This window comes from Ursus arctos, unplaced genomic scaffold, assembly GCF_023065955.2.
Source record: "Ursus arctos isolate Adak ecotype North America unplaced genomic scaffold, UrsArc2.0 scaffold_24, whole genome shotgun sequence".
Lineage (NCBI taxonomy): Eukaryota > Metazoa > Chordata > Mammalia > Carnivora > Ursidae > Ursus > Ursus arctos.
This window is the reverse complement of record NW_026622919.1, coordinates 19,394,335-19,631,739: the sequence shown is the minus strand read 5'-3', so window position 1 is coordinate 19,631,739 and position 237,405 is coordinate 19,394,335. Positions and strand designations below refer to the sequence as shown.

The 237,405-nt window shown below is 48.7% G+C and overlaps 9 protein-coding genes across 24 annotated transcripts; 2 read left to right on the top strand and 7 right to left on the bottom strand.

Moving 5' to 3' along the window:
- Positions 1-338: 338 nt before the first annotated feature.
- Positions 339-8,063, bottom strand: KAT2A (lysine acetyltransferase 2A). 2 transcript variants are annotated; one of them, XM_026512818.4, is made up of 18 exons: positions 7,655-8,063; positions 7,393-7,516; positions 6,907-7,052; positions 6,711-6,800; positions 6,242-6,423; positions 5,956-6,147; positions 5,007-5,113; positions 4,721-4,831; positions 4,492-4,631; positions 4,197-4,405; positions 3,884-4,010; positions 2,669-2,779; positions 2,086-2,229; positions 1,711-1,825; positions 1,585-1,621; positions 1,442-1,505; positions 1,225-1,309; positions 339-1,058 (listed from the first exon to the last, which is right to left on the bottom strand). In XM_026512818.4, the coding sequence occupies exons 1-18, from the start codon at positions 7,991-7,993 to the stop codon at positions 865-867; spliced, it is 2,517 nt and encodes an 838-aa protein (XP_026368603.1). In that variant the 5' UTR covers positions 7,994-8,063; the 3' UTR covers positions 339-864. The 2 variants fall into 2 exon arrangements, with proteins under 2 accessions (XP_026368603.1, XP_026368604.1); XM_026512819.4 differs by having other exon boundaries at positions 4,492-4,628.
- Positions 8,064-9,308: 1,245 nt separating this feature from the next.
- On the top strand, positions 9,309-9,797 carry HSPB9 (heat shock protein family B (small) member 9). The gene has a single exon (XM_026512816.2). The coding sequence runs from the start codon at positions 9,309-9,311 to the stop codon at positions 9,795-9,797; it is 489 nt and encodes a 162-aa protein (XP_026368601.1).
- Positions 9,798-10,598: 801 nt separating this feature from the next.
- On the bottom strand, positions 10,599-33,199 carry RAB5C (RAB5C, member RAS oncogene family). The gene is made up of 6 exons (XM_026512817.4): positions 33,084-33,199; positions 15,260-15,513; positions 13,588-13,739; positions 13,260-13,382; positions 12,037-12,130; positions 10,599-11,539 (listed from the first exon to the last, which is right to left on the bottom strand). Exons 2-6 carry the CDS (start codon positions 15,423-15,425, stop codon positions 11,424-11,426), a joined length of 651 nt encoding a protein of 216 aa, XP_026368602.1. The 5' UTR covers positions 15,426-15,513; positions 33,084-33,199; the 3' UTR covers positions 10,599-11,423.
- Positions 33,200-36,125: 2,926 nt separating this feature from the next.
- Positions 36,126-52,158, bottom strand: KCNH4 (potassium voltage-gated channel subfamily H member 4). Its single transcript, XM_026512815.3, has 16 exons — positions 52,083-52,158; positions 49,965-50,198; positions 49,500-49,646; positions 49,246-49,373; positions 48,189-48,432; positions 47,696-47,853; positions 44,612-44,819; positions 43,377-43,571; positions 42,769-42,968; positions 40,926-41,175; positions 40,095-40,339; positions 39,416-39,454; positions 38,872-39,224; positions 38,481-38,587; positions 37,773-37,846; positions 36,126-36,521 (listed from the first exon to the last, which is right to left on the bottom strand). Exons 1-16 carry the CDS (start codon positions 52,156-52,158, stop codon positions 36,126-36,128), a joined length of 3,054 nt encoding a protein of 1,017 aa, XP_026368600.2.
- A 2,665-nt stretch (positions 52,159-54,823) lies between these two features.
- Positions 54,824-56,048, bottom strand: HCRT (hypocretin neuropeptide precursor). Its single transcript, XM_026512271.1, has 2 exons — positions 56,028-56,048; positions 54,824-55,198 (listed from the first exon to the last, which is right to left on the bottom strand). The coding sequence occupies exons 1-2, from the start codon at positions 56,046-56,048 to the stop codon at positions 54,824-54,826; spliced, it is 396 nt and encodes a 131-aa protein (XP_026368056.1).
- Positions 56,049-58,013: 1,965 nt separating this feature from the next.
- On the bottom strand, positions 58,014-62,380 carry GHDC (GH3 domain containing). Of its 4 annotated transcripts, none has more exons than XM_048224824.2 (10): positions 62,269-62,380; positions 61,991-62,075; positions 61,510-61,804; positions 61,104-61,225; positions 60,452-60,956; positions 59,858-60,050; positions 59,693-59,764; positions 59,482-59,615; positions 59,031-59,116; positions 58,014-58,783 (listed from the first exon to the last, which is right to left on the bottom strand). In XM_048224824.2, the coding sequence occupies exons 3-10, from the start codon at positions 61,790-61,792 to the stop codon at positions 58,565-58,567; spliced, it is 1,614 nt and encodes a 537-aa protein (XP_048080781.1). In that variant the 5' UTR covers positions 61,793-61,804; positions 61,991-62,075; positions 62,269-62,380; the 3' UTR covers positions 58,014-58,564. The 4 variants fall into 4 exon arrangements, with proteins under 4 accessions (XP_048080781.1, XP_026368597.2, XP_048080787.1 ...); XM_026512812.4 differs by having other exon boundaries at positions 61,510-61,834; positions 62,269-62,367; XM_048224830.2 differs by having other exon boundaries at positions 58,014-58,528; positions 61,510-61,834; positions 62,269-62,367.
- Positions 62,381-68,833: 6,453 nt separating this feature from the next.
- LOC113265424 (signal transducer and activator of transcription 5B) lies at positions 68,834-132,743 on the bottom strand. Of its 5 annotated transcripts, XR_008961218.1 has the most exons (20): positions 132,614-132,743; positions 93,770-93,906; positions 90,911-91,067; positions 89,336-89,425; positions 88,237-88,411; positions 84,992-85,122; positions 84,558-84,709; positions 83,935-84,090; positions 83,360-83,539; positions 82,874-82,961; positions 82,671-82,793; positions 81,991-82,083; positions 79,052-79,258; positions 78,152-78,246; positions 77,922-78,052; positions 76,602-76,772; positions 72,267-72,318; positions 71,852-71,959; positions 70,345-71,357; positions 68,834-70,260 (listed from the first exon to the last, which is right to left on the bottom strand). XR_008961218.1 is itself a non-coding variant. In XM_026512810.4 (19 exons), exons 2-19 carry the CDS (start codon positions 93,895-93,897, stop codon positions 71,231-71,233), a joined length of 2,364 nt encoding a protein of 787 aa, XP_026368595.1. In that variant the 5' UTR covers positions 93,898-93,906; positions 132,614-132,743; the 3' UTR covers positions 68,834-71,230. The 5 variants fall into 5 exon arrangements, 4 of the variants coding, with proteins under 4 accessions (XP_026368595.1, XP_048080798.1, XP_044245167.1 ...); XM_026512810.4 differs by having other exon boundaries at positions 68,834-71,357; XM_048224841.2 differs by lacking the exon at positions 132,614-132,743 and adding an exon at positions 128,654-128,737 and having other exon boundaries at positions 68,834-71,357.
- A 7,286-nt stretch (positions 132,744-140,029) lies between these two features.
- STAT5A (signal transducer and activator of transcription 5A) lies at positions 140,030-162,245 on the top strand. Of its 5 annotated transcripts, none has more exons than XM_057317910.1 (22): positions 140,030-140,202; positions 140,771-140,891; positions 141,740-141,815; positions 142,186-142,284; positions 143,104-143,241; positions 143,574-143,730; positions 144,889-144,978; positions 147,336-147,510; positions 152,131-152,261; positions 152,544-152,695; positions 153,174-153,329; positions 153,725-153,904; positions 155,410-155,497; positions 155,595-155,717; positions 156,084-156,176; positions 156,849-157,055; positions 157,662-157,756; positions 157,860-157,990; positions 158,464-158,619; positions 159,313-159,364; positions 159,672-159,779; positions 160,812-162,245. In XM_057317910.1, the coding sequence occupies exons 5-22, from the start codon at positions 143,114-143,116 to the stop codon at positions 160,972-160,974; spliced, it is 2,385 nt and encodes a 794-aa protein (XP_057173893.1). In that variant the 5' UTR covers positions 140,030-140,202; positions 140,771-140,891; positions 141,740-141,815; positions 142,186-142,284; positions 143,104-143,113; the 3' UTR covers positions 160,975-162,245. The 5 variants fall into 5 exon arrangements, with proteins under 5 accessions (XP_057173893.1, XP_057173894.1, XP_026368593.1 ...); XM_057317911.1 differs by lacking the exon at positions 140,030-140,202 and adding an exon at positions 140,518-140,663; XM_026512808.4 differs by lacking the exons at positions 140,030-140,202; positions 140,771-140,891 and adding an exon at positions 141,297-141,388.
- Positions 162,246-163,515: 1,270 nt separating this feature from the next.
- On the bottom strand, positions 163,516-230,686 carry STAT3 (signal transducer and activator of transcription 3). Of its 4 annotated transcripts, none has more exons than XM_026512803.4 (24): positions 230,380-230,686; positions 191,794-191,944; positions 190,500-190,644; positions 189,618-189,716; positions 183,401-183,496; positions 183,135-183,216; positions 182,839-182,933; positions 182,515-182,666; positions 180,375-180,533; positions 180,173-180,265; positions 179,276-179,335; positions 175,714-175,743; positions 175,521-175,614; positions 175,363-175,410; positions 173,241-173,324; positions 172,075-172,173; positions 171,840-171,975; positions 170,998-171,050; positions 170,673-170,767; positions 170,414-170,553; positions 169,693-169,905; positions 166,690-166,732; positions 166,294-166,406; positions 163,516-165,609 (listed from the first exon to the last, which is right to left on the bottom strand). In XM_026512803.4, exons 1-24 carry the CDS (start codon positions 230,672-230,674, stop codon positions 165,554-165,556), a joined length of 2,631 nt encoding a protein of 876 aa, XP_026368588.2. In that variant the 5' UTR covers positions 230,675-230,686; the 3' UTR covers positions 163,516-165,553. The 4 variants fall into 4 exon arrangements, with proteins under 4 accessions (XP_026368588.2, XP_026368589.3, XP_026368590.3 ...); XM_026512804.4 differs by having other exon boundaries at positions 169,696-169,905; positions 230,380-230,657; XM_026512805.4 differs by lacking the exon at positions 230,380-230,686 and having other exon boundaries at positions 165,588-165,609; positions 166,294-166,356.
- Positions 230,687-237,405: the final 6,719 nt, after the last annotated feature.

Sequence of the window (237,405 nt, the reverse complement as noted above, 5' to 3'; positions counted from 1 at the left end):
CGTGGGGCTAGGGCTGGCTGGGGTGGCCTCAGCACCATCTGAGTTTTTTATTTTTAAAGATTTTATTTACTTGGGAGAGAAAGAGCGAGAGAGCACAAGCAGGGGGAGTGGCAGAGGGAGAGGGTGAAGCAGGCTCCTCACTGAGCAGGGAGCCCGACGCGGGGCTCGATCCCAGGGTCCCAGGATGACGACCGGAGCCCAAGACAGATGCTTCAACCGACCAAGCCACCCAAGCATCCCCATCCGAGGTTTAATAGGCTCTAGTTTTGCTGGAGGTCCAGGCGGGAACGGGGTCAACCTCCTAAGGCTGGGGCCCCTACCAAAGAAACAGTCACACAGAGAAAAAAAAAGGAGCTTTATTGTTCCCTCTGAGGGATTAATGCCAGGAAATAAATGGTCCCCAGGCCCGGAACTCCTGGGGGACAGACAGAACAGTGCAGGGTGAGGCACGGCCCCTCCAGTCCCAGTTGAACTTCCAAACGCTAAAGCCCCCTCCCTCAAGCTAAAATGGGCAGTCCTGACCCTTGAGGAACAGTGGGCCGGGTCAGGCCCAGGACTCCAGGACTCCACGGCTCTGGGGGGAAGGGCTGGGGGCCACCGGGGCCGGGCAGGGCTCACCCCCTAGCCACCAACCACTTTAGAGGAGCTGAGCCCCAGACCCAGGAGACCCCTCCCCAAGGTCAGATACAAGGAAAGCTTTGTCTGCAGGTGTGGGGGCGCCCGAGGATCCAGAAAGGGCTTCAGGGCCGAGGGCTGGAGTGTCTCAAACTGAGAGGCACGTGGGCACCAGGGCTAGCCCTCGCGACCAGATCAGAACCCGAGGTGGAGACATTCCAGGTCAAGGCTGCGGTCCAAAGCCAGAGACTACTTGTCAATGAGCCCCCCCTCCTTGAGCTTGAAATAGAAGAACTTCTCCAGGGCGCTGGCGCAGCGGCAGTACTCGCTGTCCGGGGGGTTGTACTCGCGGCAGTTGGCGATGACCCGCTGCAGGTCGGCCACGAAGAGCTTGCGGGTGACGTAGTAGCGGCTGCGCAGTCGCTCTGTCATGGTCTTCAGGTCTGGGGCAGCAGGACGTAAGGGCACGCTCTTAAGAGGCTGAGGAGAATGGGGCGGTCCGCCGGAGGGGCGCAGCCGACAGGGGGCCGTGGGGCCCAGGGAAGGCAGGGGCAGGAGCAGATTTGGGGGTGGAAGTGGAAGGAGGGGGTCGGAATGGAGCGTCCTCACCGATAGGGAAGCGGATGACCTCGTAGTAGTCAGGGGCCTCCGACTTCTTCACAGGCTCCATGAAGGGCCAGGCACTGGGGTGTGACTGGAGAGAAAAGCCGAGCTGGAGCCTGGCCCGCTGTGCCCCCCGCCCACCTGTGAGCACCACCCACCCCAGGAGGGGTCAGAGAGCCACAGCCACCGGTGCAGGCACCCCGAGGGGAGCCTGGTCTCGCACCTTGATCTGGGCCAGCAAGTTCTTGAGGGTTGTGTATAGCTGGTCTGGGTCCTTCAACTCCTTCCTGGGGCGAGAGACGCCACGTCTGAGGCCCTTGGTCCTTCTGCCTCCCCCAACACCCTCCCCCTCCACACAACACTCACCCCTTCTCCTTCCCCAGCGGCTTCCAGCCCGTCTCTCCTGAAAAATGGGGAGAGCAACCCTAAGAATTTGAGAACACACCCCAAGCAGGCTGCCCCCCCGCCCGCCCCGCCCCGACCCCTGCTCACGAATGCCGGGGACGCTCTCCACAGGGATCTGCCTCACACCCTCCTTGAAGCAGCTGAGCCCGGGGTAGACCTTTCGGATCTGGGCCTGTTTGCGCTCAATCAGCTTCTTGATGATCTGAGGGGAGGCAGGGTCTGAGGAGCCAACTCCAGCCCCAGCAGCAGCCCTCCCAGTGCCACAGTCAGAGGCCCTGCCCCTGAGTCCAGGCGCCTCGCCTCCTAACTGAGAGGCAAAGCAAGAACCAAGATCCTGGCCCATACCCACTCACACGTGCACATACGTGTGGTACACACCCACACACGGGGGCTCACCCCTCCGTGCACATGAATAGCCCCAGGGTTGTGTGTGCACGTGCGCGCACACACACACACACACACCTCCTTCTGCTTTTTGATGATGTGGGACAGTTCCGTGTAGGGGATCCGGGGATTCAGCTCACACTCCATCAACGTTGCACCCTCATAGTCCTTAATGTAGCCCAGGTAGCGGCTCTTGGGCACTTTGATGTCCTTGGAGAAGCCCTAGGGAGTGGACAGTTATGACCCGATCCCTCAGCAAGGCTCTTCCAACTTGAATAAACCTTCCCCCAGGAGTCCCCTGAGGGGCTGTGCAGGCCACGTCCCCTCTCCGCAGTTCCCGGATCGCCTTCCGTGGTAGCTGGTACAATGCTCTGCGTTGTGTGGGCTCGATTAATTTGTCCCTGGAGAGGTTCCAGGTCAGCTGCGCCTCCCAACCCACCCTCCAGAGCCTCCCAGTTCTTCCAGCCTGCCTTCCTGCCCTACAGGTCCCTACTCTTCACTGGGGCGGCCGCAGGAGGCAGGCAGATGGGCACGGAAGACTTCCCCATAGGTGCTGGATGGAACAGGGAACATCCCATCCCATCCCGTCCCCACCAGAGGGCCAGACAGAATGACCCCTGGACCCCGGCAGCAGGCAAGCGTGGGCTGAGGCGAGGGTCACCTGCTTTTTGAAGTAGCCAATGGCGTACTCGTCGGCATAGGTGAGGAAGTACAGGATGCTGTGTTTAATGTGGTACTCTTTCAGGTGGTTCATCAGGTGAGTCCCGTAGCCCTGGGGGGAGGGGCAGGGCTCAGCAGCAGCCCGGACGGAGAGAGCGGACTGGATAGGAGGTCAGGACAGCCAGGGGACCCGGGACAGGGAGGAGACAAGGCAACTGGCAGAGGAAGGGGGGGTCTGTGGGGAGAAAGGGAAGGCTACTGGGTTTCTAAGTGCTTACTCTGGGCTAGGTGTGGTGCCTGGTACTTTACAGGCCACCTCTCAGGTTAATCCACAAGGTAAAGTATTTTTATCTCCATTTTACAGAAGAAAAAACAAAACCTGAAACTCAACTATGTTAGGAAATGTGTCCAAGGTCAGCCAGCCAGCCATGGTAAGGCCAGCACTGAAATCCCAACCAGGAAGTTGCCGTCCACATGTCACTGGTTCCCAGTTCCTGGGCCTCAGAGTTAGGGGGAAAGGGGAGGAGGGATCACAAGGGCCCTACTCATTTCAAATCTGAACCCTGAAGACAGCGCGTCTCCCACACACATCAAGACCCAGGGGCACCATGCAAATCTGGGTTACATAAACCAGGAGAACCAGGGACCCTACCAGCTGTGGGTTGTTGTCTGTTGTGCCAATTCAAGGACAGAACCCAGGACTAGCATCCAGCGCAAGGCTAGTGTAAAAATTATTAACTCCTTGGTATATGTGAATGTTCTCGTAATGAAGGAGACTCAGGTCCATTTAAAAGCATTATTGATAGCGGCGCCTGGGGGGCTGAGTCGGTTAAGTGGCCAACTCTTGATTTCAGCTCAGGTTGTGATCTCAGGGTTGTGAGATGGAGACCCGCACCGGGCTCTATGCTCGGCAGGGAGTCTGCTCAAGATTCTCTTCCTTCCCTCTCCCTCTGCACCTCCCCCCCGCCCCGCTGCCGTTTGTGTGTTCGCACGCTCTCTCTCTCTAAAACAAAAAAATAAATCTTAAAAAAGAAAAAGATTTTGGGACTCTTTGTCAGTGTTTTCGTAATGCAGTTACCAAAGGACAACTGCCACCTTGTGGGGCTGGGAGGAACTGCCTGGCCACTGAAAGAAGGGCTGGAGACTGTGACTCTGACCCAGTCCAAACTCAGGAGCAGGCGGTGGGATGGGGCTGGGGCCAGGAACACACACTCACCTTGACCTGCTCGTTTGAGGTAACAGCGCAGAAGACAATCTCTGTGAAGCCCTGAGTGGGAAACATGCGGAAGCAGATCCCCCCGATGACCCGCCCATCCTTGATCAAGGCCAGAGTCTTGTGCTTCCTAAGGGGAGAGGGGACAGGTCACTGCCCCCACCTGTTCCCCAAATGCTCCCCAGGTCCTTACAGCCCTGGAGGCCAGGGCTGTATTTAGTGCCAGGAGCAGAGGAGCAAGTACTCCCACAGGTTGAGGGGGTGGGGGCCGAGGACGGGGGCTGCCGCCGGGGTTGGGGCACTTCTGGGGACGCACGGGTCGAAGACGAGGCGGGCGATGTACTCCTTGGGCATGCGCGGCAGCTGGTGGGAGAAGACGTTCTGCAGCCCCACAAGCCAGAGCAGCACCCGCCGGTTGGCTTTGGGTGTCAGCGAGTTGCCGATGACGTGGAACTCGATGATGCCGCGGCGCTCCTCCAGGCGGGCCGTCTCGTCCCGGGCTGCGTTGGCCGACAGCAGGCTCGTCTGGGCACCAGAAGAGAGGTGGTAAGCTGGGGCCTCAGGCTGGTGAGGCCCCCTCCCCACGCTGTTCAGTGAGCGAGGCTGCCCACCTCAGGCCCCAGCATGGCGGCAGGGTCAGTGATGGTGAGCATGACCTCGTTGACCAGCTCCATGGGGATGTCGCCCATGACACGGAGCCGCTTGGCATCCTCCAGGGTCAGGTTCTCCGGGAGCTTCCTCTTCTCACCTGCTGGGAAGGTTGGCAGGGTCTCCGGTGGACAGCAAGAGAGGTGAGGGGAGGGCTGAATGAGAGTCAGAGGTCAGGGGTCAAGCACCCACCTGGCATGGGCTCAGCCCCTCCGGAATCCAGGCTCAAGGAGCTGTTGCTGCCCCCACCCATGGTGGGGCTGAAGATGGGGGCACTGGGGACAACTGCCGCGCTGACCGTAGCTGAGAGTGAGAGAAATCAGGGGATGGGGGGGTCAGAAGTGGTGGTGAGTCCCCAAAAGGGATCCCCAGATACCCTGATGCATGTCCCCACTGCTGCCATCCGCAGTGCCTCTTCCCCAGGGGAGGGCTGAGCTCTGCCAGGGAGGCCAAGCCGAGAGACTGCTGGCGCACATACCCGGCCTGGGCACCAGCTGGGTCCCCTCTGAGGGTGGCATGGTGAAGCCGGACTCCCAGATCGGAGAGTTTGCCCCATAGATCTCCTCCTCCAGCATGGACAGGAATCTGTGGGGAGGGTACAGTCTGTCTCGCAACTCGGTCCTCCAACCAAGGCAGCAGCCTGGACGAGACACCAGAAGAACTGGAGGCAGGTCAAAGAGGCCGGGTTGTCAGGGAACTGGGAGCCAAAGAACAGAGAAGCCTTCAGACTACGGGGAGACACAGTCTCCGGCCTCTTGGGAGCTCCTAGTCAAAGGCAGAACAGGACAATCCAGGACAGAGATCAGAGGCGCAGTTCACCATGGTGTATAGCACAGGGGGACACGGTCTGAGCTGGTGCCATCCTGAGCTATCCGGCCAAGGGCACGAGTCACCCTGGGCCTCAGTATCCCCTCCTGCACCTCCTATTCCCAGCTGCGGGAGAAGGATCATTGAAAGGCCTGCATTAGTCAGTGAAGGCTTCTTAAACTGGGTAGCTACGAGCAAGGTTTAAAATGAGAGGAAGGTGCAGCAGAACAGAGGAAACTCTTACAGAAAGGACTACAATAGGGGTGGAAATTGGTTTCACCTCAAGCGTGAGCTCTGGTTTCTTGGCACGCTGTGCTGGGAAGGACTCTGAGGCCATGTCCAGGCCCCGTGGGAAACAATTAGTCACATCTACCAGGGGCGTGGGCAGGGGTAATGTTAGCACTTGGGCCATGTACCTGCCATCCCCAGACTAGTACACGCAAAGGCAAACCAGCAAGTTGCATCTGGGCCCCAGACAAGTCTGCCAGGTAGACCCCCAGATCCCAGAAGGCTCATGGAGGGGAAGGAGGGGCCATGCCGGGAAGCCTTCCTGGAAAAAAGGGGACAACAGGGAGGATGTGAACTTGGGGCAGAATCCTGCTAGCCAGAACGAGCCTTACTTTGGGAAGTGGGTAAGGATGAGGGTCCTCTTCTCAGGCACCAGCTTGTCCTTCTCCACCCGGAATTTCTCCAGCAACTGCCGCCGGGTCACGGTGAAAATGGAGCGGAGGAGGCTTCGCCCAAAGATGTGAGTGGTCTCGTAGCGGGGGAGGCTGTCACAGCTCTGGGGCACGTGGCAGTAGCAGAGCCATCTGCGGGCAATGGGGAGGTAGGATGTGAGAACGGAGACGCTGGACCCAGGCTGGGCCTACCAGCCTCCCCCCTGCTGGCCTCGGCTTGGCCTACCTGGTATAATTGACCTTGTAGGTAGCCACGTCCTCGGCCTGAGACCGCTGCCGAAACTGGGCAGGCGTCTCAAGCTTCCAGTAGTTAAGGCAGAGCAGGAACATCTTTGAGAGCTCAAACATCGTCTGCCGCTCCCGAGGAGCCAGGTGACTAAACTTGTACTGCACAAAGTTCAGCACGCCCTAAGGAGTGGGCAGGGAACAAGACCAGGAAGGAGACGTGAGCAGCCAGCCGGGGTTTCTTACCCAAACCTGGTGCTTCCTGAGGGCAGGCTCAAGCTCTCCTCTCGCTCTGGGGCTCTCTGTAAAGAAAAACCCTGCCCCCTTCCTACCCCCATGCCCATCTTGAGCCCAAAACATCCTCCCTTCTCTGAACGTGTCCCTTGTTCTCAGCTTGAGGAAGATGGGGGACACAGGCTCCTCACTCCTCCAAGATGCCCCCCATTCTCTTACCACCTTCCTCACCCCACCTGCTCAATATTAGGCTTCTCAAATGGGGGACTGCCCAGGGAGCCCTCCACCACCGGCCGGGTCATCTGCAGGATGCATTTCCGCAGGAGCTAGAGGAAGAGGAAGGGGGAGGAGTACGGGTCAGTGGAGCTCGGAGCTGTAGACACCCCAGCCCCATCTCCTCTGCTCACTCACACTCACATGGATGAAACTCACCTTGAAGAGATAGAAATAGACCTGCTTAGTGTCTGTGTCCTCTTCTTTGTGAACAGACATAAACAGATTCTCCACGTCCACCACCATACCCAGCAGTCGGTTAATCTCATCCTCTGACACATTCTCCAGGTGGGACACATGGTCAGCTGTAGGAAGGATAGGTGGTAGGGTTGGAAAGAATGGACACATCACCAGAGCTCCCGCCCCTCTTCATCACCAGCCAATTTACAGCCTCAGTCCCTCCAACCAGTGTGACCAGCAATGAGAGTGGCTGCTCCTACGTCAGTCCTTGGGTGGACCCTGTCTCTTCTGGGCTGGCAAATTTCCTGTCTCTTCCCTTGGGAGAATACAAGCTCCCAACCCAATCCCTCCTTAAGGAGGCATTTTAGGTTCCACAGAGAAGGCTCTGTGGCACTTAAATCATCCTGTCCAAGCGGGACCCGGCACCTGCCCCCGCCCCAGCTCCAAGGGCACTACCTGCCTTACCCAAGGGGTGCTCACAGCTGCGGCACAGTTCGCTCAGGTTGGCAGCTGGCTGCTGCAGGTCCATCCGGGGTGCAGTGGGGGGCTTGGGGTTTTTCCAGCCATTACACTTACAGGTTTCATTGGCCTGGCGGCAGAAGACTCAGTCAACAGCCCTGTAACTGGGATGGGGAACCCATCCCCAGCCACAGATGTGCCCCCATTCCCACCCGAGCCCTGGGATGCCCCAAGCCCCGCCCCTTCTCACCCCAGGCCCCGCCCCCACCTTGCAAGCCGAGAAGACCCCTAGCTTCTCAAGCTTCTTGGCGCGCGGCAGCCCCCGGACTTGCGCCTTCCTCTGGCTGGCGCGCTGCTGCTGGCTCAGACCAGGTCGAGCCGGATCCCCTCCGCTCCCGGTCCCCCCACTTCCTACCCCGGGACCCCCAGTCCCTGTGCTGCCGGCTGGCGCTGCAGCTGGGGCGGGGGCTGGTGCCGGAGTGGGAGCCGGAGTCGGGGCTGAAGCCGGGCTGGGGGCAGGAGTCGGAGTTGGGGCAGGGGTTGGAGACTGAAGGGGACGGGGCTGCGTAGCCGGAGCCGGGGTCGAGGCCTGGGAAGGTTCCGCCATGGCCTCCCCCGCAGCGGAGCGCGGCGCGGCGCTCCCAGCCCTAGGGCCGCATGGGCAACCGGCGCTCAGTGCGCAGGCGTCGCTGCGCCGGAGCATGATGGGAGTTGTAGTCTTCTGCTGCTCCCTTCACTTCTAGCTTCCAGACTTTTCTGTCTTGTCTCTGGGTCCCAGACCAGCAAGTGAAGCCTGAGCCATTAGCCCAGATTGGCTCCTCCTCACTTCTAATCTCTCTTTGAAGGCTTCCGGGATAGTGAAGATTGCTGTTTTCTTGGGGACTTGGAGAAACATCTGAGAACAGGCTTCTGTTGAGGGGAATCGTAGAATCTGCCCACCTCCTAAGCCTGGGGGTAGAAGTGCCGCCCTGGGGTCTGTAGTTGTGTTGGTTTCCCGGCATATTCCCTCCCACGCCCACCCCGACCCTGTCCCACACATCTGCAGACGTAGAATTGTAGCTACAATGGAGATTAAGAAGCAACACTTCCATTTCCTGACCCCTGAAGTGGTTACATGGCTGTGCTCTGTGGGATAATTCCCTTGTACTCTTCGGGGCACTTTTTAGTATTACGTTATACTTCAGCAATAAAAGATTATTGTAAAAGCACTGAGCGCCAGAGGATGGCCATGGTCACGAAGCAGGCTACGGAGATGAGGAGGAAGTAGAAGTATGCGAGCGCACGTCCTGGTGTATGCGAATGGCTCTCCCCCTAACGCTGTGGGCATCTCGAGGGCAGGCCCGCGTCTTCGTTTTGTCCCGGAGCCCAGCCCAGAGCCTGCCACGATAGACCCGCGCTCTGACGCATGACGGAAACCAGGGAGTCGCGTTCACCTCCCAAGCCCCATGTGTCACAGGATTGTGCTCAGAGAAAGGACGTTCGGAGAATGGAAGACCCCACGGTCACACCCCCTTGGCTCTGTTCAGGGGACACAATCCGTCTTGTCCTCAGGCCCAATATTTGGAAGGGCAAGAGCCCAGCGGCTCCATCTCTCTCTCTGCCCTGTGCTGGTGAGCGCTCCAGGGTCGGGCTCCCGCGTCGTCCTCCGCAGGTGGGTCACCGCCCTGAGCTGGAGAAGGGCCTGAGAAAGGGGCAGGAGCCAGGGTAAGAGCAGCAGCGGCGGGCCAGGGCGGCTGACAACCTGACCCGTGGAGTCAGGACTCGCGTGACTGGCCGCCCCGGCCGCAGGGGAGCCGAACCCGGCTGCTCGCAGCGGGTCGCGCTAGGGCCTCTGGGTGGGGGTGGGGGTGCGGTATGCGTCGCCCGCGCGCCCAGCGCCACGCCCAGCGCCTCGCGCCCTTGGACAGCAGTTGCTCACTCGGATGCAGCGGGTCGGTAGCGGTCTCCCCAGCGGGAGCCAGGTGGCGTCCCGCAGTCCCAGCGTGGCCCTCGCCGAACAGAACCAGGTGGCCACGCTGCCGGTACAGCTGCTCAGGGACGATGGGGTGGCTGCGCGGAACAACGTCCACGCAGAGGATGGCTTCCAGATGAAGGTGGATGCCTACGGCTTTACCCCCGAGGAGCTGGTGGTGCAGGTGGACGGCCAATGTCTGATGGTGACCGGCCAGCGGCAACTGGAGGGCTGCAGCCCGGATGGGGCCGGCTACCGCGTGGCCCAGAGGGTGCACCGGCAGATGCAACTACCACCGGACCTGGATCCCGCCTCCATGACCTGCAGCATGACCCCCTCGGGCCAGCTGTGTGTCCGAGGCCCCTGCCAGGCTCTGCCTTGCCCTGAAGCCCAAAAAGGCCCATCCCCGAGAGTCCGGGGCCGTAGCTCTAAGAAAGGCCAACCTAGCCTGACCCAGTAAACGACCCCCGTAGCGTGCAGCAGCAGCCTTGGTGTTCTGTGGTCTTTTCGCGGGGTTGGGGTCAGAGGTTGAGGCATAACGGAGGTAGAGAGAGGGCCAGTGGAGGGCCCAGGGAGGCAGGAAAGGCACTTTAAGGTGGTGGTGCACCAAGAATCGGGCCTCTGGGACCCTGGGAGAAGCTGGGGGGCTCAGTCGACCAACAGACCAGCCCCAGGCGGCTGACAGCAGCATCTCCAGCAGGGAGCAGCAGAGGGCCAGGAGGCCCGCAGGGGCATGAGACTCCACAACCAGCAGAGGGCCCTAACAGACCAGGGACCAGAGAGATGGCTTGCACCTCGTGTGGGGCGGAACCTTGGCCTCATGACCAGCCCAAGGTTCCAGAGGTCACCTGGGAAGAGGGTGAGAGGACCCAGTCCTTCACAAGATACAGAATAACCAAAAAACCCCAAAGAGGTTGTTTCTGGTGTTTCAGAGACCAACTATTTTCAAATACAAACTGCACATCACCCCAATGTAATCTGGAGGGGGCGGGGGGAAGGAAAATGTAGGCCCCTCAACTTCAAACTTGGTGAGATTCAGCCCCAGGTCACCCTCACCCCAACCTCACCCCCTAGAGCTGGTACCAATAAGGACCTCTTTCTCTTGGTTACCATGACCACCAGCATCCCCTCACTTTAGGGGCAGGATGGGGGGAAGCCTTTGTTCCATAAGATTCAGTGGTTCATTTTAAATTAACTTCAAGCTAGAGTGGATATGCTCTGATAAACTCTGCCAGAGAAAGACAAGGAAGACAAGTGGGAGGTCGATCGATCGGCTGACTATATTGACAAGATACTGATTGGTTACATGTTGAAGAAAACATACAATACAAAATACAGAAAAAGTTGGTTCCATCCCCTCCCACTCCCCCCCCCCCCTTACCCACCCACCCCCAAATACTCATCATCGTGATTTGGTCAGAACAGGGCTCAGAGCCAGAGGTCAGGGTGACGGTGGGGGGTGGGGGTGGGCAGGTTGTGGGCAATGGGTTGGTGGCTGTCACAATAATGCTGTGGTAATGCTGTGGTTTCTCTCCCAGCTGTGAGTCAGGGGGTGAGTGGGGGATGCAGCCTGATGACAGCCAGCTGAGGGGAGAGCTGCCTCTCCCTTCCCTCACCCCTAGGGCCTGCCCCACCACCCAGAACCAAGCCCACCCCAAACATGGTAAGGATATGTATGCTCTTGCTGAGTCTGCTAATCAGCAAGAGGGAAAGAAGGGTAACTGCTCCAGCCCCCACCTCCCCACATGTAAGGGTAGGGGGAACAGGGGCACGTGGCTACTACCAGCAAAGGAAGAGTGGGAGAGCAGTAGAAAGGGCTGGAAGTGGGAAGAGCAGAAGATCATATATATTAAAAAAGTGACTTAAGACTTAAAATTGAATTAGTATTTGTACAGAAAGGTGCAGGTGGAATAACTCACTCCGGCCTATGATCAAAATTCTATGGAGAAATCATGGCAGACCCCCTCCCCCTGCCCCCACCCCCACCCCAGTGGTAGCCCGAGTCGTTAAGTGCGATTGGTTAGAGTGGATTCCAGTCGGGTCGGTCAGGCGGAGGAGGTGGGGGCAGTGGGCAGGCAAGGGGGGCTCAGTTGCTGCAGCACTGGCTCCGGCTGGCTGGGTTGTTCTCCTGGAGGTCCACGCCTCGGTTCCGGCTCGGAGCACCAGCTGCATTCTGGGGCTCATTCTTGGGAAGCTTCTTCGCTGTTTGGAAGAGGAGGGGGAAAATGCATTTGTGGGGGTACCCCAACGCTCTTCCAAGTCCACTTGAGTGGAAGCTGGCCTTTTTACCACCCAATGTGCGATAACCCATTGAGCACTTTGCTTCTATGTGCCACGTGCTTTCTGAGTGTCTCAGGAAACTGAGGCAAACAGAGGTTAAATAACCTGCCGAGGACCCTAGAGTTAAGGAATAAAACAAGGACTGGAACCTGGGCAGGATGACTCGCTACAGAGCCACATGAGCCTAAAAATCCTAAGCAGTAGGTTAGGGGGAGGGTCATGTAAGGCTTTAGGTGGGTGATAAGCTAAAGGGTCAGCAAGTAAAATGTTGAGACTTTGGCCCCAGGCTTTAGAAACTTCTGGGGTGAACTATCTATATCTGGGAATCAGATAACGGGACCCTACAGACCTACAACATACTACAGACAGGCAAGTGATAGGACCCTGGTCAGGGGAGGGGAGGGGAGGGGAGAACTCACCTATTGCCATGAAAATTTCATTCACGTTCATTGCAGTCTTTGCTGATGTCTCCATGAACAGCAAACTGTTGTCGTCTGCATAGGCCTGTGCTTCCTGATTTGGATGGAGGTGAGAAAGTGAGTAGGAGGGAAATGATGACAGTTGGCAGGGGCCAGGGCCCAGGATAAAAATCTTTCCTCATCACAGTCGCCTTATACACAACAGAGACAACGCAGGGGTTTTCAGGCTGAGGGCTCTCCTGCCCTGGGTGCCCCCCACCCCTGCAGACACCTGCACCATAACCCCAAGGCCCCCACTTCACGTCCAGCACCTTTCAGCTCACAGACACTGGCAGATGTTTTGCTCAGGTTTCCCTAGGTCCATTCTGCCTTCCTGCTCTTCAAAAATCACTAAGCTAGGAAATACTTCTAGAAACTTATCCCACAAATGCACTCGCACATTTGGGAAAAGCACAGAAAAGTGCGGATGTTGACTGCAGTGCTGTTTCCAGCCTTTCGATATTACAAACAACCTAGAAGTCTATTGGTTAGGGCCTGGTAAAAAACGCAGTGTGTAGAGCACACTCTGATCTATGTAGAGAAAGGGACTCAGGGCAGCTGTGGGGCTCAGTCGGTGAAGTGTCTGCCTTCGGTTCAGGTCATGATCCCGGGGTCCTGGGATTGAGCCCTGTGTTGGGCTCCCTGCTCAGTGGGCAATCTGCGTGCCCCCTCTGCTCCTCCCCCCACCAGCTCGTGTTCTCTACCCGCCCTTCTCCCTTCCCCCAATCTCAAATAAATAAATAAAATCTTAAAAAAGGGGGGGGTTCATATACATGTGCACATTTCTAGAAAAATGAGAAACTGATGAATTTGGGGGAAGGGAGACTGAGTTTCTGGGTTAGGGATTTACATTTCGTTCTATATACCTTCCTGTACTATGTAAATTTTACCCGTGCATGTATTATGTGGAAAAAAGTAATTCTTTTTCAGTACGTTTCATTAAAAAGTCAGTTTACACAAAAACTAAGCAGCAGCTTCAGCGATCCTTATGCATACACATGTCACCAACCAACGAAGAACAAGGAGAGGCAGACAATTGCTTTAGGCCCATGTTCAAGTCGGGAGAGGACAGCAGATAAAACTCCCCGGCCTCCTGGCCCGTCACGAAGCAACGGAGCAGCCCAGGCTGAGCTGCGGGTGGAGCTGGCTCCCTCCTCCCTGCCAAGTCCCGTCCATCCCCACACCTGGAATTCCACAGCTCTCTTGCTGGCCAGGTCCGCCTTGTTCCCCGCGAGCGCGATGACGATGTTGGGGCTGGCCTGCCTCTGCAGCTCCTTCACCCAGTTCTTGGCCCGTGCAAACGTATCCTGGGGAGACAAGGCCGGAATGTCAAAGAGACAGAGGAGGCATTCTGCTCAGGGCCACTCACTAGAGAAGCTTGAGCTGGCAGAGCCAACGTATCTAAGATGTCACCGCCCTGAAGATTCTGGTGAGACACCCCCAAATGACAGAGGAAATCTGCCCACATCCCATCCAGGAACAAAGTGTCGAGAAGTAAGGGGAAATCTTTACTGTGTTGGTGATGTCATAGACCACGATGGCAGCCTGGGCCCCCCGATAGTACATGGGGGCCAGGCTGTGATACCGCTCCTGTCCAGCTGTGTCCCAGATCTCAAATTTGACTGTTGTGTCGTCCAAACAGACCGTCTGTGTGAGGAAGGCCGCTGTAAGAGAAAAGGTGGTGTAATAAGGCAAGAAGGAACTCAAGAAGCCACCCCCGCATATCTCGAGTACTCTGTCTGGGCTCTGGCACTTAGAGGCCCTCTGCTGAGATGGGCCCAGAGAAGCCAAAGCAGGCCCGAGCAGGGTGGGTGGAGTCTGTGTTTTCCTGTCACGTGTCGAGGGGGCAGGGGGCTGCACAGGCTGTACAGACCCACACTAGGCAAGGGCAGAAGGGAAGTCAGCCTGCACTTGAGCCATTCTGGGAGCACTCTCTGAGGAGGAATGTGACAAGGGACAGGAGAGGCAAAACCCAGGGGAAAACGGACTCCAAGCACAGAAGGGTGGACACCCACTCCTCCTCCTCCTCCTCCCTCCCCTCACAGAGAACAGTCCAGCTGGAAACCTCCACAGTCCCTCAGTTTGCTCCAGCCCAGGGGTGTTACTGGCCTTCGGTTTCCTGAGGACACTGTCACACACTTAGCTACACTGGGGACGCCTGAAAGTACACGCTGTTCCACTGCCAGGCGGAGGCTGGGTGGCTGGCTTCCCAGCTGCCCCTGCCACCTCCAGGCATGCTGGCTAGCTACCACCCCCAGCTTTGACCTTGGCCCATTCCGGATTGGCCGCCCTGTGGTTCGACCTTCAGGGAACACAGGGACCCTATCTTTGGCCCGAGGAGACAAGGGACCCTGTGGTGCCTGTGCATATGCTTCAGAGGAGGAGTCCCAAAGCTGGGAGAGACACGGGGGAGCCCCCTGCACCCCGGGACGCAGCAGAGGATCCCAGAGAGCCCTGAGTGGAAGCCTGTTCTCCTTGTCTGCCCTCCCCCCACCTCCATGAGGGGCCTGGGGACTGCCTCACTTCCCTCTCACAGCTCCCGACTTGAGTGCTGAGGAGGCAGCAGAAGACTGCTGACACGGCCCATTTAGCTTCCAGCTGCCTGGAAACCTCTTACCAAGAGGGTAGAGAAAGGATGACTCAAGCCCAAGGTCGGCCCTGGTCCCTCAAGGTCTGTCCCGGCCACTGAGGCAGGGGACTGAGTCCAGACCATTACATGCTAAACGCTGACTACTGGGAAATCAACCACGGGCTCTGAGCTCAAGGGTAAAGGTCAACTTCACTGGCCCACTCACCAGGCCATTTCCCCATTCTGGAAAGTAGGAGAGGCCAGGACAGATGCACTCCCTGGCACAGTAAGAAGGACCCTCACAGATCCAGACCCAGCCTCTCCCTTCCCAGAGGCCAGGTCAGTGGAAAGGTCTTTGCCAAGGCCACCCAATAATCTAGTGGTATAATTAGGAGAAGCAGCCAGTTTTTGACCACGAGCTAAGTTTTAATGGACGACTGCTGGGACTCTGGCAGGGAGACCAGCTGTCGGATTCAATTCCAGAGCCCAGGTGAGGAAGAGGTGCTGCCGCCCCCCGCTTGTTCAGTCTCTCTGGGCAGGCGGTTCCCTTCTCCTCGAGGCCAAGGCATTTCGCTGGCATTCCTGAGGCCGCCCCACTCCCTTGTGCCCACTCACCTCCAATTGTGCTCTCCTGGTACTCATGGAACTGTCCCTTGACGAAGCGGAGGACGAGGCTAGATTTGCCCACCGCAGACTCCCCCAGCAGGACCAGCTTAAACTGACAGATCTTGTTCCCAGCAGCTGGTCCGTTGGGTCGCGCTGCACCTCCCCGACCCGCCATGGCCCGTCCTGCTGTCGTGGTACCAGTGAGCGTGCGGTGGGGGCCGGCGCTGTGCGAAGAGGCACTTAGTGAGGAGGGAGACCTCCAACTGCAAGAGAGATCAGCGGTACTGGTCAGTCCGGAGACTGTTGCACGGTGAGGCCTTCTTAAGTCACAGGTCTCTCCCTTTACCCTCCCCGAGGGACCGGACTACCTCCCCTCCTGCCAACTCCCAGACCCCCAGGCCCCAGGAGTCAGCAGAAAAGCCCTAGCTAGGATGTCCTACACATCTATTTGCTCTACGATCATCTGAGCAGTGGAAGTGGTCTTCCAACTTTACGCTCATGGTTCTGAGCAAACATACTGACTTCCCAATCCCAAATATGTACGTGTGCATACAAATTAAACACACACAGGAGAATGAGCATATGGCAGCCTGGTGACAGTTAACAGGCTCCTTGGGGTACCAAAAAATCACCCAGGAAAATGCTAGGATTTAGGTGAACAATGAACTTGTGGTCCGGCAGCTAAGATCACTGCCCACCTCTGCGCAAAGCCAGAGTGGGCGGTGAGGCTGACCAGGGCACGGGGAGTCCCATTAGAGAGCTCCTCCTCAGACAAGGTGCTTGGCCAACCTTGTGGGCACTCAGGGACCAGGGCCTGGCCAGGGCAAGTTGTTATCAAAACAGCCATTCTGTCCTGCCATCTTTAGAAGGACCGACCAACTTCCTCAGTCTGAGTCTGGACTGGGATCAGAGCCTCATTTCGCTCCTCCATCCTGAACCTCTTCCCTCAGTTCGCTCGTTTGTGATGGGCCAGAAGTCTCATACACATTAAAACACAAAACACACACAACACCAAACACACACCAAAGCCAGAGAGCTCCGCTGGCAGTCGGAACAGCTGCCAAATTTCCCTTAGGAACAGAGACCTCGGTTCCATTCTCTCCTGGCAGAGGCGGAGGGTGACGCAGAGAAAGAGCTGGGGAGGTATGGGAGGGCACAGACAAACAAGGGACACCGAGGCCTGCACCCCCAGCAGCTGGTGACAGCTTAGTCACTGTTAGCGACAGCTTTGGAGGCGCACAGAAGGATGAGGAGCCCATCTTCGGAAGCCTCTAGAAGACTTCTACTAAAAAATACCAGAACATATACACAATGTTTTACAGACGAGCACTGAGAGGAGGTATTTGGTCCTGACCATCCATACAGTGTCTGAACCTAAGCTGGAAAGAAGTTTTGATTCGACTACCCTTGGCATAACGGAGTCAATGCAGAAGGAGTCTGTAGAGCCAGATCCCAAGTCCAGCCCTGACCTGCCCCCTGAGCAAGGGGGGTGCACTCCCCCCCAGTCAGAGGGCGGGAGCGTGAAGGAAGAGAAGGATAGATGGGCTGTGCTCACGCAAGAAGCTGACAGCAAAGGGCTTGCTTTGTTCAATCTGAAATCCTCTTTCACACCTCTGTCCTCCTGGCAACTCATTTAAAAAGTGAGCTTCAGGAAGAATGATTCACTAGCCAGGAACAACAGTTTCCTTTCTGGACTGCGCCAAAGGAAAAGAGGTTTGAAATGGGAGCCACCTCTTCCCCAAGAATACAGGAAGGCACTGGCGGGGGGTGGGGGGTGGGTGGGTGGGGGATCTCGATGAGGGACAAGAATTGCTAGTTCTACCATATTTTACAGTTTATGGCGTTCTCTTTTCACCTCTGTCACTGATGTTTGCCAGACTCTATGGTCCTTTGAGGCAGGGTCTGTGCTTTCGGCTTTTTGGCTTCTTTTTTCTTTTCTTTTTCTTTCTTTTTTTTTAAGATTTATTTATTTATTTGAGAGAGAGCGAGCAAAGGAGCATGTGCTCACACGCCTGGGGGGAGGGGCAGAGGGAGAGAGAGAATCCTCAAGCAGACTCCTCGCTGACCACGGAGCCCAGCGTCAGGCTCGATCCCAGGACCCTGAGATCACCACCTGAGCCGAAATCAAGATCCGGCCCCTTTAACCGACTGAGCCACCCAGACTGCCCGAGTGCTTTGGCTTCTTCGAGAGCCTTCCTCACAAGGCCTACGTACAGACTGGGAATTCAGAGTGCTCACCAAGGAAATCATTTCCAGAGACAGCTAGCATTTACTGAGTGATTGCACAACCATTATCTCCCTTAAGCTTTAAGACAATCTCCCATTTTTTCCAGATAAACAGCCTAACGCTCCGGTGTTACACGCCCTGCTCAAGGCCACCCAGCATATGAGTGACAGAGCTGGACGCAGTTGTCTGCATGCTCCTTCGTCTCCCTGCCCTTCTCCCTGCCCTTCTCCCTGCCCATCTCCCTGCCCATCTCCCTGCGGTGGGAACAATGCTGGAGACACTGTCCACCCCGTGTTTGGCTTCTGGTCGCTGGTGAACGAGGCCCCCTTTTCGAGGCAGCAGCTCTGCTGGCCTGCAATGTGTGGCCCTGAGTACTTCCAACAGTGGGAGGGGCCGTCCAGGGCCAGGCAGGGCGACAACAGCAGAGGGAAACCACAGTGGAATTACAAGTTGGTTATGACCACAAATCCACGTGACACATCATCTTGGCTGGGCAGCAGAGGGCGGCTGGGGCACTACAGAAGGAGGTATGAAGGAACAGGAAGAGAAGGTGAAGTCCCCGATTCCAACAAAACCAAAGCAGCTGGGGCTGAGGGCTACTGGGGTGGGGAGTAGCCAGCACCCAGGGGTCAAGAAACACAGAAATGACACTTCTAAGTCTTGTCGCTATCCAAACGGTGGGTTTCCAAGCCTTCCCAGACAGAACCTGGTATTAACAAGCCAGAAGGAGGGACAAATAACTCTTATCCAGTGGCTCCTGACCTTATCTGCACGTCAAAATCACCCGTGCGGCCAGCCCCTGCAGGTTTGGAGGAGGGCCAAGTCTCTGTATTTTTTTTTTTAAGATTTTTATTTATTTATTTGACAGAGAGAGAGAGAGCCAGCGAGGGAGGGAACACAAGCAGAGGGAGAGGGAGAGGAAGAAGCAGGATCCCAGCAGAGGAGCCCGATGCGGGGCTCGATCCCAAAACGCCGGGATCACACCCTGAGCCGAAGGCAGACGCTTAACAACTGAGCCACCCAGGTGCCCCTAGTCTCTGTATTTTTTTAAATTTTTTTTTATCTTTTGAAAGATTTTTTATTTATTTATTTGAAAGAGAGAGAGAGCAAGCAGGGGGAGGGGCAGAGGAAGAGGGAGAGAAGCAGACTCCCCGCTGAGTGGGGGAGCCCTGACCAGGGCTTGACCCTGAGATCATGACCTGAGGCGGAATCAAGAGTCAGACGCTTAACCGACTGAGCCACCCAGGCGCCCGTGTATTTGTTTCTCAAGTGCTGCAGGTGCTCTGCCCGGCAAGCGCTGGCTGGTGACATGTTCTGCCTGCATGCTGGTCCTGCCTTCCAGACACACCTGAGCAGGTGCACATGGTACTTTTTACGGCCTGTGTTGCCTCGTGGTTTTCCTGGCCCCACTTGGTGGTCACATGAACAAAGGTATTGAACCTTCCCAGACAACAAAGCACGGAAGAAGCTGATTTTGCCCCGAAGGGCACACGAACAGGGTAAGACAGGCGAAGACCACACCCAGAAGGCCAAGAAGCTCTATGCCCTCCACTCCCAAGACTGGGAAGCTGCGGGTGCGTGCCGGCGGGCGGCAAAGGTAAGTAAGCCCATGTGCTGAGCTGGCCCGGGGGGCGGGGGCGGGGGCGGGGAGGGAATCTCAGGGTGGGAATCTTCTGAAGCAACGGCAAGAACTACCCACGGGTAGTCAGGTGATGGAACTGTAACCAAAAATGCCACAGTCAAAGTCTTCTTTCAGACAAAACCAAATTCTCCTTAAGAGCCAGAGCTGTAGTCAGAGTTTCTTACAAGATCCAGAATGCCCCCCAGATTTTATTCTTTTAAACCAGTTTCTCCAACACCAGGAAAAACACACGAGTAGGATGGACTTCCTCCTGGATATTTTCATGAAGCTGCTAAAATGGACAGAGATTCGGACCCATGACAAAAGACTCTCCTTGACATGACCTGCTCCCCTCACCCTCCAAATCTCAACCTTGGTTTGTTCAGAGGCCATGGAGGATAAGCACAACCCCCAACCTCAATACAAGGGCTGCGGGGTGCACTACCCTTTCCCCAACAATGCATGTGAAAGGGCAGAAGGGACCTACGCTCCTAAACGTAGGCCCAGCCAGTTCTGGGGCCAAGGGCGGAAGACAGACAAAGAGCAAAACACTGCTCTTCCTTACTCTGGTTTTTCTCTACTCTGGACCCTATGGGTAAGTGGGTACCAAACTTTTTTTTATCAGAATCACCCAGGGCGTTTAGAAAAATAACCCTGGCCAACTGAATTAAAATCTCTAGAACTGGAGTCCAGAAAATGTTTTAAAAATAAGTGCCCCCAGTGATTCTAGAAAGCCGGTTCAAGCACAGGAGCTATAGTTGCTACAGGAAGGAGGGAGAAATCCAAGAGACAGCAGGGCAGCCCCAGGTCAGCGCCACAGACAACAGCGGTGGATCAGATTGGGGGTGGGGGCTGATTCCTGGCTTCACTCAACTACTGGGGCCTTCAAGACACCAGACGCTGATGGACTGTTGCCCCCTGCCCCAGCCTCCACTAGAAGTGTCTCTTCTCTAACCATGAAGTCGCCCACTTCATACTTTTTGTCCTTTCTGGTAAAAGGGTGAGCAATTCCAGCTGATGGCTGTCTCTCGGGCTTCCTGTTTGCTTCTGAGACTTCCTCTAGCGGACAGTCCTGGCACAGCCTGGAGAGTGAGCTGATTAGGGAAACCAATCAGACTCTGTTGACCAGAGGCTGAGAAGGGCTCACTCAAGGTTAGCCCTTGGAGGGAAGGGGGAAGGACTGAGAACCGAGTGCCGCCACCCCGCCCAGGGCCCCCAAAAAGTGGTTCTGGCCAGTGACTCTTCAGCTCTACTTTACTCTAGATGAAAGCATTCCTGAATATTTACCATCCAAGAGCTGGGCAAGAAAAGATGAGAGCAGAAGCAATTTGTTAGCTTAAAGAGAACCAAACACAGGAGCAGAAGTAATTAGGTTCAAAGGTGAAGGTGGAAGACCTTAAAAAGCTCAAAGCAGCCGAGGAGGAGATGATTTATCCACAGGCTCAAGAACACAGCTCTTCCCCAAAGGGGAAAATCACCACTACCAGCATACAGGACCAGAGGGCAGACTCACAGCAGGACTACCCGGGCCTCTGGCTGGCAGCAGAGCCAGAGGGAAGAAAAGTCTAAAGCAACACAAGCCAGGAGCCACATGAGATACCCATTCACCCTTCCCCAGCACAGCTGGCAGGTGAGGACTTGGGAGACTGAAATGAGTTTAGTGAAAGCCTGACTCCACTGTTTATTAGCTGAGTGACCTTGGCCAAGTCAGACAAGCGACCGCTGTCAGCTTCCGTCTCTTATCTGTAAAATGGTATTGTTTAATACTGATCGCATGGGGTTGTTGTAAAGGTTAAATGAAACAATACACAGGGTGTACAACACAGTGTGAGGCTGAAGGTGAGGCTCCGACAAATGACAGGTTTATTATATTACTAAGGGCCTAACTAGTTTTGACTCACTGGTTGTCAAAGCACAAAGTCCTTGAAGACCTAACCCTTCTCTTTCCAATTACACAGTAGGAGACGAAGGTGAAGCGAAGTGGCGTGCCCAGGGTCACAGCCAGGTGGTGGCAGAGCCCAAGCCCAGGACTCATAATTCTAGCAGAGCTCCCCCATCACTGATAGAAAACCCAAGAATATTCAGTGTTATTACAGCCACTACAAATAAGGGGGGCTGCCACCTTTGGTGTAGACTTCACAGCATCTGGCTTTTAACAATGGAAAATGGAGTTCGTGTCAAACTGAAAAAAAATATTGCTAGATGGAAAAATTCTACTATCTTGATTTGGGAGGTAGACATACATATGCACACAAATGTAAAAATCCATCGAGCTGTCCTCAAGCTGAGGTGTGTAAATCTTACAACATGTAGGTTACAGGTCAATAAAAAAGTAAGGAATGTTTCTGGTATAGAATTTTGCATACGACGGTGAGAAATGAAAGCTTACAAATGGTATGAAACCAATGCAGCTCCCCTGTATGTAAGCTACCTTCTGCCTCCTCTGTAGTATAACAAAATTCAGAACAATAAAGATAATCAGAAAGAGGATGCCTGAATTAGAAGAGGGCCAGGAGAGAGGCACCCGGCTGGCTCAGTCAGAGGAGCGTGCCACTCTTGATCTCAGGGTCGTGAGTTCGAGCCCCACGCTGGGTGTGGAGATTACATACATACATAAATAAATAACACTGGGCCCAGACAGAACAAAGGTACCTGACCCAGCAGGGTGCAAGCTAATAGGATTCAATACAAACAGGACTGCCACACACAGACTAAAAATGTATTTGTACTCAACTGTGGGCTAAAGAATTTTACAGTTGTTTCAAGCTTCATAATAAAAAGAGAAGACGACATTTATGTCTTTTCAGTGAGGAGAAAGGTTACTACAGCGGTGCTCTGCACTCTCCAACCAGCCCAGAGAGTGTGTGTCGAGGACAAGGGGTCCAGGGGTGCAGGTTGGGGGGATGGAATCAAAGAGAGGGGTGTCTTCCTGTGTGACCACGACTATGGGATTGCAACACAGAGGACCTGTGTCCCACCTGGAATGTAACAGATGGATCTTGGCCCTGGAAGCTAGAAGCTTAAAAGCCCAGGTTGAGACCTGGGGAGAACGCTGATGGGTGTGTCGGGCCAGAGCTGGGGCTCCTCATCCCACCGAAAAGTAGGGGCTTCAGGATTAGGAGAGCTGGCAGCAGGAGGGGGAAGGGGGTGCTGCCTTTCCACGGTCACAGTAAGAGGACTCCCTTCCTGGGGCGGGGGGCGGGGAGGTACATCAGCCCAGAGAGGGGCTCTGAGTGACCTTGGCTCCCCTGCCACTGCAACAGGCCCTTGATTCTGCCCCAGCCCCGTACAACTCACTTAACCGGTCAGTTTCATCTTACTCCCCTTTGAACGAGAACACCCCCCAGGGGCTGGCTGCCTGGACTTCCCCACCCCTGGCGGAGTCCACAAGGGCTCCAGCTGAGGTCACCAACTGCTCTAATACCTGCAGAAGGGGCCAGTGTGGGGGGGGCTCCAGGACACTTAAACCCTAGATGCACACACCACCATCCAGGCAGAACCTGGGGCTCTAGAGCTCTTTCCCCTGGACAGAAAGATGCCAAGCTGAGTTAGGCAGAAGCCATCCTTGAGGGAAAGACTCCCAGCTTCCCGGAGCCCTGGCCCAGCAAAAACACCAAGAAAGCCTTCCCTGAGCTTTGCGCTGCTTTCTCAGCTCTCCACAACAGACAGTCCCCGAGAGGCTGACAGAAGCCGACTCAGCAAGCGTTAACTTTCAGGCGGAGGAGGGAAACCTCCAGTCCCTGCTCCCTCTCTTCCTGCACCCACAGGGAGGAAGACTGCTGGTGGGATTGGGCGGGGGGCGTTTACAGCACGTATCTGCTGACCCAGCTTGGTCAGTGTCGGCTGCCTGTACTGTCCACAGAAGGGGCCCAGGAGTCGATGGGTAGCTCTGAGATCCTCAGTCACGGGTCCTGCTGGCCAACAGAGGAGCCAGGCGTTTGGGTGGCAGGTTAGTGAGGAAGGCCAGACAGACAGGGGACCGCCTGAGGCTGCAACCAGACAAGGCTCGTCCTGCCTCCTGATTCTAAGAGGCACTGGGGGCCCTAGGCACTCACGCTGACATTCCTAAGACACTCTTCTCCCTAAGAGGGCCCAGTCTCCGACTCAGCACACCCCAGTCAGCAACGCTGTGGCAGATTCCACAGCCCCCACCAGGGCAGCTCTGTACGAAGCCTCGAGCGAGAGCTCCATGTGAGGTCCGGGACCTTCCGCGGCACACATCCACACATACCTAGCTACAAGGCAAGGTGGGGACAGGACTGAGGCCGATCAGAGGCCCACACCCCACCACCTAGCTCCTCACCTGCCAGTGCCAGGCGAGATGACGAGAAGAGAGCCAGCCAAGGCACAGGCGCTTCCCTGTGCCACCCACACCTGCTGTGGCCCCAGGGTGGAGCCCAGGTAATGTGAAAGCCAGTGAGGACAGACATGGGGTCCCTGCTGACCCACAAGCCTCACAACTACTTTGAGTGGGTTCTGCTCCCACAGTTACTACACTGTTTGCTTGGACGGTTCCCTTCCCCTCTGGCTCGGGAGGGTCTCTGCAGGGGCCAGGAGCACCAGCCGGGACAGCTGCCACCTGGGCTACTGCCCAGGCCCAGAAAGACACCAAGAACCTCTGTTGAATGTCAGGGTCATCGGCAACACCTGTTCATCCGGCTACTCATACCAACAAGTGCAGCTGACACCCCTCACAGGCCCTTCCTGTCTCTACCAAAAAACCAAAAACAAAAGAAAGCCAACTTAATTCACTGCCCTCGGCTCCTAAACAGAGAGCCGAGGGCAGAGGCTGTGTTTGAGAGGTGAATGGGGAAAAGAGAATCAGGTATCAGACACCAGCAAACCGAATTCCTCTTGCTCAGACACCACATACACTGTGGGCAGAGGCTGCCCAACGAGCAAGAAACAAGGTCAAAGTTCCCACTGTGAGATCTGAGGGACCAGGGCTGCTCTCAGGAGCCCGGAGACCAAAGCACAATGTTTTAGGCTGACTTTTTCTTTCTTAATCTCTGCTGAACAAAATGCAAAAATAGTGCCAGGTGAAGAAACCAGGCAATGAATGGCTCTAAACGAGTTTCAGTGAATTAATCACACTAATACCTTCATGGCCCCAAATGATCATAAGGCTGCTAGGGGTGGCATGAGGCTGGACAACTTGGCGACTTGAGGGTCAGCAGTGAAAAGGTAGAGAATTTCTTTTTTTAAGAATTTATTTGTCAGAAGGAGAGAACGAGCAAGCACAAGCAGGGGGAGCAGGAGGCAGAGGGAGAAGCAGGCTCCCCACTCAGCAAGGAGCCCAATGCAGGACTCGATTCCAGGACCCCAGGATCATGACCTGAGCCAAAGGCAGATGCTTAACTAGCCAGGCGTCCGTGGGTTTCCTTTGTTTTAACAGCACTTAACATTGTGCCTGATGCACAGTAGGTGCTCACAGATGTGGGGAACGGAGGCTGCAATATGGGCCTGGTTGGGTCTGGCAAGTGATGGGGCCGCCAAGGCTTAAATCCACACCCACCTGCTGGACTGCTCACCCCCCTCGGAGAGCCACAGCCCAGCCGAGGAGCCTCCTCACTATCCCAGACAGGCCGTACTCGGTTCCTTCTGCACAGGGGCTAAAAGCACAAGTGCCGAAGTCAGAGCGACTCCAGCTCCGCTCCCGGAGCCACCATGCACTAGGGTGACCTGGTGTTGCGTCACGGCCCCCACTTCCTTACATGTAAAATGGAGAGACTAGTGCTCATCTCCCAGGGCTGCTGGGAAGACGCGACATGAAAGACTTTGAGCAGAGGGCCTCGCTCCAAGCAAGCGCTCGGTGAATGTTGCTGGGGCAGGGAAGCCCCTGGCCCCGGAAGTCCCTACGAAGGAAGGGGATCCTTAATCAGTATGCTTGTCCACTAGTCACACATTCCTTCTGCTTGCTGTCTCCCTGGACCCCACTCTTCAATGCCCCTCATTTGGAGAGAACGCTGAACAGGACAACTGCTGTGATCTGAATGTTTGTGTCCCCCCTCCCCAAATTCTTATGTTGAAATCCTAATCCCAATGTGATGGTATCTGGAGGTAGGGCCTTTGGGAGGTGATTAGGCCTCGAGGGCAGCGCACTCATGATTGGGATTAGTGCCCTTTAGAGAGAGGCTGTACAGAGCTCCCTTGCCCCTCCCGCCATGCGAGGACACAGGGAGAAGTCAGCCTGGGAGAGGGCCTTCACCAGAACCTGACCATGCTGGCTGCCACCCTGATCGTGGACTCCCCGCCTCCAGAACCGTGAGAAATCAATTTCCTTGTTTATAAGCCCTCCAGTCTGTGGCATTTTCGTACGGCAGCCCGGACGGACTAAGATAACGACTTTCAACAGTGTCCTAGAAAAAGGACTAGCTCACCTTTGATGTCCTGTGTCCTGTCAATAACCATAACTTTGTATTCCCTGGCTTCCAAAGCCACAAGAATGAAGGGGAAACACCACCATCCAGAAAAAAATCAGCAGAGTTGAACCCTCAACCAGGTAAACCATAACCCCTTAAAAAAATGAAAAAGCCCCACAAGAGAAAGCATCTTAAAGCCCAAATGCCCTTCCTTCCATTTCAAAGCCTCTTTCAGGAAAGGGAAGAAGTAGTTCAGTTGTGGAGAGGGGGTGGGGACAGGACCGGGACAGCTGACAAAGAAACCAGAGTTCCTTTTAAAGAACCAGGCTGGAAATGCTAGAGGTTTGGAAATTGGCGTCATTAATCACCACAGCCTCGGAGCAGCTCAGAGAGCCATGTGATGACTAGGAGAGCAGCCAGGGTGAAGGAGGCCACCCACGCCCCCCCCCCAGGCCCTCCCCCAGGCTCTCCCCCACACCCAGGATGCTCTGACAGAGCCACCTGAAGGGGACACACATGCACCTATGAATACAAGACTACAGGCTTGTAAACCAACTCCTGTTAAGATCCCAAGTTAGTGTTTCCAGAAGGGCTCAAGTGACACGTCTTCAAGAGGGCTGACAGTACAACAGAAGGATTTAAGCTATTCAATGATTCAGGATCACAGCTCAAAGTGACGGGCTGCCCCGGGCATGCCTAGAGCCACAAACCCTCCCGAAGGGGAGGTCTGTTCTTGAATGGCAGCAAAAGAACACTGGCCGGGACCTCGTGGACTCTCTTATAAGATCCAGAGTCCTGGAAGGTTGGGCTGGAGAACTTAGCACCTGACATATGGGATGATGATGTATCTCATCTTCCCAACTGGGTAGCAAACTCCAGAGTAAACACTGCCTCTGACCATTTTTGAATCAGTCCAATCGCTGGCTCAGTCAAAGCATCAGGCAGGATTACAAGAAGTGTGAATGGGTGAGTCGAGAAGCAACGGCCCTGCTACTGGGGTCAACTACCAGGACTCTCACACACACACTTCCCGGGGGGCAGCCCCGCCTTGTCTAACTCTGGCGTCTACGGTGACTAGCCACCCAGAGGAGACACTTGAACCCATGCACACAGCTCTATACCAACATCCTTAGCGGAAATGGTTACTAAGAAGGCAGTGTGGTCTTGGAGACACAGCTGATTCTAGGACAGAGGCCAGGTGAGCCTGGAGCCTCTTACAGTGCCAAGTGAAGAAGTGGTCACAGAATGACATGGGGGTGGCCCCAAGGGTGCTGACAGAGCTCCCCGTGAGCAGATCTGGAACACTCTGAGCAAGAAAGCAAAGTAGTATGGGACTGTAAACTGAAGGAGACAGTAAATATCCACATGGCCCTCAGGGAGAGGGGCGTCCCTCCCCACTCGAGTGAGCGAGTGAGCGCGACACAGAATGTCTTCCTTCGCCAGAGGACATTACAGAAAGGGGAAGGGAGACAGTGACTTCACAGCGGGGAAACCTGACCAACCTCCTCTCAGCCAGGTGACCCAGGCTGACATCAACAGTGATAAGGCAAGTTAACTGTATGAGCCCTTGTTACGTGAGCACAGCGGCGCTTCCCCCGTGCAGTCTGCCTCCCCAAACTCTTAATCCCAGTGTCCTCGTGAGAAAAACATTAGACAAATCCCAACTGAAACACGCACTAAAAAATAGCAGTATTCCTCAAAACGGTCAAGCTCATCAACACCAAGGAAAGTCTCAGAAACCATCTCAGCCAAGAGGAGCCTCAGGACACATGACAACTAAACGCAATGTGGTATCTGGATGGGATCTTGGAACAGAAAAAGGTAAGGAAATCTGAATGAGGTACGGGCCTTTCATTAATAATTATGTATTCAAACTGGTTCATTCACTGTGACCAATGTACAGTATTAAGGTAAGATGTTACCAATGGTGGACAGCGGGCAGGTGAAAGAACTGTCCTACCTGTGCACTTGTTCTAAAACCATCCTCAGGGGCGCCTGGGGGGCTCAGTCGGTTAAGCATCTGCCTTCAGCTCAGGTCATGATCCCTCCTGGGATCGAGCCCCATGTCGGGCTCCCTGCTCAGCAAGGAGACTGCTGCTCCCTCTCCCCCCTGCTCGTATTCTCTCTCTCTCTTTTTCTCTCAAATAAATAAATAAAATCTTAAAAAAAAAAAAAAAAAGCAGTGGCTCATCTTGTAACAAAATGAGATCCAAGGACTCCAGTGACCATGAACTCATGTTAACTCAAATTAACTCTACATGGAGCTGTGCTGAGGGGCATGTGGGAAGAGGGGCGGCAGGAGCGGCACCAACAGTCCTGAGAACCACACTGCACAGGCCCGGGGCCTGGGAGTTGAAAGGCCATGCCAGCAGGTTCCGCAGGCAAGGCTGCTCTCACCACGGCCGGTCTACCAGCTGCTGGCGCCACTGTCTTAAGACCTCCCTCCTTCAAGAATGAGCCTATGCAGATGTGCAAAGCAGCACCCCTGGACCAGAGTTAAAGTCACTCCCAGTGATCCTCGCTAAGTCCTGGCCTGGCGCCAGTGCCGCTCACCACGAGAAGCCGCCAAAGCCTAGTTACCAGATACACGTGCTGCAGAAGGCGGCCCACGGAAATGTGGGTGCCCAAGCCACGCCCACCTTTCCTGATGAAACCCTTCACTGGAAAGACTGAGATTGGGAGATCGCTCCCCTCTGGAAATTTAGTTTGCGTCCCGTCCCCGCCCCTGTGTCATCTGCACCGTAACATTCATCCTATTCACCTGCTGGCTCTCCTGTCTGTGAGCACCTTGCTGGAGGATGGGCCAAAGATATGGCCCAGGCTTTGGGATCAGACGGATGCTAGTGACTCCTGGGTTCACCAGGTCCACACTGTGTGAGCTCAGAAAGTGTGTGATCAGGGGCGCCTGGGTGGCACAGCGGTTAAGCGTCTGCCTTCGGCTCAGGGCGTGATCCCGGCGTTATGGGATCGAGCCCCATGTCAGGCTCCTCCGCTATGAGCCTGCTTCTTCCTCTCCCACTCCCCCTGCTTGTGTTCCCTCTCTCACTGGCTGTCTCTATCTCTGTCTAATAAATAAATAAAATCTTAAAAAAAAAAAAAGTGTGTGATCAAGGACATTAACCAGCCATGTGCTTCAAGGGCACCTAGGATGTTTGCCCTTTCCTTTAACAACCGCAGGAGGGGGTGTCCATGCTGGGGACCATGCGAGGACTGGACACACAGATAAAACAGGACATGATCCGCGGCCCTACAGGGCTCATGCACTAGACAGGGGGTGCTGAGAGGAAAGTGCAGGGAGGAGAGAAGCCCTCGGCCTACTGCAGGGAAGGAAAGGCTTCACGGAGGAAGTGACATTCCAGCTGTGCTTTGACAGCAAAGTCTGGAGATGTGGCTCCCAGGCAGGGGAGGGGGAGAAGAGCCTTCTAGGCAAAGGGAAGAGCACAGAGCCCAGAGATGGGGCAAGAGGGGCTGTGCTGCACAGGGATCTGCGCACAGACTGGATTCTGTCCCCCACCTTAACCAGGGGATTAAACCCCCTCCTGGGGCTGTCCTCAGGATTAAGGAGTCAGTACACAGAAGGCCTGAGGAGAGTACCAGGCACACAGCAAGCAAAGCTTAAAAAGTTGCACTTTTACTTGTATTATTGTTCCTAAGTACAGGAGACGGGGATATATAATCTGGAAACCACTCTCTTAAAATACCAGACTATTCATGCAGAAGACTCGTTAAGGAATATTCCAATTCTCCTCTGCCATGGCTCCTGAAAGCCCTGACCTTGGTGCCATCCCAGTTTATAAATCCTACCTGAAGCAATGCTTCTTAAATAGTCCCAAGGAAAGTACCCCTGACTAAAGCCAGGGGAGAGGAAATGCAAAACCCCAGGAATCTGGGAACTGAACGCAAAGCAGCCTGCCACAACCAAAATATTGTCTTGGAGTTTCTTGTTTTAGCCTAGATTCACGCAAACTTTGCATTCTAATCTGTAATAGATCCAAGACTGTTTTAATGCAAAAATGTTTAAGACAAAGACAAGCGCCTAGAAGACGCGAAGGCGTCTCTTAGTCTTTGGCTCTGGGTCTCCACAGCACATGACCCAGCAGGGTCCGAGAAGCCCAGTGGAACAAGCACAGCTGCGGACTGAGCATTCTCTTCTGTAAAACGGGAAGACAACCCATAGCATGTCTGATCGTTATCTGTGAGCTGAGACAACACGTGAAATCATCAAGCAAAGCACCAGGCATCACAACAACACCTGGTACAGATGCGGAATCAGAATCTTAGGGGCGAATTATAGCGCGACTTCAAAACCCCACCCATGCACAAAACTGCTATTTGTGTCTATCTATCCCGTGCCAGGGCCTTGACTGGCTCCTTTACCCTCTGTTTCTAATTCTGCAAAATACTTTGTATCCCCATTTTACTGGAAGAAACAGAGGCTCAACAAGGTCATGTAACAAGTCCAGGGCCCTGTGACTGGTAAGTGGGGGAGTCCAGATGACAACTCAGCTCTGGCTGACTCTAAAGCTCTTGTGCTTTCCACCCTACCGTACACCTACCACCTGTTTATGGGGCAAGGGTAAGAGGAAGAAGGCTCTTATAAGTACTTGCTTCACGGGGTTAAATTTAAATTTATGACCTCGCTGTTACCACGTAAATGCTAGTGAAAGGAGCTCCGGGTGGAGAGCCACAGTCTTCCCACCTGCAAGCGGTGGCAGCACCAAAGGGAATCAGAGGGCCAAGCAGAAGCCGCCTCTGCCGGCTCCCATTACCCATAACCCTGCCCAGAGAGACCCCTGAGCCCACTCACTTTTACTTTCATTTTCTAGCCATCACGACTTTCAGGTTTCCAGAAATTAATGGTACAGATGTCAGCAAACTGTCAGGCCCTCAAGAGTACTGACCTGGGACTCATAACCGCCATGCTCCCCAGAGGTAAAGGAGATGGGGATCCAGGAGGACAGGGGGATGGAGTGAGGGTGGGGAAGAAAACAAAAGCAGAGGAGGGGCAGCAATGACGACAGGATGCTTAGGGGTCTGCACTGGGGCCTCTGCTCACCCTGCATGCTCACTCTTAGGGAAGAGGACGCACATCGAATCCCGAATCCCAAGCCCTGGCTCTACCGCTTTCTAACTGGATGATCTCAGGCTAGCCATTTATTCCTTCAGCATCATCGCTAAAACGGAGATACAAATCCCACTATCTCCCAGGACTCTGTGAGGAGCAGGTGTGAAAAGAACTTTGTTTCCTGTGAGAAACATGCGTGCAAAAACTGCAACTTCAAAATGATTTCTAAAACTCTGTTGTTGGGGTGCCTGGGTGGCTCAGTCAGTTGAGCATCTGCCTTCAGCTCAGGTCATGATCCCTGGGTCCTGGGATCACCCCACCTCAGTGGGGAGTCTGCTTCTCTCTCTCCCTCTGCCTGTTCCCGCCCCCTGCTCAACGCACTCGCTCTCTCTTGCTTGCTCTCTTTCAAGTAAACAAATAAAATTAAAAAAAAATAATAATAAAATAAAAATCAGTTGGTACTACCTCTCTGTTCTATGAAGGCAGGAAACGCCAACTAGTTGGAAGAGGCAAGAGAGGAGAGGCTTCTGTCTCACACAGGGCCCTCCCTCTTTCTGCCAAGCAACGTCAGATCACTGCCTGGACTCTACAATCCCTGGATGCCAGAAGTGGCTGCCGAACTACCCGGGGCACTGATGCCTTCCACGTCTCTCGGAAAGGGAGAGCTTCTCCTCCAAAAAAAACCTGTTTCAGAATCCTAGCTGGGAGAGCATGTCCAGACAAAGAAGGTCCCCTCAGAATGCTGGCAGCCTCATCCTGGGACTCCCAAAGAGTTCCAGAAACCACAGCTCGCTACCAAGGAGGTACGTTTGGTCAGAGACCAATGACCAGTGAGGAGGCAGGCCTCTCCGGCCCTGCCCCTCAGAGGCACAGACTGACCATATGAGAGAAACTAGGCTGGCCGAAGAAGTCTCCAGTAGCCCTCCAAAGACCACACAGACAGAGAGCTTATGACCAAACGCTGACCCTAATGAGGTGGGCTTCCTTGTTGTCCAATAAAAGATGAATGAATGTAGCCCAGGTCTAGCTCAAAAGTCTGTAGGTATCAGACACTGGTGACTGTCCACAAGAATTCAAAAAGGTCCCAAGACAAAAAGTATTTAGCACCTGTAAGGACAGTAAAGATGGCGCAGGACACTGAAGAGCTAGAGAAATTCCCAAAGACTGCATCATCTTTCCTCCCTCCCTCGGCTGTAGATGGCAAGGGTCAGTCACGGCCTCAAAGAGTCAGGCTACTCTCATTAAGGTACAGTCTCTGGCCTGTACTTTGGCCACATAACAAAACCTGCGAGCCTGGTCTGAGACAACGGCCATTTCACACACCTAAGTCCCAAGCAATAGACAAGGATCAGATGTCAGTACAGGCTGCCTCTTGGAAAGGCTAGGGGGACAGGGAGGGGGGAGGTGGAATCAGTAATTTCTGGCATGCATGGGAATTCCTTGGGCTACAAAAATTAGCACATTAAGAACCCAGAGGTGCCACTGTGGTCTCAATTTACTCCTCTGTAATCTACAATTTGTCCAAGCCTGGAAGGGATTGGAGAGAGGCCCTGAGACCAGACAGAAGTGGCATAGACCTGTTGATCAAGGAGATGTGTGTTTTTCAGAGTGGGAAAGAGATAGGCCAGGACCCTTCAATTCCACACTCGTCATTTTGGTCTTTCCCCTATTCCCTAAAGACAAGCAGACAGCAGTCCCAGGAGAAGCAGTCCCTCTGAAGCAGCTTGGAAACCACTCACGTGCTCTGGGAGGACAGGGCTGAGCCTGGAGCAAGGGGGAGGGTAGAGGAGGGGAGAGAGAAGATAATGAATGGGCAGATCCACCCTGATTTGTGATCTGTAGCTAGGATTAAGCAAACCTCAGCTAAATTTTTCAGAGGCAGGAAAAGAGATACACTCAGAGAACACAACTAGAGAACAACATAACTAGAGGACAGGGTTGGGGGTGGAGGGGGCAAGACAAGGAGAAGTCAGCTCATTTCCAAAAAGTGGCCCAGACTTTAAATTCTGCTGAGATCCTGGCTGGCTCCCTGGTTTGAGGAAAGAGAGGAAGTGAGGAGCTGTGGGAGCCTGTGCGTGTGGAAGGCTCTCGCCCAAGACCCCTCCGCCCGCCAGGAAATCGAGATAAAATTTCTCTAGGGCTAGAAGGGACAACTGTTTTTGTGGGACGGGGGGGGGGGAGGGAGAGGGAAGAAAACGGCGACAGACAGCACTCCTCGCCACCTCTATAGAGAAGGAACACAGGCTCCTTCATACCTAGCAAAGATTCCTCCAGTTCTGGGAGCAGAGGGAGCAGAATTTGGGGTCTCTCCCTCCCACAACTGGACTGGACAGGCCAGAAGAGAGACCTGGGGGTTTCCCAAGGCTCATAAACGGCAGGTAAGGGAAGGAAAGAAAGGCCCCCACTTTGGCCCGACGCCTGGGGAGCCCCTGAAGAGGGGGCTACGGGTCGGGGGAGGGGTCAGTATCCCCCTAAGCCGGGGTTGGGCGGGAGGAAGTGCTGCCCCGAAGAGGCTTCAACGCGAGCGAGACACTAGGTCCCGGGACAGGCACACTCACGGCGGCTCCGGGGCGGCGGCGTTACTTGGGGCCGGGGCTCGGACGGGCTCCGCTCCTCTCCCCCCGGCGGTGTCCCAGGCTCCGGCCTCCACTTCCGCCTTTCAGCCGCTCCGGATCCGGATCTCCACCTCACACCCGCCCCTCAACACTCCCAGGTGACTGACAGGGCGGAGAGACCAATGGGAGGCACTCTTGGCCGACTCACAGGCGACGCCTGTGGGGGGCACCGGCGAGGCGGGAGAGAACGCGCGAGGGACGGCGGGACTTGTAGTTCACAGCGCTGGGAGGAGCCGGTGGCCCCCTGGGATTTAGGCTTAGGGTGGAGCCGGCTGCCGGCTAGGCGGAGCCCGACCGGGAAATTTTTAAAGCCAGGCCTGCCAACCGCGTCACCCTGGGTTCCAGGAGCCCCGAGGGGAGGCGGGTGGCGGAGCGCTGGAAGAGGGCAGAAGCCTGTGTGTGCAGAATTGGAAAAGGAAAAATATGGTGTGAATGAATATGCACATGTCTGGCTAAACTGGAGAAGCCCCTGTCTGCACTTTGTCTGCACGTTCTCGGGCCAAGTCAGCTCGGGGGAGCCCGACTGTGGGGGACCTTCTGGGACTGCGAAAGTGATGGAAGTGCTATAGGGAGGGTTCTCTGGAAGCTACTGGGTGAGATCAAAGGGAGAGCTCCTGCCACTTGTCAGCCATAAACCAAGACCCTCCTCCTTTGGCTGGACACCAAGACACACCGGGATCACCTCTACCTCTGCCTCCCCCCACCTCCAACCAAAACCAGCTCTTGTCTCTGATGCCAAAAACAGACCTGGGCCACTTCTGCTTTGGCTCTCCCCCTCCATAAATACAGATTAGAACCACTTCTGTTTGCCTCCCCCACCTTGACCTCCATATGGATCAGGACTATTTCTATTTTTCTATTTTTTTCCTTCCCTCAATATGAATTAGGATCACTTCTATCTCCGCCCACCCCCATCCCCCAACACGGACTGGTGTCTCCTCTGCCTTTGTGTCCCACTCCCGGGAACACTACTCAAAACCTGTATGGAATCAAAGCTCAGGCCAGAGACGCTGTGGGCATTGTTCCTGTGACACCCACTAACACCAATCATACTTTGGAGTCTGAGCTGGAGAATCAACCTGTCTGGGACAGCCTGCCATAAAAGTGCCCACACCTAGTTCCATCTGGTCACCAGGGTGCTTCTTTCTAACGATATCTGTAACCCCCATCTCCCCACCCCTGCGCCTCTGCGGTGATCATCTGAGAAGTGAAAGCTAAGAGGGAAGAGACGCTTAGGAGAGCAAAGGAGACAGGGCTGAGTGGAATTCCTAGCAGGTTCGTGGCTAGTGACAAGCTCTTTCCCCAGCCCCTGATGTACCTAGCCTGCAACAGGTACAGGATCATTTATACAGCATCAGTGGGGAGTCCCATGGGCTCCTTTTCCAGGGCTGGAGGTGGGCCTGGGCAGGGACTCTGTCCCTCTCACATACTGTGTCTGAATCTGTGGCTGTGATGGGTAGGGGGAGGAGGGGACATAAGGGGCCCACAGCGACTCATTAAGGTTTCTACCTCATCCCTGGGGCCTTTGGTGGCGTGAATGTGGTGCCAGGTGGATTGCTTGGCGCCTTTGCCCTTCCTAGAGACAGCAACAGGGCCCTGGGGTGTGGTGGGGAGTAACTGCCCCATAGGCTCCTCCAAAACCCTGGGGCTCTCAGACCAGCCCCCAGAAACATCCAGAGCCAACAACTACAAAAATAAAGCATTTATTTCCTATCCAAAAGTGAGCCCTGGGTGTTGGGTGGTAAGGGAGAGTTGGAAACCAGGGTGGGTTTGTGAGAAGTCAGGGCCCTGAGTGAGACCGTGTTGGATGTGGGAAGAACAGGCTTGGCTGAGGTCTGGTGCAGGGGGAGGGATAGAGAGTGCTGTGGGGACTGTTTCAAGTTGCTGGCAGCAGAAGAGACCACCTTCAGTGACAGCCTGCAGAAAGACAGAAACAGAGATGTTGACAGGCCCTGGCCCAGGGGTAGAAATAGACATTGCTGGGCCCAAAAAGCATCTGCTAGAGTAGAGGAACCTGGGAGGACACTTTAAGGCAGGAATTACAAACCCAAATACCTACAGAGACCAAAGAATTCAAATGAGGGAAGCTAGCCAGGTGTCAGGAGATGATCTCAAGAGGACAGTGGCCACTCAACACAAGTTGATTATTGCCAGGTGGAATGTTGGCCCAGGATTTGCCAGAACTCCCCACATTCTTTTAGAGAAATTGGAATATCTGGATATTTATGTGAACTCTCCTGATTTTTAGTGCTGGCAACTCATTCATATTTTGGAAAAAAAAAAAAGCCATGGGAACTGAAGACTACATATCCGGGGGTCATCGTTTGTTTCCTGTGTGGGCTGATGAATGAGGTGAGCCCCTTCAGCCTGGGCTGGTAGTGGGAGGTCTAAGGAGTCTCGGGTTGCTCGGATGCCAGCCATCTCAAACCTATCCCTCTCAAGGTGACACTGCTTCCAAGGTCTCTAGCAGGGCCCAGGGGACGGTGGGGGGTGGGGGTGGGGGCAGAGCTGGGACAGAAGGCCTCACAATATCACGAAGCTATCTCTGCAGTGGAATCTGCAATCTGTCCCTCTTGCCTTCGACACCAAGATCCTGCCTGCTCTTGCCTCAGCTTTTAGTTCCTGTGCTGGATTTGGGACCCTCCCTGAGCCCCCGATGTTCCCCCATACCTACCTGCCTCCGGGTCCTGGGGAGAAAGCAGGACATGTCATCTGCCCGGCCGAATCGGCACTGCATTCCGTCTCATGCCTCTTGGGTTCCACAGCCTCACGTGGCTCCCCTCACAGAGGGGAAGGACAGGGGAAGGTTTGGAAAAGGGAACAGGGTCAGAAATGACCAGGCTTTGTAAAAAAGTCCAGAGAATGCAGAGCCAACCAGACCAGCTGGTGGCTGCTGACCCAAGGCAGGAGGCCAAGGGGCCCAGCCCCTCCCTGGAGGGCAGGCAGCAGGGCCCACCCCAGACAGGCCTGGGCCCAGGGCCTGGGTCAGTGGAACGTGTCTGGCCTGGACTGAAAGCTCTGCCGCACGAGGCTTGGGGTCGGAGGTGAGGCCTCTGGCAATGGGGAGGGTCCCAGAGACTCAGGCTCTGAGGGGTAGGGGGACAGCGCGGGGGGTCTCAGGTTGGGGGGGGTGGCCCCCATCTCTGCTGTCCCCACACTGGCTGGGCAGTGGACCTCAGCGAGAGTAGTATCCTGGAGGCTAGGCGGTGGTCCAGATAGATAGGGAGAAATGCGCGGAGGCCTCAGCTGGGGACCAGGAGGGTCTGGGGGCCGAGCCGAGGCTACTGAGTGGCCCGGAGGACCCAGCCTGGCCTGTAGCAGGCCCATGATGTGTCGAAGCTCCCGGCTCAGCTGAGACACTTCCTGGTTGAGTCGGGAGATCTGTTGAAAACATAACAAATGGTTCCCCAGGTGCCACAGCAACCACGGCTCTCCTACGTGCACACACACCCCCACCCCCAGTTTACAAAACTCTCTCGCAGCCACTGCTATTCACCGCCATCCCCAGAAAAAGGCAGGGCAGGGGTTATCTTTGTCAAGATGTAAACACTCAGCCTCTTTCCAAAAAGGATTTGGGACATCGGCTATTGCTACACACCCCCCTCCCCTGCCTCACTTTTACAAGAGACAGAAAAATGGGCCTTGAAGAGGCCACAAAGCTGGAGGTGACAGACACAGGCTTAGTCTCAGGTGATCCCAGCACACACACTCAAGTGTGTCTATTCAGGGCTTTGCAAATTTCAGGGAGTAAAAATCAACTGAGAAACTTGTCGAAATGCAGATTCCTGGGCCCCAGCCCAGACATTCCAAATTGGGTGAGGCTCAGGAATCTGCATCTTAACGGTGCCCACAGACACTCATGTGTGAGAACCACCAGCCTAGAACTGTGACCCAGGCAGGACTGGCCCTCCATCTGGCTGAACCGGGGCCTGGTCCCGCCCCCAGCCCCAGGGCCCCGCCCAGCCCAGCGGCTGTCCTCCTGGGATGCCTCTGATGTTTATCAGAACCCAGGGAAGGTCCACTCCCAAAGGGTTGGGCCTGGCAGTGCCCTGGTGACAGCTCAGAGATCCCCAGGGAGGAGGCAGAGAGAGGCAGAGTCTTGCCATACAAGATCTGGGCTCTTCCTGACCAGGGTTCAGACATCAGGATCCAGCTCTCCCAGGGCTGAAGGCCTCTCCGCCTCCCTGTCCTCTGCCCCCTACGTTTGCTGAGCGTCCACTTCCCAGGGCTGGAGTGAGGAGAAGGACTTGGTAGGGGGCAGGTCCCTAAAGGAGAGAACCCCACGGTGGTGGAGGGAGGAGAGGCTTTCTTTACAGGCAGGAGGACCTGAAGCAGCTGGGAAGGAGCAGAAGCAGCAGTCACTGAGTGCTTACAGCGGGCCAAGGACTGGCCAGGCATGGGCGCGCTCTTATCTCATCCTTAACAACTCCGGCAAAAACATACTCTTTTCCCCATTTTTAGACAAGGAAATGGAAGTTCAGGGTCATTGTGGGACCTGCCTAAGGTCACCCAGCTAGTGTGAGTATGTGAACTCAGGACTCTGGCTCTAAACCCTGAAATGCTCTTCTATGAGGCACATCTCCCAAGATGCTCTTTTCCAAGGTCGGAGGGGAAGAGCCAGCCCCAACCTACCTCCTGGTTGAGCCTGCAGACCTTCTCCTTCATCTCTTCAGCCTCAGTGGCCAGTTCCTGGCTGGGCCTGGTCCCTGCCGGCAGAATGGGGTGAAGGGATGCAGGGTGAGTGCGAGAGCATGAGTCTGCAGCCTGGGCTGGGTCCCCTCCTGTTGCTGGGCAGGCAGAGAACAAGGGGATAGGGAGCTCTGGGCTCAGGATGATGGGAAACCCAGACTCTTCGGGATGGTTTCCAGGCCCTATAACTTCCCCAGCCCCTTCCTCCCACCCCTGTCTCAGCTCTATACACAGAAGCTTCTCTTTAGCACCTAAACACAGTATGCTCTTCTCTCCTGCCTTTATGCCTTCCAGCAACTCCTTGCTCCGCCTCTCAAACTCCTACCCAACCTTTAAGACCCCCCACAAGCATCCCCTTCTCTAAGAAGGAGAGTTAGGGGTGCCCTCTTCTCCTATCTCGAGACTTGTTCTTGTCTCAGTTATGGTACTTAACACCCTGTTCTGGAGTCATTTATCCGAGGACACCGCTGTGTCCCGCGCTGGATTGGGAGCTCGCTAAGGATGGAGGCCAGGTCTCATTTATCTGCATACGCCCAGCACAGAGCCCAGCGCATGGTCAGCCCTTACGACACGTGGAATAGGTGGATGAAGGGACGGGTGGATGGCGGGTGAAAAGGTGACTGAGAGGTGAAGCCTGCGGCTGGCCCTTACCTGCAGGAGGGGCCTGTGAGCAGGGCCGAGGGTGCTCAGGTCTCCTGCTGAACCGGAACGTAGGGGCCTCCGCTGTGCTTCCTGAATCCTCAATGCCATCCACTATCCTGGGATGGGGGCAGCGGTCATCAGTCCCATGGGGAGAGGGCAAGGGCCAGAGCAGAGCAGGCAGAGGGTAACTGGGGACAGCAGTGCCAAGGAGCTGGGGAGGAGCAGCGGTCAAAGGGGGTGGGGTTGCAAGTGTGGTGGATCAGGAAGGGCGGATGGGCAGATGGGGCAGAGACAGGATGAGCACTGGACGAGCACTGGTTGGAATGCTGGGGACAGAGCCCAGAGAAGGTTCTGGAAGCCAGCAGGGGTATGGGGAAGGCAGGGGAGGCTGGCGTCTCACCGGGGACTGAGGTCCGGAGGTCCAAAGGTTCCCAGTGGGGGAATGAGAAGCTGGGGGAGCTTCCAGGCAGCAGAGGCCCTTGGGGGGCCATGAGGGGAGGGGCTGTGGCCCCGGCCAGCCAAGGCAGGAGAAGGGGTTGGGGACAGGGAAGGGGAGGAGACAAGGGCTGAGAATGGGGGCAGCTCCTCGCCCAAGAGGCTGACCAGGGAGCCCCGGGGTCGTGCTGGGCTGAGGTTGGGCAGCAGGAGGGGCCGGCGGGGCCTAGAACCACCCCCAGACTCCACCCCAGTCTCAGCCTCCGTGATGGATGGCAGGGTCTTGTCTGAGGAGGAGCCAAGGCTTTCCGAGCGGGGCTGTGGGCAGAGGGCAGCTGATGTCAGGACAGTGAACAATAGGCCCCTTCATTAAACAACGGCCTTCACTGGCATTTGCTGCTTCCCCTCCCCCTCCCTTCTCCCTGCAGCAAAGGAGCCAAGGAAAGGTGCCCCCAGCTCCCAGACTCTCCCCCATGCAACCTCACCCCTACCCAGGAAGGTGGTGTTACCTGGGAGAGGCGAGGAGACCGGGAAAAGCGGCTGAGGCCCTGCAGGGACACAGGGGGGTTCAAGCTGACTCACACCTCCCCCCTCCCCTGCTGCAGCTCTTCCTAGTCCCACCCATCAGTGCTGTGGGCTCTGAGAATGTGGGGCCTTTCTGTGCAATGGAGTCAGAGATACTTCCAACTCCAACTCAGAGACGTCTGAGTGGTAAAGTCCATCTGAAAAGCAGTGAAAGACAAAGGCCCAGAGCCTAAGCCAAAACGGGCTCAGGACACATTTGGTGAGTGCGGAAGAGGAAACCCAGGGGATGATGCCCCAGTTCAGAGAGGGATTTGACAGAGGAGGAGCCCACGGTGGGGGGGAGGGGGGACTGTGTCCAAAGTGAGGGCCCTCTGAGGAGTCTGGAGTGAGGCTGAGGGGTGGCCAACAGAAGATGATGGGTCAGAGGAGTTGGAAGTAGAAGTGGTGAGAGATGGTCCATGGGGTTGGGTGATGGCCAATGGAGAAGGGTCAGGTGGGGGTGGAAGATGTTAAGCATGGAAGGGACAATGGAAGGGGTGCCTGGGATTGAGAAACGATTTTCTCAGGGGGGGAGGAGATGTGTGAGGCTTTCTTGGGCTGGGGGAGGTCTGCTCTGAAGGAGGGGACCTCAGAGGAGATAGAGGCCATAGGGGGTCTACATACATTGGTGTCAGAGCCCTGGCGCAGGTTGAAGGTGAGGTCCCGGGGCAGGCCAGCCCGGAAGGCAGCCCCGTACTCAGGATAGAGCCTCAGGACCTCAGCCAGCCCTCGGCTGCTCAGCTGCTGCAGGCCACAGTAGGTCAGTGCCTTCACGTCAGCGCTGGTCTTCAGCACGCAGCTTGGGCCTGCCCCTGACCCAGGCTCCTGCCCCGGCTCAGGGATATCTGCCCCAATCAGGTCCCCCTTCCCTGTGGGTAAGGGATGGGGACAGTCAGCTGGGGCAGAGGGACCAAGAGGATATCAGCAGGAGGTGGTCAATGGATTTGACGGATGGTCAGTGTGTTTGAAGGGTGGTCGAAGATGGATCAATCAATAGGATTGGTGGAAATAATCCATGGAGTTGGGAAAAAGTCAGTGGAGAATGACGGATGAAGTTGGGAGACAGTCAATGGGGGATGTCAGTATAATCAGTGGAGCTGGATGATCGGTGAAGAATGGCCAGAGCGGTCAGTAAAAGGGTAAAAGTCAATGGAGCTGAGGGTCAGTGGGAAGGGTCAATGGAGTTGGGAGATGGTGCAGTGGGAAAGGACCAATTGAGTTGGGGGAGAGTCACTGGGGGAGGGTTGATGGGTTGATGGCCAGTGGGATCAGGGGAGAGTCCAAAGATGTGGTTGAAAGAGGATGGCAGTAGGGTGAAGGGACCAGGAAAGAGCACTCCTCAGCAGGAATTCCACATATCCACTAGGGGTAACCCAGACCCTAGATTCCTGACCACACCCAAGGCCTCTGGGGCAAGGTTCTGGGGTAGGCAGTAGGTGGCGGTGGGATCCTCACCCAGGATGGCCAGCACCATGTTGTCTCGGAGCACCTCAAGCGAGCCGGAGCAGACGTAGTAGTGTGCCTGCAGGGCGTCCCCACGGCGCAACAGGTACTCGCCTGGAGCGCAGAACGAGGTCTTGATGTGCAGGGAGAGGGCCCGCAGGCAGCCCCTGCTTGCCGCTCCAAACAGCGGCAGCTGCAGGATCTCCCGATTCAAGTGCATAGCGATGTCAGCTCTCAGCTCGTCTGGGAAGTCACGCAGTAACTGCATAAGGGGCATAGGTCATTCTGGCCATCCCCCTACAGCTGCTACTTGAGATCTACAAATGTGCTGAGCTGTCTCCAAGGGGAGAGCTCCAACTTGCCCTTTGCTTCGAAGTGACCCATTTCTGACCTTCAGGAAGACCTGTGTGTGTCAAACCTCATTTTTGCTTGTGTGTGGACCTCCTAACCCAAGTTCTGGAGCAGAGACTAAGTCTCTTCCTGTCTGTCCACTGCCCATGACTACATGCAGTGGTCACTCACATGTCCTGGTTGCTCAACCCCATACAAGGACCAGCCCTGGTGGGTTAGCCTTTCAACCAGGAGTCAGGAAACTAGGTCAGCTCTGCCCCTAAATCCCTGTGGATGTGGGGCAATCCATTTGCTCTCTCTGGGCTTCCGTATCCTCATCTGTAAAGATGCAGGGTTACAGTAGACCTTGAACATTACCAATGGCCTTCAAGGAACCAAACTTTATGTTCACAGATCCATCCTCATCTTATGGAGCCCCTAGGCCACTTCGGCTTGCTGACCTCTCCCTCTTGTCCCCATTTCCTCCCCAGGCTCCTCTTCTAACTTCCCGCACTCTTCCTGCATCGTGACAACCAGCTCCATGACTTCTCTACTCCCGCGTATGGGTCTAGACCTGTATTTTCATCTACCTGTGGAGCAGCCCCCACCTGGATCTCCCAGAAGCCCCACACCTTCATCCTGGCCTAATCCTGGACTTTCATTTTCACCCCTAAGTCCAGCCTTCCTCCTGTGATGGCTCCATCACACACCTTTGCCCAAACAGGAACCTGGGACTCATTCTGAGCTCCTCTCCTGCAACCGCCTGATCATCAGGTCCCATGGCTCCTACTCTCCGAAACACCTCCTAGAGCCCCAGACCACTCACCAGCCTAAAAGTTTTGCAGGATAAAATCTAAATTCAAGGCCATCCATGAGCTGGGCTGGCCCGCCTCCCCAGCCCTGTCTCTTGCACTCCTGTCTCCCTCCTCCCTCCACAGCACTCACACACCCGGTCCTGAAGGCTCACTGAAGGACTTTCAGTTCCCCGAACTCGCCCTGCTCTTTTGCGTCAATGTTTCCGGACCTGTGTTCCTAATGCTCTTTCGGCCTGGAATGGCCTCTGGTAGCAGGCTGAGTTCCTTCTTGCCCTTGACAACGACCGCTCTTCTGTGCCACCTTCCCTGACTCCTCTACGCCCAGACACAATGTCCCCTCACTGCACCACCATCCCTCCGGCAGAGTCCTAGTCACTGCCTAATTATTTACCTGTCTGCGTCCCTCACCCCACTGGTGACTCCCTGAGGGCAAGGGTTGTGTGTCCCCATCTCTGAGCTCCCTGTGTCCAGCACAGGCGCTGGCCCAAAGCAAGCCCCCAGGAAATGGGGGCTGAGGGGAGGATGGCATTGGCTGAGGCCTGAGCTCCCTTTCAGCTCCCGTACTCTCTAGTGCAAAGGGAAAAGGAGGTGGATTCGGGTGGGTGTGTGTCCCCGCGAGCGGCCCCTCGCCTCCCGGGTCCCCGCGGGCCTCCATTCCAAACCCAGAGGGGTGGCGGCCCCTTTCCCGCTGCGGAAGCCCCGCGCACTACCTCGTTGGCGTCGATGCCGCTGTTGACGGCCCACGTGGTCTGGAAGGACTCGAGCATGCGCTGCTTGAGCGGCCGCGGCAGGCGGTGCACGCGGATGAAGTCCTTGAGGTCCTTCATGCGGCTGTGGTAGAGCGAGCGGCGCGAGTACATGCGCTGGATGATGGCCGTCACGTTCCCGAACACCACGGCGTGCATCAGCGCTGCAGCGGCGGCAGCGGGCAGCCCGTGAGGGACGGCCCCCCTCCGCCTCCTCCTGCGCCCCCGAACCCACCCTGCCTTCCACGGCTCTGGCTTCCGGGGGAAGGTGGGGCAGGAGAGCCACTGGGCTTGGGTGGGGGCAGGGAGGGGCCAGACCTGATGCTCCTCTCCTGCCCCCTCCCCCCCAACTAGGTCGTGAACTTGGGTTTCCCATCCCCTGGGCAAGAGGCTACGCCTTTTTTGTGGCATGCCCCCCAGGGCCAGCATGTAGTAGATGCTGAGGAAACGGCTATGAATGAATGCGCGACTGTCTGGCCGTGGGTGGACATCTTGCCTTCTCTGAGCCCGTTTCCCCATCTGCACGCTGGGCTTAGCAGGGCCACCCCGGGGCTTGGCAGGCCCGGCCTCACCGCCTATGAGCATGGTGCAGATGGAGAAGATCTTCTCCGCGTCGGTGTTGGCGCACACGTTGCCGAAGCCCACGCTGGTGAGGCTGCTCAGCGTGAAGTAGAGGGCAGCGATGTAGGCGCTGCGCCGCGACGGGCCGCCCGCCGAGCCATTGACGTAGGGCTCCTCCAGCCGCTTGCCCAGCTCGTGCAACCAGCCTGGGGGGTGGAGGGAGGCAAGGAGCAGCTGCCCTGACGGGTGGAGAGCTGGCTTTCCCTGAGCTGCCGGCGCTTGACCTTGGGCAACTATTTACAGAGGCGAGGGGAGGTTTGCACCCGCAGGCACAGGAAATGTGAGGAGCAGCCCGGGCCTCGGACTCCCCACAGTGAACTGGTTACAGTTGCAGTAACCAAGGCTAAGCTGCTGAGCTGCTGACTGTTTGAGGGGGGCCCTTCCAACTCTCTAATAGTTTATCGAGCACCCCGTGTACAGGGTGCTGGCACTTGACCCGCCAGACATTCTCTCTGCCCTGGTGGAACTTACAGTCTGGAGGGGAAATATACATGAAATAAATTGCAATAAATTGCAGGTGGGCAGTGAGCTACTAAAAGGGACGTATAGGGCATTCCAGGAGCCATATGGGTTAGGGAGAGCCAACCCAGTTGGGGGGGGAGGGTATGGTTCCTGAAGGGCTCCCTCAGGACAGAGCATTTTAGTGGACATTGCAAGGAATAGAATAGTCACTGAGAGGAAGAAGGGAGGGAGAGGATTCCCCAGAGGAAAACATGTTCAAGGCCGTTGTGAGAAAGCTGGATGGAGGCCAGTGTGGCTGCGGCACAGGGCGCAGGGGAGAAAGGGAAGCCAGGTGGGGAGAGAGAAGGCTGCAGGGCTATGCAGGGTGTGGACCGAATGCGGACTTGATTTGAGGGCAGTGCAGAGCCACTGAAAGGATCCAGGCAGGGTACTGCTCCCTCTGCCCCAAACACCCTCCCCACCATCAGAGTGTTTCCTGTACTGTTCTGATTGCCTGTCCCTGGTCTGGCTCCCCTGCTAGGCTGTGAGGTCAGCCCAAGGCAGACCCCCGGTCTTCAACTCAGTACTCCCACACCTGACCGGGAAGGAGCTCAATGCACGTTTGTTGGATGGAGGGAAGCCTCTGGGGTGGTGGGTGTGGTGCTGGGGAACGCATCCGCGTGGGGGCCTGGGTGGGCAGGGCAGGCAGATGGGTGTCAGTGAAAGCCTGGGGTCGGTGGCTCACCGATGTCCCAGAGCAGCGGGTCATTGGCCTCCATCTCCCGGCGCCCGATGACGTACCAGACGCAGGCCATCCAGTGGGCGAGGAGTGCGAAGACGGACATGAGCAGCGTGAGCACCACAGCGCTGCACTGGGAGTAGCGCTCCAGCTTCTGCAGCAGCCGCAGCAGCCGCAGCAGCCGCACTGTCTTCAGCAGGTGCACCAGTGAAGTCTGCGGGAGTGCGGTGGGGGAGGCTGTCAGCAGGCACACCTCCTTGGAGCCCCCACGGCCCCTCCCAGCGCCTTGTCACCAGATGCCCTGGAGCCAGGGGAAGCTGGGGCAGGAAAAACGGCCCTGCTGTCCTGAGAAAGTGACCGGGGAATGCAGCGAGGAGAGAATAATACTAACACTAATAAAGGCTAACACTTACTGTATGCGTACTTGCTTGCTTATATAAGTACTTGCTATATGTGTCAGGCACTGGGCTAAGCATTTATAATCCTCATGAAAAACTCACGCTTTCAGTTCAATTATCATCATTGTTCCCGGCTTGCAGATGAGTAAACTAAGGCTTAGAGAGGCTAGTGATTTGCTCAAGGTCACACACTGGGACTTCCATCTGAGTGGCTACCCAAGTCCATTTTGTGCCGTGCTGCCTCTAGCACCGTAGGCTGGTGAAAAAGCAAGTCCTGGTCAGAGGTAGGGAACGATCTCTGGCCCCTGCTTGATGCCCCCAAAGTCCTAGGCACAATCAGCTATGGACAAGAGCTGGCTGGTGGCAATGAGAGCATCTGTGAGGGGAGCCATCCCTTGAGACACAGAAAAGCAAGGGAGAGTGGGAACAGGCAAGAGGCCTGGGGACTGGGGAAGGTTAGGAGCTGTTCCCAGAGAGCACCATGCTGGAATGTTGAGGGAAGGAGACCAGGAACTGAGGGAGTCTCAGTTTGAAGGCTTTGAGGTCTTAGCCCTTGTGGGGCTGGGTGGGGGTTGACGGAACTACCGGCACTAGTAAGCAGCCTGTAAGTGTTACCAATATTACCACCATGACTCTTTTCACTGTGGTCATTAATGCTTCAATTGGCCCTCCAAATTTTAGTGATGAGGAGAAGGTACGCTGGGAGGGGGATGCTTGGAAGCAAGGGCTGGGGGCTCTGGGGTAGCGCCTGGGGAACTTAGTATGAAGGCCCTGCCAGAAGCCTCCAGGAGCATCCCCCATAGTCTTGGCCCTATACAGCTCCTGAGCCACCTCCTGTCCTTTTCTCTAATTTTAGGTGAAGGAGCTGGAAAGGAGGTGGCCCTGCTTCCCCCACATGGACCGTCTCCAGGGCTTAACGCCTGCCCCCAGCTCCCAGAGCTTCTGCCTCCAAACTTGAATCCTTCAGGGCTGCCTCTAGTCACCTGCCCCTGCGCCCCACTCCCTTGGGGCCCTCCTCCCCTTCTCCTTGGACCAGAATGTCCCAGGCCTGGCTCCTTCCACTCCACAGCTCTGCCAGTGCCTACTCATCCTCTATCTTTGCTCTGCCTCCCTCCAGCCCAGCACTGCTCCTCCTCATCTCCCCTTATGCCACATCATCCCCTCGGGGGCCATGTGTTCCTGGGAAGCGAGGTGGTATGATAGAATGAGGAATAGACTAGGAGTCTGGAGACCTGGTTCCAATCTCCTGCCTGCCACTGCTAGCCGTGTGACCTGCGGCAAGACGCTTAACCTCTCTGAGCCTTCGTGTCTACCTCTGAAGAAGAGGATCTGCCTTGAGGGGTTACTGTGAGACTCCTGTGGGATGATGTGCGTGAAAGGACTTAGTAAATGAAAGGTGGTCCTGAAGGTACAGGGGAGGGAGACTGCCTGGGAGGAGGGACAGGGGCCTCTCTGCAGCTCTCCCTCTCCCCAAGAACAGCTGTCTGCCGGTGACACAGCCTGGTGGGCATGGGATGGGAGAGTGCGCTCACAAGGAGGGGTGGGTAGCTCTGCTCAGAGTGGCCAGAGCCTCAGGGCAGACATACACACATGCACGTGTGTGGGAGCGTGCACACACGTGTACGCAGCCAGGAGAAGAGGCCCACAGCCCGTTGGCGGCTAGTTAAATCCGGCTGCGTGTAGGTGGTTTCCTGCTATAGCTGAGTGTGGCAGAGAGAGGAGCGCACAGGGAAACTGCTCTCCACCTCCCCACCCAACAGCCAAGGGAGTCTGGGGACACAGGGTGGGACTCCCTCACCCTGGACTCGACAGCACCTACTATCTGCTGGCTGTGTGCAGAGCTGACCACCCAGGGCATCTCCAGGCAGTCCCTGGGGAGATGGGAGGACCCAGGTCCTGGCACTCTGCCTCCAAACCCGCCCCACAGCCTCTACCTCCTTGTCTTGGCTTACTATGCTCCCCCCAGATGCTCCCTCCCCAGCCCCTGCCAGCCAAATCCTGCTCTCTGTCTAGGGTCTACCTCTGCTTTAACTCCCTCAGGAATCCTTCCCAGACCACCTGAGCCTTATTCTTCCAGCTGGGGTGCTTTAGCCTCCCAGGTGCTGGCTAAATTTCTGATCATCAGATCATTTTCACGCACGCCCACTTTCCTGCCTGGAACTCCGAGATCAGCTAGCTCCAGGCCCAGCTGCCAGCAATACCTGGGCCCCATGTTCATCTCCATTCACCTCTTCTGTTCCTGCTGTCCCCTCCAACAGTCCTGCCCCCTCACCAGCTTAGCTGCCTGGAGGCTGAATCCTTGTCCCTTTTCCCCACAGTGACCATGCTCCACACAGTGCTTTGCAGACAGCTAAATGCTCATCAGTTGTTTGTTAAATAAAAATGTGAAAAGTACCACTCATTTGGCATCAGACCAACGCCGCCTTGGTAGCCCTAGTTAGCTTTTCATTTGTCTCAGCTTCCCTCAGTGACTGTGAGCCGAGCTCCCCAAGAGCACAGACCCTCCCAGCTCCTCTGAGCAGCTAGCATGGGGCTCTGCCCACAGCAGGTGCCTGACAACTACTTGCGGATGGATGGATGGATGGATGGATGGATGGCAAGGGCTGAGTCTGGGTTGGGCTCGGTCCCTTCATGGGAGAGGCTGTGCTGAATTTGGGAGGCTGGGCTGCAGGGTGGGACAGGGGTCACTCACCACGGTGATGTTGAAGACATAAAGCAGGTCAAACGGCAGAGCAGCAATAAGGTCAACAAAGAACCAGGTGGCCAGGTAGTGAAGGCCAATGGAACGAGGAGCAGAGACCACCTGGCCGGACTGGGACACATAGGTGGTGCGGAAGTTCAGGATGATATCTGGGGGTGCAAGAAGCTGTTACTAGGGGGCTTTGGCCTAGAAACTCAGGTTAAGGGGCCAAGGAACTGAGTAAGCTGGGAACAAGTCTGAGACCCGGAAGGAAGTTGGAGGTAGGAATGAGGAAGACAGGTTGGACTTCTGGCTGCTCTTTAGGGAGCAGTGGTCTAAAGGCTAAAGGGGTCAGGGCTCAGGGCACATGGACCATTAGGACTTAAAGACCCAGAAATGGTTGGGCTCTGAATGTCTGGGTCCTGCAGGCTCAGGCTGGAGTGAAGCTTGGATGAGTGGGTCCCCCCAGCCCACCCGCCAGAGTATGTGGGGCAGAGGGTCTGACCCAGGATGAAGAGCATCTCCACGGCGATGTCGCTGACAAGGGTGTGTCGGGAAGTGATGGGGGTGTCGTCATCGCCCAGGAAGCAGACATTGTAGGGGACGGTGACCGCAACGTAGAAAGTGGCAAGGAGGATGAGGCCGTCCCACACGGCCTTGGGGACGCTGTAGTGGAGGAGGAGGCAGCGGGACCCCCCCACGGAGGCCACCTTGTACTCGGGGACTGATGGCTTTGGCTCAAACACGTTCTAGGGGGAGAGGGGTGGCGGTTGGGGACATTTAAGGGAAAGGGGAGCCAAAGCTTAGGGAAGGGAGAGGCAGGGGAGGGGGAAGGGGGGAGTGGCGCTGCAGGCATGACCAAGAGAGGAGATAGAAGGTGCGAGAGGGGTTCAGGGGCTGGTGCCTGACATTTCCTTTCTCTGCCAATCTACTGCTCAGGCCCCCTTTTGATCAATCATGTTTTGTGGGGGGTATTTATAAGGCTTGACCTTCACCCTGCTTGAGAAGGTTATCACAAATCAGGCACATGCCTTAGACCCCCCCCCCAGGGGTCACCAACTTCTCCCTCAAGTTTCACTTGGAATCTGGGGTCCCTGTGGGGGATGAGGATATCCCCGAGATGAGGAGGCTGGCACAGCACACCCCATTCTCTGTAGTCCCCACAAACTACACAGAGGGTTGGAGAATTGATCCCATGGCTTTTTCAGGGTCCTAGGGCTAGATACCAGGACCCCAATGGGGTCTTTCTCCCTAGAACCACAGTTTGTGATTTCACCCCCCCCCCCATGAGGTAACGCTATCATTCAGAGGTGGGTGATGTAATTGCTGCTAGATCCTGCCCTTATGACATTGTCAGAGTAAAGTAATGTCAATCTAAGGAAGCAAGGGAGATGGGGTTGGAAAAAGATGTGAGGGCACATGGGACACAGCAGAGAGTCGTACATTAGAAATGGGTGGAGGGAGGAATAAGCCACTGGAGGGAGATCAGACAGACAGGGAGACATGAGCAAGGGTGCCTCAGAATCACAGCTGAGAGATGTTGGGGCAGAGATAGGACTCACATTATTGGTTTTCATGCCTCCCTGGCGCCGGCGGCCAAAGTGGCCAGTCAGCCGGTGTAGGACAGTACGGCTCTGCCTCCTGGCAGATCGAAGTCTCGAGCCAGCTCCCCTCCTGCCAAGGGAGTTTTCTGTTGGGAAGAAGGGTGCAGAGATAAGTAGGGGCACACCCCATGAGGCCAGGTAGGAAGACGTCTTGTGTGACCTTCAGCAAGGACCTCTGACCATTCACGCCTCCTTCCCAGACCTGCAGTTACCATGATTACTGTCCCCATGGCCTCCTGGGGAGCCAAGTCCTGGGCCTCCACTCTGAGTGATGTCTTTGAAGGAAAAGAGGAAAAGCACGACTTCTCCCATCTCATTCTTGATGGGCATCATGTCCAAGAGGCACCAAAAGGCCGAGCCTGCAGATGTGGAAAAATGGAAGTTGAGGGTGAGCATCCCCTGGTACCCCTTCCCCCTGAATCACCCAAGGTTCCTGGGCATGGTCAAAGGGCTTGGCAAAGGTTTAGAGATGGAAAGAACGCCAGAGATCATGTCAGCTGATTCCTTCCCTTCCTGATGGGAGAAGTAAGGCCTAGAGAGGGTCAGGGATGCACTCAATGTCACATAGTCAGCTTGTGGCAGCGTGGGACCAGCACCCAAGCTTCCACCGTGCCAAGTGGACCCTGTGTATGGCCCAGGATCTGCGCAGAGATGCAGGGCGGGCCAAGCCCCCTTACCATCCTTTCGGTAGAAGCAGATTTCAGCCCGGTGCTCCTGATGGCCCTCCAAGGCCTTGTGCAGCCTCTGCAGGGCTGGCTCACTGGTCTCTGGACCGTAGAGGAAACGGCAGCTGCAGGTTTTCTGCATGACCTCAGTGCGGCCGTAGCCCGTGAGTTCACAGAATCCGTCAGAGCAATAGACAATGGGAAAGCCCCGTGGGCCCTGTGCGTTGGCCAGCAGGAAGTTGCTGTCTGTGGGAAGAAGAGGTCAAGGTTAGGTCAAGGCCAGGAGGGGAGCTTAGCTTCAAGGTGGGCAGTACCTCCCCCAAGCTGTGGTCAGAGGTCACAGAGCCAGAAGGTTCCCAGGCTTCCATGTGATTCCTGGATTCCCTTTGGGATATTCTGTAATGAGAGTAAGAAGAGATAGAGCAAAAGGACAAGGACTTAAGGATGGCCTGGAACCAGGACAAGGACCACTGGTGGGCTGAAAAAGGTCATGCGGTCCTTCCCCCTGCCTTCAAGCTGGTAAGCTATTATAGGGGAGCTACAGTAGTAAGGTTATGGGCTGCAGCACAACACCTCGCCACTTTCCAACTGTAGCCTTGGACAATGGTTAATGAACTCTTCTGTGCCTCTGCTTTCTTATCTGCAAAGTGGGGCATAATATATCTTCCTCACATGGCTGTTGTGGAAGTTACAAGAGTTACCTGGGGAGAACAAATCCTGGCACATACTAAGTGCTACACTGAGAAAGTAAAACGATACCCCCACATTCCCACAGCTTTCAAAACACATGCACGACCGCTATCCTGTCCTTCTATTAGAGAGTAGACAGGGCAGAGATTCTGGTGATATCACACCCATTTTATTGATAGGAAATCAGAAGACGGAGATTATCCAAACTCACAAATCTCTTCTGTTGGGGGAAGGAGACAGTGATGAGCAGTGTCCTCATTCTCTGCCTTCCAAGAAAGGTCCTCTTTTTTAACATATCTTTAGGTAATTTCAGGGGGTCTGTCCCAGTGCTAAAGTCTGACAGCATATTGGGCAAGGAAGATTTTAGTCCAGCAATCCCAGGAGCAGAACCTGAGCTGGCTTCCTCTGGCTCCAATGGGCAAAAGCCACAGGGGGCTCTGTGGGCCATCCAGGGGCAGAGTCTCAGCTGGGGGAAGGGGCCTGAGACACCACCAGTGCAGGGTGCTAAGAGGGTTGAATGTGTGGGGGTGGAGAGGCTGATGGGGACTGAAGGTGCCTGGGAGGCTCTGGGCCCTGGGCAGCAGCCTCCTTCTTCCATCCCAGGGCCCGTTGCCCCGGTGATGGGAGCTATGGAAACAAGGGAGGTGTCTGTGGGGGGAGAGTGGGGAGGCGGCTAGGGCCCCGGCGGCTCGGTTTCCGCCCGCGGGTATCGCTCCCCCCACTTTCCAGATACTGGCCAGAGAGCCCGAAGGGGGCAGGGGGAGATCTCTCTTCTCCAAAGTAGGGAAAGGGAAAGGCGGGAGAAGAGGCTGGGAAGGAGGAATGTGGCTGTCCAAGGTGCTGAACCTGGAATCCAAACTGGGGGTGGGCGCGCAGAGAGTTCCTTCCGTCACACGGACCACCCTCCTCCGCCTGCCTCACCTCCCTCAGACACAGACGCGCCAAGATTTGGGGGCGCGTGACCTTAATCCAAGCTAGGTGCTGCTGAAGTCTGATCTTTTTCTCTTTCTTTCTTCTTCTTTCTTTTTTCTTTTTTTTTCCCCTGGAGGAGGGAGATGCTGGAGCCTTCTGGAAGTAGACTCCAGAGCGCCTGACCACTTCGTCCCACCTCTGCGTCTCGGATACCCCCACGCACGCCCCCAGCAGAGCTCTGCCTGGGAGCCGGCGGCTGCCAAGGCCTCTCCTCCGTTTTGCGGCACAAAAAGCGTTTCCTGACTCCAGTCACACCCCCAACCTTGGCCCCCCGCACTCTTGGCCCTTTCCCCGCCTCCCTTCGCACTGCACTCCCAGTCCTGTTTCTTTCCCGCGGCTTCGGGAGTTCCTAGACCGTCAACTCCACTCTCGTTGCCTCGGGTCTCACCACATCCAGTAGACCCGCGCCGGCGCCGAAGCTGACTTGGCCCCAGCTCGAACACCCAGCCCCAGCCTCGCCCCACTCACGCGTGCCGTCGAAGCGGGTGGCGATGGTGTCCAGAAAGGTGTTTTGCGGGGCCAGCAACCCCTTCATGACCGGCATGGCCTCGGGGCTGGGGTTCGAGGCGCGGCCCTGGGGGGCGTTCAGCGCGGCGGGGAGGGAGGGGGAGCGCTGCCGGCGGGGCCGGGGCGCCCCATGCGCCCGCCTGCCTCCTCCCCTCCTCTCGGCGCCGCCGCCACCGCCGCCGCTGCCTCTCTGCTCTGAACCCCGCAGCTCTCGGCTCAGCTTGGCGCCGCCTCGGTCCCCCCACCTCCCCACGGGCCAAGTTCTTTCCCCCGGGCTCGGCCCGCGCCCGCCACGTGGCCCGCACGGGGAGGGGCCGCCAGCGACACCCTCACCCTTCTCCGCGGCCCTCCTCCCAGAGGGGAGCGGCCCACGCGTGTCTCTCCCAGAGAGAATTCGGGACACGCCCACCTGGAGCCGAGACCCAAGAGGTGGGGCGGGGCTTGCGTGGCAGACACGCCCTCTTCCCGGGTGGCCACGCCCCCACGCGTGGTTCCCCGGCGACTCCCTGTGGCTCCGCCCTGCGGGTTTCCCCGCGCACCGCCCACGCAGGGACTGGCGTTTGGTTCACAGTGCCGCCTGCTGGAGTTGGGATATTTCGCAGCACCCCAGTTTCCTGCGCTCCAGCATGGGACAACAAGGGTTAAAGAGACTAGTTTTGCCGGTGGGGGATCGGCAGGAAGGCTGGGAATTCAACTTCTAGAATGGCTTAACCCATTGGCTGAACCCCAATCGTGCCTCACTTTGAATTGGGCACCCTGGCGAGTTCTGCCTCTGAGTGCAGCGGGATGGATGAAAGAGCTTTGAAGTCCATGGGCTAGAATGCCAGTTCTGCTACTCACTGATTGTGTGACTTAGCCTCTTCAAGCCTCACTTTCCTTATCTGTAAAATGGAGCTCATAATTTTTACCTCATGTGGTTTTGAGAATTTAATAGCATCATGCATGTTTTTGGTACACAGTGTGTTGGAGAGCAATTTCTCTCTTCCTATAGTCTTGATTTAACCCTCCTCTCTGCTACCGTTCAAGTGGGAAGAGAGGCTGGAGGCAAATTGGGGGACAAGAAAGATAGTTTCAAGATGGGCAGAGTCAGTTTGCAAATCTCCAAAGGTGCACTGGTGGTCTTTGATCTCCATCTTCTCCGAGAGGGAACCAGTGCAGTATCAGGAAGGACCCATGAGAGACCAGACATGGGACTTTTTCACTACAAAAGCAGAAAATTACCGGGGGCAGATGAGTGTGGTGGCTTAGGGTGAAGGCTTCCCAGACGACGCTGCTAAATCCAGTGAGAATGGGAAGAGAGGCTGGTATTCATCTCAGGCCAGTGCTCCTCACCCTCACCCCCAGAGTCTGAGCTGGGTATTCTCTGGGCTGCTAGATTGCTTAAAAGTGTCACATCCTCTGTGTCTCTGTCTTTTGGGTGTTATATGAGTTTCCTAGGGCTACCATAACAAAGTACCACAAACTGGCTTAAACAGCAGAAATTTGTTGCCTCGGTTCTGGAGGATAGAAGTCCAAGATCAAGAGAAGCTAGGGTTTGTTTCTTTTGAAGGTTGTGAAGGAGAATGTGTTCCATGCCTCTCTTCTAGCTTCTGGTGGGTTGTGACAATTTTTGGTGTTCCTTGGCTTAGAGATGCACCACCCCATCTCTGTCTTTATGTTCACACGGTTTCTCCTTGTGTGCGTTTCTGTGAGTCCAAATTCCCCCTTTTTATAAGGACACTAGTCATATCAGATTAGAGGTCCACTCTCCTCCAGTATGACTTCATCTTGTTTACATCTACAATGACTCTATTTCTACATAAGGTCATTTTATGAAGTGGCAGGGGTTAGGACTTCAACGTATGAACTGAGGGTCAGGGTGCATTCAGCTAAAGTTGCAGGAAAATCTTGCCCCATCTCTGATTAAGAACCTCTCCTGGGGGGCGCCTGGGTGGCACAGCGGTTAAGCGTCTGCCTTCGGCTCAGGGCGTGATCCCGGCGTTATGGGATCGAGCCCCACATCAGGCTCTTCTGCTATGAGCCTGCTTCTTTCTCTCCCGCTCCCCCTGCTTGTGTTCCCTCTCTCGCTGGCTGTCTCTATCTCTGTCGAATAAATAAATAAAATCACAGAATGAAACCTAACGCCTGATGGTTTGCGAGGGCCTTCACAATCCAGGCTGCAGGAAACTGACAGCCTCCCCTCCAGCGCCTCACCGCTCCCCACACCATCAACCCCCATGCAGCAGCCATTCTGGAAGATGCATATTGACTCTTATATTCTTGGCCTTTTGGGCAAGCTCGGCTCCTATCCCTTCCCAGCCAGACTCCTCTCCTCCGTGCAACCTTCCTTGCTCTTCCTCCCTTCCCTGACTGTCTGTAAAGGCCAAGATACAGAATGACTAGAGCATGGAGAGACGTGTCTGTCCTGCATCCTTCCCTCCAAGCATGCACATGTTCTCTCCGTGCCACGGGGCCTCGCACGATTCCTTGCTGTGTTTCGAGTTCGAAAACACCAAAGCAGAGGTGCCCCAGCGCCAGGCTTCTAGGCCCTCGAGCTCTTTAGCGTTCGAAGGACTCTCACGCCCCCTGCAGGACGGGACGCGACCACACAGAACAGAGACCAGCCACACTAAGAGACTCGCCTTTATTGCCCTTTTTCTGGGGGCTGACACCGGGCCGGCAGCGAGGAGAGGGCAGGGACAGAACGGAGCACGATCACAGGCTCAGACTCCGGACCTCCCTCCAGGCGCTGCAGAGGGGGCAGCGGCGGCCGCGGGACACCGGCGCCCGGGACAGGGGCGTGGCGCCGGTTCTGCGCCTGCGCGGCGACCCATGGTCAGAATGCCGGCCGCATGGTTGCCGCTGGCCTGCAGGAGGCGCTGCAGCCGGCCCTGGAGGCCGGGGGGCCCGGGCCGCCGCTTGCCCAGCGTGAGGATGCCGGCTGCGTGGTTGCCCGCGCCGTGCAGCAGCTCGTAGAGGCGGCAGGAGCACGTCTTCTGGCGGCAGCAGTCGGGCAGGGGCTGCGCGGCCGCCCCGGGCGACAGCAGCGCGGGCGGCAGCAACAACAACAGCAGCAGCGTCACGGCGGCCCAGGGGACCTAGGGAGACACGAGGCTAGGCGCTGGGGGTCTTCCCGCCGCGTCCGCCTCCAGCCCCTACGCCCAGGCCCCGCCCAGCTGGCCCGCGCCCCCGCCCGCGCTCCTACTTATCCGTCCGCTAGTTTCCCCGCCGCTGCGCAAGGCTGCGTCTGTTGGAGGGCCCCTCTCCGGCTCCTTCATCTGCTCTTCCCTCAAGCCCCACCCAGCACAGCATCTCCCCCAGGAAGCTCTTTGAGACCCCCCTGGGCAGGGTGAATCCCTCTTTTCTGGGTACCCTTAGTCCCTCGTACCCGCGTTAAAGCGCTTACCACTCCACCTGAAAACAGGGTGCGTGAGTCTGTCTGCACCAGAAGTTTGTCCCTCAGGGAAACAGAGGCCCTGTATAGTCCCTCCCGGGACAAACACGTGCAAGTCAAGGACTGGTAGGTTCCAAGTTGTCTTGTCTGCCTGCTCCCTTGCAGGGGAACCTGCGCTCTGTCTCTTCCGACCTGTTTCCTACCGTCTCGGGGGCACAACTTCCTCCCTTGTGAACGGGTATTAAATAATTTCTACAGTGCAGGCTTGGGGGGTGCGGGGGCACGAGACAGGTGCAAACACAGCCCCCGAGGCTCGAGCTCTCAGGAGAAGGCGCTCAGTCCTGTGCTAGCGCAGGTTGGCTCTCCCCGCTGAGGCTTTCCCCCCTGAGGCTCTACCCAGGCCCCTGCCTCAGAGCCCACATGGGAAAAGAGGAAGAGCAGAGACACCTCAGCCTTCTTTCCAGCCACCCGAGCAAGCGTTCTCATTGCCCATCTGGTATGATGAGCCACCCCCTCTATCCCTGGGTCTTTACCTTTGTAGAGGGAGGGTTCATGGTGTCTGGAGCTCAGAGTGGGGTAGCCGGGAAAGGTGTTGTCTGCAGTGGTCCGAATAGCCAGGAACTTTGAGCCCGTTGACTGTGACCCCCGATCAAGGGCCTGGGGTTTATAGTGCTCTGAGGTGGTGGGGGACAGATGGGTACTTGCGTCCACTCTGGGACCAGACAAAGGCAAGTCTAAGATTAGCCTCCTGCAGGGGGGCCGTCTCCAGGTTGGGCCCAAGGAATGGCCGCCAAGGCTCTCAGAAGCGAGAGTTGGATGATTGTGCCACTGGTACCCCCCTTGTCTGTCCGCCTGCTCCCTGGAGATGGGGCGGTCTCCGGGCACTAATGAGGCCACCTTGCACCCAGGAATCTGGGAGCACAAAAGAGGCCTTGGCTGGGGCGCTGGCCTGGGACAATGGGGGGGGGCGGGCAGCTGCTAATTAGGGCAGGAGAGATGGCAGCTGTGAGCCCCATCGTGTGTGTGGTGGGGGGAGGGCAGCCAGGCAGCAGGCCTCCCCCTTCTGCTCCTTGTTGCTGTCCCTGGGGTCTGTCAGGCTCTTCGGCCCTCTTCCTTCATGGAAAAGGCTTCTTAGCCACCTCTCCCTTCTCGCCAGCTCTCTCCTTCCCTCTGTCCCTTCCACCAGCCTCCAAGGTGGAGAATCTTGAAAATTGAACCTGGGCAGAGGGAGGAAAGCAGCCACACCTGGTGTCGTCCTCCCACCTGCCCAGTTTCCTTCCTGGTCAGGCTGCCTAGAGTGGGGTTTGGAGTCCCATCCCACCGTCAGCCAAGAGTGAGCCACCCTGGGGAAGGACCGTGCCCTCTCTGAGCCAGAGTCTTTTTGATAGGGGGGCATGTCTATTGAGCACCTGCTCCTTGCCAGGCCCTGCACTGGGCGCTGGAGGGACAACATGTATTGGACCTCACCCAGTTTTCCGGGAGCTCCAAAGTCCAGGTGGGGAGGCAACCTGGCATAATGATAGCTCAGTGGGAGAAAGGACCCCAAAAAGGCCTGGCATGCAAAGCGGATTTCCATCAGGTAAGGTGGGGGAGAAGGCATTCCGCAGGAGGCAGGAGTTGAGCAAAGACTTGGAGGTGACAGTGCTTAGCTCGGGCGGGATAGTAGGGCGTGGTCTTCATAGTTGCAGCTTCCCTCCCAGGGGAGAGGTGTCTGGACAGGTAAGTGAGTGCCAGGGTGGGTCAAAGGGTCTTACAGGCTCAGCTGATTGGTCTCGATCCTGTGGCCACCGGGGAGCCATGGGAGGTTTTAGCAGGAAGGAGTCACGGGGCCGATGGGGGGCTGGGTGGCCTGGACGGGGGACATGGAATCCAGAAGTAATTCAGAGGCAGAATTGGAGAGTTATCAACTGATCGGGAACTGGGGCCATGTTACTTAGGAGGAGCTGCGGGGCCTTGGGCGGGCCTCACAGCCTCATGAAGCTTCAGTTTCCCCACTGGTAAGATAGACGGTTAAGCCACGTGGTCTCTGGGATCGCTTCCTGTTGGGATATGTCATGATTTGCAGTCCAGCCCCTACCCAGGGAAGCGATCTGTGGGTGTTGGGCCAGACAGGGACCGGTGCTAAGCCAGGGCAAGGGAAGCTGGGGAGCAGTCCCTCCACATTTAGGATCAGCTTAGAGTGGAAAGAGGTGCACACACACTCAGGGCCTACCCCGACCTCAAGTGGGGAGTGGGGGGAGAGCCCTGGTGTCCAGAGCCAAAGGTGGGGGGCGAGCCAGCTGGCCGCAGAAGCAGAGCACATGGGACTATTCCAGTCTCTCCATAAACAGACCCTGAGTCAAGAATCTGGTGCAAGAGGTTTATTTGGGAGGTGATTCTAGAAAGCAGATAAGGGAGTGGGGATGGGAGGGACGGAAGGAAAACCAGTAAGATCTGTGTTATTGAGAAGGTTATCAGTGTGGGCAACCGGAGCAGAATACACATTAGAACTGTCACACTGAGGGACAACGACGCCGAGCTCTGTTTCTTTTTTTTTTTTTTTTTTTAAGATTTTATTTATCCATTTGACAGAGAGACAGCCAGCGAGAGAGGGAACACAAGCAGGGGGAGTGGGAGAGGAAGAAGCAGGCTCCCAGCGGAGGAGCCTGACATGGGGCTCCATCCCAGAATGCCGGGATCACGCCCTGAGCCGAAGGCAGACGCTTAACCGCTGTGCCACCCAGGCGCCCCCCGAGCTCTGTTTCTTATAGACGGAGGGTGGCTCCTGGGAGCATGAACTGCCAACACTTGCAGCCTGCGCAGTGCCCTGGACTGGAGACACGGGAGCATAGGCTTTGGCGGGGGGGGGGGGGCACAGGGCTCCAGGCAGGCCACCGCAGGCGTCCGCTGATGTCAGCTGCTCAGCACGGGCTGACCAGGTCGGACCTCCCTAAGGCCTGGCAGCTCTGATGAGGCGCTGTCAGGTGACACAGAGTCGGAGACCCTGGCCATGGGTTCCCATGCAGAGAGGCCACGGAGGAAAGAGCAAGGTGGCCTATGAAGGGGGATGGGGCAGGGGGCCAGCCTCAGCTCAGGACAACACCCTCCTCTGCAGACACTGGGCCAGATGCTTGTGCCTGAGGACCCGGGGCATCTCAGGAGGAAAGGGGGACGAGGGGCAGGCTGCGAGGGCGGCCCGGAGTTCCCTGAAGGCCCCCTGCCCCACCAGGTGAACCCTGGCAGGGCCCACGCTGCCCCGGAACCGCAGGGACTTGTAGCAGGGAGAGACTTCCTGAAGGCAGTGGTCCAGCTGGGAACAGAACGGCCTGAGTGAGGCTGCTGTGCGGCTCTGTGGCATGTGGGTGATGCCAGCATATGCGTGGCAGGCGCTCCATGCACACGCATGTGCCTGTGGACCTCATCTCTCCCTTCCCTGAGCCCCCAGGGAGGTTCTCTTCCCCACCCCCTCCTCTCCATCCCTGCGCTGTGCCCGTGGCTCCTGGGGGCATGTAGCGTGAGGGGGACGTGCCGTCACATCCTGTCCCCATCTTGCTTACCTTGTCTCGATTTTCCTCTGACAGGTTCCTCAGCCCTCTTAGCGCCACAAACACCTCGTAGTGGGGAGCAGAGCCCTCGGAGGAATCTGTAGACAAACCCCCATGCACACACTTTGCCAACGCGGTGGCTTCCACCATCAATGCCTGTGCCCCCTCCCGTTCTACCCCACTCTGAGGCTCATGGGAGAAAAGGAATTTCTTGGCAGAGAAGGGGATAAGTGGAGAGGAACCCAAAGCCTAATTGTAGCTATGAAGCAGGTCAGGAAAGCAAAGTGGGAGAGACTGCAGCAGGAGGGATGGGAGTTAGACATGGGGAAGGACTTTTGTTAGAAGCAGCAAAAGAGGCTGGGTCTTACCTCTTTCCTAGAGTTCTTCCTTCAGGATGGGTACGGTATAGCGGGGGAGGCAGCCAACTCAAGAATGGGGGGCAGGAGCTGATGGAGAAGCTTACCCAGAATGCTGCTCTCCACACAGCTATGGTCTAACAGTTTGGCCCCTGGCCACTGCCCTACCGCCCGGCCCAGGGCCTCAGAGAACACGTCCTCTTGAATGTCTTCTCCTCGCACATTCAGGGCCTGGCCCAGCCTAGGGAGGAGGAAGGGGGAGGCAGAGGAGCCTGGGGCACAAGGACGGCCCCTCAGCTCCCCCGGGGAGTCGCCTACCTGCAGACGAACCTGACGACCGGACACTGATTGTAGGCACCCACCACCTGTACCACGTCACCCAGGCGACACCTGACAGGGCAGCGGGGGTGGTGAGCTCAGGCCCCTGGCCCTCAGTAGGGTCGCAGGGGGCCTGAGGTGCCCTGGGGGGAGGCAGGTGATCACCTGGTGAGGCTGGTGTGGTCGGTCAGCACCAGCTCGTACTCCCCGCCCTTCTGGGCCTCAGCCAGCAGGACGGTAGAGGCGGCCTCTTCCTGGGCTCCTTCCTGGACTGGGAGCAGCTCAATAAAAGGAGCTCCAGGGGGCAGAAGGTAGAGCCCACGGGGTTGCTCCGGCCCTAGGTTCAGGCCCACCACCCCTGTGGGGAGCAAGCAGCCCTTCCGCTGGGGGTGCCATTGCTTTCTGCTAGAGAACACCCCTCACCCTGGACCCCAGGCCCCCATTCTCTGCACAGCTGATCCCACTGCTGCCCTTCCACCCCTCCCTCCAGGCTCCTGCAGGCTCAGTGCATTGCCTCGAAGGCCCTAATTGGGAAGCCGCAGTGGTTCTGGGGGTGACAGACCCTTGGGTAAATGCTGGTGCTGGGTACATCTGTGCAAGTCTCGTAACCTCCGTGAGCCTCAGTTTCTGCATGTGTAAAATGGGGCTACTGGTGTCGGGGGGATTAAATGAGGTGATTATGTAGGGCTCACTACTTGGCAGCTCGCTGTGTGGCCTCTGCCCCCTGCCCCCAGCTCTCCAGCCCTGAGTCCTGCTGACCTCCAGAGGCGGCATAAGCAGGCGAGAAGAAGGCTAGCCCTTGGCACCACAAGGCCCCCAGGGCAGCCACAGCCTCGGCCTGGCCTCCTGCATCCAGCGTCACCACCACCTGTAGCTTTGGCCAGAGTCGGAGGGCCAGTCCTCGGGGCCCCCGCTCTAGGGCCTCCAGCAGCTCCGCTGCCCGCCTGGGGAGAGGCGGCCCTGGGTTCCCGGCAGCCATGGCCTCAGCCAGCTCTTTGCCATCGGCCTCCAGGCCCGTAAAGACATCCAGGAGTTCGGCTGCCGTCCCAGCTTCCAGGGCCCGCAGCCCTGGGGACCTCAGTGCCTCTAGCAGCAGGGCCCCAGGGTGCTTGGCTCCAGGGGCGCTAACAACCTGGCCCAGGTGATGCCAAGGCCAGGGGAGAGGGCGAGGCCAGGGGGATGTAGGGGTCACACAAGCAATGCCTCCCGGAGCCAGCACTTCTGGGTAAGCCTTGTTTAGGGCTGCCAGACCCAGCAAGGTGGCCTGGAGGGAGACAAGAGAGGGTGTCGGCTCTGGGCCTGAGCCAGTCCCTGAGTCCCCAGATTGGGGGTTCTTTGCCCACCCTGATGGGAGGGTTTGGCTGCAAGTAGGGGTGTCTGGTGGAACTAGGCCCCAGCCTTCTCGGTTTACCTGCAGGGAGGCCTCCCCGTAGTACTGGGTTGACGTGGAGGGCAGGGGCTGCCCCGCACGTTCTTCCTCCTGGGCCTGGCTGGCCTTGGTCAGAGGAAGATGGTTCCGGAAGGTGCTTGTATCTGTGGCCCCAAACACATCATAAACTCATCCTGAAGCCACAGTTTCCCAAGAGTTTCAGGCAAAATTGGTAAGACCCTTGAGGAAGGAACCCAGCAGAGGACCGTGGGGCAAGGCTACTGGGGCCCAGGAATGAAAAACTCATCTTGAACCATCCTGAGCCCGGGCAGGGTCTTTGGGTCAAGCCCCTCTGTGCTGGCGGTAGAAGGGCAGAAGGGAAGTCCTCCGGGTCTGGAATCTGACTGCCCCGTGTTTGGGCCACCTCCCCGGACCCTCGGGAACACACCTGTGGTCCCCCCAAGGGGACCGCGGGGCCTTTGGGCTCCCTGCAGACACCACCTCAGGGCCTGCTGCTGGCTCTGGCCCGCGTGCAGTGTGCTCTGCTCCAGTCTCCGCTGCTGCCAGGCTGCTGCCCAGCGCAGGGCGCCCCCTGCCACACGGTGCTGGAGGCCAGCAAGCCGGGACAGCCTGGCCTCCTGGGGCCGCCGCTGGAGCCTGACCAGGGCCGGCAGCAGCAGCAGCAGCAGCAGCAGCAGCAGGAGAAGGAGGAGGAGTGGCGGCAGCAGCATCTGGAGCAGCTCCTGGGAGGAGGAAGGGACCCCAGTCTGGTACTGGGGGGAGGAGAGGATAACCCATTTCTCCCCTCCCCCCTTCACCCCTCTCTACCCCACCAGAAACCAAGGAAAAAGGAAGTCTGGGAGGAAGCCAGGACCTGTCAGGCAGGTGATGCAGAGGATAGGACATCAAAGCTTCAGAATCACACTGACCTGAGTTCGGACCCTGGCTCTGCCACTTGGTTAGCTGTAGGGCCCTGGGTAAGTCAGCTAGCTGCTCTGGGCTCCGTTGCCCTGTCTGTAAAATGGGAGTAATAATAGCTCCGCAGAAGCTATGGAAAGGGATTGACTCGGTGCCTGGCACACAGAGGCTGCTCAAGAATGCCGTGTCCAGCCCACTCCCGAGTGCCTCCGCTCCATCCCGGGAGCCTCCCTGTCCCAGCTCCGGTCCCTCCTGAGCCCCGGGCGGTGGTTCCACGTCCCACATGCACCTGTCACAGCCCACTTGTGCCCCCTCTCAACACCCAGGGCCCCCTGGGCCCTCCGGTTTGTGTATACAGCCGGCCAGAAAGATGGAGCCGTGACTTTAAAGGGTGGGGCCCTGATGGGGAAATCCGGCCACAGGCTTGAGGGAGGAGCTGGGGGGGGGCTCTTAAAGGGGCAGTTTGCTGAAGGGCCCACGTGCTGGGAGCCAGCCCAAGCTGGAGGAAACTCCCCGCCAGAGAAGTGTGGCCTTCAAACTCCTGCAGATGAAGGAAGAGAGAGCTGAGTGTGGAAGAGTACCACGAAGCAGCTTGAGTTGGGAGAAGGGCACACCCCCAGAAGAGCAGATTCAGGCTTGAGAATTGTTTAAGAACCAAAATTTTCTCCCAATCCAGAAACCCTCTCCACAAAGATCTACTAGCTTTTCCTGACAAAGGTAGTAGAGAAAGGAAGCACTTCTGTTATTGAATAAGCATAAACCAGAATGGGTGCTCATCGCAGGCAATGGCCAAGAGACTGAAGAGATTGCAAGGGCAGAAGACAATCTCCTTCCCTTACTTAGCCAAGCCGCCAGAACCCATGACACACGTGTCCCATAAGGAGGGGCACCTGGGTGGCTCAGTCGGTTAAACGTCTGCCTTCAGCTCAGATCATGATCTCAGCGTCCTGGGATCGTCCTGGGATACAGTCCCATTTCGGGGGCTCCCTGCTCAGCAAGGAGCCTGCTTCTCCCTCCCCCTGATCTCCAGCTCTGTCTCTCTCCCTCTCAAATAAATAAATAAAATCTTAAAAAAAAAAAAGATAAACGATAACTAGTCGTCAAGGAAGGGGACTTGACAGCACCATGGGTCACACATAGCTCATGCCAACTTTACCTGGTAATTGGGATCACCATCAGTGTTAGCTAATAGGCTTTATGCCAAGGAAAAACAAACTTCTCCCATCTTTATGACACGACATCTTTTTGCAACTTGGAGCGAGGTGCCCACCTCAGCTAGGCTCCTACCCTCCCACTGTGGAGTTTGAGAACCTCTGCTGTAGAGTGAGGTTCTTCTGCTGTCTGTGGTTAAGCCCTCCCTGCTCCTGTGCTCTGGACCCAAGCTCTTAAACACTAAAACCCCTCCTGCCAACCCCTCATCTGTCTTACAGGGGCTCCCTCTCCCGTTCACAGGGGAGCTCCTTTGCACAGTTCTGCTCGCTATCAGGCTGCCTCACCTTGATCTCACCCTTTCAAATTTCTTGGTTAGGTCTTACACTTGACTTTTTAGAAGAACAGTGTTATTAGGTATAATTCACACGCCATACCAATCACCCGTTTAAAGCAGACAATTCAATGGTTTCTGCTATATTCCCAGATCTGGGTAACACCAACAGTCAATTTCATAACATTTTCATCACCTTGAAAGTAACCCCATACCCTTTAGCTATCAACCCCCCCATCCCTTCCCACCTCCCCACTCCCAGCATAAGCAACCACAAATCTACTTTCTCTTATATAGATCTGCCTATTCTGGATCTTTCATATAAGTGGAATCATGTAACACGTGGTCTCTTGTGTCTGGTTTCTCTCACTCAGTGTGTTTTCAAGGTTCTCCCATGTAGTACCGCATGGTTCATTCCTTTTTATCGCCAAATACTATTTCATCGTATGGATATGCCACAACAAACTTGTTTACCCACTCATCAGGTGATGGACATTTAGGTCATTCCCGTTCTTTGGCTGCTATGTATAATCCTGTTATGGACATTTGTGTACAGTTTTTCTGTGGACATATGTTTTTATTTTTCTTGCAGAAAATGTAATGAAGGCAAGGGTTTTATCACATTCCAATCAATGGAAGAGCTGGGTTGTATAGTAACTCTGTTTAACTGTTTAAGGAACTGCTGAACTGGTTTCCATAGTGGGTACACCATTTTACATCCCCACCAGCAGTGTATGAGGGTTCCAATTTCTCTCTGTCCTTGCTGACACTTGTTAATATCTTCCTTTTTGATTATAGCCATCCTAGTCCGGTGTGAAGTAACTTGAGTTTTGTTTTTTTTTTTTTTTTTTTTTAAGTAGGCTCCACGCCCAACATGGGGCTTGAACTCATGACCCTGAGATCAAGAGTCACGTGGTCTACCAACTGAGCCAGCCAGGCACCCCTTGAGTCCGTTTTAATTGCATGGTCCCCAATGACCAATGATCAAGCATCTTTTCATGTATCTATTGGCCATTTGTATACTTCTATGAATAAATGTCTTTTCAGGTCCCTTACCCATTTCTCATTGGGCTATTTGTCTTTTTATTATTAAGCTGTAAGAGTTCTTTATATATTTTACATTCAAGTCCCCTATCAAATAGACGACTTGCCAATATTGTCTTCCATTCTGTGGGTTGTCTTTTCATTTTCTTGACAGTGTCCCTTGAAGTACAAACCTTAAAATTTTGATGAAGTCCTGTTACCTACTTTTTCTTTTGTTGCTTGTACTTTTGGCATTATATCTGGGGATCCATCATCAAATCTGGGGTCATGAAGATTTACTCATATGTTTTCTTCTAATCGTCTTTTAATCTTAGCTCTTACATAGAGTTCTTTATTTTTACGGTGATAAAATATGCATAAGGTTTACCATTTTAACCATATCCATCATCACCACCATCCATCTCCAGAACTTCCTCATCTTCCTAAACTGAAACTCTACTCATTAAACAATAACTCCCTATTCCTCTTCCCCCCAGCCTCTGATGACCATGATTCTACTACTCCCAGTACCTAATAGAAGGGCAACCGTACAATATTCATGTCCCTTAGTGTCTAATTCATTCAGCATAATGTCTCCAAGATTCACCCATGTTGTAGCATGTGTCAGAATTTCCTTCCTTTTTTAGAACTGAGTGATATTCCTTTATGTCTAGACCACATTTAGTTTATCCATTCACCCACTGATGGACATTTGTGTCGTGCTCATCTTCTGGCTGTTGTGAATAATGCTGCTATCAACACGGATGCCCAAATATCCGTGTGCCTGCTTTCAGTTCTTTTGAGGGTCTACCCAAAAGCGGACGTGCCGGATCACGTGGTAACTCTCTGTCTAACTTCTCAAGGACTCTCCATGCTGTCTTCACAGCAGCTGCACTATTTTACATGCCTACCCGCGATGCACACAGGTTCCGACTTCTCTGCAGCCCCTACCAGTTACTATTTTGTTTTCTTTTGCTGTGATAACGGCCAATCGAATGGGTAAGAAGTGGTTGTGCGTTTGCATGCCTAATGACTGAGCTTGTGTGCTTGTTGTCTACCTGTTTATCTTCAGAGAACTGTCTGTTCACATCTTTTCCATGTGAAAGTTGTTGTTGTTATAGAGTTTTTTATATATTTTGGATATTAATCCCTCATCGGACATATGATTTACACATCTTTTCTCCCAATCTGCGTGTTGCCTAGTCACTGCTAACAATGCTTTATGCACAAAAGTTTTTATTTTGATGAGGTCCAATTTATCTTAAGTGGCTCATGGTGTCATGCCCAAGAAATCATTGCCAAATCCAAAGTCATGAAGCTTTCTATGGTTTCTTCTAAGAGTTTTATAGTTTTAGGGTTTTTTTTTTTTAAGATTTTATTTATTTATTTGACAGAGATAGAGACAGCCAGCGAGAGAGGGAACACAAGCAGGGGGAGTGTGGGAGGAAGAAGCAGGCTCATAGTGGAGGAGCCTGATGTGGGGCTCGATCCCACAACGCCGGGATCACGCCCTGAGCTGAAGGCAGACACTTAACCGCTGTGCCACCCAGGCGCCCCTATAGTTTTAGGTCTTACAGTTAGGCCTTTGATCCATTTTGAGTTAATTTTTGTTATGTGATGTCAGGTTCCAACTTTATTCGTTGGCATGTGGCTCTCCAGTTGTCTCAGCCCCACTTGCTGAAAGGACTATTCTTTCCCCATTGCATGGTCTTGGCACCCTTGTCCAAAATCAGTTGACTCCAAACACATGGGTTTCCTTCTGGATTCTGAATTCTAGCCCACTGATCCATATGTCTATCCTTATGCCAATATCACACTCTGTTGATTACTGTGGCTTTGTAGGAAGTTTTGGCTTGCTTATTGTGAAGTGCGACTACTCAACTTAAATCTTCTCTCAGTTCGTTATTTGGGGTACATTAACTTCCACATTATTTGTGAATTTTCCAGGGCTTGTTACTGTTATTTCCTTGCTTGGTGAGTGGCTGGATCATTTTAGGGAGTCTATCTACTTCCCACCCCCCACCCCCACACACTGCGTGAAGCCCGATATTGCTCCGTAAGGGGGTCCGGACTTGGGTATGTCCACAGTCGCCCTAGCGTGACAGTGATTCTCACAGACCTGGCTCTTCCCCTGACCACACCCAGCTGTTGAGCTACACGCAGTGTGAGCTGACTGCTGTCTACGTTTCAACCATGCTTTGCGGAGGAAATTCGATCCAATAAAATGACGGGACAGGCTCAGGCGTCTTCGAAGGGACAGTTTCATGGCCAGTGTTTGAGACTTGTTCTGACCCCAAGAGAGCTCCTCTCTGCTGTCTCTCTCCCCATCTCTCTCTAGCACGCTAGCTAGCCCCATTCAGGCTCCAGCTCCGATGAAGCTCTTGTTCTCCAGCCACTTGCCTTTCACCACAACCTCCAGTGTTTTCGAGAGAACCCTTAAGCGGGAAATTCTCTTGCAAACGGAGTCAGTTCCTTTGAGGGTTCCAAGTTCTCTGTTTTACAGCCCGGCTCCTTTATGCCCCCTCCCCTCATCCCTACACATCTCTTAGCCCTGATCATTTTTTAAAAATATTTTTATTTATTTGAGAGAGTGAGCGAGAGAGCATGAGTGGGGGGGGGGGGGGAAGGAGAAGCAGACTTACACAGGGCTTGATCCCAGGACCCTGGGATCACGACCTGAGCTGGAGGAAGCCGCTTAACCGGCTGAGCCACCCAGGCGCTCCAGCCCCGATCATTTTTTTTAAAAACAGATTTTATTTATTTTGAGAGAGAGAGAGAGCACAAGCAGGGGGAGGGGCAGAGGCAGAAGGAGAGAGAGAGAATCTCAAGCGGACTTTACTCCTAGCCCAACACTGGGCTTGATCTCATGACCCGGAGAGACCAGAATGGGAGCCGAAATCAAGAGTCACTTAACCCCCCAGGCACTCCAGCCCTGATCATTCTTAGACTTCACAACCACGGGTCTCCTTGGACCTTCCAACTTACCTGATTTGCACCCAACCCTCCTCCCAGCTTGCTCCTCTTCCACATCTTCCCCTCCTCGTCTTACTGAGGAGCGTCTCTGTCAATTACTTCCTGAGCCAGAAACCTGGAATATCAATCACTTCCTGAGCCAGAAATGACTCTAGACTCTGATCCTGCCCCCCAACATTGGCCACTATGTCTGTATATTAGGCCCCAGGGCCACTGCTGTGGTATTATCTTCTAGAACCTCATCTCCTCCAGCTCAGACTGTTGAAACAGCACCCCCCCCCGCCCCCATCCCTGGCCTCCTCCTTTGCCGCCCTTCGACCCATCCTACACACTGTCATGGTAGTATTTCCTAAAATGACACTCTGGTTACCCCTTGCTTCAAGTCTAAGGTGTCTTCACTTACCAACGTGCTCGGGGGAAGTTTAAACTCTTGGCCCGGCACACCGGGCTTCACCAGCCACCAGTTCTCAAAGCGTGGTCCTTGCCCTCACGCCACCTGGGAACTTGGCAGAAATGCAGACTCTCAGGCTCCACCCCAGGCCTACTGGCCAGGAAACTCTGGGGTGCGGCCCAGCGATCTGCGCTTGAACCGGTCCTCGAAAGATCCTGAAGCGCGCCTAGGCTGAGAACCACACGTCAGCCTCCGTCCAGCTGCAGCCCGCCCTGCATCTCCGGCCTCTGCCTGCGCGAGTTGCTCTGGCCGAATGCCTCTCCTTTCTTAATTCCTATGTGTTCTTCAGGGGTCAGCTCAAGCTCCTTGGTGCTCTTCCTCCCTGTTCTCTTATATTCGGTAACGGCCTCAGGATAACTTCACTGCAGCACGAGCCAACACCCTGTCCTGACTGCTGGTGTTGCTGTCGTCCCCAGCCCCAGCCATAATCCTCTTGCGGGCAGAACGATTTCTTGTCCCATATACCACGCCCGGTGCAGGGTGGGCACTTGAAATGTGCTGAAGTTTAAAGATGACCTTTCTTTTCTTTTTTTTAATAAAGATTTTATTTATTCATTTGAGACAGAGAGAGCATGAGCAAGGGAGAAGGGCAGAGGGAGAGGGAGAAGCAGATCCCCCCCTGAGCAGGCAGGACCGTCCGCTTAACTGACCGGCCGCCCAGGTGCCCCAAGGATCAGCCTTCTAACGGGAAGGGTGTGGAGTCAGCAGGCAGGAGATACAGACTATCGTTCTAATTTTTAAGACATCTTATGAACAGGAGGGTTAGAAATGCCCCCTCCACCGTCAAAGCTGATGACACACTCTCTGAGGCCAATTCCCAACTAGGTCTGCTTCTCACAGTCACACCGATGATTTCGAATATTTCCCTATCAAAACTACCCTCTCTCACCACCTGAGGGAAAAAAATAAAAACAGAACTCAATATTGTCCCTTCAGGGGAAGCTTTTATTGTAACATAAAATACACAATTTTGTGACTGCCCCAAATTGTACACAATACTTTTTTGGTGGCTATATACTAATCTGCCTCAACACTAAAATATGTATCTGAAATAATTTCACAAAGTTTTAAAAAGAAAAATTATAAAAAGTATACTTCCACTTTAAGTTATATTCACTTTTAGTCTCCCCACCCCCTACAAAACCCTGCACATACCACACATTGAAACGGTTTGATGACGCGTGTGTGTGTGTGTGTGTGTGTGTGTGTGTGTGTGTGTCTGGGAGCAAGTGGGAGGCAGAGGTGGTCAAGACTTGCCACTGCGTCTTTTGTGGTTTGCAGGAACAGGGAGAAAAGAGAAAATACAACGCAGAGAGCGAGCACACCTTTCGGTCAAAAATCTCTCCCATCTACAGGCACAGCCTCAGGAAAACGGAGGACAGCGCAGCGAGTGTACGAGCATGGGGCCCCTACGTGCGGGGCAGCCCCACTTTCCAGGACCCGCAGCCCTGGTGCCGACTGTAAAGGGAGAGCTCTGCCCTCAGTGTTCCGGGGGGGCTGGGTCCCCGCCCCGCAGGCCTGCTCACCTCCCAGCACGCATCACAGGCGTGTGCTGGTGAAGCCCCAGGGACGGGCGGGTAAGGGTCGGAAAGCAGTCTGGCTTCCTTTCCCCCTTTCCCAACGCTCCGGTCCTCATGGGTGGAAATGTAATCCAATCTTGAGGGGTATGTAAAGGGCTTAGCCGCATCCTAGGTCAATGCTGGTATCATGGAGGGGTCGGCCTGCTTCTCAGAGGCAGAGAAATTCTACTGCCTGGCATAGAAAAATAAATCAGTGTAGGAAACCAAGCCAGGGCAAACAGCAGCTTTTAAAAAGTCATCTTCCAATAAATAATTTACTACAGAGGAATATTTTCCTTTAACATCAAAACACTGATAAATTCAGAAATCATTTTTGTAAAAAAAATATCTGTTTATTTACTCACATGTATAAAAATAAGGTTTTTAGGGCCATTCTCTCCTGGGTACAGTCATTGGTTCTTTCGGAGAGGGGGGGCAGGGGTGAGTGACCTTGTAGGCCTACCCCGAAAGCTATATCTGCTTCCCCCTCTTCCCACCTGACCGCCATGCCCATTCCTTCCATCTGATGTGAAGCTACGGAAGAAACTGTGGACAATGTTATACTGAAGCTGTTTTGTTTTTGCAGCTTACTAAACTTCCCAGGAAAGCCACTGACTGCATTTCCCCAAATTACCAATGCCCGACACCCGGCAGCCTGTACCAAGTGGGCAGACATCGCAGAACATGTTGGCCCTGGGTTCAGACTGCATTCCTGCCACACACACCCCCCCAAGACAGCCTGTGTGAACAGTGAAGGGAAACGAGGCGACTTGGGTATGAATGGCACAGGACCTGCCACAGGAAGAAAGAATTGTGATGTCAGATGAGGGTGGGAAGAGGAAAACAAGAAGTCTCAATTTAGAAACAAAATACCACCATGTATGTGCAAACAGCCGTCATCAAGAAGCCTTGGGGTAGCGCACTGGGGCAGAAGGATGGGCAGACCGGAGGGCAGGTCCCCCAGGGAGCAAGGCAATTCTCTCAGCGCCTGTGGGTCACGGCTGGGCCTTCCAATCTGGGCACGACACAGAGGACATCAACACCGTAAGCTACGGTTACGTGACCCTCTTTTCTCTAGTTCATCACACGTGTCTGCGTGTGTATACACACACAGAGCTGAGTGGTAATTCCACAGAGTGGAAGGAGGGGTGAGGGAGAGAGCGCGTCGATGGGTTAAGGGTTATTTAAACAGCCACTACCCATGGGACAACTCATGACTTCCCTTGTCCCAGCAATCACCCAGCCCTACCCGGGAGGACAGGGTGGGGGCAGAGGGAAGGAGGGAGGACGGCTTTCTTTTTCAAAAGGCAGTTTCTACATTTCAAAGGCAAGCAGAGCCAGTGCCGGTTGTCAACTGCAGACACAGTGACAAACCTCACGAAGAGGAGGTGCTTTCTGCTCCCTTCGTCCTTCTCTTACGTGAACAGACACAGGGCCAAGCTCCAGGTTTCAAGAACTACCGCCTTTGTGCACAAGGTTAAAACAACCACAGCCTCTGTTTGTGGCCCCAATGCTGCAACGAAACTCTGCACAGCGAGGGGGAGAAACAGCCGAACGTGCAAACTCACACGCTCACACACTCACACACTCACACACACGCCCTTCACTGGTGCCACCATGCACAGAAACACTAAAGTCACAACTAGTAGTAACACTTCACATTATGAGTATTGTTTCCAAAGAGAAGCGATTCATGGAATTAAAACATCCACAAGAGTAACTCCCCTGGCGAGGATGAAGAACTGCAGACAGAGACGGGGCGTCACGACTGCGCGTGAGGGATCCACTGACTGTCCATAGGGCGGCCTAGGAGCTCCTCCACACGCCGGGCCACATCCATTGTGTCGTCCAGATCAAAGTCCCCATCGTTGTCAAGGACAGGGTCAGGGCTTCGAGGGAAAAGAGAAAAGATGAAGGGAAGGGAAATGATGAGCAGCAGAGAGCAGCCCAAGCCCCAAACCCCACGAGGTGAGTGGCCCGAGACTGCCTACCGCCTCCGTCTAGGCTTCGTGGGAAAAGACATTCACAATATAAACGGTGGAGAGTAGAGTCCTTTGCTATCTGGACAGACTCAAACTAGAATACCCACCCCAGCTGCCTCTAACCCTGGCTGTCCCCACATCTAAAGCCCATCTGGTCCTTACACAGAACAAGAAAAATCTCCATTTTGGGAGAGGCAAGTAGATGACATTTGCCCAAATCCACTCTAAACTATCTATATCTGCTGGTCCACTCTCCCACCGGGGTACATGCTAGAGCCTGGCCTGGGTGGTCTCAGACCTCCAGGGGCTCTGGGTGCCTTTGCCCACCAGCCCTCCGGGGGCCCAGCCTGAGGCCAGGTGCCCACTTCCTCCCCACGGAGCCCCATGAGAACACCACCTACTTCTGGGGGTACATGTTATAATGAGCCTGGGGGCACACGGCCGGGGAGGGGGCCTGGTCCATGTAGGTGGCGCTGGCCCCGGCAGAGTCCGCAGACGCACTCACAAACCTGCAGGAGACACAAAGCCTCAGTGGCCTCAGGGCAGCAGCTCACTGGGCATTTTTACACCTTTTTGGGGGCGTGGAAGGACAAAGTGCCCACTGGGCCTGGGACTCCAGCTGCAGGAGTGGGGCCCTGGGTCCTGATCCCACTGGGACTAAGCCCAGTTTCCTCTCCTGAGCCAGGTTTCAGGGGGGACGGAAGGGCTGGGCCACGCAGGGCCTGTGAGTGGGAGGAGGAGCGGTGAGGGGTGAGGGGGGCCCGGGGGAGGAGAAAGGAGGCAGCAGGAGACCAGAGCTGCACCCTGGGTACTCACTCAGGGACCACTTGCTTGATCTGTGGCTTCACGTATCCGTCCACCGCTTTAGCTGCCGAGAGGGGAGCGTGATGAGAACCAAAGTTCTCAGTGAAATAAAAATGCAATCTCTCTTAAGAATCACATCTTTTCTCAGGATAGGACACAACCACCTAATTCTGTCTTAGAATCTGATACAAGCACTTAATATTTTAATCTGTTAGGAGGACCTGGCCTAGGAGAAGCCTCAATACTCAAACTGCAAGTTAAGGTATCTTCTAAGTTGGCTTGGATGTATTAATAAATTCTTCAAGCCACAAAAAGATACACTTAAGTACAAATCTAAACCAAGCATTAATTGTACACTAAGTATAAAAAGAAAAAAATATCTTAAAAGTTTAAAGTTACAGATGCAGCAGAGTGACAGGATTTGCTTTGTGTCCCAGGGACAAAATGAGGAGGAGAGCAGAAGAGGCTAAATTTTCAATCATAGGAAGAAAAATGCTGTCATAATGAGAACTGCCCACAGAAGAAATGGGCTGTCTTGGGAAGAACTGATTTCCCAATCACTAGAGGCCTTTAAGCGGAAGGTGTACAAACACTTGTCAGGGGTTGTACCGAGAAACCAAAGAGAGGAATGAATTTGACTTGATGGTCCCCGGAGTCACTCTGACTCTGAGTATCTCCTCCTTCGGGAAAGGGAGTATCATTCAAGTATCTGTGTGCTCTTCTGTTTCCTGGCGCATCTGCATTTGGGCGTATCTGATGGTCACTCATCCCATATTGTCCGTGCCCCATGGCTGGTTAAGAAGAACGCTGGTGTGTCTCTCTTCCACCCTCCGCCGAGTCCCTACTGGGATGTGGGAGGCCAGGGGATAAACCCAAGAGTGGTCTAGTCAGCCATAGGTACCTTTCTAACAGACTGACTGTGAAAATCCAGTTAAGTGAGACCGAAGTCGAGGAATGAAGTCTTGTTTCCCGGCTATGTGAGTACGGGCACACGTATAGTCCTACCAATGCTAGACAATGAAGATGGCACTAAGGTCAAGTGCCATCACTTGAGGAGCTTGTCAGTGAAATATTCCAAGATAGTGAAATGCTACATGGTTCACAAGTGGCTTGTTATCCTAACCAGCTTCTAAGGCTTCAAATGTCAGGAGTTACCTTTTTATAATACTTCATGCTTTTTGTGCTTTATTGTTTATAGAGAATTTTATGGATTGGCAGAAAAAATAAAAACCGAAGAAATGCTGTAAAAATAGGATTTAAGAATCTAGAGATTCTTAAATCTAGATTCTTAACCTAGAGAGCTGTGCTAACAGAAAGAAACCATGATAGGTTTAATCCAAAGTACCACATAAATCTAGGGGTGACTGGGTGGCTCAGTCAGTTAAGCATCCGACTCTTGATTTCAGCTCAGGTCATGGTTGCAGGGTTGTGGGGTTGAGCCCCACATCAGGCTCTGCACTTGGTGGGGAGTCTGCTCAAGAGTCCCTCTCTCCCTCTCCCTCTCCCCCCACTCCCTCTCATAAAATAAATAAAATAAATATTAAAAAAAAACCAAAATAACACATAAGTCTAAAAAACTCTGGCTTATTTTGCCACTTAGAAATATAACCATCGGGGCGCCTGGGTGGCGCAGTCGTTAGGCGTCTGCCTTCGGCTCAGGGCGTGATCCCGGCGTTACGGGATCGAGCCCCACATCAGGCTCCTCCGCTGTGAGCCTGTTTCATCCTCTCCCACTCCCCCTGCTTGTGTTCCCTCTCTCGCTGGCTGTCTCTATCTCTGTCAAATAAATAAATAAAATCTTTAAAAAAAAAAAAAAAGAAATATAACCATCATTGCAGGGTGGGAAGGCATGATAAGAAAGACAGACATTATAAAGGAAAAGGTTGATGGATTGGGCTATATAGAAAATACAAGTTTTGTACTTTAGCAAAATAAAACTTCAATGCTAGAAGAACAATGACCTATTGAGAAAAATGTTTGCTATATAAAAGGCTTATTTACTACGTAAAAATACTTACACATCATTAGGAAAAAACAGAACTCCAAAAGAAAAATGAACAGGGAATACAAACATCACAGAAAAAATATAAATAGCCAGTAATGTGGAAGTTAAGAAATTCAGACTCTGGAGCTTAGACTGTTGGAGCTCAAACCCTGGATTGGTCGCTTCCTAGCTGTGTGGACTTGGGCAAATTATTTCACTTCTCTTTGCCTCAAAGGCTCATCTGTAAAGTGAGGAGAGTCACAGGACCTACCTTACACACCTGTTTCAAGAATTAAACGAGATAGTACGTAAAATGTGCTCAGAAAAGTGCCCAGGACAGAGTAAGCACCCAGCAAATGTTAGCTGCTATTATTACTCTAGTTACTATTATTGTTATTATTATGATGAAAAGATGCTGTGACCTTACCTAGAATCAAAGAAATGAAAATAAGAACTAAGACATCATTTTTATGCCAATCAGCATGAAGTCAGTGAGCAGAATCTATGATTGGCAGGGGCTGGAAGAGCAAGTAATCCAACAGACATCTGTGGGAGTGAGGACAGACCCCCTTTCTGGAGGGCGATTCTGTACATGTGTGTCAAGAAGCTTAAAAGGTATATATACCCTTTGACACAAATTCTACTTTAGGAGTTTATCCTGGGGAAACAGTTGAACAGGATGCATGCACCGGGTTATCTTAGTTAGTTAGTGTATGTGTGTATTTAGAAAGCTACCCCCATGTGGGGCCTGAACTCAAGATCTTGAGATCAAGAGCTGCGCGCTCTAATGAATGAGCCAGCCGGGTGCCCGGTTATCTCGATATTAATTCACAACAGAAAACTACGAATAACTTAAATTGTAAGGCTCTCAAATAACTGACATCAAACCACCATATGATGGAATTCTGTGCAACCATTAAAGTGCTGTTTTAAGATTTCATTTACAGACCTGCAACTCTGCTTATGGCATATTTTTAAGTGGGGGAAAAAGATCAGATCACAAAAGAGGATACATATACTATGACCCAAAACATTTACTGAGCTCAAGCCTGACACCATCCGGCTTCCCTATTGCTCTGCTGTCGCCTCCAATGCTTTCTTTCCAGCTCACTCGGCTCTCGCCTCCTGGGCCCTCGTGGAGTCTTTCAAACTCACCAACCTCACGGTTTTTGCACTTCTCTGAAGCTAGAAGGTGCTTTCTCTAGATCTTTGTGTGGCTAGCTTCCTCGCTTCGTTCAGCTCTGTGCTGATAGCAACTTCCGGGAGAGACCTTGTCTGACCACTCTACTGAAACGCCACCCCTATCCTCCTCCCTGTCCCATCTCTCTCTTTACTGTGCTTCTTGTCTTCACAGCATCCATCAATAAAGACATGTATTTGTTTGTTGTCCGCCTCCCGCTACTATATTGTGACCTCCACACAGGAAGTACCTAACAAGCATCTGGTGACTGACTGAATGAAGAATACGTATCTACACCGATGGGGACAACAGTCACCGAATTTTCTACCGTGGTTAATCTCTAGACGAGAGATGTTATGTGATATCTGTTTTCTTTTCCATACTTTTCTGGAAATTTTACAATTAATACAGAATACTTTTATGCTCAGAAAACAATAAAACCATCTGTTTTGAAAAACAAGTTTTATCTTTTGTTTTTTAAAGATTTTATTTATTTGAGACAGAGAGACAGGGAGAGAGAGAGAGAGCAAGCATGGGGAGGGGGCAAGGGAGAGGGGAAACAGACTCCCCACTGAGCAGGGAGACCGACGTGGGACTCGATCCCAGGACCCTGAGATCATGACCTGAGCCAAAGGCAGATGCTCCACCGACTGAGCCACCCAAGCGCCCCAAATTTTATCTAATTTTGTTTGATCTAAGCTTGTTTTAAAAACAATTTGAAAAAAAATAATAAAAGCAATCTGTTCCCTTCAATTTGGTATTTGGGGTCAGCAGCAGATATGACTGAAGAATACAGTCCAGGATTTACGACTCCCCTGAATAATGCTCGAACACCAGTAACTAAATAAATACTAATTGTGTAGGATTTCACGCAAGACAGATAGACACACATACACACACAAAACTAAAAGAAAACTAAAATCACCACAAAACCGAATCAGAATGCGAACACTGTAGGGGCGCCCGGGTGGCACAGCGATTGGGCGTCTGCCTTCAGCTCAGGGAGTGGTCCCGGCGATCTGGGTTCGAGCCCCACATCAGGCTCTCCCGCTATGAGCCTGCTTCTTCCTCTCCCACTCCCCCTGCTTGTGTTCCCTCTCTCGCTGGCTGTCTCTATCTCTGTCAAATAAATAAAAAATCTTAAAAAAAAAAAAAAAAAAAAAAAGAATGCGAACACTGTTACCGGCAGCAGGCTCGCATGGAACTGGCGTGTAATACTTGGAGTACACTTCATCTTTTGGCCGATCAGGAAACACGTAGATAAGGTAATTCAGGTCCCCCAAGCGGTCAGCCAGGGACCGGATGGAGAAGTCTCTGGTGGTAAAGGGCATCAGGTTCCAAAACATTCTTTCCTCTAGAACAATAAACAGAATAATCACATTCTAAGCATGATTTCTGAACAGGAATGAAAACCGAAATATACTATAAATCAAAGCTCTCCATGAAAACTGTCCCAATAAAGATCTCCATTTAAAAATAACCACAGGTTGTAGGTCACCTGGGTGGCGCAGTCTTAACGGTTAAGCATCCAACTCTAGATTTTGGCTCAGGTCGTGATCTGGGGGTCGTGGGATGGAGCCCCACATTGGGCTCTGTGCTCAGCAAGGAGTCTGCTTGGGGCTCTCTCCCTCTGCCCCTACCCTCCTCCACTCTCTCTTAAATACGTGAATAAATCTAAAAAAAAAAAATAACCACAGGTTGTAGTTCAAGCCGTCTGTAAAAGCCATGAGGAGATAAGCAGGTAATGCATACGGCACTTCCTAGAGATCCAATGATCTCAGGTAGTTTCAAGTTCAAATGGTTTTCAATACCTCTGTAGAAGAAATAGTTCTTATTGACTCCAATCCTTGATCCCCGCACAAAAGTATCCCTTTATGTTGATTAGGATAAATGAATAATTAAAATAGCACAATACTTCCAGTCTAATGACTTCAACTCATCCAAGTAATTCTTCACTGAAATAAGCTCACGGTTCGGTAATAAGAAGGCGGACATTTCAAAAGGGAAGCCGCTGAGACTGTGGACAGAATGCTGTATGACAGGTAGCCTCTTCAGGGTTCCACCAGTTTGCTTAGAATCAGTAACTGTGTTTCCCATGATTTTAAGCTGGCTGCCTTATTAGCCCCTGCTGCGTCATGGTGCTCCATCTGCGTGCCCTTCATCAGAACCGACCCCATAATTAGTGCTCAATAAGTCAGTTGTTGAAGTAATTTTGCAACAAAAGCGGCTAACTAGACCCCCCCCCCCATATACATTTAAAAGATTTTTTATTTATTCGAGACGGGGGTGGGAAGGGAGAGAGAGGGAGGAAGAGGGAGGGAGGGAGAGAGCACAAGCGAGGGAGAGAGGGAAAGGGAGAAGCAGACTCCCCGCTGAGCCAGGAGCCTGACTCGGAGCTCAATCTCAGCACCCAGAGATCAAGACCTGAGCCAAAGGCAGATGCTTAACCATCTGAGCCACCCAGGCGCCCCCAAGATATGTTCTAAAAAGGGAGGGAACTCACGAGAATCAAACTTCCAAGCAATGGTGATGCCCCCAATTTCAGAGTCGCTGAATCTCAACAGGAAGGTCCCATCAGGCTTGTTAATGAGTAGGTCATGGGCCTGTTGCTTGTTCACAAAACCCAAAATAGCCCTGGATCACAAAGGCCAAAGGAGGAGAAACAGATGTGATGTTTTCACAGAAGGAAAAGCTTCATACTCTATTGCTGACTTAGGAAATGATGATTCTCACCCATCATTCCAATGAGGCTTGAGATGTTTTTTTAACACTTCCATCACACCATCGAACCACTGCCAGAACGTGTAATTTCGTCCTGGTAAATTCTCCTGGTTGGAGATACAACAGTGAACACAAGAAGGCCAAGAGTAACACCTGGAATATTGCCTGCATATACTTAAACTGAAAAAAAATTAAATGGAAAACAAACATCTACACTGTCAGAATCATACAAGTATACACGCCTGCCCGAATTTTACCAAATGGTCCTACAGTCAAAAAACTGAATAGAGAGGAAGAGAGAAGAGGGGAAAAATACAGCAGAGCAATTACCAAGACCCACTGGCCCCCCTGCCACCTTCACCTGGATCTGGGCTGACTCGTTCTTTGCTGTTTTTGAATTAGGGCATTTAAAACACCTGGGGGTGGAGGTGTAAGCAAAGAAACAAAAGCTGGATTTAAAGTCAGAGATGTGACAGGTGACATCTCAATTACCCGATGCTGGAGAAGTCTCCTCCATCAGCATTCCCTTTTGCGGGCTGAGGGTCCCGTGGTAGCCTGGCTTTGCAGGATTACACAGCAGGGAGCGTCAGAGAGTCAATGGGAAAGAGCCATGGACTTCTGATCACAAAAGCTTTACTTCTTGTAAGATACCTTATCATTTGCTTTGCTCTGTTTCCTTTATAAAGGAAACAAACCGCACTAGCTGCATACAAGGCCCAGGGTACTTACATATTCAAAGACCGAGTTTTCTACATAAAAATCTATGTGCTTCTCCATGTATTCAGGAGCTTCCTATTACTCTGGGCACATTTTATTAGAGTCACGAAGAACAAATGCCCAGGGCAGGAAGCCTCGGGAAGGCATCTAGTTTGGAAGGTTTGGTCTAATGGCAGCTGGCGGCGGGTCCCTCACCCTGTTGAACTGGGACCAGGACACGGACATGCCATTATAGTCTTCGAGGTGGCTGGTGCTGCTGTTGAACAGTTTCTGGGCCAGGAACACGAGGTTCTCCTTGGTCAGGCCCCGGTTGCTCTGCACTTCGGCCTTGAATTTCATGTTGAGCGCCTCACACAGCTGCGGCCACAGCACTTTGTCGGGCACGGCGAATGGCACCCTGCCCTGAGACGGAGAGAAGCCAGAATCTTATGAGAAAACAGTTGCATGATTTATTCACTCAGCCCAAGAAATGAAAACACTGGTGGCTCAAAGCAGTTACAAACATTTGTCCTGCTGAGGCTGAGGATAAATTCTAACTTTTTTTGACATAGGCAGTTCTGTGAGATCGAGAAGGTTCCATCTTACCTTCTTCACACACAGCTTAGAAGGTACCCTCAAGCTATCCATGGTAAATGAGCTGCTGAACCTCCAGGCTAATCTTACATTCTCAGAGCCGCAAAAACAAAACGTGACCAAGGTCTGGTTCTTACACTGCAAGCTTGGGGGAACGGGGATCTGAGACTGGCTCTCCAGCTGCAGGTAGAGAGAACCGCGTGTGCACCCACGCCTGTGAGTGCACAAGTATGATCCTTGAACTCCAGCCCAACGTGAAAAAAATTTCATGTGGAAGAATGGAAATGGAGTTGGACCACTTGTTATTGAATGTAAGGTCTTGCAGATACAATTACAATATGAACTTTTAACAAACTGCTTTTCATCCCATTCAGGCACGGTACTTCATTTTATTTTTTCATTATTACAAATTTTTTTTAATAGGCAATAGCTTCATATGATATCAAATTTAAAAAGCACGGAAGGTATACAGTGAAATGTCTTTTTTTTTTTTTAAGATTTTATTTATTTGAGAGAGAGAGAGAAAGCAAGAAAGAGAGAGCAGGAGAGGGAGAGGGAGAAGCAGACTCCCCACTGAGCATGGAGCCGGATGTGGGGTTCGATCCCAGGACCCTGGGATCATGACCTGAGCCAAAGGCAGATACTTAACAGGCTGAGCCACCCAGGCTCCCAGTGAAGTCACTTTAGTTCCTCTGCCCAGAGCATATAATCTAGTTTACTGTGTATGCCTCCAAAGATATTCTATGCATGCCAGGAAATATATATAACTTCTCTTTTTTAAAAATATAAATGGGGGCACCTGGGTGGCTCTCTCGGTTAAGCACATAACTCTTGATTTGGGCTCAGGTCATGATCTCAGGGTTATGAGATCGAGACCCGCGTTGGGCTCCATACTGAGCAGGGAGTCTGCTCAAGAATCTCTCTCTCTCCTTCTCCTGCTGTCCCTGCCTCTGCTCATGCGCACACGCTCTCTCTCTCTAAATAAATACAAAACTCCCCATATATATATAAATGGTAGCATAAAATCCACATGTTCTATCTCTCCCTTTTTTCACTTAATACTGTATCTGCAAGACCTTACATCAGCACATAAACACATGTTCTTCTGTGCCCCCTAAATATCGCACAGTATGGAAGAACAACACTACAGTCAGCCAGGCCCCCACAGACGGACACCTGCGTATCAGCCTAGTGATCTCGAGGTATTACAAACAGTGCTGCGACGTACTTATGTCATTTGACACAGATGGAAATATGTCTGTAGAATAAATCCCAAGTATGTATTTATTTTAAAAGAGCATAAGATGTACACTAGTCATTAACGCAACTGAAAATGCTAAAAATGCTTATTTATTTAGGCATTGCCTAGATTTAGGCAATTTATTTAGCAACGGCATGTTGCAAGAGCTGCCAATGTGACATGAGGAGTGAGCTCAGCGGAAAGGCAGGGAGGGGAATGAGAGGAGAGGCAGCAATCCTATCCAGAAGGTTTATCAGGACATGCTGCAGGCAGACCGTTTCAAGAGAAGCCTCACACCCAGGGATCTGTAGCATGGACGTGGTAGATTTTCCGCTGTAAATCTCACCTTTGCAGCAAAAATACTGTTCTGTTAAGAGGACTGTTGAGAGAACTCAGTGAGACTCTTCACGTTAGAGTCATGTGAGAGAAGGACATACTTTTACATCCTGAATACCAACCATAACCTTTTATCAGGCTTTCACGGAGTACTTGCTCCTGGAAATGTGTGACACCTAGCTAGAACTCTTCCTGACGAAATGTTTTGAAAACGCTCATCAAGGGCACACTAGCGATATTCAGACAGAATTTGATGCATAAATCCACAAAATCATATTCGTCCCCTTGGACAAAGCATCTCATTCTTCATGAGAGAGTTGGCATGAATCACAGAACCTAAAATTTGGAAAAGACGTTAAATGGCACCCTCGTTTACTGGAGGTAAGACGGCAGGAAGCAACTGCCAAGCTGTAAGTAACGTCCTAAGATGTCCACCTTCTGGAAGGAACCTGGGAATCCCAAATTCCACTCACGGTCTGATCCAAGGATTCAAAAGAATATTCACTAAGTACTGACAAGGTGACAAGTATTTTGTATTTTGTATGTTACCTAATTTCATTTATTATTTTTTCTAGTAAACTCTATGCCCAAAACGGGACCTGAACTCATGATTCCGAGATCAAGACTTGCACGTTCTACTGACCGAGCCAGCCAGGCGCCCCTGAATGCTACCTAATCTCATCTCTCTAACTACGGAGTGCTACGGAGCACTATTACACCTGTGATGCAGACACTTAGGAAATTTAGGCTCAAAGAGAGAAAGTGAATTCCCCATGGTCACAACGTGAGGAAACGGTGGGGTGTGAGTTTAACCCTTGGCCGGACTCCAAGCCCACACTCTTTACACTCTCCACATACTCTCTACTCTGCCTCCCACTACAGAAAACTGCACTTTTCTATGCTTTTCTGGGGGAGAACACACGAAAGAGATTCATGACACCAGCATCAGGATCTCGAGACCCACAGGCCCAGGGAATCCACTCACAGGCTCTGCAAAAGCATTGTCCCAGAGAACGGTGGCCGTTGCGTTGTTGTCCTGGCTACCATGGACGATCACCACCACTGGGAGGGACAGGGTCTAGAAAGACAAAAGAGAAGGGCTAGCATCAAGACTGACACGTTCCTCACTTGCTTTTCTTTTTCTTTACCCCAACGCATTCATTCTCTTTTCAAGTTACAGTAAATGTCACACTTGAATATAGAATCTGAATGGCTCCAGGAATCATAGGACTCGTCACAGTGGTGCAATCGTAGAAATTTGAGATATTTTAAGAGATGTTGCTTAGATATTTCTGAAGGATGCAGTAGTTTGTCAAATGGAGAATAAGAGAGAAAAGAGAAAGAGTATGGAGACATTTCTAGGAAAAAACAGCAAGTAACAAATGTCTAAAACTTGCTACAACTGTTACTCAAATTCATCTGGAGAGATGTTTCCCTTGATTCACTCCTACCTGTATCTCCAGCTATTTCAGTTTGCTATTGCTTGTTATTATAGATCTTCAGAGAATTTAAGAGACACAGTTTTAAGGATAAGGTCACCCCACTTTCTGTCCCTTGACAGTTAAGATACTATGTGACCAAAACAATTCTTTTGTGATATAAAGTACACACACACACACACACACACACACACACACACACACCACAGCTGAGGGAGGGCTTTACCTTGACTTGAAAAACCAGCTCATTTCCACCAACACTGAACTGTGATTCAAACAGGATTGTGAATTTTTCTTCTGTCACTGACTCTGCTCCACGACGGTCAGATCTCTTAATTCGTTTCAGGGACTGCAAAGAAGACAAATAAAAGAGGTTAGAGCCCTCAAACACCTAGGGAAAATTTGTTCCTTCTCTTCTCCCACCCTCACCATGTTCCGGAAGTGCGCGCTGAGGGTGCCGGTGGCCTGGTGGTACTCCATCACACAGCAGTTGTTCAAGATCTCGCCGCTGTAGTCACTGCAGAGCAGAGAGAGACTCGACTCTAAACCCACACGGTGTCCCAGTAAATGTGGGGTAGGGAACATACTGGACGGGACCCGATAAAGAAGGTTGTAAAAATTTTTAGAGGAAATGTTAGCTGCATAAAATATACAAGATAAACATACATTAACATAAAAGAATTTTTCTTGCATGTAGTCCTACTAAATGAATGAAAATCATGTACTTTTTTCACAGAAGAAAGGCCTTATAGTCTTTCTCTGAGAGCCAGAAGAGGCCAGAAAAGGCCAGAAGGGCTAACGGGGCTCCTATAACGAATGGCAGCATCCAGGGCACTGGCAAGGAGGCCAGAGCACCTTGTTCCTGTTGTAAGGACTGGAGGGAAGAGGCAGACATGAGGGGGAGGCCGCACGTACTTGCGGGTGTTCTCGTTCTTGAGCAGCGACTTGGCCTGCTGCTCGCTGATGATGGTGGCCTTCACCTGGGGGGGGTTCATGTGCACATTTAGCTTCCCGCCCACCAGCAGGCGCACCGTCGCTGCAAACTTGGTCTGGGTCTTCAGGACCTGAGGGGGCTGCTTCTCAATGATGAATGTGCTGCGGGGACACAAGGGACCAGACCACACATGACGCTGGGTCAGGGGACAGGGCCCGGTCCCCCCACCGTGTGGGGAGCACCTTGGGGTCAGCAGGCAAAGGAAGGGCACGCGGAGCAACTCAGAGGAGGTGGTGGGAGGGGAGACAGTGACATGACTCGGCAGCCGGCGCGGGCTGCGGGGGACAAAGGCAGTCCACGCGTCCACAACAGACACTGGGCAAGGGCAACACCAAGTAGCCACTGCAACTGAGGACAGAGGGGAATGGGGGCCTGGGGCAAAAGAGACAAGGATGCCAACGAGAGCCCCCCCACCGCCACCCCAATGGACAAAGCTCCCCTGCCTCCCCCGCGCCAACCCCACGGGGGGCTGGGCGTGGCCAGAGGCAGCTATCACCTGGTCACCAGGGCTGAGATGATGTCTGTGATGGTGGCATTGACCTCAGCCAGCATCTCCTCCACTGGACCGGGGATGGGCAGCTGCTGGCACAGGTGCTCTGCTCTGCGGATCTGCTGCCGGTTCTGCCAGATGATCTCGGCCAACTTCTCACACCTGCACGGGAGCCCAGGCCACCGGGAGGACAACGGCGTCACCCCATCCCCCGGGCTCGAGGCCCAGAGGCTCCAGTCTAGGGAGAACGCCCCAAGACCCAGCTCCACCCTCACCCAGGAAGGCTCTGCACCGAAGCCGCCGCTCCTGACCACGGAGCAGAGCAGAGCAGAGCGCCCCGCCTTTCAGGAACGTGGAACTGCGCGGGGGGAGCAACCCTGAAGAGGGCCCACTCAGCCTGATGGTCACTCCGCACACCCAGCCCTGCCCCCCTCCCCAGCACAGCCACTCCCTTCCTGGGCGGGTGGCACACGATGGGGGCCCCAAAGTCGGCATCGGGAACCAGAACCCCTAGTGAACGAAGCCTTGCTACGGGACAGAGCGAGCCGGCTGCTCAAGGAAACGCAGGAGGTGGCACGAGCAGCTGGTGGCAGCACTCCTGCCCCCAGCCACCCCCCCTACGCCATTACCAGGACTGCAGCACGTCCAGGCTGCCCTCGGGGGGCCCTCCGTTCCCTGCCAGCTGCTGCCGCCGCTTCCACTGGATCAGCTCGTCGTCCAGAATGATGGTCTGCTGTTTCCGCAGCAGCTGCAGGGTCTTCTGGTGCTTCTCGGCCAGCTCCTGAAAGCAGGTGGGGACAGCAGGCCCTTCTGGGCTCCCAGAGAACAGCCTGGCAGGCCTGGCTCTGGAGGCGGGACTGGGGACCAGGCCCCAGCATAGGCAGGCCTTCTCCTCTCCCAGACCTCCCCTGCCTCACGTGCCCCTCCCCCAAGGAAAGAGCGATCCGGCCTCCTGCTCTCCCGGTCCCGCTCTCTTCCTGGCCCTAGCCCTCTCATGGGCTCCCCGGGCAGCTCGGGACGTGGACCTCCGAGCCTGGGAGGCGAGGACACAGATCCCACTTACCACACGGTACTGCTGCAGCGTCTGGGCCTCACGCTGCAGCCAGGCCTCCAGGGACACCTGCTTCTGCTGGAGGGCCGTCTCCCGGCTCAGACGCTCCTGAGGATTCAGCTGGGCCAGCCCGGCGAACTGAGCTAGAGCAGGGGACGGGACACCCGTGACCACCATCTCCCAGCTTCCTGCAGGAAGCCCAGTGGGACACACACACCTGTTCTGGAGGCAAGGCCCTCAAGGCCCTGCCCAACATCGGACCAATGGCAACTTGGGGTTCTAGCAGCCAAGGGGGCCAGACGTGAGCGGGCTCTGGGCCCTGGCCTCTCCACTTCATCTCCCCTTTAGGGAGTGTGCAGGTGGAAGCCTGAGGCCACAGCTGACCAGGATCCTGCCCCGAGGCCTCCCCTCCCACCTTAGTCTACACAGCTGCCTGCCCAGACCTCCTCACGCCACACGGGGGTCCAGCGTGGCGCCTCGCTGCCCGGTTCCATGTGTGCCCTCACCCTTTACTACCTGGGGCAATGCGGGCAAAGCATTTCACTCTTCTGGGCCTCAGTTTGCCCATGTGCAGAATGGGAGAATCTCGGCCCTGCCTCAGTAGGTCACTCAGGAGTAAATAAGGGATGACCCACAAAAGGCTCAAGGAAGCTCCTGGCATGAGGGCGCCGGAGGTGAGAGTGAGTCCTTACTGGCTAGTGGCTTCCAGGGCCGGTTTCAAGGGTGACAGAGACCGCCAGCTGCTCAGCCCCACACCACACGCCAGAGCCTCCGCAGGGAAGCCCCGCCCCGCAGGCTCGGTCCCACCCCCGGAGCACAGCACCCTCTCCTACGGAACAAGGCGTATCTCTAGGTGCCCGCAGGGCCCTGACATGTTGGTTTGTCCAGCTTGGGTGACTGTGAGCTCAGCCGACCAACCAGAAGGGGACAGGGAGGCACAGACAGAGACAGAGAAGCCGGGGACGAGGGAGAGAATGGTCAGGGCCCACTGGCAGCACAGAAGCAGCAAGACTGTCTCAGGAGGAGGAGGCAGCTTCTCTCCACACTAGCGCGGGGACTCTCACCCATGGCAGGAACAGGGAGTCGGGGAGGCCTCGTTACCCTTTTACAGAGAATCTATTATGAAATACTTCAGACCCAGGCAAGGTAGAGAGAGTGATGCAAGGAACACCTGTGTGTCGATAACCCAGCTTGAGAAACCACGCTGAAAGCCCCCTGGACATCCTTCCCTGCTTGCAAACCCATCCCTGCCTCCAAAGGTAACACTAGCCTACATGCTCGCATTATTACGGCCTGCCCATCGCCTTGCTGAATATCCCAGTGTCCTCACTTGGGCTGAGACAAGATGTGAGCACCGGCATGTCATGGTCGAGGGCCGTGTCACACTGACCGAAGCCCTGCCTCGTGGACACACAAGCTGGGACAGACTAAAGCAACTCCAGACAGCCAGGGAAAGCGCAGCAAGCCCAGCACTAAAAGAGAACTGGAAATGCGGTTCTGATCCCACGACCGGGGACTGAGAGAGAAGACTCCTGTCCAGGCGTGGCACACAGCAGAGGAGTCCTGAAGCCACCTCAGAAATCCTGCCACCCACAGGGGCGTGCCGGTGATCCCCACGCCTGCGCCCAACCTCCCTATGTGAGGGACCCATTTAGGTCTCTCCTGGCACTCTGCAGAAGCTTCTGGGAGGGAGGTCAGGAGATGTGAGGCAATTCTCTGCTCCACTGGAGGGAGCTGAGCCTTCTCTTGCATAAACAGAATAGTCTGTGTTTCTGATGAGTGAGCTTGATAAATGAGACTGAACTGACATTGCATGATGGGTACAGACTCGAAGCAGAATCTAACCCAAACCCAATAGGAAACAGAAAACCGAAGAATTCGGATTGGAAGTACTAACAACCATCAAAGGCTTGGGGTAGAACTGACAGCCTGGGGGAGAGCGTGTGACTTCTGCTCAGGTCATGATCTCAGGGTCCTGGGATCGAGCCTTGTGTCCGACTCTCTGCTCAGTGGGGAGTGTGTTTCTCCCTCTCCCTCTGCTCCTCCCCTCACTTGTTCTCTCTCTCAAATAAATAAAATCTTTTTTTTTTTAAAGATTTTATTTATTTGACAGAGAGAGAGACAGCCAGCGAGAGAGGGAACACAAGCAGGGGGAGTGGGAGAGGAAGAAGCAGGCTCCCAGCGGGGGAGCCTGATGTGGGGCTCAATCCCAGAACGCCGGGACCATGCCCTGAGCTGAAGGTGACAGGTAAGGACTGAGCCACCCAGGCACCCCTCAAATAAATAAAATCTTAAAAAAAAAAAAAGAAAGAAAGAAAGACCTGGCAGTCTGAATTCTCCTGTTCCCTAATCTAGGAATAGGGCCACCCTTTCTCTGAGGTCAGTCTGAGATGGATTCACATGGAGGAAGACATGCTGGAATCATCCCACCAACATGTACTCAACACCTATGATTCAGGCAATGTGCCAGCCTTAGGGTACAGAGATAGAAGACACAATCCCTTCTCAAAGAATGTATATTCTAATGAGGAAGATGGAGTAATAAATAATACCAGTAGAGCTGTAAGGCTGAGCCCGCACGCACGGTATTAGAGCACGTGTATGTAGACAGGTACGTGTCTGTGTCAAGCAGAGGCTTTTCTGAGATTCTCAGCTGGGCATGCTTGCAGGGAGAGGGAAATGAATGAAGTCACCCTGTCAAATTCTTACAAGGTCAATAGGGGGCGCTGGTGGAGCTCCACAACCTCAGGCTGTAGTTTTCACACAAGGAAGAGAGCTTTGTCTCTAAGGGCTAAGGGAGGCGCATTAGCTGCACTGTGCCAGGACAGCCTCTCTGAATAACCGCACAAAACAGCATTAAACATTTGTCATCACAAACACAGCCCTCAGACCTTATACTTTCCCTGCTTAGAGAATATAACATTTCAGTAAAGCAGCATTTATGAAACACCAGTTATATACAAAAGTGTTTTTTACTAGACTGTGAGCTTCTTCCCACGGATGAAATGTCTTCCCCAACAGACCGGGAGCTCCGTGGGTGTGGGAAACCTGAGTGAGACCCGCACTCCCCAAAGGCAAGCTTGTGACTTCTCCACTTCCTAAGCCGCCTCCTCCCTGCCCCAACCTTAGGGCAAATGATTCCCGCTACTCCAGAGAAAGGGGAATGCCTCTGAATGGAAACCTGGTTCTCTTCCAATCTGACCTGAATTTCCTTCTAGCCCTCGTGACACACACTGCCCGGGCCGCACGGGCCTCACCCTGGACCCTCAGGCTCTCCTGGTACTGGATGATGAAGTACTCCTGAGTCTGCTGCAGCTTCTTCAGTTCATTCTCCGTGTCCTGTGTGACCAGTCGCAGCTCCTCAAACGTCTGGTTGATCTGGAGGTGCTTCTGGGACATGGCGTCAGCAAGACTTCCAACTGGAGAAGTACCCTGGAGACAGATTGAGGAGAGTGCGGGCCACAGTGAGGATGGAAGAAAACCTCAGGCCTGAGGAAGGAAAAGCCAACGCTAGCCCCTAGAACCTGGCTGAAACCCCCGAAGCCCAATTTTGAGTCAGAGGAACTGTACACATGAGTGAGAACTGCTGCAGAGGGGGGAGAAAAGGAGGGAAAACAGGTGACCTGACCAACTGTGCCACCTTCCTAAGCCATAGTAGAAATTTCTATCACAGTCTGGCCTCCACCACAGTCGACCAAACAGGATCCACCTAAGCTCTCTTTGGAGACACTAGAACTCCACACATCCAGGAGTTACCTGGGTTTGCCCACTAATGACGACGACCCTTCATTCCACATTCGTTCACCGATCCAATGTCATGGACCGTGTGAGGTGCAGCGGACTCAGTGGGGAACAAGGCTGTGTGAACACACATCATCCATGTCCTCACTCAAGGCCTTCTCGTAACTGAGGGAAGAGGCTGAACCTCTCATAGACAGCATCCTGGAGTCCCCCAAATGAAGTTACAGGGGAGGCATCAACAAGGCTTTTATGGATCGAGGCATTTAAGTGACCTGGTCTGAGCCATTCCCTCAACACTTGGCTGGAAGGGGGCTCAGCAGAAATCCTTCTTAAGTAATCTCACCTGAATACGAGCCTGCCTTTACTCAAAAACCATTTAGTTGGGGTTGAATTATTTTGCACTTGTCACATTGTTTTGTGGTGATAATCTCATCACGGTTATGGGTCAATTAAGATCAGAGACCATTCTATTACTTTTGTGCCCCTTAGGACAATGCTCTGTTTCCAGGGACACCAACAGATGCACAGTGAATTATCTTAAGAAATCTGGGTCCAGAGACAGCTGGGCAAGGAAGGACTTCCCAGCTCCTCTCCCCACACCCATGGGGCACTCACATTGTTGGCTTCTCGCACCAGCCTCTGTTCATTGTACAGAATGTGTCGGATGCAGCGGACCAGCTCCATGGGGCAGCGGTCGTACGTGTTCTGAAAGAATCCAACAGCAGATATCACTTTGTTCCACACCAAGTTATGGGGCCTAATCCTACCTCAGAGCCGGGGTAAGATTTTATGATGGAGGAGACTCCTGGAGACATGATGGCATAATCACAAGCCATGTTGCTCCTCCGGTACTAATGGGGGACAAGAAAAGTATGTCATAGGAAACCCAACCACAATGAGAAGGTAAGATTATTTCATTTCTTGCCTCTTAATTTGTCTCAGGTACTACGGCATCATTCCTGGAAAAAGGATACATAAATTTCAAAAGGACCACATGAGAGGAGAAACTGGACACCACCTCAACTGAGTAATCAAAATTACTACCACCAATGCAGGGAACATGGATGGTGTATGTCTCCCAATGTGATATCCTGAGAAGGACACAACATCACTTACTCAGAATTCTGATCAGGGATGTGTAACCTGAATCTAATCAGGAGGAGACATGACACAAACCCAAAAGGAGGTCTATTTTATCTTTTAAAATACATGAGCTGCATTATTTTAAAATGTCAGTGCAAGGGCACCTGGCTGACTCAGCTGGTGGAGCACGCAACTCTTGATCTCGGGTTGTGAGTTCAAGCCCCACACTGGGTGTAGAGTTTACTTAAAAATAAAATCTTAAAACAAAAAAAAGTCAATGTAATGAAAGACAAAGAAGGCTGAAACAGTTCCAGATTAAAGGAGATCAAAGAGACATGACAACCTGATGTAATATGTGGTCCTGGGCTGGAGGAAAAAAAAATGCCCTAAAAGACATTATTAAGTCAGTTGACAAAATGGAAATATAGATATGATTACCTAAGAGTGTTTTGTCAATGTGCCATGTACTGAAGTTGGTAGCTGTACCATAACCAGGTAGAGAAAATGCCTACTGAAGTACTTAGGGGTGAAGGGACATGATGTATGCAGCTTACTCTCAAGTGGTAACAAATGTGTGTGTACAGAGACAGAATATGATAAAGCAAATATTAACAATGGGTGGATCTGGGCATATGGAGGGGTTCTTTGTATCAATCCTGGAACTTCCTGTAAATCTGAAATTTTTTTCAAATAAAAAGTTTAGGGGCGCCTGGGTAGCGCAGTCGTTAAAGCGTCTGCCTTCGGCTCAGGGCGTGATCCCGGCGCTCCGGGATCGAGTCCCACATCGGGCTCCTCCGCTGGGAGCCTGCTTCTTCCTCTCCCACTCCCCCTGCTTGTGTTCCCTCTCTCGCTGGCTGTCTCTATCTCTGTCAAATAAATAAAATCTTTAAAAAAAAAATTAAAAAAAAATAAAAAAAATAAAAAATAAAAAGTTTAAAAATAAAAGGCTATAATCAGAGTCATACAAGAAGAACTTTACACACCTAACCTGTAAGTCAGTAACACTGGCTTGAAGCAGAGAAAGAAAAGCTCCACGGGAAGTACTGAAAGAAAAAAAGAGTCCCTCCTGGGGAAGAGAATTAAGTGTGAGCCCGCGTCCACACCCACCTGGAGCTGCGTGGCATAGTGCCCCAGCTTGATCTTCAGCAAGAACCCATCTTCCCCGACTTGGTGCTCTGCCTTCTTCTGCAGCTCCTGCACCAGGCCCTCCAGGAGCTGGGTGGCCTTAATGTTCTCCTGTGGATTATCAAGATCTATTGAGTCCCTAGGGGAAAAAAATTACATACATATGTATACATACATGCACATGAGCCTGTGTAAATGCAGCCTCAACGCATCACACCTTTTCTTTAGCTGAAGTGATTTCTTCATAATGCTCACTGCAAATTTTAGGAAACAGTCCAATTCAAATTGACCAGATGCCTACATTAATCTATCCCTAATCCACTAACTTAGTGGACTGTATATTTTCTTTCTTTCTTTTTTTATAATGTACCGCCCTTTCTCCTTCCTTCTACTGGCTCGCTCTGGTGCTTACGCTATCTGCTTCTAGAAATGAAGGGAAAAGGAAAGTGCTTCGTGTACTCTGAAGGAAACAAGGGCTCTGATAACTTCCTATTTATAGTTACCCCTCAAGGGTGTAAGGGGGCACAAGGTCAAGAATGTTCTACATGCTTTTTTCAGCCCTGACTAGTGCCGTGTGTTGCTAATTTCACAGAGGTTTTTTTGTTTGTTTTTTGAGAGAAAGAGAGCGAGCGAGCGAGAGCACAAGCGATGTGAGGGTCAGAGGGAGAAGCAGACTCCCTGCTGAGCAGGGAGCCCGACATGGGACTCGATCCCAGGACTCCGGGATCATGACCTGAGCGGAAGGCAGATGCTTAACAACTGAGCCACCCAGGCGCCCTACAGAGTATTTCTTAAGTAAAGACAGGTGGGACAACAATTAACTGCTATTTCTAAAGAACCTGGAAATGAGATATTAAGACAGAAGGTGGCTGCAAGTGTTTATACAAGTCACTAGTTGCAGATCTGGGACCTACAGGCAACGCTAACTCTTCCAGGGATGCAGAGAAACCACTCTACGGACTTTGCATTAATTCAGAGCCACTGAACTGGTGGCAGAAGATGGACAGTTGCCCTCCTTCCCTCTCTTCCTTCTCTTCTTTATTCCTTCCTTACCTCCTTGCCCCACTCCCCTCGCCAACTCTCTTTTCCCCAACCGTTTAGGCAACAATTGCCATTGGGCAGTATTAAATTGCTTAACTCAGCTCACTGAAGAAACCAAACAGCTGTCAGATTGAAATAACATTCAATTACTGCTGACCAGGTCTGGAGCCAAACAAGAGATCTAATGGTAGCTAGAAGGCTGCACCTCTACACCCCTGAAGTCAGTTAGCAACTAATTTCAAACAAAGGCACAAGCAGGTGTGCCAAACACTGATGATAATGTAGTTCAGCAGATAATTATGCCCACGTCTGTACTCTGAGAAGGCAGCAGAGAAAGCCAAATTTTAAATATGTAGCCTCTCTGTACTACATAAAGTATGTATTAAATAAAAGCCTGGGAGGGATGAAGGGCAGCCCTGCACCTCTGTTTCCACTGGCAATGATGTTCCTCATCTGAGGAGCCCACTCTTGAGAGTATCCAGTCTCTGCAAAACTCACGGAAGTCAAGTACTGGTTCTGGCACTGGAAAACTTAATTCTTTACTTAAAAAGGGGGGAAAAAAGCCTTTCTTAGCTTAAACATGAAGAACTGAACATTTTTTTAAATTAAAATCTTTATGTTCTTAAGAAAACCAAGCTAAACAAAATTCAGGTTTTCCTTGATATCAACACAAGTCTTTTAACATTCGTTTGGTAAGAAACTACATGGGGAATCTACTAACTGAAATTTTAAATCACCAGAAACCTCCTACTAATGTTTTTTCTGAACTCTTCAAATCATTAAAACAGAAAAGAAAATGGAAAAGCGCTAAGCAAGGTGCAGCTGATGTGCTTATGTTTAGCTCAGTTTTTTCTCACTTCATTACACGAGGCTGAGATTTTTTAAATTGCCCAGAAAATTGCCTTCCTTTGGTGCTCTCTAGCTTCCGACCAGAATGCAATTACTGCAAGGCGACATTACTGACAGGTACACAGGCCTGCTCGGACAGCCGCACAGGGGCCGCTTGTCCTGGGCTCCGCCAGGGCGGACCCCACTCCATCCGCCCCGACCGCCCCCACCCCCATGGAGGCCTGAAGCGGCTGATGAGCCTGTCAGATCAGAAGGACAGGCTGGCTGGCGGCCACCCAACATGCTCCCAGGCCCTGAGCAGGGCAGGCCCCAAGCCTGGTGCACAGTAATGTCCATCCAAAAGCTCTGTTGTCAATCTACTGCATTATACTAACTCTGAAATAATTTAAAAATAATTTTTCCTCTGAGTATATAAACAGTAATTTGGAAAATAAAAGTAAAAACACACTTGTTAAATCTGCCACCAAGAACGTAATTGTTAATATTTTGGTGTATTGTTTTTTGGTCTTTCTGTGTATATATAAATTTGAAAACACCAATGTGTCCATTGTTAGCTTTGTTAATAATACATTTTACTAAATGATATGCATATGCATACCTTAGCTGCCCCATTAAGCACTAAATTCTTTGTAAACAAGGGCTTTACTCTGTTCATATGAACTCTACACCCTATAGGCACTCAAAACATATTTGTTAACTGTTTTTTATTAGCAGCAATGATCTAATGCTTTTAGCCAGAATTTACTATTAAAGGGGAATAAGACAAAAATAATAAAATAGGAAAAAATCCTATCTCCCTAAAATCTAAGCTAGGGCTAAATAACTTTTCATGGGTCACATCATTTTTTAAAAATGTACAACTTTTAAGGTCTCCATCATGTTATCTTTCCAATCAAACTTTAATATGCTTGTGCTTCACTAAATATGATAGAAAAAACTGTGTTCACTTACCACGCTTGGCTTTCAATCCATTGGGATAAATAATGTCGCACCTCAATGGGGAAATGCTGACCATATAATGCTTGCATCTGATGAAGTGCATCGCCTTGGAGCTGCTGGGCTTGTATCCACACAGCCATGGTTTCAATCTATCAAACAAACGATCAGTGGTTTGGGTGGGGGTTTTTTCCCTCCCCCTTTAAATACACTAGAATAAAAAATATTCACGGTTAAAAAACCTAGAGATAAATGCTTTTAAGCCCTTTTTGGCAGAATAAAGATCAGTATTCTTTTTTTTTTTTTTTTTAAAGATTTTATTTATTTATTTGACAGAGATAGACAGCCAGCGAGAGAGGGAACACAAGCAGGAGGAGGGGGAGAGGAAGATGCAGGCTCCCAGCGGAGGAGCCCGATGTGGGGCTCGATCCCATAACAGCTGGGATCACGCCCTGAGCCGAAGGCAGATGCTTAACAACTGAACCACCCAGGCGCCCCTAAAGATCAGTATTCTTGAACTGAATTTAAGCTTTAAAATGTTTCAAAATGGGGTGCCTGGGTGGCTCAATCGTTTAGGCGTCTGCCTTCGGCTCGGGTCATGATCCCACGGTCCTGGGATGAGTCCCACATCAGGCTTCTTGCTCAGCAGGGAGACTGCTTCTCCCTCTGCCTGTCGCTCCCCTTGCTTGTGTGCACTCGCGCGCGCTCTCTCTGTCTCTCTCTCTCCGACAAATAAAATCTTTTAAAAAAAAGAAATCTCCGACATAAAAACAATACATTCCAGCTAAGAGTTAGAAACAAGAACCATTATATTCCAATAGTAGGTAGGTTTTTAAAACATGCTCTTTATTCTAGAAAAAGTTTTATATAACTACCATGATGCCTTCTCAGATTTACCTGAGAATTTTTAAATCAGTTGGCAGAAACTCTCTGGGATCAACCTGATTGTGAGAGCAACATTACTTTCATGTACAAAGAGGGTACCAAAACTGAATCTTGCTCTAATACTAGGATCCATTATGTAGAATTTGGTGGAAGGCAGGGCTGACTTGAAACCCATCCAAAATGATCTGGCTACTGATTTGCACCATTCTCTTAACTATGTTACAATTAGGGTCCACTAAATCAGATCTTGATTTTGTTGACTACCAAAGACTACACATGTGTGTTGGGAAACAAAAATCCCTTCTCTCTGTTAGTTGTAGTTCTCTGATCGTGTAACACTGAGCTATTTATGGGACAAGTCAGTTAGCCAACAATGAGGTATGGGGTGGGTGCCAGTTACCTATTTTAGACTTGTGCAATGTTATAGAACACTTGAGCAGTGTACAATTTTATTTAGGGCTTTTGGGCATTAAGGCTGGGATCACCGTAAGATCATCCAAGACATCAAATTTCAATGGCTGAGAGTGTACTAGGAGAAAGGCTTGGATAAAAGAGCTCTCTCCAGAAGCAAACGCACATTATAATCTAACATCTGTAAGACATTTAATTGTACAATATAATTTTTAATTAAATGAATCATATCCCAATATTCTGGAAAATTGGAACAGATACCAAGGCATGTTTTTTGGATAAAAGGTAAAAGGAGGGTCGGTGGAGATGCTTAAGCAGTTACGTGTATGGAAGAACAAATGAAGGACTGAGGAACATAATTCAGGTATTCATCTCTTTTAGTGGTAAGGAATTGGAAATGAGCAGGACCTCACCGTAGCTGTTTTAATGATTATATGAACAATACCAACAGATACAAAAATTGTCTTGAATCCTGCATTCATTAACTGACCTGACCCAAGAGACAAAAGGAAAACTGTGGGAAAACATTTATCTCCTCAGAGATCCCTCAGTCCGTGCAAAGAACATTGTATTCTGGTCACATTGTAACCTCTTGGTCTACTTGACTTTTCTTCACATCATTTATCACTTCCTGACATTTATCATATATTTGTTTACTGACTTCTCACTAGGGTAAAATCACCATGAACACAATCACTTTGCTCTGTTCACCCTTTCTCTTGGGCCTAGAACAGTGCCTGGCACATAAGCATTTGTAAATTTTTTATTGTTGCTGAATAAATAAATGCATACACACAATTTGGTCAAATCCATCAGCTCTTTTCAAAGTTATTATGGAACAAGGTATCAGTATGAAGTACCAAGGCAAGAAAATGGAACAGATTTTTACAATTTGGATGAGTCTGTATTAACAATAGTCTATTTGTTCCTTAATAACATATGCCACAGAGCGCCTGGGTGGCTCAGTCGGTTAAATGGCTGCCTTTGGCTCAGGTCATGATCCTGGAGGCCGGGAATGGAGCCCTGTGTCCAGGTTGGGCTCCCCTGCTCAGCAGGGAGTTTGCTTCTCCCTCTCCCTCTGCTGCTCCCCCCACCTGTGCTCTCTCTCGCTCACTCTCGCAAATAAACAAATAAAATCTTTTTAAAAAATAACATGCCACACTTTGTCATTTTTTGTTTTCGTTACTTTATTTTTGTTTATCTTCCCCACTGAACTCTAAGAACACTGAGTGAAGGGAACACATTTATTACTGTGTCCCTAATGCCTAGTCCAGTGGCTTGCCATGGTAGGTTATCAAGACGTATTTGCTAGTGAATAAATCCATATTTGGTAAATATTTCACATGTCCTGCTGGTTGAGCATACTACAGCTGTCTAAAATTGCTTTAAGAAAAAAGTACTATGGTAATATGCCATATATGTAGGGGTACTATATAAATGCCACACTATGGGGCCCCTAGGTGGCTCGGTTGCTTAAGCATCTGACTCTTGATTTCGGCTCAGGTCATGATCTCATGGGTCATGGGACTGAGCTCTATGTCAGGCTCCGCACTTAGTGCAGAGTCGGCTTGGGATTCTCTCTCCCCCTCCTTTTGCCCCTCCCCCAGCTCACGCACTCATGTACGCGCTCCCTCAAATAAATCAATCTTTTTTTAAAGATTTTATTTTTTATTTATTTGACAGAGAGAGAGAGCAGGAGAGCACAGGCAGAGGGAGCGGCAGATGGAGAGGGAGAAGCAGGCTCCCCGCTGAGCAGGGAGCCCGATGCGGGGCTCAATCCCAGGACCCCGGGATCATGACCCCAGCCGAAGGCAGTCGCTTAGCCAACTGAGCCACCCAGGTGCCCCTCAAATAAATAAATCTTAAAAAAAAAAAAAAGTCACACTATTTTGTCTTAAGTTTATATTAGTTTTTATCACAGAGTAGAATGCTGAACTCTGAGAATTTGTCAAAATATTTTTTATGGTTCTAAATATGAACATGTTGTAGTAGTTATTTTCTAAAATGCCATCTGAAGAATAGCTGGTAAATATAAGGTGGTAAGCACCTAATTTTGAAAAATACAAATTATTTTAACTTCACTCATAAAAGTGCTTTTGATAGAGCTGGAAAGTAGATTTTGCCTACTGCTAATCAAAAATGTAAAATAAAAGTACAATAAAGAGTACAGAATCATTTTACTTTTACTTTTTAACTAAGAATTATATACACGTGGAACATGAAATGAGTTACTGAAATTATCATGTAACAATTGAAAATATGCAATTTGGAGAAAAAAACCCATGCCACCCCCCACTGTATCAACAGAAGCTAGAACCTAAGTAGTGCTTTCCCTCATACACGCCCAAACTCCTCACACCCATCATTAAGCTATGCCTACGCCTGGCATGAGCTGAGTCCCTGTCCTTTCTCACCAGTGTTCATCCTGCCATTAATGCTACACTCCACACACGGAGTACCTGCACCTCTGTCCTCCACACTTTCTTTTGCTCATTTACAGGCACCTCCATCTCCAACGCGTGATGTTCTGACAAGGAAGTGGTTTGTATCTTTGGTAAATCGTCACAGGGGCTTCTCTAAAGACTGGGAAATGGATGCACCATCTTATTTTTAGCCAGAGATGAGAACCAGCTGAGCTTTGCTTAGTTGCATTCTTAGTGTTCATAAGCATTCCAAACAACCTAAACCAGCCCTGGACGCAGAATGCTGTAGTCTCTGAAAGCCTCAGGTGCTGAAATCAACCTTATATATCCAGATATATCCTAGGAGTGTCGAACAAAGCAGACCTTCAGGCACTTGCTTAAAAAAAAGTTCCAAAGTCTAAGCTCATAATGTTACAGGCTTATTGAAAACCATAAAACTGAATGTCCATTAAATAAATGATAGGAGTGGGTGGGATTTCGGAATATTCTTGCCTCAATAATAAATACGTTCTTATTAGATGCTTTCTCTTTTAAAAGTAAAATATAAAACTTTGTCAAGAAAAACATCACTCTGGGGCGCCTGGGTGGCACAGCGGTTGAGCGTCTGCCTTCGGCTCAGGGCGTGATCCCGGCCTTATGGGATCGAGCCCCACATCAGGCTCCTCTGCTATGAGCCTGCTTCTTCCTCTCCCACTCCCCCTGCTTGTGTTCCCTCTCTTGCTGGCTGTCTCTATCTCTGTCAAATAAATAAATAAATAAATCTTTAAAAAAAAAAAAAAAAAGAAAAACATCACTCTAGGGGCACCTGGATGGCTCCATTGGTTAAACATCTGACTTTAGCTCAGGTCATGATCTCAGGGTCCAGGGATCAAGCCCCGCATATGGGCTCCCTGCTCAGCAGGGAGTCTGCTTGCCCCTCTCCCTCTGCCCCTCCCCCTGCTCCTGCTCTCTTTCTCTCTCAAATAAGTAAATTAAATCTTAAAAAAAAAAAAAGATAAGAAAGAAAAGAAAAACATCACTCTCTGAAGACTTCTAGAACACTGTGACCAAAGTCATGGCACAGCTAAACTGTGGGGGAAGTATAGAGTACATGACAATAGAAAGCTCCCAATGCATGTACGCTGAGTAAATGAATTCTAGCTTGAGGGGGTGAATGGGGGGTATAAAATGTGTGTAGTGGGGGGCGCCTGGGTAGCACAGTCATTAGGCGTCTGCCTTTGGCTCAGGGCGTGATCCCGGCGTTCCGGGATCGAGTCCCACATCAGGCTCCACCGCTAGGAGCCTGCTTCTTCCTCTCCCACTCCCCCTGCTTGTGTTCCCTCTCTCGCTGGCTGTCTCTCTCTGTCAAATAAATAAATAAATAATCTTAAAAATAAAATAAAACGTGTGTAGTGATTTGTTTCACTGGACTCGTGTGCATAATGTAAAGCATTTTGTAACTTGTACTCTCCATTCCACCACAACCACCACCCTAGAACCAAAGTCTCTAAAGTGAGGTTCAAGTTTTGGAGATAATGGTGAACTCTCCTACATAGAGTTCTGTAAGATTTAACTGCTTACACCTTTGTGCCTCAGTTCCCTTATTCGTAAAATGGTGCTAATAATACGACCCTTGGGGAGTTGTAAAAACTAAGTTAACGTGTGTAAACGCTTACAACGGTGCCTGGTTCATCGTACGTGTTCAGTATTATCCTGACTTCTACAGCCTTAAACTTACAAAGTTGGCTTCCTTCTTCCCATTTCCAATCTTAACTCACTTCAATAAACCTTTCCAAAGTCAACCCTCCATAAAGAGCTCTTGCTACCCTTCTCCTTAACCAATATCCTGCAGTATAAACTTTACCTTCCTTTTAAAAGATGGGAATTCCCATTTCTTAGTCAATTTTACTGGCAGACGGTATTCTATAAACGAGAATGGATGGAGGGTGGTGGGAAAGCACTGGAAGGGCTGTTCTTGCACCTCTGAATGAGAGCCAAGAATTGTGAAGGGTAGTGTAAAAAGAGCAAGACTGTCTAAGTATACTAAACTTTAAAAGGAAAAAAAAAAAAAAAAAAGAACATCCATTCCAATGTGCCCTTCTGACAGAAGACCAAGCTAGCAGGGAGCTGTACCTTTTCCTATTCCTTCCAAGTACATATCTGACTCCTACTAATTAAAGTATGAATTATTAGCAACAGATATTTTGATTCATCCAGTAAATAAAAGTGCATTTCAGGGGCGCCTGGGTGATTCAGTTGGTTAAGCACCTGCTTTCAGCTCAGGTGATGATCCCAGGGTCCTGGGATAGAGTCCAGCCTCGGGCTCCTTGCTCAGCGGGGAGCCTGCCTCTCCCTCTCCCTCTCCCTCTGCCTGCCGCTCTGCCTACTTTACTTGTGCACGCGCTCTCTCTCTCTCTGTCAAATAAATAAATAAATAAATAAATAAATAAATAAATATCTTTTAAATAAATTTCAGAAATATGATTAAAAAATGAATTAAAATAACATTTATTAGTGTTATTTTCTACCATCCAGATTTATTATTTACTATCACTTACTGAATATCTATTATATTATTTATAATAGCAAGTGCTTTTATGAATCTACTCATTTATCCTCATAAAAATACTAGGATGTAGGCACTATTTTTTTAAGATTTTATTTATTTATTTGACAGAGAGACAGACAGCGAGGAGGGAACACAAGCAGGGAGAGTAGGAGAGGGAGAAGCAGGCTTCCCGCCAAGCAGGGAGCCCGATGTGGGGCTCGATCCTAGGACCCCAGTATCATGATCTGAGCCAAAGGCAGACGCTTAACAACTGAGCCACCCAGGTGCCCCTAGGCACTATTATTATCCCTAATTTATAGATGAGGAAATCGAGGCTCAGCAAATTAAATAAGACTGTAAAATGGTCTAAGTTTGGAAAACAATCTGGCAATTCTTCAAAAGGTTAAATATGGAGTTACTATATGACCCAGTAGTTCCGCTCATAGGTATATGCTTAAGGGAACTGAAAGCATATGTTCACAAAAATTTGTACACAAATGTTCAAAGCAGCATTATTCATGACAGCGAAGAAGTAAAAACAACCCAAATGCCCATCAGTGAATGGATGGATAACATGGATATAAACAGAAAAATAAAATGGATAAAATGGAATATTATTCAGACACAGATAGGAATAAAATACTGAAACATGCTAAATGAAAGAAGCCAGACACAAAAGGCTATGTATTGTAAGTTCCACTATATGAAATGTCCAGAACAGGCAAACCCGTAGACACAAAGTAGGCTGGTGGTCACCAAGGACTGCAGTAATGGGGAGGGACTCTTAATAAGTATGGGTTTCTTTTTGGGGTGAAAGATTTGCTCCAGGTCCCATACCACTGAGGGGCACTGTCCACAGTGGATCTGGGCAGACCACAACTGTATCAGGAGGCCTCTGTCCCGAGGACTTTGTGGTGGTTTGTCATATTATTTTTTGCATTTTTCTATGTTTGTTATATTTCATAATTTAAAAAAAGAAAAAGAATAAGAAATTAGAATAAGAAATCTAATATGGCGGGGCGCCTGGATGCTCAGTCATTAAGCGTCTGCCTTAGGCTCAGGGCGTGATCCCAGAGTCCTCGGATGGAGCCCTACCTCGGGTTCCTCCGCTGGGAGCCTGCTTCTTCCTTTCCCACTCCCCCTGCTTGTGTTCCCTCTCTCGCTGGCTGTCTCTCTGTCAAATAAATAAATAAAATCTTAAAAAAAAAAAAAAAGAAATCTAATATGGCAAGGCTCTGATTTCGGCAAAGGCTTGGGCTAGTTGGCAAATGAAACAGAAGATACATAAACATTGCTTCTGATCTGAAAAGTCTAGGGCAAAGAACCAGGATTCAAAATTGTTAACCACATCAGCACCATTTAATGATTGGTCAGAATATAAAGAGCAAGTTCCTTGGTTATGTTTATTGACCTGCTGTCAATACCAACATTATTACATAGACTCAGTGCTGGTGGTTACCTAGTAATAGGAACCTGGAAGGACAGAAAAATATTAAATAGCAATAATAATAGATTAAGACTTTGCTCATATAAAAACTGGCCTAACATCAAGTAAGAAGGTTTGAGTGAAACTATCCCATCTAAAAGTAGGTCAATACCAGAGCCATCTGCTCTTTAAAAAAAAAATTCTAAACACTACTTTACACCGTGTCTCTTTAGTCTCCTTTAATCTAGAATAGTTCCATATTATAAGCAATCAGAAAGACAATTCTCTAACAAAATCAAGTTATTAAACAGATGAGAAGAGAACAGAAAGAATAAAGTATTTGGCTCACAAAGAAACAAACAAGGAAAAATTTGCCCAGGCAACACAGAGATGATAATATTCTGGGAAGACAATCAGTCATAAATCTTCACATCACAGCCAAATCATTACATACTACTTTGGGAAGAGAGAGAGGGAAGTGGGGGGGGGAGTGGAGGGAAGGTAGAGAGCGAGAGGAGGAAAGGGGGGAGGGGACTATCTGCTAAATATACAGATCAAGTCTTAGCCAGTGGATTATCATATATTTAAAACTCTCACCTAAAATATCTTAGCCAAAACCACAACCTCAAAAATAAAGAGAGCAGACTCAGACAAGGATCATCATAGCCTCTAACACTAAAACCATTGGGTGGTACTCGCTGGGGAACAGGATATTCACACACTCTCAAAGTATTACCTCACATATTACCTATTATTCATAAAGGGGAAAAGGTGTATTTTCAGTGGAAAAGCTGATGAACAACACCTTAACCAAACAGTCAAACATCCCCAATCGTGCAACAAACTGACATTACAGTAGTCGCCCCTTATCTGTGGGGCATATGTTCCAAGACCCCTGAGTAGATGCCTGAAACCGCAGACAGTACTGAACCCTATATATGTACATTTTTCCTATACGTACATACCTACAATAAAGTTTAATTTATAAATTGGGCACAGTAAGAGATTAAAAACAATAGCTAAAAATAAAATCGAACAATTGTAACAATGCACATAATAAAAGTTGTATGAATGTGGTCTCTTTCGCTCTTATTGTACCGCACTCATTCGTCCTGTGATGGTAAAGCCTGCACGATGAGATGAGCTGAGGTGAATGATGCAGGCATCGTTATCTAGTGTTAGGCTACTATTAACCTTCTGATGATATGATGATGATATGATATGAAGGACCACGGGTAACTGAAACCTCAGAAAGCGAAACTGCGGATAAGGGGGGACTTGTTGCATATGCCTCCAAATGTGATCTACTGAAAAGAATACACAAACTAAATGTTTCACCTCTACTCATGGAACAATCAGACAAATCCAAATTATAAACTCTTAAGAAAGAAAGAAAAATGTGGAACTATTCTAGATTAAAGGAGACTAAAGAGACACGGTAACGACCTAGAGCATAATTTAAAAAATAAACTACATCTCTAAAGGACATTACTGGGACAATTAAAAATTAAAATTTTAAATTAAAAGTAAATTTAAATACAGCCTATATACTGGATATTATTGTGTCCATGTTAAATATCTTGAGATGGATAATGGCACTGAGGTTATACGGGATTTGTTCTTAGTGGATGCAAGTGTTTAAGGGTAAAAAAAAATGTCAGGATGGCTGCTACTGACTTTCAAAGGAAAGACGGGGGGCCGGGTAGGGAGGGTGATAAAGCAAACGTAACAACTGTTAATAATTGGTCAATGTAGACAAAGCGTACATGAGCGTTCATTATTCCATCCTTTTAATTTTTAAGTAATTTAAAGGTTTTTCGAAATCAAAATCAAGGGCAAAAATTGCAAAAAAGAAAAATAACAGAAAACAGTAAGAATAGAGGTTTGACCCTCATCTTGAAATAGTCCCTGGCAGTACATAAAAATCTGGACTTCTCAGACTTTGTGCTAAGGCCGGTAGGACATTGTTATACAAATTGGGCTCCTCATGCCACGCTGGCCCACAGCCTGAATACACGTGCATTATCATTATCTCTGTGCCCAAATCCATTAAGCAACTTGAACAACCCATTTGGGAAGAAGCTACATCAATACCATTTTCCAGATAACTAAAAACATTTGCTGTAGCCCACAAATAATGACCATCTGCATTATGGAAAAGTAAGAAATGATCTGAGACTGCCAGGTAGCCCTATGTTAGCCTCAGAATTTCTAATGAAGGTTTATATCAGGACCCATTCTATACTGTTAATCAAGACCAACTCATCCTAGAATGTGATTTTTGTATAGCTTGAATCCTTTGGTTGAGGAAATAAAAATGCCTCAGCCACTGCAATATACCGAGTTTCTGTACTATTTAGATGAAAGATAATCCCTTCCTTCCTGTTTTGATTTTTAAAAAGGGCAATTTATTAATAAATCTACACATGTTCCCAATATTTTCCTCATTGAAGTTCACAGCTTCCCTCTTGCCATTGAGAATTACAGTATTAAGTTTTCACTTGGAAAAATTTGCTTTGAAGAGCACTGCACTAGGTCAACTCCCAGGGACAACCATTAGTTAGATCATATAATATACGATAGTAAGAAACTAGAAACAACCGAAATTCAAAACAGGAGGATGGTTTAAACTATAACACATTAATCGGAATATTGTGCAACAATTTAAATGAACTATAAAGGCAATATGGAAATATAAGGCCATGTAGATACATTTTTTTTTAAATATAGAGAAAAGAATGTTAAATGAAAAGTGTACACAACATGCATGTTAGAGGACAAATAACAGAGAAAGGTCAAAGAGAACTATAAACAGTTGTTCCATTTAGGTGAAGGCATTTTGGTATAATTTTTTACAGTTTTTGATTTACTAAATTTTGTTTAAAATGTAAAAATTGAAATATAAATTTAATGATCATGAGCAATTGGTACTATTCATCCCACAGGATGGTTCCATAAAGGTACATGCAAAAGACACAGAAACAAATATTTCCCACATGACAATATCCAGGTTATGACACTTTCTTACAAATTAGGTAGTCTTGATTTAAGTAGGGCATGAAATAGTAAACACTCAGAATCAACATTTTTTAAAAATGAAGTACAATCCTATTACTTTTTTTTGAAGATTTTTAAATTTATTTTTGCGCGCGCGCGCGCGCGAGAGAGAGAGAGAGAGAGAGAGAGAGAGGCGAGAGCATGAGCAGGCGGGAGGGGCAGAGGGAGAAGCAGACTCCCCGCTGAGCAGGGAGTTCAATGCAAGACTCAATCCCGGAACCATGGTATCATGACCTGAGCAGAAGGCAGACGCTTAACCGACTGAGCTACCCAGGTGCCCCAATTCTATCACTTTCAAATATATAGCAACATAATGTGTTTTCAAATAGCAGTTCAAGACAATTAATTTACATTTCATTTAAATCCTTTAAAATGCCTTGCATTCAGTAACTGTTCATTTTATTCTTTTGTTCAATAAACCCTTCTTCTAGAAGTAGTATAAAAGTAAATGGCACAAAAATATATTCTGAAGTATTTTTTTGAAGTCCAGAAGAAACAAAAAAGTGTGTTTGTGGAGAATAGAAGAAAAAAGATTAACACCACTTTGGTAATTTTTGGACTTGAGGGATGAATTTATAGATATTCATTATATACTAGTCTCTTATTTTGTGTGTGTTTGAAAACGTTCATACCAAAAAGTTCAGAATACCAATGGGGGTGGGGGGAAGGACTTAGACCAGGTTAAAGATTAGTGATCTCAGGGGTAATGGAGTTTGAATTTAGGAGGTTTTATTGATACTTCTGAAAGAAATGTGGAAAATAGAAAAGAAAAAAAAAGAATGTTTGGGAAAGTCATATTTCAAGACAAGAAATAATACATACTTAGGTTCATATTTGGCTCTTTTTTCATCCTTGATATGACTAACTGTCCCTGCAAACATGTCCCAATTGTAAACAGAATGAAATACACAGAACACCACTCATAGCAGTGCAAGAATTGCTTTTCAAAAACTAAACCTCTTTTATCCCTAATGAGGTACCTGTACACAACTGGCCTAGGTAAAGGCCTTTGATAGTTCAAAGGTAAAAATTCAAGGCCACAGAAGATTATAGTTAGAAGATCAGATCCCAGAAAGCCTTAGCCATCGGTTCTTCACTTTGCTCCTAGGCTAACAGTACTGGGGGAAAGCCTTCCTGTTATGTTGAAACCGACTTATTTTGTGCCAAGAACCTATACCCAGAGCCTAAGCAAGGCTTGCTCTCCCTCTGGGATTCTTCAGTATCTCAGGAAGGTTGAACAAATCGGACCAGTTTCCAAGAACAGAAAAGAAATACTGTAGGGAAATCTTGCTAAGGAAACCCTGAGATAATTCTCCCTACGTTACTCTCTGTATCTTTTCTGTACATCAACACTAATGCTCACCCAACAACCTTTACTATCAACAGTAAATACTGGGAGAGAAACCACTAACACATTGAAAAAGCACACCTATCCAGTGAACCCTAACTAAACGGAGAACACGGTATTCTGCCCTCTTTTCACGTAGCTGTGTTCTCTGCATTTACCAATAATCATAATCAACTTCATTTTTTGCTTACAGTTACTTGGATATAAATCATTTCAAAAAACAAAATAAAAAATGAACCTAAATAGGTTTTGGTTAAAATAATGGAAGACTAAAATCCTCTCTTTAAGAGGGAGCTGTCCCATCAGCTGGTTCCTTTGTTACTCACTGGCTGATATTCCATTTGTGAAGCCCAACTGCAGCTTTCTGAAAATAATATCAGTGTGTGGGGTATAATACTCACTGTGTTTCAGTAAAACAAGTCCTGTAGAAAAGATGGTCCAACAATGGGTAGCAGGTATATTAAGAAGCTAATTCTGAGATGAAATGACATTTTTAAAAAAGGTTTTATTTATTTGAGAAGGAGACAACGAGAGAACACGAGTTGGTGGGAGGGACAGAGGGAGAGGGAGAAGCAGGCTCCCCACTGAGCAGGAAGCCCTTCATGGGGCTTGATCCCAGGACCCCGAGATCATGACCTGAGCTGAAGGCAGACGCTTAACTGACTGAGCCACCCAGGCGTCCCATGAAATGGCATTTAAATAAGAGTTCACGTCTCAGAAAATCAAAATGTTCGGCCTCTCAGGAAAAAAAGTTATCCAGTATAAGAGGTACTACTTACACCAAGATGTTCAACATTGAGATGAATTAAAATTGTGCACATTTACCATAGCATTAACGTTGGGACTCTGCAATACAATACAAATACTTTTGCGAAAACGAACTACTTTTTCTAGAAACATGTCCTCCCTTGCTACAGATCGACAAGGATATCTCTACACAACTTAGCACTATGAACTTGAACGCTGATTCCTACACCACAGAACAGAGGCAGTGAAAGACTCCCGCCTCTTAACTAACAGCTTGCGCCCCAAGACATCAGCCAGGATAACGGTGTGTATGTTCTTTCACAGGCTGCACTGTTACAGGAAGAAGCAAAGAGCAGCGATTTCCTTCCAAAAGGTCAGCTGCCTCAGACAGACCAAACAGAAAGCAGTTAATTCTTGCCAACTTCCCCTCCTGCTTCTGCAGCTAGTACGCAAGAGCAGTTGGTTTCCAGTAAAGCTCCAGAGAAAAACAAAGCAAGTGTGAGACCCAGAACCGAGGCAATCTGAAGTGCCTCACTTGGCAATAAGACAATAAGATCACACGGAGCTACATTTTTTAAACGGCAATGGAACTTTTAAGAGTTACCAGATTTAATGTGGACTTAAACATGAGGAAAAGAGCAGAACTGGAACCATCCCAGCTTTTATACTAGTGCTCTAGAGTTCTCCACCTAAAAATAAAATGGTATTTTGGCTATAATAAAAGTGACAACATATGAGGTCCCCAGTTGATTGATATAAAAATAAATCTTTAGCCTTCCTCTTCTCAAACTGAAGTCCTCTCAGTTGTCAAATATTCTAAGACACTGGCCAGGTTGAATGCAGACAATCAGTAGCATAAAGAGGAGTGCATACAATGATTACATAGTCTCTTAGATCAGACATGGAAAAAAGACTACATGACTAATAACAAAAAGGAGAAGAGGACAGAAAATATTATTTTAAACCTTCTTTAGGTAGTGACCCTGAATAATTACGGAATAATACTGAAGATCTCCCACCTCCCCCAAAAACAACACAGCATTCTCACAGACTTCTTTATTTTTTTTAAAGATTTTATTTATTTATGAGAGAGAGAGAGAGACAGAACAGCAGCAGGTGCAGAGGGAGAGGGGGAAGCAGGCTCCTCGCTGAGCAGGGACCAATCCCAGGATCCTGGGATCATGACCTGAGCTGAAGGCAGACACTTAACCAACTAAGCCACCCAGGCACCCCTCACATAGACTTCTTTAAATTAAGCAAACATCCATATATTCAGTCATCCTACAGGCAACAAAATTAGATCCTTTTGAGTATAAAAGTAAAGGAGAAGGAAGGAAAAATAAAGACTTTTAAGTTTTCTCAACCAGATGGATTCCTGACGTAGCTATCTACATACAACTTACAAGAAAATGTGATGGGTCCTTCGGAAGCGCTCCTACAGCATGTCATAGGGCTCTGTGTGGTTTCTACCTCGTTAGTTTCAGGTTGTGGTGGCAATGGAGACAGGAGGCTTTTTCTGAGACAAGCTCTTGTTCTAAAGATTCTAGGCTTTGATGATGAAGAGTATGTAACCCACTCTTGAGAATACCTTGCTTGAAACGAAGACAGTCTGAGGTTTAAGGAAAAACTTATTAGTTTATTACATATGCTAAATTAACTGCTGCTACCCACACTAGAAACTGTTTCATGTTGGAAACAAAATAAACTACTAAATTCCCAAGCCTTTCCTATACTTAATCATCAAACGTTAAATAATAAGAAAGGAATTTGCATGGGAAAGGAAAAAAAGAGAGTACAAGCCATAGTAGGAGTAATAAGAACAATACTAGTAACGGTAAACATTCAAGGAGCTCTTACTACATTACACACTGTTGTATGCACGCTATACGCTTCCTCAGTTAATCCTCACGACAAATCTGTGAGGCAGTATGATTATTATCCCCCTTCTAACAGACGACGAAACAGGTTTAAGAGTTAGGGAATTTGCCTGAAGTCCTGCAGCAAGTAAGTGAAGGAGCTGGGAAGAGCATGTAGGCTGCCCACCTCCGGGGCTCGTGCTCTCAAAGACCCCTCACCCAATTCCTGACATGATACCTGTGACTTAAGACTGCTTTATGATAAAAGCTACAAAGTGAATTAACACAAAGTACAACTCACAAATAGATATGAAAAATTATTTGACGATCCAAAAATGCTTTGAATGGGACTCCCCTTTCCTAAAGGTCAGAGATCAAGATGACCAACCTTCAAACACAATCAAAGGAAGCCAGCCATATTGGATGTTTGGTGGCTCACCTTCACTCCTCTGTATCAATCAGAAATCAGCTAAACGCTTTAGATTGTAAAAGGGAGTGGGAGGAGAATAACGAGAACTCTTCTGGAGGTGGGTAACTTTCCAATGAGCCAAAACCTAGATCCTGACCACCTGTGGTCAGAATTAGCACCGTGACATTTCCTATAAGCAGCAGAGTGGTTACATTTGTTGTATTTGTTCCTGAATTCCTTCTTGGGTTTCCCTTAGATACACTACTATCCATCACCAATATTCACCACAGATCAATCTAAACTCAGGTTTTTCTGCTGGTACAAAACATTTCTCTTTAAAGGGGCAATATCATTAACACAAATCAGACAACCAGGGAAATGTCCTGGGGGGTAAGACAGGATCTTAAAAGCTACTGAAGTCAGTTATCTCAACATAACTGTTCACCTTACATCAATAACTAAACATCAACTTGCCTAACACTGATGCATATATTTAGTTACAGACAAGGTGTAAATGATAAATTCCTGTGATAATCGATACACACTAATATGACAAATAGAGAAATAATTATGTTACTGTGCACGGTGCAGAATAAATATTAATCGAGTATTAAGAGCATGTGGGTTCACTAAGCCATGCCACCAAGTTGTAGTTACTCTGATGTGGTAGACAAATTCTGAATTTAATAGTGTTGTGCAACATGTCAAGGGAAAATCTGGGACAAGGACACTGGGCAATTCCATACTCTCATGTAAGATGCCTCATACGATCTTTAATATCTCTAGCTAAAAAAAAAAAAATCAACACAATACTTGTATCCCATGCCTTTTATCATTTTGATCACCCCATTTGTTTTATTTATTTTAGAGAGAGAGAGAGAGCGAGTGGGGAATTGGGGAGTAGAGGGAGAGAGAATCTCAGGCAAACTGCACTGAGCGCAGAGCCCAACGTGGGGCTCGATCTCACGACCCAAGCTGAAACCAAGAGTTGGACGCTGAAACCAAGAGTTGGACACTCAACCGACTGCGCCACCCAGAAGCCCCTCGAGCATCCCATTTTGAAGAGATGGACTGCTTTACCTCTCTAGAGTTAGAATTTACCCTACACCCTGGGCATAAGAACCAAAGGAATTTTGAGTTATTTGTTGCTCAACTACAAGACTAGAAGTTATCCCAGGGCAGGAACCATTTCTCATTCATTGTGGTTTCCTCAACACAGTACTTGGTACATGGTAGATAATCAATAATTGGGTGTTAAATTAAATATAATTTTGGTAGACCTCCATGTTACAGAAAGAACTTTAATTGGGGGAAATGAATGGTAGGTCAGTTATTTTCTTCAAGATGTTATTTTTGACACGGTGGAAGTCATTAACTTGAATCCTTATTACAGGAATAATGGGACTGAATCACACTTTTTAGAAACTGTGACGGAGGTTTTGACTCATCATTGGTGCTAATCAAGATAAATATAATTGCAATGTACCATTCCATAAACATCGTGACAAGTGTGTAAAATAAGCTAATACCTTGTTGCAGCAATTTCAGAGAGGAGAATTACATGAAATATGATGGTGCTAAAACAAGCTGAAATTCCAAAGAAAGCTTCTCCTTTATGCAAACTAAACTGTTTCTTTAATTACGTCCCAAGAAAGAAGCTGAGTATAAACGGGAAGCACAACATTTATCAACAATTCACTCCTTCGGTTTCCATGCATACTACCAAATACAATCCAGAAAGATTGATTATTGTGCCAAAACAAGATGATGAGGTTGTATGTCCAGAATGTAGATTAACGTTAGAAGGATGACTCAGGACTAATGGCATCGGTCTGATAGACTGAACCTATTTTTTAATCTCCCGAGAGTTCTTCAACCATAGGACCGAATGCCAACTCAGGAAGATATTTCAGTAAATACAGCCACCTTTGACTACAGACTATTTTTTATTTGAGATGTCTTTCCATGAAGCAAAGTATATTTAGTAAGTGAAAATATAGTCTTGAATCGCTATGGATGTCCCCAACCCTGCCAAAAATGACAAGCTGCTTGCTCAAAAGCTGTCACTAATTAGCAGCTGCTGCTGTAAAGAAAACCAAAGTGAGTGCCAATAAAAGCATATTGAACTGCAAGAGGGCCCTGTGACAAGGAATGGGAGATGCAAGAATCTATTTGTGACCAGTACACTTTACAAATACTGGCAATCTAAATTTGGAAGAAGTGGGGGCAGGGCAATAATGGCAATATATATCCATTCATATTTAAACAAGAAGGACTGGAATATTCTCCTAACATCCTAAAAGTCACAGAAATCCCAGAATACTGAGGTTACTAAATTCCATGACAACTATTTCCACCTTTCTAATAGAAACCAATCTTGGGGCGCCTGGGTGGCTCAGTCAGTTAAGCGTCTGCCTTTGGCTCAGGTCATGATCTCAGGGTCCTGAGATGGAGCCCCATACTGGGCTCCCTGCTCAGTAGGGAACCTGCTTCTCCCTTTCCCTCTACTCCCCCACTCCAGCTCTATCTCAAATACATAAATAAAATCTTTTAAAAAAAGGAAAGAAACCAGTCTTGGTTTTGGGTAATTTCTCATTGTCAATACTTCTGTCTCTGGCACAGCAAGACCTACATTTGTAGACATAAAAAATTTTGAATTTAAAAAACACCTTTCAGGGGCACCTGGCTGGCTCAAGCAGTAGAGCATGTGACTCTTGGTCTCTGGGCTACGAGTTCAAGCCCCACGTTGGGTGTAGAGATTTCTTAAAAATAAAATCTTAAAAAAATAAAATGCCTTTCATAGTCTAATGGCTTCAGCCCAAACTCCTATGGTTCTGAACCTAACTGGTAACCCTCCATTTTACAGGTTGAGAAAAAGGAGCCAAGGATAGCAGAAATCATCTGCCCAGTGTCAGTGAGCAAGGGATACAGTGGTAGAAAATCTCTTTACTGGTCCTATGTTTAATGTTCTGTTTAAGAGGCTCTAAGATAGTCCATAGATCAAGATCCTACTTGAAATCTAAATTGCACAGGTTGCTTCTCAAATCATTCTTCAAGGCTTTCCCTCTCTTTCTTTACCCATTAGATCTCACAGTAGATTTCTTTTTTTTTCCTCAATAAGTTAGTTTCCATCCTTTAAAAAAATTAGGGAATTTCCTCCTTCAGTTTAGTTCTTGTACTCTCTTTCTCCCTATCCTTCCAGGTAGCCTGATAGACAGCCATGACTATTTTATTTATATCTGGGCCATAGGGTCTGCTTGTCTCTGTAGCAACTACTTGGAAAAATGAGAATAAAAAAGGAAGGAAGGAAGGAAGGAAGGAAGGAAGGAAGGAAAGGAGGGAGGGGAGGAAGGAAAAGGAAAGGAGAGAGGAAGGGATAGATTGGAAAAAGAAGGAAAGGAAAGGGAGGGAAGGAACAAGGAAGATATAATGAGAAGAGAAAAGAGAAAAGAAACAAGTTACGGACATAATTTCTTAATGAAGCTGCAACCAAAACCTCACCTCTTGGAATTGCTATCCCTTATGTAGAGTTTGCCTTAGTGTCTGTATAAACAATTACAACAATGTACCAGTAATTTTCCAGTTCATCATCAGGCTAAAAGAAGGAGAACAACAATTTGCTTTATGAAACATGGAGAAGGACTAATCTCTGCTATTACTGTCGGTGCAGGTTTATCAGCAAGACTTGGAGATAAGCCTACAGACATAAAGATTAGGAATCACATTTTCAAAGCTTTAATAACCCCCTAGTGGTATGCAACAAGCCACTGAATTAACTTGTCTTTGGATACTTATTTTGTATGCATCACTGGCTAGGTCTAGGTACAGAGCAAAAACTAAAAGATCTGGGGAAAGAAAAGAAAAAAGAACCAGACACATAGGGACAAATGTTATAGGATTCCACTTACATGAGGCACCTAGAATAGTCAAACTTCTAGAGAGAAAGTAGAATGGTGGTTGCCAGGGGCTGGGGAAGAGGGGAATGGGCAGTTACTGTTTAATGCATACAGTTTCAGCGGACAATGTAAATGTACTTAATAGAACTGAACTGGTTAAAATGGTACATGTATTACACACACACACACACACACACACACACACACACACATATTTTTTAGTGGGGAAAAAAAGCCAGTTCTTACCTAGTGAACTCACATTTCTTCCATCTCTAACTCTAAAATGCAAAGGAAAACAAAGGGAATTGGCTTTCCCCTCTCTTTTTTTCCCACAGTAAAAGGCAATACTTTCAGCTCTTCTGAAGGCTGATGCAGCCTCTGGATATACCCTCTACATTGAGATTAAAGGGGAATAAATGGAATTAAGGTATCTTCAACACCAGCCAGTGCTGACTACTGAGGATGAGTAAGTGCCTACCATAAACAAAAGTGGATCAACCCTCTCACCGAAACAGTTAAGTATTTATAGTATAAATACTTACTAAGCATCTGTTAGATGCCAGGTTCTGTTCTAGGTCCTGAGGATATAGCAGTGAACAAAACAGATACATTTTATGGAACTTAGATCCTAGTATTAAACACTTTAAAGTTCAAATAAATACAGACTATGCTATGCTTTCTAACTTTTGCCTTTGATTTTCTTCTTCTTTTTCTGTTGGGGGAAAAGGATACCACCTGACTCTTAGAGAATCTTACAAGCAAAGAGCAAAGTCTGTATATTCAAACCAATATTTGGGGAAAAAGTTTTAAAAGCACCTCAACAAAATCAGACAGAGAGGGTGACGACGGCTTTTGTGAAAGGCCTGGCATTGTGAAAGCAATTTCTGATAAAACCAGGACATCTGTTTATCCTCGCTGAAAGCTGGTCATCTCTAAGGAGCTATGTAGTATGTGCAAAACAAATCAGGTCTAATCAAGGATTCCACAGTTAAGATCATTTCAATGTGGTATTAGTCTAGCTTTTTCCCGAGATACACAGTTTTATATGGAAGATAGCTTTCCTGCTCGATACAATCAAATCAAGTTATTTACCTTTCAAAGATGATTTGCAGATTTAATCTCTACAAGATACTAAAAATATAGGGCAGAGAATTAAAAATTCAATGGGACTCAAGTTTCTACCTATCAATGCATAGTAGCAGAAGGTTGGTAGGTGGCTAGCAAATACTTTATTTCTTCTTTTTCCTACGGAATATAGGTCAAATTCTACTAAAACAACAAGTACCATCACAGTGAAAACCTAGGTATAACAAAAATATTTTAAATACTTGAAGATGCCCCACCTGTTACTCAATTTAACACAACCATCTTTTGTTCAATATAATAATGAATACAATGAATTTTAAAACAAAAGAATCAGAATCCCTGGAGCATAACAACTGTTGTGTATGCTCTTAAATTTTCATTTTTAAGGAAATATTTTAAATATTCTAAAACAGGCTGTCATATTATATTTGGAAAAAAGGAATTTTTTTTAAAGATTTTATTTATTTAAGAGAGAGAGAGAGACAGCCAGCGAAAGAGGGAACACAAGCAGGGGGAGTGGGAGAGAAAGAAGCAGACTCCCAGCAGAAGAGCCTGACATGGGGCTCGATCCCAGAACTCCGGGATCATGCCCTGAGCCGAAGGCAGACGCTTAACGACTGAGCCACTCAGGCGCCCCAGGAATTTTTTTTTTAAGATTTTATTTGGGGTGCCTGGGTGGCTCAGTCAGTCAAAGCATCTGCATTTGGCTCAGGTCATGATCCCAGGGTCCTGGGATCGAGCCCCACATCATGATCCCTGCTCAGAGGGAAGCCTGCTTCTCCATCTTCCTCTCCCTCTATGTACTCTATCTCTCTCTCTCAAATAAAAAGATTTTATTTATTTGAGAGAGAAAGTGCACGCACAGCATGTAAGCACATGAGCAGGAGAGAGGCAGAGGGAGAGAGAGAGAGAGAGAGGGAGAGGGAGAGAGAGAGAGAGAAGCAGACACCCCACTGATCAGGGAGCCCAACCAGGCTCAATCCCAATACCCTGAGATCATGACCTGAGTTGAAGGCAGACACTTAACTGACTGAGCCACCCAGGTGCCCCAGGAACTTTTTCTTTATGGAAAAAATCCTCAATTTTATTGAGGAATAATTTATATTCAATAAACTGTATCAGGATGTTTTAAGTGTGTGTGTGTGTGTGTGTGTGTGTAATTAATATAATTAATGTATTTCGGGCACCAAACTAAAATAAAGGGGTTCCCAAGGCCTACCTCGCAGTAAGAGCTACGGGGTGTTGTACTGAACGTTAAAAAGCCAACTGATATGGCTTAGAGGTCAGCCAATATTCAAAGCAACATACAAGTTCTACCCATTTAAGGGTCCCTGGGTAGCCCAGTTGGTTAAGCCATCTGCCTTCGGCTCAGGTCATGATCTCAGGGTCCTGGGATCGAGTCCCGCATCAGGCTCTCTGCTCAGTTCCTTCTAGAATCAGAGACCTAAAAAGACCATTAAGATAAATTCAGTAGAGGGGTGCCTGGGTGGCTCAGTTGGTTAAGTGACTAACTCTTGATATCAGCTCAGGTCTTGATCTCAGGGTCGTGAGTTCAAGCTCTGTGTTGAGCTCCATGCCCACCGTGGAGCCTACTTATAAAATAAATAATAGATAGATAGAGCAGAAAGGCCTGGAGGATGGCAGGAAGTCGGGCTTAGGCATTACCTAGGTTCCAAGATCTCTCTACCAAGCTGATCTTTGAAGTTCTATTTGTTCAGTCTTTCACACATAGTTGCGAGTTATCTTCACCTCATCTACAGAGAACTAAAAATTACTCCCCTCGTTAGGTATCTTCAAAGACTAAACTAACATTAGGGGGGGGAAATCATTTTTGAAAGGAAAAAATTTCACCTGTAACCAGAAGATCTCAACCAGTTGATCCAAGCATCAACTTTATGTATACCATAAAAATGAATAGTAGCTAAGATCAAAAGATCTTCTTTTTGGAGCGCCTGGGTGGCTCAGTCGGTTGAGCGTCTGCCTTCGGCTCAGGTCATGATCCCAGAGTCCTGGGACTGAGCCCCACATCAGGCTCCTTGCTCAGTGGGGAGTCTGCTTCTCCCTCTCCTTCTGCCCCTCTCTCTGTTTGTGTGTTTTCTCTCTCAAATAAATAAAATCTTAAAAAAAAAAAAAGATCTTCTTTTCTAGGCAAATTCAGTTTTACACACACACACACACACACACACACACACACACACACAGAAAACAAAATAACAAAAAACTCTACCTAAAAGTGATTTTGATAGTTGAATTATACCTAAAACAGAATGGGCTGTTCTATGTTTTAGTTTCAGAGCTGTAAGGTGTCACATAGGTGACAAGAGATAATTCAGGCTGATGCATCAAAGTTCAACACTCAAGCCCCTGCACCTTTCCGCAATAAAAACAACAGGCAACTCCCAACATCTTCCCCATATCCTCTTCTTGGTCACTTTACAAATAGAATCACATTCCAAAATGCATTTACACATGTGTTGTTCGGAACATGGAACATTTTCCCATAGAAACAAAGTTATAAAGAGATTAAAAATACCTAGGTAAACCCCAAAACCTCAGTTGATTTACAATCTTACAAAACCTAGTTACCCTTTATAATTTTGTTTCTGAAGGAAAAGATGTTACAATTTCTAGTCAGGGATACAATCAGGGATATAATCCCTCTACCCCTGTCTGTTCTCCATCCCAGCTGCCACACAGCACAGACGGGGCTCCTAAAGAGAAGGGCTTCCAGGAGGTAGATAATGCTTCACCCATACCTCAGTGCAGCAGTTTTGTTTTGTTTAAGATTTATTTGCTTGAGAGAGAGAGAGAAAGAACGCAGGAGGGAAGAGCAGAGGGAGAAGGAGAGAGAGAATCCCAAGCAGACTCTCCGATGAGTGTAGAGCCTGATGTGGGGCTTGATGCCACGATCCTGAGATCATGACCTGAGCCGAAATCAGGAGTTGGACACTTAACCGACTGCACGACCCAGGCCCCCCAGTGCAACAGTTTTTTCAAAAAGGAAGTGCATCTGTGTATGTGTACTTTGGGGTGGGGGTATGGTGGGAAATTTTAGGGGTATCATCTTCTTTAGGTAAGAGTAGCTTTGGCTCCCTTATAGAGCAATGGCTTCAATTCCCAGAGGGCAAGAGGCCCTATTTGTATTTGAGTTATTTGCAGGCTAGATGTTAAAAGTAGGAGACCAGCCTGTACTTCATTTCTTTAGAACTAGGTCTGTAACTGCACTGTTCAAAATGACAGCCACTAGCCACGTGTGCTATTGGTACTTGAAATGTGGCGAGTAGACGGAGGAAGTGAATTTATTATTTTATTTTAATAAACTTAAAGGTAAACTTAAAAACTGATGCTCGATTTAGTTATTGGAAAACTTTCAAGTATGTTGGGGACGACTTGGGTAGGTGAATCTACTTCATCAACTGAAAGTCTTATGAAATCTGAACAGTTTGTGTATATATTTTTTATCCAGTTCATACATTTCTGATGAAAATTTTGCATCCAAATTGAGATATAAGTACAAAATACACACCAGATTTCGAAGACATGGCACAGAAAAAGGAATGTAAAATATCTCAATAATAGTTTTTATACTGATTACATGCTGAAATGACAGTATTTTGAATATACTGGGTTAAAGAAAATATATTACTAAAATTGATTTCACTGATTTTCTTTGCTTTTTTAAAGGTAGCTACTAGTTATACGTGTTGCAAGTATCTTCTCAGTAGCTTGCTTTTTTTTTTTTTTTTTTTTAAGATTTTATTTATTTATTCGACAGAGAGAGAGACAGCCAGCGAGAGAGGGAACACAAGCAGGGGGAGTGGGAGAGGAAGAAGCAGGCTCGTAGCGGAGGAGCCTGATGTGGGGCCCGATCCCGTAACGTCAGGATCACGCCCTGAGCCGAAGGCTTAACTGCTGTGCCGCCCAGGCGCCCCAGTAGCTTGCTTTTTTATTCTTTGGTGGTTTTGATGAACAGAAGTTCTTCATTTCAATAAAGTTCAATGTATTAAAAAAATTAAGGCAGCTACTAGAAAATTGCATTTATATTTGTACTGGACAGTGCTTATTCATAACATAAATATTTCACATATCCCTATATAACTCCTGTGTACAGTTTAATAGTTCATATATGCCTTATCTGTAACATGTATAACTCTCCTTCTCTTTTGGTTAGAAGAACATTTTGAAAGCAATCCTAAGCTTTTAAATTAAATTTTAAAAAATAAAGTTTCACTACATTTACTGAAATGTCAGAATGAAATTACACTATTGGAATTGAAAGATTATTGTTTTTAATAATTACTACTCTATTACTATTTCTATAGGAACACATGTTTAAGACTAAATCTAGTGTATCTTTAATGGAACTACTGGTGATTATCTACCATCTGCTCAAAAAACGTGAAATTCATTTTGAGTCAGATTAAAAATCTATCCTGATGCATATTTCAGAGGCAGTCCACGAAAATTCTCACCTCTCTGACTTACTCTCTGGAAAAATTGTAATGATCCAAATAAAATGTCCAATAATTAAAACAATGGGGTATATTCAGAGACACACTCGTCTCTGGAACAGAACAGAGAAGCAGTGGGTCTGAACAGATATGAGGACTTGGAATATATGCTAAACATGTACTTTATTAGTAGAGAAGGAGGGAGCTGGTGGGAAACGGTGGATTTGCTGCTGTTGTTGTTTTGATAACTGGCTCACCATTTGGAACTGATTTAGGTTAAAACTGTTAATACATGTGAAACATTTAGCTCAATACTTGGCACATAGTGAGTGATCAATAAATAGTATTATTTTCATCAGAACAAAAAGTTACATTCCCACCTCACTTCTTACATAGAAATAGATTCCAGATGGATGGAGAACTTAATGCAAAAAAAACAACCACAAAATATCCTAAAAGAAAATACAAATGAAAATTTTATAATCTTTGGGTAGAAATGGTTTTTCTAAGCATGTCTTAATAGCCAGACCAGAGAAGAAAAGATTATTAAATTAGACAACATAAAAATTTAACATTTTGTACTGCAAAAAATACTACACAAAATTGAAAGACAAGAAAAGAGAAAAAACTGGGAGGAAATTACTTGTAATATGTAAGACAGAAAGATCTTTGGGAAAACTCAAACAGCTATATAGAAAAAAGGCTAATTATATAAAAGGGCAAATGAAAAAAAAAGAAACAAAATGGCCAATGAACATGTGAAGCACTAACTTGCTAGAAATCAAAGAAATATAAATATGAGAGACTAGCAAAGACATAAAGGTTATCAATACTCAGTTACGGAAGATATGGGGAAATGCCATCCCCATCATACACTAGTTTTTGGTAGGCATGTTGACTGGGGTGGTCTTTTTGGAGGGTGCACTATCTATGCAAATTGCTCAGCAACTCTACTTCTAGAACTTACATTAAGAGGATGGTCCAGTAATTGCAAAAAAAGCCCACTCAACCTAAGAATCTGCACCACAGTGTTGTTTATAAAAGAGAAAAACTGGAAACAACTTAAATATCCATTAATAGATATTAGTGGATTAACTAAATTATGCTAGGGCTATGCAATGAAATACAGACCTTAAGACTACTGAAGTAGAATGATATTTATTGAGGTCCTGGGAGAGGGTAGGATAAGTCCTTGCTGAGCCCCCAGGTGACAAGATCAGACTAGAGGTTTTTAAACAAGCCCACATTTTGTAAATTTGGATCACTTTATCTCTTCTCCATATGCCTCCACCTCCACTACCTGCATTAATGGAGGGCAGGTTGTTTATATCAGGGGTTTGTGACCTGAGTCCACAGACCTCTTGAAATGTATGCAAAATTTTATGTGTATGTGTATTTTACTGGGAAGAGAGTCAATGGTTTCATTAGAGTCTCAAAAGGTCCCCTAATACTCAAATGGTTAAGAACCACTGGCAAATATAGTCTAATGGGGCAAGTTGTTGTCTAATTTTGCCTTAAAAAGTATATGTGATTATACAGCCCATTCATTCAGCAGTCAACAAATATTTACCAAGTCTTACCTTGATTGGTAGCCCAATTACTGGAAAATTTTGAAATAAATTTCTCTACTCACTTTGGAAGTATTTTTAAATACACATACATACACGACCCCAAAAAGCCCTCTGGCAGCTAAGAAACAAAAAGCACATTAAAGAGTTTCAAACAAAACTATAATGTTAACTTTTGAAAGAAGTAATTTTTTTTATCGTCTTTTGAATGTTACATGTATTTGAGCTCCTTTAAAGAGATAACCTTAAGCTTTATATACTTAGGAAAGACTTATCTTTGTGAGAATAACCAAGTTCTCCAAAACCAGATAAAGACTAGAACACAATAAAGTAACTAGTTCTAAATTAAGAAGGCAATAAATCATTTTATATCTTAATTTAAAAATATATAATTTACTGATGCCATGTTATAAATATATGATGTAAAAACTGAGGCCCCAAATTTATATAATTTTTTTAATATCTCATAGTTTGGTAAATATGATTCATATATATAAAAGAAGAAAGGGGAGGGGCCCCTGGGTGGCTCAGTAGGTTGACCATCTGACTTCATTCAGCTCAGGTCACAATCTCAGGGTCCTCAGATGGAGACCCACATTGGGCTCCCCGCTCAGCTGGGGTCTGCTTGTCCCTCTGTCCCTTCCCCTGCTCGTACTCACTCTCTTTCAAACAAATAAATAAAATCTTTAAAAAAGAAGAAGAAGAAAGGGGATTATTCTAACTGGTCATAATAATATCATAGTGATAAAACAGATCAGAGAGAAAATCAGCAATGATAAATACACTAAAGTCAAAGGAAAACATAATTTTGGATTAAATGAGATTGATCACATTTTCAGGAGGCAGAGAAGGTAAGAAGTAATAAGCAAAAAAGAACCAGAAAATCAACAGGATTTATTTATGAAGGCATACTGGGCAATATATGTTTATGGTTTTATCTTTAATACATGAAAATATTTATTCATCTTTCTACATCTGAATTAACTACTTACGGATTTAGGTTTACAAAACACTAAAAAGTACTATATGATTTCTCTTATGTTTTAATATTCTCAAAATTTACTTAAAATTCTGTTACAGCGAATTCCATTACAACAAATTACAAGGCACAATCCAGGTTAAGGAAGATTTTTACCGAGCTGAATTTTACATAAAATAAGTAGGCCTCGAGGCACCGGGCTGGCCCAGTCGGAAAAGCGGAAAAGCGTACAACTCTTGAACTTGGGGTTGTGAGTTCAAGCCCCACATTGGGTGTAGAGATTACTTTAAAAAAAATCTTGGGACACCTGGGTGGCTCAGTTGGTTAAGTGTCTGACTTTGGCTCAGGTCATGATCTCCAGATCCTGGGATAGAGCCCCAAGTCTGGCTCCCTGCTCAGCAGGGAGTCTGGTTCTCTCTCTCCCTCTGCCTCTCCCCCTGCTTGTGCTCTGTCTCCCTCTCTCTCTCTCTCAAATAAATAAATAAAATCCTTAAAAAAAATAAAAATAAAGTAAGTAGGTCTTCTGCTGGACTCAAATATATATATATATATATATATTTTTTATTTATTTGTGTATGTGCCCTATATACACATATATATATATTTTTTTAAGATGTAATTTTATTTGCTGCAAAAGTGCTAAGACCTAAATACTTGTACTCCAGAATTCTCCTAAAACATCAACTTGTAATTTATTTTCATTTTTCTTCTTTAAACTTCTTAAAATGTGAAAAGGCTTTTGAACACTAAATCTAGTTATAAAGAAACTATTTAATATGAATTTAATTAAGGCAGAACACAAGTCTCTTGTATTAGCAATGACATACACCCAAGAGAAAGTATCTTTCACTAGAGATTTCCTTTACCAGATAGTCCCAAATGAATACAATAAACATTTAAAGATGTCATTAAGCATGACTAATGGAATTACAAGGAAAAAAAATCCATAAACCTAGCAATCTTTGTAGGTATCATCATGAAAGAGAAAGCAGTACAAAAGCAAATACACAAAACACAATGAAATAATACAATGTTCACAGGGTTACCAGAAATAACTAGACCGATTTTTTTTCAAAAGTTGTAAAAAAATGGGGCGCCTGGGTGGCTGGGTCGTTAAGCGTCTGCCTTCGGCCCAGGGCATGATCCCAGAGTCCTGGGATCGAGTCCCACATCAGGGTTCTCCGCTGGGAGCCTGCTTCTTCATCTCCCACTCCCCCTGCTGTGTTCCCTCTCTCACTGGCTGCCTCTCTCTCTGTCAAATAAATAAATAAAATCTTTACAAAAAAAAAAAAGTTGGAAAAAAACGAACACACATCTTCAATATGAAATGAATGGTAATTTAGCAGGGCACATACACAAATAAAGCAATATTTGTATTTATAAATATTACATTTATTTATAATTTATATATTTATAAATATTGCATATAATTATAAATATTTATTATATTTATAAATATTACATTTATAAAACAATATAATTCATTATCAGCTTATTTATTAAAAAATGGACCATTCCACCAAGTACAGGAAATAACTCAGTCCTCAAGTTCAGATTATGTTAATTCTGAAAACGTTAAATATAATTAGAATAGTTTTAATATAGTTCTTCAACAAAAGATGCCATAAACCATACCAAATAAATATACTATGCCAAATATTTAACACAAACATCACAAACTACTCATTTTCTTCTCCTAAAAACGAAATACTAACTGAAAATAAAAACCAGTTTCTCATTCTAAATCAACACACAAAAGTCATTTTAAAAATAACTTTCCCCAGGGGCGCCTGGGTGGCACAGCGGTTAAGCGTCTGCCTTCGGCTCAGGGCTCAGGGCGTGATCCCGGCGTTATGGGATGGAGCCCCACATCAGGCTCCTCCGCTGGGAGCCTGCTTCTTCCTCTCCCACTCCCCCTGCTTGTGTTCTCTCTCTCGCTGGCTGTCTCTATCTCTGTCGAATAAATAAATAAAATCTTTGAAAAAAAAAAAACTTTCCCCCACTTTATTTTTTACTGAGATATACCTGACATAAAAAGGTGGTGTAAAATTAAGGTATACAATGTAGTAATTTCATATATATCTTAAAATGTTTACCATATTAGGTTGGTTAATGCATCCATCACTTCACATAGTTACAATCTGTGTGTGTGCCTGTGGTGGGGAGAACCTTTAAGACCTACTCTCTTAGCAACTTTAAAATACACAATACATTAACTGTAGTCACCACGCTGTATATTACATACCCAGAACTTACTCATCTGATAACTGGAAGTTTGTACCTTTGGCCACCTTCACACAGTCCTCTACCCCCTGCCTTTGGCAACCACCAATCTGCTGGGTTTTGTTTTTTTGTTCTAATGAGTTCGGTTTTTTAAGATTCTACGTATCAGTGAGATCGTACAGCATTCGTCTTTCTCTGACTTATTTCATGCTCTAGATTTAGCATAATGCTCTAGATTCATCCTGTTGTCATGAATGACAAGATTTCCTTCTTTTTTATGGCTAAATAATACTCTGTTATACCTATCTCTCTCATATTTTCTTTATCCATTCATTAAATATTTTTTCTTGATTTCAAAGTATTCCGTTTATCACTACCTGATTACAGAAAAGTGAAGACACTAGAGACCACGCATGCACGCACACACTGAGAATCCTATAGCTCAGAATATTTTTTCAATACCCATACTTTTTCCAAGCATGACTATATGTGATTGTTCTGCAATGTGCCTCTTCATTTAGTAATATATTGTAAACTTTACCTATGTCATTGAATATTGTTTTAGAACATGATTGAAATGGCTGAATAGTATTCCATTATGTAAGATATTTTTCAATTTAGCTAATTAATCCTCTAAGGCTGAACACTGAAGTTGTTTCCAACTGTTGCTATTTTAAATAACACTATGAGAAACATCCTTATATACAAATATACAAATCTTTGAACATATTTCAGATTATGTCATCTAAATAGAATTATTAGGTCAAAAGGTATACATACTTTTAAGGCTTTCAATACATGTATCAAACTGCCCTTCAAAAAAAAGCACCAATTTAGGGGCATCTGGGTGGCTCAGTTGGTTAAATGTCTGCCTTCGCCTCAGGTCATGATCTCAGGGTCCTGGGATCAGGTCCCTCATTGGGCTCCCTGCTCAGTGGGAAGTCTGCTTCTGCCTCTCCCCAGCTCATGCTTGGTCCCCCCCCCCCCCAAATAAATAAAATCTTTTTTTAAAAAAACCACCAATTTACATCTGACCAATGAATATGAAGGTGCCAGTTTCCCCACATTCCTAAGCAACATTGTTCTTACTTTTTCAATATTTTTAGTTTTATAAATCTGTTAGCAGGAAAAATTACATCTTTTTTTTTTTTATTTCTTGATTTCTAGTGCAGTTGAACATAATTTTGTATGATTATTGAGCATTTGTAATTCTTTTGTTCATTTTCCCTTTGGGAGGCCACTTTTTTCCTATTTTTGGTATATATTCTTTATATATTAATATTAACGCATAACCTGGGGCGCCTGGGTGGCTCAGTCGATTGAGCATCAGATTCTTGGTTTCGGCTCAGTCATAATCTCGGGGTCGTGGGATCAAGCCCTGAGTCCAGCTCTACTTGTCCCTCTCCCTAAGTTCCTCACCTTGCTTGAGCTCACCCTCTCTAAATAAATAAATAAATAAATAAATAAATAAATAAATAAATAAATAAATAAAATCTTTATTAAAAACAATAATAATATTAATGTATAAACTTTTGTCATATGTATTTACAAAGTTTTTCTTATTTTCTCATTTATCTTCTGCTTCTGGCATTTTTTTGGCATAAGGAAATTGTTAGTATTTATGCACTTATGTGTATTTTTTTCTTTTATGAGTTATTCCATAAAAGCCACTGGTTGGTTTTTCTTATGTTTGCCTTGTTCAAATTTACCAACAGAACTGTAACGTAATGCACAGTTCTTTCCAAACTAGATCTCTCACATTTGGGTAACAGAAATTCAAAACCATAAATTTTGACAATGTCACATTTCTAGGACATAATTTAAAATGTGTGCTTAAGGGATGCCTGGGTGGCTCAGTCGTTTAAGCGTCTGCCTTCGGCTAAGGTCATGATCCCAGGGGCCTGGTCAGGATCCCAGGGGCCTGGGATCGAGTCCCACGTCGGACTCCTTGCCCCACGGGGAGCCTGCTTCTGCCTCTGCCCCCTGCTCATCTCTCTCTCTCTCAAATGAATAAATAAAATCTTTTTTAAAAAATGTGTGCTTAAGGTAATAACTTAAGGACTCATTCCTTTAAAATTATGTGCTCTGCTCTGGTATTGCGAAATCAAGGAATCCTGCTTCATCACCAACTCAGCATGTTAATTGCAGCCATGCCATTCAGGAAGCCAAATATTTTCTATTTTGTTTTGATACCTTCAACAGTTAAGGAGGAAGATAAATCTATACAGATTACAATGAATTCAGTATTTTTACCTGATATTTAAACTCATTACAAAATAAACTTACCTTTAAAATATGCTTAGGATATGTTCAGGGTTTCCATATATCGTTACATAATTCAAACAGTAACAACAACACAAAGAGAAGGAATATGTGCATTGCATCTCTATGTATTAGGCCTTCCATACCTTTAGAGTAAGGCTCTATAATGTCCAGTTCTCACTATAACTCTCCCTCACTTTCTACCAGAAACAGATCACAAATTGTAAAAACATAAACCCGCAGGGTGGACTGTTTCATTTTGTAAAGAGCTGTATATTTCTGTAGATCTCTAGTTTGTTATTTTTCTCAAGCCTAAAAGATTATCAAAATATTTCAGAAACATGAAGCAAAACAAAAACATAGAATTAACATTATTTCTGAGAAAATGGTTTATCTAGTTAAACTACAAATGACTATCTTGTAGAATGCTGTATGACAAAGCTGATAAATTCCATTTTCTAGTACTTTAACAGATTAAGGGCTCAACAGTTTCTATTTATAAATGCTACAATGGCATTTGTGAATATAGCTTATTTAAAACATTTTCTGCAGGTTGAATTAAGTCCCATTCTTTATAAAAACGTAATGATCTGCCACAGGTTATAGGCTCTGAATTTTAGACAACACAAAATAATTTCTCATAAACTTTCTAATTTACTCTCACCTAAAGGCTGGAAAACCCCACTGAACGCTTTTTAAAACTCATCAGACGTAGAAAAAAAAAACAGCTTTAATTGTAGGATCTCACTGACACAAACATAAGGAAATTCTGAGTTATAGATATTTCACATTAAGCTTTTTCCACTGACATTGTAACTTCTGTCAACATTCAAAGAAAATTCAACCCTGGTCAAAGGTGACAGTTTGACAATCCTGGAAGACAACATCCTCTGTTTATTTGAACAAGTTTATACTCTCTGCTCAGGGAATTGAAGTTTCTCTCCTCCCTAACTTGATCTCTCAAATTCAGATCACTACACTTTAGGGTAGTGAATTCTGTCTCCAAGATTTAACTTCACAATCTACCTCCAAGGAAAAATGCTGAGACCATCACATATAAAAAGGAATAAATTTCTGAGACTAGTTTCTAATGGCCTTTGCATAGCTCTAACCACACAATAATTGCTTCAGTTGCCTTAAAAATTAACCCCCCAAATTAAAATTCTTAAATCCTTCTATCTCAGAAATCACAATTAGTCACACTGAAAAGCTTCGATTAAATAAGAATAGGGCTACAAATCCCTTCAAAATAAAGTTGTAAATAAAATGAGCTGGATATTTGCTTTTCAGTGAACAAACACGTGTTATGTGCTAAATTGGCCTCAATGATCCTTTTGTTTGTAAAGAGAGGCCAAGGAGATGGCTTAGAGCCCTTCTCCTATGATGTATATGGTAATGGTAGTGGCAGAACAACAACGGACAATTTATAGTTAGAATTAAGACCTTGTCTGTTTTAACATATTTTCCACCAGGATTATATACTTAGGTGGAAAAATACTTACCAGCACATTCACAAACTAAAAATTTCTAAATATGTATACATTTTTTTTCCATTAAAAATAAACAAGAGTCCATTTGGAAACACAAATAAAGAAATGTAAGCCTTAAAGAAACCAAATGTCTTACTGCAAAGTTGCAGTTGCCTGCTCTCTCTGGCAAGTGTGGTGGTTAGAAACAGCCTTCAGAATCAGCTTGGCCTGGGTCTGGATCCAGTCCTGCCATTATTACTAGCAACGTGACCTTGGACAAGTTACTTAACTTCTCTGTGGCCATTTCTTCATCTTTCATTTGAAAATAATACCCTCCCCTTTGAGGATCATGAGTTAAAATATGGCAAGAGCTTATAACTGTCTGCTTGGCACACTGTAAGTGGACAGTGTTAGGCATTATTTTTATTATCTTTCTACTTTTAGGCTTTGGACATAATTTGAAGTACTTTTTAGTTAATTTTCTGATCACTTTTTGAAAGATGGCATAATTATTATACAGATAACTAGTACATCTTCCCAGATGAGCTCATGGTAGGTAGAGCTATAGCCCAGAGTGAGAAATAGTTGTTTTTAATACAAATAATGGATGTGGCTGTTACTGGTAACTTTGGCTTGATTTCCCATATGCAAAAAAAAATCCCCTACCAGGGGAAAACAAGCAGTATTAGAAAATACTTGGGTTTGTCCTATTATCATTACAGGGTAAAGCCAAATTCACTTTACTAGCCTGATGGGCATTGAAAATATTAGTCATCAAATTAATCCTAACAAATAACAATAATTCATTGGCTCATTGATGTATTTCCCCTTGTCTTCCCCAACCTTTCTCTAGTCAGAAAGGAAAGTTTTCATATTTTCTGAGAATCTCATTGCTGCTCTCAAACCATACTCTATATCTTAGTATAATTAAAAAAATGAGTCAGCACAAACACCTCAAAAAACCAGCAGTACATTGAATGTGGAGGTATTTCTCTTCATAATAGAAATCCGGAAAACATTAAAAAAAAAATGCGAAAAGCAATGGAAGAATAAATGGAGAGTGAGTGTTGGAGTAGATTTTGCAAGCTAGCTTCCAAAAGATAAATGTTCTTATCAATCAATATATGTATTTTTTTATCTTAATAGTAATATAATACATGGGAAATGGATGTAATTATTATGAATAAATCCAAGAAAGAAAATATCCAGTATGTGACAAATTCTAACCTCTCCTTTACTGAATACTGGGGGGGGAGGGCACTGGGAGGTCAAGACACTCTGTATTAAGCTCACCTACAAAGTGCGCTACGCAAAACCGTGCAGTATGCTAATGCAGTCCTGCCTTCACTAAGGTGGTCCCCGAGAATATTTAGGAGAGATAAAGTGCCCCTAAACTGCAAACATATTTGAATACCAATTTAATTAGGAGTCTATTTAGTCTTTATACTCCCTGGAATAAAGTCAGTTGAGGGTTGGGAAAAGGCCACTTGCTTTAATCGCAGAAACAATACTATATGTACTCCTTCCAAGAATATACTTCTCTTCAAGGCTCCACATAACTCATATTCCAATATTTATATTAAAGGTGACATACCACATAAAAATTATCTGGGAGGGTCAAAGAAGAGTTTTATGGCTCAGGGTGATTTCTCCTAAGTTCTACTACAATACCCTAAATTTGTCCTAGTTCTTGTTTAAATCCTCCATGACATTCTGTATGACTTAAGTGAGGTCAGTAAAACTGCTACAGTCACTACTTAATATGTGGGGTTCTAGATTATATAAGGCCAAAGCAACTCTTCTTTAAAACTTCGACGTTCAAGGCTCCTTATAATACATTTCAACTCTATCTTAGTGCTATACATTATCTAGGTACCTGGAAAGAGAGAGAGAGCAACAGCCCCAATCTTCTGTTAACTGCAACTTTGTTGTTTTAAGAGTCCTTCTGAGGCTGCTACACCTTGAAGAGAGTTGGGAAAAGATTCAGGAATGCCCTGCCTTCCCAAGTGAGTATGCAGGCTGAGCTCAGTAAGGCTGTCATGAAACAGTACAACGGACAAAGATAAACCACATGACATCTGATGCTTCTCTTTATATGTTTAAAATAAAAATGTGACACTACAAGAAAGTTAACATGTGGACCTAATTTTGAAAATACAAACAGGAAGCACCCCCACCCCAATATTACCATTAAAAAAAAAAGGAAACCAAACCTCAAAGATACCTTCCAAGGAAGTCATGGGTGTGACCAAAACTAACAAAAGTAATAAATGTCATCTAAAACCCTGAAACCACCAAAAGTGAGGGTCTCAATCAACCAACTAAAAATCTAACACCTGTAAATTACTCCTCTCTTGGATTAGTAAAAATAGCATAGATTTATATACATAAAATCTTCTCCAAACTGGCTTAAGTTTTTCAGTAACAAAGGATCATCATTAACAAGAGAGGATCCAATGTCAATATTCTACTTAAAATAAGGACACAATAATTAAAAACGAATACAATTTTTAAAAAAAGTTTTTATCACTGTGATGCTCATGATTTAAATGTACAAAAAACAGCATGATCAATGGAAACTAGATTGTTAAATGTGACTTTCTTATTCCCAGAAATAAGCATAAGACTGTTGTGTTTCCCACATTGCAGGGGAAACAATACTTCCGATTTTAGAACACTTCTATTAACAAGCTAAGATTTAAAGAAAAACATTTTTTTCCTTTAAGCACTACACAAAATTGGGGACGCTGATACTTTAGAGCTAACTTTTCAACATTATTTTTATTAAGTTCCGGAGTCAAAGTATTCTGACACTTTACTACGCAGTAAAGGGATATTGGTCTCCCGAAGAGCTCAGTAACCTGGAATTGTCAGGTAACTTTTTAGAAGAATAAGTTTCAGGGGCGCCTGGGTGGCGCAGCGGTTAAGCGTCTGCCTTCGGCTCAGGGCGTGATCCCGGCGATCTGGGATCGAGCCCCACATCAGGCTCTTCTGCTATGAGCCTGCTTCTTCCTCTCCCACTCCCCCTGCTTGTGTTCCCTCTCTCGCTGGCTGTCTCTATCTCTGTCGAATAAATAAATAAAATCTTAAAAAAAAAAAAAAAAAAAAGAATAAGTTTCAAATACTCAAGACAAATTAATAAAAACTGGATTTTTTTTTTTTTTTTTTGCTTCCTTTGTAGGAATAATGTGGTAATCGACACTCTAAAAGGGGGGGAAATCTCACTGGTAGTTAGGACATCCAGAAATCTCTGAATACTTCTGAGATACACACGTTTACAGGGCGCTAGAACAGTTAAGCTTCCTTTGATTCTACCTTCAACCTGCAATCCAATCTTGCATGTGTTATCTACCTATTTACATCATCTTCCCTTTGTAAGAATACCTCTATCACCTACCTGCACAAAAACAAGCCAAATGAACCACCACAAGCGCATAAATATAAACCTAACACAAATCACAAATAATTTGAATACTAACACTAATAAAACTTGAGAAACTTGACATAAGTATCAAAAGAGCAATAAATGGCACCCTTTACTAGTCTTGATGTGGTTTCTGTATATGTAAATAGCACTTAAAAAAAATCAATTGAGAGCCAGAAAATGAAGATGAAATGAGAAGTTGGGGCACAATAGGAAGTGCTGACCAAAATATTTATGTTGTAACACTCCAAACAATGATAGCACTTCCCCCCCCCCTTCTATCACATACATCACGAAGTTCCCATGGAAGAAATATATCCACCTTAAATTTCTTAACACAATCCATCTTAATATCCTGTTGGCAAAAACATGAATGCTGTAAAGGCCAGGACAAGGGAGAAGGCGGGATAATTTATGGAGTTGGGTATACAGCAAAGATTTTATGTAGTTCAGCTCCAAGTTATGCAATAACCAAACTGCTAGTGATAGAAATCAACTTTTTTTTTTCTGAGGTTTCGCTTTTTTGAAAAAAGATCTCTCCATTCCTTCCCTGTGTCTCAACCAGGTGCTTGAAATTTTCATTTTCCAGAAGGCTATGGAAAACAGATGCCACTTACCTGACCAAAGGTGTGGTGTTTTAATTAAACATGACAGATGTCACAATTTGTCACGTAGTAAATTTTTCTTAAAATCGGCAGCCCCTTCTCCCATTTACAACAACAATAATCTTCCATGAGATGAAAATTGGTACCAAAACAAACAAAAAACCCAAAGCCTTGATAAAAAGTCAATCAACAGGATTCCACCATTTGAAATGATCAGAACCAATCCCACGTTCATGGTGTTACAAAATAAAATTAGAAAAACGTGAAAGCTACACGAAATAAAATACATCCTCTTCTGCTAGCCAATAAATACAATATAAACAAATGAATAACAGAAGAATGTTGAGGAAAGAGGCAAAGTTATATTATCTTCATTGAACAATAACAAAATTATTTGAGATAATATACACAACAGCTGAAAGCTTATTATGGCCCAGGCGGCTATCCAACCAGTTTGGAAACCTAAGATACCAGTGGATGATCAACACCATTTGAAGACAGAAAAAAGGACATAAACCTCAGTTTAATAATTTGGTGACACACTAGTCCTTGCAAGGGGCATTCCCCGAAGACATTCCAGAGACAATTAACGGAATTTATATTTAGGCAAATATCTACTGCTCCACAGCACAGAGCACTGACCCGAGAGCCCTCAGACGGACATTTCAGTCTTAGAACGACTGAACGGCTGTGTGAACTGAGCAGGCCACTTACTCCATCTACCTGGGGCCTCAGTTTCCTCATTTGCACAGTAAGAGAATGTAACATAATCCCGGGGTCCTTTCCAGCTCCAACATTCTATGACCCACTTTTAGTACTGTTTATCTGAATCAAAGGTCTCACAGGATCATGGGGGGGGGGGGACAAGAAGAAAAAGAACTGGGAAGGATCACTATCTCCTTTTGCCTTTCGCATTCTTGCGGTTTTCATTAATCCCACCTTCCTAAAAGCTGGCACTTGTTTTTCTTCTTTGCCTTTTCCATCACTGCTAGCTACAAGTGTCTGCAAACGCCTCTTGCTCCACACAAGTTCTTTCCTCTTTGATCAGCCTGACCATCTTGCCAGATTCCTTTAGCCTCAGACCGGCTTTTGTGACACCACGACTTGCCTTCCGACTCTCCATATCTACCCCCAACACCAGGAGCACTTTTTTTTTACTATTTATCCCCGGCTAGCAAAAAAAAAAAAAAAAAAAAAAAAAAAAAGCACGCTGCATCCCACTGCCACACGCACCAGCCGGGGCCTGGCAGGTCCTGATGTGGGATCCCGCACCCCAAAGCCATATCGAAATGTTCGTATTTGTTGTCTTGACTCCATATAAGGCACTGTTCCTTGAGGCTTGCCTAACACCCCCCACCCCACCGGGCACCCCCGGGCTCATCCCACCCCGGGAGTCACAGATCCCTCTTTTGAAAAAGGAGGAAAAGCAAGGACACGCCAGGGGCTACTCGGCACTGCAACCCGGAGGTGTGAGGTGGCCGACAGCAGCCCCCTCCGCTGGCAGGGGTCGGCGCCGGGGCCCTCACACGCCCACCCCGACACACGCGCCAGCACGGTCCCCACACTCTCCACCCTCCGCCCGCCACCGCCTCGGCACGACGCCCCTCGCGCGCCCCCAGCGCCCTCGCCCCCCCTCGCCCCCGGCCCCCAGCGCGCAGCCACCGCGGCCGCCTCCCGGCCCGGGGAGCGATGGCGGCGGCGCGGCCCTGCCCGGCTTCTGGGCGGCCGGGGCGCGGGGCCCCGCCCGGGCGGGCTCCCCGGCCTCTTTCCCCTGCCCCGAGCCCAGGGCTCGCCCCGCAGCTCCTACCTCGCTCGGCCCCTCGGGCGCCAGCCGCTGCCGCCCGCCCGCTCGCTCCCTCCCTCGGCCGGGCCGCCGCGCGTAGTCGCCTGCGCAGGGTCCCCGCCCGGGGTGACGGCTCCGGCCGCCGAGTCTCCTCACGCCGGGTCCCGCGGGGGCGCGCGCGCCGCTCGCGCACCGAAGCCCGAGCGCGCCCCGCGGCGGCGCGCGCCGCTTCCTGGTTCCGCCCGGCGCGCGCTCGTGAGCCCCGTGGTCCTTCGCACCCCGTCCGCGGCCGCCCGGGTAGGGACCCGGAACCCCCCGGCGCGCACGGGGGCGGGGGGCAGGGTCGGGCGCCGCGCACAGCCCCTTGTCGCCGGGGCGAATGGCGTCCCCTCTCGGCTCCCGAGCCGGGTCCCACGGGGCCACGAGCACATGCTGCTTTGTTTGGGTCGGCTCGACCACCGCGAGTAGGCTCGTGCCAGACTGTTGTGGTCGCGTTTGATTGGCCCCCCTCCGTGGCCCGCCACCCGCCCTTCCCCCGGGCTGAGGCCCGCGTTCCGGGTCCTGTCCCTCCCAGGCCCGGGTCAGAAGTCCACCGCTGCCCCATCAATAATTATCCCGGGTTTGCTCCCTGGAGGGCGTTTCAGCCAGGACTGCCGCTTACCACCCGGGCGGAAAGCCTGAATGGACACAGCAGGAGTTTACACTCGCCCAGGCCAACTGATTCGTCCACGATTCCAGAGTGAATCTGGGGGGGGGGGGGGCTTCGGGGGCAGGGGGCGTCTGACACCATTTCCCTCCCTGGGGACTTGCTGGCTCCCACCAGTCCGAGCTGCTGCGGGGAGGAACTGACTGCTCTGTTAAGAGAAGCAAGAATAAACACAAACACGGTCTCCTTTATAAGATCCAGGGGAAAAGGGGTTTCTGAGAGCCTTTTCCATGTAATGGGGAGGGGGTGTGGTGTCTGAGAAGGCAGTCTGAGTCACCCACTCTCCTCTGGCTACATTCTCTGGAGCTGGCCAGCCGTTTCCCTGGCAACCCTCCAAGGGCCAGCACCAAAGCAAGGCATGTCAGATCTCCAGAAACCTAGATGCAGGGGCAGAAGGAGAAGGACCCCACACATACACACAGAGCTTCCCTTCCTTTCAGTCTGAAAATCTTCATGTCAAGAGATGACCAAGATCTGCAAGGCCCAAGTTCTCCCATAATCCTCCTGTGGCAGCTCTCTTCCCAGCAGCCTTCCCTTCACCTCTTGAATAACACCAACCACAAAGATCTTTGTGTCTGTAGCTGATCACAAAGTCCTTCTCCCCCACCCAGGCAACCGCGTCTATCCCACACTTTGGGCCAACACCTGGCACAGTGCTTTGCCCAGAGTGGGTACAGGGCACTTGGAGGCTAGAGCAGGAGGACAGGCTGGAGCAGGAAGCTGGACGGAAGCACCCGCTCTGAGCTCTGGCACCTCTCTGACAGTCACTGTGCAAGAGGTTTTGGCACGAGAGTACACCACATTTCTCCTTCTTGTAAGTTTTTCTCTCTGCACACATGCTGTTCCCTCTGCCTGGAAGGGCATCCTGCCCTCTAGATGTCTGCCCGTGGTCCGGGCAGTGAGAACCTTCCTCTCCGTTTCCTACCACATCATGTTCATGCCTCTATGATGGCACCTCTTATGTCAAAGGACAGTTTCTTGTGTACACGGCTCTCGACCCCTGACAGCACGCAATGTCCCATTTACCTTTGAATTACCAAATTTACCTTAAATCCCCATAAAAAATTTGAGGAACAAACCCTACACTCTAGGAATAGAAATGGAAACCAGGGGGACTGTGTAGTAATTAAAAGCAAAGAATCTAAAAACAGACTTGCTGTCAACTCCTCGAGCTGTGTGACCTTAAGCAAGTTTTTGGCCTCGAGATTTCCTCCTTGTCATGTGGCGATAGTCACAGGACCCACCTCGTAGCATTGTGGTGGGAATTAAGTGAGGTAATACATGTATAGGGCTTCAAATGACTTAAGCACTATAGAACTGTTAACAGCGAAGATTTACACCCCTCTTCCTAGGACTGGTCAGGTCTAGAATTCCGTCTAGCTGCCTCGCTGCTGCCGAGCGATGGCCACAGGGTGCTAGTTAGAATGGCCAGGAGGGTGCGGCAGGTACACCCTCTTTATTCTTGGTGTCTCACAGCACATCTCTGACCACTATGCACCAAGATAGATCTGGCTGGCTGTGTGCACAGACACTAAGGACGGAATGTTCTGGGCGACTACCTCAGCAAAACAAGAATGTTGTCAACCTGAGACAGGAAGGAAGGTCTAACACCTACCTCTCCCTACTTGCCAATTCAGATGAGATGAGACCCTCTTCCCTTCTGCCTCAGGGACATAGTTCCCTAGGTGGAGGGGACACCAGACTGGGATATAACGCAGAAGGAATCCTAGAAAGAAACTGAAACGGGAAGCTAGAATCCAGAAAGTCCCACAGAGAGCCCACAGAGAAAGTTCCCAGAGACAGAAGCTACAGATGCAGTGACGAGCACTGGAGAGAGAGTTGGTCATCTCTTAGCTGACCCTGTCCTGACCCTGGGAGAGAAAGAGGCTTGAGGAGAGCCTGGAAGTCTGGTGGGCAGCCCTTGTTCATACATCCAACCTACTCTTACCTGGGGACTGACTCCAGCCCCCTTCCCTTGCTCTTGAGAACAAGCATCTGGCTACCATGGAGAAGAGAGAACAGCTCCCCACTTCACACCCCCCTCAGCCCTGCCCAGCCGCAGGGAGAACGTGAGGCCATTTTCTGAAAACATCATTGAAACCACAACCATAATCCCCTCTACTCAGAGACCCATCCTCATGTGGCTTCCCTCTCCAGAATGCTCTGAGCCCTGGGAATCAAGCTGTCCCTGGGGAACCACCAGCCACATAGAAGCCAAGGAAGGACGCTTGCGGGAACTTCTCTTCTTTCATAGGGGAATGATTCCTCCTTATGAAGTCAATACAGGCATTGGACACTCAACAGACGGGAAGGCAGATCTCCAGATTTCCAGGGCCTTAGAACGGAGATTGGTCACAGCCAGTGGTTCAAGAGAGGCTTTGTCGATGCCAGGGCTTACCTCTGCCAGAGCGTGGGCGGTGAAAAGAGCCGAGTTTTTCAGTTAGATCTGGTTCCAAATCCCAGCTCTGCCAACTTACCAGCTGTGGAACCTTAGTTAAAGTACTTCACTTCTCGGAGGGCCTCAGTTTCCCTCGGGTGTGAGTCATGGGAAGTAAAGTATAATATATGTCTGCAAATACATAGAATCTTTCTGGGATGCACCCAAGACCTGAGTAATTGTGGTTGCTCCTGCAGAAGGGATCTGAGGGACAGGAAAGGTGAAAGACTAACTCTTTACCATGTTGAATTTTCCGTGTTTTATACCACGCACTGTACTGCCTATTAGAACATTAGGAAGGGGCGCCTGGCCGGCTCAGTCAGAAGAGCATGCGACCCTTTAATCTTGGGGTCACAAGTTCGAGCCCCATGTCGGGTGTAGAGATTACTTAAATAAATAAAACTTCAAAAATAAAGAAATAAAACATTAGGAAAATAAACCTTTTTTTTTTTTTTTTTTTAAAGAAAGAGTGGAGAGACAATGTTTGTGAGAGTAACTAGGCATCATGCCTGGCTTGCGGAAGGCACTTGATAAATGTGTGTGTACTCTTTCTCCAGCCCCAGCCAGCTTGCTGGGCCAGGAGAGGTGGCATGGGGGTGAGGTGAGGACGGGCGATGGGATGTGAGCGATGGATGTGCAGGTCCTTACAGGACTCCCCTGGGAGTTCTCACACACTTTCTGTCTTGCTCTTGTGCGCCTCACTCACTGGCTGGAAGTGGGCTCCCTTCCAGCCAGAACTAAAGGGGTGGCTCTCTGGCAAGCCAAAGGGGCCCCCACCTGCGTCCTGGGGCAGTGTCACAGTGCCCTCTCCACCCAGAGCCCTGGGGCAATGCTGCATTATCCAGAGAGGACAGGATTGACACAGAGGAGAGAGCAGAGTGTCACCCCAGGCACTATCTTCCTGATTTGGTGAGTGGGATTTAGAATTCACAAGCCAGCCCAGCCCGGGGCAAGGAGGAGGCTGCCGACGTTGCCAGGAGCAGGAAAGCAGGTCAGGAGGACTAGAGCAGGCAGAGGCCAGGGTGGTGGCGGCCAGAGCCTTCTGTGTGCTACGGGTCAGGATGTGTGAAAGGGAAACAGGGGTCTGTACTAGTTAGTGTAAGGGAACCCCTGCGGTGTCGGAGCATGGGGAAGCCCTGTCCTGTTGGAGGGAACTTCATTAAGCCAATAAGTACCTATGAAGCCTCTATTATGAACCAGGCAGTGGAACACAGCCTTTCAGCAACTAGTGAAGAGCCACAGCAAGTGGCCCGCAGTACAGGATTGAGGGCTGCCTGACAGCGCAGGAGAAAATGCCTCGCTCTACTGGCCAGGGACCCTGAACACCTGTCATGCACTAGTCACTGTGACTGAATCTTCATAGCAATCCTAGGGGACGGGTCTTGCTGGTCTCCTTTTACACAGGAGGTGGCTCAGCCCAGAGAGGCAGATTCACCTGCTCAAAGTCACACAGCAGAGCCAGGCTTTGCACCAGGTCCTGAGGACTCCAAAGCCTTTGCTAGTTTTTCGCTACACCACCTGACCCCATGAAGGATGAGCAGCATGTTACCAGGGGGCCAAGGCAGGAATGGCATTCCAGGGAGGTGGAATGAAAGGGGCAAAAAAAGCTGGGAGTGAGAGAGGCCAGGACACTGGGGGGACTGCATGGCTGAAAAACTAGCATGGGGAAGGTCCATGGGGAGGATGGGTCCCAGCAGCCAATGAAGAGCAGGCCAGCAGCCAGTGGGGTGGGATGGAGCACTGGCCCATTGGCTTTATATCCCCCACTTGGTCTAGGCACTGGGGAGCCAAGTTTGGCCGCTGGGAGCAGGGGAACGAGCAGTGAAGGTGTGGGTGGGTTTGTGACATAATGGACCAAGGAACAATGAGAAACGGGGACAGAGAGGAAGGAACGCCCTCTGGTCACAACAAGGGAAAGTGGCAGGGTGGTGGGGGGTGGCAGGCAAGGAGATGCACTGTCCTCCCCCACACGCTCCTCTCAGGGCTTAGGTCAGGTACTGGGCTGGCTCAGGCACAAAAGATTTCTGGTTGGTCTGGAAGGAGGAGAAATGAGTGAGTAGAGGGGCCTGGTTGTCCTCGTGGAAGAGTACGAGCACCAGACTCGAGCCACGGCTGCTTAGGACAGCCGGCAGTCCCCCTCGGGAGGGCCAGCTCTGTGCCACCTCACCCCTCTCCACCCCCCAGGCTCCAGGGCCTCCCCCTGCTGGGAGAAGGAAGATCGAAGGATAGGCTCCCCGTTCTCCTGACTGCAGAGGAAATGTGTGCTCAACACAGACGTTGCACCCCCTCTTCTCCTTGTCCCATAGGTGTCTCTCCCAAGGCAGATGGCTAGGGCAGCCGGACAAAGGAAGGCAGGCTTTCCCTCCCACCCACCCAGGCAGTCCTGAGCCCCTCCCGCCCCTATTCCCAGAAACAGAGGATAGTCACTGTGCCTCAGGCAAGATGGCCTCGTGTTCTCTTGGTAACTTCACTGTAAAGTGACTTCCCTGAAGAGTGGTAGAGGACAAAGGACAGAGGCAGGAAGGGCAGACAGGCTTCACCCAGGACCCAGCAGCTTCTTCCCCTCCCCCAGATTCACACAGAATTACTCACTGCACACACACCCCTTCCCTAGGTCCTGCTCTGTCTTCAGGGACAAGAATGGAGGCAGCATGTCCACAGGGAGGTACCAGGATAGGGAGCCTGGGGAGAGGCAGAGATGGTGGTCTTGGGGGTGAAGTATATGCTGGGCATGGGCCTATGGCTCCCCTTCCAAGAGCTTCCGGGGTGGGCTGGAGAGGAGGGAGATAATCCCAGCAGAGGCAAGGTTGGGTAGAGCAGAGCGGTTAAGCCCAAGGGCTTCAGGTCTCCCTCTGCGGGAACAGAGATACTTCCTGGAATGCTTCCAGCTTTCTTGGGAAGGCTGTACACCCCACCCTGCCTCCCCTCTGCCCTCTGGTGCCCACACCACGGGAACTCTCCCTGAAGAAGGTACTTGGAGCAGAGGAAACAAAGACATCTCTGTACCACCTCCCTCCACCCACCCACCCCCCGACTCCAGACAGGTCAAGGTGACCTCAATCTGTTCTCCCCAGGGAAGGGGCATGAACACAGCCTTCTGGGCTAACCTGGCTTCCAAGGGCAGGCCAGAAATGGGACTTGGGATGATTCTTCCCTTCCTCCATAAATTCAAACCCACCTTCATAAAATGCACGGGTCAAGGGAGCAGGGGCACAGACTGGTGTGGAGATGGAGGGCCTCACTCCGTTATGGGCTAGCCCAGCCAGAGGAGATATCTTCCGTCTGTGGGTGCGTGCTGGGGCTGGGGGATGTCAGGAAGGATATACTGAGACTTGCGCCTGGGGCTGGGCCTCTTGGATCGTGGGGCCAGCTGTGTACCTACTGGCCAGACGACTGTGGACAGCTCTCCTTTATGGGCTGATCAAAGGTGGCTCAGGGGCGCCTGGGTGGTGCAGTCGTTAAGCGTCTGCCTTCGGCTCAGGGTGTGATCCTGGCATTCTGGGATCGAGCCCCACATCAGGCTCCTCCGGTATGAGCCTGCTTCTTCCTCTCCCACTCCCCCTGCTTGTGTTCCCTCTCTCGCTGGCTGTCTCTATCTCTGTCGAATAAATAAATAAAATCTTAAAAAAAAAAAAAAAGGTGGCTCTGCCTACCTTCAAGGTCGTCGCAAAGATCCGCTGAGTTGAAGGGTACAATGATGTCTGTACACCAATGTGCCATGATTCAGTACAGGCTATGTCTTTACTATGCTAACTACAAACTATGCTAGGGATTATTACTATTCGTAATAATAATTTATGGTCAGTCTTCTTCGGGGGAATGTATTCCCATATGATTTTTATAATCCTTCCTCACTCCCCATGTAATGTTGTATCTTGGAATTGGGAATGAGGGGCAATTAGCAGAGGCCAGCCTGAGATCCCAGCTCAGTCCAGACCGTAGGCAGTTTCTGATCTTCCCGAACCCCATCCCATAGGCCTCAGTTTTCTCCTCTATCGTCTGGGCCCCTGAAACCACCAGGGTGCTTTGTGGTGGGAAATAACAGAGACCAAAGCAGGGGACTGAAAGCAAAAAGAAACCCCAAATTTGACATTTCCGGGTAGTTGTGTTATCCAGAGCCACGACCACAGTCACCTCTGCCCCCAACCCAACTTTGACACCCTTCCCTCCTCCACTCCCTTGGGTGGCCTTTGCCCATCCTGGGAAAGCTCCAAAGCTCCTCCTCCTCCCTGTTGCATCGCAAAGGGAGGGCAGAGGCACAAGGAAACGGAGAGAAACCCAGACAGAATCGGAGAACCAGACAGAGACCAGAGACCTAGAGAGAAAGAATCAAAAGGAGGAGGAAAATCAAAAAGCAAGAGGAGGCAACAGACAATGAAAGACACTGGGATTCAGGGCCTCACAGACAGAGGCCAAACAGGGAGAGAGCCAGAGTTAGCCGGGGGAGCTGCGATAGCCACTGAACACAAGGTGGGGGCATAGCATGTGTGCTTTCTGAAGCTACGGGGGCACATCCATGTAGGCCAGCCCCTCCAGTTTTGTTCACTGGCACCTTAGTCCTAGTTTTTTAGGAGCCTGGACTATCCACCTTCTAGCCAAGCCCAGCCCAATCTAGCCAGATGTTCGGTGGGTGCAGCTGCCAGCTGGCGCGGCGGTCCCCTGCAGGCCCTGGGGAGCAGGCTGGAGAGGCGGCTGCCTGGAAGTGGGCAGGCAGGGCTCCCACTCTGGACTTGGCATCCCCATATCACCTTCTCCAGATGCCCAGAAGTGGGCACATGGAAAGGGTGGTCCTCCGCCTTCCAGATGTGGCTCAGAGGACTTGGAGCCCAAGGACTCTACTCCCAACGACTGGCTTACCCCTCTGCTGGAACTGAGAGGCTGGAGGGCACAAACCCTCCGTGTAGCAATGGGTTTGCCTCTGCCCCTGACAGGTTGTGTGACCCTGGCCAAGTCACTTCCTCTCTCCAGCCAATGTTGTCCCATTTGTAAAATTGTCTTTACAGGTCTTTCTAGCTCTGACACTTGACTCTCATTCCAGGTGACCTCTAGCTCTGTGTGTCTGGCCCTCCTCTGCCAGATGAATTGCCCCGAGTGAAGGAAGAAGCGAGGGAGAGTCCGCGTGCTTCCTCCTCCATGAGACTAAGAGACTGCAGCCGTGGGTGAGACCCAGCCATCCCAGCTTCTGGATTGGAAACTTGGCTTTTTCTCTGAAGGAAAAAGAACGAAAGTGGGGGAGGTCCTGAGGGGCAAGAAGGTGGGGGAGTAGTGTGAAGGGGTGGGGAATGGAGAGAAAAGGGCAGATCCAAGAAGGCATAGGGAGGGAGGGAGGTAGAGGGGAATGATTCCCTCCAGGACACATGGTCCTGGCCCAGCGAGGCCCTCGCTTGGTGCTGCCAATGCCAGCTGCCAGGCAGAGGGGAGGCCCAGAGGAGGGGGAAGCTGGGCAAAGGGGATGGAAGGCTTCCAGCCCAGCCTTGCCCAACTCTGCAGGCCCTGTAGGGGGCTCTCAGGGAGGGGGTTGTGACCCAGGCAAGGCTCAGAGAGGGTGTGCCCAGCTCTGGCAAGGCCTACTGGCAATTGTGAGTTTGTGAGGATTCAAGACAGCCCTCCCGGACCTTTCTGAAGGTAGAACCAGCCTCAGATGTGACCAGACTGGGTGAGCAGAGGGGCGGGATCATTTATGGATCATAGTCTGTGGACCAGGCCATATGCCCGCTGTGTGACCCTGGGCAAGCTCCTTCCCCTCTCTGGACTTCCATTTCTTATCTGCAAAATTTGGGGGAGGGATTTGAAACTTCAGACTGCCAAGGTTCTTTCCTGTTTCCACTGCAGGGGCGAGTGCAGGGTGGTGGGAGTAATCGGAGGAGGGGGAGGTGGAGCCCTGGTTGCGAGATGCCTTCTCTGGAATCCCCAGTCTTTCCCCTCCCTAGGGCTTTGCCTCTGAGGTCACAAAAGCTGTGTCCCCAACCCACAGAAACACACACACACATTTACTTTTTAAATCTAGAGACTCAAAAGATGACAAGTGCAGAGCTGGAAGGCATCTCCAGCTAGTCCAACCCTTCACTCCTCCCTTTTTACAGGTGAGAAAACTGAGGCCCTGGTTTGGGATTTCCAGAGCCTGGGGTTTCCCCGCTCTCCCACCCCCATCCCCGGCCACTCCACGCCTGCTGCCCGCCAGTTGGGGCCCCGCGGGCGAGGGCTGCCTGGGACTCCCGGGGGACCCCGCCGTCGGGGCAGCCCCCAGGCGCGGCGCCGCCCAGCCTCGCCGCCAGGGGCCCGGCCGTGGCCGCCGCTGCGCACTCGCGGGGGAGCCAGCGACCGAGGGCGGAGGCAGGGAGGGAGCGACAGAGGCTGGGAGGGGTGTTGGCGAGAGCTCGCGCGCTGTGTATGGTCTATCGGAGGCAGCTGACCTTCGAGGAGGAAATCGCTGCTCTCTGCTCCTTCCTGTAGTAACAGCCGCCGCCGCCGCCGCCGCAGGGAGCCCGGGCCGGGAGCGAGAGCCGCGGGGCGGACAGCCGGCCCCGCCGCCGGACCGCTCGGCGCCACCAGGTGGGTGGCCCGGCAGCGCGTCCCCAGCGGCGCGCGCGGAGATGGGGCACTCGACTCCCACCCCGGGTCCCCGCGCCCCGGGACCCGGAGCCCGACGGTCGGCCGGGGCGCGGGGACGGGTGTCCGGGACGGAGAGGGAGCTTCGGCGGGGACGCGGGGCGCGGGACGCTGGAAGCGGACGGACAGAGGGAGGGAGGGGGCGGAGGGTGGGCGCCGTCCCCGCCTGCGGGGAGCAGGGGGCGCTGTCGGGCCGGACGGTGGGAGACCGTGGGGGCACGGCTGGGGGGCGCCGCCGAAGAGGCTGCGTCTGTCTCCCTAGCCCTCCCTCCTCAACCGTCCCAGCCACGTGCCGGCGGGGACCGCGCCGTTGGGTGGGAGCCGTCGGTGCCCTAAATTGGGGCTGGAATAACACCCCATCCCCCTCCCAGAAATTGGGACTCGGGGCTCGAGGCGGGGTGGGGGGTGGGGGTTCTTGCAGCCCTCCCCAGAGGGCCCGTGGGCCTCGGCGTCAAGTTTCTCTTTCAGTTTTCTAGCTGTCCCCCCTCTGGGGAAGCCCCGGTGGGGCGAGGGGAGAGGAAGAGGGGGAGGGCACCTGACTTTCGAGAGCCCCTCCCCAAGCGTCAGCGGGTTCCTTGTTGGAGGGCAGGGCGGCCTTCCCCTCCTCACCATCTTTCTTCCCGCACAGGAAAGCGTGTCTGTGGGAGGGGAGGGGCCTGGCCTGACCGCGGTCCAGGGATGGGTGGGCATGGCAGGGCCAGAGGCAGGCCCAGCCCTCGCTCCTGTCGAGGAGACGCCTCTGCAGCCCTCCGCTCGCCCTAGGTGAACGGACATGGCGGGCTGGATCCAAGCCCAGCAGCTGCAGGGAGATGCGCTGCGCCAGATGCAGGTGCTGTATGGGCAGCACTTCCCCATCGAGGTTCGGCACTACTTGGCGCAGTGGATCGAGAGCCAGCCGTGGTAAGTCCCCCTGCCCTGAGCCGCCCTCTGCGGGGCCTACCACACAGGCCCTTCGACCTTTAGCTCTTCTCTTTGTGTTTTGGTGTGACTCTGGTCCTCCCTGTCCCTCTGTGCAGAAGGGGTGGTGTCCCTGGGAAAGGGGAACAGGGAAATGGGACCTTGGGAGGGGAGGGGGATGTTTCTAGACTCTGATGCCTGTGGAGTTGCCCAGAACAAGCCTTGTGGGCTCTGGAGTGCCCTTAGTCTGGAGCCTGGGATTTCCGACTCCCTGTCGGTGCCTGACGTCCTTGCCCGAGGAGAAGCCACAGTAGTCTTCTCTCCCCTGCCCCAAGGGATGCCATTGACCTGGACAATCCCCAGGACCGAGCCCAGGCCACCCAGCTCCTGGAGGGCCTGGTGCAGGAGCTGCAGAAGAAGGCAGAGCACCAAGTCGGGGAAGATGGGTTCTTGCTGAAGATCAAGCTGGGGCACTATGCCACGCAGCTCCAGGTGGGTGTGGACGCGGGCTCATCCACAGGAAAGCACTGTCTGCCTTCTCTTTCCAGCATCAGAACCCCTGGGTTTTTTCCTGGCCTGGTCACTGACTCACCGTGTGACCCTGAGCTAATCGGTAACTTTTCTGCTCTTCAATTTCCCCCACCTCCTCTTTCTAAATCAGACCTGTCAGATGCCTTTAGCATGCTGCAGAGCAAGGGGTGGGATGTGTTTGTCCCCAGCAGAAGGGAGATGGGTGAAGTGGCATTCTAAACAGATCAAGCTAAAGGGATGGAGGTAGACTGAGTCAAGAGTCCTTTGCTTGAGAAAGCAAGATGGAAGGCTCCTTAAAAATGAGGGAACGGGGCAATCAGACATCCCTCCTAGGACTCTTTTAAAGGTGGGAGAACTGCTGAAGTCAGGTGGGGGAGGAGCAGAATTGCCCTGGAGGCAAGAGCTGGATAAAGGAAACTTGGATGAAGGATGTAGTTGTAAGATGTGCCTGTCTTTCACGGTAGGGGGTGGGGGAGGTAGCAGGAAGAGTATGGGGGGAGAGGAAGTTTTTATGGAAGCAGGAAAGGGGTGTGGGTGGTAATCACAGTCAGGCATTTATTGGAACTTACTTGAATTTCTCAGAGAATCTTACTTAAATACAAGCAGCAGGGTGCCAGGGAAATAAAAAGTCCATCCCAGAAGAGGGAGGAAACAGGAGGGAGCTCCGAGGAAGAGGAAGGCAAAATAGGAACCCAGGGCCAGGGCAATGGTAGAAAGTACCTTGCCCTTGGCATTGGATGCCCCAAGTCTTGAGTCATCTGCTCACTTGTTTGCCTCTGGACAAGTACTTAACCTTTCTGAGCATCAGTTTTCTCGTCTGCGAAATGGGGATGATAGTTGCCGTAGCCGTCAGGGTATCAATGCTCTGAAAGTCAAAGGAGATGGCAGATTGGAAGTGCCTTGGAGACTTTGTAAACTGGGTTTCTAATGCACTGCAGACCAAATATGAAGATCTGGGAGGGGAAATCGAGGTGTCTGGTGACAGTTCCTGAGGTTTCTTGAGGAAAGCCGAGGCAGAGGCTGGAGGAGATGAAGTTTGGGGGGTGGGGAGCATGGCAACGTGGCGGGCGTGATGGGAGTGGTGGGTGGCCAGTCGTAACGGCTGTTGGATTCTTTCAGAACACGTACGACCGCTGCCCCATGGAGCTGGTCCGCTGCATCCGACACATTCTGTACAATGAACAGAGGCTGGTGCGAGAAGCCAACAACGTGAGTGCCCCATGGGTGTGGGGAGAGGAGCTGGGAAGTCCTTTTTCTTCAGACACAACTGTGTTTTATAAATGCCTGCAAGAGAGCACCAGGGAGATAAGGGACACGGGCAAGTGTGAGAAACAACAGTACGTGGCAGGTGCAGTCCCTGTACCTTCTCTTCAGGCCCCGGCTCAACCACTTACTAGCTGTGTGACTCGGGCAAGTTACTTAACCTTGCTGAGCCTCTGCTGTTTCAATTGCTAATGGGGCTCATAACAGTATCTACCTTATAGAGTTAGTGTCAGAGTTAAAAGAGATACTGTGTGGGCCAGGGACAGACAAACAGACCAAGGAAACAGAAGAGGAAGCTCTAAACACACACACACACAAACACACACACACACACCCACACACACACCCACACACCTGGAACTTCAGCCTGCGTTAGACATGGCGTCACAAACCACCAGGGAAAAGATTTGTCCTTTAATAAATGCTGCTAGGCTTGAAATAAGAAATGTTCTCTGGTGGCGTCTGTGAAGAGAGGTGGAGCTGAGGTGCGTGTCAGAAGAGAACCCTGGCAAGCTCAGAGAGGCAGAAAGGGACTCATCCCCGAGCTCTGTAATCATGAAGGCTTTGAACATCTGCTTGAACAACGGGACAGACCTTATCTTATCTAGAGTAAAGCAAGATGAATTTCATAAAGTGGCATCACATAGATAAAGACCCCAGAATAGCGCCTGGAGCTTATTTAAGGACTACTGTGGACGCTGATTTCAGGAATTTTACAGTTGGTTCATTCAGTAAACGTTGGTGGAGGTCCTGTGGTGTCTGACACTGGGCTAGGACTGGAGAAACAGATAAAGGCCCGGTCCCCACCTAAAAGGAATTCAAGCAACGAGAGATTCTCTAGGGGTGAGCTGGCTACTAAGGGGGCATATGTGGAAAAAGTACCCAACTCAGACTAGGGCAGCCTGGTGGGGAGCGGGGTGTCCTGAGCACAGGGATATCTAAACTACAGGGGGAAAGGGGAAGAAGGAGGAAAGATGAGCAAAAGTAACAAGATATGTGTGTGCGCAGGAAGCAGGAACCATCCTAACACATTTGAGGACTTGCAAGTAGTCGGTGGTATTGGGGAGAAGGGAACCAACTGGGGAACCCCAATAGGTAAAGCTAGAGAGGAGGCAGAAGGCAGGTCACAAAGAGTCTTCCGGGAAAACCGTTGTATCCCTCGACTTGTTGCCACCACACAATTATCTGTAAACATATGAATGAATTCAGCTCCTGTTAAGAAATACATGTCTACAGCATAGCTGTTGTCATGGTCAGGGGGAAAATCACTCCTTCTCCCAACCATCAGGCTGTTCTTGAAAACCTGTGATGTGCTACCCCTTGGGGATTTTGTGGCATAGAAGACAGACAAAGTTCTAGCACTTGGGAGCTTCTATTCTAGTGCATGGAAGCAGACAAGAGAGAAATAAAAACATAAAAGAAGAAGACACTTTCAGATAAGGGTGGTGCTCTTTGAAATCAGCCTATTAGAGAAAGTCCCTCTGAAAAGGTGCCAGTTGAAATGCCAGCCTTAGGAAGATTTGGTGCCAGAATGTTCCAGAGTGATGGAACAACAAGTGCAAAGGCCCTGAGGCAGGAACATGTTTGTGTATTCAAGGAACAGAAAGTACCTGGTGTGCTTAGGCAGCAGTGTACTGGGAGGTGGAGGTAGGCAGAAGCTCTCAGCTAGGGCAGTGGAGGCTGTGGGAAGGAGTTTGGATTTTATTCTGAGAACAGTGTACTGGTCAGGCCCTGAAGATTTGGCCCCCTCTCAGCCAGATGTTGAAGGACTAGGTCAGAGCAGGTCACTTAAGTGGCCTTATCGATACCTCCCCTGTAACTTCCCTCAGTTACGAGAAGGCCTTGAGTGAGGACATGGATGATGTGTGTTCACACAGCCTTGTTCCCCGCTGTGTCCCCAGCACCTCACACAGTCCATGGTGTTGGATCGGTGAACGAATGTGGAATGAAGGGTCATCGTCATTAGTGGGCAAACCCAGGTAACTCCTGGATGTGTGGAGTTCTAGTGTCTCCAAAGAGAGCTTAGGTGGATCCTGTTTGGTCGACTGTGGTGGAGGCCAGACTGTGATAGAAATTTCTACTATGGCTTAGGAAGGTGGCACAGTTGGTCAGGTCACCTGTCTTCCCTCCTTTTCTCCCCCCTCTGCAGCAGTTCTCACTCATGTGTACAGTTCCTCTGACTCAAAATTGGGGTTCGGGGGTTTCAGCCAGGTTCTAGGGGCTAGCGTTGGCTTTTCCTTCCTCAGGCCTGAGGTTTTCTTCCATCCTCACTGTGGCCCGCACTCTCCCCAATCTGTCTCCAGGGTACTTCTCCAGTTGGAAGTCTTGCTGACGCCATGTCCCAGAAGCACCTCCAGATCAACCAGACGTTTGAGGAGCTGCGACTGGTCACACAGGACACGGAGAATGAACTGAAGAAGCTGCAGCAGACTCAGGAGTACTTCATCATCCAGTACCAGGAGAGCCTGAGGGTCCAGGGTGAGGCCCGCGCGGCCCGGGCAGTGTGTGTCATGAGGGCAGGAGTGAAGACCACTTTGTGTGCTCCTGCGAGGCTGGGGCTGTGTTGGTGTCTGTCTCCGCAGAACCTTACCCAAAGCTTTGGAGAAGTAATGGTTCCGTGCCATTGAGCCCCTACTAGGGGCCGGGCTTACAGGCTTTTCGCTTTGCATGCATTTTTCAATTCAAATGTTATAACAGCCCCAAGAAGTAGGTAGCTGTATTATCCCTATTTTGTAGACAGTAAAACTGAGATTCCAGGAGAGCAAGTCATGTGGCCTGGATTGCTTATAAGTTGCGGAACCGGATCTCAACTAGAGCTAGGTCGTAAAATCCCAGTACTTTACTAAACAATATTCTCTCCCTAATTGTAGGTGTTCAGTGCGTATCTCAATGAATGAATGAATATGGACAAAGTGTTCCCCATTCAGAGGGAGGACTTAGGTTGGGAGTCTCCTGGTTGAGCCAGGCTGGGGAGAGGTGGAACTCCAGAAATGCCCCTTCATGAGCCTCCCTGATAGGAGATGGAACTGGGAAGAGGAGGTGACAGTGGAAAATTCTCCTGTCTCCTAGGTCTCTAGATTGCCAGTGGCTGTCATGATAAGTGTGTGGGGCAAGAAAATTTAAGAACAGATGAACTCCCAGTACAATTTGAGGAGTCTTGAGACATGGCCCATCTTCCCCCAACTCCAGACTGACCCCAGAGCTGTTCCATCCCCTCCTCGTGAGAATAGGAAATGTCAAGCTGCCTTTTCTTTCACTCTTCTTTCTCTGGCTTCTTAAGGTAAAACCATAGGTCAGTGACTTTAGACCTTTCTTCTTTTCCGATACATATATTCAGAGCTTTAAATTTCCCTCCAAGCAATGTTCTAGCTGCATTTCATGATTTTAGCTATGCTGTATATTCATTATTATTCAGTTTGAAATATTTTCTTTTCTGAATAATTATTTTGCCCACACATTATTTAGAAGTATATTGTTTAATTTCCAAATATTTGGAAATAATATTTTTTCCCCCATAAGTCATATCATCGATTTCATTTGCATTTTACTATTGAATTCCACTGTTGTCAGAGAACATGCTTTGTATGATCTCGGTTCTTTTAAATTTATTGAGACATGGTTTATGGCCCAGTGTATGCTCTATCTTGGTGAATGTATCTTGTGGACTTTAAAAGAATGTATGTCCCACAGTTGTTTTATTTAAAAGTAGCAATTTTAAGTTAAATAATGTTAACATATGTAACATAACATAATGTTAACATAAGAAACTTACCAAAAAAAGTCCCCCAAACCAAAAAACCAACATCTGTATTTTCCAAAACAAAACTTAGCAAGAAGCATTGCTTTAGATTTTTACACATAAAAGAGATGTGTATTCCTATAAGAGATCGAAAGAGAAAAAGGCAAGTAAGGTCTTCTGACCTTATGAAAACAGGCTTTGTAGGCTCCCAGTAAAGTTCTTGGAGACCCTCTAGGGATCCCTGGTCCGCACTTTGAGAACCACTGTGACCTCTGTCTTTATTGATTTTTTTTTTTTTTGGCTTAATTGTTCTATCAGTTGCTGAAAAAGGAGGATCAAAATATCCTATTATATTGTGGAATTGTCTGCTTCTCTATTTCTGTAAATATTTTCTTTGTGTATTTTGAAGCTTTGTTATTAGATGCATATAAGTTTATGATTATTATGTCCTTCTGATTGATAACCTTAATAACTATGAAATGCCCTTCTTGGTCTCTGGTAATACTTTTTGTCTTGAAGTCCACTCTAGCTTCCTTATTCTATATAGCCACAGCATATCTTGATACATGTTTCTTAAAATTTAAAATGTAGGTATCATATCGTTGAGTCTTGCTTTTATGAGTATTCTGACAATCTCTTCTTTTAATTGAGGTGTTTAGTCCACTAATATTTAACATACTATTGAATACAGTTGCATTGAGATCTACATTTTAATGTTTATTGTCTATTTTCTCCCTAAATTTTTAGTTATTTTCCTCTGTTCCTTCCTTTTTAAAAACTATTTAAGTTTTTTTTTTAGAATGCTGTTATACTGTTTTATTTCTTTTTAAGATTTATTTAGTTTATTCATTTGAGAGAGAATTCTCTCTCTTTTTTTGAGAGAGAATTGAGAGAATTTTTTTGAGAGAGAATTGAGAGAATTCTCAAATTCAATTGAGAGAGAATATTCATTGAGAAAAAAGATTATTCATTTGACAGAGAGAGAGAGCATGCGGGGCTGGGGCAGGGGAGAAGGAGGAAAGAAGCAGACTCCCCGCTGAGTGCAGAGCCCCATGCAGGGCTTCATCTCAGGACCCTGAGACCATGACCAGAGCAGAAATCAAGAGTCTAGTACTTAACTGGCTGAACCACCCAGGTGCCCCTATGCTGTTTTAATTTTACTATTTAAGCTCTCCTTACCATGCCATGTCAGTGTCTCCCATATTCTGAATTCCTCAACACATTGCCCGAATCAAGGAGGTGTTGAGTACCTGTTGCTGGGATGATTCCAGCATGTCTTCCTCTGAATCCATCTCAGACTGACCCCAGAGAAAGGGTGGCCCTCTTCCTAGATTAGGGAATAGGAGAATTCAGGCTGTCAGTGCTTTCTTCTTTTCTTCCCTCCTTCCTTCCTTTCTTTCTTTCCTTCTTTTAAAGATTTTACTTACTTGAGATAGAGAGAGAAAAAAGAGAGGGGAGGAGCAGAGGGAGAGGGAGAAACACACTCCCCACTGAACACAGAGCCGGACAAAGGCTCGATCCCAGGACCCTGAGATCATGACCTGAGCAGAAGTCACACGCTCTCCCCCAGGCTGTCAGTTCTACCCCAAGCCTTTGATGGTTGTTAGTACTTCCAATCTGAATTCTTGGGTTTTCTGTTTCCTATTTCTGGGTTTGGGTTAGATTCTGCTTCAAGTCTGTACCCATCATGCAATGTCAGTTCAGTCTCGTTTATCAAGCTCACTCATTAGAAACACAGACTATTCTGTTTATGCAAGAGAAGGCTCAGCTCCCTCCAGTGGAGCAGAGAATTGCCTCACATCTCCTGACCTCCCTCCCAGAAGCTTCTGCAGAGTGCCAGGAGAGACCTAAATGGGTCCCTCACATAGGGAGGTTGGGCGCAGGCGTGGGGATCACCGGCACGCCCCTGTGGGTGGCAGGATTTCTGAGGTGGCTTCAGGACTCCTCTGCTGTGTGCCACGCCTGGACAGGAGTCTTCTCTCTCAGTCCCCGGTCGTGGGATCAGAACCGTATTTCCAGTTCTCTTTTAGTGCTGGGCTTGCTGCGCTTTCCCTGGCTGTCTGGAGTTGCTTTAGTCTGTCCCAGCTTGTGTGTCCACGAGGCAGGGCTTCGGTCAGTGTGACACGGCCCTCGACCATGACATGCCGGTGCTCACATCTTGTCTCAGCCCAAGTGAGGACACTGGGATATTCAGCAAGGCGATGGGCAGGCCGTAATAATGCGAGCATGTAGGCTAGTGTTACCTTTGGAGGCAGGGATGGGTTTGCAAGCAGGGAAGGATGTCCAGGGGGCTTTCAGCGCGGTTTCTCAAGCTGGGTTATCGATACACAGGTGTTCCTTGCATCACTCTCTCTACCTTGCCTGGGTCTGAAGTATTTCATAATAGATTCTCTGTAAAAGGGTAACGAGGCCTCCCCGACTCCCTGTTCCTGCCATGGGTGAGAGTCCCCGCGCTAGTGTGGAGAGAAGCTGCCTCCTCCTCCTGAGACAGTCTTGCTGCTTCTGTGCTGCCAGTGGGCCCTGACCATTCTCTCCCTCGTCCCCGGCTTCTCTGTCTCTGTCTGTGCCTCCCTGTCCCCTTCTGGTTGGTCGGCTGAGCTCACAGTCACCCAAGCTGGACAAACCAACATGTCAGGGCCCTGCGGGCACCTAGAGATACGCCTTGTTCCGTAGGAGAGGGTGCTGTGCTCCGGGGGTGGGCCCGAGCCTGCGGGACGGGGCTTCCCTGCGGAGGCTCTGGCGTGTGGTGTGGGGCTGAGCAGCTGGCGGTCTCTGTCACCCTTGAAACCGGCCCTGGAAGCCACTAGCCGGTAAGGACTCACTCTCACCTCCGGCGCCCTCATGCCAGGAGCTTCCTTGAGCCTTTTGTGGGTCATCCCTTATTTACTCCTGAGTGACCTACTGAGGCAGGGCCGAGATTCTCCCATTCTGCACATGGGCAAACTGAGGCCCAGAAGAGTGAAATGCTTTGCCCGCATTGCCCCAGGTAGTAAAGGGTGAGGGCACACATGGAACCGGGCAGCGAGGCGCCACGCTGGACCCCCGTGTGGCGTGAGGAGGTCTGGGCAGGCAGCTGTGTAGACTAAGGTGGGAGGGGAGGCCTCGGGGCAGGATCCTGGTCAGCTGTGGCCTCAGGCTTCCACCTGCACACTCCCTAAAGGGGAGATGAAGTGGAGAGCCCAGGGCCCAGAGCCCGCTCACGTCTGGCCCGCTTGGCTGCTAGAACCCCAAGTTGCCATTGGTCCGATGTTGGGCAGGGCCTTGAGGGCCTTGCCTCCAGAACAGGTGTGTGTGTTCCACTGGGCTTCCTGCAGGAAGCTGGGAGATGGTGGTCACGGGTGTCCCGTCCCCTGCTCTAGCTCAGTTCGCCGGGCTGGCCCAGCTGAATCCTCAGGAGCGTCTGAGCCGGGAGACGGCCCTCCAGCAGAAGCAGGTGTCCCTGGAGGCCTGGCTGCAGCGTGAGGCCCAGACGCTGCAGCAGTACCGTGTGGTAAGTGGGATCTGTGTCCTCGCCTCCCAGGCTCGGAGGTCCATGTCCCGAGCTGCCTGGGGAGCCCATGAGAGGGCTAGGGCCAGGAAGAGAGCGGGACCGGGAGAGCAGGAGGCCGGATCGCTCTTTCCTTGGGGGAGGGGCACGTGAGGCAGGGGACGTCTGGGAGAGGAGAAGGCCTGCCTGTGCTGGGGCCTGGTCCCCAGTCCTGCCTCCCGAGCCAGGCCTGCCAGGCTGTTCTCTGGGAGCCCAGAAGGGCCTGCTGTCCCCACCTGCCTTCAGGAGCTGGCCGAGAAGCACCAGAAGACCCTGCAGCTGCTGCGGAAGCAGCAGACCATCATTCTGGACGACGAGCTGATCCAGTGGAAGCGGCGGCAGCAGCTGGCAGGGAACGGAGGGCCCCCCGAGGGCAGCCTGGACGTGCTGCAGTCCTGGTAATGGCGTAGGGGGGGGTGGCTGGGGGCAGGAGTGCTGCCACCAGCTGCTCGTGCCGCCTCCTGCCGCCTCCTGCGTTTCCTTGAGCAGCCGGCTCGCTCTGTCCCGTAGCAAGGCTTCGTTCACTAGGGGTTCTGGTTCCCGATGCCGACTTTGGGGCCCCCATCGTGTGCCACCTGCCCAGGAAGGGAGTGGCTGTGCTGGGGAGGGGGGCAGGGCTGGGTGTGCGGAGTGACCGTCAGGCTGAGTGGGCCCTGTTCAGGGTTGCTCCCCCCGCGCAGTTCCATGTTCCTGAAAGGCGGGGCGCTCTGCTCTGCTCTGCTCCGTGGTCAGGAGCGGCGGCTTCGGTGCAGAGCCTTCCTGGGTGAGGGTGGAGCTGGGTCTTGGGGCGTTCTCCCTAGACTGGAGCCTCTGGGCCTCGAGCCCGGGGGATGGGGTGACGCCGTTGTCCTCCCGGTGGCCTGGGCTCCTGTGCAGGTGTGAGAAGTTGGCCGAGATCATCTGGCAGAACCGGCAGCAGATCCGCAGAGCAGAGCACCTGTGCCAGCAGCTGCCCATCCCCGGTCCAGTGGAGGAGATGCTGGCTGAGGTCAATGCCACCATCACAGACATCATCTCAGCCCTGGTGACCAGGTGATAGCTGCCTCTGGCCACGCCCAGCCCCCCGTGGGGTTGGCGCGGGGGAGGCAGGGAAGCTTTGTCCATTGGGGTGGCGTTGGGGGGGCTCTCGTTGGCATCCTTGTCTCTTTTGCCCCGGGCCCCCATTCCCCTCTGTCCTCAGTTGCAGTGGCTACTTGGTGTTGCCCTTGCCCAGTGTCTGTTGTGGACGCGTGGACTGCCCTTGTCCCCCGCAGCCCGCGCCGGCTGCCAAGTCATGTCACTGTCTCCCCTCCCACCACCTCCTCTGAGTTGCTCCGCGTGCCCTTCCTTTGCCTGCTGACCCCAAGGTGCTCCCCACATGGTGGGGGGACCGGGCCCTGTCCCCTGAGCCAGCGTCATGTGTGGTCTGGTCCCTTGTGTCCCCGCAGCACATTCATCATTGAGAAGCAGCCCCCTCAGGTCCTGAAGACCCAGACCAAGTTTGCAGCGACGGTGCGCCTGCTGGTGGGCGGGAAGCTAAATGTGCACATGAACCCCCCCCAGGTGAAGGCCACCATCATCAGCGAGCAGCAGGCCAAGTCGCTGCTCAAGAACGAGAACACCCGCAAGTACGTGCGGCCCTGTCCCTGCCGTCCCCTCCCTGCATTCTGGACCGGGAGTTCCTGTCTATTCTGTAACTAGGGTCCTGGGTGATGGGGGCAGCTCTGCCTCCCACACTGCAGCCGTGGTCCAGTGTCTTTCCAGTTCATTCTGTCTGTCCTGCTGTACACGTTGTGCCTCTTGACCCATAGTAGGTCAGCCTGGATTGCCCCGCTGGCTTGTTCAAGTGCCTGTGGCAATCCCTGCGACTGAGCTGCAATCCACGCAGTGCTTGGCTCTGTCTCCGCCCAGCCCATAGAGCTGGCCGAGGTCGTGAGAACTGTCGTGTGGGCCAGGGGAGACCGAGGGCACTGTGGGGGCAGGGCAGAATGACAGTGTCAGGATTCAGGATGAATGGGAATAGCTAGTGAGGGCGTGTGGAGAGAGAGGAGAAGAATGGCCTTCAGACAGAGAGAACAGGCGCCTTGTCCGAAAGGAGAGTGTGGAGAAGGTGTATGTGGCTGGAGAACCCAGGGTAGGAGCCAGGGATCAGGGAGGCCAGCCACAAAGGATGCAGAGAATGAAGGAATGAGGGAGCGAATGAGTGAAGTGGGAGACTGGGTTTTGTGTGTTGAGAGCCTACCGTGGGATCTGGCGATAGGATGAGAACGAAGGCAAAGGTTCTCGTGCTCTTAGAGCTTACATTTTGGCCGGGGAGGGAGACAGTTACACGCTTGTAGTAATCCAGCCACGTCAAAAAGTGATGGACTCTAGAAAGAAAATGGAAACAGAGTGAGATCATGGCGTCTGGATAGATGTTACGTCACCATGTTACCTCCTTTCTGAGGAGATGTTTGAGTTGAGACCTAAACAAGAAGGTCAGGAGTGTTGGGGGCAACAGGAAGACCAGGTGCCAAAGTCCTAAGGTCACACCAACTTTGTATGTTCCGCAAACAGACAAGGCAACATAGCTCACTTGTCCTGCGTGAGGGGAGAGGAACCCACGGGGGCCAGGCAGGGTTTGACCATGGGGTCCTTGTGGGCTGTGGTCATGGTTTTTATTCTAACTGCACTAGAAGCTGCCAGAGGGCCCTGAAGGCCCCCACATCCATCTCAGTGCTGAAGAATTTTTATCCTAATGATAGAGACCCAGAGCCCACCGCTGAACACTTCGTTTTACCCTCAGGCCTGAGACACAGAGAGGAACGCTTTTTTTTTTTTTTTTTTTTTTGAGAGAGAGAGAGAGAGCACAAGCAGGGAGAGGGGCAGAGGGAGGAGCAGAGGGAGTGGGACAAGCAGACCCCACGCTGAGCACAGAGCCCAACGCGGGGCTTGATCCTGCCACCCTGGGATCGTGACCTGAGCCAAAATCAAGAGTTGGCCACTTAACTACTGAGCCACCCAGGCGCCCAGAGGGGAATGCTCTTAGGGGAAGGGCAGGGGCTGCTGGCTGGGCTTTCCGGCGTGAGCACGCACAGCGCCATGCCCCTGGCCTGCGGCCCACGTGGCGAGGGGGCTCCCCTCTCCTTCACAGCGAGTGCAGCGGCGAGATCTTGAACAACTGCTGTGTGATGGAGTACCACCAGGCCACCGGCACCCTCAGCGCGCACTTCCGGAACATGGTGAGTCCAGGGCCTGACCCCCGGAGGGAGCGTCCGCCCAGGGCTGAGTCCTCGTAACCAGCGGCTTCTCCTCGTCCCCCAACCTCCCACCCTTCAGTCCCTGAAGAGGATTAAGCGTGCTGACCGCAGGGGCGCGGAGTCCGTGACGGAAGAGAAGTTCACGGTCCTGTTTGAGTCTCAGTTCAGTGTTGGCAGCAATGAGCTGGTGTTCCAGGTGAAGGTGAGGCCTCGCTCTCCCATCCCCCACAGGTCCCCCAGGAAGGGGACGACCTCGCCGAGGCCACCTGACGCGTTTGGGAAAGCCAGAGAGCTCTGCATCCTCACGCGGTCATGGCCCATTTAGCCCAGGAGGCTGTCGGAAACCCTGCTTCGGCTGCTGGTGCCCGCTTGCTAGGTTACAGTCGGGCACCAGCCGCAGAACTTAGGTGACAGGCCAAGAAGAACTAGGTTGTGGGGTTTTTTGTTTAATCTTGCATCGGTTTGATTGGGAGGTTTTGTGGGTGGGATCGTGGATGAGGAATGAGGGCTACGTGAGGGCAAGTTGGCGGTCACGTGCCTTCTACACTCATTCCTCTGACTCCCGTAGACTCTGTCCCTTCCCGTGGTTGTCATCGTTCACGGCAGCCAGGACCACAACGCGACCGCCACCGTGCTGTGGGACAACGCCTTTGCCGAGCCGGTGAGTCCTTGTGGGACCCCCAACTCCACCCCCCATGCCCCGGGAGTCTCCCTGGGTCGGCCTCAAGCGCCTGGGCCCCTGCTGGGTGGTCCCCTGCCAACCCCAGGGCCACACCAGAGCTGGGGGGGGGGGTAAGGGGCGCTCGTGTGAGCTTGCTGCCCGTGGCATGTCCTCAGGCTCCATCTGGGTTCCGGGTCTCGGGACAAGGACTTTCCTAGGTCTGTGAGCTTAGCCGTTCAGCTCTGGTCTCTGATCTTCCTTCCACTTATGGTTTGGGTCCCTGATCTCTATCCCAGACTCCTGGTCTGGGTCTCTATTGTCGTATGCCCACCCCTCTGCCCCTGCTGCCCTGCTTTTCTTTCTTTCTTTTAAGATTTTGTTTATTTATTTGAGAGAGCATGTGCCCGTGCGAGAGAAAGCACAAGCAGAGTAGGGGATAAGCAGGAGAAGCAGGCCCCCCACCGAGCAGGGGAGCCCGACCTGAGGCTCGATCCCAGGACCCTGAGATCATGACCTGAGCCGAAGGCAGATGCTCAACCGACTGAGCCACCCGGGCACCTCCCATCCTGCCTTTTTTTCTCTTGTGTCTGTGTCTCCTTTTCTGGATCTTTCTGTGTGTGTGTGCAAATACTTCCTACTCCCTCAGTCTGCTTTCTCTTCTCTCCGTCTCAGGGCAGGGTGCCATTCGCCGTGCCCGACAAAGTGCTGTGGCCACAGCTGTGTGAGGCGCTCAACATGAAATTCAAGGCCGAAGTGCAGAGCAACCGGGGCCTGACCAAGGAGAACCTCGTGTTCCTGGCCCAGAAACTGTTCAACAGCAGCACCAGCCACCTCGAAGACTATAATGGCATGTCCGTGTCCTGGTCCCAGTTCAACAGGGTGAGGGACCCGCCGCCAACTGCCTGCCTGGGACCACCTGTGCCCTGCCAGTCTTTCCCCACCTCACAGACAGGTTATTGGCCTCGCTCAGCACCCCACCCTCCACCCCGAACTGCCCTCTCCTGCAACCAGGAGAGACGGGGGCTAATACCCCAGGGAATGGAGGCAGGGGCAGCAGGAAACTGCACTTAGCGCTGAGAGCCAAAGCAGAACAGTGGAAGGAACCCAGGGCTGGGAGTCAGGATCCTTGAGTCCCTGTCCTAGATCTGTTAACTAAGTGGCCAGGCCCTTCCTGTCTCTGTGCCTCAATTTCCCCATCTGTCCATTGGGGCAGAAACGACTTTGGGGGTCTCGTCCAGCTCAGACAATTCCGGGCGCCTCCTACACCCGCCCCTGTGTCTGAGAGGCAAGAGGCGGGTTTGGTCTCTCCTCCCTAGGCTACGGGTTGGGGGCTGTGTCCGTTTAGGGACTGCTGGAGTGCGAAACGAGTAGGGCGAGGAATTGGGAGAGGGTGGACGTGAGGACAAGAGGGCATGGACTGTTTCCTGGGCCGCCTGTGATGACGGGGCCGCAAACCCTGACTTGGGGTTTCCTGGGGGCTCTCAGGAGAACTTGCCGGGCTGGAACTACACCTTCTGGCAGTGGTTCGATGGGGTCATGGAGGTGCTGAAGAAGCATCACAAGCCCCATTGGAATGACGGGTGAGGAATCGGGGAATGGGGGGGCCCGGGGCTTGGGAGGCCATGGGCTCTGGGGACAGGAGATGCTGGCCCGGTAGTGACACTGTATGTTCCACGTACCCAGGGCCATCCTAGGTTTTGTGAATAAGCAACAGGCCCACGACCTGCTCATCAACAAGCCCGATGGGACCTTTTTATTGCGCTTTAGCGACTCCGAAATCGGGGGCATCACCATTGCCTGGAAGTTTGACTCTCGTGAGTGCCCCATGTTGCCCGCGCTCCGGCCCCAGGAGCCCCGGCTCCCATTTCCTTGCTCCCCATTCCTCATGAGGTCTGCATTCTTAGAAGATTTCCCCAGGGGAAAGATTGGAACTGAACTCAAAGTAGGGGAAGAGTGTTGCTCAGAAATATATTCCCTTTCTACCATTTTCCATCGTGGAGAACTGAAGATCACTGACCCCATAGCCTCCAGAGCCGCTGGGGGAGTTCTTCAGCGGTTCTGAGTTCTCCCTTCTCTGCCCTTGCTGGCATCTACTTGCTTGGTTCACTGGGTAGAATGTTCCCATGGTCACTTGCTCGCCCTGTGCCAAGGAGTGCAAGCCAAGGCGGAGAGTTGCAGAGCGGGCTAGTAAAAACCCAGATGTCTCTACAAGCCCAGTCTCAAACCCCATGACCCTGACCCTCCTCGTGAGGTCGTGGGGGTGGGAATGAGCGTGTCCTTTTCACAGCTGACCGCAACCTGTGGAACCTGAAGCCGTTCACCACACGGGACTTCTCCATTCGGTCGCTGGCTGACCGGCTGGGGGACCTGAGCTATCTCATCTACGTGTTTCCCGACCGGCCCAAGGATGAGGTCTTCTCCAAGTACTACACCCCTGTGCTTGGTGCGTCCCGCCCTGATACTCCTGGGCCTTTCCGCAGCCTGTGGACAAAGCTCTTGGGACGAGGCAGCGGGGACATCCCAGGAAGAGCCCAAGGGCCATCTCCCCCGTGGATGTAGTCGGTGGCTTGGTGGGGAGCACGTGGAGGGGATTTCAGGGCGCTCAACTGAGAGGGAAAACAAACCCTCTGACCCAGCTTTCTTCTCTGCAAAGCAAAAAGCTGGGTGGATTCTCACTTCGGCGCTCTTGGAGGAAGAGGAGGCAGGGCTGGCCAGGATAATCCGACCCACAGATAATGCACTCCTCCCATCTTAATCAGCCGCTCTCATGGCTCCCACCCTCAAACCTGCCCCCAAGTTGAACGTGGGAAGCAAAATGGACAGGTTCTTCCTCTTCAACTTGTCCCCGGTCCATTGTGGGGTTTGCTGCTTGGTGTTGATTCTGCTTCCTTGGCAGGGGTGGGGTGAGGAGAGAGAAAGCAAAGGGCCAGGAAAGGAAGCAGGAGAAAGGATGAGGTGGGATTGAGGGGTCTGGGGGGCCCTCGGGCGGGGCCCATCGGCAGGTGTTTATAGGAATCTGTGGGAAGTCTCATCCCCGCTGAGGCCCCACGGTGATGTGGGTAGGAGGCAATGCCATCCGCTTCCACTGCCTGGGAGCTCCCAGACGCTGGTTCTCATCACGCTCCCCTCTCGGCAGCTAAAGCGGTGGACGGATACGTGAAGCCACAGATCAAGCAAGTGGTCCCTGAGTGAGTACCCAGGGTGCAGCTCTGGTCTCCTGCTGCCTCCTTTCTCCTCCCCCGGGCCCCCCTCACCCCTCACCGCTCCTCCTCCCACTCACAGGCCCTGCGTGGCCCAGCCCTTCCGTCCCCCCTGAAACCTGGCTCAGGAGAGGAAACTGGGCTTAGTCCCAGTGGGATCGGGACCCAGGGCCCCACTCCTGCAGCTGGAGTCCCAGGCCCAGTGGGCACTTTGTCCTTCCACGCCCCCAAAAAGGTGTAAAAATGCTCAGTGAGCTGCTGCCCTGAGGCCACTGAGGCTCTGTGTCTCCTGCAGGTTTGTGAGTGCGTCTGCGGACTCTGCCGGGGCCAGCGCCACCTACATGGACCAGGCCCCCTCCCCGGCCGTGTGCCCCCAGGCTCATTATAACATGTACCCCCAGAAGTAGGTGGTGTTCTCATGGGGCTCTGCGGGGAGGAAGTGGGCACCTGGCCTCAGGCTGGGCCCCCGGAGGGCTGGTGGGCAAAGGCACCCAGAGCCCCTGGAGGTCTGAGACCACCCAGGCCAGGCTCTAGCCTGTACCGCGGTGCAGGGAGGGAGATCAGGCAGTAAAAAGCATAGAGCATAAGCTACAGACGGCAGGGTCCTTGCTCGGGTGCTGACCAGCTGTGTGACCTTGGGAAAATGACTGAGTCTCCAGGTGCTTGGTTTCCGCCTCTGTAAAGTGGAGGCAAGAATACCTACCACATGGGATTGGGGCAGGACCGAGGGAGTACAGGTAAAGAAAGCATTTAGCTCAGGTGGGGCTGTTGTAAGCATAGCTACAGATGGGGGGTGGTTCTTAGGAGTTGGATGGAAACGGGGTATTACGTGCTCCTCTCTGGAGTTCCCAGAGCAGAGAATTCATCCTCTCCTGAGCTGTGGGTGGCCCCAGCTGGATGTCTGGGTGCCTGGGAGGCACAAGCTGCACTGGGATGACCATAGGCTTGAGCGTCGCAAAGACTGGAATTCCAGTCCTGAACCCATTTGCCAGCCAGGTGGCCCTGAGCAAGTTTGCGAACACGGTTGAGCCTCAATTTCCCCCTCTGTGAAGTGGAGCAAATACCTACCTCACAGGCAGCTCAGGATTGGAGTAACGTGGGTAAAAATGAAAAAGCCCAGCCCGTTGTAGGTGCTCAGCAAATGGAGTCCATGATGGAGTGGAGTAGCGTCGCAGTGGGCAGAACTCACTGACCCAACCGCCTCATTCAGCAGAGGAGGACAGGGACAGGGGAGAGGAACTCTGCGCCCACTCAATGAGTCAATGAGAGTTGAGACTAGAACTTGAGTAATGAGCCAATGACTGACGTTTTCATTTTGGGGTTAGGGGGGCGTCCAGCCGGAGCCAGCCGTGTTCCCCTGAGACTGCGGTCTGAGCGGGGAGGGGACCAGAGGCATGCCAGCTCCCTCTGACCTCCCTCTCGCCCTCTCTCCCAGCCCTGACCCCGTCCTCGACCAGGATGGAGAATTTGACCTGGATGAGACCATGGATGTAGCCCGGCACGTGGAGGAACTCTTACGCCGCCCGATGGACAGTCTGGACCCCCGTCTCTCCCCACCCGCTGGTCTTTTCACTGCCGCCCGAGGCTCGCTCTCATGAATGTTCGAATCCCACGCTTCTCTTTGGAGACCACACTCAGTGTTGAAGGGGTCATGTTAATGCTGATTTTAGTGTTGCTGTGCATACTGATGCCTCTGCTGGCAGCACGCGTACACACGTGCACGTGTGTGTGTGCACACGCACACACACGAGGTGTGCCTGCCTCGCCTTCGCCCTGCTGGGTGCGCGGCGGCAGCAGCAGCCACCAGCTTGCTCTTCAGATCAAGGCACCCGAGAGCCCGCCGGGCCCGTGTCTGTGGCGGAAGGGGCCCCGCTGCTGCTGCTGTCGCAGGCACTCAGTGCGGGCCAGCCTGTTCCCGCCAAGGCCTTGCCTGCCTCGCAGCGTTTGAATGAAAGCATTCAAGAAGGGGCTCGGGGACGGTAACGTCTCTGAGCTTAAATCGTAGTCCTGAGTTAGCAGCTTTGGTTCCCAAATGTGCGCGTGTGCATCATGTTCGTGCATCTCTCGTCACGCATGTGTGTGGGTCTATCGATTCTTTCCCTCGGGAGGGGGGCTGGGGTTCAGTTGTGAGTAGTATTTTATACTTTATCTAATGACTATGGACTCGAGACTGTTTGTGACCTGAGAGCTTATCTAGACTGTGGCCCTAATGCAGCAGAAACGGGTCATCGGAATCAGGTCTGTCAGAGCTGCTCTGAGTACGTAGTCGCTTGGCCTCCTGGCCTCCTGGCCTCCAGCCAGGGGACCTGGGCTTCATGTCTGTGGTGCTGTTGCCCGGACCGGCTATCTTTCTCCAAGTGCCATCCCCTCCCCCCGATCTGGCCCCAGCTTATTTCCCTGAGACTCTGCTACCTTGCTCCTAGGAAAGGTGGGAGAGGGGCAGGAACCGGTCTGGGATGCGGTGGGTGAACAGAGGGCCGGGACTCGCAGGGCTGGTCCCCGTCTCCTCCTGGAAAACAATTGCAGCGGGAGACCGCTGCAAAGCAGCCACTGCTGCATGGCCGGGGAATCTGGAGCGAGGGGGGAAAGCCGATCTTGTTCTCCTCTGTTGGGAGGTGGGCCTGGACCAGGCCTCATCACAGCTGCAGAGCACTGAGGTCTGAGGAGTTCTTGCTCCCAACCTCACGTGCTCCTCCCTCTGAGGCTCTGTGACGCGCAGCTGGGGCAGCTGGGGGCAGAGGGTCGGGAGTCCCAGGTTCAAACATCCCGGAAGGAAGGTGGGGACCAGAAGAGGGATCCTTGTGTACTTTGTACATAGGCCACATGTTTGTGTAAACAGTGTTTTCAAATAAAGTATTTTTTTCATAAATCTGCTAGCATGCCCCCGCCCCCCGTGGGCAGCCCTGGCTAATGGGGATCCCTGGCGCTGGGGTCGTTTTGTTACTTCCCTCCTGTGTGGCTGATGCTGTAATGTTTCCCAAGCTACCACTGCGCTCCCTCTTCCGTGTGTTAAGGGTGCCCACCAGCCCTGGAATGCCAGTCTGTGCTGCTCAGAAGACAAATCGACTAGGGCTGGAGGCCTTGGGGGAAGGGGGGTGGCAGGAATTCCGGGGCGAGGGCCCGCAGTGGGAAGAACGGGGGTCCGGTCCTCTCCTAATCAGCTGCTGCTATAAGCAATCTTGAAGCCCTTGAGTGATGGCCAGTGCCAGGGGCAGCAGAGAGCCTCACCAGCAGCCTCTCCTCGCCCAGCCTCTTCCCGGACACCAGCAGGTGGCACCATCCCGCTGCCACCAGCCTTTTCTAACGGCCAGCCGGCCGGCTGCCCTGTAGGGAAGGTGGGCGAGGACGATGATCTCCTTCATCAGGGGCTGTCACTGGGGCAGGGCGGAATGGGTTGGGGAGCTAGGACCTACCCGTGAGGTTTCTTCAGAGCTCAAAGCAAGGGAAGAGGGGTTTGCAGCCTGCCCCAAGGAGGCGCAGGGGCCCTGCGCGGAGCTGGCGGGGGTGGGGCGGCAGGGAGAGCAGCCGCTATCTCCCCTTCCATCTCTGGGGGGTGGCGGCGGGTATCTCAGCCCGTGGCGCGGTCTCCATGGTGCTCGGCACCGGGGGAGGGGGCGGGGAGCCAGCCGAGTGGGCGCGTTGATGTCTGAATTATCACCACGGGTTGGGCAGCCAGTGAAGTGTTTCCGTTCGTCTCCGCTGAGTGAACTGAAGAGAAAGCGATAATGGAGCAACTGTGGGAGGGGAGGCCGTGGGGTGGGGTGGGAGTATCTTCACCCCAAGCCCCCTTAGGTAGCGCTTATCTGACCCCAGACAGGTTGGTGCAGCTTGCAAAGGCCCGACGGGGCGGGGGGGTAGGAAAGAGGGACAAGGGAGGCCTCCACGGATACCTTTGTGCAGAAAGAGTATGACCTCTGGCTCCTCTGGTTACCCCTTCCCTGGAGGCCCCTGCCTAATAGGGTGGGGGGGGGGTTGCTCAGGGCCCCAGAGCTGCACTCCGGTGAGCAGCCTGGGAGCAGGGGCACCCCCCTCCTGTCAGGAGCCAGGCTCAGCCTGTGGGTAAGGGCCCCTCAGAACTGAAGACGGGGTGGGGGGGAAGGGAGCCTCCAGCAGCCAGAGACAGAGCTGCCACGCCCTCAGATGGTTCCTATATAACTTTTATTTCTGGAAGTTAAAGTAGATACAGCAATATACAAAAACAAAACAAAAAACCGAAACCCCACAATAATATAAATTTTTACACTATGAAGTATACATTGGAATTTGATACGGTGACCAGGACAGCAGCAGACAAAACCACTGTGCAGGCAGGCTGAGCCAACTATGGGAACCCCGCAGCTGGGCTGGGGACGGGCAGGGGGAGACGGTGGAGAGAAAGTGGGCAGGTCCTGGAGGGCTCGATTCTTGAAGGGAGGGGTCAGAACAAGTCTCGGCTCCTCTCAGAACTTTTGCTACAATCAGAGTTAAAACCAGATACACATGCTACCTCAAAGCCACGAACTTTACAATATCTGCACCAGGGAAGCCTGGATCCTTGCCCCAGGTTCCTCTGATCTAAATCTTCTCTCAGTTTCTGAGTTAAGCTTATTATGAAGTGAAGAGTGTTGCTGGAGAAGGGAGAGCTCTGTACTACCTACCAACCGTTTCTAGGCCGAAGGACAGGGATGGCCAAGCGCAACCCCTGTTTGTCTTGGAGAGAAGGTCCTCATCCTCTTAATTCTGAACCTGCTGAGGACTGGTAAAACAAACAGCACTCCACAGAAACTCTGACCGACTGAGATAAGGTGGTCCTGGACCACCCAATCTAGTCGGGCCTCCAGGTCAGAGGCGGCCCAAATATTGGAGACCACCAAGTGTTCTGAAATGCAGAGTAAATGGGAATTGTTCTGCCTCATCTGGGAGGCCCCAGGGGGGGAGGAGATGGTCACCAGCACTGGGGGGAGGCCAGGGCGTACGCTCCCTCACACAAGGGATAGACCTCGAGTTTATCAGTAAGCCTCTGCCCCTGGGTTAACCAAGGGAAGAGGTGATTAGAGGTGCCGCGGGAAATCACCAAGAAACCGGGATATGAACCGTATTCCCTGAGCTCAACTAGACCCTTGGCTGGGGCCACACAGTCTATCGTGTTCCACCTGTAACTCTCGCCTTCTTATTCCAGGATTCCCAAAGCAAACAGAACAGGGGACCTTTGGACACCGGAAGGAGCCCTACACAAGGGGGGTCAGGTGGACAGGGAGGAAGGAAGGATCACCCCATCCCTTATAAGGCACCCACAGGAACAACCCAGGCTCTGGAACAGGAGCAGAAGTGCAGGGAGACGGCGGGGGCGGGGGGGGGGGAACACGACACAGGTGGTAAGCACGCCTCTGCCCAGCCTTACCTACTAACTGGCCAACACATTAAAGGGGAAAATAAAAACTCTGTTTATTAAAAAATGTCTAGGATGTTTAGGTTGTCCTTCAACCTTCCTATTTCATAACCAAAGGCCAAGCCACGGCTTCAGATGTCTTTTAAGGGTTGGATCTGAAGCCCATTTCAGGATTTCTATAAATTATCAGCCTGAAGAAAGCTGAATGCCTAAAGCACCAAGAAGGCTACTGACTGAGTTGTCTTAAATACAGAAAAGGCTATGCCGATACAGTGTTTTTTGCCCTTTAATTTTTTTTTTTTTAATTTAAAAAGAAACCTAGGGGCTGTGAAAGTCCTATCTTCTATTTGGTTGTTAGCAAGGTTAAAAGTGCAATGCCAGGAGTCATGTAGCTGGAGGCAGCCTGCGGCGTGAGCTTACAGAGACAGGCAGAGGGGTGCGCAGGCAAGAGGAGGCACTTGTCTAAGGACAACGCGAGCTGCTGAGAAAGGAGGGCCGGGGAGCAAGAAAAGACCAGAACATTTCCTTTTTCTCCCTCTTGCCACCCCTTCCACATTCCCCGGTCACAGTCTCAGAGAACACATTCGTATTTGCATTTAGGTAAAAGCGTATCACCCACGTTCACTCATTTCTCTATTTTTAAAAAGTGCCCAGATTGCTCAAAGATAGCAGAAGTAGGAGATTAAAAAAAAAATCTGGAAGCACAAAGTCCGAGGGGTCTCAGACGATCTGGGGGTTGGCTGTGTAAGGGGTGGTGGATCACAGGTAGGTGCCTCCGTCCTCGCTCTGCAGCCTCAGCCCGCCGCTCCTCACATCGGGGAGGTAGCGCACTCCGAGGTCAACTCCATGTCGAACGTGAGGGACTCTGGGGGGACAGAGCGGGAGAGCTCGTTCAGGGGCCTGAGTCCGACGACAGCCGGCAAGGGGCACTCCCGCAGCCCTCGGGGGGACAGAGGCTCAGCCACCACTGCCATCCAGTGTCCTTGCCCCGTATGGCCAAGACAGGGTCGGATACTCCAGATTTACTCTCCTCCCTAGAGGGTCTGGTCTTCTGGAAGGGCTCAGTCCCCTTCCTCCCTTAACTCGTTCCCAACTGTCCACGTGGAAAGATCGAAGGCTGTCCTGCCGCATGTGGCAGCCTGGAGCCACGGGCGCACTGAGCAGCAAAGTGTGGCTAGTCCCGCTCGAGACGGGCTGTAGCCGCACAACGCCCGGCACGTTTCAGAGACTTAGTACAAAAAAAAAAAACAAAAAAAAAAAACCTCATTAACTTTTCCTTATGTGTTAAAATGCTAGTATTGGGGATTTATTGGGTTACAGAAAAATATATTATTAACGTTAACCTCACTTGTTTCTTATTGCTGTTTTTCATGTGGCTGCTAGAAAACTCACACTTACAGGCGTGGTGCACATTTGGTTTCTAAGGGAGGTGCTAGCACTGCTCTAGAACTTTCTACCAATCCCACAGGGCGAGCTCTCAGCTCGGTGCACGGCACACAAAGGGGGCTGCCTTCCGTCCTAAGGACAAGGTCTGTCACCACTCACTCACCGAACTGCCCTCCTGCTGAGGGCTCAGCACCTTCACCATTATTTCCAAACTGCATCAATGAATCTAAAGTGCGGGGGGACATCGGCAGGTCAATGGTATTGCTGCACGTCGTTCTGTAGGAAATGGGGAGCAGCAGGAGGGGAAAGGGCCGGGTTGACAAGACACAATGGAGAAAAAAAAAAAAAGAACAAAACACACACACACAAGCCATCAAACTCTGGTCTCCAACAGAAAAATAAAAGCTCAAGCTTTTTAAACGCACAAGGTCACTTTGAGTACTACACAGAGCCCAGGGCGTGCCGGCCCTTCACAGGGTAGCTCTCACCCAGTGTCCTACTCCCAGGAGAACTGAGGACACCAGAAATGAAGGCCAAATTGAGAAGGGAAGCCACTTACGGTGTCACACAGATAAACTTGGTCTTCAGGTACGGGGCAGCACCTGGGAAGAGAAAACTGGGGCTTACTAATTGTGACCCCACTGTGGGCAGAGGGCAGGAGGCAGCCGGCTGCCTCATCGGTGCTGACGTGCACCTCACTCCATCGTGGAGCACAGGTCCCTTTGAAGCCCCATCTCCCCTCAGGGCTGCCCCCCCACCCCCCTGTACCACTGGGCGTGCGGGGCGCTTGCAGTGTGACAGGTCAACTCTTTCCATAAAGCTTTCCTGGCCTGCAGAGACTTTTCAGCACACCCTGGTCCCACCTGAGCCTAGACCAATGCCCGCCTTGTTCGTTCTTCCCCCAGATGAGGTGAGCACTGAGCTGCCTGCATGTGGTCTGAGGACTGTGTTCTGGCCTGGCCGAATGTCTTGGCTACGACTTCTCTGCATGAAGGAACGGAGCCAACGCGGCCTGGGCTCCGACACACCACAGTCCTGCTCAGACGCCAAAGTCACCAAGCCTCTAAGAGAATGTGGAAATTGCTCATGCTGTTCTGAGGCCCAGAGTCACACTTTTCATTCCTACGGACATTCATCTGCCTCTACTACTTTTTAGGGGAGCCGTATTAGTAACTCCCCAGGTGGATAGCGACATCACATAAGAAGTAGCCTCTCTATGAAGGGAGGCCGCCTGGAGTGGCAGGACCATCACTCTGGACTGAAGACGGGAGGCCTGGGCCTCGCTATGTCTTCCACGGCTAAGATACCCGAAGCAAAGCACTTTCTACACTGAGAGAGAGGGGGAAGAGAGGGGTGCCCATCTCGGTCATTTATAATTCTTCGTCCATAGTTAGAAATGTGAAGATTGGAATAAATGAATTTTAGGTGTTAAATGTTTACACCAAGAGGTCGAGGAGCCTTGGAGACACTGGCATGAATTGTGGGGGAGTCCGGTGAACAAATCACTTAGGAGGTGTGGGGCAGGGTGGGGTGGGCCAAGAGAAACATAGTTATCAAGCCTGAGGTTTATAGAGAGACCAAGGAATCAGAAAATCTGACAATCTGAGAAAAGGCATTGTCGGGGGTCCTCAGACTGCCATCCAAGGTTATTTGGGGCCAAGAAATGGATTCACATGGAGCCGAAACCAAAGACGCTCCCCAGAGAGGGTTCTGGTGTCATAAACCCAGTGTGGCACAGACCTGAGGGCAGCCGGCATCCCGGACAGAGAAGGATTTAGTTCCCCAGTGATCAGGTAGCTGAGAAAACTAGCTTCAGCTGAGATTCGGCAAGAGCAGAAACAAAGGAGAACCAAGACTGAAAGTACAGCTATGGCTGTGTGAGGCTGTCAACACACTTCATCCAATTTGTACGGGAAGGGGGTTATCCTTTCTAAGAGAGGACTCTCTCCCTCAAGCAGTCAAGAAATCCTGTGTGGGGTCTGGTGGAAAAGTAAGGAGGAAGGGAGAGTCCTGGGAAGATGATCGATCTATCCCTGGGGACAGAAATACTTTCATGATGGAGAACAAGAGGAAATGGGCACAGATCCGTCTCTTGGAGGAGGCCCACTTGAATGCAGGGACACCCCCAGCACTCGGCCCACTCCATCATCATGCTCCCGACACGCCAAGCCCCTCCGTGTCCACTGCTTATACTCGCCTCCCCAGGAGGCTGGCAAAGCACTCCAGTCATTAGTTCCTTTCTCCTGCCTGGGGTCTTGCCCCCCGAGAAAACACTGGTGACTCCAGGCAGGAAAGGACCTTGCCTCCCGGTCACACAGGATGGCGGATGATAACGGAGGGCCTGGCCTCAGACTGGGAACACGGATCATGAAAGCAAAATGAGCCAAAGGACGAGCACGTGGGCCTAAATGTCCCCTGCAGGAGGAACAAAGGGTAGCGCGTCAGGGCTGATAAACACATCTCCCAACTGAAGCACAGCTGGAAAGCCAGATAAGTAGCAGACAGGAAGTGAGAGTTAGCTCTTCCATAGCGTGAACAAAACCCAACACCAGAACAAAGGAAAGAGGAAAGTCAATTAGCAAGCAACTCAAATGCCCTCTTCCAAGTCCCAGTCTTCCCCCAACCCAAGAAATTCCTCAGAGGGGATTCCTAGGAAAAGGTGTGTGCGTGCGCTAGCGTGAGGTCTTTGCTGTTTTTGTTTTTTTTTTCCAAAAGCAACTGGGGTAGGGAAGCTACCCTCAAAGGATCGCTTTAAAGAGCCCCCTGCTGGCTCTCCAATGAGGGGACGTTAGGTAAAAACAAAGAATGGCAAATTATAGGCTCCGCCTCAGGACTCGGATGGAGAAGAACCCAGAGACCCAAGGCAGCAAATGGGGATGGGACAGACCAGCGGGGCCGCCCATCCACACTGATGACAACGCTGGTGGTTACAGGCTTACTGTGAAACAATATCTACAGACTTAGAGAAACACCTGTGCTCTGGCACGTGACACAATCGCTTATTTCAAGGGCTGCGTGCTCTAAATCCCATCCGGAGCCCAAGAGCCCTCCCACAGGTTACAGGTTCGCCCTTGATCACCGCTCCCCCACCTCTGCTCGTAAACCGCCTTCCCGTGCTGCTAACACTCATTTCCTCCAGAAAGCCTTTCTCCATCCCACATGACACTGCTCACATTATTCAGTGACGGGGAAAAGGAAACACATGAGACTTAAGTCTGCGTCGCAAACCTCCCAGCAGCTACCGTGTAAGAAGCGCTGTGCTGGCTGGACATCCTGTCCTCGCTCTCTCGGCAGCATTCTAGATGTGGGGTGAGTGTGTGTGTGCTATTTCTCCCTTTAGCCTGGCAGGTTTCCTGTGGGGCAGGGACAAGCGACTCCGACTCCTCTCTTCTCTCCAACCCCATTAGTCATCCCCAAAAGCACCCACTACAAAGTTCTTTCCCATAAAGAGGAATAAAAGATCACCAGGCCCTTAGGGCATGTACCTGTCTGTCCCCCAGGGATCCTGCAATTGCCCCCGTTTTTCCCCAGAATTAAACGCCCGACACGGAAAATCAACAACTACCTGGGTCAGCTTCAGGATGCTCCTGGCTCTCTGGGCGACAGTACTTTCCAAATGCCTCCTCCTTAGGAATGTCGGGGTAGAGATAGACCAGCGGAGACACCAGGATGTTGGTGGCATCCATGATCTTATAGCCCATGATGATTTCAGCAAACGACATGTTGTTCAGCTGCTGCTTGGTATATGGTTCCACCGACTGGATCTGGGTCTTACCTGTCATGGGATATTGTAAGGGAAGATAAGGGAACCCCTGACCAGGTAATCTCAGAGAAAACGACCTGGTTTATCTTTCCTTGAAAGGGAAAGACTTATGCCAACCCAGCTCCTGAGCCCTGAATATCCTGTCCAGTCTAGTGGCACTGTGGAAATGTTCAGCTGGCTTCTGGACAGGCTACCCAGTTGGGTCACGGGCAATATACCTGAATAACGACTTGCGTAAGATATATTAACAGGTTAGGTAAGAAAGGAGATGAAGAAAGAGATTTAAATTGCAAATTCCTAGGCATATATTAGCCCCCAAAGCAAGCAAAACAAAACTGGCAAACAATCCTCCAGCTGAAAGAATTTGCAGAAAAGAAGTCACTGAAAAGTGTTATTATAGAAGGCAGGGGTGTGCGAAGCCATCTTTGCCCACTAGGGGGCAGTGGGTGCTTGAAACTAGTAGGAGCTGTGGCGGCAGCAGCAACTGCCACCAGGTGGGGTGACCAACAGTCCAACTTACCGCTGATGTCCTTCTCCACCCAAGTGAAGGTGACACCTCCTTCTTTGCTGCTTTCACTGAACCGTAGCAGGAAGGTGCCTGGGGGCTTGGTACTCAAGATGGCCCGCTCTCGCTCCTTACTGATAAAACCCATTATGTACCTGGAGCCAAAGAAGAGCGACAAGATCTGGGCTGACAGGGTCCCCACCACTGGCCTGCTGAGAGAGCAGGCGACTGGTTCCACACGTGCACTCCGCCAGACACAAGAGCTTCAACCTACCCTTCATTCCAAAGAGCCAGGATGTACTTTTTCACAAGGTCAATGATATTGTCTAGCCAAACCCAGAAGGAGAAGCCTTTGCCAGCCATGTTTTCCTGAAGAAAAGAATAATGCGAAAGCCAAGTCTACCCTCCCGGACTTTTCCTCTCTCGGGGCACGATGCCACCAAAATCCCCAAGCCCATCTACCCTCAGGTACGTAGGTCCTACTGGCCGTGAGACCATAAGTCTTCAGCCTTCAAGCCCAGTACCATCCAAGACAACCCCACAGGTGAGCATTCCCTCCCACACTCCCACTCCCATGAGGATTTAACAAGATGGCTTACTTTGCAAAATTTAGCCCACGTAATCTGACACCCTGAATAGTTCACACCAGGTCCTACAGGAAAAAAAGAATAAAACAGTGTAATTTTCAGCTTTGAATCAAGGCCTCATTTCTTAGAACACACATTCATACACATCTGTCCCACGATGGGCCGAGAAACCATTGGCTTTCCTGTGTTTGAAGGTTCCCACCGCTGCGTGCGTGCACACACACGCACAGCCACACACCCACCCTCACGAAACGCCAGCATCTGATCACCCGGGATGTTGTTTAGCCTAGAGGACGTGGTGGGTGACATATCAAGTCTCTACCCCTCCCCCCACCGCCTCCGCCTCGTCTTGCGTGGTGGCCTGGGGACCAGCAGCACACACGACCAAGCTGAAAGTGTTAGTGTCCCCACGTCTGGGGACAGCGCAGGATAAAGCTCCTTACAGTCTAGGTAGCAGGTAACCTAGTGTACTAAAATTTTTTTTCAGGAGAAAAAAATAAAAACAAGCCTCCGATTTACTGAAGAAACGGACAGGGATGTCAAGCTTTTTACCTCTGCCTTCGAACACGCACTTCAACAAATCTCTTCCTAAGGTCAAAGTCGTGCTCTGGAAGGGTGAGGGGTGCAGCCACCACGAGAAAAGACACCTGCCCCCCACCTCAGAAATGATCAGCAGGAGGCAAGCTTCCTCTGCCTCCCGACCCCACTGGCACCCCCACTCCTCCCACTGCGGGAGCGCGTGCCTTCGGGCCCCAGCACGGAGCCTTGCTCAGCAAATTCTCCTGAATGAACAGCCCCACAGGCCAGATTCCTTTTCTGAGGAGGGCAGCAGGCAAAAGAGGGAAAAGGCTGACCTAAGAGTTTCTCTGCCAGCGTAGTCAACTGCTCGATGCTCAGCCCTCGCTTCGTGGTGGAGGAGAACTGCCAGCTCAGCACCTCGGCCACTTGATCCCAGGTGCCAATCGGGGGCTTGGTGAAGAAGTTCACGTTCTATCGAAAATGACACAGTTGCTCATTGAGATGAGACAGTGGTGCCTGAGGACCCACACGAGGGACCACAACAGCAGCCTCCAGGGGACGGGCGCCTACCTTGGGGTTGTTGGTCAGCATGTTATACCACAGGATCGATGCCCAGGCATTTGGCATCTGACAGATGTTGGAGATCACTACGACCGGCAAGGAGTGGGTCTGTGGAGAAAGTGGGGAATGAGCTGGGGGGCAGAGGGCCCTCACAGCATCGAACATCTCTTCAGCCATACCTGCAGGTTTTGGAATAAAAGGACGTGCCGTGAACCACACCTACTGCCAACTTTTGGGGGAAAACGTGGCTGAGTCGGCTCAACACCCAGAGTGGAGAGAATATGCCAAACATGGGCCACAGGGCACAACCAGGAACTTGAAAATCTGACTTGTTCAAAGCTGGACTCCCAGCCCCCAGATTCCCCATTTATAAAACCTGGAAGGTCTGAGAACTGCAGCTGTATCTACCCATTAAACAGAGAGGTCCCAGGAGTCAAAGACAAAGATTCTTGCTTTTTTCAGCTCTGTCTTTAACTTAAAGATCAAGAAAGTTGGTAAAAGAGAGTGCAAATGCCATGATTTCCTGTACACTCAAAACACTAGCTGTCTAAAGACTATTTTGCCCAAACTTTATAAAGTCGACTAGTTACCTAATTTCTAAATACAGATTTTCACGTCGAGTTTGCTGAAAGCCGACTTTATAGTTGACCCTTGACCAACGTGGGTTTGAACTGCATGGGTCCATTTATACGTGGATGATTTTTTTTTATAAACAGGCTATAGTACTGTAAACATATCTACTCTCATGATTTTCTTAGCAACATCATCTTTTCTCTAGCTTTATTGTAAGAATATGATATATAAAACATATAACATACAAAATACGTGTTAACAGGCTATGTTATCAGGAAGGCTTCCAGTCAACGACAGGCTCTAAGTTGTTAAATTTGGGGGCAGTCAAAAGTTACACACAGATTTTCAACTGGGCAGGGGGTTGGCGTCCCTAACCCCTGTGTGGTTCAATGGTCAACTGTACGGGCATCTTCCAAGCACTCAAGCAAGACTCTACTCTCAGCTGGGATACTCTGGAGTTTTCGGAGAAAAACAAGCAAATTATCAACACCGTCCTGAGCAGAGTCATCACTCTACCTTCTGTAGAAAAAATCCCAACTAGATGTTCTTGTCCCGAATCACCCCTCCATGCAGCCCTGTCCCGACTCTGTGGCAGAACTCACCTCAAGGTCGATCTTGAGGCCTTGGTGATACACCTCGGTCTCAAAAGTGATCAGGTGCAGCTCCTCGGTGACAATCAGGGAGGCCTACAATAACAAGAAGGACACTCTCTTCCTCAGAGAGAACGGCCCCGGACACTAAACGCCATAGCTGAAGAGAGTGACATACCCCAGCCACGCTGCAGCAAGAAGGGTGGTCCCCCAGGAGGCCACGGACACGCTGCCAGGGACGCAACCCTGAGCACCCGCTCTCTTCAACTCCAAGTGCTACGATCTTCAGCCTCATCTTTTACTGGTTTTATTGTAATATGACAGACCCAAGGGGTTATTTATAAAATGGGTAAGGCACAAAGAACAACAAAACACTGAACACCTGTACCTATTACCCAGCTTAAGGAAAAGCCCGTTACCACTGAGATTCCCAGGGTGCCCTTCCCCACTCCCATCCCTGTCCCTGCTCCCTCGGATCTAACTGCTAGTTTGTCTTCGGGTTTATCATTTCCTAGCTTTTCTTTATGGCTTTACCATACTTACATCTTTAAACAATGGAGGCACTGTATAGTTTTGGATGTTTGTGAACCTTATACGTATGGAACCATACCCTACGTACTGGGGTGACTCGGTTTTGAGCGCCTCGCTTTTTGCGCCCATGGTTGTGTGAATCTGCCGGTTATTCATTCTCACAGCTACATACTATTCCGTCACAGGACTCTACCGCAAATCTTCTAGCTCCTCCAGTGGTGATGGTGGGCTATATTCAGGACTTGCCATCAGGCTGCCGTGACATTTTGTACATGTCTCCTGGCACATATGTACAAAGATGTCTCTATTGTTAAATCCTGGGAGTGGCACTGCTGGTTTAGAGGGTGCGTTCATTTTTTATAATGCCAAATTGTTTTCTGAAGCAACAATTTATACTCCCACCAGCAATCAGCAACCTTATTTTCAGTAAGACTTCCCAATGAATTCTCAGAAACACAATTCCAATTCATTTTTAAAACACTTCTTTTTCTAACTATAAAAATAATAAATGTTCAGTTTAAATTGCAAATATTACAGAGATAGTATAGAGTAGTCTTGGGTACCAACAGCAGTATAACTACATAAACACTGGCATATATTCCTTGAGAACTTTGGAATTCATACACGAAGAGACAAAAAACAGTGTAGTACATACGCTTTTTAAACAAATGTAATAATATACTACTCAAATTATTTTTCATCTTGCTTTTTTCCTTTTTTTTTTTAAAGTAGGTTCCACACGCAGTGTGGGGCTTGAATTCACAATCCTGAGATCAAGAGTCACACGCTCTACCCACTGAGTCAGCCAGGCGCCCCGCCATCTTGCTTTTTCTAAACGAATATGCCGCACACATTTTTCTATGTTGTACTTCACGCTTTATAGTCAAGTACTATAAATTCAGGAGTTTTTGTTTGTTTGTTTGTTTGTTTGTTTGTTTAAGGTCTGCTACATTTAAGAGAAGAGGGAAGACTGGCTCAGGGCATAAACACTAGAAAAAGAACAGGGTGTCACAATCTTTTCCGAAGATTGAAACCTAGTTTTTGGTCACCTTTACCTTTTTTTTTTTTAAGTTTATTCTTGACACTAAGCATTCAATAATCTGAATCAGAGGGAGGGAGACAATAAGGGCAACAGGGGGGACAGGTTTTATTCTTTTTCTTCTTAGATGTTTAACTCCAACTTATTACAATCTTCGATGCCACCACAGTGAGAAAAACAGGTCACCAAAAATGAAGCCAAGCAGCCTCAGCTGGCAGAAGCTGGAAGGGGAATCTGGAAAGCCCCAGGCAAGGTGGAAAGCTTCTTTTCTACTAAATGGGTGTGGGTTAAGTCAGCCAGGGACTTTCCACTCCTCCCTAAAGATGAGCCAACTCCCGCCAACTCCCGCCAACTCCCGGGACAATCAGGGAAATGCTCCAAGCCGGAGAACTCCAGAGCAGATGTGACTTCTGACCGTGTCATTCTGACCTGTGGTGATTTTTCTGTATGACTACAGCTTAACCACAGGTTGGTGTCTCTAATTCTGGGCAATAAGAAGGCTCTTGCTCTCTCCCCATCAAAGAAAACCCTCCGAAGTTGGCTTTCATCCCCAATAAAACTTACGTCACAATTGGCTCGGCCCCCGTTACCACATCTTTGCTCTCTCAGGGTCTGTAAGAAAAGCAGGGAGCACCTGTGTCACGTGAGGCTCCCCACCACCAACCTCTTTCTCCCTCTACCAGACGCCCTTGGAGATGGGGACCCAGGCTCCCCCCTCATACCAGGTGTTTGAATTCTGCAGACAGGCTGCCGTTGTTGGACTCTTCCATGTTCATCACTTTTGTGTTTGTGCCCAGAATGTTAAATTTCCGGGATCTGAATCACAGCAGAAAAACCAACCACACAGGTGACTGGGTAGCCAGAGGACAAAGTCAGATTAAACAGATCAAAAGGAAGCCTCTAGGCTGAACTTACCCTCTGAGGGCTGCAACATCCCCGGAGTCTCTGTTAAGAATATAAACTGGTGTTAATAAAACTGGCCCCGTGTTTCTTCGAAAAATACCTGTAATTTACTCTGCTGGAAAAACCACTGTTCTCCTGGGAATTTCTGTAAACGATGCAATTACATTTTATATGTGACATATGCCAACCCTCACATACCTACCCCTTCCCAACAGCATCAACTCCCCCTTCCCAACAGACCCTTGGTTCTGCTCAAGTATCCCTCCCATCCCCACCTCCAGGGGATCCCAATAGTTAAGTACATCAGAGCACAGCGTGCCCACAGCGCAGTGGTCCTGGGGGTGAGGACATGACCTACACTGTCTCACTCAGACTGGGAAGGAACTACAACCCAGGCTGGATTTATTTTCCACAGCTTCAACTCAATACGAGCAAGGAAGCATGGGGCCTTAACTACCACAAGCAACCATACAGGAACTCAGAAGGGAATCTCACAAAGGCAGAGAGAAGATTCTGGGTCCTGGGTGACATAAGTGAGTCACTAATCTCACTGTCAGGAACTTGCCCTAATTCTGCATTTCCAGTTACACTAGGATGCAAATTTCCTTATTATTTAAGGCACACTGGGTTCTCTGTAAAGGTTTATTATTACCTGCAACTCAGATCATCCCATTTGATATTAGCCAGAAACAGTCCCCCCAGTGGGTGCACTTTCAGCTCTACATGTCTGAGTATATAGTTTTTATACAGTCATATTTCTCAGTCTTTTATTTTTTTATTAAGTACTGTTTTAAAAGTGCTTCTCCATGGCTATGTATGTACTAATAATAGCTACTACTTATTAAATCAAACATTTTGTGTGGGTTTACAGATTAAAACTGATCAAATTTTAAACCATTCAGAAGGTATCTTTCTATATATCACATTTTAAAACTTAAGAGTCCTTGTTACCAGGAAATTCTCCCTCACATTTAATCTAGATTTCCTTTTTATTTTTTTTAAGATTTTTATTTGAGAGAGAGAGAGAGAGAGAGAGAGAGGGAAGACGAGCAGGGAGGAGGGGCAGAGGGAGAGGGAGAGGGAGAGAGAAGCAGACTCCCTGCTGAGCAGGGAGCCTGACACGGGGCTTGATCCCAGGACCCTGGGATCATGACCTGAGCCAGAGGCAGACGCTTAACTGACTGAGCCACCCAGGCACCCCTCTAGATTTCCTTTTTAGAAAAAAAAAATTTTTTTTGTATTACAGCTTTGATCTATAATTGATGAACAATAAAGTACACTGTTGAAAATGTATGTGGATAAGGTCTGACATAGGTATACAGGCTACACATATTTGTGAAACCATCAGCACAAACCAGATAATGAACATACCCATCATCCCCATAGTTTCCCCAGGCCCGTTTGTAATCCATTCCCGAATCCCACACTCCACCCCACTTCTGTCCCCAGGCAACCACTGATCTGGTTTCCGTCACCAGAGATTCATTTTCATTTCTAGAATTCTATATAAATGGAAACTAAAGTACAACTCTTTCTTGGTTTGGCTTCTTTCACTAAGCGTAATTATTTTGAGATTTCTTATGTGTTGCAAGTATCAGTAGCTCATTCCTCTTTATTGGTAAGTGATATTCCATTTATAGATATACCACCAATTAGTAAGTGCCATCAGCACAGAGCATACACTTACAGATATGCCACAAATAGTTTATTCATTCACCTATTAATGGGCATTTGTGTACAGCCCTCTGTGTGGATATATACTTTCATTTCTCTTGGGTTAATCCTCGGAGTGGAATGGTAGGCTCCTAGGGTAGGTGCATGTTCAACTTCGTAAGAAACTGCCCAATTCTTTTCCAAAGTGTTTTCAGCATTTTGCGATTTTACCATCATTATATTATATATACATTCACCTACGTTTTTAAGATACATGAGTTTAAACATATAGATACATCTGATGGTTAGCAAAGAGTAAAACTCGAGTTTCTCATTCAAATCCTCCCCAATAGCAGGTTTTCCCAAAACTACTTCTTGAAAAAGCCATCCTTTACTCACTGATTTGAGATATCATTTAAAACATATATTAATTCTTTATATAAACTTGAAGTCTATTTCTGGACTCAAGATTTTGTTTCAATGATCAATCAGTTTATTCCTGCCCTAGTAACACACTCATTTAGTAACTGAAACTTTACATTTTAGTACCTGGCAGGGCATCTTCCCACACCGCTCCCATTTCTTTTTATTCATTGAAATTTTTTTTTCGAAAGTGGAATGGTGGTTGCCAGGGGCTGGGAGGATAGGGAAACGGGGACTTGTTCAATGGATGTAAAGTTTCCATGTTGCAAGATGAAGAAGTTCTGGAGATCTGTTGCACAACGATGTGAATATATGTAACACCATACACTTAAAAATGATTAAGATGGTAAATTTTATGTTAAAAATTTTTAACATAATTAAAGATAAATACATACATCTTTTTTTTTTTTTTTTAACTATCTTTGTGGGGCGCCTGGGTGACTAGTCAGTTAAGCATCTGCCTTTGGCTCGGGTCATGATCCTGGGGTCCTGGGATCGAGCCCCCCATCATGCTCCCAGCTCAGCAGGGAGTCTGCTTCTCCCTCTTCCTCTGCTTCTCTCCCTGCTCATGCTCTCTCTCTCTCAAATAAATAAATAAAATCTGAAAACAAAAAACAAACAAAAAAACTATCCTTGCTTATTTTTCTCATCTAAGCTACAACTTGAAGAGCAAGTCAAGAGTTCAAGAAATTCTATTTGCGTTTTGCTTGGTGCCACGTTAACTGAGAAGAATCAACATTTTTATAATAAAAGTCTGCAATCCAGGAATATGATTCATTTTATCACTTTTTACAATATCCCTTCCTCATAAGATTTCATCATTTTCTTCAAATAGATCTTAAACATTTCTGTTAAGTTTATCACAATATATATTTTTTAATTTTGTTGCTTATTGTGAAATCATTTTTTCTATTATAATTTCTGACTGGTTAATGCTATTATATGGTTGAAGTTATTAATTTTTATTTTATTTATTTATTAAACCTACCACCTTCCTTAAGTTCCTTATTTCATTAGTAATTATTTTCCAGTTCATTCTCATAATTTCCAGATTCTTATATCACCCAAAAATTAAGGATAATGTTCTTTTTTCAAATCTCTTCAAAGGGTATGTGCATTTAATTTTTGAAAAATACAGTCAAATTTTGAAAATTATGTATTCCATTATGTGGTGAAGTGTGGAACAATACAAAGCATCAATTTTTCCCATAGAGTCAGGATTTTATATGATATGCATAAATGACATTTATAGGTAAAAAATTGAAGAAAAAGGGGGACACAACAGCAATCACAACTCATATCTGTACCACCAGCTTTGTGGTTTCATTCAGGCATGTAAATGACAATGCACTGCAAGACTTCTGGAAACTTCTGTTCAAAAAATGAAGATCCCTAAATGGAGATAAAGTCTCTGTGTTCACATGATATCTGTCCAAGTTCTCATTTCTGTCTCTCATTTGAAAAAAAGAAAAAAAGAGCTAAGATACATAGTACTTACTTGTCAATGCACACTTTAATTTTAAGCTGATAATTTAACTCAGGGAATTTGACCAGCAATCTATTTCAAAAAAAAGGGGGGGGGAAAGTCTTTGAGTAAAGAAAATAATATCAGTTAAAAAGAAAAAAAAGTCAGTAGGCTCCCTCCCCCAAGCAACTCCTACTTGAAGGAATATAAAATTCACAACCCTTCATATCTAAAAGGTGAAAAAAGCACAATCCCAAACTCCTCTTCCTGCTAGTGTGGCTTTGACCTTATGCTAAGTATCACCCCTTCGGGGCAAGAGGTACTGAAAGAAAGCCTAAGAACCTTGAACTTGGACAAAGTTGTGAGAGATTCACAAAAGGATAATAAAAGTCGTTTCATGAGAAATATTACAGGCAGCTGGTATTCCTTCTGTTAAACCTGAAACCTAACACCAACTTTCTGAAGAGGGAAATTTCACTGCAGAAGGGCAAACCTCAACATACCTGTTCTGACTTGGGTGTGAAAGTCACATCCCACCTTGCAAGGCCCACCACCCACCCGCTCCACGGCCTTTTAGCTTCTATGTCTCGAAGCCTTACTCTTTCCCTTAAAATCCGTAGGGAAAAGTAGGCTCAAAGAACAGAAAATATCCAGCATTATTTCGCCTCTGTTGTAGGGCAGGAGGAGACACAACGGCCTAAGACTATAGGCCTGAAATTACAGGAATAGGCCCAGGTAACCTCAAAAAGAGGTAACAATTCCTTAGCTTTTGACAGGAGAATCAAGGAGCAAGTTGACGTGATGCCAACAAATTCCATACCCACCTACTGCCTGTGATGCCTGGAAACAACCCTGTGGCCACCAACTCTGCTCTCATCCTAAGAGCGTCTCTCATAAAATATCTACCAAACGAGGAAGTGCGGGGCCCACCTGACTTTGGTAGTGAACTGGACGCCAGTCTTGATGACTAAGGGCCGGTCAGGATGCATAGGCATGCAGGGCTGCCGCTCAACCACGAAGGCACTGAAAGCAAAGAAACGGACAGCAGTCCACACACTTCGTGGTGAACCGGTCTTGGTCCTGTGCCTCCGAGGCGAGGGGATGAGGGAAAGGAACCAGAATTGTATGTTACCTTTTCATTAAGTTTCTGAACAGCTCTACGATCCTCTCCTCCAGCATCGGCCGGTGCTGTACGATGGGATCCCCTTTGTAGGACACTTTTTGCTGCAACTCCTCCAGTTTCTTAATTTGCTGGCGGGTCTGAAGTTGAGATTCTGCTAATGAGGTTATCCTGTCAATAAGATATGATAGCTACCAGTTACCGAAGTGAGTGCACACCAGTGAACTGAAGAAGGGGCAGGGAATCCCACCGATAGAAACACCACCATGCAGTCCCCTAAAATAAGAAAGGGGAATTTTTTTTTTATTGTGGTAAAATACACATAACATAAAATCGATCATTTCTAAGTGTATAATTCAGTGGTACTAAATAAGAAAAAGTGTGTGTGGGGGGGGCGCCTGGCTGGCTTTGTTGGTAGAGCAAGTGACTCCTGATTTCAGGGTCATGAGTTCAAACCCCACATTGGGCGTAGAGCTTACAAAAAAATAAATAAATAAGAAAGAGGGTATCTATTTTGTTTTCTAAAAATAGTCCCTTCCTAAAATGTAACATTTCAAAGAGAGAGCTAGGCATAGAGGAAGAGGTGTGAAAACTTATACCCCCAAAGAAGGGGCGCCTGGGTGGCTCAGTCGGTTAAGCGTCTGCCTTTGGCTCAGGTTATGATCCCAGGGTCTTGGGATCAAGTCCTGCATCAGGCTCCTTGCTCAGCAGGGAGTCTGCCTCTCCCTCTTCCTCTGCCCCTCCCCCTCTGTCTCCCTCTCTCTCTCTCTCTCAAATAAATAAAATCTTAAAAAAAAAAAAAAGAATGTATTTTTAAAAAAGCACTTAAAACTGCTTTCAGTGAATTAACAAAATTCCGGGTTAGTGCGATAGGAACAGACAGGCTTTCTCACGTCGGGCTGCCCTAAATTCCCAACGTCATGCTCTACGTGCTGTGCGCCCCTGCATGTCAAGCTTCTCATAGTGTAAGCCGGTGCGTCAGGCGCACTGTTGGGCCTTGCACACGAGGGTGCTCACGAAGGACCTGCTGCGTGAACGAAAGCAAAAGAGCAGATAAAGAATGATCCCACTGATGTGAAAACGTAGAGATGACGATCTCTTTTTCTTTTAAAGATTTAATCAATGTATTTATTTGAGAGAGAGAGAGTCAGCGTGTATGTGCTGGGGGTGAGGGGGGCAGAGGGAGAGGGACAAGCAGACTCAGCACTGAGGACACAGCTCAACATGGGGCTTGATTTCATGACCCGCAGATTAGGACCTGAAGCGAAATCAAGAGTCAGATGCGTGACTGACTGAGCCACCCAGGCGCCCCTAGAGATGACTATCTTTACGTACATGTATACAGTAACAGATGGCTAGAGGTATGGCCATCAAAATTCTAGCTATAGGGACCTCTGAATGATTGGTTTTTAAAAGACCTTTCTTCTCTTTATTCATTTTCTGTGTATGAACTTCTTTCCCTTATAAAAAGCATGTATCACTTTAGATTATTAGAATAACTAAAATTCAAACTTCGGACTGTGCTATGTAGTTAAACCAAAAGCTTTACTTAAATCATTAAATAAAACAGGAGCGCCTGGGTGGCTCAGTCGGTTGGGTGTCCGACTCTTGGTTTCGGCTCAGGCTGTGATCTTTCAGGCGTGGGGCTCTGCACTCAGCATGGAGTCGGCTTCAGATTCTCTCTCCCCCTCTCCCTCCTCCTCTGTCCTTCCCGCCACATGCTCTCTCTCTCAAATAAATAAAACATATTTAAAATACAGCAATATAAACTTATTTTTATTAGAAAATTGTCCAAATAAAGTAAAACTCTTTAGACTTTAACTCTTAGACTTGTTTTTTCTTAAAACTTTGAGAGACAGAGAGAGAGAGAGAGAGAGACTGTACACAAGGAGGGGGAGGGGGAAAGGGAGAAGCAGACTCCCCATCGAAGAAGGAGCCCAACTTGGGGCTCGATCCCAGGACCCTGAGATCACGACCTGGGCGGAAGGCAGATGCTTAGCTGAGCGAGCCCCCCAGGCGCCCCTAGGCTTAATCTGAGTACATCAAAGTCTGCACCTGTGAGACGAAGCCCAATTCCTGAGCCTGCAGTTATGACCATAATTTTAGCACAGCATTCTGGAAAGAAAGGCAACACTCCTCTGTCATCTTTTACCAATTTTCTAGGCGATCTAGGCAGATGTTGGGAGGGCCCCCGATGCACGCAATCTGCTGCCGCCTCTTCCAGTCAGCCAGCTCTTCGTCCGTGAGAGTTTTCTGCACATACTCCATCGCGGACAACAGCCCCGCCAACTCACTCACGATGCTCTGGTTGGAAACCCAAACAAAGTCAGAACACATTTCCTCAGACCGTCGCTAACCACACTCTTTAGTCAATTCCAGAGAAGGAACTTAGTCGAAACCAGGCAAGCTCTGCCACGAGACGCCGCGAGCACGCAGGTGGAGGGGGCAGGCAGGGGAGGGGGTCCGATGCTCTTACGCGCCGCATCTGGTCCAGCGCGGTGAGCATCTGCTCCAGCTGCTGCATCTTCTGCCTGGTCACCGACTGGTTGTTTCCATTCAGATCCTGCATGTCTGCGGACGAAGGAAAACCCCCTTGACCCGCCGGGATCCTCGTATCCCGAACGACCGCGCTCCCGTAAGCGCCAGCGGCCCCTGCGCGCCACGTCCGCCCCCAGCCCGAAGCCGGAGCAGACGCCACACACGCAAGCCCGGAAACTCAGGCAACAAACTCACTTTCTACACTCAAGTTTAATGTCTCTAATAGTCACTTGCCTCCTTGACTCTTGAGGGTTTTGTAGTTGAAATCAAAGTCATCCTGGAGATTCTCCACCACTTTCATTTTCTGTTCTAGATCCTGTTTAAAACCAACAGACAAAACAAACCAAGCCAAAAGAGACAGAAGTGAACCAGATTTTCCTGGGAAGAGGGAAAAGAAAGTTTCTGAGAATTAAAATGAAGCCAAAACCTCAAAAAAGACACACGCAGGACCCACAGGCCACGTCCCCAAGGAAAGGCTTCCTGCCCATGACTTGCTTCACCTGTACTCGCTTCCGAACATCCTGGAGGTGCTGCTCCAGCATCTGCTGCTTCTCCGTCACCACAGCGGCTGTGGGGTGGTTGGCCTGGCCCCCTTGCTGCCACAGGAGGGAATCAACACACACGTGAATGCAGGAGACATGGGGAGATGTCCAGTCACCATCCCACCCACCGCCCTTCCTGTTTGGCTGAGGTGCTGCCGCCACTGGGAGAGGAAGGGAAACAGAGGCAGCGGGCCGGGCGTCATCAGCGTGGTGCACCCTGGGATCATGACCTGAGCCAAAAGCAACACCTAATCGAGTGAGCCACTCAGGTGCCCCTAAATAAATCTTAAAAAAAAAAAAAAAAAAAAAGCCACGGTGATCAAGACAGTGTATATTGACACAGGACTGAAGTATTAACCAATGGAACAGAACTGAGAGTCCAGGAGGGACATCACAGACCCAGTTTTCCAAACTAGAAATTCTCAGTCTCAAAGACAGACTTCACACTGAGTCACCAAATCCTCCTGGCTCTGTGCTCTGTAATCTCGCAAACAGATCTCCGGTTCTCCTGGCTCAGCTCAAGCCCCAACTATGGATCTCTTTGCCTCTCATCTCCCTCCTTTCCAATCTGTTGCCTACGCTGCTAGCAGGGGTCTCTGATATAGACCCAAACACGCCAGTTCCACAGGGACCATCTCTCCCTTTCCGACGGTCCCCAGCCAAGTCCACAGAACACAAACTTCCCCGAGAAGTTTAGGGAACGCAACCTCCACCCCTGATTTATTCTCTTCATCGGGGGACTGACTCATCTGATCGGTGAGATTAGGAGAAAGATTCTGCGCACACAGATCTTCGAAGAACCCAGCACTTCAGCTGGTGCCTCTCTCCTCCACCTCTGCCTTCCTGGGGCACACCCAGGGCAGGAGACAGGGCCTGGTTTCTAGAAGCAGTTCTGAAGGCCTCTCGCTCTGTGTTCAGCGGGTATTTGTCTCTGGTCTCCGAAGCTCCGTATGGATGGCTGGGGATGTGCCGTTCTGCAAACCCAACCTCTGCACCCCCAGATGGAACACGGGGTGGGCATCAGAAATCCCCAATGGTTACCTGCCCAAACCGTGTTTTCCAGTCTTGTTTCACCAACAATACAGCTGACGGTTTACTGTTTTCAACTGCCACATCTACTTCTAAATTGGTACTGCACTTAAAGGGGAACAGTGGGGTGCATTAGCACCCACAGAAGCCAGCCTCTAGCACCCTTGTAAAAACCTCCTGGCTCCTGCTGCTTCCAGGTGTACACACCTCAACCCAGCACAGACCCGTGCTTCACGCAATCCCATGACAAGTGAAGCCTCCCCTCCCTGTGTTTCAGTTACCCCAAACTACCCACCCTTCCCCACATACAGCACGCTCCCTACATGCTGTCCGCTTAGCCCGGCGTGCGCTCCCGCCCAAGCAGACCTGAACTCCTTCACCTCCAGACTCAGTGCACCCGTCGGCTCTCCTGTAAAACCGTATTCAACTTCTGTAGGCAACATTACTCACAACTTCCTCTATGTTTCTCTCACTCTGAGTGTTTGTACACCTATCATCCCAACTAGACTGAGAGCCCTGCTGGGCACGGCTCACATCTCCTCGTCTTCCTACCTCCTGGTGCTCGACCCATAAAAGACACTTAGGAATATGCCAGATGGTGTAAACAGAGAAAATAACAGGAAGGCCTGGGTTGAGGCTTCAAGTATCCCATCTGTGGTTCTAGATCAAGGGCTGCAAACTTTTCCTATAAAGGCCGGTGGTAACTATTGTTGGCTTTGTGGGTCATCTAGTGTCTGCTGGAAACACTCAGCCCCGTCACTGCAGCACGAAAGCAACCAGCGACAACGCGGACATAAAAGGGTGAGGCTGTGTTCCCCAAAATGTCATTTACCAAAACAGACAGAGCAGGCTGGGCTGGGGCCACGGGCACTGTTTGCCAACCCCGGATCTATAAAATTGGGAACATCCATAGGGCACCTACTACTCCCCTGCCTCTTGTGATAAACTTGGGAACCTCAACCCAAATGGGCTTATATCAAGTATTTTCATCCCATGGGACAGGATGAACAGATACAGAAAGGTTCTCCAGAACAGAAAACTCCAGTGAGGCAGGGGCGAGCGCTCTTTGCTAACCTCCCCGTCGCCAGTGTCTCAAACAGTGAGTGTTATTAGTGCCCCCTTGTCCATATCTGAGCACCTCAGTGCTCTGCTGAAGTTCTTCAGCGGCTTCTCATTTCTTACAGTCGTGGTGACGTATGATGTTGGTGACAGTGCTCATGACAGTGATCGTGACAGCAGCAGCAGAGAGCAGTTCGCATTTACTTCGCATGTATGTGTCGGGCACTGTTCTGAGCATTTTGCAGGCACGAATTAATGAAGTTCTGTGAAGCAGGTAGTATAATCACTCCCATGGGAGGCACGTTCCCACTGCCCGAGGTTACACGGCAAGGGGCAGAGCTATGAAGCTCAAACCCAGACAGTCTGGCCCCAGGACCCTTGTGGTAAACTGCTCTTCCAAAGCCCAGCTGCTGGGCATGACTAACTAAAGAGGTGTTCACAATATGGCCCTTGGCCTTTCCTTATCCAACCAGATGCTGAATTTTCCACAACTCCTCCCAACAATACATGTGTTCATGTTTTCCTGTCTGAACACGATCTTCTCTCTGCCTGGAGCGCTCTCTCATCAGGCTGGTGTATCGGTCATCAGCCTTAAGTCTTGGCTCAGACACAAGCTCGCTCTCTCTGCGATACTCTCCCCGACTTCCTCAGTTAGACTTAGATGTCCTTTCTTCTGCTACATCTTTGTCTTGTAAGAGAAAAAACTGTACACTTATGTTCATGGCAGTGTTATTCACAATAACCAAAAGGCGGACGCCGCCCAAGTGTCCCTCAACAGATGAATGCATCAGCAAAATGTGGTCCAAATACAGCGGAACATTATTCGGCTTTTGAAAGGCAGGAAATTCTGACACGTGTTACAACAAGGACGAACTGTAAGGAATTATGGTAAGTGAAGTGAGCCAGGCACAGAAACACAAACAGTGTATGAGTCCACTTCGATGAGGTCCCAAATTCACAGAGACAGAAAGGAGAGTGTGGTTGCCGGGGGCTGCAGTGAGACGGGAACGAAGAACTGTTGTTTAATGGGTATAGATTTTAGTTTTGTGAGGTGAAAAGAGTTCTGGAGATGGTTACACAACAGTGTAACTGAACTCAACACGACTGAACTGTACACTTAAAAATGGGTCAGATGGGGGCGTCTGGGTGGCTCAGGTCATGATCTGAGTCCTAGGATTGAGCCCCGCATTGGGCTCCCTGCTGCAAACTCTGCCTGCCGCTCCCCCTGCTTGTGCTCGCTCTCTCTCTCGCACCCTCTCTCATATAAATAAATAAAATCTTTAAAAAAAAGAAAAAGGTTCAGATGGTGAATTTTATGTTGCGTGTATTTTACCACAATTTTTTTTTAAAGTGGGGAGGGGTAAGAAAAAGTCTCTGATTATAGTAAAGAAAATAAAACCCCCTCAGAGAAAGGAAAAAAAAAAGTCTCCTCTAACCAACCACTACGATGAGTCGGTATATAACCTTCCAGACATTTTATCATGCATACCAATAATATATGCATATTGTATACCAGTGTTTTTACTATTATGAATCAGATCTTTTCTTCTCTGACATTTTCTAACAGGTTATTGTTGCTATGTATAAGAGAACTATATAAGAGTCTTAAAGTATTTATCTTGAATGCAGTCATCTTTCTGAACTCTTGTTGGTGCCAATAGTTTTTTTTTAAATTATTTCTCTTGGATCTTATAGGAAGACCTATCTATCTATAAATACTGACAATTTTGTCTCTAGCTTTCCAACATGTATACCCCCATTCCTTTTTCTGTCTTATTGTATTGGCTGGATCCTTCACAAAAATATCAATGGAAGGATGCACCCTCAATCTTGTAACCTTTTTTTTTTAAAGACGTATTTACTTTAGAGTGAGAGACAGCGACACAGACAGCGCGGGGACAGACAGACAGAATCTTCAAGCAGACTCCTTGTGGAGCAGGGAGCCCAACACTGGCTCCATCTCTCAACCCGTAAGTCATAACGGAGCAGGAACCAACGGTCAGACACTTAACTGACTGAGCCACCCACGTGCCTCTTGTAACAGTTTTTAATGAGAACAGTTTAGTATTTAGCGTTTTACCATTGTGCATACTGTTCCATTTGGTTTCTAGCAAATACTCTTTATTGTATTAAGAAGGCTCTGACAAATATTCTTTACTGTGTTGGGAAATTATTTTTATCCAGAAGGGACACTAAATTTTGGTGTCTAACAAAAATATGGTTTTTCTTATTTAATTTACTAATTTAATGAATTACATTAATAGAATTCCTAATGCTGAGCCATTCTTGCATTCTGAGAATCTAAGCCATGCTTAGTACACTGAGCAGGATACCAAACTCCTAACCATTTCCTTTACTTACACTGTCTTTTTAAGGTTTCGATATTAGGATTATTTCAGCTTCATAAAATAAGCTGGAAACATCTCCTTTATTTCTATACTTTGGAAGAGTTTAAATGGTAAGAGAACAATCGATTCCACGGAAGTTTGTTAAAACATTTAAACCATCAGGTCTATTGGCTTTTTGGTGGGCTAGGGAGTATATACTCTTTTGAAGTCTTTTTCAATATATTTCTATGGTCATTGATCTATTTAAGTTTTCTTCTTCTTTTTTTTTTTTTTTAAGATTTTATTTATTTATCTGACAGAGATAGAGACAGCCAGTGAGAGAGGGAACACAAGCAGGGGGAGTGGGAGAGGAAGAAGCAGGCTCATAGCGGAGGAGCCTGATGTGGGGCTCGATCCCAGAACGCCGGGATCATGCCCTGAGCCGAAGGCAGACGCTTAACCGCTGTGCCACCCAGGCGCCCCTAAGTTTTCTTCTTTTTTAAATATATTTTAAATTTGTATTTTATTGCATTACGAAGTTGTTTGATTTTTCCATTTCTCCCAGACCACAACCTCCTCTAAAGCAGAGGGTCATAACTAGCCTAACACAGCAGGATATGTACACACATACACACATAATAGATTAGATGCTGTAGATATTCGAGATGTTCTAGACAGATAATGTATTAGATGTTCTAGGTATATATGTATTACATGTTCTAGATAGATACGTTTATTATGTGGCAGTGTAAGTGATAGGTCTTTCATATATCAATCTAAGTGATGAGACCAGCAGCGTGGAACTGTTCCTCAATGGGCCAATTAGTGTCATGTTATCTCCATTCCCTAAGCTAACTGTATCTCTAGCTCTAGTGAGTGTATTCGCAAACTTAACCACAAAAGAGAAATGCATATGAACCCGAATGACTCAATCCCAAAGCATCTCCGAGGTGGCAACCAAGAACAGTACATTATCATTTCCCGCTGGTGCAAATGTGAACTGTTACAGCCTCTGGGGAAAGGAACCTAGATCTATAAAAGTAAAATATATAAACCCTTTGACCTAGGGCTTCCATGCCTGGAAATCTATCATAGAGAAATCAAAGCACAAATATATAAAGCTGTAAAGGGAGACACTGCAGGAGTGTTTATAAGGAGGGAAAAAAACAACCCAGAATGAAGCAAATGTCTATGGAAGAGAGAATAACTGAATAAAGTACAGCAAATCTACACTACGGAGTATGATGCAGCAAATAAAATGAGTTAGCTCTATTCTAATGGACCTAGAACGATTTAGATGATATAATAGTAAATGAGAAAAGAAAGATTCAGAGAAGTAAACCCATTCAAATATGATGTGTGTTTGTGTGTGTGTGTGTGTGTGTGTGTGTGTGTGTGTGTGTATTTTCTGTAGTTTATGAGTCTGGAGAAAGGTATGGAAGGATATACACCAGACTATTAATGTTGGTTTCCTGGGAAGGGATAATAAAGAGAGGGAGTAACATTTCAGATTTTTGTAAAACCTTCTTCCTTATACTATTGTGTCAATTTTAATTTTTTTTTAAAGGAGAGTGCATTATGTACTCAAGGGGAAAAAACCAATCATTTGTATTGTTTAAAAGAAAAAAAAAAACAACAAAAACATCCACTTCTACCATGGACGTTGGCGCACGCCCTAGACTGTGTAAGAGCAAGCACATCTCTGGACACAAGAAGGAAAGCGTGTCTTCAGTGGTGCTTTGTTTCTTCCCACGTCTCACCTGGGCTGCAGTGGCTGCAGTCTGGAGCAGGCGGGACTCTTCCCATAGGCACCGGGCCACGATTCGGGCAATCTCCATTGGCTTCTCCAGATATCTGCTCTGTAAGTAGGGGAGAGAGAATGAAAAGTAGCAGGAGACTAAGGAGATGTGGACCCAGAGTATTACATCTACTGCACGCAACAATAAAACGAGGGCCTCAGAGCCTGGCTGCCACCAGCGGGAGATGAGGGGGAGAACAGAAAAAAGGCAGTCACAACGGGCTGCACTTCTGTGACAGAAGACACATCAGTTTGCGTCTTTGGACAGTATGTTATCCTGGTCTTTAGTGGAGGTGAGTATCCAATTACGGTCAAACATTTAACATTTAAAAATAAGTCCTCTGGGGGGTCTGGTGGCTCAGTCGGTTGGGCGTCTGACTCTTGATTTCGGCTTAGGTCATGATCTCAGGGTCGTGAGATCAAGTCCCAAGTCAGGCTCTGTGCTGGGGGTGGAACCTGCTTATTATTCTCTCTCTCTCCCTCTGTCCCTTCCACTCCCCTTTAGAAAGAAAGAAAGAAAGAAAGAAAGAAAGAAAGAAAGAAAGAAAGAAAGAAAGAAAGAAAGAGTCATATTCCTATGAAACCACTAGTTTTGATCAGTTATTAACATGCTACTGTAATATGATTAATGTAACAATAAGGTGATTACTCCAACCGACAAAAGAAGTGGATTTCAGATAATGACGCTCAAGGGTGGGTATACAGAGGTTTGAGGAAGAGCTAATAATCTCTCCTTTGACTTAAACTCCAAGATAGGATCGCATTACCTAGACAAATGAGAAAAGAAATACTTCCTGGATAGAAAGCTAACGCCCTACTCTGCGGGGTCAGTTTCTCATCACACCTGAAGGAACTGCTTGATCCTTCGCAGATTGTGCTGATAGAGAACATTTGACTCCTGTAGGAAGCGGCTGTACTGCTGGTCAATCTCACCCAAGAGATTATGAAACACCAAAGTCGCATGTGATTCTTTGCTGGCCGCATATGCCCTAGGAAAAGGAAGAAGGATACAGAACGATTCTGAAACCGACACACAGCCGAACACGCGCACAAGCGTGCACACACACACGCACAGAAATCACCGTCAAGGAGGGAAGAAAACAAGACAAACCCGATGCTTTAACCCACCCATCACTTTAGATTCACCTTGCTCAGCAACAAGAAATATCATGGATTCAATGATTATTAACAATTATTCCAGACACTATCAGCCACTGCCACAGTCTATACTTACAAAATATTCAAGTGATGCAGACAAATATGCTGTTTTGCTTTTAAATTCTCAGTCAGTTCTGCAGTCAGATTGTTAGTAGCAAATAAGCAAACCCAGGCTGGGATGGCCCATCTCCATCATCTCTGACTCGCCTCTCTGGCCCCTCACCAAATTCTAGAAAAACTAGGTCATAGGCCCAAATTAAATGAAAATTAATAGGTGAATCTGAACACATTAAAATAAAGGAGAAAAAAGGGGAGCCTGGGTGGCTCAGTCAGTTAAGTGTCCGGCTCTTGGTTTCGGCTCAGGTCATGATCCCAGGGTTTTGAGACCGAGCCCCGTGTCAGTTCCACACTGGGCGTGGAGCCTGCTTCTGATTCTTTCTCTCCCTCTCCCTCTGCCCCATCCCTGCTCTCTCTCTAAAAAAGGGGAAAAAACAAAGGAAATAGTCCTTGGAATTCTGGGCCATTATCTCCTCTATGAACGAGTCCATTTCTCTTACAGTGAGTCTCCTTTCTTTAATTAAAGGGGAATCAGAATTACTGTCCCAAATCTTTACCCATGAATGAACTCTCACTGAGATTTAAAAAAAAAATAATTTGTAGTACATCCCTGGAGTGTCAGAACCCACAGAGGATCTCGCCGAGGAAGCGAGATCCAAATCAGCCTTCACATCACCTACCACCAAGCAGGCTGCTTCGAGGCGCCAAAAGACAGCTGCCCGCACATGCGTCTAACGCAGAAAATAAAGTTTAACATACTTTTTACGAGACTGAGAGTACCTCTTTATCTCCTGATCTCTTTCACCCCATCACCTATACCCGTAAGTGTTTTGATGAAATAGCACAGCGTTAAGCTAGAACAGGTTATATCTTGACTCAAACCCAAACCTGACACTTGGGGGAGTTTCTCAGGAAGGACTTACCAATCTTGACTCTCAATCCAAGGGGCCAGAAACTGCCGCAGCTCCATCGGGAAGCTGTCACTGTACAGCTGATGAAGCTGCTCCAGGTACCGTGTGTCGAGCTGCTGGAGCTGATTCCATTGGGCCATCCTGGAGCAATCAGGGGTCCCAACTGTAAACCAAAGCGGCCAAGCCTCAGTAGGAGCAAACAACGTAGAAACACCCCATCGACCCCACACAGGCTCATCAGGTCTGTGATTAGGGATAAAAGATGCTTTGGACAGGAACCCGCCTGTTTCTCCCAGTTGACAACAATACAGACACATCCACAGTCTCTGCGTCTGCAAGCACATTCCAGCTTCTCCTACACCGGGATGCCAATGCGGGCAGAGCATCTGCCAAGTTCCAGAACCCATTATCTACCACACGTATGTGAAGTCGAAAAATAACTTGACTTCCAGATTCCCACTTCCTCATCTATAAAACAGAGAACATCATTCCCACCTCTCATGGCTGCTGAGAAATTTCTAAAGAACGCAGCATGGTACGTGGCATACAACAGATGCTTGACACATGTCAGCTCCTTTCTTTCCACCCTACCCTCTTTTTCAGAGGGTGAACTGGAAGGTGTAGACAACAAACCTAAAGTAAGACCAAAATGTGGGATGTGGCTGTTAAGGGAAGACAGAGCTAATTCTAAGAATACAAGCTTAAAAGTATAAGCAAGGACCTGCCTGGGCTTCTCCCACTCAATAAAAAGCAATTTTGCTTTTAAAAGTTCTCAGTTGGGGATGAGAAAGAAGAGAAGCTAAATACAGTCATACGAGTTGTCCCCAAGCTCACCAATACCTCCAGAGAAACGCTCAGGTATGAGAAACCAGCCCGGTTTCTCTGATCACCTTTCTTCCTCTTTCTAAATAACTTGGGTCACAGAAATATCAATACAGACCAAGCAGTCTTTTTTTTTTTTTAAGATTTTTTTTTTAATTTATTCAGCAGAGATAGAGACAGCCAGCGAGAGAGGGAACACAAGCAGGGGGAGTGGGAGAGGAAGAAGCAGGCTCACAGCAGAAGAGCCTGATGTGGGGCTCGATCCCACAACGCCGGGATCACGCCCTGAGCCGAAGGCAGACGCTTAACCGCTGTACCACCCGGGCGCCCCTAGACCAAGCAGTCTTAAGAAGTTGTCAAAATAACTAAGAGTAAGAGCCAAGAGTAACAGAGTAATAGTAATAACTAATACATGTACCAATCAAAGTATCCAGAGATGATTCTCTTGGATTGTGAGAACACTGAATGCAAGACTGAATGCACACATTATCCAGAGTTCTTGATTTATTTCTCAGAGAAGGTGCAAGGAAGCACCCTCATAACTGCTCCTTTCATAAAAATTATGGAGCAAACTGGTGACAAAACCAGCAGGTCTTCTGTTCTCAAAGCGGCACGAGTCATGGTGGCCAAGTGGCTCAGGATCAGGTTTTCGTACAGAACCCCGGGCTGCAGTTCTCCCTCGTCCTCTGCGGGGACACACACAGAATACCCTGCCTGCCACTGTGAAGGTGCCATCACACGTCCAGGAGAGCACAGGCCGTCTCTCCCGACCGTCTTTTACACCGAACCACGAACAATCGAAGGCAGCACTATCCAACAGAGATGTAATGCAAGCCACATATGGAACCTTAAATTTTCAAGCAGCCATATTAAAAAAAAAAAACTAAAAAGAAACAAGTAAATTAATTTTAATGATATATTTTATCTCACTCAATGTATCTAAAAATAGGGCACCTGGCTGGCTCTGTCAGTAGAGCATGCAAATTCTTGATCTCGGGTTCATGAGTTCAAGCCCCACAGTGGGCATAGAGCTTACTTTAAAAGATAATAATGAAATAAAGTTTAAAATACTTTAATATATATATATATATATATATATATATATACATATATGTGTGTGTGTGTGTGTGTATATAAAATGTTATCACCTCAACATGTAACTGCACAAAAATTAGTGAGATATTTTACATTCTTCTTTTGGTACCAAATTCTCCAAATCCAATGTGCACTTTTACACTTACAGCACAGAGCTGAGGTATTTCCCTCCTTGTGGGCTTAAATTGCACTGGTGAGAAAGTTCAATAAAGTTGGGCGCCTAGTTGGCTCAGTCGTTTAAGCGCCTGCCTTCGCCTCAGGTCATGATCTCGGGGTCCTGGGACAGAGTCCCACATGGGGCTCCCTGCTCAGCAGGGAGTCCGCTTCTCCCTCTGCCCCTCCCCGGGCTCATGTACACCCTCTCTCTCTCTCTCTCAAATAAATAAAATCTTTTTTTAAAAAAGAAAAAGTTTAATAAAGCACAGAAATGAGAATGTCAGAATGAGGTATTTGGCCCCATCAGACCCATGTTTCCATAAATAAACTAAACCTTCCAACAACATTAGAGGTGGTGCTTGGGATTTTTTTAAAACAGTGCCTTCCTTCCTCTTAGGCACCTCCCAAACATTTTCAGCTACCACACCTTTGCTGTTGCCCCTGTCCTCACTACCCCCAAGGCCAGCCTGTCCCAGGACAGATGCTGCTTGGGCAGTGGTGCGTGTATACTAAACACTGGCCAGAATGAAAGCAGTAGCCGAGGCATTATAATCATGGTGTGGATTACCCTCAAGAAGAAACCAGAGGCTGGGACGCCTGGGTGGCTCAGCTGGTTGGGCGTCTGCCTTCAGCTTGGGTCATGATCCCAGGCTCCTCGGATCCAGTCCTGCATCAGGCTCCTTGCTCAGCGGGGAGCCTGCTTCTTCCTCTCCCTCTGCCTGCTGCTCCCTCTGCTTGTGCTCTCTCTCTCTCTCTGACATATAAATAAATAAAATCTTTTAAAAAATCAAAGGCCACTAGAACTCTTACAATATGCACATTAGGGCCAAGTTAAAATCTGCCTCAAGGCTAGAAGTATGAAGATCCGCCTTACGTTTCTTAGGATGTGATTTGCATAGAAATCTATATAACATGTCAATATATATAGATGCTATTGTGTACAAATGTGCCCAAACTCTAGACCTACATAATTCAACATGGTAGTCACTAGCCACATGTGACTACCAAGCGCTTGAAATATGGCTGGTTCAAACTGAGACATGCCGGAAGTGTGAAGTATACACTGGATTTTGAAGACTTAGCGTGCGTGCGCGCGCACACACACACACACAAAGAATGTAAAATATCTCATTAACATTGAAATGATGATATCTTAGACATATTGAGTTTCAATTCTTTTTTTTTTTTAATATTTATTTATTTATTTATTTGACAGAGAGAGACAGCCAGCGAGAGAGGGACACAAGCAGGGGGAGTGGGAGAGGAAGAAGCAGGTTCCTAGCAGAGGAGCCTGATGTGGGGCTCGATGCGGGAACGCCAGGATCACGCCCTGAGCCGAAGGCGGACGCTTAACGACTGCGCCACCCAGGCGCCCCTGAATTTCAATTCTTTTTACTTCTTCTAATGTGGCTACTAGAAAATTTAATATTACGTGTGTAACTTGTTTTCTGTTTTTTTCAGACACTGCCTCTCTTATGTAACCAAAAAGCTACGGTTCTCCTAATAAAGGAATTAAAGAAATAGATACCCACTTTTTTATTTTTAAGTACACTCTCTACCCGCAACGTGGGGCTCAAACTCACAACTCCAAGATCAAGAGTCACGTGCTCCACCAACTGAGCCGGCCAGGCGCTCCTAGACACCTACTTTCCATAGTAAAGTCTAGTGTTATAAATTAATTTTAAAAATAGACTAATTATTTAATTGCTTATCTTGGATACAAATGTAGAGCCATTACAATCTACTCCCTGAAGTTCCATGCTAGAACCATAAAATAGGGGTGCCTGGGTGGCTCAGTCGGTTAAGCGTCTGCCTTTGGCTCAGGGCATGATCCCGGTGTTCTGGGATCGAGCCCCACATCAGGCTCCTCCGCTATGAGCCTGCTTCTTCCTCTCCCACTCCCCCTGCTTGCGTTCCCTCTCTCACTGGCTGTCTCTCTCTCTGTCAAATAAATAAATAAAATCTTTAAAAAAAAAAAAAAGAACCATAAAATAACATCCCACTACACCTGCTCACCTAGGGATGAACATTGGGGTCAAACACGAATATATGCATTTTCAAACCATTAAAAAAATTACACGTTGTTGAAAACTGTCTAATTCATTTCTAGTCCATAACTCAGAGGGGTTTTTCACTGTTGTAGTTTAGGTTTTAGCGGGGGGGACAACACAAAGGGGATAGTAAGTAGTCCAATAATTTTGTCATTTCTTAAACCAGAAACCAGTTACTAGTTTTCTTCCGTAAAATTAAAGAACCAAAAATGACTGGCATTATGCTCTACTTCTTAGTCTAATCATTGTAGGTAACACTGTAATAGCTATCCTGTATTTTAAAGAAATCACTGCATATTAAACCCAAAAAGCAGACAGCATTTTCAAGGAGAACGTGAGCAGCGTCAAATAGTGACGATTTCCTTACAGGCTGCTTAGCTACAAACCATATGTAACTAACAGCAGTCAAAGGGCAATCAGCCCAAATGCTCTTCATAAAGACTGCATATCCTTAGGGGATCACTAGCCAAATTGTCTAGGAAAACCTTTGCCAACTAGCTTGTGGCCACTGTTTTACCGGAAAAAGTTTTACAAGAGCCTCCCTTATTTCACAATCTCAATTCTGTTTTTTCCAATTACAAGTTAATCTAAAGGACTCCACTCAAGTTCTAACTAAAGTATTTCTTCTCTACAGAATAATGCTAAGCCTGTGATTTAATAACCACTTTCACTGAACCGCAGGACACAGAAAATGATTTGCACAATTTGAATGCCAAGTACCATTCTGGGTGCACAGGAGAGAAATGAATGCGTTCTACGGAGGGGCTGGCTTGAGGCATGACGTCGGGCTTAATTCTCCCCACAGGTGAGCGCTAAGTTTAGGTTAGCGAACAGCAGATGGTAGCATATAAAGGCAGGATAAGTGCGATCCTGTTTTTTACAACTTTAGAGAAAAGAAAAATAAAAATGAAACAGCAAGTCACCAAAGACTTTCCGGACTTTTCAAAACAGAAATTTCTCAACCCCTTGGGGATAACTTACCAACAAGTCATAAAGCAAACAGCTATTGTCTGATGGGGAACTTATTACTGTAAAGATCACTAAAAAGTTTGTCCACAGTCACAGGTTTCATTTATATAGTGCATTCTAAGGAAACCGAGAGATGTGTCGAGAAACACAAATCGGGACGCCTTAGAAAAGGGATTCATTACATCATTTCATAAAACTTCATTTTAAATTAAGATTTATGTTTCACATCCACGCACTAGTGGATTTACGACAGGCGCGATGGAGCGAGGGCCAAAGTGGGGAGGGAGACGAAAACCCCAGCACGTACAACAATCCAGAACAGAAAGTGATTTAAAGATAATTTCTGTTCCACCTTATCACATGATTCTCCTTTGGGTGTTAGTCATACTTTGTGTTAGAAATACCTATATTATAAATAAAGCATAGCCATATTTTACCTGTTGCCTCTACTAAGCCCCTCTTTGCTGTCAGGAAAGGCCCAGTGACTAAGGCAACCAAAGTATAAAGTAACAGAAATCTTTTTTTTTTCACATTTTACTAATATTTTTACTGAAGTACCATTGACATATAATGTTGAGTTAGTTTCAGGTGTACAACTTAGTGATTCGACAAGTCTATGCTATGCTATGCTCACAAGTGTAGCTACCGTCTAACAAATATTCTTGCACTAATTTCTATAGAAATTAGTCCTTTTAAGAAGGTATTTTTTAAATTTTTTAAGAAGATTTTATTCATTCATTTGACACAGAGAGATAGCGAGACAGGGAACACAAGTACAGAGAGCTTGGGACGGAGAAGCAGGCTCCCTACTGAGCAGGGAGCCCAACGTGGGGCTCGATCCTAGGACCCATGAGATCATGACATGAGCAGAAAGCAAGAGTCAGACACTTAACTGACTTAGCCACCCAGGCACCCCTTTAAGAAGATATTTTTAAAGATGATGAAAGTAATAATGTTCATTACAGAAAGTTTGGAAAAATATGAAAAAAACCCAAAAGATAAAATCATCCATATCCTACCATCCTACTCTCCAGAACCACAACTGACAAGTTCATGTAATTCCTTTTAATCTATCTCAGAGTGTGTATGTGTTTTATCTCTTTTAAAATGTTAGGGTTGCCTGGCTGGCTCAGTCAGTAGAGAGCATGCAACTCTTGATCTTGGGGTTGTGAGTTCAAGACTCACTCTGGGTGTAGAGATTACTTAAAAATTTTTTAAAAATCTTAAAACGTTGGGATCATAGTAATTTTACAGCTTTATATTCTCTTTTAAAGCCTAATATATAGGGGCACCTGGGTGGCTCAGTTGGTTAAGCGTCTGCCTTTGGCTTAGGTCAAGATCCCAGGGTCCTGGGATCAAGTCCTGCATACAGTTCCCTACTCAGCAGCAAGTTTACTTCTCCCTCTGCCCCCCCACCCCCACCCCCACCCCCCCGCTCATTCATGTGCGCTCACAGTCTCTCTCAAATCTTTTTTTTTTTATAGATTTTATTTATTTATTCGACAGAGATAGAGACAGCCAGCGAGAGAGGGAACACAAGCAGGGGGAGTGGGAGAGGAAGAAGCGGGCTCCCAGCAGAGAAGCCTGATGTGGGGCTCGATCCCAGAACGCCGGGATCACGCCCTGAGCCGAAGGCAGACGCTTAACCGCTGCGCCACCCAGGCGCCCCTCTCTCAAATCTTTTTTAACAAAAGGCTTAATATATAGTAAACACTTTTCTCTGAAGATACTTTTGTTCCCTGCAAAACAGCTATGTGGTTTGATTCTATCAGTGTTTTCAATCTAATCCTGCTAATCTCATCAAAGGCTACAAAATTATTTAGATTTGCAAGCTCCAATTTATTTATCCTCATCATACCACATTCTAAAATAATCTGAGGTAGCTGCGAACTCCATAAAGTAAATTAGGGAGGAGAAAAAAATGAGAAAAGTAAAAGGCAATTAATGCTAGACAGGCACTCAACCTTCATGAAATTTTCATTATAGGATAAAAGGTGTAATGAACAGCAGGGAGCCCATATTTAAATATTACAGTTTTAAGTATTTAACCATTGATAATTTTTTAAAAGATTTTATTTATTTATTTATATGAGAGAGAGAGAGAAAGAGCATGAATGGTAGGGCAAAGGGAGAAGGAGAAGCAGACTCCTTGCTGAGCAGGAAGCCAAACACGGGGCTCGATACCAGGACCTGGAGATCATGACCTGAGCCGAAGGCAGACAGTTAACCGACTATGCCACCCAGGTGCCCCTAACCACTGATAATTTAACTATTCATACTTACCTTAGACATTAAGACTCTGGAATTTCAAATTAGAAAAAGATAATTCAAAATAAGTATGCCTGGGGGAGCCTGAGTGGCTCAGCTGGTTAAGTGTCTGAGTCTTGCTTTTGGTTCAGGTCATGATCTCAGAGTTGTGAGATCAAGCCCTGCGTGGGGCTCCACACTGGGCATGGAGCCTGCTTAAAATTCTTTCTCTCTGCGCCTCTCCCCCAAGTGCACACTCTCTCTCTCTCTTTTTAAAAAAAAAAAAGTATGCTTGTATAGTAAACATAATTTTATTGCTTACAAATCCAAATAGTACTTTTATAAGGTTTAAGACCAGGTGTTTGCCTTTATAATATGAAATTTATATATAAATCTAATTTTGATTTCCTAAGAAGAGAAAATATTAACAGTTGAGCACCCAATCCAACTATAGTTATGTAATATTCAAATATATTTAATTACAAATATATTTAACTACAAATAATTACAAATAATATTCAAATATACTTAATTACAAATAATAGGATTTCTGACTTTACAGTCAGAAACCAACTCTTCCTTGTAAAAATGGACATAGAGATATAAGGGAATGTGAATTATAGCTCCCTACTAATATGGCAAAACTGAATATATGGACAGAGTACTAAATTACTGGGGAGCAGAGCTCAGAGAAGTGAGGGAAAGGGCAGTTTTTAAAAGATTTTATTTATTTTATTTGAGAGAAAGCGTGTGAGTGAGATAGAGAGCAGGAGCAAGGGGGAGAGGGAGAAGCAGACTCCCCACTGAACAGGGAGCCTGATGTAGGGCTCGAGCAGGGGGGAGAGGGAGAGGGAGAAGCAGACTCCCCACTGAACAAGGAGCCTGATGTAGGGCTCCATCCCAGGACCCCGAGATCATGACCTGAGCCGAAGACAGACACTTAACTGACTGAGCCACCCAGCTCCGACAATTTTTAACGCAACTCTGGAACATTCTCAACCCAAAAGTCTATTATCCCTCACTCCTCTATCTCACTTTAACTCTTGGTAGAGTTAAAGAATCTTGTGCCAAGGGGCGCCTGGGTGGCACAGCGGTTAAGCGTCTGCCTTCGGCTCAGGGAGTGATCCCAGCATTATGGGATCGAGCCCCACATCAGGCTCCTCCGCTAGGAGCCTACTTCTTCCTCTCCCACTCCCCCTGCTTGTGTTCCCTCTCTCGCTAGCTATCTCCATCTCTGTCAACTAAATAAATAAAATCTTAAAAAAAAAAAAAAAAAGAATCTTGTGCCAAGCACCTTATTTTTTCTATTCTAAATCCTAACATACTGCAAGGTCTTAGCACTAGCAGTACCTTCTTATAGCTATCTAACCTATATCCAGAAACACAGAGAATAAATGTATCAGATTCACAGTTAACTCTAAGAGATGAATAGTGCCAGGAATGTGAACAGCGAAAAGGAAAAAGATCTAGGGCTCTGACCCATGAAAAACAATCAAAATCTTAAAAACAATGGGGCACCTAGGTGGCTTATAGTTAAGCATCTGACTCCTGATCTCAGCTCAGGTCTTGAGCTCAGGGTCATGAGTTCAAGCCCTACATTGAGCTCCACACCGGGCCTGGAGCCTACTTAAAAAAAAAAAAAGTCTTAAAAACAAAATTACAAGAACTACTCAGAATCTAGTACTCCTTCAGTTATCCAAAAGGATTCAGTGAACTATGAAGTGCCAATGTCTCCAGTTATGTCAAATCTAATAGTGTCAAGGAATTTAAAAAAAAAATGATGCATTCCCAGGGCACCTGGGTGGCTCAGTTGGTTAAGCATCTGACTCTTGATTTCAGCTCAGGTCATGATCTCACGGTTGTGGGGTTGAGTCTGGCACTGGGCTCCTTGCTTGGGATTCTCTCTCTCCCTCTGCCTCTGCCCCTCCTCCTGCTCGTGCTTGCATGCTTGCACTCTCTCTCTCTCTCTCAAAATAAATAAATAAAATCTTTTAAAAATTGATGTATTCTCCATACTTGATTTGGTATAGGTACCATATTTGATCACAAATATTTCAGATTAAAGGAGCAACAATATAAACATAATTCTTTCTAAACTGAAAGTAACACAAGTAGACGTGCTTTGTCAATTACTGAGTGTGCAGCTTATGGTTAAAACTGCTTGAGAACAGGTCTGAGCTCGAGATAAAAACCACAAAACAGACCAAATTGGTGTGTCACGTGGCCTCCCCATTTTGTGACACTTCCACTCGCCTGACCAGACACCCTCCACCGAAGCAGGGTGGTGTGAGGCCAAGGACACGGGAGAGACTTTGACACGGAAGGGCCTGGGCCCAAACCCTGCCTGCCATTTATTAGCTATTTCTTTCAAGGACATTACTTGACTACTGAACAGGCTTTTTCTTCAGTAAAATGGGGAAGTATCACTGTTTCCAGACTGTTGTAAAAGTTAATAATAATAATAATAATAATAATAATAATAATAATGGATGTAGGGCATCTCGGGAGGGAGTTTGTAATGCTGTGATTTAGTGTATATATGTAAAGGGAAGAGAGAAGAACAGGGGGGTTGGGTGGCACTCTGATCAAGTATCTTCCATACGCAGTTCACCTAAGGATAGCTCCAGGTCCTAAAAAGACTAAAGGTGAAAACACTAAGTGATACCCAAATGAAAGAAAAAGAAAGTAAGAACCTTGGTTTAAGAGCAGATCAAATAACTAATGATTATCACTAATATTTATATAGCACTTACTATGTTCCAGGCACTGTTTTAGGCACTTGACATATTGATTCATTCCATCCTCACAACAACCCTATGAGATAGATACATTTTTATCCCCGTTTTATACTGTGGGAACCTAAGTACAGAATTTTAAGTGATTCACCCAAGGTCATCAGGTAGTAACGTCATGGAGCTATAGAATCATAATCCAAACAGTTGGTTTTCAGAATTCTTGCTCTTAACCGTTAGGCTAGAGTGGGAATTTTCATTGATTTTTAAGGAACCCATGAGTCAATCATGACATCAAGCCAATATGATCTTATGGGGTTTTTTGTTTGTTTGTTTTATTTTAATAAGCTCTCTGTCCAACATGGGGCTTGAACTCACGACCCCGAGATCAGGAGTCACGTGCTCTACCAACTGAGTCAGTCAGATGCCCCAATCTTACGGCATTTTAGACAGCCACATACAGCGTTTGAATTAAAGAATCTATCCATCCCACTGTAACTAGGCCCCCATCTAGAATGAATCTCTGACTGTATCACAATTTAAATGTTGCAACTAAAAAAAACAAACATATTCAGGGATGGGTAATCAGGGTGTGAGGAGTCTGAGAACTTGAACATTTTGCCCAGCAAGAAGGCTTGGGGAACAGGAAGTGTGGTTAGGAGAGGGGAAGATAATTACAGAAGAGCGGCTCTTCAAATACGTGGAGGGCGAAACACTCCAGAATCAATCTGCTTCCCCATAAGACCTACCCCTGATTCTGCCCTCTGGAGTATTCCCTCTGCATGCAGAGGTACCCCAGCCTGCTGCAGACCAGAAATCCAAGAGCAATTTTTTTTTCTTTGAAGGTAGAGATGCCTGGGACACCAAACCAGATTTGTCAAATCAGAATTGGGGAGGGAGGGACCCATGTTTCAATATTTAAAACCCCCTTGGACGATGCTGTGTAGGCAGACTGAGGACCCCCGAATGAGAGCAGAGGTCAGGATCTGGATCATCAGGAGCACCTGAGGGGCTTTCAGAAGCCAGGTGTCGGTCCTTACTCCTGACATCCTGAGTGATAATCTCCAGGGATGGGGTCCCGGCAGGTGTAATGAAGCACGACGCTGCAATGACTGTGTAAAACTATGGCATGAGACGAGGTTGGAGAAGGCTCCCATGTCAGCCATACTAATAGGAACTCTTGACCAGGGATAACAAGGCAGTCTGAACAAAGTTTTCAGCAGACTGGTGACAATCTGATTTACATTCCAGAAAGGTCCCTCAGGCAGCAATCATCAAGGTGAGATCTGGCGGTGGCCGGAAGCTGGGTAGCAGCCCCACAGCTGTTCTGAGGTGGACATCCTCCAGAGAGATTAAAGAGGGAGCTGGGTTGGGGCTTGGTGACTGTCTGAAGGGCAAAGGGGACTCAGACAAAGGGAGGAGTGAGGAACCACCTCCCCGGCTCCTGTTGTGTTTGGTGTTCAAACGGAGGTTAAATGTTCGTTCGCCCTGAGACATGTGGCAGCAGTGACCCCGACACTGGGAGAGCCCCTGGGCTGGCTGGCTGGCTGGCCTCCAGAGACTATTCAGTCCGTAAATCACGATCGGGCTCCATTCCCTCAAGACAGGAAGGTTGCTGTGACCCAGGAATAAAGGCTGCAGCGGAAGTAGCGAGCGATATTTAACACGGGCCCGGGGCTTGCATGCCACCTGTCAAACTTGCCCGCCACCCCCGCCACCCCCGCCCCCAGCAAAGGAGTCAAAGGGAAAAGAGAACCAGCCAGAAAGCTCAGAACCAAATACACACGGGGCATGACAAGAGCCCTTCATGGTCTCCCCACATCTGCCTGCTTCCCGCCGGTGCACTTCCCATGGTTTGAGCAGAGAGCCCTTTCTAGGACACGGTCCTGATGCGGCTGCAACTCCCCCGCTTAAGACCCCTCTGATGACCCTGCACTGTTCTTAGGCTGAAAATCAAAATATGTAAAATCAAGGCAGAATAGTGCTGCGCCTCAGGCATGGGTCCAGGTGCCCCCACTGAGGTGTTGGGGGGCGAGTGCCTGCCGGCCAGTGAGCCTCTCTGTGCCTCAGTTGCCCCACCTGTGAAAAAGGGCAGAAAACAGGACTTACCTCATAGGGTCACCGTAGGAACTAAATGAGTCAATGTACACGAAGGACTTCAGATGCAGCCGGAGTGCAGTACGTCCTAAGTGTTTGTGAGTGTCACTAATGTGGCAAACGGCCTGGTGAGCCCTGCCTTTCCTGCCCCAGCTGGTACCAGCCTGCTGGCCGAGCGCCCGGCACTCACTCTGCTCTTCCTCCCGCTGCTCAAACACACCAAGGCCTCCCTCCCAGGGTCCTCCTTCTAACGCCATTCCCTCAGCAGCGCTGGGCACCGGGACTCCATAACCTGCACTTGTGACCGCTCGGCTGGATGTCAGCTCCACGAGGGCAGGAAGAGCTGTCCTTGGCTGTCGCTCAGTAGCGAGTTCTCCTCCTTACCCCCCGGGGCATCCAGCACGGTGCCCCGCTCCCAGAAGAGGGATTTCAAACACATGTACTGAATGAATAAACTGCTGGGATATTACCACTCTATGGAATCATCCAGATTGTCCCAGGCGAGGACACCACATCTGGTAAGAATTATTCTGAGGAGCAGACAGACCAATTGACCAACTCTTTGAGTTCTGCTGTCGGAAAAATTCAAGGATGATCCCTCAGGGACCTTTCAGTAAGAGTAAAATCACAGACAGCACTGCCCCAGCATAAAAGCATACACTAACTCCTCACCGTCTAATCCCAAATCTTGATCCCTGACTCAGGCTCCCCGATTCCTCAGCCAAGTCTGTCACCTCCCTCCTCTCTCCAGCCTCAAGATACCTTTCAAGTCCCTTTATCTCCTCCCCCACCCCAAACCCCAGCCTTTGTTCCTTTCTTGAAGATGTTCTTGCCTAAAGTGCTTCTCCCCTTGGTGGTCCTTTATGTCCCTTTACTGTCTCCGTTAGAAAGGCTTTCCCTAACCCCACCTCCACTACAGTCACTGCTTTAACTCTGAACACCCACAGTACTTACACACCCATCATGTCAAAATTTTTCCGGCTGCTTTGATTCCTTCTCCATGTGAGGAGTTCTCAGCTGGCAACCCTCATGTATCATTCTGAGTTAGAGCTTCCGGTTGGATGTTAGATGATGCCAAACGAATATTTCCTTTTGTTTCCTTTATGCACATTTGCACACAGACATAAATACCACCTCCCATTGCAAAAGTGTCCACTGATGGCCATAATACTGAAAAGCAGGACATGAATAGGATAACTGAATCCAAAGAAAACAAGATCAGCTCTACCCTGGATGACTGGTTATCTAGAATATTTTCTGGAGAGAGGCAAAGCATCCTTCCAACGTACAAATGCTGAGGGCCTCACCCTCACAGGACTCAGAGAGGTTGGCTGCCAGCATTTTTTTTTTAAAGATTTTATTTATTTATTTGAGAGAGAGAGTGCACAGAGGGAGAGGGAGAAGCAGACTCCTTGCTGAGCAGGGAGCCCGATGCGGGGCTCGATCCCAGGATCTCAACACCATAACCTGAGCCGAAGGCAGATGCTTAACTGACTGAGTCACCCAGGCGCCCCAGGCTGCCAACTTTTTAAAACAGAAGGATATAACCCTTGAGAAACAACTGTAGATTGGGCAAGTGAACATAATGTCAAAATTTCCAGGCTTGAGGGCAACCGAAGGGAGAAGAAGGGCAAGTTGCTGGTAGAAGCCTGCAGATACGGTATCTTTGGACAAAACCCACATAAGAGTCAAAAAAGCATCCATCGATCTGGAATGCTAGTAAGTTATTAATATTCTTCAAAGACAGGAAATTGAAATAAACCAGCGAAGGGAACTTAAATTTCTAAATCTCAGTATCACAGACCCATAAAATAGCTCACCACTTATTGAAGAGAAGCAAGAACCTTTTCCCAAGTTTATTCAGGTCACTTCCCTGAAAGAGATACTAGGGTAATTCTGGTCATTTAGCAATGCACAACTGGGGCTGAGAACACATATCCACGGATCCTGTGTTGGAACTCCTTCCTTCAAAGTAACTATGGTTTGGGGACAGAACCTCAAATTCAAAGGACATTTGCGGTGGTTATACCAACATGGTCCCAATTTCTTTACTACTCCTCCGGTTGAGACAAGAGGTCTCTGCCTCCTCCCCTTCAATCTGGCTAAGGCCATGACTTCTCCAACCAACAGAGTAAGACAGAAGGGTCGATATGCAACTTCCAAGCCTTCCGCCTGACTCTCTTGGAAGGCTCATCCCCCAGAACCCAGCCAACACCCTGTGTGAAGCCCAAGGCACGAGGGGCCACGTGGAGGCACTTGGTCTGCAGTCCCAGCTGAGATCAGCCTTTGACTCACGCCAGCCCAGGCATCAAATATGGGAGCGAAGCAGCTCCGATGATGGCTGTCAGATGTTCAGTCTGCCCAACGCTGTGCAGCAAAGGCGCCACCCCCGCTGTGCCTATCTGAGTTACCCGCAGCATTCGTGACCGTAACAAAATGGTTGCTGCTTTGTGCCACTGCATTTGAGGGGCTTATTGCATTTGGCACTAGAACAACATTTTTACTGAATAGTGATAGAATAAATATCATCTTTATAGAGTCTAACTTCCATGAGAGAAGAATTTGCAGTTTTAAAGGAAAACGATTTGCTGTTAAAACTATTTTTTTTAAGATTTTATTTATTTATTTGACAGAGAGAGAAAGCAGCAGAGGGAGAGAGGGCAGCAGAGGGAGAGGGAGAAGCAGACTTCCCACTGAGCAGGGAGCCCGATGTGGGGCTCAATCTCAGGACCCCAGGATCATGACCTGAGCCGAAGGCAGACGCTTCACTGACTGAGCCACCCAGGTGCCCATTTTATTTTATTTTTTAAAGCTTTATTTATTTAAGTAATCTCTACGTGAAACATGGGGCTCAAACTCATAACCCTGAGATCAAGAGTCGCACACTGCTCTGACTGAGCCAGCCAGGTGCCCCACTGTTAAAATTGTTTTGTTTTGGGGCGCCTGGGTGGCGCAGTCATTCAGCGTCTGCCTTCGGCTCAGGGCGTGATCCCGGCGTTCCAGGATCAAGTCCCACATCGGGCTCCTCAGCTGGGAGCCTGCTTCTTCCTCTCCCTCTCCCCTGCTGTGTTCCCTCTCTCGCTGGCTCTCTGTCACATAAATAAATAAAATCTTTTTAAAAAATTGTTTTGTTTTGTTTTGTTTTAAAGATTTTATTTATTTATGTGACAGAGCGAGAGAGAGCACAAGCAGGGGGAGCGGGAGAAGGAGAAGCAAGCTTCCCACTGAGCAGGGAGACCTGAGCCAAAGGCAGATACCCAACCAACTGAGCCACCTAGACACCCCTTAAAACCGTTTTAATAGTAAACCTCCTTCTTTCCTCTATGCACTAAGTGATTCATCCAAAACGACTCCTTCAAAATGACATCTACACACTGAAAATCCCCAAATTTACATCCCCAGCCCTATCCCCTCTCATGAGCTCGAGTCACACCTAACTGCCCACTCAGCATCTCCACTTGGATGTCTAGCAAGGAGCTCAAATTTAATGTACCCACACCAACCCCCTCATTAAAGACCTCTCCTGGCCAACTTCCCCATTTTAGCAAATGACAGCTCCAATTTTGCACGGGCTTAGGCTAAAAGTCTTTAAAATAAGCCTTGACGGGGCGCCTGGGTGGCTCAGTCAGTTAAGTGTCTGCCTTCGGCTCAGGTCATGATCTCAGGGTCCTGGGATCGAGCCCTGCATGGGATCCCTGCTCAGCAGGGAGTCCACTTCTCCCTCTCCCTCTGACCCTCCTCCCTGCTTATGTGCTCTCTCTCTCTCAAATAAATAAACAAAATCTTAAAAAATAAAATAAAATAACCCTTGACTCCAATCTCTCTTCTCCTCCTCTTCCCTCCAACATCCAATCCATTAACACATCCTGTTGGCTCTACCTTCAAAATGTATTTAGAATGTGAGCCCTTCCCACCATGCCCCTCTGCTGCCACCATCTTAATCTGAGCCATTGCCATCTCTTACCTTGCTCCTACCAATGTGCTAGATTCCCAACTGGTCTTGGTGCTCTCACTCTAGTCCCACCACAGTCTAATCTCCACATTACAGACCCTTTCAAAACAGAAGTCCCATCATCCTACTCTTCTGTTCGAAACTGACTCAGGAAACCTAAGTCCAAACTCCTACCTCAGCCCACCAGATGACCCATTTTTGCGTCTGGAGACCTCTCTGACCTCCTTCCCCACACACTGCTCCCCCCTTTGCTCATACTGGTCCTCTTTTTGCTTCTGGAACACACCATGCCTCCCTGGAAAGCTCTTCCCTAGACTACTGCGCGTCTCGCTCTCTGACGTCATTCAGACCTCTGCACAAATTCCCCTTCACATCACTCCATCGAAGACAGCCCATGTGCCCCTGCTGAATATTTCTTCATGGTACTCAGCACCCTCTAATACACCATGTATTTCTTTTTTAACTCCTTCCACCACCACCTGCTAGAGATGTAAGCTCCATAAGAGCAAAGACCTTTCCTCTGTACTTCCCCAGTGCCTAGAGGATGCTCAAATATTTGTTGACTAAATGAATGAAAATTAAACACTTTTTTTTTTTTTTTTAATCTGTAACAGGGGCACCTGGGTGGCTCCATCAGTTGAGCATCCGACTCTTGGTTTCGGCTCAGGTCATGACCTAGGGTTATGGGATCAAGCCCTGCAAGGGCTCTGTGCTCAGCATGGAGTCTGCTTGGGATTCTCTATCCCCCTCTCCCTCCATCCCTCCCCCACCCCCTGCTTGCGCTCTGTCTCTCAAATAGTTTTTTTTAATTAATAAATTAAAAATTAAAAAAATGTGTAACATACTTCTGGCACAGAGAGGTCTGAAAATACCTTAAGACGCTAATTAACTTCATTGAAGGGCATACACTGGTCTAACAGGTGCAATAATTCATGCAGATTTACTGTGACAAGCAAATACATAACACTTCCCAACAGAAGAATTTATACTAAAATGTAGGCCTCAAAAGAAAAACTGTTTTTAAATATAAAGCTAGGGGCTCCTGATGGGCTCAGTTGGTGGAGCATGTGACTCGGGATTGTGAGTTCGAGCCCCATGTTGGTCTTAGAGATTACTTAAGGAAATTAATTTTTTAAAAAACTTAAAAAATGAAATAAAAAGCTAAACTGATATAAAGTAAAGTTGTTTCTCCTTAAATTGCAATAACCAGACTTTCGTACCCTGTCATCATCTCAAAGAAGGTATTTCATGACATGTGCCTGTTGGCAGTATTTGGGAATCTAAGAAATTATACCCTAAGTTAATACTGACGGGTAGACACCGAAATGAGGCATTTCATAAAACATAAAACCACTTGGATGAGTAAGTTTATTTTGACATACTCCCAAAGTGAAAGGTCTAAGAGCCAACCTAGAATCAATAGCAAACTTCTTTACACAGTAAGTCAACTGCCTGCTTTTCAATGCTTTACCCTCAAGACACTTGGACTCCAACTCAATAACAAAAAATGTTTGTAATTGTTGTTGTTTAAGAGCTCTTAAAATATATAAAATCCAGCCTCCTCACTTGACAGACATAGAAACAGACCACTGACGTGAGCACAGGGAATAATATCCAACAGGACATCCTCGTGACTTGGTTTACGGTTCTTTCCACCACACTATGACTTAAGAGGCAAGGAGTGCATCGAGCCGTAAACTTTGTAACTGGAAAAATGTGGTTAGAGGGGAAAAGACATGTGACTGCAAAGAGAAAATCATCTATCCAGGCAGCAAAAGAGGGTCATAGTTGTTATTCTCTCAAAGAGAAGTATTTTGTTTTGGGGATTAAAAAAAAAAAATACCACATAATTGTGACCTCGCTATATAAAAATGCAGAGACACCAAATACATCACTTCTCGGAGGTTTTCTTTCCTTTTTTCTCAGTGTTCCTGAGATATAACTGACATACAACATGGTATTGTTTTTAGGCGTACAACGTAATGGTTTGATATACGTATATATTATGAAATGATCACCGCAAGTTTAGCTAACATCCATTACGTCGCATACTCACAAATGTGTTTTTCTTGTGAGGAGAACTTTTGAGATCTACTCTCTTAGCAACTTGCATATACACAACATTGTCTTATGAACTAGGGTCCCCCTGGTATATATTATGTCCCCACTCCACAGGTGTTCTGGCCCACCTGTGACATTTACGTGGCCACATGGAGAGGTGTCACTGGTTCACTAAACACCTGACTGCCTCTTTACCAGATGCTTTGCCAAGCTGTGGGGGACACCAAACTGGAGAATTAGTAGTCCCTGCCAGAGCAAGAGGGATGCACAACTTCAGGGGGCACCCCTGGAACGTAACTCCAAAACTACAAGGCAAATGGTGCTCCTGGGAGTTGGGCAGTCTAGTCCCTACTGTCAACGAAGATACAGTTTTGAAAGAAAAGCAGACATGTAACTAGATAATTACGTATAAATGGAATGGTGTGACGTGAGAAGGCCGATCCTTCACAAGGCTCTCCAGGACTGGTGGTAATGCTATGGAGGAAGGGGTAACCAGTCCCAGCACAGGGAATAGCATGTGCAAACACAGACAAGCTCAAGAGAACATGATTCCGGGTTAACCATCACCCAAAAGCTTACTAAAGTGATGGTAAAGCAGTGGCAATGGGTATAAACCCACAAGGACAAAGAATGGGAAATGAGATGACAGGGGACAAAAGATGTCAAAAGCTTCTAGAATCCAGCAAGTGAAGACAGGGTCACTAGTAAAGGTCACCTAGTAAAGCTGAGAAAACTAAACAGTAAGTACCTGCAGAAGGGATTTCCAGCCAGAGCTATGCTGTATGACCCCCAGAAAGCTCAAAGTTGGAGGGAGTAGGTATGGTTGATGGCAGAGATGAAAGGTTTGGCTGAAAAGAAAACTGGTTGAAAAATCAGTATAATTGAGATTTTTCCAAATAACTACCTCTCTCTGAACCCAGCAGGAGACAAAAGGACTCACTGCCTCGAGAAAGCCAAGTATGGACCCGGGGATACCAGACACAGCTGAGGGCAAGAAAGTCACTGAACTAAAACAACAGAGATTAGGTAAGAAGCTATATACATCAGCTTCCAGAATCCCGGGAGCCAGGGCTTTCCCCAGTCACCCCACAGTGAAGCCCAACAAGCACAGAAGACCAACCTGAACTGAGAAATAAGAACAACTACATTTTGTTGCTGTTGTTGTTGAAGTAAGCCCTAAGCCCAACGTGGGGCTTGAACTCACAACCCCAATATCAAGAGTCACATTCTCTACTGACTGAGCCAGCCAGGTGCCCCTAAGAATTATTACACTTTTGAAGAAAACCTCCAACATAACAGAGAGAGAGAGAAAGGCAGAGAGGGATGAACACAAGAGGGACCCAGAAATCGGTGAATACTAGGAGCATATAAAAATTTCGCAAAACTAGGGGTGCCTAAGTGGCTCAGTTGGTGAAGAGACCGACTTTTGATCTCAGCTCAGGTCTTGATCTCAGGGTTGTGAGTTCAGGCCCCGGGGTTGGGCTCCAAGCTGGGCATGGAGCCTACTTAAAAAACAAAACAAAACAAAAATATCACGGAACTATAAAAAGTATCCTCAGAGAGACAAGTTATGCACATTAAACAGGATTAGGATGAAAATGAACATGAAGAAAATGACAAGTGAAAAAGCACTCTTGAAATTAAAAATGGCAGCCAGAATTTAAAATTAAGTACATGGGTTGAAAGATAGAGCCAAGAAAACCTTCTAGAATATACTCCAGAACAAAAAAGATGGAAAATAGAAGCAGAGGGGAAACAAAACAAAACTCCGATGATTTGTCCAGAAGATCCGATTTCTGACCAAGAGGATTGCCAGAAAAAGAGAAGGGAAAAAAGGTGAGGTGGGAATCAAATAAAGAATAAGAACTTCTGGGGCGCCTGGGTGGCTCAGTCGTTAAGCGTCTGCCTTCGGCTGAGAGCGTGATCCCAGAGTCCTGGGATCCAAACCCACGTCGGGCTCCTCCGCTGGGAGCCTGCTTCTTCCTCTCCCACTCCCCCTGCTTGTGTTCCCTCTCTCGCTGGCTGTCTCTCTGTCACATAAATAAATAAAATCTTAAAAAAAAAAAAAAAAGAATAAGAACTTCCCTTTCCAGATTGAAAGGGGCCCAACTATTACCCAATCCAATGAATGAAAACTGACCCACACTAAAGCATATCCTGTGAAATTTTGAGAGAGGGAATAAATAAGTTATACAAGCTTCCAGAGAAAAGAACTAGGTCTCTCGGAGAGTATCACAAATCAGAACAGCATTGGACTTTTTTCTTTTTTTTAAGATTTTATTTACTTATTTATTGGGGGACTGGAGGGCAGGGGGAGGAGGAGAGAATCCCTGGCAGACTCCATGCGGAGCGTGGAGCTTGATGCAGGGCTCCACCCCATGATCCTGAGAGCATGACCTCAGCCAAAACCAAGAGTCGGACACTTAACCACTGAGCCCCCCCAGGCACCTCATCATTGGACTTTCAATACAAACACTAAAGGATTTAAAGTCAATAATTGAGCCAAAATGCCTTCAAAATGATGAACAAATGATTCGATGCTCCAATGATTATTCAAGTGCCAAGAAAGAATAAAGATATTTCAGATACTTATCAAAAAATTGAGTTTCCACGCACCTTTTCTTGATAGCGTGTTACTGGAAGACATGCTTCAACAAGTGAAGCAGTAAAGCTAGAGAGAGGAAGACACGGGGTCTCGGAAAGAGGGAACCCAACATAGGAGACTGTGATCGCAGCAGGACGGGGGTTGGGGGTGACAGCCACGAGCATAAAGACTAGATTGCCAGTGTGTTTTAAGCATTTGAAGCAAACTGCCAGGCATTTGAGAAACCTGCTAGAACACTTGGGGAAGCTGACAACTGGTTTAAGAAAACTAAACAAGTTTTTAAAAATAAAAGTATTAACTCCAGAAAAAGACAAGTATTTGTATGTGAAAGGAAATACGGGCATAGTACACTTCTTGGCTTACCAGTGAACAATCTTTAGCCAAAATAAAACACATGATTAGCAGTTTTGGCTTAAAATTTATGACCACTCTATTGTGAGGGATGAGAAGGAACAGCGGTGGTGAAAGAAATATATCCTCACCAATGATAACAGGAAGTTAAACGGTATCTAAAATTCTGAGAGGTCAAAACAGCAGTGTACTGAGAAGCATGGAATAGTTGGAAAGTAGCAGTCTGGGAAGCAATGCTTGGAAATAAGGAGGGGCGGGACAGATGATTGTCGTTTTCAACATAAGTTTTTCAGTGTTCTTCAATTTCTAAATTATTTGTATGCATTACTTGGATAAAAATTATAATAATTATGTTTTCTAAGTGAAATGCCTAATACCAACATAAAATTTAGGTAACATTTTATCTTCTCTCAGAAGGAACCTCCTTACTTGACTCATTCATCCATCTGTTCATTCATAAAAAAAAGAGAAAAACCACACTGTCAGGAACCAAGGGCAAGGTATGGAATGGTGAACAGGACAGGCCTCTGCCCTCCTCAAGTCACGGAAGAAGACAGACAAGTATATAAGGAAGTAATTACCGCTTACGATAAGAGCAGTAAAGATGACAGGATAGTGAGTGACTGGGGTCAGGCTGGCAAACTTGAGATAGTCAGGGAAGGCGTCTTGGAGGAAGGAAATATTTGTCCTGGCTTCTAAAGGAAAAGAGACCTTTTGATGTTAAAATACCAGCTCGGAGGGACGCCTGCGTGGCTCAGCAGGTTCAGTGTCTGCCTTTGGCTCGGGTCAGGATCCCAAGGTCCCAGGATCCAGTCCCACATCGGGCTCCTTGCTCTGAGCGGACCCTGTCTCTCTCTCTGCCTGCCGCTCCCCCTGCTTGTTCTCTCTCTCTCTGAGAAATAAACAAATAAAATCTTTTTTTTAAGATTTTATTTATTTATTCGACAGAGATAGAGACAGCCAGCGAGAGAGGGAACACAAGCAGGGGGAGTGGGAGAGGAAGAAGCAGGCTCCTAGCGGAGGAGCCTGATGTGGGGCTCGATCCCAGAATGCCGGGATCACGCCCTGAGCCGCAGGCAGATGCTTAACCGCTGTGCCACCCAGGCGCCCCTAAACAAATAAAATCTTAAAGAAAAAAAAAATCTCAGCTTGGAGTTTCCAGGGCCAAAAAGATAGTGCAGATCTATGTGTTAAAATGGGCAGGCCTATGCTTAGGCAACATTTCTTGGTGTTCTGCCCAAGAGGGTTTTCAGGGTATCTAGTCTACCACACAGCTAGAACAGAAGTCAGGATGAGACAAGAACAGGAATTTAAGAAAACTTTTGAGGTAGCGCCAAAGGACTGCAGATAACTGAAGAGAAGCAGAGGTACGAGAAAACAGGGGAATGAAGGCTATTTCCAGATTTTTGGTTTGCACAGTGCGGTAGATGCTGACGCCATTTATTTAGATGGGGGAAAATTGGGTGGGGAGAATGGCACCCAAGCTTGTGGTGAGAAAGGTTTTCAAGAGTTATGTTTTAGACAAGATCAACAGGACACAACTACAAGTCGTCCTAGGGGAAATGTCAAGTGAGCACCAGGACCCAGGAACTGGGAGCCTGGAGAGGCCTGGGCACCCTTGGTAATCACCAGAATGGAGATGATGTCTAAAGCCAAAGTAATGGACAAGATAACCTGAGGACAGAATATAGAAAAAGGAAGGAAAAGAAAGCCCCAGAGGGCTGAGACCCTTCAAACAGTGTTTAGGTACAGGATGAGCCAGGAAAGGAAATTGGGAAAGACCAATAAGACTGAAGAAAAAACCAAGGGAATATGTTGTTACAGAAGCCAACTGAGTATTTTTTTTTAAAGATTTTATTTATTTATTTGACAGAGATAGAGACAGCCAGCGAGAGAGGGAACACAAGCAGGGGGAGTGGGAGAGGAAGAAACAGGCTCATAGCAGAGGAGCCTGATGTGGGGCTCGATCCCGTAATGCCGGGATCACGCCCTGAGCCGAAGGCAGATGCTTTAACCGCTGTGCCACCCAGGCGCCCCCCAACTGAGTATTTTAAGAAAAAAAGTGTTCAACTGTGTCCTATACCACTGAAAGGGTGAGCAAAATGGTGACAGCATCCATTCAATCGGATAAATGCAGAAGTCTCTGGTGACACTCCAGCCACCATACCTAGTCCTTCCTTCGATTAGGTTAATGCTTCTGAACCCCAAGACAAATCCACCAAGATCACAAAGGCACACAAACCACTCTTGTTACTTTTCTTCCTAGAAGAAACGAACCCCTGAAAGAGTATCGTCTCACTTTTGTCCCTTAATCTGACACATACCCCCACCCAAAGAAGGCAATTTAAAAGGGCCCTAAGAGAATGACCTCTAGAAATAGTGATTCTTCTCCCAGAGAAGATTTAGAAATCTCCAGTATTTCTCCACTATTCCACTCTACCTGGAGTCAGAAATGTCCAGGTTTTAAGGAGGAATCAGCACTCTACCCAACATACTCTATGTAAGGGCAGAGAGATTACTTTAAACATAAAGATCAGTATTTAAGTCTATACTCTGGACTATAGCTCTCTGGCCAGCCCTATCTAGACCCAGGAGAATTTGAAAATTAAATTTGGGGGGGCAGGGGAGGTAAGTTTTCATTTCCTTGTAAGGACAGTTCCTCAGTATAGTAACCACAAACATCTCAAAGATTGTTTCTGTATCAGCTTGAATTCTAGGAGAGAAATTTATGCCAATTAAAAAAGTTTTAAGGAAGAAAGACTAAATATACCCAAAGTATACAAAGAACACTTAAAACTCCCTCAAAAATAAGAAAACAACCCAATTTAAAAATGGACAGAAGAGCTGAACAGGCACCTCACCAAAGAAGATCTACACATGGCAAATATGCATATGAAAAGATGCTCTACTTAATATACCATTAGGAAACTGCAAATTAAAACGACAATGAGATACCACTACACACCTATTAGAATGGTCAAAATCCAAAATGCTGACAACACCAAATGCTAGTGAGGGTATAGAGCAACAGGAACTCTCATTCGTCGCTGGTGAGAATGCAAAATGGTACAGACACTTTGGAGTGTCTTTCAGCTTCTTATAAAACTAAACATACTCTTTTTTAAAAAAAAAATATTTTATTTATTTATTTGGGGGGGGGAGCATGAGCAGGGGTTGGGGCAGAGGGAGAGGGACAAGCAGACTCCCCACTGACCACAGAGCCCAACCCAGAGCTCCATCCCAGGACCCTGAGATCATGACCTGAGCCAAAGCCAGACACTTAACCAAAAGAGCCACCCAGCAGCGCCAAAACTAACAAACTCTTAACATATGATCCAGCAATCACGCTCATTGGTATTTACCCAAATTTGCTGAAAACCTGTATCTACACAAAACCCTGCACACAAATATTTATAGCAGCTTTACTCGTAACTGCCAAAACTTGGAATCAATCAAGATGTCCTTTAAGAGGTGAATGAATAAACTGTGGGACTTAGAGGCAATGGAATATTAATCAGCAATACAAAGGAATGCGTCTGTCAGGCCACAAAAAGACGTGGAGTGGTTAGAATGAATGTTGCTAAGTGAAAGAAGACAATCTGAAATGGCTACATACCCTATAAGTATAATTCCAACTATATGGTGTTCTGGAGAAGACAAAGCTATGCGGGCAGTAAAAATGAGCTGGTTACTATGGTTTGGGGGAGGGATGAATAGGTGGAACACTGGGGATTTTTAGGGCGGTGAAACTATTTTATGGCATGCTGTAATGGTGGATATATTTGTCAAAATCCACAGAATGTACAACAAAGTGAATGCTAATGTTAACTGTGGGCGTTAGTTAATAAAAATGTATCAATATTGGCTCATGGGGCACCTGGCTGGTTCAGTCAAGTGGAGTGTGTGATTCCTGATCTCCGGGTCGTGAGTTTGAGCCCCATATTTGGTGCAGAGATTTAAAAAATACATACTGGTTCATCAATGGTAACAAATGTACCACAGTAATGTAAGAGGTTAATAATCGGAGAAACTGTGGGGAGGGAGAGGAGAGGGTATATGGGAACGCTACACTTTCTGCTCAATTTTCCCATGAACCTGAAATGGCTCTAGAAATATATATATATATGATCTATAGGGGTGCCTGGGTGGCTCAGTCGGTTAACATCTGAGGCTCTTGATTTCAGCTCAGGTCATGATCTCAGGGTCATGAGACTGAGCCTCCCATTGGGCTCTGTGCTGGGCATGGAGTCTGCTTAAGATTCCCTCTCTCTCCCTCTGCCCCTCCCCTCCACCACTATGTGTGCTCTCTCTCTAAATATATATATAATATGTATAATATATTGTATATTAAATACATTATATATATTAAATATACTATATAATATTTAAATATAGTATATTATATAGTATATATATTATATATAATATGTATATGCATGTTGTGTATATATATTAATTTTTTTAATGTACGAGTTGAGCTTTATGAAAAGGACTTTTAAAGATAAATCTGACCTACAAAGCTTAAATTTTATTCCAGATAGAAGATGAGCTATTTCCCTCAATTAAGAAAACTTTTCTATTAAGTCTTCTCAAAATGAATAATATACTTGGAAAAATAAGTTACCTCCTGTACATCACAGTTTTGCATGATATAAGCACCCAGAAAAGAAATGATCTTATCCATTAGCATCTACATAAGAGCTTATGAAAAGGCTCAATTACTCATGAAATTATAACCTAAAAATGTGAGGTTGTGGACATGATTTAGAAAGAGAAAGAATAAATACTTAGAATCACACCCATACAGAACCTGGCCTGAAGCATGAATTCACACTGGATTTCCCAATCACTCAGCCAAAGAGAACCCTGAGCTGGTCAAGATACTGTAACCATTCTATCAAATAGGTTGTTGTTCCCATTTTACAGATAAGGACAGAAATGTTAAACCATCACAAAGATAATGGTAGAGCCAGAACACAAACTTGGAGTCTTCAAATTCCCAGGCTAATGGAATCCAATTATCTGTTTGTAAGTCTTATCTCTACTGTGTGACCTCTGACAAGTAAATTCCTCTTTGAATTGGTTATGTAAGCAATTATAAGAAGAAAGGAAAATAAGAATTTTACTTCTGATACATATAATAAAACTTTATTATGAAGACATGTCTGAAGATGGCTCAGTCTTGTTTAAGTATCCACCTCTTGATTTTGGCTCAGGTTGTGATCTCAGGCTCAGGAGTCTGCTTGTCCCTCTCCCTCCCCTTCTGCCCCTCCCCTCGCTCATGCTCACTCTCTAAAACAATTACATGAACAAAATCTTTAAGAAATAATATTTAAAAAAGACATGTCTGCAATAGGGACATATCTGACACTTATTACAAAGGCATGTCTGAAATTAATCAAAGCAGTCAGAAACTTATATGTTCACGTATTGTCTACCAATAAAACAACACCGAACATCAATCTGGTAAAGTCATGATCTTTTTGATAGTCATAATCCACCCCTGATTGATATTAAGGTCCATAAATACTAAGAAAAGTAAACAAACAAAAATAAATATCCAGGGGCCCTGAGGTCAAGAGCAATATGCACCTCTAACTGAGCCAGCCAGGCACCTGAGCCCCACAGTGGGTGTAGAGATTACTGAAAATCTTTTAAAAGATAAATACATAGGGCACCTGAGTGGCTCAGTTGGTTGGGCATCTGCCTTCGGCTCAGGTCATGATACGGGAGTCCAGGGATCCAGTCCTGCATCGGGCTCCCTGCTCAGTGGGGAGTCTGCTTCTCCCTCTGCCCTTCGCTCTGATTGTGCTCTTTCTCCCTCTCTCTCTTTCTCACTCTCAAATAATTAAAATCTTTTTAAAAAGATAATAAAAAGAACGAAAGAATGAACAAAAGAGAAAGAATCTTCATTTTTCCTTAGTAAACTATATGTCTACCATTTACCTTTATCTCCAAAACAACGACTTCTAAACCCCGTGGACGTGACTTTGCTAATCTGAAAAAAGACTTTTATAGCTTACGGTTCTTTAGAGCAGATCTCAAGCTAAGGACCACCTACATCAGAATATATGATTGCCTGTTAAAATGACCTCAGATCTACTAAATCAGATTATCTGGGTCAAAACCATAGAATCTGGGGCACCTGGGTGGCTCAGCCCTTAAGCGTCTGCCTTCGGCTCAGGTCATGATCCCAAGATCCTGGAATGGAGCCCCGCATCTGGCTCCCTGCTCGGCGGGAAGCCTGCTCCTCCCTCTCCCACTCCCCTTGCTTGTGTTCCCTCTCTCACCGTCTCTCTCTGTCAAATAAATAAAATCTTAAAAAAAACAAAAACAAAAAAAGCCCATAGAATCTTTTCTTTTCAAAACAAATACCCTAGAGGTGCTTGTACTAAAATCTTTAGACCAGCGGTTCTCAAACATTTTGCTCTCAGGACCCCTTTACGACCTTAAACATAAGGACCTCAAAGAGCATTTGTTTGTGAAGGTTATATCTCCCAATATTTATTATATTAGAAATTAAAACAGGGGCACCTGGGTGGCTCAGTCATTAAGTGTCTGCTTTCAGCTCAGGGCGTGATCCCGGGGTCCTGGGATTGAGCCCCACATTGGGCTCCTCCACTGGGAGCCTGCTTCTTCCTCTGCCCCTCCCCCTACTTGTGTTCCCTCTCTCCCTGGCTGCCTCTCTGTCAAATAAATAAATAAAATCTTAAAAAAAAAAAAAAAAAAGGAAAAGAAAAGAAATTAAAACAGAAATTTAAAAAATATTTATTAACTCATTTTAAAAATAATAAACCTGTTATATGTTAACATAAATAACATCTCTGTGAAAAATAACTATATTTTCCAAAACAAAAAAAATTAGTGGAAAGAGTGACACTGTAAAAGTTTTAGAAATTTCTCTAATGTCCAGCTTAATAGAAGACAGCTGGAGTCTCATCTGCTTTTGCATTCAATCTGTTGCAGTATGTTGCTTTGATGAAGAAAACTTGACTTCACACTAGTTGGAAAAGGGAAGAGAGTATCTTAATAGCCTTTACAGATAATTCTGGATATTCCTTAACACCACACCAAAATTCAACAAGTGGTAATTTCTTAAAGATCAGACGCAATGTGGATTGCATGCTGTTGGGTCTCAATTAACTTTTCATACTCATCAGGGGCAGTGAGATCCATTAGTCTATCCAGCATCTTGAATAGAATGTTTTCCCAAGCATGATTTAGTAATGTCGTGCATTAATCATTTGGAAACCACTATCTCAGAGACACACAGACCTTCCAAATGTCAATACATTTCATTATAAACTATCAAAAAATCACATTTGTTTTACCATAAAAAAATTCCATTCGTGGGGCGCCTGGGTGGCACAGCGGTTAAGCATCTGCCTTCGGCTCAGGGCGTGATCCCGGCGTTATAGGATCGATCCCCACATCAGGCTCCTCCGCTATGAGCCTGCTTCTTCCTCTCCCACTCCCCTGCTGTGTTCCCTCTCTCGCTGGCTGTCTCTATCTCTGTCAAATAAATAAATAAAATCTTAAAAAAAAAAATTCCATTCGTTAATATGGGAAAGCTGTCAAATTCACAATTTTTCTCGCAAGTTTTCTCGAATTCTAATATTCACTCAAAAGCTTAAAGTCTATCATTGGCAACAAATATTGCCAGTTGTTTGCCTTGAAGAGACAGCTTCTCTTCCTTCATTTTTGGGGAAATGTCTACCAACATCCCAGTAGGTCTGCCATTCTTTCAAAGTAAAAACGGTGTTTTCATGAAACAAGCAGCTAGCTTGAGATTTTAACTGAAATGTTCCCATAAGAGCTCTTCTCTAAAACAACCATCATACTTCCGTGTGCAGAACTGCTTTATGCCCGCCTCCCATTTCATCACAGAATATCAAAAAAAGCACATCCTCCAGAGTTGAAAGGGAACGAAATTAATACTGTATCATGGACATTCTTACATGAAGTCAGTTTTTCTTCCTGGGGGTGCACTACATATAATAACTAGGGTTCAGTGTAAATGCCAACTAAGTAAAAGACACAAATACATTATAAAAATAGCTCTGATATCAAAGACCCCCTGTGAAAGGTCTCAGGGGCCCTCAGGGATCTGTGGACCACACTCTGAGAACGGCTCCTGCAGACAACTCGAACAGATGAGCAGCCCATCGGAGACAACAATACAGAAACCAAAAACAGCTCCTGCCCCACTTGCCCAAGGACACAAAATAGCCTGTTGTTTTAGGATTGGAGTGGTCGAAATTACGGAAGCCGGGCCCTAGCATCATAGGCATATGAACAGCAAGCTTTCAAAAAAAAATGAGTGCGTGGCTGGCACTGGGTGAGGGTGGGAGTTGCAGTATTTCTACCTGTCCAAGTGACAGACTGGATTTCATTTGATGACAGAGCTAGAGTTCGCCCCAGAATTAAAGTTTCAGAAGAATGTGCACTGTTAACTGTAAAGCTACACTGCTTTTTTTTTTTTTTTAAGATTTTATTTATTTATTTGACAGAGAGAGAGACAGCCAGTGAGAGGGGACACAAGTAGGGGGAGCGGGAGAGGAAGCAGCAGGCTCCCAGCGGAGCAGGGAGCCCGATGTGGGGCTCGATCCCAGGACCCTGGATCACGCCCGGAGCCGAAGGCAGACGCCTAATGACAGAGCCACCCAGGCGCCCCTGAAAAGCTACACTTCTAAACAGTATGCATATGATGGTTAAAACATTAAAAGTATAGATGTACAGATTTATTCATATGTGCCCAAACAAATATGAGGATATTTACCATAACATTGTTTTCTGTCTTTAGATTCCACAGTCTATGACTATCATTAGGAGAGTAAATAAATTATAAAAAAAAAAAAAACAAACCTAAAAGAAAGGGGTACCTGCCTGGCTTAGCCAGTAGAGCATGTGACTCTTGATCTTGGGGTTATGAGTTTGAGTCCCACATTGGGGAGGTAGATTGTACTTAAATAAGAAAAATCTAAATTAATTACGGCATCCATAGCCTAGAATACTATGTAGATCTTAAAAACACCAGACAGGGGTGCCTGGCTGGCTCAGTCGGGACAATGTGCAACTCTTGATCTCAGGGTTATGAGTTCGAGCCCCAAGTTGGGTGTAGAGATTACTTAAAAATAAAATCTTAAAAACAAACAAAAAAACATGAGATGAACATATTCACATGGAGTGTTTACTAAGATAAACAAAGTGACGAAAAGTAAGATACAGAGTTATGTGTATAATGTACTACATTCTTTGGGAAGGGAAAAAAGAGAGAGAAAATAACATGTTTGCATGCATACAAATGAAATCACTCTGAAAACAGTAAGAAATGGGTAACTAGCTGTCCCTGGGAAAGAGAGGATAAGGTAAAAAAACAAACAAACAAACAAAACTTTCCACTTACTACAAACCTTTTTGTACTGATTAAACTTTTTCTTTTTTTTTTTTTCTCTAAAATATTGCTTTTAGCATGAAGAAAACTGGAGTCTGGAACCGAAAAACAAAACTGATATATTCTTGCAGCAAATCTGTGGTTAAGACTAGCTAGCATTCATCTTTCCTAGGGAAAGGGGAAGTAGTTTAATGCACAGACTGTATGGTGTGTGGGTTTTTTCTCTATCCCCTACCTCCAGCCTCATTCTCCCTTACTCGGAAGATATTCTCACTGGGTATATAAGAATGGTACTCTCATTGTAAAGCTTAAGGTAAACTGAGGTGGAAGTCTATGGAATCACACAGGTCACTTCTGACCCAGGCACCCTGGAGATTTCTGCAGAAATAGGATTTTAATTAATAAGCTTTGCTTTTTAGAGCAGTTTTAGGTTCAGAGCAAAACTGAGCATAAAGTACAGAGCTCCCATAAACCATCCCCCCAGCCCCGAACAGGCACAACCTCGCCCACTATCAATGTCTGGCACCACAGTGGCACACTGAGAAACAGGAATTTCAGATGGCTCCGTGAACCCAATATTCTCCAACACAGTTATTAGGACCTTATGGTGTCCCACGTGTTTCTACCCACTTACAGTCCACTCTTACTTATGCACTTAAATGCAAAGGGACAATAACACATAGAATTAAGAATAAATATTGGTATCTGCGGGGCACCTGGGTTGCTCAGTCGGTTGAGTGTCTGACTCTTGATTTTGGCTCGGGTCATGATCTCAGGGTTATGGGATCGAGCCCTGCATGGGGCTCCACGCTAGGCGAGGGGCCTGCTTGGGATCCTCTCTCTCCTTCTCCCTCTGCCATTCTCTCTCTCCTCCTCTAAAAAAACAAAAAACAAACCACAAAACAAAACAAAAAAAACCCATAAGTTCCCAAATTAAACAGAATGTGATACCTGTTTAAAAAGGGGGGGGGACACGTGGGTGGTTCAGTTGGTTAAGTGTCCTAGACTCTTGGTTTCGGCTCAGGTCATGATCTCAGGGTCCTGAGATAGCGCCTCACCTAGGGCTCAGGAGTCTGCTTGTCCCTTTCCCTCTGCTCCTTCTCCTCTCTCTCACACACATACAAATAAATAACCTTTTTTTAAAAAAGGATAAATAGTAATATTTGGCTCCAGGATGCTTCAATTATTCCACCTGCCCCTGTGAATAAAGCAGTCACTGTCCAAATTATGTTTTATTTGGGTTAACCTTTCAGTAAATTTGCTTTCCCTAAACATATTGATAAAAAGGGGCCCAAATATCAAACGGATTTGTCAGATAAAAATCAGTGTGAGATTAAATATTTATCGTGTCTAAACCACAAGTAGAAAAAAATTCAAAGGCTGACTATTTTAATGCTAACTCAACGCAATATTGCACTCTGGTTTACAGGAGAGGTAATGACACAGCTAACATCTGGGCTTTGGAGTTTTGAGGATTACCCTGGCAGGGAGAGAAGGGGAGAACAAAGGAAAGTCTTATGCTTTTCATTCTGTCATAAAAACAGCATATGCTAAACAGCAAAACAAAAGTAATATTAGAAAAGATTCGAAAACCATGCATTTTAGGAAGCTTTCACCTAAGCAGGTGCTCAAATTCAGACTCAAATCCTCCATTTCTCATAACCAGAATGAGTGGTCAGGATACCAAAAACTAATAAAATCAGTCAACAAAGCGGGAAAACAGGTGGTTAACACCAGACTGGGCAGGGTTTTCCTACATTGAGCTCACCTTCGCTAATCTCAATCAGTTTTCAGAAATGGCTTTTACAAAAACTACCCAAACATCCCCCTAATAATTTGTGCTCCTCCTCCACAATAGGGAAGCCATGTATTTACCAGAAGGTTTACTTTCTCTTTCAAGCTCTGCTGGCTTCCTCCTGCCCCACATACGCCCTAGAAACAACTGGGCGGCCTTTCTTTCCTGGCTTCTCGGATCCCGAACTGGAGAGCCAGTGTGAGAAAACCTGTTTCAGGGAGAAGCTGAGTGGTTCTTCTTAACCACAAGGCTATTTTGAATACAGATGCGTTTGCAAAGGAAAGTTACAGGACAAGAAAATAAAGCTCTACTCCTCCGGTGAAAACACACACACACACACACACACACACACACACACACACACCTACAGATGTGAAGGGACAAATCACCTCCTAGCCTCGGACAGGTCATTTAATCCGCTTGGGATGCGCCACACCCCCAAACAGTATGTGGCCCCACCTTCCACGTCTGACTCCTCTCCCCGCAAACCTGCAGCATCATGTGCACTTTTGGTGTTAGGAACTCCAAGGGACTGTTCAAATTCCTAAGGCGTAGTACATTTTTAATGTGTCAAATATTCCTTAAAATAAATGGCCCACAATCACAGGCTTTGGAAGATGCAAAGAGAGCTGTCACAAGGGCATTCGTGTCAACAGGAATTTATGGTTTGCCTATTCGTTGTACGTGACAGCCTCCATCTCCTCCTCCACCACAATGTAAATCCCCCTGGTCCCTATTCATTTAGTTTTTTCCTATTAGGTTAGAATCTCCCAATTACTCCTTCTTTCCTTTGGGTCATTAATGGCTACCATGAATCATAACTTGCCTGACTTTGTAGGTAGACAGATACCGCAGTTTTTAATATTAATTATAAGCACTCAAATTTTAGCTATCTGCCAGGCACTGTGCAAAGTACTTTATATACATTATCTTGCGGGGCGCGCCTGGCTGGCTCAGCTGGTACAGCATGCGACCCTAGATCGAGGGGTGCTGAGTTCAAGCCCCATTTTGGGCATAGAGCCTACTATAAATAAATAAAGAAACAGGGGTGCCTGGGTGGCTCAGTTGGTTGGGCGTCTGCCTTTGGCTCAGGTCATGATCCCAGGGTCCTGGGATCCAGCCCCGCATCAGGCTCCCTGCTCAGCGGGGAGCCTGTTTCTCTCTCTTCCTCTGCCTGCCTCTCCCCCTGCTTGTGCTATCTCAAGTAAATAAATAAAATCTTTAAAACAAACAAACATATACACATACATATATACACACATTATCTTGCTTATCCTCACAAGTTCCCTACAATGAAGCCTGGTATCTGTATTTTATGGCTAGAGAAACTGCCCAGAGAAGTTAAAGCAACTGACCCAAGGTCTAAGAGGTGCTGGATTTGGAATTAAAGCCCAAGGAGTCTGACCTCACAGCCCATTCTTTTACCTCCTATAGCAACTCTGGATCATGAGACCCTTAAACACACGGCCCAAGCTTTTGACACTCCGACGTTACCTTCAGAACGCTCAAAAGAAGTTCCTTGTCCAATGTAGTTATCAAGTCAAAGGACAGGTAAAAGTTCAGTGATTAAGAGAGTCATTTATTCTTATGGGTGGGGGTAGCAGAAAGAAAAGCCAGATAATCCAAACCTTATTGTATTTTGCGAGTAGATTTGCCTTCCTTATTGTTTTTTTATTAGGCTATTAAAAAGAGATTTGCAATAAATATGTCCAAGATAAATTGCTAAGTAGGAAAAGGTGCAAAAAATCTGGAGAAATACACACCATTAACCATTAATACAACTATTAACAAGATATATATAAAATACACAGAGTTTATAGTTCTACAAATTTAAATGTTTAGTAATAGCACATATTTCTTTTGTAAACAGGACCAAACAACTTAGTTTTAATGACATGTGAACCCACAAGGAACAGAAGAGAAGGGGGAAGAGCCGGAGCTCGGCAGTTTCCTCTCCCCTCAGTCGAGTCCTCCTAAATTAAGAACTTACACTTTAGCTCCCTGGACACCCTCTGCTGTTTTAAGCCTCTGCACATTCATGTCCCCTGGCCTTGAACGCAACTGTTCACCACTCAACTTTGTCAGGAGAATTCCTATTCATCCTACAAAACCCCGTTCATAGGAGTTCCAACCTGATAAAGTCCTGTGATAAAGCCTTTTTCTCACTCCTGAAGAGAATGAATCTCTTTTCTGGGACATTTAGTAAGAACTTAGAGATCTATGGAGTTCTTACTGTGTGCCAGGCATTATGCTAAGCATTTTATCTATATTATCTCACTACATCTTCAACAGGCCTAGGAGACATGCACTGCTATCCTCTACTTTGACAGATAAGAAACTGACACTCAGGGGCACCTGGGTGGCTCAGTCGTTAAGCGTCTGCCTTCAGCTCAGGACCTGATCCCCGCGTCCTGAGATCGAGCCCAACATCAGGTTCCTTGCTCCACTGGGAGCCTGCTTCTTCCTCTGCCGCTCCCCCTGTTTGTGCTCCCTCTCTTGCTGGCTGTCTCTCTCTGTCAAATAAATAAATAAATTCTTGAAAGAAAGAAAGAAAGAAAGAAAGAAAGAAAGAAAGAAAGAAAGAAAGAAAGAAAGAAAGAAAGGAGCTGAGACTCGGGTTCTGAGGAGGACGTAGCCGATCCAGGATCTGATCCCAGACCTGTCTGACTCCACAGCATCAGATGTGAACCTCTTATCCTGTCACCTCCCCTGCGTCCATCCTGAAGCAACATACACCCTGGTCCGCACAAGGCCCCTCGTTCCGTAAAAAATAGGAACCATATTTCATTACCCTTGGATACCGCCCAGCACAGTAATTGGCTCTCAGTATAAAATGTTTGCTGATAATAAATAAATTAATTAAAACAAAATAAAATGAAATAAAATGCTTGCCTGACCTAAGAGTTGTGATAATCCTAACATAAAGAACTGAGCAGAATAGAAATTCATTCTTCCCCATGCTGTTCCTTTTAAAAACTAGAGACGTTTCGAACTACCGACCACCAAAGTACCATGTGGCCACCCAGACTAAAGTGCACCAGAGTAAGCCAAGGCTCCTAGTGACAAATGTGTAACTGCAATATTAATTCTTTTCACCATAACCAAGAAAGACTGAGATTGCCCGACAATGTCATCCTGCTGGATCTCACCAAGGCTGCTCCGGGCACCAGGACTCCTTCAAGATTTGGGGATGTCCCTCAAGGGCTCTTTTGGTGGTTTTTATGAATGACCCAAGAGTTATAGTAAAATCGTTTAAATATGGAAGACATAAAATATGAGTGGCCACTTACAGCCAATCAAAAATCCTAAAAGACACTTCTGCACTTAAACACACGAGTCTGATAAGTCAGAACACCTCTTTGGGTGCTGGCCCAATTTACAGGCTCAGCCCCAAGGCCAACTCCCCTAGGGCAGAGGCCATGGGCACTGATCTACTTTGTACAGATCAACCAATGCCAGGCACGTCCCCGACACATAGTAGGCACTCCATAATTAAACACCAACACTTGGCCTCACAAATCTCTGACAGGACAAAACCTGAAACTCCAGGGTCTGCCCTTCAAGGCCTCTTATGAGCAGACACTCCTCCCCTACCTACCTTTGTAATCTACCAGGATTTTGTTCCTACTGCACCACCATTCCTCCTCACCCCCAATTCTTTACACCTATCAAATTCCAGCTATTATTTGGGACCCAGATCAACTCTCTTCTTTGGCAAGAAGACTTCCTAGACCATTCCAGGCCTCATAACCTCTCCTTCTGAAGACCTGTAGCACTTAGTGCAGCACTTCCAACAGAACTTTCCAGGACAACGGAAAGGTTCTTTAGCTGTGCTATATATATACTTTAATACGTAACAACTACCTTGTTGGATGGTACAGGCTTAATGCCTCACCACCTCTTTGAGGACATGCTGCCCTATAGGGATAAAGCATTTATCGAGTCCCCTCAGAGGACTGCAAGTCCTGTGAACAAAGCCTCTGATTCTTCATGGCAACTTTCACAAAGTTGCAAAAAGCAAATATTTGTTGATCTGTACGCCACCTCTGAGGAAACCATAAGGTAAAAAGGTGCTGGCCTCAGCATCTGGAATGGTCACTACCTCTGCCCCATCTCACATCAGAAAGTCAAGACCAGCAGAGGCAGGGAGGAGAAAGCAACTTTCTGGAGACACAAATCATCACTGACCCAGCCACAAGGCACTCTGGATTAAGTGGCATTTTTCTCTCCCTCCATTAGCAAATAGCTAAATTCTGATGATAAGCTACGCTGACTAAAAAGATAGTGACTTCCCAAGTTAGACACAGCAGATGGAAAAATAACCTAAGCACACCCTATTTCTACTTCTTCTTGCACCTGTTTATTGGCTATTTCCTTTGGAGTCTTACAGCCTGTTGGTGGTATTTCACTGTCCAGATAGATGTGAGAATTTCAGTGACACTTTTCCTAGCAGGGTCTACACTCACTGTAAATCAAGACCTAATACTTAACCATAGATAGGTCAAAATAACACAAAGTATACCAAAGGTACAACTTCTACCACGATGACACTCTGCTGCCTTAGGCAAGAGCCTTGTTCCTTTGACCTCAGGTTCCTGATCTATAAAATGGGGTTAATGTCATGTGAACTATCTTCCCTTTGTGGCAAGTCATAGCTATGGACAGTTCTAAACAGTTATTCTTCCAAAAGTACTATATACAGAAATAAAAGATCTGTGAATTTGCTAGTGATTCTCTGTGGTGGATACGTTAATATATAGACTTTAAGATCAACCCTCCAATATCTAAAACATATTTTTTCCCGGTATTCCACACTTCCTTTCCCTACCCCGCGAGGCAAATGTCTGAGCAAAAATTCTGCTAGTACGCCAGTCTGGCACATATAACAAGGAAATAAATGTGTCGACTCAGGGAACACAGACGTATTTAATATAAAACAGAAATTTGGCTGAATCAAGTCATAACAGTCTAAATCCACATATGAGAGATTGAGATGATTTATAGTTCTGATTTATTCCAACCAATGCTTTACCAGCACAGCCAGCCAAAAAGTTACAACCCATACACAGAATATAGCCCATAGGTGCACACAGGATAAAAACCAGCAGATACACCTTATGTACATTTTAATTTTTTTAAAGAAGTGTGTCAATACCACACACGCACTTGATGTAACACAGAAAGATGTGTACTAAACATGGAAAAAGCAACTTGGATGACAGTTTGAATTTTGCTAACTTAAGCCCAATCATACCCCCCAATCACAGGTAAAGTTTGCACACATGGCTTTGCCAAGGCCAGCCTGTCTTTGTTTCCCTCTGCCTTTACCCAACATCTTGGCTCTAAGACAGAAAACTCCCACTCTCGATTGGTTCATTCTGTCCTATGCAATTAAGCAACACCACAATCCAGTAAACGCAAGGGCTCGATTATTTATCTTCTGGCCAAGTTTACCAGGTCTTTATAAAAGAACAATGTCAAGGAAGAAAGGTTTATTTCGCTCTAGAACTGGCTTAATGGGGGTTTTATTTTGCTTTGTTTTGTTTTTAGAAGGGGAGGAGGGAAGCAAGGTTTAATCTAGGGGGAAAAAAAAGACGGGAGGGAATTTAAAAAGAGTACAAGACTGTCAATTTCCCTACAGGAAACTTGATTCTTATGCAATAATCCTACCCACAACCAACCAGCCTGTGGGACTGTAGGGGGAAGACACCTATTCCTACCTCTAGAGGGGTAGAGCTGGCTCCTAAAGGAGAGGGAACAGGGCAAGGCCGAGGAACTGGCTCAGCCGGGAGCCGCCGGGCACCGCCGGGGAGAGGGGAAAAAGCTCTTTGCAACACCCCCACCCTCTGCCCGTGATCTCTGCCGGCGTGACAGTTGCTCCTGTGGCGGAACGTCCCCAGAACCTCAGGGAGCAGGAAGTCGGGGGGCTGTCCCTTACTCCTGCCACCCCCACCCTGGAATGCCCTCGCCCCACTGTCCTCCCCCTTAAGCCCATTTTCTCTCTTCCTCGGCGTCTGCCCTTTTTCCAAAGAACGAAACTTCCTTCCAGCGCCCCCTGTCCCTTCAGAGGCCCGCTCCTGTCATCCCGGGAGTTGTCCCTTCAGATCGACCCTCGCGTCTCCACGTATTCCCCCCCGCCCCACTGAAGTTTCCATCCACAATTCCCCCAAACACTGCAGAGGCTCCCGGCCCCTCCCGCGCCCCCCCCCCCGGAATCCCCAGGCCTGGGGACCGTCGGGGGGGGGGCGGCCCCACCCTTCACCCCCTTCACCTGTTTCTCGCGCTCGGGCCCGATAGGCCGGGGCTGCGCTTGCGCCGGGGTGCGGGCCGCGGGGCTCCCTCAGGCCGCGGGGCCTCTCCTGGCAGACGCGGAGAAAGAGCGCCGAGCAGGGGTGCTCGTCAAGGATCCGGTTCGGGCTCGCTCGCTCTGCGGCGACGTCGGAACCCCAGACTCCCCCTCCCCGTCTACGCCGCGGCAGCTCCGGAAACCGCTGAATTACAGCCCCTCCAGCCAATCCCCGCCCAGCCCCAGCCTGGCAGAGACACGCCGCTGCTGCATAATTCATGAGACGGCCAGTTTTCCCGGCCACCCAGAGGCACTGGTGCATATACGGTACACATGAAGCCCCACCCACTGGCCAATGAGGAGAGCCTCTGGAGAAAGGGCGGGGCCAACATTCGGCTGGGAACGCCCCAGTGCTGGCTGTTCCGAGCGCTTAGTGCTCCTCCCTCCGCCGCAGCAGCCGTAGAGCCGTGGCCTTGGGCACAGAAACCCGGGGGGAGGGAGGGAAGATGACGGAATGTCCTGCTGAAAACTCAGCTGAGTTCCTGGCAATGCGTGACGTCAGGACACTTTAAATGCCCCTGATGCGGCTCTCTCCTGCCTGCTTTCCCTTTTCCCAGTTCTTGGCACCACGTGGGGGCGAGGTTGCAAGCCACTTACCACGTGGAAATCAACCAGTTAGACAGTCCCCAGGTATCGCCAGATCCTCAGGGGGCCCGACGCCAGAATTGGGTTTCTGGGGACAGCAAAAAGAACATGGGTGACTCCCGCCTGCTTTGAACTTCAGTTTCTGCGTGAGTCGGGACACACACACCCGGAAACATGACGTGGAAATAGAGTAATTACTAGAGTGCGTGGGGAGAGGATAGTGGATTTAACCCTGTCCTCCGTTCCGTCGCTTCAAGCATCAAACGCCAACGGCTCGCACATTGGCGGGTTCACAAGAAGGCAGACGACAGCTCATGTGAAGATTGACACATATACGCATTATTTTTATAAGTCTGAGATGAAATACTTGAAATTGCCTACCTTTTTCTTCTTCGTCTAGTCTATTTCGATTCCAAGTTCTACTGCATTGAAGCCAGTAGTTTATAGGAAATGTAGACATTTTACCTTACAAAATAGGGGATGTACCTTGCATAATGGAATGGGGGGTGTGTGCGCGCGCTGACATTATCAGGGTTTTTTTAAATAACAGCTATTAAAATTTGTGTTTATTGTGTTTACTACAAAGAGGTATAAAGGTGAAATCTAAACAGGGCCCTTACGGCACCATCCAGATAACCCCTGATGAGTTTTTTTTTTTTTTTTCTTTTCTTTTTTTCAAGATGTTATTTCTTTGACAGAGAGAAAGAGAGCAAAAGCAGGGAGAGCAGCAGGAAGAGGGAGAGGGAGAAAGAGAAGCAGGCTGCCTGATGCAGGGCTTAATCCCAGGACCCTGGGATCATGACCCAAGCCAAAGGCAGACGCTTAACCGATTTGAGCCACCCAAACGCCCCTGATGAGTCTTTTTCAATGAAACTTTTCATTTCATGGTTCAATGAAACATATCCACGGTTCGAAAAATGAAGTAGTTCAGAGAAGTCAAAAATTAAAAACGAACATCTGTTGCCTTCTGGGGAAAATTTTCTCTATTTCTGATGAGAAAATCAATGACTCTTAACCTTCGGGGGGTGGGGGTGAGGAGGTGCTTCTGAGAGTTGGCTGGAGACTATGGATTCTAGCCCCAAGAAATTCACAGCACAGCTTTTATTCACAGACTCTGATGGTTCCCCAGATACCTAAAGCCCAGCCAAAGACTCCAGATTTGGGTCTTTGGACCACCTTAAATCCAAGCGAGAGGTGAAAGCATCTATAGCACAGTTGGTAAAGTCACTGGTGGTAGAATTGAGTTTCCCATTGTCCTCCTGTAGACCCAGCCCAGTCCCAGTGTGGAAATTACCGTATTTATCGGGGGCAGGGGGTGTTCCTGGGTTTATCGTCACCCCAGAACAGTAGAACAGATACCCTTACCTTCCATCTCACCTGAACTCTGCTTTGGCTATGCTATTCCATGCAATTGACGGCCTTCCTAATAACATAAGGTCTGATACTTGTTTAGTTATTTACTGCTTACAAAGCACTTACTTATCTCTTTTCTTTTTCACAATAATTACGTGTAGCAGAGAGAAGCCATATTATTTACCAATAGAAAACTGAGGACAAAATAATGTGACACTCTCTGGGACGCTTGGGTGGCTCAGGTGGTTAAGAGACTGCCTTTAACTGGGTGTTATACACAACTAATGAATCATCGAGCCTTACATCGAAAACCGGGGATGTACTGTATGGTGACTAACATAATATAATTAGAAAATCATTATTAAAAAAAAAAAAAGAGCACCATAAAAAAAATAATAAATAAAAATAAAAATATAGCCGAGTTGAACATCAAAGAGTTATTCTAAAGATCTTAGTTACTTACAAAATTGGAAAAATGAATATTAAAAGCATATATCTGAATATTCAAAAAAAAAAAAAAGAGACTGCCTTTAGCTCAGGTCATGATCTCTGGGTCCTGGGATCGAGTCCCACATCAGGCTCCCCCTGCTCTGCGGGGAGCCTGCTTTTCCCTCTCCCTCTGCCTGCTTCTCCCTCTCCCTCCGCCTGCTTCTCCCTCTCCCTCTGCCTGCCACTCCCCCTGCTCGCTCGCTCGCTCTCTTTCTCTGTCAAATGAATAAATAAAATCTTAAAAAAAAAATAGCGTGACACTCTCAAGATCACAGAGATACTCAGAGGTATACCAGGTGGGTTTAGAGCCAGGTTTTTTTTTTTTTTAAGATTTTATTTATTTATTTGACAGAGATAGAGACAGCCAGGGAGAGAGGGAACACAAGCAGGGGGAGTGGGAGAGGAAGAAGCAGGCTCATAGCGGAGGAGCCTGATGTGGGGCTCGATCCCATAACGATCCCATAACGATCCCATAACGCCAGGATCACGCCCTGAGCCAAAGGCAGACGTTTAACCGCTGTGCCACCCAGGCGCCCCTAGAGCCAGGTTTTTGTACTCCCCATCCCATAGCTTTGTTCCATCCACTCAAACACTGCCCTCCTCCCTTGAGTCCTCAGCGGATGGCCTTTGTTTCCCTCACTGCTCTCCCCTACATGCACACATAAAATGTTCCCCTGAGCCTATCCGTTCCACCTATAAAACCTCTCTCCAGCCCCCAAATGGCCTTTCTCCACACTACACCCAACCCCCCCCCCAGCTTACAGATGGCTTGCAGTTTCTCCCACGTAAGTCAATACTTTGACCTGAACTGTTTTGCAGCCTTCTTCTCTCCATCCACACACCTTACTTTATCCCCTTCCTCCAAACATGTCAACACCGTCTGTTACTTTATGCCTTTGCAGATCTTCCTCCCTCCGCCTGGAATGCCTTCTCTTCCCTCATTTCCAGACAGAAAACTCTTACTCATTCTTCAAAGCCCAGTCCAACATTACCTCTTCAGGGCTTTCTGAGATTTTTCCTGGCAAAGTTAATTTCCTGCCTGACTCCTTTAGCAGCTTGTTTCCCCGTCCAGTATAGCGCTCTTTACCTTGGACTGCAACGTCTCCCTTAATTAGCTTACTTCCTGATAAATGAAATGAATAGTTAACACGTATTAAGTAATTACCATGCTCCAGGAATTGTGCTAAGCTTTTTACCTAGATTATCTCATTTGATCTTCACTGATACCCAGTGAGGTAGGTACTACCGTAATTCTCATTTTCAGCTGAGAAAATTGTTTGAGAAAGTGAAAGATGGGTCCAAGTTCCCACAACTAGAAACTATGGGCAAACTCAGAATGAGAATCAGATCTGGCTGACTCCAAAGCCTGGACTCTGCCTGCATGCTTAAAACACACCCCAGGGGTGCCTGGCTGGCTCAGTGGTAGAGCATTCGACTCTTGATCTCGGAGTCATGGGTTCAAACCCCATGTTGGGTGTAGAGATTACTTAAAAAATATATATATATATTCCTGTAGGAATATAGCTGTAGGTTCCTGGAAGCTTGAACCCCGTCTTTTTCATTTTCATTATTCCAGCATATAGCATCTAGCCCAGAACTCAGCTAAGCATGAGTTAAATATTGATAAACATATATTGAATAATCATGTCAGCAATAGCTAACATGAGTGTTTCTTATGAACTAGCCACTACTCTGAGCATATATTATGTAACCCAGCTATGAAGTCACTTAATCCTTATAATGACCCCATGAGGAAGACACTGTGATTTTGCAGATGAAGAATAGGAGGCTTACCCAAGGTTAAGCGACTTACCCAAGAACACAGAACTGGTAAATGGCAGAGCCAGGGTTCAAATCCAAGTGTGTCTAACTTGAGAGCCCAAATAGCTGCTCTTTCTTGACTATATCCCCAGGCTTAACTTGGATTCCCAAGGAAAAGTCTAAAGGAGGGGAAAGATAAGGTGCCCACCTTCTGCCCAGCAAGTGAATAAACCAGGGTCCATGCCATGGACTGTAGCGGTTTATCAACATGTCTGCAAGTTCTTTGATACTTCTCCCATTTAAAGGCAGAGTCTGAATGCACTCCCTTGGTAACTCACCTCTAATAAACAGAATACAGTGGAAATGATGCTGCATGACTTCTGAGGTGAGGCCATAAAACACGATACAGCTTCCACATGACTCACCCTTGGGACACTCACCCTGGGAACAGTTTGAGGAAGCCCAAGCTATATATGGAGGCACCATGCAGGTGTTCTGGCTAACAGTCCAGCTAAGGCCCCTTGGACTGCAAGCATCCATGGTGAGTGGAGCCAGCCCCCAGATGATTCCAGCCCCCAGCTTTTCAAGCCACCCCAACAGAGGCCAAGAGCAGCAGAGGTGAACCATTTTTGCTGAGCCTGACACAGATTACAAATTAATGAGCAAAATAAACGTTGTCATTGTCTTAAACTGGTTTTGGGGTGGTTTGTTACATAGCAATAAGTAAGTAGGATAAGTTTCTATTTATCATTTCAGAGAGACTCAGGAACTGTAAGCTAGATCAGGAATTGAGACTGCTCAGATTTTGTAAGGTTCTAGAAACTTTATTTACTCTCTCTTCCCTGGAGGGATTGGCAGTTAAACTCTAAATCAAGAAGACATGGCAAAGAAGAGATTTGGAGAAGCATCTTGGGGGTGACAAATGGGTCACCGTGGTGACCAAAGGGAGCAAGGGACAGCTTGTGTGTATGATGGGACCCCTGTGGGGCTCAGCAACAGAGAGGCTCACCAGACCTGCCCAACTCCCCCATCACTAAAATAATAGAGAAGAGCGTCTCTCCTTCCTCCTGTCTGAAGTACTGAAGTCCTCCCTCCTCAATATTTTCAAGGCAAAGCTCTTTTCCTATGCTGCTTAAAACATCTTTCATACCATGTCATTCTGTCCCTTCAGTGGCTTCCCATGGGGCTTAGGATAAAACCGTTCTCCTTTTTCTTGTCCCGTCAAGGCCCGGCCTATCCCACCAACCTCCCTCCTGCCCGCTAAATCCCAGCTAGTCCGTTTTCCACCGCAGGGCCTTTGCACATGCCATTCTTTTTCCTTCTCTAGCTTTGGCACATGGTAGTTCCTTCTCACCCTACTGGTCTCACCTGCTCAGAGAAGCAGGTGTAACTGTGTTGTGTAACTACCCCCACTGACAGTTGCTCCCAGTGTGTTAATAGCTATCTTTATGTGCTGTTTCCTGTGAACTCTTACCATTCTCATTGTATTTAACTGCATGAAGTTTCTTATCTGTCAGTTCCAGGAAAATGAATCTTACCTGTTTGCTGCTCCCTTGTCTCCCCAGTGCTGCGCACATCGTAGGTGTTCTTTAAATACTTAGTGAATGAGTAGAAGTGCTCTTGGTACCATCCTTCCCCTCTCTGAGTTTTATCAATTCTCCTCTCCTTATTCTTCTCTTCTGTCTCTGAAGATATTCCTTCTTTCCTATTTTGACCTTCAAGTTACCCCCCCTTCCCATGATGGCCCCCATTTCCTCACCTCCACTTGTTCTACCAAGGTGGCTTCTGTCCTTTTTCTCCATAGGACAGTGCTCTTGAAGGCCACCAGAGATATCCTCATCAAAGCTAAAGTCTTCTTCTCGTCATTTTATTTAACATGGCTGTAGAGTGTGGTACTGTCAATCATTTCCCCTGCTGTCTCCTAGACCTTCTTTCCTCCCTTGACCATTGTAGATGTCAATAGAAGCCACTGCATTAACTACAAAGCTGATGGGGCTGAAGTGAGACATGCTGGGTTTGAATCCTGGCTTTGACACAGAATGAACTGTGCAGCCCTGGCCAAGTTCCTTCCCCTCCCTGAGTCTCAGCACCCACATCTTCAAATGGAGAACAGAATTCTGACTTTGATTAGTTTGCATTAAAATGTCTTTAATCAGACGATAACCTCAAGTTAACTGTGAAGTATGGCTGATAAAAGCCTGATCCTGGCAGGGTCCTCTCCTCAGCCACCCCACCTATGCAGCCGTGTGACCCTGGGCCAGTTGTGCGACGTCTCTGAGCCTCGGTTTCCTTCTCAATGAAATAGGAACTATGAGACCACCTCCCTCAAAGGTCGTTGTGAAGATTAGATGAGATAACCTGCCGAGCATTCAATACAGCACCTGGCTCACAGCAGCCCCTCAATAGATGTTAGCTATCATTATCTATGCAATTTTTTAAAAAGATTTTATTTATTTATTTATTTATTTATTTATTTATTTATTTATTTATTTGACACAGAGAGAGAGACAGCCAGAGAGAGAGGGAACACAAGCAGGGGGAGTGAAAGAGGAAGAACCAGGCTCCCAGCAGAGCAGGGAGCCCGATGCAGGGCTCAATCCCAGGACCCTGGGATCAGGCCCTGAGCCCAAGGCAGACGCTTAACGACTGAGCCACCCAGGCGCCCCATGCAATTTTTTTTTTAAATTGCAAAATCAGGGAGACTCGTTGGAAGGAAACCGGGATTTCTCCCAAATTCCAATAAAGAGTTGAACAACCACACCC

Bases quoted from the DNA above. Each gene is read 5' to 3' on its own strand.
- KAT2A (XM_026512818.4), bottom strand. From the start codon at position 7,993: ATGGCGGAACCTTCCCAGGCCTCGACCCCGGCTCCGGCTACGCAGCCC. The intron at 4,832-5,006 runs GTATGTGCGCCA...TCTCACTCTCAG, and splicing joins CCAGCTGGTGCCCAGGCCGG to CTACGGTCAGCGCGGCAGTT. The intron at 1,059-1,224 runs GTGAGGACGCTC...CTGCTGCCCCAG, and splicing joins GGTCATCCGCTTCCCTATCG to ACCTGAAGACCATGACAGAG.
- HSPB9 (XM_026512816.2), top strand. From the start codon at position 9,309: ATGCAGCGGGTCGGTAGCGGTCTCCCCAGCGGGAGCCAGGTGGCGTCC.
- RAB5C (XM_026512817.4), bottom strand. From the start codon at position 15,425: ATGGCGGGTCGGGGAGGTGCAGCGCGACCCAACGGACCAGCTGCTGGG. The intron at 13,740-15,259 runs GTGAGTGGGCAC...TTTCTCTTACAG, and splicing joins CCAGGAGAGCACAATTGGAG to CGGCCTTCCTCACACAGACG. The intron at 11,540-12,036 runs GTGAGTTCTCCC...TCTTCCAAACAG, and splicing joins TGAAATTTTCATGGCAATAG to CGAAGAAGCTTCCCAAGAAT.
- KCNH4 (XM_026512815.3), bottom strand. From the start codon at position 52,158: ATGCCGGTCATGAAGGGGTTGCTGGCCCCGCAAAACACCTTTCTGGAC. The intron at 44,820-47,695 runs GTGAGTGACCCC...GCACTCCCGCAG, and splicing joins ATGTCTTCAACATCACCGTG to ACTTCACTGGTGCACCTGCT. The intron at 38,588-38,871 runs GTGAGACGCCAG...CCCCCATCCCAG, and splicing joins CCTCCGGACCTCAGTCCCCG to GATAGTGGATGGCATTGAGG.
- HCRT (XM_026512271.1), bottom strand. From the start codon at position 56,048: ATGAACCCTCCCTCTACAAAG. The intron at 55,199-56,027 runs GTAAAGACCCAG...GTGTCTCCCTAG, and splicing joins TGAACCCTCCCTCTACAAAG to GTCCCCTGGGCCGCCGTGAC.
- GHDC (XM_048224824.2), bottom strand. From the start codon at position 61,792: ATGCTGCTGCCGCCACTCCTCCTCCTTCTCCTGCTGCTGCTGCTGCTG. The intron at 59,765-59,857 runs GTGATCACCTGC...CTGCCCTGTCAG, and splicing joins GACCACACCAGCCTCACCAG to GTGTCGCCTGGGTGACGTGG. The intron at 58,784-59,030 runs GTAAGCAAGATG...TTCTGTTCCCAG, and splicing joins CAGAGGAAAATCGAGACAAG to CTGGACCACTGCCTTCAGGA.
- LOC113265424 (XM_026512810.4), bottom strand. From the start codon at position 93,897: ATGGCTGTGTGGATACAAGCCCAGCAGCTCCAAGGCGATGCACTTCAT. The intron at 72,319-76,601 runs GTAACAGTGTTC...CCCTCTCGGCAG, and splicing joins TCCATGCGAGCCTGCTGCCG to CTAAAGCGGTGGACGGATAC. The intron at 71,358-71,851 runs GTAGGTGGTGTT...TTTCCCTCGAAG, and splicing joins TATAACATGTACCCCCAGAA to CCCTGACCCTGTCCTTGACA.
- STAT5A (XM_057317910.1), top strand. From the start codon at position 143,114: ATGGCGGGCTGGATCCAAGCCCAGCAGCTGCAGGGAGATGCGCTGCGC. The intron at 144,979-147,335 runs GTGAGTGCCCCA...ATCTGTCTCCAG, and splicing joins TGGTGCGAGAAGCCAACAAC to GGTACTTCTCCAGTTGGAAG. The intron at 157,991-158,463 runs GTGAGTGCCCCA...TCCTTTTCACAG, and splicing joins TGCCTGGAAGTTTGACTCTC to CTGACCGCAACCTGTGGAAC.
- STAT3 (XM_026512803.4), bottom strand. From the start codon at position 230,674: ATGAATTATGCAGCAGCGGCGTGTCTCTGCCAGGCTGGGGCTGGGCGG. The intron at 189,717-190,499 runs GTGTGATGAGAA...CCCTACTTACAG, and splicing joins GGATCAAGCAGTTCCTTCAG to AGCAGATATCTGGAGAAGCC. The intron at 180,534-182,514 runs GTAAAAGATGAC...TCTTATTGACAG, and splicing joins CTAGATCGCCTAGAAAATTG to GATAACCTCATTAGCAGAAT.